Genomic DNA, 267,967 nt, shown 5'->3' with positions numbered 1-267,967 from the left:
TTGTTAAAATAAATGATAATAAGTTTTAATTTCTTTTACAGTAGTTTCCTGCAGACCGTCGAGAAGTATGAACAACACAAAAAATAATTAATTTTAATAAAAACCAATAAACGAGCTAATTTGTTTGATTTTCGTTTTAAAAGTTTTATTACCATTCAAATATTAATTTAAAATAAAAAAATAAAAAAACAAAATAAATGTTATTTTCTGTTCAACCAAATAGAATAAAAAAGCGAATTAATAGAACGCAGAAAAATTTATTTATCTGTATCACGTTAAATCCGCAATTTTTTGTTTTTTTTTTTACGAATACAATTTGTACAAATTGGAGGCGATATTTTATAGCCGTTTTATAGTAACTGTCAGACAATAAATCTTTTTGATTAAGAGCCTCGAGGGATGTGCCATTCCAGTTGTTTTTTTTTTGTTTGTTCGTGATTTAAAAAATGTCAAATCTCAATATAGTTGAATTTTTTACTATTGTAATGGATTTTAAATTGTATCTAAAAATTATCTTTTATCTAATTGTGATCAAAATAAAATATTTGAAATTAAAAATGATTATTACTGTTTATACCAATTGAATTAAAATACGACAGTTTTTTTATATTGATGTTTTTGCCAGACTAACTGAAAATATGCTAACGTATTGTTACTTCAATTGTGACTTGATTTTTTTTTAATTAGTAATGTTACTGTATCGCACTATTTTACAGTCTGTTGATGTTATTTTTGGAATATTATTACAGTGGTAGATCCCGCAACAACAATATTTGTTGGGTGCACGAATGGGCCGGGTCGACCGGTGCAATACCACGACCACACAGAAGACAGGCGTGAAGTGGAAGCAATTCCGCGTTTCGTCTGATGAGTGTGGTACCGGAGGCCTAATTTTTGTCCTCTTTCCCTTCCCATCCTTTTCTTTATAGGAAAGAATGGGAAGGGGAAGTGGATTTGGCGGAAAAGGGGACGCATAGAAAGGAGAAATATCCTCTTTCTGTGCATCCTCTTCTCCGTTAATTAAAGGTAGGCAACGCGTCTGCATTTGCGGATGTCTATGGGCAACGGTCGCCTCGCATTTGCGGCGAATCCAGGTGGCCGTTTGCTCGTTTGCCACCTTATAATATAAAAAAAAAAGAATAAAAAATTTGTTGTAATAGTTGGCAACCCTGAATGAAAAGTTCCGTGGCACGGTAGCCGAAAGGAACGCTGGCCATTTATCATTTAGCCTCGACCTTAGCTTTATTGTCAATATTTCGAGCGGACATTATATTTAGCTTTTTATTTCCACGCTAATTTATTATAAATTTCCTAATAGACTACATTTTGTTAGATAATGTTTAATAAATATTCCTGAATTTATAATTATATCTGTCTAGACATGTCACCAAGATTATTTGTAAAAAACATGTATTCACCCATCTATTTAAAAAACATTATTTATACAGAGAGAACTTGATGAAAAAAAAAACAAAATAAACAAAACTACATTCCAAGAATTTCGAAAATATTTTCCAGAGTCAAGAAATAAATTGGTTGAATATTAAAAAACTTTCATTAACATTATTAATTAACATCTGTGCATTTTAATTTATTATATTAATCAAAGAAAAACTTTCAACAAATAAATCCACAACAACACTTTATTTATTGCACAGCAGTTCATCTTTTGCGCGGGATTTTATACGTCATTTTCTCCGCAGGGTTGCCAGTAATAAGTTGCGTTTGTAAACGCGCAATGGACATGTGGTAAGATTGCGTTCAGGAGTGTACTCTTCTAGTTCATTTCACGCTTCAAAAACAGGGGCGTTACGATTTGCATCAAATAATTAAAAAATACATTACGAAATTTGTTATCCTTATAGATTTAGTATTCAAATTTGAAATTAAATAATTATTAATTATACATTGTTTTATAAATCAAAAATAAAAGTACTAATAATTTTAGGCGGTCCGTTGCTGGTTTACCCCTTATCCTATAAAAAAAAAAACTTGAGATGTGTCAAGGGACACCCGGATGGAACGAAGTTCCTTTCAATTAATTAGTGAAGGAACCAATGTTTATTCTATGAATAAAAAACTTAAGTCTTCACAAGAAGTACATTTTATTTCTATGAATTTTCGTTATATATTGTCACGTCGTTGCCATGGTGAAGTAGCGCTCATTCGTCGTTAACATACTTACTATAGCAAAAAGTGTCGTGACAACTTTTCGTAAGTATTTTTTCGTTCCAAACTAGTAGAACTTCGTTCCAAAAACTATGATTCAAAAGATCTTGAGAAAAATAATTAATAGACCAGAAACCAAGCATATGTTGACTTTTTGACGTTTGTATTTTTGGTCCGGTGTTTCAATTATATTTAAGCAGACTTTTAAAAGTGTCTTTCAGTGTCTAACTGTATTTTGGTACAAATATAATTTTTTTTTAGATTTTGGAATGTGAATCTCCTGTTATACTTTAGTAAAATTCTTAAAAATCAAATTACTTCTACAAAAAAATGTATATCAACCCACAAGATACGTAAGCCACAAGGGTGGGGTGAAACCTGATATTGTTCATATTGGCATAGCGCTGCCAATTGTTTGTCGATAGCCCCCAACGCAATTACACGCGCATCGCTTCTTTTTTATAACAATCCGGTATGTTACAAATAAAGAAATGAAAGAATGCAATTATTCGTTGTTAAAATCACTTATTTATTAAGTAATTGTACTGAAGAAACAATTTAAAAGGTCAATAATAAAAGGACTTCAACATCGTTGTTGTCTGAAACAAAGCCGAAACATTTTTAGGTAGTAACGTGGTTTATTGTTTCGTTTTTATTAAATCGAATTTAAAGGATAACGGGATTGTTTCAATACATGTGTTTTGTTTTTCTTTACTGAAACAAAGATACTAAGTAATCTTACTATCTTACTAATATTATAAACTAGCGACCCGCCCCGGCTTCGCACGGGTGCAATGCAAAATATACCTACTACAGAATAAATGCACAATTTATTTAAGGTACTTAAATGGATAAGGATTAATGCTGTATTGTTTAAAATCACTTCGTAAAAGAATAAAAATGGTTATGCAGGGTTATCCCTAAGAGATAGACATATACCATCGCGGACTTTTTTGTTGAACTTTTTAAGGTGAACAATACTGTAGTACATTATTTTGGTCTATCTCGTAGGGTTCAGCCAGCGTTTGCAATATAAGCGCAAAAAAACGTGCTTATTTACGACATCACATTAGAAAACTTTAAATTTATCAGTGTTTCTCTACTATATTATGCATTTATTATACATACAAACCTTCCTTAAGAATCACTCTATCTATTAAAAAAAACCGCGTCAAAATCCGTTGCGTAGTTTTAAAGATCTAAGCATACATACGGACATACAGTGAAAGCGACTTTGTTTTATACTATGTATATTGATGCCAATGTTTAGATGGTTGTTTGTTTGAAGGTATCTCTAGAACGGCGGCATGGAGCTCAATGAAATTTAGCATATGTGTAGAACATAGTCTGAAATAAACATATAATTAAGCTTTCTTTAAATCCCCGCGGACGAAGTCGCGGGCAACAGCTAGTTAGTAATATTTTACAGCAATACTTTCCTACAGCGATTGTAATAAGTTGCCAGTATCAATTTTTTTTTAATAATAATGTCAAAGAGAAGAAAAAAGGTTTGACGTATGAATATAGACGCAGAAAAAGGAATCCGTAATTTGCCTACCTCATTACTGTTACAAGCGTTATTAAAAAAAGAAAGTCGTATATTTATGCTGAAAGCATTGACTTTGACAAGGGAAGTCATACAAATACATTCCTTTAGCATTCCTTGAGTATTAAGGCTTAGATAACGCCGGGAAGACCGAGCTATCGTCCGGCTTCTTACTAATTTGTGCTAACATCTTAACGCCTAGCCTTAACGTAGTAGACGTAGTTAATTATGACAAAAAACATGGCTAATATTCCTAACATAATCAGACGCGTCATTAAAGAAGGCAGCTAGACCCTCGAGGAGAAACGAAAAATAAATATTGAAACGAAAAATAAGTATTCAATTATAAATTGAACCATATGTTAATAAACCTTTGGAAATAAAAAAAAAGAATTTTTACCACAAACCCCATTCTAGATCTAGATAGATTATCGGCTGGCGACGCCCTTAGAAGACGTAAGGTAAATGATGTCCCTTTAGGAGGAGATAAAATGCCGTATTTTCTTTACGTTTCTTCTATATTCACTATTTTATTGTTTTAATATTTAATTCATTAGTAAAATGATCTTTAATTATTACTTAATCTGCAGAGTATAGTGATATCCCTTTTAACCCCCCCTAGGTTCAACATCACAGGTGAAAGAACATCTTGTAACTATTGTATATACGGCTTCCGGAGGATTAAAGTTGGACGATGTGGGTATAAAATGTATAAATAAACAAGAAAAATATGCCGTCTAAATAAATACTTTACGCGCTTTTTAATTTAATATTTGAGGGTCGCTATCACTAAGGGATTATCTTAGTGGTTGATTAACAACTTTAAATTAATTTACTTAGGTACCTACTTAAGTCAGTGTGAGAAATGTACAGTAAAAAGACTCTGAGCGCCATAGTTACTTTGAATTTTTATTTGGCAGTTAGGAGTCAATCGATTAGAGATATTTTTAGCAATTTTTTGACCCCCACCCACCCTGGTGATATGTAATGAGTTTTTAAACTACCCACTTTCTTTACCTACCTCACATCACGTGTACTTTTATTATAAAGTGTTATTTGAATAATATTAGACGATAAATAAATATGTACAAAAAAGGCAGAGAGGAAGGAGTGGCGGCGCTTAGTACAGCGGATCACCGATACCTGATGACCACGACCAGTCTGAAAAGACTGCAACGAAGAAGAAGAAGATACATTTCCGTCATTATAACTGATGAAAATAAATACACGTGATATTTAAAACGCCCCTTCCACCACTTGTTGTTTCGTTATTTTATTCTGAACCAAACCCCACTTTGCAGCCTCACGTGATCACTATCTCTTACAGATTTACCTGTCTAATTCTATTCATAGTAATAACCATGAAATAGTTGTTCCTCAAACGCGGCAGTTCTAAAAAATCTCAACCATAGACATTACAGTCTCCCGAACCATCTCCCTCAGTTACATCTTTCACCATAAATCATATAAACCATTATTTATTACCGTTTCAATTTCACCCACGTAGAATACGTCCATTGTTTATTTCGATACATACCGCTATATAAAATATAGGCATGCGTCCTGAATGCGACTACGAGAAAAAAAAATAACATCTCTTGGCTCCATACTCTTTTAAATAAAGCAAAAGAGGCCAGAAAGACATGTCGTTAAAACAATTGACTGTGTTTCCGAACGTTCTAACGTATCTGTCAAATGAAAACATTCTATTTTCAAATATAATTGCTTGTGAATAGGGTAGAGTTTTGACAGTTGCTTGTAGACCATACAGCAGTTCGGAGCGCGGGAAACGAAAGCGGCTGCATATTTATGAAGCGGAATCGATTTTTAAATGAGCCAATGAGGAGGCTCGATTTGAGAGGCGGGAAACGTTCGCTCCACCCAGCGGCTGCTGTCAGATCTGTCTCGCGGGCTTTTTTGCTCATTCGCTCAGCGTCCGCTAACACGAACGGACGTCGGGTGAAAGGAAAATTGATTCGCTCGCTACAGTGTTTTTTTTTTTACCTTTTATGCACTATTAACTTCAGAGTCTCTAAAAATAAATATTTTGTTATAAATTGAAAATTGTAATAATAATCAAAAACCTTTTGTTCCTCAGATAATTTACTAACTTAATTATTACTTGTAATACGATTTACCAGATTTAAGTAAAAAAAAAACAAGAACTAAAAAATGTTCAAATATCTTTAAGTCAATTTAAAAAAATAATGATGAGCCCATAGCCCAGGGATGGCAACCCAATGGCACGAAACACAATATGTAATTAGGAAACGTCAGTGATTACAAAATTCATCCGAAAAGTGAAGTAGATATCATACGAGGAGCTAACGCTGATCCCTACACTACGTAATGTTCACAATAATCACAGATAAATATTTGTCTATGACGTCATTAAATAATTTTTATAAAAATGGCACATTCATATGTACGAGTAGCTTAGGAGTTAACGCTTTCGTGCAAGTTGAATCCAAACAGCACCAAAGCGTAGAAAGTATTTTTATAGTCACAAAATAATTGAAAAAGTCATGTTATCTCTCTAAATAATTATACTAACCATTGGTTTCTGAGACAAAAATCTCTATATAAAACATGTCGTTATCTCTGTCATTATTTTTGACAAAACAGAGATAATAATATGTTTATGTACCTACTCATGTTTCAGTACAAGAACTCGCGGGAATACATCTATCTACATATATATATAAGAAAGTCGTATTAGTTACACTATTTATAACTCAAGAACGGCTGAATCGATTTGACTGAAAATTGGTGGGCAGGTAGCTTAGAACCAGGAAACGGACATAGGATAATTTTTACCCCGTTTTCTATTTTTTATTCCGCGCGGACGGAGTCGCGGGTAAAAGCTAGTTTGATATAACAAGTCTTTAATAAAATAACTTCATATAAATTATCTAACGTTATAATCAACAGATTTTGATTTGATTTGATTTTTATAGTTCACAATATTCCTAGTCAAATTATAAACTAACGAAGCTCAGTGTTGGTTCGTTACATGTTTCTTTATCGATGTTAGGTATGGTATTATAATTAATAATACAGCATAGTTAAAAAAATAACACAATATTCTGTTAGTTTTAAATGTAAATGCTACGTAGTTGAACAATTAGATAGATAGCGATCAAAATTATGCACAGACTAAAACTAAATATATCAACAAGGCAGTTTAAACCGGTGGGCATAAATCAAACTAAATTATGACAGCTCACTAGCCCCTGTCAACGTCAAAAAATGTCACAAGATCCTCTTTGTACTGTAGCTGTCATGTCATTTTCTATGACTAAGTAGGTTTTAAGTATTTACCACCGGGGAGTGTGATGAATATTCTTAGTGTGCCTACGCCCCGGTGCCCGGTGAAATGAGGGAAACAGTGGGGTTTTAGTTGGTATGTTCCCGCCTATCGGGAGAGAGTCCAACATAACCACCGTGCCTTTCCCCTCTTAGAACACGATGGTATGCGTAACGCATTAAAAAAAGGGTTTTAAGTATTTATATTATGACAGAACCAACAGCGATAGCAGCGCCTCTCACAGGTTCAGATGTCCCTGTTTGACAATACTTACAAATTGTTAAAATCTGACGTAAAAAATAAGTTAATCCCCAACTAACTAGTTCTGTTATAATTAATTATAGTCTAATGTAAAAATCTCAAATTACAGGAAATTTGATTTGACGTTTGACAGCAAAATTATGTTTACTAATAATTAATATTCCTTCTGTAAATTTGATTAAACAGAACTCTTCAAATTATATTCATAGGTTGAAATTAATTATTCAACATGTGTGGTAAAACTAGAGGTGTGTCTAGATTACGTTTTTTTTTAAATTCTAATTATTATTAAGTATTAAATTTGCTAATTACTTTCTGGGTTGGATATGAAGTTCATGCTTTTAATTTATTCTGCTCGAATGCAAACAGTTCGAAAATAAGGACCATTTTATTTAAAAAAGAAAACGAATGTGGGCAAAGATAATTTAGTCTGCATCCACAATCCATATGCACCGTACCGGTGGAATGTCTTTGCCCGTTTAAGATTTTTTTTTCCGGCGTTCCTTTTTTAAAATATTCAAATCGAATCACCCAAATTAAGTAGCCATAAACGGAATCAGCTTCCAAATTTGAATATTTCATTCTCACACGAGCGCGCGTTTTATTGTTCGATTTTATTTGTGTGTGTTTGTATTTACGGGATACCTTTTAATGTGTGAGTGTATTAGTGATGTCAATTATTTATGGTTTATCGGTTTACTCGAATTGATTCTGTAAATATAGTACTAGTAAAAATAAAATTGATATTGCAAATAAAAAGAGATTAGCTAAAATATAACAATTTTGATTATTTTTATAACTTCATTCATGTTTTCCGTGTATCAGTTTAAAATTGATAAGCTTTATTACTTTAGTAATTTTTTTATTGATTTAGGAAATGAACGTCATAACATTATACATTTTAGTAAATGCGGCAATAATGCATAAAGCAAATGATCTGCAAACTAATAAAATATAATATGTCGAATATCAATAATTTTAAAGTCGATATCGACAAAAACATACATAGTCAATCCCTAAACCTTTTGTCGTAGCGCGCCGCGTTGATAAGGTAACATTTTAAATTAGTAGGAGAAGAGAAAAAATATTATAAAAATTTATTTTTTATTTATATTTTATCACGCGAACACAAAACGAGTAGCCGCCTGCTACCAGCACGGTACCGATATAAATTATATCATTTTTCACTGCGACAACCCGAACGGACGTAAAAAATGACGCTCCATTCAGTTCCAAGTTTGAAAGTTTCGCCGCGCTTTTTATACGTTTCCGGACGATGGGATTCCATTATTATATATCGACCGTTTAATCTCCAATATATTTTAACGCTAAAACATTTTTACATTGCGTGCTGCATACGTACAATTTGTTTCATTTTTCATATAAAAGAAGCGATGTATGCTATGTATTTAATAACAATCTAATAATTACAAACACTAGTGATGACCTCGCGTTGACTTTTTTACGATTGCCCTCAAGTTCGAACCGTACCGGATTCTATGGTCAGTAATAATATTGGAATTTATAATTGTGTCTCAGCGCCCATTAGTCAAAAAGGTCTGTGAACTTAGAAATGGGTCGAAACTTTTTTTCTATTTAAACTATTTTAGGGTAGATTGATGTGTATGACGTAATCATTATCATTTCTGACAGCGCGTAAACAAGAGGTAAGAAATTATTTTATTTGGATTACATAAGTTGCACACTTTAGTGGCTACTGTCGCTTAGGGAATCCCTAAGTGGCCACTTAATATATTCTAATTCTACTGTAGTATTAAAGTGACGAATAAACGTAATGTAATGTCATCTCATTAGGACCACACCGCTTGAAAGTGAAGTTACAATTTTAATGGAGGTGGCATATTTTTACATATAATATATTTCTATACAGTTTCTGAATTAACTGTAAGTTTTCTTTGGTAATGTCGTGTTTACTTGTCTGTAAAGTCGACAATCATCGTCATATCTTAGTCAATATACTTACATGTTATCAATTTTAACTACTGTTTTTGTGAGTGATTTTGTAAATAGATACGGTGTCTCTTTTATTATGCAGTGTTTAAATAAATTAATCATTTCTAGATCCTTGATGAATTATAAAGTCCTGAACATCCGGCGCGTTTACACACAAAGTGAACCGGCATACATATAATAAATCCATACGCGACGCCATATTGAAAAAAAAGAAAAAAGTGTGGACTGAAATATATCTGAGCTGTGTCGCGAGCCGACAGCGGTGGAGGTCTGGACACCCTTAGACACAATCATGCGTTTTAACAATAATAGAATTGAAAAAGTTATGAATGATTTTTTTAAAAATACTATTATTTTTTGGAAATTTCTTTCAAAAGATAATTTTGAAAAAAAAAAATCTAATTTTTTAATTTAAAAAGCTGAAAGCTATCATAGGCTACAACTATACAGGCAACAGCTACTAATAATATAACGCTACCTACCTTAGCTATAGGCTTAAAATCAACACATTTTTCAAAGTTGAATCTTGTTTGATCTGATGGTTGACTTTTACGACTAATGTTTAGTTAAACATAACTCTTTACTTTGATAAAAGAGACTGAGTTTTTTGATACACAACAATTAATACAACGAAATGTAAAAAAAACTTTTTGTACAAAACAAACTTGTTAATACGTGAAGAAAAACACACACACGAAGTATTAATGAAACAAAAAAAGACAACTTTATTCGATACATTTTATCATAAAAATGTCACGGCGCCAATACGTGCCAGTTCTACGTATTATCATTGGTGGCGCCATCTGAAACTAAAACAAATGAAATTAGAATTTTTCAATAATAATTACATTCGTAAACATTCGCGGGATTCACAGTACAAATAACAGATTGATGTTGCCATATATAAAATTGATTTTTTTCCTTTTTGCATGCTATGAGTTTCGGAGTAATTCGACATGTGCTTCTAAATGACGAAATGAATCGTAAAAGCTGTAGAAAAAATGTGTCTTTTTAAATATCACGAGACGAAATGCTGTCGCTTCATTTAATTTTATTGCCAAAAAGTACATATGAAACTGTTAATATTGATTAACTTCGATGCATCAAAACGACCAATTTAAAAGTTACTAGAATATAAACACGATAAATTAATTTCATTTGCCTATGATTTCTAGCTGCAACGACATCCAAGATGGCGGATAACATGTCAGTTGTAATTTTCTTAAATTATTAATTAAGACAATACGTTCTAATATAAAGCTACGTTCATACTATTCATTTGAATTACTAGATTTGAATTAGGAATAACTTATTTCAGTCGATAGAAATGAACTGTCAGGAATAATTTGTTTTAAGGTAAAAATTTAAAGATAAATCTTAGCTTTAATGGACATAACACCATGACCGTATGGTTATTAAAACCTGATTGCACTTAGCAGCAAATTGCGTCACTTTGTCTGCGCGTGTCGGCTATTTTATTTATTTAATAACAGTCGTTCCAGTGGAAGTACGACACGCGATTTCAAATAAAAGGCAGTCCGGTGTAACTTGAATCTCACGACCAACGGCTAAGTGGAAATAGAATCTTAGAAAATGTCACCAAATAGATAAGGTTTTTTGTTTTCGGAGTCGGAAAACAAACAAACCAAAAATCAAGTTATGATAAGAAATTAGTGGTAAAGCTTTAGTATCTATATTTAATATTTTACAAAGAAATACGTTTATGTATACGTAGACCTTAACAGACGCTTTCTTATTAAATATATTAAAAAAGTCGATCGTAAATAAAACGCAACAAGTTGATTGACGTCGGCATTTAATTTTTTTCTATGGTCACATTTTGTGTGAACGAATCGAGCTGTCAAAATAAAATTGATAAATTTATTGGCGCTAAAATAAGAAGCTATAAAATAGTTAATATGTAAATTGTATCGGGTGTTGAAATCAGATATATTTTTATTGATTTTCTGTAGGAAATCGTTCATGCTACGGAATGTTGATTTGCTAAAATATTAAAACCAGTTTCCCACACAAGAAAAAATAATTGTTGCTATTAATGATGTTTTAAACGAATTGAATGATGAATTAATTTTGATTGTTTAAATGATTATAAAAAGTGTGATTTAAAACAAAATGACATTACAGCTTTTTAAGGCAAAAGTTAGATGCGTATTCTGCCACCACTTTTTTTAATTAAAAATAACTGGCCATAGTTAGCTGTTTAAATTAAAATGGCACGAAGAATGAATGCGATAACAGAACACGTCAGTCAGAATACCGTTAACACGACGAGATATGATTTAAATTAATTTAACATTTCATAATTGGTTGCTAATTATTTTTCTTATTTTTAGTAATGCATAAAAGTAAATGGCTACTTTACGTATAACGTAACTTGTACACTTTGAATATCACACTTTTGTGGACTAAAATTTAATGTTTATTCACTTTATAGGTGTTTAGTTTAATAATATGTTAGTAAAGGAATAATTATTTTCAAATATCTTGGCGGCTCAAAGACATCGACGCGCTGCGCAGTGTCCTCCCCCCACATCCCCTACACCTAAAATTATGTTCTGCGCGCCGATTCGCGCGAACTTAAGAGCTGCCAAGATATCTGAAAACTACTATAGTTACTAGAATAATGTATAAACACCACGTATAATAATATATACCAACTTCATCATCATCAGTTCACTATACGTCCCCACTGTGGGGTTCGGAGCCTACCCTAACTTAGGAGTGACTACGCCATAGTCAAGCACGCTGGCCTAATGCGGGTTGACTTCACATATATCATTGAATTTCTTCTCAGATATGTTGCATCACGATGTTTTCCTTCACTATAAGAACGTCGGATAAATGTACATATGTAAATCGAAAACTCATTAGTACATGGCGGGATTCGAACCCAGGACCTGCAGAATGCAAGTCAAGTGCTTAACCCTAAAGCCACCAACGGTTTTCCATATTTACATATTCAATTCCATTCTATATATACATACTTATATTTAAAGATTTGATAAGTGACATCTTAGATAAGCTTACATAAGGGCATTCAAAGTAACGGCGATATTAAAGCCAAGCTTATCTGAAAAAGAAATGAAAGAAGTGATGTTTGACATTTCGTACAAAACAATAATTCTTAAAAGAGACTGTGCCTTTAGGTCAAAGCTGTGAATTTCTAATTATGTATACAAAAACTATAGATATAACCTTCAAATGTAAAACCTTCTTTAACCTAATCAATAACTTAACTCTTATTGTATTATCTATTATTTTAAACAAAAGCCACATAATCCCACGAAACAAAAATGTCATTAGCATATTTTAAAAAGGTCTTTCTACGATTACCGTTTTTTCGTCGCTTTTTTGTTACCTTCCAGCTACTGCTATTGTTGTTGCTTATAATGAATAAAAAAAAAAACTAATGTCATTCTTTGAATTTGACACCTCTTCATTGTAAGTATGTGAGAGTTTTGTGCACTTTCTTTCAATAAAACTTGTCATTTTTTAAATATAATGAAGTTTAAAGTGATATTGTTTAACACAAAGCTTACTATATTATTTTTCTTAAATGTCTAGTAATCTAAATTTATAAAAAAACTAGCTGTCGCCCGCAACTCCGTCCGCGTGCAGTTAAAAAAAACTTAATAGGGGTATGAAAAATAGATAGTAGCCGATTCTCAGACCTACTGAATATGAATATAAAATTTCATAACAATCGGTCGAGCCGTTTCGGAGGAGTACGGTAACTAACATTGTGACACGAGAATTTTATATATAGGTACATACGTAAAATATTATGACTAAAGTTTTAGACTAAAATAGCTTGGTGGTAAAAATTCTTGCATATGATTTACCAGTCATGGCTTAGTTTCCAAGTTTATACGAATAGGTTTCATTATATTACTTTAATACCTGAGAAACCTATGTATTACTTTCCCCGTATGAAATTAATTTTTATATCATAAAACACAAATATTACTGTTTGGTAACTAAGTAAAAATTATATTTAATTAAAAGAAATGTTAAAGATTAAACACAAGTATTTTTTTAAAGCCGTGTGGCGCCGGCACGTGCCTTTGCCCTTAACGCCCTTAAAACAAAGAGCAGCGTCAAATCATCCGTACTAAACCGGACCACCTACTTTAGCACGCCTTTGTTCCACCCACGGACAACGAGCAATTTCTTAAAAAAAAGGTAAAAGTAAATTTATATAATAAACATAGGCGGTTAGTTCATTATCTAGTTTTTTCCCTATATTTTTTTACCTGAAAAATTGTTTGAGTGCGGCGGGGTGGGGAGGCGAGGCGAGGGGCACAGACGCGCGGCAGTCTCGCCCGAGCCACGCGCGCGTTCGTGTCTATGGCCGACCCGATCGAAAAACGAAACGAACTGCAACTGTTTTGAATTCGTAAATCCATCAGAAGACAATGTGCTCATTATTATTATTATAATAATTTAAACAATACGACCTAAATATCAACGAATTAATTAAAAATTAAGACTTATTTGTGATTTGTCAATCAGCAAGGACGTAATTAGGAAATTTATAGTTTTTTTTTTAAATAAAGTTCACAGATAAGATATTAGTAACGCAATAATCGTTTTCGTGTCAAGTGATCGATTGGTACTGACGTTTGGTTAAATAGTGCAATTTTTTAAAGTTCTTTTCATCGGCTGTGTTGGGTGAACGAGGTTATAACTTTGGATTTTAACATTTTGAAAAAGGTAAGTAATCAGAAATAACCTAAAGCACTTCAAAATTTCTCAATTAAGTAAAGATTATATATATTTTTTTAATTCACTCGTACGTTTCGGCCGTCGACAAATCTAAACATCTACAATAAGACATTGAATTATTTGGCAATACTTATAGTGTTACCCACATTATAAATTTTAATAACGCAGCTTGAGGATAAACCACTGTTAGTTTAATTTACAATAAAAGTTAAAAATGATGAAATTCAAGGGATATAGGTATTTAATTATCCGCGTAGGTTTAGTTATGTAATTGAAAATTCGAAATTTTAGGCCTATTTTTTTGCATTTATTTGATACTGAATTTCTAAAAGCATATACGAAATATGTGGTTAAGTTAAAATAGGCCTAGGATAAATAAGCTGCTTATTTGATGAAATTTAATTTATTTTGTTTTCTTAACCGAATCAATGGTTAAAATACAGATGTTGAAAACTATTTTGAAAAACAAAAAACCCGTCCGAAATTTAACCCGACTACAGTGTCTTGCTAATATTATAAATACGAAAATTTAGATGGATGGATGTTTGTTTGAAGGTTTCTCCAGAACGTCTGAACGGATCTTAATGAAATTTGGCACAGATGTAAAAGAAAACATAGGTTAATTTTATTTGTTTCATATTGTTATGTTTTTAAAAGTACGAAAAACCTACTGTAGTTAATATGATATGAAACTTCAAAAAAAGTAACCGATATTTCCAAATACATCAGCTACCTTTCAGTAAAAGTCCCGTTAATATCAGTCCAGCCGTTTCAGATTAAAGGCGGATTTACAGACAGACTGAAAAAATTCAAAAAATTAGATTATAATCAACGCGGGATAAGATTTTTTTTGATATTCGGTATATACATACATTTACATTTTATTAATTGTGTATTAACTAAATACGTAATAAGTTTAAAATGAAAAACTCATTCGGCATAAGTTTACATCGAATTCCTACAATTAAAAAAAAAAAATTAGGTATATTTTAAATCACAATGCTACCATCATTCTAACAGTTTACGTCAACCGAAACATTAAAAAAAAATTAAAAAATGTTATCAAAAGAAATACTCATTTTAAAGACAAGTAGCAAAAATTAGTATTATATTTTAAGTATGCTGTAAATATATATTTTTATCAGCTGCATTCTTTATCGGCACAAGATTAAGACAATTTCGTCGGAAATATCGATAACAAAAAATTGATAATTAACAACAAAAAGACCAATTTAATGTACATAATATATTTATTTATAATACCTATGTATTCGTCAATGATTCATTTGTCTTTGTGACCAAAACTAAAAAAAAATACAGTCGAATTGATAACCTCCTTCTTTTTGAAATCGACTAAAAAAATACCCAAATTTCTCTTGAAAATCTTCGATAGCAATAATGTTTTTGTAGCGGACGGACTTTGGACGGAATTATTTCGCGTATTTTGGTAAAATATTCAAGTAGGTACCAGCGGTCGTCCGCGACTCTGTCCGCACGGAATAAAAAAAAAACAAAAAGTAGCCTATGTGTTCTTCCAGACTATGTTCTACATCTATGCTAAATTTCATCAACATCCGTTGAGCCGTTCTGGAGATACCTTCAAACAAACATACATCCATCTAAACATTCGCATCTATCTATATATATAAAAGAAAGTTGTGTTAGTTACACCATTTATAACTCAAGAACGGCTGAATCGATTTGACTGAAAATTGGTGGACAGGTAGCTTAGAACCAGGAAACGGACATAGGATAATTTTTACCCCGTTTTCTTTTTTTTTTTTTATTCCGCGCGGACGGAGTCGCGGGTAAAAGCTAGTTTATAATATTAGTAAGATAGGTATAAAAAAGACCAGTAAGCAATTTGCTTGTATAGTCGAATTCAATATAATTGAAATTGTCATTTATTGTCTATGGGTTTATTTTTTTACGTTTTGCTGTTGGTTTCTGAGAATAAAATGTCTATATTAAACATATCGTCATCCCTGTCATTATCTTTGACAAAACAGAGATAACAATATTTTTAAACTGGATTTTACTTTCAGAAATCTACGGTCAGTGTTTCTATTTGTGTTAGTTTGTATTTCTTTGTTTTTTTTATAATGAATTTTTTTTTTAATTAAAATTAATTTTCTAGAACTTGCGTTTTATCGTTATATGAAAAGTTAATCTTAATACTCTTACTAATATAAATGCGAATGTTTTTTTTTAAATACCGCGCGGAAGGAGCTACGCGCAACAACTTGTTATATAGAGGAGCATTCCGGCAACTGGTTTCTTTTTAATTTCATTTTGTAAGTTGTCGGACGGTGCAGCGTAGTGGCCAGTAACATTGTTAATTTATTATCTGTTAAACTTTAATTTGACTTCGCATCTATTATGTAAAATAAAATCCCTGTTTTTAAATATAGCAAGTAAAAATATTTTTCAATTTCATTTCTGTAACACAAAATACTACGTTTTTAATTAATAATTTTAAAAACTAAATAAAAAAAATTTTCTCTTTGCGTCGGTAAATGTGGTCCCGGGGTTATACGGCAGTACGCTTCACGCCTTTTTTGACCTTTTTCCTTTTTTACTTTCTCACATTGTTCAGTTTTTTCTTATAACTTCAAAATATATCTTCCCTGAAAATACAGTTCTTTTTATTACAGATTACCTAAAACGTCTTTAAAAAACTATGGAATCTATCATCGGTTAATTAATTGTATTGTCCAGTTAAAAGATAAAATTCATACAAATAGATCACATTCCAATTTACGTACAACCAACCCACATACATAAAAACAGCGAAAAACTGCCCTCTTATCAGTCGGGTAAAAATTTAGACGCAGTGTTAGTAATACCTACAGTGTAATAAATTTTTCATTGTATTCAAGCCACTTGAGACCCCCGGGCGCTTACCGCCTCTCCTGTCAAGTTTCGGGGGTACAAAACACCCCTAAGTTTAGAGGCGTGGCCCAAAGCGACACGCCCCTACTTGGGGTTGTAATTTACGATTTTCAAACCCCAGTATGCTTTGATATATTGTTACTTATCTTTGTTGGGTCATCTCATAGTTTTTTTTAAACTTTCCTCGATATATACTTCCTAGTATTTTCTAAATGGATAAGTAAATTGAGGTAATTTAGGTTTATTAGGTTAATTAGTACTTTAGTATTTCTCTTGAGCTTTGACTATAATTATAAAAACAAAGTCTTACTAATTATTATAAATGCGAATGTTTGGATGGATGGATGTTTGTTAGAAGATATTTCTAGGACGGCTGCATGTATCTCGTTAAAATTTGGCATAAATGTAGAACATAGTCTGGAAGAACACATAGGCTACTAATTTTTTGTTTAATTCCGCGCGGACGGAGTCGCGGACGACAGCTAATTTAAAATAATTATATTATATTTCTATACTTTATATTACACAAGCTTTTGTCTGCGGCATTGTTTGTCCGATTGAGTGTAGAAAAGTAGCCTATGTCTTCTTCCAGACTTTGCTCCACATCTATGTCAAATTTAATCGAGATCCGTTGAGCTGTTTTAGAGATACCTTGTAACAAACATCCATCCATCTAAACATTCTTAAATATAATATTACTAAGATGAATCATAAATAAAGCCTTTTTGTTTTTAAACATTTCATAATGTGTTTAAGAGGTTAAAGTATTTTTTAGAGATGGAAAATCTGCCATTGTGTTAGTAGTAATCATACCAAACGTTATAACCATGTTGAAAACGGGTTTTCACCACCGAAACATCTGAAACATGTTATCTCACATATTTTAAAGAAAACTACAGAGACGTCCGAAAAGATTGTTTTTGTATACATTAAATAACAAAAGAAAATTTCACAGACATAAATGATAAGAGCAATTTTTTTTTTCTTTACGACATTATCATTTTTTTTCAGCCAGTAGTTGATATACTTTGATAATGATTAATGAAAGATATAATATGCTTCTGACAACTTTAATTCTTAATATATCATTTATAATGATAAAGATATTATTTTAAAATCTACTAGTCTTCTAGTTATTTAAAAAAAAATGGGACCCATCTGCAAGCACTTCCTTTCGATTAAAATAATTTTTATCAAAATCGGACCACCAGGGACGGAGTATCGCGGTAACACACATAAAAAATACAGTCGAATTGATAACCTCCTTCTTTTTGAAGTCGGCTAAAAATGACTGTTATCAGTTATGATATTTATTTAGAAGAACTGTTATTTAAAACGTTGTCTACACACGCACAGTTTAACTGAGCTTTTTTGGGGTTTTAAAAAAAATAAACAAAACAAATGATGCATTATAGATCCACCCTCGAGTCTTTTAATCTCTCGTTTAGATTCAAAGTGGCTGCAAATGGCCAATTAACTGCAAGAGGGTTGGCTAATTAGGTGTGCTCTATTATTGCACTCGTTATATGTATTAGATTTAATTATTTGTTTGTTATGGATTAAAGTTAGAATAGAGATTTTTTTTGATAAACAGACAAATAAAACAGAATCTAATTTTCATCTAAGGATATAATCTGACTCTTATTACTATAATATTATAAACTAGCTTTTACCCGCGACTCCGTCCGCGCGGAATAAAAAATAGAAAACGGGGTAAAAATTATCCTATGTCCGTTTCCTGGTTCTAAGCTACCTGCCCACCAATTTTCAGTCAAATCGATTCAACCGTTCTTGAGTTATAAATAGTGTAACTAACACAACTAACTTTTATATATTAGGTCCTTACATATGAAATTGGCGTTTTGTATGGGAGGAACAAAAAGTCGAATATTTTTTAATATAATATATTTAATTAATCAAAGTATGAACCATTATTCTCTATGCACTTTTGGCATCTCATAGGTAGTTCATTGATCCCTTTACTAAAAAAACCAGTCGGACGGGAATCAATAAAATCTTTGAAGGCGATTTGGACTGCCCCATCGGAGTTGAATTTTTTCCCTTGCAAGAAGTTATCCAAATTTCGAAAAAAATGGTAATCTGTTGGAGCAAGGTCCGGGGAGTACGGAGGATGTCTTAGACTTTCCAATTGAAGCTCTTCTAATTTAGTAGCCGTCTGTTGCACAGTGTGTGGTCTAGCGTTGTCGTGAAGCAGCAGTGGCGTGGAGCGATTGACCAGCCTAGGTTGTTTAGCCGCTAGCTTTTCCATCATGGTTTGCAATTGCTGACAATAGACATCAGCCGTAATAGTCTGGCCAGATTTGAGAAAACTGTAATGAACAATACCGGCACTAGTCCACCAAACGCTTACAAGTAACTTTTTTGGGGTTAATTTTCGCTTGGGGCAGGATTTGGCTGTCTGGCCAGGATCCAACCATTGCGCTGAGCGCTTCCGATTATCGTAAAGAACCCATTTTTCATCACAGGTAATGATTCGGTTTAAAATACCTTCATTATTGTGCCGGTTTAGTAATGTAACGCAACAGTCGACGCGCGTTTGCCGGTTTGCTTCAGTCAATTCGTGAGGTACCCACCTTTCAAGCTTTTTAATCTTCCCAATTTGCTTCTAGTGAATCAAAACAGTTTTATCACTAACATCGCAGCCTGCAGCTAACTCGGACGTGGTTTGCGATGGATCCGCTTCCACAATAGCCTTCAACTCTTCATTATCAACTTGAGTCTCAGGCCGTCCACGGGGCTTGTTCTGCAGATCGAAATTTCCAGAACGAAAACGTTGGAACCAAAAACGAACTGTGTTTTCTTTTGCAACACGACCGCCATACACATCATTCACCCTTCGAGTCGTTTCCGCAGCACTAGTGCCACAGCGGAACTCGTACTCGTAAATAATGCGATATTTTAAGTTTTCCATTTTGTAAAAAGAGTGAAGCAAACAGAAAAAAACAGAAGAAAAAAAACAAATGAATGACGGTCATCGAACCACAAATACATGAGTCTATAGCTGTAAAAATTTTAATTTGGAATTCCTAACCAAAGAGGAGAAATTCGTGATTAAAGTGGCCAGTACGAAAAACGCCAATTTCATATGTAAGGACCTAATATATAGATGCAGATGTTTAGATGGATGGATGGATGTTTGTTAGAAGGTATCTCCAGAACGGCTCAATGGATTTCGATTAAATTTGGCACAGATGTAGAACTTAGTCTTGAAGAACACATAAGCTACTTATTACGTTTTCTTTAATTCCGCGCGGACGGAGGCGGGGGCGACAGTTGGTTTTTTCTATAAGTCTGTTTATATAGTAGGTATAGTAGTTCCTAAACTGTATGATAGCTTGTAACGAAACTTAAGTATGATGTTCTGAAGACGACAGAGAAAGGTTATGCTTTATGCCATCTAAATACACCGAAATAGCGAAGTGACCGCTGCCCATAGACATCTGCGCAGATGCGTTTTCTACCTTTAATCCATGGAGGCGGATACGCTCAGGAAGAGAATATTTCCCCTTCCTATACGTCGACTCCTCCGTCAGACCCACTTCCCATTCACATACTTTCCTTAGAGAATAGAGTGGGAAGGGAAAGTGGGCTTAATTTAGGTCTGCGCAGTCACACTCATCAAACGAAACGCGGAATTGCTTCCATTTCAGCCCTGTCTTCTGTGTAGTCGATCAAAAAGCATAATATTACTGCGTTAGCCAAACATCAACTGGGGCTATCATCCCTTAAATTTTTAAATCAGCGATAAAAATCACAGATAAAAAAAATCTGCGTTTTAATTGGCGTTATCTCGTCTTTAGTTGAACGTTTGATCCGTTTGTATGCAGCCTAATTAACTGGCTACCCTTCAGTATACGTTTTAATTAATAATATTCGTCTAACAATGTTCCAAACAATCTCGTTCCTAACCATTAACCACTGACGAACTGCGTTACGTTCGAAAATTTCTTAGTTGGCCTTATTTTACTATTTATTTATTTTTTTATTTATCACATTGATCGGAAATTTAGTAAACAGATAAAAAAAAATGGTGGAAAATATTTTTATTTTTTGAAAGAAAAAAATAAAACGATATCATTGAAATAAAAATTATTATTTTATATAGTAACATTAGAAAAACTGTTTTACTAGAAATATTGAAAAAATAATATACCTTAGTTTATTTATCTTTGGTTTTTAGACCCTGTATAAAACATATTGTTATCTCTTTTTTGTCAGATAATGAGAGGGAAGACGATATCTTACTAATATTATAACTGAAAAATATTTGATGGATTGATAGATGTTTGAAGGTATCTCCGGAACGGTTCAACATAAGAATATAGTGTGGTAGAACACATAGGCTACTTATAAGTAGTTTTATTTTTAACTAGCTTTTACCAGCGACTCCATCCGCGCGGAATAAAAAATAGAAAACTGGGTAAAAATTATCCTATGTCCGTTTCCTGGTTCTAAGCTACCTGCCCACCAATTTTCAGTCAAATCGATTCAGCCTTTCTTGAGTTATAAATAGTGTAACTAACACGACTTCCTTTTATATATATAGATATAGATAGATAGATTCCGCATGTACGGAGTTGCGGACAAAAGCTATTACATATATTGCTATGTGCAATTCAATTTTTACTGTTCTCAAACATACATTAATTTATATATATAAAAGAAAGTCGTGTTAGTTACACTATTTATAACTCAAGAACGGCTGAATCGATTTGACTGAAACGGACATAGGATAATTTTTACCCCGTTTTCTATCTTTTATGCCGCGCGGACGGAGTCGCGGGTAAAAGCTAGTATGTTATATTTGGTAGCTATCATAAAATTGTTTTTTTTTTTTTGTAATTAGATTAATAAGTGATCAATAATTCATATCACCGACATCTTGTCATAGATAAATTCCTAAAGCGTTGCCAAACAGTTTTGTTATCGGTAAAATTTTTGGGTAATTATTGATAAAGACTTCGTTTTGATCACTCGATTTAGTTACAAATAACACGCGTAATACAAATCTATTACCAGATTATAATTTCTGAATGTATTCAGATTATTTTTTAAACAATCTTTTGTCGGATTTCTTTTTGTTTGTGAGGATTTAAATTAATTTATCTTGGTAAGTAATCATATTATTATTATAAATACGAATGTTTAGATGGATGGATGTTTGTTTGAAGTCATGATGAAATTTGGGATAGATGTAGAACATAGTCTGGAAGAACACATAGGCTACTTATTACGTTTATTTTTAATTCCATGAGAACGGAGTCTACTAACAGCTAGTTTTATATAAATACGATGGTAATTATAAATTAACTAGCTGTCGCCCGCGACTCTGTCCATGTGGAATTAAAAAAAACTTGAGAGGTATCAAGGGACACCCGGATGGAACGAAGTTCCTTTCGATTAATTAGTGAAGGAACCAATGTTTATTCTATGAATAAAAAACTTAAGTCTTCACAAGAAGTACATTTTATTTCTATGAATTTTCGTTATATATTGTCACGTCGTTGCCATGGTGAAGTAGTGCTCATTCGTCTATAGCAAAAAGTGTCGTGACAACTTTTCGTAAGAATTTTTCCCGTCTAGCCCTCTTTCACAACGCGCGATAAGGAACTTCGTTCCAAAACTTAATTGTGAATAAGTTAATTTTCTGCACAGTTGCGTCACTATGTTTTGCTTTACAGTAGGTAAGAATGACAGATAAATGTATATATGTAAATCGAAAAATACATTGGTAACACACAAGATCTGCAGATTACAAGTCAAGTGCTTAACCCCTGTACCACCGACGCTCTAATAATGTACACTCGTACAACCAATATATTGCCATCCTTGTCAAGTTTCATACAACTAACTGTGATAGCAATATTTATAAAAATTTAATCTTACTGATTTTGGAACGAAGTTCCTTATCGCGCGTTGTGAAATGGGGCTAGACGGAAAAAATTCTTACGAAAAGTTGTCACGACACTATTGCTATAGTAAGTATGTTAACGACGAATGAGCGCTACTTCACCATGGCAACGAACTGACAATATATAACGAAAATTCATAGAAATAAAATGTACTTCTTGTGAAGACTTAAGTTTTTTATTCATTTAATAAACATTGGTTCCATCACTAATTAATAGAAAGGAACTTCGTTCCATCCGGGTGTCCCTTGACACCTCTCAAGTTTTTTTTTTTAAATTATAATAACTTTGTTTATATTGAAAGTATCCTTGTTTTAAGACATCCTTTTAAATTGTACATCGATTTTTTTTCATTATAAACGTATTTTGATACGATAATGAATCGAATCGTTAAAATCGAATGATGCATTACAACACTATTGTAAGTACAGAAGTATATCGAATGCTCTTTTGATAATATTAAATCAATCATACAATCTTTAATCTCGCGTTAAAGTATTAGAGATGTCTGTAAATATATTTTTAATTGTTTTTTTAAATAATTGTCGATGTTCGTCGAGCGAATGTTATAAAGAAATATGTTACTAATATTGTTTTAATTCTTAGTAAGTGAGAAAATTCGGCAAACAATACCAATTGAAATGCGGTCATGTTAAATTAAACATGTCAACTCTTAGTAAGGATACCTAGGAACATCATTACGTAGAGAAATTATTCTTCGTAGTCAATTAGGTCTCCGATTCTCCAAATTACTAAATAATTTTCAATATTTCTATCGTACTTCTTACTCTTACTAATATTATAAATGCAAATGTTTAGATCGATGGATGTTTGTTAGAAGGTATCTCCGAAACGGCTCAACAAATCTTAATGAAATTTGGTACACATGTAGAACATAGTCTGGAAGAACACTTAAGCTACTTATTACGTTTTTTTTATAATGCGCGGAACGACAACTTAGTACTATAAATGCAAAAGTTTAGATGGATAGATGGATGGATGCTTGGTATCTCCAGAAATTTGACAAAATTGTAGAACATAATCTGGAAAAACACATCGGCTACTTATTTTTTTTCCGTGCGGACGAAGTCGCGGGCGACAGTTAGATAGATTTACGCAGTATGCATGTCCCATCACTAGTTGTACAGACTCGATAATGATTGTATAGTGATGGGGCGCCAGATTCTAATGATCCATGAATAATATGAATCTATATTAGATTCCTAATTACTCTTTTGACAATCCATTGCAAAATTTATTACTGCTGTCAAAATATTTTTAATGTTGCCAGTGTTAAAAATTTCGTATTGTTTTTTAATAATGTTAACTATTTTATAATTAGCAATTTATAATTTATTACATTAGAGTGTTAATAATTAAACTACGATACAAAAGAAATAGTCGTAATCTTTTGGTTTAGTTGTTGAATTATTCGATAATCAAAAAAATAGGTTATTTCATTTTGCGTCGACACGATTCGTCATCGCAATATTAAATTCTATTAAAGGCAGATATTTAATTAATCGTTTATATAATAATTAGCTTTTACCCGCGACTCCGTCCGCGCGGAATAAAAAAAAAGCACACAAGATAAAAAAGTGCCTATGTCCGTCTCCTAGTTCTAAGCTACCTCCTCATCAATTTTCAGCTAAATCAGTTCGACTGATCTTGAGTTATAAATAGTGTAACTAACACGACTTTCTTTTATATATAAAGATTTTATTGAATTTAGTTAATAACTAATCGTGAGTTTCTGACCACAAGATCTCCGTATAAAACTTATTGTCGTTCCTGTCATTCCTTTTGACGTAACAGAGATAACAAAATGTTGTATACGGGAGATTATTGTCTCAGAAACTCACAGTAACTCACTAAAACAGTACCTACTGTTCAAATGCCCCATTTGTCAAAAAATTATTAAAATAAAATACACTTAATACTGGTCTTTAAGACAATTTTATTTAAAAATAAGTAAAATTTAAATTTGGAACTCCGTTACGTCACTAAAAATCTTCGCGCCATTGTATGGAACCGTCTACCTTCTAATTGGCCGTTGGTAACTATAACCTCAAAATGCTGCGTCATCTTTGATTGTTGCTACCGTATTACTAAAGTACAATGCAAGCCTTCTCGATAGAATACTACTTTGAAGGTTAAAGAACTTAAAGATTTGTTTGTTATGCCCGTTGTACATGTTGGCCGAGTGAATACCAACGTATGGACAGCATAGGTATTTGTATTGCTTGCTTTCGCTCGGCACAAACTTTTGCGCGCTCAACCACCAACGATAGAGCAACATTTAGGCTACCTATAGCTTGACACTTGCCTCACTTCGGAGCGGTGTCGGTATTTCTGCACAAATCAAAGGCGCTTGGACAGTCTTGTCGAAATTTTGGCCAGTGCGCCAGTAGAAATTAATAACTTGTCTCCATTGCCGCGGCCCGTCGCTCACTAACAACTCCTATATAAGTTATTGATAATGTGTCACGAAAGTTTGAATAATGTAATTAATTCATCATCATCAGCTCACTATACGTCCCCACTGTGGGGCTCGGAGCCTACCCCAAGTTATGGGTGACTAGGCCATAGTCAACCACGCTGGCCAAGTGCGGGTTGGTTGACTTCACACATATCTTTAAATTTCTTCTCAGATATGTGCAGCATCACGATGTTTTCCTTCACCGTTAGAACGTCGGATAAATGTATACATATGTAAATCGAAAATCGAAAAACGCATTGGTACATGGTGGGATTCGAACCCAGGACCTGCAGATTGCAATTCAAGTGCTTAACCTCTGAGCCACCGACACTTATGTAATTAATTACTATAATAAAATTACAGATATTTACAATTGTATCGCAAAGTGCACAAAAACTTAGATTTTTCCGAAGACATACTGAATAAATTTAATATTTAAGTCTTGTATTGAAATAAAGCATAACAATGTTACTTGGACACGTAATCCATAAGCCACATGTATAAAATTAACATTATAAAACCCTTACTTAACAATGGATAACTTAAATCAAGTTATCAAAGCTTAAGATTTGAGTTACATAGTTAAAGATAAAAGGCTTAAGTTAACGCTGAAACCTAATTACAATATCAAGTACAAATTAATCAAGTTTAAATTAATTAGATTTTTAGAATAAAAGTTATTTTACAAATGTATAATACAGAATTAAGTAAGCAATTAACTTAAGTTTGTTTCAAGCTGTTATGTTATTGTTTGAAATTATTTACATCGAATTTCTTAACTTGACATTTCAACTAAGCCCTTCGTACACAAGGGTATGTAAATCTTCGAAACCGGGAGACTTTAGTCGCTAAGCGACTGCAATCATCATCAGCTCACTATATCTCCACTGAGAAGCTCGAAGCCTACACTAAGTTAGGGGTGACTAGGCCATAGTCAACCGTGCTGGCCAAGTGTAAATTGACCTCACCACATATCTTTGAATTTCTTCACAGATGCAGATTGCATCACGATGTTTTTCTTCACCGTAAGAACGTCGGATAATACGATCTTAAGTGCAAAGTTAGTCTCGGTACAGTCTGATGAGTGCACATTCTAGTTTCCTCCCATCTTTTCTTATAAGCAAGGAATGAGAAAGGGAAGTGTATCTTGCAGAGGAGATGATTGAAAGAGGATATTTCCCCTTCCTATGTGTCTCATCCTCAGTCGATTAAAGGTAGGCAACGCATCTGCATTGCGCATACGCAACTGATGTCTTCAAATTCAATTGGCAATTCGTTTGTTATCTTTCGCTATATAAAAAAAGTTGTTTGTCTGTATGTAATTGTTTCTTATTTAATTTCTTTCCGTATTTACTACTGTGTAGACATAAATACTGTTATTAACCCGAGTGTTTGCGGGTGCAAGGGGCGTCATGGGGCGGTATTGTCCACAGGGGTTTGGGGCGTACCGATGTTTTTGCCCGACTGACAGGAGGGTAATGTTTTTTGTCTGTTTATTGTTATTAGCCAGTGGGAATATGTGAACATCTGCCCCGTTTATATTTATTATAATATTCGTAGTTCGCTATCATTCATTATTTACGTTATGTAGGTACCTAAGTAAAATTATATTTTGCAATATGTTCAGTATCTTCGTGTATGTCTTCCAACATTTCAAACTTGCTTTAAATTGGGAAATTAAAGATAAACAAAAGTTTATTTACTAGACTTAATAATCTCAATTTTCCGCTTACTTACTTTTAAAATGTTTTAATATTTTATAGCGCGTAAATAACTTAAGTATAAATTAAATTTGTTTACCTAAACAAGATATTTTTTATTGTTTATGTATAGAGCAAGCAAATTGTAAGGTCTATCTTGAAGCATAAATAACTGTCGTGTCTATATTTTCAATATGCCTAGTAATGAGTTCGTAATTCTATTTTCAAATTGTCGCCCGCAACCAACCGTGCAAAATAAAAAATAAAAAGTAGTCTATGTGTTCTACCAGACTATGTTCTATATCCATTTCAAATTTCATCAAGATCCGTTGTATCGATCCGGAGATAGGTACCTTCTAACAAATATCCATCCATCCGAACATTCGCATTTATAATATTAGTAACAAAACTATACTAAACATGCTGCAGTATAACACTTACAATACAATGGTATCTTGTAGCATTGAAGACGTATAAAAACTATAAATTCACATTAGGCCCCTATTCTGCTACTGAGTGTCAAAAAACAAAAGAATAAAAAACCATAGAGTAAATGAACCCAAGCGAGCCACTCGATGCTGGCAACATCATAAATAAACCCGCAACTACATATAACCCGGACAGATTAAAAAGACGTCACATTCAAAAGGCGACACTCATAAACGACGACCAACGGAATTCGGTCGCGTAAACAAGCCGCTATAAAATCGATAGCTGGACGTGCGAGCGTGATAGAATCCCTACTAATTTGGTAAGTGCGAAAGAGATGCACTATAGGAGGGTATAGAGGCGTGGCAATCCCGCCTAGCAAACAAGAATTCAATTTGTGAACATTGAGTTGGCCTTAGAGTGGGATAGTTATATTTCTTCTTTGAACTGATATTAAGTACATTATTAGGTCTAGTTTGAGACCTAGGCGTTAGTAAATAATACATATCATCGTTTGTGAAATGTTTTCGACTCACTGTAATATAAAATTAAATGAGTTTTGACGTTAGCTATATGTTTATGGTCATTACACTTTGTATTTTTTTTTGACATGTTAGAAACATGAATGCGACTTTTAGACATAGACATTAGATGAGACGGAAACGGAATCACCTACTAAAAAATGAAAGTGTGACTTGAAAAATATCATCTACAAATGCAATTTAAATTGTCACAAATTTTTATCAAGTAGCTGTCGCTTGCGACTGCGTTCGCACGGAACTAAAAAAAATTTAATAAGTAGCCTATGTGTTTTTCCAGACTATGTTCTACATCTGTGTCAAATTTCATCAAGATCCGTTGAGCCATTCCGGAGATACCTTCAAACATCCATCCATTTAATATTCGCATCTATATATATAAAAGAAAGTTGTGTTAGTTACACTATTTATAACTCAAGAACGGCTGAATCGATTTGACTGAAAATTGGTGGGCAGGTAGCTTAGAACCAGGAAACGGACATAGGATAATTTTTACCCCGTTTTCTATTTTTATTCCGCGCGGACGGTGTTGCGGGTAAAAGCTAGTTTATAATATTAGTTAGATTTTTAATAAAAACAATTGCATTTGGATCACTGTCACTGCAATATAAAAAATTAAAAACAAACTCTATGACATTTAAAATTAACAAAAGCCCGCCGAAAGCGAGTTCCAAATTCAAACGTCACCAATACGTGACTGGATAAATACGAATTGCGTTCAATTCGTCATACGAACGTGCACTCATAAATGCCGTTTGAGGATTGTTAGCACAGGAAAACTTAATTGTTGGTCGGAACAATAAATTTTATAAAAAAATATAAAACACCTTTGATGTATCAAAAACACCTTCGTTATAAGTCGTCAAATTGTAGTAAACAACGAAATAAAATTATCTATCATCTGTATGTTTCTGAGATCAAAGTCAAAATATGTTGTTAAAGATAATATTTTAAAACAGAAATTTTTACTGTGAGAAACCAACATAAAAGAACTTTTCCTTGTCAATTTTACCACAAAAGTAAAAATAAAAAAAATTGACCTATCGTTTCTAATTCAAGAAAAAAAAAATACAGTCGAATTGATAACTTGCTAATTTTTAAAGTCGGCTAAAAATACCTACAGATTTTTTTATCGGATAGTCCTCATTTTTATCTATTTAAAGAAAAAAATTGAAGCAATTGATTACAACAGTAAATGATTTCTATGAGCAGTCGAGCACTTTGCTATTTTAGCGAATACAGGTGGCTCATGTGCCACCTTTACTAAAAAAATATCCTAGAAATAATATTATACGAACAGTAATACTTTATTCATTACTAATATTATACCAACGTCAGTAAGTGATACTATTTAATTTTATCACAGAGTAAATTTCAATCACATTTAATTATATTTTCTTGAATTGTAACACTGAACAATGGCAGTGCGTGAGAGTTGCCTTTGTCCAATCGCACGCGAAGCTAAAAGATTGCAATCGAAACATACGGCTTCTCTATGGTCGGGGAATTAATTCATTTCACATTTATGGCTCCCTCGTGTGCCACGTGGCCGGTATTGTTGGCAAAGATTAATACGCTTTATCTAAGTCTAGATGTTATAATTATTTTAATCCATTATTCGTTCCGAATATAATAGAATATTTTATTGTTGGTCATAAGCGTGGTTATTAGCCCTGTTAATTAAAAACAAAGTATCATACGATCATTGTTACTTATATCGACAAATATATCTGACTCGGTGGATAAAAATAAAACTAAATTATGACAGTTCACTAGCGCCCTTCTATCAAAGTCAAAAAATGTCACAAGATCATTTTCGTAATGTTGGTAACACAGCAGCGCCTTCCACCGTAGACATCTTTGTAGGACTGTAACTGTCTTGCCATTTCTTTCTGTAATTTTCTATGCCAACGTATGCCAGCCAACAAATGCATCATAACAGTGCTTCTCTGTCCATGCCCAATATTTGTCAGCCTTTGGCATTTTGTAGCTATGTAAGAAAATTGATCTGTTTTAATAATCTTACTTAATAAATGCGAAAGTTTAGATGGATACATGTTTGTTTGAAGGTATCTCCGGAACGGCTCAAAGGATCTTGATGAAATTTGGCTCAGATGTAGAAAAGTCTAAAAGAACACATAGGCTAATTATTAAGTTTTTTTTTAATGCCGCGCGTACGGAGTCGTGGATGACAGCCACTATTTTATATTATGATCAAATTATAAAATTCACTCACCTAAATAAAACTTCTGCAGCGTTTGTTTATTTCAACGCAACCAACTCAAGATATATTAAAACGTTTTTTTCAATATTATCGCTATTAAATAATTAATTAAAGTTTGTTTTTAACTGGCAGAAATATAACGTGTTGAACACATAACAGATTAAACCTATATTTCTAATATTTCTAGAGAAAAAAAACATATATACGCTCTGTTGCTCTGAAGTCTGGTTTCTCAGTATATAAATATCAATCTATCTGTCAGCAGAAAGTTAACACGAAGAAATGCAAGAAGTATAACAAAGTTAATGGAAGCATTTTTTACTTCTTTTTTAAATGCATTTAAATGGCTCAGTTTGCACGCGAAGTGAAAAAAAAAAAACAATCAACGGATGTTATACCATGCGAAAAAACATTTCACTGCATTCTAGCTTACTTGAGGATACAATTTATGTTGGCGTAATTTTATAATATTAATTTTTATAGGTTTGTAGGTTGCCTTATGTAAATTAATAATGAGCAAGCGTTGTACAAATTAACTGAACAGTGGTAAATGCCAGCAACAAGAACATCTATTGCACAAATAGTCCGGCTCGTCCGGTGAAATACCACGTCCAAACAAAAGAAGAATAAGAAGCAATTCCGCGTTTCGTCTGATGATTGTGGTGCGAGAGGCCTAATTTTAGTCCACTATCCTTCACACCCTTTTCTTATAAAAAAAGGATGGAAGGGAATGTGGATATGACGGAGGAGGAGATGCATAAGAAGGGGATTTCTGTGCTTAAAATCCTCCATTGATTAAAAGAAGGCAACACATCTGCAATTGTGGATGTCTATGGGCAACGGTCACTTCGCTATTTCGACGTATTCTAGGGCCATTTGCTCGTTTGCCACTTTATAAAAAAAATAATTAAAATATATTCAAAGATCATTTAGCACAATCTGTGAACTGTGACCACAACTTTGACTATGAGTGTAACACGCGCGCCATTAGCCGGCTCTGTTCTCAGGGGATGCCTCAGATTGTGGTCCAATTTATAAGATAACGCGTACAATACATTATTTGTTAAATGGTAATTCCTCATCATCATCATCAGCTCACTATACGTCCCCACTGAAGGTCTCGGAGCCTACCCTAAGTTAGAGGTGACTAGGCCTTAGTCAACCACGCTGGATCTGTACAGGTTGACTTCACAAATATCTTTGAATTTCTTCTCAGATATGTGCAGTTTGCATCACGATGTGTTCCTTCACCGAAAAAACGTCGGATAAATGTACATAATATGTAAGTCTTATATCGAAAAACATATTGTAAATGGCGGATTTTGAACCCAGGACCTGCAGAATGGTAATACTTGTATTAAAAATAGTGACTATGTTTTATTAAAATAAATATTAGGGATTCAATTATTCAAACTTTCGTGAGACATTGTGACAGAGAGCGACGGGCAGTGTGGGCGAAATAATACCAGTCCCACTCACCCTGATGAAGGGCCCCCGATGGGCTTGAAACTAGTCGGTGCCGACACCGGACATGTATACGTGAGTGTTTTAGCCGTTCCTATATTATATAAGTTAATATTAGGGATGCACTATTTGAGCAGTTGAAGAACACGGTAAAAATTTACAAAAGTAAGCGAACCTCGCACTCTTAAATTTGAAGGTAATCAAGTCGAGAAATTATAAAACAGCAATGACAAACTTTCAAATCCGATGTTTAATGTAAAAAAAAAACTAAGGGAAACACTTAACGACTTTGTGTGGAGCAGTAACTTATTTAATTTCCGCTTATATCTTATCATTTGTACCGCGAAATCATTTATCCCGTAGTTACACAAGTAATGAGAGTATCCGGTTACTCCCTTAGGGAATCGAACTGATTTCCTTTTAGTATCCTGTCAGCCACTGCGCCCCCGGACCTCTAATTGTTTTCCCTTGGCCCTTTGGGAATATCTGATATTTAGGGCTTTTGGATTAATCTTTATTATACGTTTTATATATTGATTTTGTTATGGTTACTTTTTATCTTAACAAGTAATAGATGTACTTTACCAAATATATATTCAATCAAAATAATTAACCAAATAACAGCTAAAAACTATGATATCTTTTTAAAATTACTTCTAATTTTATTTATTCGAATTGCATTTAGTTTGGTAATTAAGATGAAATTAATTAATATTCCTGCCTTTAATTTTCTGAAACTCAAATCCTTTGTGTTCGAATACCATATTGACACTTATTATAGAGTATAACTATAAGAAGAATAATAGAAAAAAGTTTTATATCAATAACTTAACGCTGGCATAAAATAAATATCATTTAACGTTAAATATTTTACAACAAACGAAAGTGAACCGTTCAATTTTCGAATTTCGAAATAGAGACGTTCCAATTTCAAAAGCTTTCATTGAAATGTAGACCATAGAGTAGGAATGTTTAGCGAACTGTCATCGCGAACAATAAGACACGATTTTGGGTCTGCATTCAAAACGTGCGTGTCCGATAGCAATATTTTTTTCGGATGCGTTCAAGTTACGAAAACAAACAAGACATGGCTACTGTTTATACCTACTAAGTTGATATAATGCTTTGAAAAAATACAAACTTTAACTTACTTTAATACTCTTCAAGAATGAACTGTATTATTGTAAAATCTATGCATATAAATAAAATTTCAGTGTCTGTTTGTAACATCGCAAAAAAAAATTCGTATATGATTATTTGCGTAAGTGATAACGCTAAACCAATTTTTAAATTTTTGTTCGTCTATCTGGATGTCTGTACGCAAGGCTGCGTTTGTTCCGGGTAATCTCCGGAAGGACTGGACCGTTTTTACGGGACTTGGACTGGAAGGTAGCTGATGCACGAGGGCATGTTATTGGCTACTTTTATTTTAATTCTGCTTTGCCGAAGCCGTGGGCGACCGCTAGTTTCTTGTAAAGCCTATTAAGGCTTAAGGCTAAAAATTTAAGAAAAAAGATACTTCTTGAAAACAGACAACTTTTAAGGTAATATAGAAAACAGTAAGAAATAGACAAAATTTAATCAACGATAATAAGATTTTATTTTACATTAAACTGATAGTCTTAGCAATAATTTAAATGCGAATGTTTGAATGGATGAACGGCTGCATGGATCGCGCCGAAAATTGGCAAAGATGTACAACATAGTCAGGAAGAACACATATGCTACTAATTCGGTTTTTTAAATTCTGCGCGGACGGAGTCGCGTGCGACAACTAGTATAAAATATATATATAAACTAGTATTTATTACATATATACTATATATACGCAAATATACATTATCGGCCACAAAAGAATTAATTTCAGGCGTGATAATTGTCAACTAGGGGTGTTCTATTGTGGCAAATTTCTCGCATCGGGGAACACCATTAAAGTTTCTATGGCGGTTAATTTTTTTTTTCAACACAAATTTCCGAGTATCCATTTGTGGGTAGAAACGTAAAGCTTGTCGGCACCTTTTGTCAACCGCTATTGTGATGTGACGACGGATGGACGAAAATTGGGCTACTAGTTAGATGTATCGAAAACAAGCTGTCGCCCGCGATACCGTCCACGCGGGTTTTAAAAAAAACTTAATTAGTTGTCTATGTGTTCTACCAGACTATGTTCTACATCTGTGCCAAATTTCATCGAGATCCGTTGATCCGTTCCAGCGATACCTTCTAACAAACATCCATCCATCAATCTAAACTTTCGCATCTTACTTATATTATAAACGCGAATGTTTAGATGGATGGATGGATGGATGTTTGTTTGAAAGTATCTCCGGAACGGAACAAAGGATTTTGATAAAATTTGGCATAGATGTAGTCTGTAAGAACACATAGGTAACCAATTAAGTTTTTTTTTAATTCCGCGTGGACGGTGTCGCGGGCGACTACTTGTATTCGAGACATCGACTGGCAGCTAATTTATACTATTAGTAAGATATTAGTAAAGTCTAGTTGTTCCTTTTCCTAAATAAAATATCAATAAAAATAAATCAATGTATCATTATTATACAGTTTAGTGACGGCCTTCAATACTGCCAACTGCGCAAACAGAGAAAGGGCGCGAAATGTTTGTTTACCACAATATGGCGGCTGTTTGCATTGGTATTATTTATGGGCGTTTATTGCGAGCTCGAACAAATAGATTTCTCGCGTTATTGACACCACGTGTAAAGGGATGGATATAAATTTAAACAATTATAATAACTACAAAATATACAAGACTAGTTTTTACGGCTTAGTTGGTATGGCTAAACAGTTTGATTCCACAACTAAAGCATAGATATTTATCTGGTTTTTTTCAGGCAGAATAAGACAGATAATCTTGTTTTTACATGAATTTTTCAGCCATGAAAACTCACACTAAACATAACAGACAAGAAGTTAGAAAGATAGTTAAGAAACGAAGGAAGTAATATTTATTTTTAAACCACTGTAATAAATAAATGACAAGAGGGTAATGTTTTTCGCGCGTTTGTAATTTGTTTTTTATGTATGTAGACTTGTATGTATGTAAATTTATTATGAGGTCCTAGAGCCTAAACCAGGGATTCCCAAAGTGGTGGATTCCCAATAGACGCCAAGGGATCGATATAGAACTTAAAGCATTGCTAATTCTCACTCCGACGCGACGTCTTTTTTTCTATTGACCTAAGTCCGAATGAAAAATAATAATAATAATTGATCTTAAAAGTAGGTAATTTGGCCATGGAGGGGTCTGAGGTAACAGTTCATTTTGGAAAAGAGATCACTTGTCCAAAATAGTTTGGGGATCCCTGACCTAAACTATTTAACTATTTAACTTTTTTTAAAGTTTTTGACGAGTGAGATGTCATTCGATTTGTCTTCTTACCTAGAATTACATTGGCTATTTTAAATCGACACAAAGCACTTAAACAACGGCTTAAAATTTTTCAACAATTTCATCTAGTAGATTAGTGCCTGAATCAATCTGGGTTTTCATAGGTTTTTTTATATCATAAAGTGGCAACCGAGCGATCGACCACTTGAATTCGCAGAAATAGCGAAGCGAATGCTGCCCATATTCATTTGCAATTTGAGTTACCCACCTCTGATCGACAGAGTAGGGGACTCACAGAAAGAGAATATTTTCTCTTACTATGATTTACCTCCTCCGTCAAGTTCACTTCCATTATCCATCCTTTATTTAAAAGAAAAGGGTGGGAAGGAAAAGAGGGTGTGACAAAATCGTTGGTAAAATTTTATTTCATCATAAACGTACACGTAAATATAATAGGCAATTTGAATGTAACACTACTTAAAAAAATATCTTAACATCTACCGATCTTACATAAACTCCTTAAAGGAAGCAATGATGCGAACACACTTCTGCGTAAGAAAAACCCAAGTGTGGCTGTACCCTTATACAATTGAACACCTTCCAAGGAGTTGCCGCCAAAATTTCGCTCAAGCGAAAATCCTTACAAAAAAACTTACTAACGTATATTCCAAATAAGTCTTTACACCTTGGAGTTAAAGTTGAAATTTATTTGACTTTATGATTTATCCTTTCTTAATGAAGGCATTGGAAATTAGACTTTATCACTAGAGAATATAGTTTAAAATTGAATATTTAACGTCTTAAAGTTAGATATTATCTGTGCGGTTTAGGGATAATCTGTTGACAGAATCAAGGTGGGCTAAAGAGTACGAAAGTTTCTTAGAAACGATATCTTTTAAAAGTGACAATGTATTACCATTAAAAAAAAACATTTAGTTATTACTTCCACTGTAAACAAATAAAAGGTTTTCTGGTTTTCGAAAGGATCGGAGATTGAGCTTCGTTGAGTACCTAAGACTTCTTGTAGTCCTAACTCCCTCACTCAGAGTTATACCTTAGTTTTGTTGAGTTAGTGCGAGAAGTAGGTTTCAAACTTTGAATATAGCACTACAAGACCTAAGGCCTAAATGTTAAAAAAACTTAGACAGTCTTACAATTACATTTTAACTTAAAACATCGAATCAAATATAAAAATATCTGATAAGATCTAGGAAATATAATAAAAACTAAAATATGTCATTAAAAGGTGTTCCTTTAGACAAGGTTCCGTTTGTTACACTATTTATAATTCAAGAACGGCTGAATCGATTTGACTGAAAATTGGTGAGCAGGTAGCTTAGAACCAGGAAACGGACATAGGATAATTTTTACCCCGTTTTCTATTTTTTACTCCGCGCGGACGGAGTCGCGGATAAAAGCTAGTTATTTATAAGTATTTAGCGTTAGACAGTATGTCTTTGTTAAAATATGATTGAAAAATATTTGTATTGGAACGAAATATTCAATCTAATGTGTACCTAACCAAATAATTGTTATTCCTATAAAAAATGTACAGAATTTTTTTTTAAAGATATTCACCAAGTTACGTATCATGCCTTCGTCAATCGAACGATATACACATTTCACGCACAAAGCGCGCGAGTCCCGTCAATTTGCCAAAAGGAATCTCAGGTAACAAAAACGTAACGAAAAAAAAAATAAACGTGACAAAATGTCTGTAAACATGTACCTACAATGTACCTTTGCGAATACAAAAGAAAAAATAAATAAACCAAGGTAGAGAACACGTGTTGAAACAAGGTTCCGTAGAATAAGCAATGTTTCTTTTGCGTACAAAACCTTTGATATAGGCCAAACTTATATTCCTGCGCTATCAAAAAAATATATAACGTTAGTTATTAAGTTTTAAAACTAAAAAAAAAAACTGTATTTAGATGTAATCCAAATAAAACTTAAATGAAAATAAAAGACGTATCTTACTAATATTATAAATGCAAAAGTTTAGATGGATGGATGTTTGTTTGAAGGTATCTCCAAAACGTCTCAACGGATCTTGATGAAATTTGGCATAAATGTAGAGCATAGTCTGGATGAACACATAGGCTTACTTACTTTTTTTTTTAATTATGCGTGAACGTAATCGTGGGCAAAAGCTTATACAACTTTGGCTACCTTATTTTACAATGTCCAAGTTTATTACACAATTTGCACAAAATAACTGAAAAGTTAAATAATTAATTGAATGACCGCCCTATGTATGGGATTTGTCTCTGTTCTTTTCGGTGTTGTCAGTTTATTAAAATCCAATGCCAGGGTGCTAATGTAGAGGGGATTAGGCATTAGATCACACAGGCCCATTGAGTGTTGGTTGACTTCACATATATCTTAAAATTTCTACGCAGATTTCCAGGCATCATGATGTTTTTTAACTGTAAGACATTGGTACATATGAAATTCAAAACTGAAAACCAAACAATGTAGGTTGGTATCACATTATTACCTGTATAAAGAACCCTAAATTCAATTCTATATCCGATCTTGTAGGATACGTGACGAATTCGCGCCCATTCAAATAAATCACGAGGCGTTCCCGCGCTTTTGACTCGCATTGTGTTGCCATAGCACACAAAATCTTCCAATAACACGCCAATTGTGCACCAAAAAGGTGAATTACGCAAAAAATATAATTGACGTTACTTGTAAATGTAATTGACGTGTATCTAATTGCTGGATAAATTGCTTTATGAAGCGTAACTTGTTTAATTTCAATTAAACATGTTTATATATATTTTTTCTTGTCTGTTGAATTTGAAATGTTAAATAGAATTCAGTGTTTTTTTTATCTACGCTGCTGAGTTTGTTGTGTGTGGAATTTTCTTGATACCTATTATATTTATAAAGGAAAGATGTTATATTTGTTACTTGGTGTGCAAATGAAGACAAATATTTAGCTACCTAAAATAGAACAGGTAGTAACCACTCATTCTTTAAAGGATTAAAAAAAAAACCTTTTGTTTCAGATAACCACAAAAATGTCACCCCAGCTGCCGATTACAGATTAAAAAAGACAAACCAACAGCCAAAATGTCAATACACACGAGGAAGAGGCAAACGCGGTGACTACTTTTGTCTTTCGGATAAAAAAAAAACAAAAAGCAATATGGCGCTGTTGACAAACTCAGCGTCGGCCACAGGACCGACGGCGACAGGGCCAGCGGCACCGCAGGCGCACCATTCAACAACGCCATTGCATCATTACTTCCATTACCTGAAGCAACCTTCGCCCTTGGCTCAGAACCCGTACGCTCACCATTCGAGTGCCCACCACATGGGCATGGGACCGGGGCCGCTGGGTGGTTTGGGGCCATTTGGTTTGACGCATCACGGATTGGAAGCAGTTGGATTTCCACAAGGTTAGTTCTTGTTTCCTTTTTTTCTCCTGACCTTATAATGTAGTTATAACACGCTAGATACTTAGAAAAAAGGATACGTCTAGGCAAATTGAAAACAGACTGGATTCACGATTGGTCACAACAACTAATTGCTACAAGTTGACAGCTGCATTATTTTCTTGTACTTGTAGTCTACATACATTTACTCAATATCAAGTGAAATTGTAATATACATAGGTATTATTTATTTAATTATTAAAAAAGAGACTTTAAAAATATTATCTCAATAGAAAACCGCTTATAAATAACTAATTTCTTATCTTAAATCATAAAAAAATGTAGACAATAACAAAGAAAATAACAATCCTCTAAGTTTTAAGGAAATTGTAAATCTCTCCAGGTAACGATATTCGGTGATCGAGTTCATCACGAAATTATTTTCATCTTCTGAATTCTCATTTAAAGTCCCATTAAAACAATCGCCTTGAAAATACAACTTGAAATTCAAGTTGGTCTTTTCAAGTTACGGTTTTTTTTCCTTCTGGTATTTCAATATACAGAAATACTATCCCATTTAACGTACTTCTTGTGAAAGTTTTCCCGTTTTAAATTTTATAAATGTGCATTTGAAGCACATACATGTTTTTCGATAACATGTGTTTTTTTCAATGATTTTTTAAGACATCTTTTCAAGTTTTATTGTTGGTTTCCGAGACCAAAATCTCTGTATAAAACATATCGTCATCTCTGTCATTATCTTTGACAAAACAGAGATTTGTTTTAAAGGGGGTTTTTGATCTCAGAAACTCACGATTAAAATTGCATTTTGCCTACAGTTCAAAGAGATTCAAATATAAAGTTATAGGGAGGATATAAGGCCTACTTTCCCTCAGACAGTTTTTCTCCTAATCAATAGTAGCACCATTTAATATTAACACTTTGATTTAAATTTAGCACTGTTTATCAATAGATTACAACAATTTTGATAAATATTCTATGACATGTCAGTCAAAATTTACAACTGAGATTTACCAGTGGAAAAATTTGGTTCAATATATCTACAGTCTTTATATTTTTAAATGTCTGCTTTAGTTAGATAGATTATACCTATAGTTCACTTACTAAGAGATACGTAAGACCTTAGTTAACCATGTACTTACTATTTTGATATCAAATTTTAATATCATTTATAATTCAATATAATACATAAAAGTCCAAAAACATAACATTTCCAATCTAAATTATATATTTACGAAGCAGTTCTAAGGCACAACGGAGAGAATAGGAGCGATGCATAATTTACGTCGCAAGAAGACATCCTTCGAAATAATCAAAACAGGCCGCGCTTCCCCCTTATAAGCGGCTTATCCCCACCTCGCGGCCCCAATGTTGCCACTACCCCGGTACTCCCGAAATGCGGGGAAACGGAAGTCGCTTGTTAGTTGCTTTAATTAGTGTCTGGTTGGAATTTTGATGTTGTAACATTTGTTATATTGTTGGTACGATTTTATTTTTAAATTATTTGTTAATTTTATATTAAAACTAGCTGTCACCGGCGACTCCGAACACTCGGAATTAAAAAATAATAATTAGTAAAAACAAATAGTTCTTCCAGGCTATGTCCTATATCTATGCCAAATTGCATCGAGATTCTTTGAAATGTTCTTTTAATAAACATCCATACATCCAAACATTCACATTTGTAATATTAGCAGGAAGTAAGATACACTGTAACGTAAGTTTTTTAATTAAAGTTATTTTAATCTTACTAATATTACAAATGCGAATGTTTGGATGGATGTATGGATGTTTGAAGGTATCTCCGGAACGGCCCAACGGTTCTCAATGTAATTTGGCATAGATATAGAGTATAGTCTGGAAGAACACATAGGCTACTAATAAAGTTTTATTTAATTCCGCGCGGACAGAGTCGCGGGCGACAGCTAGTTATCTATACTTAGAATTACAGTTTTAAAATGATATAATAATAGAATCATTCTTGTTGTATGTATGTATATGTTATTAATGTATTGAAGTAAATAAAAACACTCATTTTCTGATTAAAACACAAAAATGACTTAAGTAACATGTCTTACTAATTATCGAAGTGTAATTGTTAATAAAAGTTAAATTCCACTGTCGTAACCATTCCTACAGTAGAAACGTACTACGAAATAAAAATTCCAGACGCTTTACTTTTAATTTCAAAATACAAATCATTAATATCAACATTAAGTTAATGTTTTCTTAAGATGTTAAAAATATAATACATTTTCGTCCTATCACATTTACCCTCGAGGCAAGTAAAAAAGCGACCAGTTAAAAAGGGAAACTTTGTGGGTTGTACACAAATCCGTGTTCCCTCAAAGGGGAACTGAAGAGTACGGATTAGGCCTCCCCCGTTTCTTAGACCCTTCGGATGTCTATGAAAACCTCACGAAAGGACTTCGACTCGAATATAGATAGTAAAGATGAAAAAAGTGATGTTTCGATGAAATAGTACACAAATTGATTCAGATTGATTCAGTTCAGATCAGTATCTGACTGTAAAAACAAAACTATTAGTACCCTGTAATGTAAAGATGGAAGGCACTAGCTAACCCCAGCAACTCCATCTGTGCGGAATTAAAAAAAATCTTAATAAGTAGCCTATGTGCCAAGTAGTGTTGGTGACAGGCAGGCGGCCGGCCGTAAAAACTTAAGCCAAAACTTTAAGGTTTATAAAACCTTGTGCGACCCCACATGACTGGGAAAAGGCCAGAGAGATGATGAAGTAGCCTATGTGTTCTTCCAGATTACTCTACTTCCGTGCCGAATTTGAGTCGCAACCATTCTTAAGATACCTTCTAACAAACATCCATCCATCTAAACATTCGCATTTATAATGTCACTTACTCTCGCCAGCGACTCCGTACGCGTGGTTTAAAAAAAAACACCTAATTAGTAAGCCAAATGTTCTTTCAGACTATGCTCTATATCTATGCCAAATTTTATCGAGATCCGTTGAGCCGTTTTGGAGATACATTCAAACATTCATCCATCCACCTAATATTTGCATTTATAATATTAGTAAGAAATAAGATGATATATCTATCTCGCTTCCTAACATGTGAAACGAAAGAGAAAGAGTTATACTCATTCATGAAACGCACGCATAATGAAAAAGATTAAAACACAGCAGAATAATACAAAAAATACCCAAACTTTAATCCTTAAAGGGGTTGCGAGAAAAAAGTTAGCAATTTTTTTTACATCCTTCAGGTAGGTAGCCATTTACTTTTAAAAAGAAAAAGACGTTTTACGCTTCACCAAAAAGTATGGTATATATACATTTACATTCAGGTTTTTTCTTAATATCTTAAGATGGCAAACGAGCAAACGGCCACCTAGATTCGCCGAAATAGCGAAGCGAACGTTGCCCATCGACATCCGCAAATACAGATGCGTTGCCTACCTTTAATTAACGGAGAAGAGGATGCACAGAAAGAGGATATTTCTCCTTTCTATGCGTCCCCTCTTCCGCCAAATCCACTTCCCCTTCCCATCCTTTACTAATAAGAAAAGGGTGGGAAGGGAAAGTGGAAAAAGATATTTTATTTAACTCTTTATTTTTAATTATTTTTAAAAAAAAGTATCTTGACTATAAAAAAGATTTGATTTCAAATGTGCTCAAACTACGAAACGTTCAAACTTTTTTAATTTCAGTTTTAAAGTTCTCTTTTAAGCAACGATCTCTATGGTCAGTTTCAACTAACTCGTTTTTAATCTGTATACGTCTGATTTCATATCAACTTAAACCTCTAGCTACCGGTGTTCAGAAAACCAACATTCTTGTAAACTCTAGTATTAATAAAACTCTTGTAAATCACTAAACAAAATTAACGGCTCGCGACCTATTAGATTTAAAGCCCAATACACATTTAATGCGGGAATAAAATTAATCCTCTACCGAGTTCCCTTTAATCCGTATACATCTCTCTTTCACACTCGATTCGATTCGAATAGCGTTGTCCCCTTCGCACAATAGACGCTATGCGGCGTAACGCTGGCAGCTGGGCGTTCTTTTTTTAGAAATTTATTTTTTTTCATTGTATATTTCCTTTTTAGTGGCGTCCCTTAGAATTTTATACGGCCAGTACCTTTTTAATCTTTTTCGCGGCATAATTAATTGATAATTTTTTTTGTAATCTCCATTTTCATTTTTAACGTAATCAGAATAAGAAAGTTGGAATTGTTGGAAAACAAAATTTCAATTATTTCATTGTTTTATAAGTAATTGAGGAAACACTTTGAAATAGACTTCGAGAGTGAAATGCCTACGAAATAAATGTTTTATTCCGTCCTTTTAGTTAAAAAAAATATTCAACTCGAAGACTGAATAAAACCTCCTACTAGATGATCATCTTTCTACCCATTTCAGTACGTATGGTCTGTCCAGTCTACACAATCGATACATTTCTTCAGTTTCAACATCTCTCCGCATACCACCTTAACATTTTGCTTCTCAGTCTTTCCATCACTGGCGTTAATTTCAGACTTCGAATAAATACTAACATCGCGAGTCGTATCACATCAAGCCCGTGTTAAGGGCGACACACTTGATATCCCAGTGTTAGGTTACAGAATCAATATATGGGTCATTGTGTCAAACGGAAACAGAAACCCTATATTAAGGTGAATGCCCTTACAATACGTGTAGTGTATCGGTACGTTTTATAAAAAAAAGACCGTAAGAATAGAAAAAATAATCTTTTATATGTAAAAGGTAAAAACACTTTAACTATGAGTATTAACCGAATTTTCTTTGATCAGTGTGAACTCGCCTTATAGCGTCGGTGGCTCAGTTAAGCACGTGACTTGCAATCTGCAGGTCCAGGGTTCGAATCCCACCATGTACCAATGTGTTATTCGATTTTAGATTTATATATGTACATTTATCCGATGTTCTTATAGTGAAGGAAAACATCGTGATGCTGCACATATCTGAGAAGAAATTCAATGATATGTGTGAAGTCAACCCGCACGTGGTTGTAGTTGACTATGTCCTAGTCATCCCTAACTTAGGGTAGGATCAGAGCTCCTGAGTGGGACGTATAGTGAGCTGATGATGAAACTTGCCTTAAAAAATCAAATGCGTTGTCACGAAAAACTTTTAAAGTTTTTAATTTCAACATAAACAAATTTCAATTGCCCAAGTTATTTAAACTTTAAAAATCGGCTTCAATTACACAATATGCCAATATTGTTGTACGTAATCTACTCTGTGGACTATTTTAAACCCGCTGCATACCTTCAGTTTTAACTAAACAGTCGAACTGTACGAAAATTACGTTAGTAAGGAAAATTAGTCCGATTAACGCAATTGAAGGTGTATAACCAGCTTTAGAATCCTTTGAAAGACAAAAACGAACCGAAGCAGTTACGTAACAAATTTTTTCTTCTAAATTAGTTTGTCAAAGTTCGATATAAAATATATATTTTTTTTAATTAAAGGCAATTATTTCTCTACGTCAAAGTTTTTGAAGGAAAATATTCGGAACTTTTTTAATTACTTTTTCTTAAAGTTTAGTCACTGGCTGTAAAATAAACCAATGTCAAAATAACGATTTCATGTTGGAATCAGGTTTTTTTGTGACTGAGGATTCACCGTTTGCCTTGAGGAGGCATTTACAGTTTCACCGGGCTTGAGGTGGCCGGGCTCAGATGGCGCTTAGCCTAAACCTCGTTTTAATCAGGTGTTCTAGTATTTTTTTTTAAATATCTCACGGCTCAAGGTCATGACGCGCTGCGCAGTGCCCTCTCACCGCTACTCATAAAATTGTTCTTTGCGCAGCGACTCGCGTGTTGTTAAGAGCCGCCAAGATAATTGAAAACTTTAATATTTCTTTAATGGAACGGTTACTCTATTTTATTACTATTTATCAAAGAATCTATAAAGTTTAATGAACCGCCATATCCTTCTCGCTTATGGTAATCGTCTGTCAGGAGCACGCAATGACTCTACAAAAGTTGCTGCAGTGACTTCATTTTTGCACATACCATCGTCCCTTTCATTATCTTTGAAAGAATAGAGATAACAATATGTGTCTATAAATGATAGTGGTATTACAACGTAACATTGCAGCCAGGATTTTCTATCGATTTACCACCAAAAAGGTTTTAAAATTTAAGAACAATTTACTCTCTGCCTTGTCCACAAACTATTGATATGTCCAAATAATTTAAACTCAAGATATATAATGAATCACATTTATCAAAAAGTACGGCGAGATACCGTCGCCGTGAAATCATGCCGTGCGGTGTCCAACATGAATTAACTATCATATTTTACTCGACTGACCATAGAGATTTATATAGAGCTGTTTTTACCAGAATGTTGTGTTTTTAAAATTCAATTCTATGTTAAAGTAGAGTAAATCAATACGCCCGAAAAAATGCGATGGAATGAAAAAAAGAAATATAACATCAAAGGGAGAAATGTTTTTTTTTTTTAATTCAAATTTCTATACCTATTTGTGCCAAATTATTATACAATATTTAAAACCGTTCAGTTGTTTTGAAGTTAAGTGGGAACAAAATACGAAATTTTATCTTTTTATATATAAAACATCATACTGTATAATTCTTAATGCAGTTAACAACCTTATTACATCAAGGATATATTGATTTATTTAATTTACTACACCCTTTACACCTAAAGGATGCTTTACGACTTATTATAGTGCATTTTTAATTATAATTTGTCGAATAAATTGAAATCGAAGTTTAAAAGCAATAAAAAATTGCATCATAAATCTTTTTCGTACATAAGGTAAATGTAATTTTTAAATATCGAACATAATTTTACTTATAATAATGCTGTCTGCTAATCGCTTAAAGCCACCCAGTGAATAAAAATCTTTATTAAATGGACAGGCTGTAAGCCATGGTATTTTGTGCCTATTTGATTTTTATGTCATTTTGGTGGTGATGGTTGCGATCGGTAATGATGGTGAGGAACATCTCCAAGTACGTTTAAGTCGGAACAAAGCAAAAGCTGTCATTACCAAGTAATGACCTACACATCTATATAGGTAGAGATCAGTGATTTAAACTAGTTCTTTTAATTAACTATTTTTGAAATAATATTTTTTCCTCTTCACATTTCAAAATTCAGCATATTTTTGACATCAAAAAAGAGGTTCTCAATTCGCTTGTACGTTTTTTTTTAAAGAAATAAATAAAACTTTCCAGTACATACTAAACTTTAAAGTAAAATACTTTAAAATGTAAATCTTTGTCACAGTATTATTTAACATACCGTTGTAACATCTCTAATTCGATCCGAAGCCTTCATAAATTATATTAAATTTATCATTTATGAATTCCAACAGAGAGCGCGGCTACCGTCGGCGCGCTTTGATGTGGCCGCCATCTTGCGACGCCATGTTTGTTTTGTTTTTTTTTCTTACTTACGAGCTTTAATGCAGTGGTCTTGTCGTCGTCAGGCCTTATCAGATGTGTCATTCTATTGAAAATTATATTTTGCTACTTTTAAATGCTCGTAGCCATGACTATCTCTAAAAAGTTTTTTTATAATTATCCTTATCACAGATGACTTTACACATATCATTGAAATTTCTTCTCAGATATATGCAGGTTGCATCACAATGTTTTCTTTCACTGTTAGAACGTCGGATAAATGTAGGTACATGTAAATCGAAAACACATTGGTACATAGCGGGACTCGAACCCAGGGTCTGCAGATTGCAAGTCAAGTGCTTAACCACTGAGCCACGATGCTCTTAATTAATTAAATAAAGTAAAGAGATGTAAAAAATAGTCCAGTAGCGTCTCAGATAAAACCGTCCCACTCAGCTTTACATTATATTGATAACACGCTAATAACAACCGTTATAACGATTAAAATAGCTGTTAATATAGAAAATAGCATATAATCTACTAATCCGTATTAAATAAAGAAAAACAACGTGTTAATTAGCTTTTTTTTTGTTCTATCCCGTTCTGGGATTAGCTGCATCAGCTGGTTAGGTTTAAAACCGATTAAAATAAGACTAATTAATAAAATTTAGAATATTAGCTGGCAACACTGAAAGCGATAGCTTTTTAACAACACTATATTAAAAATACACAATACATGAATGATTATTATACAAAATGTCGGCACGCGCGCTGTCTACCAACCTCTATGACATTAAATTGCGTAAGTACTAAAACGCCAGGCTTCAAAGATTTACGTTGCTTTGTGAACGTTCAGCCTTAGTGAATACTGGTACTATCTAAAAGCGAATTTAGATGTTGTAATTCGTTTATCCGACGTTCTTACGGTGAAGGAAAACATCGTGATGCTGCACATATCTGAGATGAAATTCAATGATATGTGTGAAGTCAACCAACCCGCACTTGGCCAGCGTGGTTGACTATGGCCTAGTCACCCCTACCTTGGGGTAGGCTCCGAGCCCCTTGGTGGGGACGTATAGTGAGCTGATGATGAATTCGTTTATAATAATGCCTCATGAAAGTTTTAACAGCAGTTTTAGTTTCAAATAATTATGAAAACACGAAAGCTATTGGCCTATACTTTTAACCCTATAACCAAGATTGGTCTTTGCTTTGTAATAACACAGCTTCCTAATTTCATATTTTAAACAAGAAAAACATTAAATTATGCAAATACAGTTAACAAAACACTATTAAATCAAGCGAACACAATCCGGTACCCTAAAGCAAGTGTTAATTTTCACACGTACGCGGACAAATCTTGCATTCATTGGGGGAAAATTGTTTGTTGATGGCAACATTGTGGAAGTAGGGTGGTGAAAAGAGGTATCAGATTTTTCTTTAAAGTTTGACATTCCCCTTTTTGCTATATAAGCCGCTGCATTGAAAGCAGAGTTTTTAATAAGTAATAAGTTTTTAATAAATACTTAGTATAGTCAATGTTTCTCCAAATAAATAAGATACATAGATTTGGCAACAATTGATAGAAAAGTAAAGTTTTTGAAGACGGTAATTCAGAATTAAAAATAAGTAATATTTTAAAAATATGTTCCCTACTTACACTACTTTCTTTCCGATTTGATATCTATGACGTCACAATGAGGCGCTGTTGAACATTTATCTTACTTCTTACTAATATTATAAATGCGAATGTTTAGATGGATGGATGTTTGTTTGAAGGTATCTCCAGAACGGCTGAACAGATCTTAATGGAATTTGGCACAATTGTAGAACATAGTCTGGAAGAACTCATAGGCTAAGTTACTAAGTTTTTTTTTTATGTCACGCGGACAGAGTCGCGGGCGACAGCTAGTATTTAAATAAATACTGAAACTAACGTCTACAAATCTTAGTTACCTCTCCTCTTTGTTTAAAAAACTTACCATAGCAGCAATTTAGCCGCAGGTGTTTCAAATACTGTTTTCCCAGATCTTGAGTCCCCTCAAATAAATTGGTGTGCGAAAATTCACACCCTCCACCATGTTTATTTATGCAATGGGCACACGCCTGAGGCAAGCGTGGGGTTAGGAATTTGATTTAGAGATGTTACCGGCCAAATGTAACGAAAACAATTTGATTTCATTTGATTATAAGGGCGGGTAACTAAAAGTTAAAAGCTGTTCAGAAATGGTATAGATGGGACGCGAATCAAACTACGCTGATTTCTATAGAACCTGCTGGATAGTCTGTTATTGTTACTGGCAGTTAGACCCTTTGCTCACAAGGCTTCGCAAATCTCTAAGCGACTTACAATCTCATAGAGATGTCACCGACATGCGATTGGAAACTAAAATCGCAGATTTGCGTAGCCTTGTGTATAAACGGCCTAATTACCTACTCTATTATTATTTTGACTCCTCACCAACGCTACCAACCGGAACCGTCAGTTCCAAAGTGGGGAACATCAAATAAGCACAAAATATCACGGCTTGTAGCCCGTCCAGCGGGTTATAGAGGTCAGTGTTCGTGTATCAAGTAGCATTTGTTTGTTTCTGAAGATTGTAACCTAACTAACTATGGCCCGTGACTCTGTCTGCCAATTATTAGTCGAAATTCTAACACATTGAGTGTCATCGATTTGTCTGGAGAGTTAACATTCATGCATAAATTCTTAGTAACATTTAATATGTGATCTTGTTTTTAAATACCTTGGAGGTCCAAGATCATCGGCGCCGTGTCCTCCCACACATCCTGCTACACCCCGCTATACTCTAAATTGTGCTCTGCGCAGCGAGCTGACCTTCTCGTAATATAATATTCTACATACATTTTTTACTTGTTAAAAACAACATAAATGTGATGTGAAATTGATAACCATATATTTTTCACCCCCTAACTTCAGTAGGAAGTGTTACACTTTGCTCGTTAATTGTTGTGTAAACACTTATGTTTGCGAAGCTGTTTTACTGTTTGTTATCTTTTTGTGAGTGCACCCTGAGGGCGGAAACAAACCCCAATAAAATGAGAAATTTGTGGCCGTTTTGTTTTATCAAATAAACTAGCTGTCTATTGTCCGCACGGCATTAAAAAACAATAAGGCTTTACAAAATAATTAATAAGCCTATGTGTTTCCCGGACTATGTTCTACATCTGTGCCAAATTTTAATAAGATCCGTTGTGCCGTTCAAACATACATTCATCCATCTAAACATTCGCATCTATTAGAAAGATTAAATGTAGACACTGTTTTAAATTAAAAAAAACTGTCATTTTCTGATATTACGCAAATGCAGAATAATTTGTCATTAAATAAAATCTTAAACTAGTTTCTATAGTAATACTGTTAAAAGAATTTAAAAGAAGCATACCTTTCATAGCATTGCTAAGAACGTGTATTTTATACTATATTTTAAAACTAAAGATGATTGTTTTTATTGAGGGTAGTTCAACATTAACTAGACATTATTCAAAATAAACACTTGAATGTTGACTGCCGTGGGAGACGGACGTGTTGACACGTGCGGCTAATGTTTTTAATGCTCACAAAATATCGGCGCGTGTCTAAGTGGTACTGTGGTGAGGCGAAATGATACTATTGCCTGGTTTACCACTGGGGAAATGATTATTTCAACTACCCTCAAATGTAAAAATTTACAAATATTCCACTTACAAAGTAGAAAGATTAATCTAAACATAAACATGGTAAAATATTAATAAAATAAAAGTTAAGGTTCACTTAACAATATTTTTATCAAATTAACTAATTTTTCTGACGTCGTTTATATCTAACAACAAATGGAATTAAAAATTATAAAAGTATAACCAAAAATCAACAACTGTAAAAAGAATAAACTTAAAATGAAAGCCTCAAATGCAATAATTCTTATTTTCCACTTTGCAACGGCATAAAATTGAATTTGCAGCGTGAATTGCTGCGCAAACAGATAGCGACGACGCGTGCATGCCACGTGCCGCTTCAAGCGCGACTGATAAATGACTCTATAATCGCGCCATACCATAGACAATGTCAATTTGTTACACCTACTCATGGGTCTGATGGTTAAATTATAACGTAGAATGGGTCAAGGAAAAGAAGTATAGTACGAAATATTAAAATCTTAAGTCTAGAAGTTATTATTAGAAACTAGATTTTTTTTAGGTCTATTAAAATCATTGTAGTAGATAAAAGTCGGGATACAGCAAATGAATTACTAATCCAACGAAACATTTAGAAATTTAAAAAAAAAACTATACCTAATAGGTTTTAGAACTAATTTACTCCACTTTCATGACCACTAAGAAGATAATTAAACTTACTAAATCTTATGATCTATAGAATAAAAAATTTAACCCTATAAACAACAGTTTTATTGTTTTACAGTAAAAGTTTATTACAAGTTTATCTATGTGTGCACCCATAAAATGTAGAGAACCCCTCATCGTGCAACAGAGACAGTAGTATACCGTCGTCTCAATGAGGATTAACTTATCACTGAAGTAGCGTAAACTTGCGGGCCGTGTGGCCGGGGAAGATAAACGAAGTTTAGGGGGACCCCCGGCCATTAGCGGATGATTAAGTGTTGCTAGGATAAGAACACCACTCCTACCGATTGATTTGGTTTTAATTGTTTTTTTTTTAACTTTATTTAGTTTACAAATGAAGTGAGTAATTTAGTTTAAAAAACTATAAACATATATAAAAAATACAAAATTTGCATTTATTTTGCAACTTGGTATAATTTTTTTTTAATTTTTTTTCTACTGAATTTATTTTCTATTCTATAACAAATTCTTACAGAAACAAAGTTTTTAAACCAAATAAAAAAAAGAGAATTGTATTGTATTTTTAGCAATCTTATTTTTAAAATCTTACTATCTCACTAATATTATAAATGCGAATGTTAAGATGGATGGATGTTTGAATGTATCTCCAGAACGACTGTATAAATCTTGATGAAATTTGGCACAAATGTAGAACATAGTCTGCAAGAACATATAAGACAACTTATAAAAATTTTATTTAATTCCGCGCAGACAGAGTCACGGATGATAACTAGTTATTCATAGTTGTTTTGTGTATTTAAAGCTATCTCGGTTGCTTTAATAATTCATTAGAAATGTTAAACAATTTCAACTTTACCATCCCTTACACCTAAACAGTTACCATCCCTTACGAAAGCTAATTCACACTATTGTAACATATTTCAACAATATTTACCACCCCTATTCACGGTGCAATAAATAGCCAATAATTTATTAGATAAATTTCAATTTACTAACAATTCTGTTAGCCCACCCCCTGAAACAGGACTGGCAGAAATTAGACTAACAGTATAACGCATTCCATATGCTTTTAATAACAAACTTTGAACTCTATCATTATAGTTATAAGGTTGAAAATCGAATATCGAAGTTCCTAGTTTCACGAACGATAATCTGTCACAACTTGTCCTGTTCAACCCCTAGGGCGGCGGGAACACAATTTATGTGTTAACATGATTTATAGCATTGAACCCTTAACATTTGGAATACCAAATACATATATTACTAAACTTGCTAAATACGTCATTATGTTATATATTTAACTAGCAGTTGCCCGTGACTTCATCAGCGTGGTATTAAAAATCTCGTAATCCAGTCTATATCACCCGAGGATAGTGTAACGTCTTAACAGTGAATTTTTCAAATAGGTACTTTAGCATCCTATTCAATACAAACAAACAAATCTTTCATATTTATTTTATTAGTATAAATGATATGGGTTGAATAAATTAAAATCAAATAGGCATAAAGTGTGTGTAACACTAATAATACTTGCATACATTATCTTGCTAATATTATAAATACGAATGTTTAGATGGATGGATGTTTGTTTGAAGGTATCTCCGGAACGTGTCAACGGATCTTGATGAAATTTGGCACAGATGTAGAGCATAGTCTGGAAAAACGCATAGGCTAGTAATAAAGTTTTTTTTTTAAATCCGCATAGATTCGGACGGACGGCTCCGCCACGGGTGACAGCTTGTTATTTTTATATTTACTGTTAGTCGCTGGTCGTTAATTTGTAGTAAGATTGCTTAATCCATCATCTCCACATTAACTATGTCAAATTTCACATTCTTTATACCTTCTGAAACTTTACTTTAAAGTATATCAGTGAAATTTAAATTTTATCTTAATTTCTACAGGAAAATCTTTTTAACAATTACTGGTATAGATAATAATAATTCTAAATACAAACTCAAATTTAAAAACAACAACAGTAAAAGCCGTGTCACATTCAAAACAATCCCTTCGTGGCTGTCAATTTGACATTACAAATTCCCGCCATTTAATCTTCCCGCCATTATATTTTAGATCTTATTCTGTATGTTATAAAGTTGATTTTTGTCTATTTTTCCTTCGCAGCTGTATTTTCCCCCTTAAAATACTTTACACATCATTACAGTAGATGCTCTAGGGACATTCCGGGGTCAAGGGGGCGTGAAAAAAGGGAAAATAATAAATATTACTCTTGTTAGGACGCATTTCTTACGATGAAGGAAAAATAAAGTTGCCAGTTAAATTCGCCAAACTTTTTGTTGCAAATAAATCAGAACAAAACCTTGGCATTACGCAATGCCAGAAAAAAAATGATATTGTTTCTGGTACGTAAACGTTACGTAACTAATTAAAACTATAACAGAATTTGTATTAAACTTTTTTGCAACTTCTACAATTGTCGTAACATTATAAAGTTGGTTCTTTAACATAGAACGTGCAAATGGTAAAAATGTACATTCGCTTCACAATTAGCATAGAATAAAAATGCACTAAAATGTGACCACAAGAGCTCTTTGTAAAGGAAACCATACAACCTAAAACGACGAAGAAATTCAAATATATGTCTGAAATCAACCCGCACTTAACCAACGTGGTTGACTATGGCCTAGAGATCAACTTTAGTAGACTAGCAGCTCTTTAGGACACGTATTATGAATCTTACTATAATGTTATAAATGCGAATGTTTAAATGGATGTTTGTTTGAAGATATCTCCGGAACGGCTCAACGGATCTTGATGAAATTTAGCATAGATGTAAAACATAGAAAAACTCATAGGTTGATTATTAAGTTTATTTTTAGACCGCGCGGACGGAGTCGTGGGCGACAGCTAGTATATTAATATTACAAGTTTTGGAACGTCAATAACAATGGCATGGGTATGAAATAAACGTACTTGACTGTACAGTAATTTTTAGTTCACTTCTTTAACAAAACTTGATATGTCCAATTTACCGGTACATATTGTTACGTAGTCTAATAGGAACTGAGAACTAATATTATTTCCAAGTCAAAAGATTATAATAGTGAGTCCCGACCGCACCTTTCAAAATTTATCGATACGCCGTAACGAGATCTGAACACGAATCTACCATTAGCAGTCATAGACAAGCGACCATAAACAAGCTTTATAAGGTATAGGGTTGCCAGATGCGCAGGATAAAGTTTTACACTATTTCAGGAAAAAATTACATTGCAAGAAAAAGAAATCACAGCATGTTGGTTTAAATATTTTAAAAGGACTTAGATTTTAAAATCAAGTAATAAATATTGACTTTTCATCCTCTTCATCCTCTTCATCATCTAAGTCAGATTACAAAGAAAATAACAGCTCGAGTCTGCTACTTTCGTACAGTTTAAAAATAATTTAGACTACCTTCAAATTAGCTATATTCTCGACGTCTTGTTTTACAGATTGCTTAGTTCGTTTTACAGTAGACAGTTTCTAGTTCTGACAGCACCCCTGCGCAGTAGCCCTATTAGAAATCAACCGTGAAGATAATATCGCTAACTCTAAAAAAGGCCGCCATGTCATGAGGATTAGCGTTCGAGCCCCCATTGTCAACTATAACAATCGAAACATACCCGTCCCTCTCGCGCACGTTTAATTTTACACAAGTCGAAAGAGACGGGCTAACGTCTATTTATTTCCACTTTTCTATGGCATGGGTAATGTGACAGTTTTCGTATGAAATGTTTGTTTGGAATAGCCGACTGAATGGGGACGGGCCGCGACTAGTTTCGAATGAACGCGATGCATTATTTTACTTTTTTTAATCCGTGAACGAACGCGCGATTGAAAAGTCTAATAACAATTTGCGCCCCAGCTGAGTTCCGATCTGTTGTATAATAGCTTTTTTATTTCGGACAGTTACAAAATCTTTTTAAAAAACAAATTTCAAACGAGGATCGAAATACAAAGTTTTGTTTCGTTCCAAATTTAAATTTAACATTTTAAAATAAAACGAACTTATCCTTTAAAGCAATTTATTTGGGAGATTTTCTTTTTATTGTGGTAACATTACGGCTTCATTTATCTTACTCGTATAGTGTTACTTTTAGTATGAATCTTACTAATCTTATAAATTCGAATGTTAGTATGTATGGATGGATGGTTGCTTGTTAGATCTCGCTGAAATTCGGCATACCTACATGTAGGACATAATCTTTAAGAACGCGGAGACGAAGTCGCGGGCGACAGATAGTTTTTCAAAAACATCGTACCTTTACTGTTTTATGTTAGGATTGATTTTTTCTTGAATGTTTACACCGCAGCCTAAAAATGCCACTAACATAGTACACAGAAAACAACAATTTGTCTATGCCCATTTGACAGACAAAAGCGCGGGCTTGACGTCTTAACCTATCAAGTGAGAAACTTTTTAAACACGTCTAGCTATTTATCAACGAATTCTTTCATGAAGACACGTAAGTATTATATTGTTTGTTTTTAAATGAATGATGATTGTATGTAATTTGTTAAAGGATTACATTTGAGTAAGTTGTTAACATGACCCGCTTTCTTGTTTGTTTTACCATTTGTACTATGATTAATGGTTAACATTCTTATTCAATGAACAAATCGAAGAAGGTTCGTAGAATGAATTATCTTCTTTAATTTGGTCCTAGCAAGAATATTTGTGGCAATCGCCTTCATGTCGTCATCGTCAATTATGTCAAAATTAGTACCAAAAAGATTTTTATTGTACTTTATGCCCGCTTTACAAATTTTTAATACAAACTTTGTTGTCAACGATACGATGGTAATTGCCGCAAATATTTTTTTGAGACTTACCATTAACTCATATAGGAACGAAACTTTAACAACACCAATGACGCTTTGGTATCAACCTCGTCAACGACGCCGGCGCAACCCACACACCCAGACCTCTCAAGACGCGCCCTAAGAACGCAGGCGCGCAGTGACCGACGGGCCGCGTCCGCGAAATAATACCAGTCTCACACACACTGATCAAGGGTCCCCGATAGGCTCGAAACTAGTCGGTGCCGACACCGGATATATTGAATTATGAAGTTAATAAGCTGTTAAACAAATTTCATTAAGCACTTGATACTAGTAATGTCTCTTTCATTCTATATGAATCAAATGAGATAACATGTTTTGGAACGAAGTTCCTTATCGCGCGTTGAGAAAGGTGGGCTAGACGGAAAAAATTCTTACGAAAAGTTGTCACGACACTTTTTGCTATAGTAGGTATGTTAACGACGAATGAGCGCTACTTCACCATGGCAACGACGTGACAATATATAACGAAAATTCATAGAAATAAAATGTACTTCTTGTGAAGACTTAAGTTTTTTATTCATAGAATAAACATTGGTTCCTTCACTAATTAATCGAAAGGAACTTCGTTCCATCCGGGTGTCCCTTGACACCTATCAAGTTTTTTTGTATATATTTTGTTAGCAGTGGAACAGATATATTATTTTATCTGGAAATACTTATTCAATTTTCTTAAGGTTATCTAGTATACATGTAATATTTTTTGAATATACAAAGAAACATTTTATTATTGAAAAACTTCTTTAGTTAAATATTAAAATACGTAAAAGCATAAAAAGAAGTCCCGGCCAAGATATACAATTTTTTTTTCTCTTATCAATCATATTTCTTTTCTATGTAGATGAAGACAGCGGTTGTCAATCTGTATTTTATAATCTATCATAGTAATATAAACATACTAGCTGTCGCCCGCGACTCTGTCCGCGCGCAATTAATAAAAACTTAATAGGGGTATGAAAAATAGATGTTGGCCGATTCTCAGACCTACTCAATATGGTCACAAAATTTCATGAGAATCGGTCAAGCCGTTTTGGAGGAGTTTGGAGGAGGAGAGACCACAAACACCGCGACACGAGAATTTTATATATAAGATGGATTGAAAACTGATTGTTGAAAGTTGAAAAGAAATTGACATTTAAAGTTTATATAAAAAGAAACGCAGAAAGCCATTTTTAATAATAAAAAAAAATCTTTAATTATTGAACTAGAATCGAATTTCGCCCAATGTGCGACCATAAATAAAAACAAAATATACCTATCAAAAAAGAATTTATTCAACGTGTTGAGTTGGCATGGCAATTGCATTATGCAATTTTCTCACATTTTTCTATATTTTTAATCTGTTTTTTTTATCTTTGTCTCAGATAAGATACACGCATTTCTTACACATTCATATGTCTATGCTCCATTCTTTTCTAAATTAATTTAATTTATATACGCATTAAAACAACAGTTTGGGAACCATAGTCGGTATAAATAATAAAAATCAAAGGTCCGTATCACAGAAGCAGCTAGTGGCCATTACCATAATGTATTAGTACAAATTACGAATGTAATAAATTAATTCGTTTGAGCCGACCGCTGTTATATTGATAGGTAAGCAGATGCGTTAAATTATACCAATATAATAAACTTTAAGATATAGATTATATTTATCAACGAAATAAAGTTACGCCTTTGACCTTTTAGGTTTATAAACATTTAAATAAGGCAATGTATCAAGTTCATCGAAAAGATCTAACATTATAATTTAACTAACGAAATTTATTTAGTAATAGTTTAATCAGTACCCAATTTTTTCTTATTAATTTTTTCTTCAAATGCGAATGTGTAGTGTAGATGGATGGATGAATGTTTGAATGAAGGTATCTCTGGAACGGCTGAACGGAACTTCAAGAAATTTGGCACAGTTGCAGAATATATTCTGGAAGAACACATAGGCTACTTATGTTTTTTAATGCAGCACGGACGCAGACGCGGGCGACAGCTAGTCCACTATAATTACCATTTAAATAATGAAGTATGTTCTAAAACATTAACAGTACTTAAATTTTTCTTTGTATTATTTGTATTTTTAATATAAATGAATAAATTAGATATACATTTATCAAATTAACTATAACTGGCAGCTGACACCGAAGTGCCTTTGCCTCAGCGCGCATAAAAACAAAACGCGCTTGTCTATGGACGACATTAACATTTTAATATACACATTCACACGTTGCCGACGGCGCGACTAATTCGTTTACACTAATGAGAAAATTTTATTTATTACTTACTACATTTTATAATGCAGTTACAATCGTCGCTTTAAACATTTTTATATGAAACTAGATGTCGCCCGCGATTCCGTCCGCGCGGAATTAAAAAAAACGTAATAAGTAGACAGTCTTTCAGAAATCTAATTCAAAAGTTCATTATTAATAGAAAATATACATTAAAAATGAAATTGTTTTCCTTAAAAAAAAAGCTATGCATTTCAAATTGATAAACCTATTACCAAAAAACCCAATTTAAAATGAGAATATATCAAGTAATCATTTAATTTAATTCCAGGTGTAAATCCGCGTAAACAGCGTCGGGAGCGCACCACTTTCACCCGCGCCCAACTCGACGTATTAGAAGCGTTGTTCGGCAAGACAAGATATCCTGATATATTCATGCGGGAAGAAGTCGCCTTGAAGATAAACCTACCTGAATCCAGAGTACAAGTAAGTTATTGTTTCTAGTATGCGCTAAGACCATTATAATCTTTGACAATTCTTTTTTTTGTTCGAAGAGAAATAAAATAGTATGATAAATGGCCATCAATTAAGTTCTGATCTAAAGATAACCGTTTTATAATTCATGGCGTAAATAAATTTAAGACAATCGACATTCTATTATTCCCTTACTCTTTGAAGTTCGAAAATTGAACATCAAATGACGGGATCTCCCATTATAACGACACGGGCATTGGCGCGCAATCGAATTACGCGTTCCAAATTTGAAAATCGAATCATCCAATCCGCTCCATTGTTTGACAGGCGCATTATCCAATACGGAAAAAGAAATCCCCTTTTTGAACATGTTTCAGCAATTTTGCGACATTAAATAATACTTTATTAAGACTCTTAATATCAACGGATGATTCCGATAATTCAACTTTGATGTATTTAACTTTATTTTCCTATCAACAAGAACACAATATGACTTCAAACATTCCGTGGAAGTAAAAAATTGAAAGACAATGTTTGTGAGTTTTACTTATAAAATGGCGTCTTAATTTCCCGCCAAATTGCAATATGCCGTCATGTTTACTTAAATTTGAATTGCGCTTTCGCTCTGCGAAAAACGTTTGTAATTTTTCGTTTCGCTTTGTGATAATTTCACTCTTATCGATGCATTATTTAACGTAAAAATGATATACGGCTGTGATGCCGCAAAATAAATTTAAAAACAAAAACTGTATCCGTCTTCTTAATTTAAAAAATTCATGTTGCGAATAATTATAACATTTAACGTAGCTTTATAGCAGTTATAAACCGTTAATTAGCAAGATAAAAGTAACCTGTTACTATGGTTTTTTCGTGTATCAATTCCAGTGATCTCTTAGTTCCCTTCGTAGTTTTTTATGTCGACAAAGTGAAAGATTGATCTGATAAACTTTGAGTTGGTACTAATTGAATAATGCAGATTTTCGCCGCTGATAACATTAAGAGGCGCTAGTGTGTTGATAATTTATTTTATTATCTACATTCCGTGTTTAATGTGTTTCTTGGGCAATGAGGAACAAATTTAGGCAGATTATAAACGTAGATCTGTATCAGCAAATAGTCGAAACGACCTTAAGTTTTTTCACGCGGTAACGATGTTGTTTAGAACATTTCCGAATTATATGAGCCGTGAAATTTATTTTGTATGCAGATCATTCTGCAAGTTTAAGATCGTTCTGGAAGATTTTACGAGGAAGTACAACAAAAATAAAATTTTCCACGTTGAATATTTCGATATTATATTAGTTATAGTAATTTGTAGAATAAAACTGTTCTATGATTCATTTCTATTAACCACATGAAGTGGTTATAAGACATTAAGAGAAATATCCGTTATAGGTATTATGAATTTTTTGATCCTTTTCAAAACAACCACGCCAAGTATTAATGAGAGTTGTGCGTAGTATAAAAATGCAAAGTAAGAGCATGGGTCGCCACTTGATATGTAGTTAAATGTCTAAAGAAAACAAAACTACAAGCTGATTATGATTTGTTAAAAAGACCTTAAAGAGGAAAACGATAACTGTCACTATGTTCTCTCAGTTTAACATTGAAAGTTACTGAAAGAGTTCCTTGATTTTCTCTCTAAAAATTTCTAAGGTACCTTTATTACTTCCCAACTGAGAATCGAACACATTGACTTTTAAAAACGTTACACCCCTCTGACTTGCATTTGGTGCCTCCGTGCCGCAACACACCCGCTGCGGATTACGCCCCCCACCGCGCTAGCCCCCTTTGTACCTCATCAATGACTTAATATGTTTTATGAAAAAGAGCAAGTATGAATGTAACAGATGCCATATACAGCGAATTAGTAAAACGAAACAATGAATGTTGAATGCGTTTCACTTTTTTTTTTCTTTGAACTTTTTTTGTCTATGGCACATTCGGCGGGAAAGTCAGTTGACGTTTGCGCAATAGTTTGTGATAAAATTAATTTTTGGTTAGGAATATTATTTTAAAAAGCGAACATAGCTAAAATATTATAGCACAAAGTTCTTAATGCGTGTTATTGCCATGACGAAATCGAACCCCACGTTTTAACAAATAAATCATTTACTATAAGCCAACAAGCAAACATAGCCGCGTGGTACAATGGCGGCTTGTCATCGCTTGTAATCGTTTATGGTTTGTCTGCTACCATCTGCCATATTGGTAGCTGTGTTCAAACTAATAATAGACCGGACAAAGAGTTAATAGAAAGAAGAATTAAATTACTAATATATCTCTTTCTTTATCAGGTTTGGTTCAAAAACCGAAGAGCGAAATGTCGACAACAGCTGCAACAGCAATCCAACACTCAAATGTCCAGTAAATCCTCATCCAGTTCCAAATCCTCGCTCTCCTCAAGTTCCAACTTGAAAAGTTCCTCCAACAACTCCAAGACTCCTTCGTCCAAAGCTCCGCACTCCTCCAGCACCACTACCAACTCTTCCAGCATCACCACATCATCCCCAAACCTTCCGATAACACCGACCACATCAGTCAGTCCACCAATCAATGTTATATGTAAAAAAGAATCTGCGAACTACGAAACATCTCCACTCACGAAAAATAACCTCTCCATCACACACCAATACAATACAGAAGCAATACGACTCAGCGGTAAAGAATCTTCTCCATCAGAGAACATCACCAACGTTCACGGCTACGGAGTAACCCCAAAACAAGAGTTATACAGTAGCCCCAAAAGATTAGATTACAGCAGCAAAATTGATTATACGGAAAAGTCTTTTGGAAGTAACCTGGTGAAGGACCAGTACAGCTCCCGTCTGACAGGGAACCTCACACCTTTAGGTTCCAACTCCTCGATTATGACTACCCCCTCTCCCCCCATCACGCCACAGAGTATCAATGGACCTGGCAATGTTTACCATCCGGATTATAACAGTTTTCATTGGCCTGGCAGTTCTGATTATATCCGAAGTTACTCTACGTCACATCATCATCAGGGATATGGACAAAGTGCTTATAATTCACCGTACTATCCTAGCCAGGTGAGGTTTGTTCAATTATTTTGAATCTCTATTTTAAAATAATCGATATAGAGGCGACGAAAAATTTTTTTCAGTACGCTTAGTAGGCGAAAATTGTGAATTTTCTGCACTTGTCCACAATTCTAGGTTACTGTCTCATTTTTAGTATATATTTATATCAATTTTAGTTAGTTTTTTACTTCTAAGTAGACACATGTTACGTGGCCTTGTCATTTTATAGTGAAAAATGTTTATTTTCCAACAGATGGAGTACTTCAACGGTTCATCAGTGAACCAATCGCACGGTGGTCATCACGGCCACAACTTAACCGCTAACGGGAACCAACTGTACAACCAAGTCTCCTTCGGCAACCCCTCCCCACCCGCCGCGTGGCCCTCCCACAACATCCTCTCCTCAGGTCCCGAATCCCCTGAGAACCAGGCCCAAAATTCCCCCCACTTAAGCATGCTCCAAGCATCCCAAATAACAAACTTCTCCAACTCTGGTAACACTTACTTCGCCCCCGAAAAGTACGGAATAAACATGGTGTAGTGTTTCTAGTCTTTCTTATTTAGATTTATGTAAATATAATTTGTTTAAAAAAAAATTCTACTTGGGTGTGCGATGATTTTCAAAATTGGCTGAATTACAGTGGATCTATTCGCTTCTATACTTTTTAAAAATATCACTGTCACTGTCTATGGTTTTAAATGTCATTTTTCGATATTGCATTCGATTTTCAAACGTATTTGACATTTCGTGTTACTTTCGCGCTAATCCAAGCGACTAAATGTTAAATCTGTGTGAAAATCGTTTGGGAATTTCGACGTAAATACATATCAAATGATTATTATATAAATGAAGCGAATATATTTATCAGTAATTCGACTAATTTGAGAATTAATTGATGTTTATCAAACTTTTGGTCTTTTGTTATTTAAAATTAAATTTTCGGACGAAACTTGAAATCATTTTTTGGTAATTAAATTAAATTACAGCTATATTTCTTTCTAATGGCAATATTAATTCATATATTTTCAAGAAACGGAATGATTTCTTGATTCGTCTGAATTTTTAATTTATAATCACTAAAGCTAGACCTTATATTTCCTTTTCGTAAACGAAAATCAACGAATTTTGTTTTAAAAAAACTTACTTTAATGGCCTATTCTTCAAAACGAAACTGTTTAACTTCGTCATATTAAATAACTTAGATGTAAAAATTTTTTTAGTTTTATTGCTTCCTAAAAAAAATTTTGTAACTCCCCGAGTCATATCACGTATTATATTTAAATTAAATTTAAGATACATTGAGGGTCATTTTCACTATATGTTTATATATAAAAATATGACACAAATTTATATTTAGTTTTAAAATTTTAAACATAAAATAATAATTAATAACGAAATGTCAAAATTGGCGGGAAAATATTTCGATGTAATTTATTTAAATTTACTTTTAATGTGAAATAAATTACATCGAATAAAAAACAAGAATCAATAATAATCAAAAACTATATTTACTTAATTCAAAGAAATAAAATAGAAATAATAATGGCTGATAATAAACGTTTGACGTTTGTTTTTTTAATACCACACTCGAGGCAAAGGTAACGCAGTCATACGGCCTTAGTGAAAATCGATCCTCGTCACGACGTTCGCCTGCAACGCGTTAATATAGATTATATAATTGTAAATAATGTTTTTTAAGTCATTTTTTTCTTTAGTTTAAAATAAATACAAATTTTGTAAATGTGTGTGAGACATCTGTATATGTGACTTAAATTGTTTAGTTCTAAGATTGTAATGTTTGTTAAGTAATTCCGATGGACACTGTGATCAAAAATATCCCAATGTTATCGTTGTACAGTTGTATAAATAAATTATGATTGAAATTGGATTTTATAATTTGCCGGGAATGTGACCAATGAGAACGGATTAAACGTTCGCTGATTGGTCGATTTACTTTTGTAATTTAAGAATCTTAAATGCGTTCCAAATTTGAACGGGTTTTGACAGCAATAGTTTAAAAATAAAAATTATGGAATGAAATATTTCATTTTTTTATTTCGTTTACTTTCAGAGAGATTATTAGTTTAATTATTTAATTTTTTTTTTAAATTGAAGTAATATTGGAATGTAATGAAATTTGTAATTTATAGTAATATTAAGCTTGGAGATAGCTAAGTTAGTTACTATTAAGTACAATCACTGTACGATATGCGTTCGACAAGTCAGTGGTATTTTTTTTTAAGTTAAATTGTATTAATTATTAGCTATTTGAATTATTGAATCCGAATATATGCATACAAAATACAAAAAAAAAACAAATTTGTTTCATTTAAACCCAAGTGTAATCTTATCTTACTAATATTATAAACTAGCTTTTACCCGCGACTTCGTCCGCGCGGAATAAAAAAATGCACACAAGATAAAAAAAAGTTCCTATGTCCGTCTCCTAGTTCTAAGCTACCTCCCCATCAATTTTCAGCTAAATCAGTTCGACCGATCTTGAGTTATAAATAGTGTAACTAACACGACTTTCTTTTATATATACATATAAGATGCCGATGGATGTATGGATGGATGTTTGAAGGTATCTCTCGAACAGCTGAACAGATTTTGATTTAATTTGGTACAGATGTAGATCTCTGGAAGAATAACACATAGGCTACTAATAAAGCTTTTTTTAATACCGGACGGACGAAGTCGCGGGCGACAGCTAGTATTATATAAATGTAAATAAATAAAGAATCTTTGTAATCATGGAAATATTTTAACAGAATTACCAAAACGATATTAACTGCAATCAGAAATCTTCGCATATATTTATTTTTATTAAAATAAAGCATCTCGACATGTTAATTGTATAAAATTATACCATAGTTTAAACAAATCTAAAAGTAGTTCTTTATTGAATGGATTTTTATGAGTTAAATTCAAATTACAAGTAAAACAATGTCACAAATGTCAATAGTATGGAATTTTAATTGACATTGAGATGACACATTCTGTCAGATTGGAAAGTACAAATTACTATTGAACAATGAAGTGTGAGTCGCATAACCTAAATATACTTCTAGAAAAAGTTTTACATTGCGTTGTAGACAATAGACAATAAAATTTAACAAAGAGTAACATAATAGTGTTACAAAAGAGTTTTGTTGCTGCCATCTTGAAATATATATTCAGAAAAAGATTAACACCGTGTTTAAACATCGACCAAAGGCTTTAACCATGTAAGACCTTCTTTGCGGTAAGTTATCTCTTATATATTAATTAATAATAACATGATGATGACAGATGAACCATAACTTACCTTAATACCACGACCACAGAAAAGACAGGCGTCAAATGGAAACAATTCCGCGTATAGTCTGATGAGTTTGGTGAATTTTAGTCTTCGTTCTCTTCCTACCCTTTTCTTATAAAGAAAGGATTGGAAGGGAAAGTAGATATGACGAAGAAGAGGACACATAGGACATCAAATATATTGAAGATAGGCAACGCATCTGCAATTGCAGATGTCTATGGGCAGCGGTCGCTTTATCTATCGTCTATTTCGGTAAATTCAGGCGACCGCTTGCTTGTTTGCCACATTATTATTAAAAAAAAGCTTTCTTTTATTCCGTTTATGAAGCAATACAAATATATTGCATTTTGTACCTTATTAGGATGTAGTTAAATCCTATTTAATTATGAACCTTTTTGTAAATTGTCAAACTAACCTAGACAATAAAAGACATTATAAATATCATACATCTATTAAAGATAATATAATTAATTAAACAATTACGTAAGAAAAACGAAGTAATTCTAACAAAATATTAGGCAATTACACTTCAACCATAGATTTATAACCTCCTTACTGTCGCCCGCGGCTTCGCCCGCGAGTAATTATCATGAAAACTTATTAGTAGCCTATACGTTCTTCCATAATATGTTCTACATCTACGCCAAATTTCATCGAGATCCATTCAGCCATTAGGGAGATACCTTCAAACAAACATCCACCCTTCCTTCCTATCATATCTTAACATTCGCATTTATAATATTAGTAAGATAGAGACCTATTCCGAAGCACAAATATAAGGCGAAAGAAAGAACTCCGGAGACCTTTTGTTAAGATAAAATTCCTCGATGTTTTCATATACTATTTTATAACATTTAGAAAATCAATTAGACGTCAAATATCTTTAAAACACTATCTATAGATTATAATATTATCTATGACCTTATCACTGTACAAATTTTAATCTGGATTTTAGCAAACTTACCAAACTAACCGTTGGTTTCTAAGACCAAAATCTCTGTATAAAACAGATCGACGCTGGAAAGCGTAAACGCTGTAACCCCGAAAGTATGAACTTTACAGGAGAGCCAAAAAATGATAACTCGTGAGCTGATACGCCTACAAGCATGCGGTATTTAGCAATGTTGTGTAGTTTGTGCTAACCTATAATAAAATCATTATCGTTTGATAATGGTTGAAATTATTAACGTGTGAAAAACATATTCGCGATTTCAAGGGTTACAGCGTTTATGCTTTGCAGCGTCGATATGTTCTCAGTTGTTGTTGTATCTCAGTATGTTTTAAACTGGGATTTTGGTCTTAGAAACCCACGCTAACAGTTCCTAGGTAATATGACCGTTGGATTACAGAGTCGTTTTTTCCATACAATAGTTGTTTTATACGTAATATTACAGACAGGACATGTCCTGCAGACAGTTTCAGTATCGGGTATCGCGGCGTCGCGTCGCCAGGGCGTACTCTGTCACCATCTTAAATAATATTTAACGGACAGTCCTGATTTATAACAGTATGAACACTTTATCGAATTATTATTTATCAATGAAGCAAACAAAAGAATAAAAAAGTTGTCAATGGAAAGATTTTTTTTTAGATAGTGTCGTGAAGTCCAGCGTTTACAATCTGATAATGTTTTGTATCCCGCTCTGTTCTGAAGAAACTTTCTGAAACAAAAGTATACATTTATGAGTATATATTTACTTGGAGTAATTTCGTAATCCATATACAAATAACTTAAAGCCTAAAAAAGAGAGTACACAATACCGTTATTTGTATAAAATCTGTGTTTTTGTGTATGTTCACTGTGCATTTTTCAATAACAGTACCTACTTTCTCTTGCTCTCCATCAACTGTCCACAAGTCAGCGTTCGTTCCATATAATCTCCAGAACGGCTAGACCGATTTTGACGAGACTTTAACTGGAAGGTAGCTGATGTATGCGAGAATATGTTAGGCTACATTTTTCTGCGCTGACAAACTTGCGGGCGATCGCTAGCTTACTAATTTTCAAGTAAATTAGGTATTATCCCTTAAAGTCCTGTACAATGGTTACCGGTTGCGTACGGCTTCAGGCGACGACCTGTAAAGGCGGCGCGCTCACCTATTTCCCGCCGTCGTGTTTATTGTTTCAACTAATCTTTTTGTTTGTTTTTTTGTCTATTAATTAGTAAAATATCTAACTGTCTCATACAGATTCTTTATGTAGATTTAATATAGAATTCTACACTAAGGGTCTCCCTTTGGAACCACTAAACAACTGTTTTAAGTAGGTACCTAACTATATATTTGAAAAAGATGTTTGATCATTCGATTGATATAACCATGAATTTCTCTGTCCTCGTAACATCATGTTTGTACATACTCAATATATTTAATAATAAAAAATATATGTTTTATTTTTCAGATCATAAAAAATATATATCTCATTTTAATAAAGAAAAATTCCAAGCGGTGACATTTCATTTCCACAAACATTAAAGTGACATCGCAAAACGTTCGCCATTATTAAAAAAGTATAAAAAAAAAGACACCAGAAAACTCGGTTAGACTTCTCTCGAAATTAGCTGTTTAGACGCGACGGTAAATTGTGCTCTATACACAAGCATATCTACAACAGCGCAAACTTTACTTGTAGCATCCTAGATATTCCCTGGAAAATGTATTTTTATTTTATACATTGCAACACTGGTCACATAAAGTACAAGAAACCAACATTCGAAAATCAACCTTATAAAAAGGATTCAATAGGTTTAAAATAGAATGTAGTCAAAGTGTTATAGTTCATTTTTACGCGCCAAATAACTCCCGGACGTACGCAGCAATGTTGGCAGCTGTGTATAGAGATGTATCTCTCGCTCCCTCACTCTTGTAACGGTGTCCGTTTATCCCATCTCGCTCGGGCGCTCAGTTAAGCCGCTTATCTTCAGCCCGCACGCCGCGCCCTCAACCCCGACGGCTGCTGCGCGTAAGGAATCATATTCTGCAATTAAATTGAAATATATTTTTTTTATACCAACATCATATTTAAAAAACCAGTAGATTCTACTATGACACTCCCGGGAACAATACAAATCAAATAAAATTTTACACTTTAAAATCGGCCAACTTAAGAATGAGAAGGTGACATTGGAATAGTTATGAACACTTCCATACAAATTAATTGGTCATAAAGAATACTTGATCAAATTCTTTAGTGTAATACAACTTTTTTAACTTAACCATAAAATGTAAATGGTAGAAAAAAGTTAAAAAAGTACGGAGTGAGAATTGAAATGACGGAAGATAGATCGATCTGAAGCACGAAAACATAGTACTATATGTATGTATATAAAGGCGTAAATCTCATCTTACTAATATTGTAAATGCGAACGAACGAATCTCGCTAAAATATGTCACATATGTAGAACATAGTCTGGAAGAACACATAGGCTACTTATTTTTTTAACACCACGCGGGCGGAGTCGCGGCCGACAGATAGTGTCACATAAACCCACTTTGATTCCAATTTTAAATAATTTACAAAAATATTTGAAAACTATTGCAGAATAAAACCTCCACAATATACATTACAAGCGCGTCCTACCACTCTCACTCGATATCTCCCTCTACATATACTATGTTTATATACTCTATATCACGTGCACAGCCTCCGGTTGAAATATATACATATAGTTATATACCATGGAGGTTCTATAGTCAATTAAAATACTACGTACTATTGTGGCTGAATGTCTGTAATGCCATTGCCTTGAATTAAAAAAAAATAACTTTTGATGGTTTATGGTTGGCGCCATACTATAACCTAATTGTAAGACGTTACAATATAACCCTAACATTGTTTTAATATCCGATAACCGTTGTACGGATTTATGTAGGAAGCAAAGCCTAATTTATTTCTTGAACTCGGGAATCTTCAAAAGACGTTACAGGTTAGTTCAATCTTTCATACTATCTTTCGGCACATCGCCACATAACATCAGACGGGATAGTGTTTAATTTATCATTGTAAAAAATATATAGTTGTATGAAAGGCTTGACTCCGAGAATATTTTGATATAAAACGATATGAGTTACGTAGATGTTATTAGATTGATCAAAAAACTTACGTCACTAACAGAGGTGATTGTAACCGTAAATAGATAATAATTAGGCGTGACAGAAGACAGGCGTGAAGTGGAAGTATTTCCGCGTTACGTCTGATGAGTGTGATACCGGAGGCCTAATTTTAGTCCTCTTTCCCTTCCCACCCGTTTCTTATTAGAAAAGGATGGGAAAGGGAAGTGGATTTGGCGGAATAGGGGACGCATGGGAGGGAGAATTGTCCTCTTTCTGTGCGTCCCCTTCTCCGTTGATTAAAGGTAGGCAATGCATCTGCATTTGCGGATGTCTATGGGCAACGCTCGCCTCGCTATTGCGGCGAATCCAGGTGGCCGTTTGCTCGTTTGCCACCTTATGATATAAAAATAATTTATGAATAACACATATTAGCAATTTAGTAAAAATAAGCAATAATGAAATAAATTCGTCAACTCTTTTAGTTATCGCTGGAATCATAGACATTTCCTATTTTTTTATTTATAAATGCCAACGAAACTTGTCCTTATGCCGCATAAAAATTAATATGACAAAGACCACAAAAGTGCAAACTGCGTATCATGGCTGGATATTTAATAAACTAGACCGCGTGTGGCCACTTGGCCGCCACTCCAAACTAATTCAAACAAATGTCCGTATGAGGTCCCCAAGTGATTAATAATTGCGCTATTTTATGAGTTTTATCTGGAAATAGTTGACATGTCTAATGTCATTTTTTGAAAAAACAAAATAAGTATGTGATATTTAAAAATACGTTGGCAAGTAAGAAATCTAAAACAAAAGTTAAAATGGTTTCTTATATCCTAGATATCCATAACAATAATTTATAATTATACAAAAACTGTTTGTTTTATTGAACTTTTTTATATACTTAAAATACAACATTTAATTTTATACATGGCAACATTTTATTTCCTCTGTCAAAATGACAAGACACATAACCAACAAACCGCGTCAACAATTAAGATATAGGTACCTTTAATAAGAAATAAATTACCACCCACAATTCATAACTGATGAATTAGTATAATGAATATTAAATCCGTGCAAACAATAGTAGCATTAGGCATAAGATGCGTTATTACGAAGGGGGGCGGTTGTAACACAATCCGTACACGTCAAATATATTATTTATGGATTCTTTAACATGTAAGGGTCGTAAAGGACCCCACAAGGGCCATCCAACCCCCGATATAACAAATACAACGGACATTTGGCACAAGGAAGTGTTTCTTCTGCATCGATGCTCTGTGAGAGCGATTTAGGTTTTTTTATTACGATACGTGCCAAATTGCTTTGAGGGTATCAAGTGTAGGTACTCTGTTGTAGTGATAAAAGTCTGTCTAATGTTGATTATACTGTGGAATGTATTGAAAAGAGGTCAATTCAATTTTAGGATCATATTAGTAGTACCTTCAAGTAGACAAGTTCATTTTCACAAAGGTTTCCGTGTTAGATTTCCGTATTCTAGATGTCTATTAAAAAGCGTGATGACTCTAATCTAATCTACCATTGCTTTCGAGTCTTTGTTTTGACTGGTCTATTCAGTGGTAGAAGTCACTTATCTTGGTATTAAATTTAATACAAGCAAGTATTCATCGCTATATAGTAGATCAAAAGACTTTTAAATCACAGCGTAGGTAACACAATAATTCTGCTTTTTAGCCACAACTAAAATGGCGGCAAATCGAATTGAAATGCCGATCGAAGCACAGACGATCCTTTTGATATTAAATTAAATTTCTTATTTCTTTCGTCAGCCAAATCTTACAGTATCTATGCAATGGACTGTGGACTTATAGGTTAACTGACAGTCAAAGATCCAATTTGACTTTAAATGCGAAGATTTTTGTATGGGAGAGCGTAAAAAAATGTATGTATCGCCCTTTAAACTATAGATTAAAATTTTCGATTACAATATTGAAATCAGTTTAATTTGTATTAGAACAAATAATTAAAATAACAAACAAAAATTACTTCAAATTCGATTCATATTCCACAAAGAAAATCGAATATTTTATAACAAAAAAAAGATGACAACACCGATTAAAATACCATCAACTCCATTCAACATTAAAAAAAACAAAATCACTAAATGACGTTTCGTTGTGAAGTTAAAGGAGGTGCCAATTCCGCCCGTTCTGGTAATTTTCAAACGATTTATCGAATTAAATCGGTAAATTCTTTGATGTAGGAGCAAAGCTATTGAGCGAATAAACGCTATTCGATTATGGAACTCGACTTTTCAATTTGCCGTCCCTTTTATCTGTGCAAGAAATTTTTTGGTGTAAGCAAGAAACGAATTACTTATCTTCCAGATATTAAATTTAAGAATTTTGCAAGCAACCGTTTTAAATACGTGCGGAACAAGATGTTATGAGTTTTTGTATTCTACAATTTTTGAAAACATTATTTGAAAATTAAAATTGTACAATCATGACGAAGTACCCGTAGTTTGGTTTAATATAAAGAGATACTTTTTGAGTCTTTTGCGCTTATTAGCCGACTTCAAAAAGAAGGAGGTTATCAATTCGACTGTTTTTTTTTTATGTGTGTTACCGCGAATCTCCGCCCCTGGTGGTCCGATTTTAATAAAAATTATTTTAATCGAAAGGAAGTGCTTGCAGATGGGTCCCATTTTTTTTTTTTTTTTTAAATAACTAGAAGACTAGTAGATTTTTTTGTAATTAACTTAACTGTTAATATCAATATCTCCTTCGATTTTCTGTATGGAGCTTCAGTATAGTCATTTTTCCGTACATCTCAATTAGCAATCATACCTGAATTCATCCATACATCCTTCGATCATTTCTTTTTAGTGACTAGCTTAATGTTCTAATTACCAACTACATTAATTAAATCTACAATAATCCGATCATAATTCGATTACAGAATAATATCGATTTCACAAGGTCAAGAGCGTTCTATATTTTGGCGCCAAAGTGGTCGATTAGCCGCCAATCCTTTTAATACTTTCGATTCCGGGACGCCATTACAAGGCGCGTGCACGTAGCAAATAAGGGACTTGATACAATATACAGCATGTTTAGTTTTAAGAATGCGTTTTAAGTTAATCTAGTGTAAAGATAATATATAATCTTCTTATTACATAATGATTATAAAGTTTTTACTTACAAAGTAACTTTTTAACTGTTACACAATGACAATGGACAAATGAAAAATTGGTCAATCTTTCTACAATTAACAAGTAATGTCAAATCTTACTTATTAACAAGAATGGATGTATGTTTGTTAGAAGGTATCTCCGTTAAGGCTCAACGGATCTTGACACAGATGTAGAACATAGTTTCGAAGAACACATGGGTTACTTATTAAGTTTTTTTTATAATTCTGCGCGGACGGATTCGCGGGCGACAGTAATTTGTACCACTACGGATTTGCACTTGGCGTGATCCTTGTACATCTCTCTCGGCTCATACACATTCATACATCTATAATTTAATAATTTTTATTACCGTTAAATGATTTAAAATAATAGAAAAAAATATTTAACATACGAAAATATGAACATGCTCTATAATCAAATATAACACGACACCGTAATTGGAGCACTCAATTTGCGCGCCACTTTCGCGCGCGTGCCGCCGCGTGCGCAAAAAGCGACCATTCAATTGTCTATGCCTAAATAAGTCGGTCGGATTTTCAACAGATAAAGCAAAAGTGGAAAAATTAAACAGAGTAAATATTTAATGTCACTTTATATATTGTTTTTTACTATCTCAAAAAGTTAAAATTTATTTAATTAATATATAATTAATATATTAATATATAATTAATATATTAATATATTAATATATAATTAATATATTAATAACGGCACACAACATTTTTCACAAAAAGCTTTTGCATTTCTATGCAAAAGAAGTTACACCAATGCAAAATTTACATCTCCTTTAGGATACCAATTATGTAGCAGCAACCCGTATTTATTTAAAAAAAATCCCTTTTAAATTTAACAGTTACCTATTTCATCATCATCATCATCAGCTCACTATACGTCCCCACCGAGGGGCTTGGAGCCTACCCCAAGTTAGGGGTGACTAGGCCATAGTCAACCACGCTGGTCAAGTGCGGGATGGTTGACTTCACACATATCATTGAATTTCTTCTCAGAGAGCGACTTATCCTCTATGAGGTCAAAAGAGGAAAAGAACTTCCCGAATTGCCCGGACGAACCGCTGACAGCGATATAGATCCGCGCCGACTTCCACATCCAGGCTTGCGACGGCATAGAATTTTCGATATAATATCTACAGCAGAAGATCTAGCTAGGCTACCAAAAACGAGATGGCAAGTATTCACTGATGGAAGCAGACTGGATGGGAGAGTCGGAGCGGCAGCTTCATTCTGGAAGGAAGAGACTGAGAAGCGTTACGCAACAATAAAACTATCCAACTTTTGTAGTGTCTTTCAAGCAGAATTAGCAGCTATAAAACAAGCCCTGCAATTAATATTGCATAAACACAAAAGTTATGAAGAGGTCACCTTATTGAGCGACTCTAGATCTGCCCTACAAACCATATGTGACCCTACTTCCTTGCATCCCCTTGCTGCAGAAGTGCGCGAACATCTAGCTACATTAGAAAGTAAGGGTATCAAAATTGATTTCGCCTGGATCAAAGCCCATCAGGGCCTCTGTGGCAATGAGCGAGCAGATGAACTGGCTAAAAAAGCCGCATTAACATCAAAAAAATCACCTGCGTATGATAAATTCCCTATTTCCTACGCAAAACGTTTAATTAGAGAAGCCACTGTGAGGGAATGGCAGAAGCGCTATGCGGACTACAACCCCAACAGCCCTATAAAAATGTTTTTTAATAGCGTACAGGCAGCGCATCGAGTATTTAAAAATTATGAGCACTGTAACATAGGCACCCAGCTTTTTACTGGCCATGGTGGCATTAGATCGTACTTACATAAATATAGATTAGCAGTCAACCCTTCATGTTTATGTGACAATATTACTCATGAAACGATAGAACACATACTAATTGATTGTCCTAGATATGGAAGACAACGTCACGATTATGAAAAAAAGATGGCTCAGCCTATAACAAAAAATAACATAGCTACAATAATGGAAAAAGAAAAACTGAGGGCTATATTCCTAGACTATGGATTAAAAATAATGCGGAAGGCTGCTAAGGCTAATGGATCAACAGTTGCTTGAGGAAAAATTCTAGTATAAACAGGAAAATTAATTCGACACAAGTATATTACTAAGAATATATTCACATACAAAATTATGCTATAATGATTATAATTATTGAAATCGAATTAATGAATAAGATTGATTATATAATTATTGCATGACATTATTTATATACTTAGGACAACCCCTGCACTGAGTCTTTTGTGTAAAGACCATCATGTGACGGGTGAATGTATTGATTATATGTTATTGTAACGAAATTCCTTTTATTATTATAGTATGTCAAATCAAGTAATTCCTTATAATATGATATTAATAATTATAAAAATGCATATGGAAGAGAAAAAAAAAATCGCATTCACACATATATATACATATATTTATTGAACCTACACAATACTGGTCCTTTGTTATAAAGGCTTACCATGTGCTGTTGGCCACTCACGTAACTATATTCGATTAGCGTTTGATTGGCACCACTCATTATAAAATTTTGAAATGGACAAAAAAAAAAAAAAAAATAAAAAAAAAAAAAAAAAAAAAAAAAAAAAAATAAAAAAAAAATAAAAAAAAAAAGAATTTAAAAAAAAAACTATGATTAACTCTATTTAACGATAAATCAAGTTAGATAACAAGGATGCTGCAAGAGCAATAGCAGCAGGAGCAATGGTAAAAAAAAAAAAAAAAAAAAAAAAAAAAAAAAAAAAAAAATTTCTTCTCAGACATGTGCAGGTTGTATCACGATGTTTTCCTTCACAGTAAGAACGTCGGATAAATGTACATATGTAAATCGAAAAACACATTGGTACATGGCGGGATTCGAACTCAGGACCTGCAGATTGCAAGTCAAGTGCTTAACCCCTGAGCCACCGACGCTCATAGTTACCTATTTACTGATATTAAATTACTTTTAACTTATAACTTTATTGTTATATTTGTCTACACATGTAAGATTTCTAAGGTCTCCGTATTTCAATCAACTTGACATGCTAAGTCGATACTTCGTTACAAAATGGCGGCCATCGTGGACTGAATAGATCCTAAATCCTTGCCGAATCCTGTATAGTTAAGAAAGCCTTAAGAAATATTCTTTGCATACTATTTTATTCATGAAATATTACTTCACAGATAATAATAAGTAAGAAGTCAAAAACATGAACACATTATGTTAGTAATATTTTAAGTATAGTTACTGTAATGTACACTAGAATTGCAAAAAAAAATATAATCCTCTGGCCCTATCTTGGCTCAATACGCTAGATAATTTTCGCTCGAAAAAGTTTTTTAATTTTTTTTTCCTTATAAAACTTTTTTGCAACAATCCTTTGTAGATACAGCCAGGTGGGTGTTACAAAATAGTATTTAATTTGGACGTCTTATAGACGGATGACTGATAAAGGATTGTTAAAAAATTAACAACATTCTGACGACCCAACCAACAGGGGGTCATAATGTAACAGATTTTTTACGTTTTTTTATATTAACGAGAATTGAATTGAGTAATTTATAACAAGAACTCTTAAATATAAAAATTGACGTAGAAATTATTAGAATTAAATTATAATCAAAATTAGTAGATTTATTCGGTAAGTAATTTTCCAAATTATGTAATTCATTGTCCAAATTATGTAAAGATTTTGTTCTCATGCAATTTTATTTTACACATTTTATTTACCACTATATTCTAGCTATATTTTTTTTATTTTGATTGAGTTCAAGTTAAATTTAGCAATAGAATGAATTCTTAATAGCTGTAATAAATCCATACAGTTTGTAAGATTTCGGAATGGCATCCGCTACATTGTACAGAACACAGTAAAATACGGTTCCAGTCGATTATTATTAAATACAATCCGTATCTAATCCAATCATGTAAAAAAAATTCATAGACAAAAAAAAAATCGAACTTTAAAAAAAAAACACAAAGGTGACCTTCCGAACGGTCAGGAAACGACTACGACGAGTAAAAAAATGTTATAACCCCATAATTCACAATTAAAAGCTGCTACTGGTCATGGCGGAAAGCATACATAATAAATTTCTTCCTTAAAAAGGTCCGACTGAAAAGAGCAGGATACAAACACAAAGGCGGGACGGGATCGAGCGGCGGCGGGAAAAAAAAGAAGTTGTTTATGGTTAGGCTCTCCGCGTTTGACGATCGGAGGAGGAACGTCCATACACGATTAGATTTATCTCAAGTTACCTATCTTATCCTTATCTTCTTACTAAATGGTCTTTAATTTCATAAGTAATTGGCGTTGTTGTTAAAAATTATTAATCGAAATGACTGAATTTTTAAAGACATACCTAAATATTGATTAAAAAAAACTGTTGTGAGTTTGAACAAAGAAAAATCATGTATTTTTTTTTAGTTTAATTTCATGTGTTAAAAATACACGAGTAGTCTTGAGAACTAAGCTTTTCTAAAAACTTTTATCATCAATTCGATTAATATTCTATAGATTTTTAATATTGGCATAAAACAGTCTTTGTCCTTTTCGAACGTAAAAAGATGGCGGCCGTAGTTATGGTCATTTTGCCGCCAACGCTTCGTATTTAGAGGCCACTTGAAGCAAAGTAGCCAGTAATAATGAGACGGAGAAATTACTTTTTGGACTTATAAAAATATGAAAAATGTGACAGCCTTTGATAGTGTTCGGTATTACAAGACGCTCGGAGGCTACAATACCACCTAATAAGGTAAATTTATCCCTAACACGTTATCGATTCTCACAAAATGTATTGGGAAAGTTACAAAGTTCATTTGTTTTATGTTTTATATCACTAGAGTCGTGATCGTTTAAGTGTGAACTTTAGGGAGGGTGTTTTATTAAAATATAGCTTTTACCCGCGACTCCGTCCACGCGGAATAAAAAATAGAAAACGGGGTAAAAATTATCCTATGTCCGTTTCCTGGTTCTAAGCTACCTGCCCACCAATTTTCAGTCAAATCGATTCAGCCGTTCTTGAGTTATAAATAGTGTAACTAACACGACTTTCTGAATATATATATAGATATTATTTTAAATACATACGATGAATATGAATAAAATATAGACACAGTAATTTACTTTTGCCAAAAACAAAAAGCGTGATAAAATTGCCAAAATATTGTGATAAGTAAATACATTAAAAATATTTACGTAGACTTTATTTTCATATGCTATTTCATCTAAAATAATACTGAGAACGATCAATTAATGCATGAGTTCAAAGATTTTAGTATAAATATTATTGACACAAGAACTAGCATAATGTAAGTAAACCTTTGCCTTTTACACAATTAAAAAGTTAATCTGTCATTATCGCTCACGGCTTACTCTTGTATAACCTTACTTTTATATTTCTAATATATAAATAAAGTGACGGATGCAACGTCGTTACATCACAAATACACCTGTGCACACAGATTCAACTAAAAGGAATAAATAACAATGCTTTCATTCATAAGAAACGGAACTGAATTCTATACGTCAATCGGACAAGGGATAGCGAGCCGTCGACAAATTCCCACGTTTTTTTTTTTAACAACTTTTTGATGACCACGGTAGCGAAATTTTGACATGTGTCGTGTTGAATTGTTAAATTATCCGAAAATTTTATGATCCAAGAATAAAAATATTGGACCAAACATTTTAAAACTGTTTTACTTAGCTAAAATAGTTTCGGACGTTTATTTAAAAAATTCTGATTTCACTAATTAAATGTATATTTCGAATAAAATGTTTCCCAAATATTTTCAATATCTAATTATGCTCAATTATTATTATTATTTTATATTACAAGGTGGCAAACGAGCAAGCGTCCACATGAATTCGCCGAAATGGCGAAGCGACCGCTGCCCAGACATTCGCAATTGCAGATGCGTTGCCTACCCTCAATCGACAAATGAGGAGGCGCACAAAAAGAGAATATTTAACCTTCCTATGCATCTCCTCCATCAAATACACCACCCATTCCCATCCTTTCCTTATAAGAAAAGGGTGGGAAGGGAAAGAGGACTAAAATTAGGCCATATTTTTTTAAATTTGATTCAACAAATGGCATTATAATAAACTTAAAATACGGAAACTAATTTCAAAGAATCAAATTGACGTTTCTATGCAACCTTACTTAGCAGCTTAGAAATCTATAGAGATGTAACAACGATTAGTAATTTACGAGTATAATCTAGTTACCACCTACACGTCTGATCACTTCTATGCCATTATGGTCTAATTAAACAATTAAAACGAGTCTGTTAAGAGTTAAGTTTCTTAAAGGATATATTTGTATACATCGGATCGGTACATTTTAATTAAGTTAACTAGCTATCATTTTTTTTAGATTGTTTAATTTTCAGATTTTTTTTTTCTGGGAGCGTTACGTTATTTATGTCTCTTATGTTTGATTTTGATAACAGTTAGTGGTCGAATCGGTTTTATTTATTTTAAAAATGATATTTCTGACGCACAGAGTTTTATTATTTACGTCATATTTAACAAATGAATACATTGAAATATATGAAGGCACATAATGTTTTTTTTAAGTTTTTAAAGCGAAAAATTAAAAAAAAAACATCAACAATGACATATAGAAATCAATAAAGCATGTAAGTAACCCGGTATATCCCACGCGGTGACGCAATCAAAGTTTTTTTTTTTCTAAATAATTGATAGGAAAAAAATTATATTTTATAATCTGTATCCCCCTGAGGATTACACGACAAACGCATTTTAAACGTGCCCACACCGAATCCAGGACCAAATTCCAGAAAAAAATGTCATACCACTATGGTCACCATAAATTCAGAATTAAACGGGATAGAGAAGCATATTTTTTACAACCGCAGTCCGCTATAAAATGGTTAATAGGACCTTGATGTAGATATCTTATATTAAATGTACACTAAGGGACGTTATTTTATTATGAAAGGCTAGTTATATAATCTAAAAAGGATTCCTTTCCAATTCATCCTCTCCCTTGTTGATGTCTTCCCTTCAAATCAATTTATTACAAGTGAAAGAGCACTTTTAGTGGCAAAAAATAGTCACATATAATTTCTATATTTAGATGTCTTTGAATTTTAAAAATTCCAACTTAAAGAATAAGTCCATAGTTAAAACTATAATTGTGGTTTACATAATTATCAAGGGACCACGTATATGATCCAAGAAAATGTATCCACATTCGATTTCTAAGGGAATTCGATTTGACAAAAGGCGCGATTCGATCGATTCAACTGTCACTGGTGTATGAGGAGACAAGTGCTGCCACCTGTCGCGACGTCGTGTGAAATGATAATCATAGTGATGGAACAAAAACCGTAAATATTGCTAACCGATATCTCTCCGAATTGAATTTATTACTTAGATTGATAGTTTTTAATAATTCTAACTTTTTTTTTTGTATACAAAACCCTTAAAACAGTGAAAAATTTTTGTCAGTTGAATTAAGTATAAATCTTAAAATAGAAAAAAAGTTACAACTAAAATTGCATTGACAAAATGTAAAACATATTTGTGAAAACGTAAAGAATAATTGGTTGGTAACATAAGTACCTAACAAGATACTGAAAATTTTGGATATAGCATATTGATCACATACTGAACAACTTGGTCTTCGGTTTCGAGAGCAAAAATACACAGCACTATCCCACCTGTTTTATCGACGATCAATGATTTGACGTAAAATATTTACAATGAACTACTTGGGGAGCCATATTTACATTCGACGCGGTCTAGTCACGTCAATAGACCAGATGAAACAGTTAATCTTCTTGTTTTTATTAATTAAATTAAGAAATATATACAAATAAATTCATTGCCTCAAAAAAGCTCTATTTTTTAAACAAACCTTGTTATCATAAAAATTGTTTTTAGAAAGACTCCACAGACTCCTCTAGTTGGTTGTAAATTTGGCTTGAGTATTTTTAGTAGTAATGTCTCCTAACAATATGTTGCCTCAAAATACCTGCACTTTTTTAGGTTAATCCAAAAGGGTGACGTTTTTTGAACCACGTTAAACCAGGGTTATAATTAGTCCAGAAAATATCGAGGTTTCCTATTACATTTTTTTTAATAGCAAGAATATGATGCAGGTTACTAAGAGCCCACGTTTAAAAGGATTATTCGTTGGCCGCCATGACACTTGAGCATCGAAGATGAGAAAAAAAGGAAAAATAATTGTTGGGGATTAGCTGCCAGTGTCAAAGTGTTAAATATCGAACACACGGCGTCTAATTTGACAACTGTGGCCGAAAACCTCCAGTCTGTGCCTTGTGTGTGCCAACGCTATGTGAATAAAAAATAAATATTTGACAAGGTGTGTCGTATTTCTGTTGAGATGTGACAGTTCGATTTGAAACTATGTCGCCGCTTCAGAGTTCTTGCGATGCCTTAATCTCTGACTGGGATGAATAATATTTTCATTGATCGCGGACAGACACGAACAATTCATCAGCAACATTACATACATAAAATGTACTTTACATAAGAAGTATATAACATTGACTATGTTTGTCAGCATTACTCAAAAACACAAAAATAATGACTATTTGTTATTTTTGTAGTAAATTTACTAAATATTTGAAAACGTTATAAGCAAATTTTTTGTTTTAGTAACTGTGTGTAAGTCATATGAAAATTCATTTAATAGTTTTTGTTTTTATCAGCTCTGTTAGACGTAAAGAAGGAAAAATTCTAAATATATAGTAATTACTGGTAGTGTCTGTCGTCTGTCTCGGTTTTTGTGACTAGCTTAGTGACCCTATAGTTAGATGAATCATTTTTCCCGATAAAATATAGATTGATTTTCATTATTAATTACGGCGTACAAACTGGTTCACAGATCAGATTTGTGTTTATTTATATTACAACAGATAATAATAATCTTATGTGAATTACCTTTACTATATGGCCACCCACGTTTACATATAATAATCAAATAACTGTAAGTTAACAAAGCCAAAGTACACTTACAGTAACATATTTTTACTAACAAAATAAAACAGAGATAATAACTGCATAACTCCAAAAAATACTGTTAAACACTTGTTTTAACCCTTTGACCGCCGCTGATTGATATTATTGACATCAACGTGGTGATATGTATGTTTAACCATATATATGTATCATCACAATGCTTTCGGTATAAGCAGGTACTTCATTATTGTTAAAGATCGCATTTCGCACGTCTACGTATAATAATGTTTCAATAACCATGGTTTGTCAAAAATCCGCGCCAGGCGCTAGAATCTAGTTATAATAGGGTTGACCTGTGTAATGTGTTTAAGCTAAAATGTATATTTGAAACACTAAGTTTTTTATGCTAAGCCACTAATAGTCTAAATGTTTTAACATAGTTTTTAAATATGCTAATTTTCTTAACCTTTTTTTTGATATGCCTCTATCTATGGATCCTCTATATTTTTAATATTATGTTTGTTTTGACACGGACAATAGGAGATCGTGTTATCATAATATCTGTAATCCTCCGGGGACAAACAATGCAACCGTAAAAGTGCGCGGTAAAACTACTACGTCACGCACAAAAACTGATAAACATAAACGCTCCCAAATTCCACGTCATTGATCTAGATCGTCTTGTCCACATACAATGCCATTATTCTTAGGAAAATAAACAACCGCATGCTTCCAGTGTCCGATGCTTGAAAAATTAAAAAAAAAGATGCACCATAGACACGCCGGCGCGATCGAATTTTGAATCGAATGTAGGGCAGAGATTAGGGACGCGGTAAGGATTTTTTTTTTAAATTAATTTCTTTTGATAATTTTCGTTTTTAAAACGTCAAAATTGTGGTTTCGCTTATTCTTTGACTAAACCAATTTTAGACGTATGCAAGGTCTAAATCTGTTTAATCGTTAAGGCTCTAGGCCGTCACAAAAGAATTCATATACATACAAAGATACATACATAAAAACAAACTGACATACGCGCAAAAATATTACCCTCTTGTCAGATGGCTAAAATTATGTTCATCGCTTTCGTACTCTTTCAAAAAGCTGGTTTGTCGCATGTTTTAATAATTTCTTTTTGTACAAATCTTTACAAAATTTGCACCATAAAAATTACCGTTAAAAGTGATAAAAACCGTAAAAATGAAACTAGTAATATATTAAAAATCAGTTTTTCCCAACCCTAATCATAGACAACAGGCATGACGTATCACACAAAAAGCGCGCGTAAAATATTTTGATATTTGACAACTGTCACAGGAATCTGATCGATATCTATTTATTTAAACTTGCTTGTGTTTTGCTGAATCATGCTACGTTTGTTCGGACAATATATTGGAAGCAAGACTATAGAATTTCGGTAACAGGATTTTCATATAGGAAACTTTTTAACATGTTTTTACAAAAAAAAAAGATAAAAATCGGTATTTTCACACAAATGTTTCGGAAATGGGACCATCTCAAGATTTCATTCTCAAAATAATTCGATTAGTTGCGCTTGTGTTTTTCTATTTTAAAATATAATATTTAACAAGTGAGTATTACCTCCCTTGTCACCTTTCTTTACATCTTCATAATGTTTTTTCGTAGGCGTATAGTTCTTTTAATTCCAATGGCTTCCTCCAGTCTCTTATTGCCTTAACCAATTCCTAACATTGCATATCCACTCGATTTCTATCTTCCTTCCGAAATTCAGACAGTATAATCCAAATAAATCAAGACTTCATTTTAACACTATATTGTACGATGATATTTTAATTTAAAAAAAAAACACGGTGGTACATCGCATCGCGTCGAGTCACTTTCTTGGCTTCGGTTTGGGTCCGGCTTCGTCTACTATCGAGCGAGGTCGAGTCGCTCGCGTGTCGCCTTTTTGTCTATTACAAGCTTTAACTTAATTAACGAAAAGGCTTCGCTGTCAGGTACTCTTGAATTAGGTGATGTTATAGACTTCACTGCGAAACAAGAGAAATTAATGCTAGGCTACAATCAATGTACTTCTAAGAAAAAATTAAAAAATTTAAGTTTTCAACTTGCTGTAATTCTAAATGGCAGTCAATACAGAATCAAGATTGCGATCCTGCCACTTACACAATGCTGTAATGTTTACGAAAAAAGGATATCTGCCGATCTTATCATCTGTTAACTTTGTTTATTTCCTATCGAACTATGCGTACCAAAACTATTAACTAAAATTATAATTAAGTTAGTCAAATGCAACTAAATTTATTAAAGTGGCCAATATGATAAAAATCCGATTGAATCTTGAACAACAGGTGAAAAATTACACTACGCCAGGTGACAACGATCAGTTGCATATGTTCGATGTTCAAAATTAAATTTTGACCATCGGATATGATCAGTGTTCTATTTTTAAAATCAAACAAATGTGTAATACTAATACTGTTACTGACTAGTTAATTATCAACCGAACTCAGTCGCTAAGAGGATCTTAATGTATATTTAATAGGAGAAGTCTATACTAAGGGTCACCATTAGTGAACAAGAAATAAGTCTGAATGCGGCAATAATAAAAAGCTATTGCTTGAATTAGTCAGTTAAAAATGCGAAAATACGAATCGAGGAAGTTAAAAATTTAAATCATCGGATTTCTTTTATACATGCATACAATTTATTCATGCATACAATTTAAGTTATGAATTTTTTTTTTTATATTGAAAAAGTTAGCGCTTGACCACGATCTCACCCGGTGAGGTGAAGATGTGGTCTAAAGATGGTACGCGCTAGCTTTGTAGATGCCTATCCACTCTACTCTTGAAGGCCCCCACATCGTACTTGGACGGAAAAACTGACGCCGGCAACTTATTCCAATCTAAAATTGAAAATTCTAAAATTGCATATATTTTAACTATTGCGAACACATTACCGACATCTACTGTTTCCTTACTTCAATAACTCGACATTTCTGGTTGTCTCTGACAATCAAAAAAGTGGTTAATAATACTGCCATCTATATTCATATTTGAAAATTTTATTTTAGGTCAATATTTTGGAAACAATTCTATTTAATTGTTATTTTAGAATTGAAAAATTTTAGTAATAAAAACATTACTAAATTATATGTAAAATAAAAATATTTTTAGAATTAAAAAATGTAGTAATGGCAATGTGAGGTGAAATATTTTAGATCGTTTTCATCTAGCAACATTACATCAAAATCAGACATGGCTCGCGTTAACAAGTCACCGCAGGTGTTAAATTTTTTCCTTTATTTCTGTTTAACAATATGCTGTTTTTCAAGTTATGTAAGTGCAACTCGTGAATTAGATGAAGATAACTGGAGGGAAATACTTCAAGGAGAATGGATGGTGGAATTGTGAGTTTTTTTTTTTCATTTTAGACTACACACCGGTAAAAAATTTTGCGTTTTAAAAAGAAAACGTGTTATTCTATTTACATAACTAATTTTTCGTGAATTACAGGTCATATTATTAATGTATTTTTTTTTATCTTTGTCCTTTTGTATAACCAAATATGCTATTTAATTTGTTATTCCGTGGGTCGTAATGCGCTTCGGGTTCAACAACCATTACAAGGACGGCGAGGTCTAGAATGAACCGTTTTGAAATCGTGACGCATTCATCTATTGTAGTCGGAATTAAAAAATGTACAGAGCACGTATACTACTCATACTCATTAACAACACAAACAATATTTTAAAGTAAACTTGTTTACGTAAATTCTTATATTGATCCACCCAATCTTTATTGATAATTAACTGTGCAGTCCTTTATATATGTTTTTCATTTAAAAGTTGTTTTTCCTCTAATTTAATCAGACATTCTAAATCTAAAAGAATTTAACAGTAAATACTTCTTAAAATCCATAGTTGATATTGGACTTTGGTTAATTTATTTTTATTTTATTTTTTTATTATTGACTATTTAAGCACTAAACAAGGTTTAGTCTGTTTTCCATCATCTAATTAGAACATTTTTTGTGTTATTTGTGTGTTGATAACTAAGCCCATAACTACCAATCAAGGTTTGAAACTGTTAGAGTTAATCATTGTTTAATGTTGTTGTGTACTGTACAAGTTCATAGTAACAACTTTTTCATGTCTGACTAATTACAAACGTTTTTACTCCGGAAGATAAGAATAAATTGATAGTTTAAACATTGAGTGTTTGGTATTTTTCTGGTATTTAGTAAACAGCTCTATACAATTCCAATAAGTTGAAAGGTGACTGCTTCGCATGTGCAAATCCGGTTATTCACCTGAATGAGTTGCAATTGTATTGCCTACCATAAGTAAATGACAAACGGGAAAGGGATATTCCTCTTCCTAAAAAAAATCCCCTTTCCCTGCAACTCTTTAGTTAGAGTTTCATCTTAGCTCTAGCTGTATTGTGCATATTTTTCTAAATAAAACTAAAAGTACATCTTATTATTAGCTCAACCAATAACTAGGAAGTGGATCAAATTTATTTTGCAAGATTAAGTGACAAAACTTCAGAATAATGGATCAAAAAATAACTTGAAATACATATATTTTTTATAAGAGAAAGGGGCAAACAAGCAGCGGGAACACCAAGGTGTTCATCCATGATGACATATTAAATATTTATATCTTAGATAATGTTTAAGTATCAAAGTAAATATTTTCTTTCTTATACAATGACTAAGAATGACATAAACAACAGCTTAGTCATTCCGTCTTGAACAAACTTTATTTATTTGAACGCATTAGCAATCTTGACCAGCCAAATATAGACTGGTTTGGAATTATTACTAGTGTCTATTTAATGTAGAAATTATAATAAACTGACCTTGTTCAATAGAGCAAAATTTTGCATATAGATTTACTAGTTTTTACAAGAGTCAAATTCAAGGTTTTTAATTCCATTATTCACTAAATAACAATATATATAAAAATAATGTTGTGCCATTCTTTGTAAGAGCACATGTTTTTGTACAATTGAAATTAGCATTATAAATAAAAAATATATTATAAATAAATAAAAAATTAAAAAAAATTAAAAGTTATTTTGTAAGAAAAAAAAAACCATTCATATTTGATCTATTTGATATACAAAGAAATGTATTGGGTTTATTGAGATTCTTCCGAGAGTTTGAGTAGTTGCAGTTTTAAAACTTTTTCCTGCCCATTATATGAGTTGGCAAAAATCAAGCCCATACAACAAAGATTAACTTAGAACATTATAATAGTACATTACAGTGGTAGAATCCAGCAACAATAACTTCGGTTGCATGAATGGGCTGGCTTGCCCGGTGTAAAACCACAACCACACAGAAGACAAGAGTGAAGTGGAAGCAATTCCGCGTTTCGTCTGATGAGTGTGGTGCCCAATTTTAGTCCTCTTTCCTTCCCACCCTTTTCTTATCAGGAAAGGATAGGATGAGGCAGTTGATTTGATGGAGGATGGACACATAGGAAAGGGAAATATTATCTTTCTGTGCGTCCCCTCCTCCATCAATTAAAAGGTAAGCAACACATCTGAAATAGCAAATATCTTTGGGAGCGGTCGCTCCGCTATTTCGGCGAATCAAGTAGCCGTTTGCTCCTTTGCCATCCTATAATATAAAAAAAAAATAGTTTTATATGAAAATGAATTCAGGCGTTAGCTTTGAATGTGTTAATACTTCCTACAGTCTTTAAATTATATATAACTTCACAGCTACGCCCCCTGGTGCCCGGCGTGCAATGCGCTAGGGCCAGCATGGACAGAGCTAACCAACCGCGCGGCTCGCAAGAACCTCGCCATGAAGACAGCTGCCGTCGATGTCACCAAGTCGCCAGGACTTAGCGGACGATTCGTTGTTACTGCCCTGCCTACTATATTTCAGTAAGTGTTTTGTTATTAGTGACAATCCTCACTGATTATTACAATGTGCCCAGCCTTTAAAGATATGACTTGATTTAATGTCCTATGTCCCCGTAGTGGGGTAGAGGGCGTCCTCAGTGCGTCGTCTATCATGTCAGCCCGATTGTCTTCATGTCGGCTGTCACTCAGGGCCGCAAAGTTTGTTTGGGATGACCACGTCTTGTTCTTAGCGGGATCCACTTCCCTGGGAATATGACTGGGATCCTGAAGAAGGGTGTGGTCAACCCATAACCATTTGCGGCGTCTTATTTGCTGACCAATCGGCTGTTCTCAACTAAGTGCCAGAAGTTCCTTCATACGGATCGTTTCTGGTCAGAATATTCTTAGGAATTACTAAATTGAAAATAAACCTTTGGTTAACCTCAGCTAACTAAGAGAAACACAATAAAACATTTCTTACCCAACAGAGTAGTCACGGCATGAAATTAACTTCCAGAGAATTTAGTGATGACCCTCGTCCTTTCTCATTTAAAAATAAACTAGATAAACAAGAAATCTCCGAGCTATTTGACACATGCATCAGTTAATTAGGTACCAATGTAAACTAATCTAATTACATTGAAAATGGTGTCAAGTGACAAAACTTAAACATGTACACTGAACTAATTTAACAGCGTACTATGACTTCCACTAGCGATCCAGTCACATAGTGGCCACCTCACTATTAGTAAAGTAATTGAAGCAAGTGGCTTAGTGGAAATTGGGTTTATATTTATTTATCTTTCCAGTGTAAAAGATGGTGAGTTTCGTCAATACAAAGGTCCTCGTGATGCGGAGGCAATGTTGTCTTACGTAGAGCGCGCTCACTGGCGCTCAGCTGAGCCACTGTCCGCTTGGAAGTCACCGGATTCTCTGCAGATGAGTCTCGTTGCTCACTTCTTTAAGCTCAGCCAAGCGCTCAGGGTGAGTTGATTTATTTAACTTTAGTTTCTCGCTTTAGTTAGTTATTGACCTTTACCTTTATAGAGGTTTCTAGATTATCCAAGTTTTATTTTTATTGAATTTGTGTATAATTGTTTAAGAGTGTTCACACAATGTTAATGGAAACATATGGTCTGCCTACGTGGGGTTCATATCTCATCTTTGCTGTGGGTACAATATTCATAGGAGCATTACTTGGACTGGTAAGTTTGTTATTACATACAGTACACAATTTATATAATTAAACTAGCAAATAATATATCTGATGCTTTGTAAAGAGGTTAGCTTTTACCCGCGATTCTGTCTGCGTGGAATTAAAAAAAAAACCTAATAAGTAGCTAATGTGTTCTTTCAAACTATGTTCTATATCTGTGCCAAATTTCATCAAGATCTGTTGAGTCGTTCCGGAGATGTCTTCAAACAAACATACATCTAAACATTCGCATTTATAATATTAGATGAGGACTAATGCAATAATAATGAGAATTTAACCCACTTATAGAAAGTAAAAGTAAATCTTTGTATAAAATTTAATCCAAATTAATGCAAAAGTTTAGATGTATGTATGGATGTTTGTTAGAACGTATCTCCAGAATAACTCAACAGATCTTGATGAATTGTCACAGATTTAGAGTAAAGTCTGGAAGAACACATGCTACAAAGTTTTTTTTAAATCCGTACAGACTAATAACTAGTCATTATCAACCTGCCCTTATACCTATGGAGGGTCGGCACAGTATGTACTTCTCCATACATCTCTATCAGCCGTCATATCTGAATTTACCCACTTACACATATCCTCTTTCACACAATTCATACATACTTTCTTTGGTCTGCCTCTACGTTTAAAACTAGTGTAATTTCTATATTTTCAGATGTTAGTCTGTGTGATAGACCTGCTGTATCCTCCGCGACGTCCTGACAAGGTGACAGTATCCCTGGCGGAGGCTGACCAGCGCAAGAAGGACACCAACAAGTCTGATGATGAACAGGTAACTAAATATACATATTTGTAATCAAACCTGGAACTGGATCTTGGAAGAAAGTTATATTTTACTAGTTTCTCGCTTATGAAGGAAATTATTGTTGATTTCTGTGATTTATATTACTATTATCTATATATATATATATATATAGTCAGAAAGTCGTGTTAGTTACACTATTTATAACTCAAGAACGGCTGAATCGATTTGACTGAAAATTGGTGGGCAGGTAGCTTAGAACCAGGAAACGGACATAGGATAATTTTTACCCAGTTTTCTATTTTTTATTCCGCGCGGACAGAGTCGCGGGTAAAAGCTAGTATATGATAAAGTTTGAATGGATGGATGGATTTGTTAATACATATCTCTGAAATGGCTGATCAGTTCTTGATTAAATTTGATACAGAACATTGTCGGGAAGAACATATTTTTTTTATTAACTAGCCTTTACTCGCGACTTCGTCCGCGCGGAATAAAAAAAATGCACACAAGATAAAAAAGTTCCTATGTCCGTTTCTTAGTTCTAAGCTACCTCCCCATCAATTTTCAGTCAAATCGATTCAGCCGTTCTTGAATTATAAATAGTGTAACTAACACGACTTTCTGACTATATATATAGATGTCTGTATGTTTGTAGGAATTGCTAAACGATGACATTGTGGATGAAGCCGAGCACTCTCAGAGTGACGGTGAGAAGAATTCACCAAGTGATGTAAGTTTTACTTATAAATCACCTCCTTTACTTTCTATTTCTATTCTTTTTTATGTCATTCCCCTTAGTGTACATTAAGTATCAATTAAGTTCTAAATCAGTGATTAAATAACGATTATAACTTAAGTATTATTTAATTTGCAGACAGAGGAAGAGCCAGCGACAAAGGCTGAAGGTGCCGGCGATGATAAGCCCAATGAAGTGCGCAAACGACGCTCGCGCAAAGCTGACTAGGAACCCCCCAAACAACCTCACAAACACCCCCCACACTATACTAATCCATAACACCCTCAATATATATAATTAAGTCAAACCAATTACTAAAGCTTAAACCCTCACACAAGGTTGATATGCCACCCCCAAACACTACACCGACCCCCAAAAATCACTATACAGTAAACTCTTGACCCCCTAAATGATTTATAACATAATTAAGACAAACTGTAGGTTACCATTTCTGAAATGCCCGCACAAGGCTGAATAGACACCCCCCAAAATACCACACCCCCACCCCCCAGATATAAACACCGACCCCCTATACAATGCACAAATAAATTCTAAAATAAGATATTTTCTTGAAATATTAATTTACAGACTATATTAAATTAAAGCGTATAATTTCAAATTATCTATTAATTATTTTACATTAAATTTTATTTAAATGTGATTTAAAAAACGAATGCTATAATTTAATATAAAATCGTTATTAAATTGGTTTTTGTTAAATATTTGTCAAGTACAAATTAAATTTTTTTTTGCAGATAAAAATTTAGTATAAAGTTTCATTGCGGAAATATTTTTTGCAAAAAAGAAATCTAATATTTTTCATTGCTTTTGAGAGAAAAAAAAAAAACAGTAGTAAATGTTTATTTAACATTTGATTTTGTAAAATATAATATCTTAGTTTTAATTTAATTTTTAAAGTGACTGGGGTTAAAATGTGTTATCAAGAAGGGATTTTTTTATTATCACACCATTTTATCACAAATGGGGTTAACAGAGCTGGAAATAAACTTGAAAATTTATTATACATTTTAAAAGAAATAGTAAATTGGGGTGAATATGTTAATAATTTCAATTTTTCATTCATAAATGTATGAAAATTGTATGAATATAAATGGAAATGGACATTTTTTTTAACAATGGGGTTTCACTGACGTATAAATATTTGGTAATAGAAGACAACTTTAAAATTTAATTTGTATTATTTTTATTATATTATTTGGTGAATCTTATTTATTATCTATTATTAAAAAAAACTTGAATAATTTCTTTGACTTCACAAATCAATATTTGTTGGTTTATTTTTTTAATAAAAGTAAATATTTACTTATAATTTATAGCGCGCTTTGTTTTGTTAAAGATCTCTGAGCTCAAATATATTGCATTTTTTATATATTTTAATAAAACGACATCTTTAATTTAAAACATAAAATAAATATATTAAATATACATTCGAAGGACATTTATTTCTGTGAAAAATTGAAAACTTGTCATAGATTGTATTTTGAGTGGGAAGGGAATTAAATTCCTTAACTTGCTTTTTTATAATTCAGTGACGTCATAAGTTCTATATCTCATGTTATAATACACGCATATTACCTTAGTTTAAATATAACTATATTGATGGAGATGTCGTTTTATTATAATTTTAGCTTAAAAAAAAAACTATAAAAACTCATTCCTAAATATTAAAACTAATAGTTTAGTATTTTTTTTACACTTGATTTTGTTTTATATTGCACCAAAATTTTAGTTTAATTAGTTTTTAAGTTCCGATTATAATATCGGGTGTTATCGTGTAATAAAACAAAAATTGTCTTGTAAATGTTGAAACTTTGTACTTAGAGATTATTAAAGTAATCTTATTAATGCATTTTTAATCGTAAAATAGATGTTAAAAAATATTCTAAAACTTAACAAATTAATAAAAATAAGATTAAATTTTCGATGTGGGTAGTTTGAAAAAAAAAACGATAAAATTATGACACTTCTTTTTCATTATCTTTGACAGAATAAAGACCTTTTTGTAACAAATGTCAAGTGTTTTCTAAACCTAAAGCATTTTATTGTATGTTTGTATTTGTTAGGGCTTTTAATGTTTCTGTTTCGACTTTTGTAAAAAAAATTGCCTTCTCAATGACTTATGTAAAAGCCTACAATGTATTAACTTAGTGTTTTGCTAAATAAATTAATTTGTATTTATAATTTTTTTTTTTTATTTCATGACCATCCCTTACGTATTAACGACTTTAAGTTAAAATTGTAATGGCTGCCATTTATGAATTTAATTTGTCATAACGAAGTTATGTTAATTTCTCCTCTTTATAAAATTAACAAAGATTATATTTTCCCCTGCTTAATTTACTTCCTCCTTATATTATGTGGATTTAAAGTGGACTTCACTCCTGTCTTCTGTGTCGTGACTCATCGAATAAGTTTTGGGTTTTTAACACTGCATGCGGGCCGTATTTTTACGTTTTTTTGCAGTCCGTCACTAGAGCGCGGGTCACGTAAAAATACGTACTTAGTAGATTTATATTGGACAAATCTATGAAATACAATTTCACTATATGTGTTTTGTTTACGTTTAGGCAAAGCTTTGTATTTTTTCTTCCCACAAGTTCTCATTGACGAGTTACTCAGTCTTTCACTGAGTTATTTCGTCTACAATCGAATTTCTTCGTAGCTCCGAGCGTATAAACGCTCTGGAGCTACGAATTTTTATTTCTTATACCCGGCTTATGCCAATTTGAAGCTAGTTTTTTTTTGTTATTGATTGCAAAATTGAAAAAATGAGCCGTTGTGACAAAACCGCCCGCTGCACACGTAATTCAGAGGCAAAGTATGCCCGCAAGCTAAGTGTTAAATTATACTTTCTTTAAATTTATTTTAATTCTAATTATCATAACTTATTTACTTTTACTTTATATTAATTTAAATTAAAATTTTTGATCCCACAATCAAATTATTTTATATAATTTTGTGGGACATAGTTCTATTTTAGGTTATCATTGTATTATAAATAAATAAATAATAATAAAATAATAAAAGAACATCAAAAACATTGTCCCTTCTTTCTTTTGTAAAAAGACAACATTCAAGTAAAAAAAAATCAAACAAAGTCATTCAAATGTCTCTTTATTCACGTATTTACATAAAGTATTGAGATAATTTCATGTTCGCTAAATGTATGTAAATAATTTAGATTACACAAGAATACAGCGTCCTCTAGAAGATAATTGAAAAGGATTTAAATAAGGTTATAGAAGAGAGATATTTATATAATAGGTATACAATGCAAATATTCAATTTAATAGCCAATAACTACCACTAAATATAGGGTACAAATTTCACATTCAAAAGATGCAATAAAAAATTGGGACGATCCTCAAAAAACATTTAATCTAAATGCTAAATACCGAAAAGTATAATAAAAAATCAATTTCTGGTGGGGATCCGAGTTTAATAAATATCATTTATAATTAAATTCAAAGCGATTATTGTCGAGATCTCAAAATACATATATTTATAAAATAAAACACTAAAAAATCAAACATGCACATTTGCACAATTATTTCAAAAGAACCAATCTCATTCACGTCAAATATAAAACTGTTCAAAGAAGCTTTAAATTCATCTTTGCTCTTTGGAAAATAAAAAAACCAAACGTTTTAAAAATAATAATTGGCGCCAAAACACATTAGTATGACATATTGGCGCGAAGACGACCAACTCCTAACCTAACCTAAAAAAAAAACTCGCAATACTAAACAAATGTAAAAATTCTTAACTAAGAAAGATTACGGACACAATAAAAAATAAACAAAAAAAAAAGACTAGATCGTTAAAATAAAAACTATTACAATTATTGCTTAAACTATCAAATCATACAAAATCACAAAACATACGAGATTTCATTATAATTGCGATTTTTCAAATAAATCAAAATACTAAGTTGACTTGTAGTAATTCAATAACTTTTTCAAGACTAAATTAGTTTGTTTGTAAAAGAAAATCTGAAAATTTCAAACTATTCCCAACTTTTTTTCATATAATTTTACACTCGCAGTTGCACGGCGGCTACATCCGCGCGAAATAAAAAATCTAGTAATAAATCTAGCCTATGTCACCTATAGCTTTCCAACAGTGAAAGAAGCAAAAGCGTAGCCTATCCAAAGCAAACAAACAAACAAAAATATTCCCAATAGAAAGAAAATTTTTGTGATCTGTGACGAAAGTAAAATAATTTTGACTCTCACAAATTAGTTCTCCAATTATTTTTCTAGTAACGTCGAATTACTTGAAGTCAACTGCATTCTCACAAAACATAGTCACACATAAATATATAATAATATTCTTGCATTTTTCATATCTTTAACATCAGAAAGGGAAGCTTATATATTAAGGTGCTTTTCCACTGCTGATTTTCACAAACAATGTCAATATGAGTGTTTTTGTTATGTTTCCGCAGTGGAACCACACTGTAATTTTTTTATGAACTGCAAAATAAAGTTTTAAAATTCATAAAAAAAAATCAATTTACAAGACAGATATTTGAAAAGTATAAATGCTAAATAAAGAAGCAATCGTTGTATTTTAAATCGGCAAAATATTTATAGTTTTTTTATTGAAATAATTATGTTCACGAGCAAAATACTTTTTATTTTAACATTGCAAAAAAAAAAACAAATTAAATAATCGCAATTTCAAAAAAAAAAATTACACATTTTTATGAAAAAGTTCATTTCACACTTTATTAAATTTCCGTCTTGTAAAATAATTTAGAAATATTACTTACTACTAAGTTAATTTATGGATGGATTTTCGTATAAACGAAAAATCTCTTAATATTATTTGGAGAACAGCTTTTCTAAGATTAGTTGAAATTAACAACAGGTGGGCCGCAAATTTATTATTATAATTGACACAATATAAAAAAAAGTAATTCCATAAAGAAGTTATAATTTTCAGTATTTTCCATAAAATGTTAGTACTATTTTCCTTAAAATGTCAATAATTTTCCAATAAAATAGTACTTTTATATTGTGACAGTTATATTTTTTTTATACAATTAATAATAATATTTGAAGCAATTAGTACAAAATAAAGCAGAATGTGAAATATTAAATATACAAAGGCAGTGATAGTAATTTTGGTCATTTCGGCCATATTTTTTTTTACAATCAAGAAAAAAAGGGAAAACACTTGGAAGAGAAACCTTAGTCGGTTTAAATTGACTTTTTTTAACATTATAATTAGAGATCACTTGTCATATTTTTTATTAGGTATATGACAAGGTTAGGTTGATATATTTACTATAGTCAAACAAATTTATCTGACCCGGTGAATAAGTGACAATAAATAGCCTCACTAACGCTGCTACTAATGTCACAAGAACTTTGATATTTATCAAATTATTTATATACAGTGTAAACTCTTTATAACGATAAACTCCCTGTAACGTTAAAGTGAGTCCAAATTGGTTGGTTTGCGTTAAAACCCAAATATTGAAACACTCTTTATAGCGATACGCCATTCTTTATTACGAAGAAATGTGTTCATATTTGTAGTAAATATTTATTATCGGTATTATTGTTTATGTTATCTTGTTAATTTGATTGTTTTTTTTGTTCACTCCATATAACGACAACTCTCTATAACGACATAAAATGTTCAATCCCTTGAGTTTCGTTATAAAGAGTTTACACTGTATGTATTTATTAATTAACTAGCTTTTACCCGCGACTCCGTCCGCGTGGAATGAAAAAAAATGCACACAAGATAAAGTTCCTACGTCCGTCTCCTAGTTCTAAGCTAACTCCCCATCAATTTTCAGCTAAATCACTTCGACCGATCTTGAGTTATAAATAGTGTAACTAACACGACTTTCTGACTATATATATATATAGATGTTTATATATTAATATTATTTTGTTATCTTTTCCTGACAGACCAAATTGCGATAACAACGTCACTAACCGGGTCAGACAAGTTTGTCTGACTATACAAAATATGACAAGGAATTCTTCAACAACATATTATATTTTACTTAACATTCTGTTATTCAAAAAGACAAACCTATCACTGTTATATATCTTACATTAATATATTCTTAATAAAACGCCATCTATCGGTTAAGTTTCAAACAATATGGCGTCTAGAGTATTATAATTTTAAGCATTTAAGCAAATATTCTATACAATTTTAATACCTAGTTAATAATCGACTTACATTGTTCATAACTCACTTTAAATAATGTACGTTTCCACTGGACCAATATATGCAGTGAAAACGGACACTATTTTAGAAACCTGCACTTTATTTTAAAAAACAAACAAAGCAATTTTGCATGCGATTATCTTAAATTTGGATTACTAATTGACCTAAGTCATATAAACAATGTTTATTGACATGTCTTACTTTAAGTTTTCATTGTTGGATAACATGTATGATAGAGATGTTTTTATACATGTTTTTCAACAACTCAAATTTATTCAATACATTATTATTAAAAGAATGGAAGGTTCCAGTATACAATATTTGAAGCATACATCTTTTAATACATCGATAAATATGTAAATAAAATTTATTATAACCTTTTAAATAGGAACCAAATATATTATGCGAAATTGTTGAGAAAAAAAAACTTAATTTCACAACTTTTTTTCAAATGTAGTAGAAAATTTATGTAAAAAAAAAATTAAATTGATTTTGAAGCGAACCATATCGGTGGTGTTTTAATAAAGAACCATTGCACATATTTCTGAAGTTAATTAAAAACTAAAAATTATAATAAAATCTTGTCTATATTACATTGTAATGTGATGTTAATATCTAATAATTTTTTTTTTTGTTAATAAATAAAATAGTTTCCTAAAAAAAAAAAAGAATCATATTTAAAAAAAAAAATAAGTACAAAAATTATAATAATGTTGAATCTTATAAAATTAAATATTTCATTAAAAAATATTCCTTCAAAATGTGTCAAACTAACTGTCACACTGACAGGTGTGCAATGGTTCAGAAATAGAATTGTCATTTGCAAATAGAAAAAAAAAATACATAGAAAATTTCGTCCAGAAAATTGCATAATTTTAAAAGCAATCGAATAAATTAAAATTTCATAATACAAATTAGCCTCAAAATAAAAAAAAAAATCTTAAATTATTGAATAAAATTCAACGACCGATTATTTTGTAATTGTAAATTGTCCCTTGTATATTATTTTAGACCATAGAGGTTACCACGCTCTACTGGAGTTCAACACTTACAAAGATTAAAAAACAACTTTATACTCTTTGACGGTACCATAGATTATGTTATCTATAGACATGATTATTTCTCGATTATCTACGGTTTATATTTCTTCATATATTACGATGTTTTCAACAGAAACATGCGTAAAAACGAGACATGTCTATCCCCCAGTAGGCGTCCAACTGATTTCTGAAAAAAAAAAAAAACATAAAAATGACAAAATTGAATAAATCTTTACAATTACAGTCGAACCTGGATAACCGAGAAACCTCTAGTTAGGAGTTATTGTCCAATTACGTCGAACGACTTCCATAAGCGAAAAACTCGTCTAAGAAATCTCCACAAGCGAGAAAAATATTACGATCCTTGCTTGATTATATTAGTTATTTACATAAATTTATTAAGATTTTAACTAACAAAAAAAATACAAATTGTCCAGTTTTCAGATCAGACAGATCTCTTATGTCTATCAATGTAGTAGAACATATAAAAGCTCACCATCAAGGGTCCATAGGATGTGGGGGCGAAGCGCCACAGCTGCTGTCCTCAGAGTGTAGGCCTTCGCCCATATCGGTGCCCACCTGTAAAGTATTTAACGTGTAAAGCTGAATGTAATGTGAAAAACTGAAATGTGTAACGTGTACAGTTATATGTAATGTGTAAAAGTGTAACGTGTACACACCTTCAGCACATCGTGTAGAGAGCTCATGCTGCCCAGACTGAGCGGAGTTATAGACCTCTCCAATAAGGAGCCACTTCCTTGTGACCCTCCACCAATAGACCTGCGAATATATTTACATACTAGCTGTCACCCGCGACTCCATCCACGCGAAAATAAAAATAAATACTTAATTAGTAGCCTATGTAATCGTCTAGACTATGTTCTACATCTGAGATACCTTCTAACAAAGATCCATCCATTAATAAATTCGCATTTATAATATTAGTAAAAAGTAAGATGAAGTAGAAGCGACTAATCTCTGCATTTTACTAATATTATAAATGCGAATGTTTAAATAGATGGATGGATGGATGCATGTTTGTTTGAAGGTATCTTCGGAACGGGTCAATAGATCTTGATGAAATTTTGCTCAGATGTAGAACATAGTTTGATAGAACTTATGTATTATCTGCTAGAAGTTATTTTGTTTTTTAAGTATGCTGTATATATATGCCATGTGTAAACTTTAAATATATTAAAAACTTATGGTTGTTTGAGTTCATAGTCTTTGATTGGTAGAATGAGAGATCAGTACATCGACATTTTACATACATATAAACATATTACCTGTCCATGGCTCGTGTCATCGTATCTCCGGCACCATCAGTTGTATCCCGACGCCGCCATGACCCTAAAGATCATAACATTTTATTTATTACCACACACATTCGTTAAATTATCACTAAACCTAAATAAGTAAATAAGTAAGCCCCAACCATTATAAGATCCGGTGCCATGCGATATTGTGAGCGGCGACGTCCGCTTGCTGCTATCCCGACTGCCGTACAACTGCACAGAAAAAAATACTATTAATGTGTAATAATGTCTGTAATCCTTGTAATGTGTAATAGTGTGACGTGTAATGTGTAATAGTGTGACGTGTAATGTGTAATAGTGTGAGGTATAATGTGTAATAGTGTGACGTGTAATGTGTAATAGTGTGACGTATAATGTGTAATAGTGTGACGTGTAATGTGTAATAGTGTGACGTGTAATGTGTAATAGTGTGACATGTAATGTGTAATAGTGTGACTTGTAATGTGTAATAGTGTGACATGTAATGTGTAATAGTGTGACGTGTAATGTGTAATAGTGTGACATGTAATGTGTAATAGTGTGACGTGTAATGTGTAATAGTGTGACATGTAATGTGTAATAGTGTGACTTGTAATGTGTAATAGTGTGACATGTAATGTGTAATAGTGTGACGTTAATGTGTAATAGTGTGACTTGTAATGTGTAATAGTGTGACATGTAATGTGTAATAGTGTGACGTTAATGTGTAATAGTGTGACTTGTAATGTGTAATAGTGTGACATGTAATGTGTAATAGTGTGACATGTAATGTGTAATAGTGTGACGTGTAATGTGTAATAGTGTGACGTGTAATGTGTAATAGTGTGACATGTAATGTGTAATAGTGTGACTTGTAATGTGTAATAGTGTGACATGTAATGTGTAATAGTGTGACGTGTAATGTGTAATAGTGTGACATGTAATGTGTAATAGTGTGACGTGTAATATGTAATAGTGTGACATGTAATGTGTAATAGTGTGACGTGTAATGTAATAGTGTAATGTGTGCACAACGTGTACTCGCCTGCTGGTGATGGTCGTCGGCGGTCTCGAGTGTGGTGGGCAAATCGAGCAGCCGCTGTGAGCGGATACCGTCGCCGGGGCCCATGTGTGACACGTGGGCAAAGTTCGTAGGCGCTGAGATGAGACGGGACCTACGCTCTGATCTGGAAAATGAAAAACTTGTTTAGTATATTATAACTCTATCTAATGTAACTACAATATTTAAAGTTATTAATTGGTCAAATCGTTTATATTTCTCTTCTTAATAGATTACAAAATAACGTCTTACAATCTGTTATGCGCCTCAATGGCCTGGTGCGACTGTTCCCGCACTGAGAACCTGCGCTTGTTGCTGCCCCAAGACGTTGTGTCCAGGTTTAGTGGACCCTCTGCTACAAATATAAACAAAAAAATACATATTTTTTTAGATTTAATACGCAGACCGAATAACTTGTGAGTTTACACTGTCGAAACATCCACACTAAAACATATAGTCAGTTCACATGTTTTACGTAAATGCTTTGAAAGTCAATAAGTTTTGTAACATGTTATACGTCGTGAGAAATAACTTGTCATAATTTTACTATAGTCAAACTAAGATATATATAGTTCTGTGACAAAGACGTACTGTCTCAGTTAGTTCTATCAAAAATGTAAAACTAGTGCATAGAAAGTGACATAAAAACAAGGCATGACAGCTACAGTACGAAAAGGATCTTATGACAGTTTTTAACGTTGACATGGGGAGCTACTGAGCTGTCATATTAAAATTTGACTTATGTACGCCTAGTCAGATATCCTTGTCAGTCTTGGACAAGAATTCAATTGAACAAAGAAGCCAACAAAATTCACGATTATTTCAGATATCCAATATATTAAAATTGCCAAACTAAACGATAATTTAATTTTTATTTATCACTGTTCGTATGCACTCTACCGATTTGGTTTACTTAGCTTAATTTCTACCCAAAGGTTGTCTGGCAGAGATTGCTGCTTAGCGATAAGACCACCTTTTTTAATTTTGTGAAAATCCTGATGTTTTTTTTTGTAACTCCATGATAGTACACAATAAAGTATATTTGTATTGTATTGTATTGTATTGTATTGTAATTAAACACTACGTACCTGTAAACAGCGGTCGTAAGTACACAATAAACGGCGCTGAATCTGAAGAGAATGGGAATCCATTGCTCCCCGCACCACCGACGCACACAATGTACCCGCACTCGTCGAGTGGACGGGAATTCGCTGCAATACACATATCAATTTAATTTCACATACACAAAATTACACATTACACATCTGATATATGCGTACACAAATGAAAGATGTAAGTTTGCTATTGAATACATATAAAACCATTAATTATATATAAAATTACACAAAACATATGGAATTTATATAAATTAGAAGAAATCAATATATTATAGATAATTTTAATTTAAGGTAAAGTCATGAGTTAACTTTCTAACAATCCAGTTGTCTTTTCCTATATATAAAACAAAAAATTTAACTTACTGATAGGTAAAATATGCATTTTGATGTACATTCGAACCTCGATAAGCGATCGTCCAAGGGACCGCGACAATTTTTTCGCTTGTAAAAGCTTCTTTCTTACTCGAGTTTCTCGCTTATTCAGATTGAACTATATTTAATACTATCTTTTTATACTTTCCTATGTCCGTCTCCTAGTTCTAAGCTACCTGCCCACCAATTTTCAGTCAAATCGATTCAGCCGTTCTTGAGTTATAGTGTAACTAACACGACTTTCTTTTATATATATAGATTAATGAATTATGTACTATAACTTACGTAAGTTAAGCGTCTGCACCCACTCGCCAGACTCAATCTCGTAGATATCGATATGAGATGAGGTGAATATCATCAAGTGAGTATCATTGATAGCTGAAACAAACAATATTATATGTAATTCTCAAATTATATGTCAAAACAAAAGTATACAGTCATATTCAGCCGCGTTCAGTCTTCCCCTACTTGAAATCTACGGCGATTTCGTCTGTAAAATCAAATACAGACAGAGACAATTTACACAGTCGTATACGATGTTCAGTCGTGTCTAGTCATATTCAGTCGTGACAAGTCTATGTATAGCGACTGTTCGATATAAGTGTCCTTATTATATAGTACTAGTACTACAAAATAAACCTGTTAAGTCATCTACAGTAGCGTTCAGTCTTACCGTGATAGAGTAACTGCACTGGCTGTATTTTGTCCACTAAAATTCTATAAGATCAGTTGTATTCAGTCATGTCCAACCTCACCATAAAAAAGTAACTACCATAATAATATTGTTCAGTCATGTCCAACCTCAGTCAAAAAGTGATTATTATAATACAGTCTTGTTCAGTCATGTCCAACGTCACCATTAAAAACATGACTTCCATAACAGTATTGTTCAGTCATGCCAACCTCAGTCAAAAAATGACTACTATAATACATTCCTGTTCAGTCTCATTCAGTCATGTCCTGTGACAACTAACACAAAGTTGTTCAGTATGGTGAATACTGACCGTGGTACAGCGGCTGCGCGGTGTACATGATCTCTGCGTCTCTGGCGCGCATGCCGGCGCGGTCTACGTACAGCGCGAGTGCACTGAACACGAGCAGCCAGTCACCGCCCGACGCCTGCACAGCGCACAGCGGCCGCGCCCCGGAGTGTGACAGGAACATGTTCACCTGGTTCTCCGGGTGGACTAGAGCTGACAACATATATACATTTATATATATATATATATAAACACTAGCTGTCGCCCGCGACTCCGTCCGCGCGGAATAAAAAAAATGCACACAAGATAAAAAAGTTCCTATGTCCGTCTCCTAGTTCTAAGCTCGACCGAACTTGAGTTATAAATAGTGTAACTAACACAACTTTCTTTTATATATATATATATAGATTATATATCCTTTATTTATATAAACCTTTAATACAATATCGTGTACTCACAGACAGCAGGTTGGTCCTGAGCACGACGAGGTTCAGGCAGCGCGTGCGCAGCAAATCCACCTCTGTAGCCGAGCACGAGGCGAGCGCGGCTCAGTTGTACCGACAGCACTGCGCCAGGTGCGCGCAGCTCAGCCACGCGACGTCTCCGTGCGGCAGTACGAGTTATCTCGTACACGTATACCACCCACGAATTCTAATAAATACCATCATTGTGATTTAATTAAATAAACGTCATTTTAAAAAGTGATGTCATCTTACAGTGAAGGAAAAGATCGTGATGCTGCAAATATCTGAGAAGAAATTCAATGATATGTGTGAAGTTAACCCGCACTAGGTCAGCGTCGTTGACTATGTCCTAGTCACTCCTAACTTAGGGTAGGATTTGAACCCCACAGTGGGGACGTATAGTGAGCTGATAATGAAACGTCATTTATTGTAGATTTCTTATTTTAAACAAAACTTTAATTTGATCTAGATTTAATTAAATCTAGAATTTAGAATTATAATATTAAAATTAAATGAACTTTTATAAAGTTAACTACAAATTTATACTTGTATTGCTAGTACTATCAGAGAATCTTGCAGTATTCCAATTTAAAAAAGAAAGTCGTTTGAACGTTTCATAAGCATTAAGACCACAGCGACAATAACTAATAAGACATAGCTTTTAATTATGTCTGTAAAAAAAATATTATGGCATCGTTTGTGCAATTCAATACCTGTAAATTTGTAAGAAAGGGACATAGTTTAATAACACCGCGAATAGCCCTGACTGTACTTGTGATACAACATATCTCACCTGTCGTTTACATACAACAGCAAATCCGTATGTAGATGCACTAAGTTCACCCACAGCGAGGTCAACTGCACCCTTTGCCTCCGCCAACTTCACACTCTCCACCTCCGGACACTCCAGAGCACGGATCGGTACTAAACGTACATGACGTCCGCGACCAGCTATCACAACTGTAGACAAATTATTATTATATATTTTTATTATTTAAATCAAATGGTTTGAGAATTTACTTTAGAGAAAATCCTGAAAAAACATGAACACAATACTTTTTATTTAATAAAATATCTAGGCCGAATCGGAGTGAAGTGAGTGGTCGAAAAAGTAGGTAAAAGTCATTGTGAATTTTCAAAAAACTTCTATTACATACGTTGTCTTTGGAACGGGCAAGCAGACACATTCGTGCAACAGATATTGTTGCTGGTGTCTCTTAGGCGCAATACACATTGAGCCCGCCGGGCCGCCATATGTCGGCAACTTTTTGTCGGCGGTCTAGTTGGCGGCTTCACTTATTACAAGTCGGAAAATTTGGTCGGCGGACAACTGAGCGCAGGCGTACCTAAGTTGGTAACACGCGCGGGCGCGGGCGCATGTTGCCGACATAATTCTTTTCATACAGGCCGCCGGGTTGTGTCGCCGGACTTTGTCGGCGGCCCGGCGGGCTCAATGTGTATTGCGCTTTAACTTTGCGTGAGTCACACAGAACACATAACAAGGTATATTAGGAGGTAGCGAGTTACGAGGCAGTGTAGTTGAGAAGACATGACAGTGTTACCTAGGAGCTGTTCATGAGGTACATATCTCATCCTGGCGACGGGGGCGTGTGCTCTGCGCGGGACCAGCTCAGCTCGCTCGAGGTCTATCAGCGCCAGTCCCGGCTCTCCGCCGACACAGACACGGCCGCGCTCCAACACGCACGCGCACGCAGCACCGCGCACCAGGGCACCGCTCGCGTCTCCCAACACGCACGCCGAGTACACCTGCACCATACACCAATATCTTACTTATATTATAAACTAGCTTTTACCCGCGACTCCGTTCACGCGGAATAAAAAAAATGCACACAAGATAAAAAGTTCCTATGTCCGTCTCCTAGTTCTAAGCTACCACCTCATCAATTTTCAGCTAAATCAGTTCGACCTATCTTGAGTTATAAATAGTGTAACTAACACGACTTTCTTTTATATATATAGATGCTAATGTTTGGACCAGTGATTATCAAACTTATTTCTTTCACCGCCCCTTTTGAAAATCAATTACATTTTAGAGCCCCCTAATTTATATTCAGCCCTAAAACTTAAAAACCACAATTTCATTACTTTAATTAATTTCAATGCCCCCCATTTTTTGGGCCTCTTATCGCCCCCTCCTAGGTTTCAAACGCCCCCAAGGGGGCGTTATCGCCCATTTTACGACGGAACGACTGAACGGATCTTGGTAAAATTTGGCACAAATGTAGAACATAGTCTTGATAAGGGATTCCCAAAGTGGTTGATTTTGAACTTAAAGCATTGCTAATTCTAACTCTGTCTTCTATTGACCTAAGTCAGAATTAATAATAATAATTGATCTTAAAATTAGTTAATTTAGCCATAATATTACTACCATCACTATTTTAACTATAAACAAATCGTTTGCTTGTTGGCAACACTGTTATATAAAAAACCAGCAACACTTACACACTTGTCAGGTAGATTGTTCCTCTTCAATATCCTATGAAGTTCACTCAAAGCTACCACCCATTTAGTCTTCTCACTCTCAGACTCCGCCAGCATCAGTGTGTGGTAACGCTTGCCACCTTCTAGTTGTGATGTTGATATCTGTTGCAAGATAAACGTAGGTTTACATTGTTGAACAACTTGTTGAAAACATTGTCAATAGTCATACTGTTTGGTAAAAAAATGTGATATATAACTTTTCCCATAAGAGGTCATATAAAAAGGGGGAGGGGTCTCAAATTTTGTGACAACTTTTTTTTCAAAATACGACTTTTTATATCTACTATTGTAAATTAATAATGTAAAAAAAAAATCAGATTACTGTTTTTTTTTTCAAATTTCACCAATGTGACAAAAATTACGTGACGTCACATTATTAGGTAAGGGGGGGGGGTAACAAATGTAAAAAGTAACAAAGACGTGGGTAGGATCAAAAACGAAACCCACATAACATAATTTACGGAACACAATTAAAAGCATTTGATATTAATTAACTAAGAAATCAATTAATCTAAGATTTCTTATGAATATTTGAGCAAACTATTAGTCAATTAATTAACTTATCTATCAAAATGTAATATAATTAGCAGAGATAATGTAGAGCAGAGATGTTACCCTAAATATGCAGGGTATGTCTCGTTTGCTGGCGTGTATGACGTCAGAGTCCTTCACTGACGTCACACTGAACTCCGGGTCCCTCATGTCCAGTACTTGACTCACACATACTGATGGTAACGCGTTTCTATAAATATATACAAAAATATATTACATTCATTTATATACGATACTAGTAGTCGCACGCGAATCCGTCTGCACTGAGTTAAAAAAAAAATATTCTTATATATAAAATTCTCGTGTCACGGGATTCGAACTTGAACTCCTCCGAAACGGCTTCACCGATTCTCATGAAATTTTGTGAGCATATTCAGTAGGTCTGAGAATCAGCCAACATCTATTTTACATAACCCCCCCCCCCCCCCATTTGGTTTTTTTTTAACTGCGCGCGGACGGAGTCGCGGGCGACAGCTAGTAATCTATATGTTCTTCCAGATTATATTCTACATCTATGACAAATTTCATCAAGATCCGTTGAGCCGTTTTGGAGATATCTTCAAACAAACATCCATCCATACATCCAAACATTCACATTTATAATATTAGTATACACTAAGGACGATCTTTAAAGTTTCTGAGTGAAGTGAAAAAGTATTAAATCTAAATTAATTTAACTGTAATCAAAAGACATTTAAATTGGTGAGAGGCGCTGCTATCATAGTTGGTTCTTTCAAAATAAAAAATCTACTTAGTCATATAAAATGACATGACAGCTAAAGTACAAACAAGATCTTGTGACATTTTTTGACATTAACAGGAGGGCGCTAGTGAACTGTAATAATTTATTTTGAACATTTAAACAATTCATTCAAGAGATAAAATCAATCAAGAGATAAAAGTACCTGTCTTGTGAAATATCGTAGAGGAATAGTTTGAAATCGCAGACGACAACAAATTGTCGCATCCAACCTTTCTTCACTCCGCCCGGCTTTGGTACCTGATGACAAATATTTTTAAGTAAATATTTTGTAAAAAAAAAAAAAACTTTTAACCGTCACTTGTAAGCGAATTACTAAAAAAACTAGTAATAAAAATAGCCTATGTCACTCAGAGTTAGTGTAGTTTTCTAATAGTAAAATATTTTTTGAAATCTGTCCGGTAGTTTTTGAGTTTATCTGTTACATACAATACTAAATCTTCCTTTAACTTAAAAAACTACGGACTATTAGTTATAGTAACCTTCAACTTTGTTTCCTCCACATATAATTTGATCCGTCTTTCCCATAAGAACTACTTTGAAAATCTTTGATCTTCATATATGAATGTCCCTGTCAGCTATTTTAGCCATAGTAGGTACCATTGCTATGGTCCTGGTGACTGCCTGTGACTGTGTGATGTCAGCAGTCGCCTTTAAGGTTCTCCACTGAGAGGGTTTTAGTAAATAGAAATCTCACATAACCATATTTTCCCTCAAAATACAAGGTACCTTACGAAGATTTCCTTCCCAAGACAGTAAAAAGTATCACTGCTATAATATTATAATATTACAAAAAAAAATCATTTATTACCACAAAGATACAAGATAAAAAAATCACAGCACATCAATACATAGTATAAAACAAAGTCGCTTTCGCTGTATGTCCGTATGTATGCTTAGATCTTTAAAACTACGCAACGGATTTTGACGCGGTTTTTTTTAATAGATAGAGTGATTCTTAAGGAAGGTTTGTATGTATAATAAATGCATAATATAGTAGAGAAACACTGATAAATTTAAAGGTTTCTAATGTGATGTCGTAAATAAGCACGTTTTTTTGCGCTTATATTGCAAACGCTGGCTGAACCCTACGAGATAGACCAAAATAATGTACTACAGTATTGTTCACCTTAAAAAGTTCAACAAAAAAGTCCGCGATGGTATATGTCTATCTCTTAGGGATAACCCAGCATAACCATTTTTATTCTTTTACGAAGTGATTTTAAACAATACAGCATTAATCCTTATCCATTTAAGTACCTTAAATAAATTGTGCATTTATTCTGTAGTAGGTATATTTTGCATTGCACCCGTGCGAAGCCGGGGCGGGTCGCTAGTATAAAAATAATTAAAGAGAAATGTGGTAAAAGGGCACAACTCTTAAACAGTCCCTGCGCTGGTATCAATATTGGTCCTTCGAGTCGGATTACCTTAACATATCCCTCGTAAGCAGTGCCCTGTCCGCGTGCGGGGTCAATGCCGAGAGGTCTGCGGCTGCGCTCCGGCGGCAGCGGGCAGCGCGCGGCCACGCGGGAGCAGCACCGCGTGTGCACTGCCAGCCCGCACGTCTCGCACACCACGCCTTGACGTGTCAGACCGATCTGACACACGGACACAATATATAATACATTCGACCAGTGATAGACGTCAGCAACAATACCTGTTATACACGACCACAGACACAGACACAACCAAGACAGGCCTTCAAGTGGAATTAACTCCGCATACAGTCGCATGAGAGTGCATTGCGGAGATCTAATAGTCCTCTTTTCATTCCCACCCTTTTCTTATAAGGAAAGGATGGGAAGAGGATTTGATGGAGGAGTAGACGCAAACAAAGCAAATAGTCTTAATCGTTGGTATGATAAATACGGTCAAACCTGGATAAATAAAAGTTCAAGGAACACGAAATTTGTCACACGTATAGATGTTTTTCTCTAACCAAAGTTTCTCGCTTATGGAGGTAGTCCATCGTGAGCAACAATGACTCTCACTTATCCAGGTTTGACTGAATTTAATTTAATTTAATTAGGATCGGATCAACACTTCTCTTTTGAATGTTATCTCACTCCTTTCTCTTTCATGTCAACTTTGAATCTTCTATAAATCTATAGACAAAAGTCTCACCATGAGCGAAGTGCAGTGATTGCATTTGGTGGGACTACTGAATGTTCTTACAAGGAACTGATGGATCTTCTGCTTGCCGCCTGGACCCAGAGATGGATCCTGCAAAATTAAACAAACATGTAACAAAACTTTTGTATTAATAATATTAGAAAGAAAAATACCCTATCACAGACACCATAGACATTTTAGAGGATGTACCCTAGAAATTTTTATAATAATTACTAATATTATAAAATGCGAATGTTTGGATGAATGGATGTTTTTTTTTTAAGTGTCTCCAGAAAAGAAGCAGGAATGTCGCTAAAATTTGACGCAGATATAGAACATATTCAGGAAGAACACATATGTTACTAATTGCATTTTTAAGACCGGGCGAATGGAGTCCCGGGCGAATGGAGTCGCGGGCGACAGATAGTTATTACATAAAACAATGTAACATGTGACATTGTCATTAGTTCCAATCAACACCACAGTTACCAAACACAATCAAATCAAATAAGCACAAAATGCCACGGCTCATAGCCTATCCATATATAGCGGTCGATGTTCCTGAACCTTTGTCTTATTTATAAAAAAAAACAAGTGATCCTATATAAAGCCGATGTTCAACTCACCGTGGACATTTCACTGGGCGAGCTCTTACTGGATGCGGGTGAAGCGGCGCGCTGCTCCAACTCGTCCGGCGACTCCGCAGACCCGCTCAGAGCGGTCGACTGCTGTGAACCGTACATCATCTGAAATTGTTGCACAATCTGGATATACGTTGTAGAAACACTTTAATATAATGTTTATTATAAATTTGTAGACAGATTTCTTTAAGTACATTTGAAATTGGAAAAGCGAGAATTATTGTCCGGTCGCGACGGACGACCTCCGAGTGCGAGATACTCGGTTTAGAGAAATACCTCTATGAGCGAAAAAATATCGCGATCCCTTACTCTAGCTTGTCTACATTCATTTCAAAATTAGACTTTTTATTTTATTTTTAAAGTGCACTGGGTAAAAAGCAATCCAATAGTCAAAATTTAAAATTTCAAGTATTTATACATGACTTTTTACAAACAATAGAAATGTAAAATACATTTTTCATTTCATAATTAGATCTTACTTTGTTTTGCTTCAAAATATTATATGTTCTGAATAAACTCGCATTACTACAAAATTAAAATAACATTGAATAACCAACACCAAACATAAAAAGGTTAAATTAAAAAACATAGATTGGCAAAAGCTTTGGAAAGGATTGAAAAAAAAAACTAAAATAAAAAAAAGTAAAAAGGGGGAAATACCTTAACATTGCAACAATGCTGAGCATTTCTGTAACGGTATTGCGGCGACATCTGTGCGCAAGCGATTAAAACATAGCTTAAAAAACATGGACGGAAACAAAAAAAAAGTTTAGCAAAAATGTTAAAACATAAAAAGCAACAAAGAATCGTAATATAAAAGACAAATATTACAGTTTTTTCATGAAAAATTATTTACTTTTAAACGTATTTCCATTTTTTTTTATCCTAATTTTTGTTATTTAAACTGTAAAAAACGTAAGCTTCAGTTATCAAATTAGTAAAGTTTGTGACCATGCTCTGTACGTTTTTTTTATATTAAAATGTACAATGCATTATATATTTTATTAGTTACTAATGTTAACAAACAAATATAACTGAGTATTATGTGAATTAAATTACAGTGAAACTTGGTTAAGTGGGACCTGGATAAGTGAGAAACCTCCATAACTGGAACTCATGCTGAGGTCCCAACACTTTGGCACTGAATTACCTCTGTTAGTGGGACGAGGTAAACCTCTATATCTGGGATTTGTTCTTTAGATTTATCATCATAGTTACCTCTATAACTGAGACAGCGAGTAAATTTTATATGCATAAACCTCTGTAACTGAGATAACATTGTTTGTTTACTCATTCTTATTCTACCCACAAATTCCACACGTAATTCCAAGTACGTAAGTACAAATTTTGAGCTTCAATTACCTCCAGTTTTAGTTTCGCTTTACTATCATACAGATGTTTATTTGAAAAATGTCAAAACGAAAGCTACAATCGTTATCATTACGTGAAAAACTGAAATTAATATCCGTTTATGAAAGTGGGAAGACACGCGAAGAAGTTTGTGCCGAATTTAATGTGCCAAAATCTACTCTTTGTAGAATAATTCAGAGTAAACATAAAATTGAATCACATTTACATACATAACAAGTTATTTTATTTAATGATCGCACCTGTATAACTGAAATAACCTGTATTCTCACCTCTATTAATGGAACCCTCTGTAAATGAGACAGATATTTATTTATACCTGTATATCTGAGACACTGGGTAAGTGGAATACCTCTATAAGTGAAACGACATTGCAGGTCCCTTGATGTCTCACTTAACCAGGTTTCACTGTATTATATTATCAAATGCATTGAAATACCGACCTTCTGTTCGTTGTTCATAGAGGCTACATTGTCGTAATGCCTCTCTGTAGGTGCGTCTTTTAGGAACTGATCCAAATAACTCATCTGAGATGGTGGACGGTCCAAAACTGAAAACATCATATTTAACTTCAACACCAATTTAAAAATAAAAAAAATAAATAAAGATAAACAATAAAACACATAAACCAATCCCCAACCGAAACCACGTTCACAAAAGGTACAAAATGAAACACTAAAAAATATATATATGGTGACAAGTATATACGAGTACAAAAGTGTTACAATTTTTTTTTTTTATTAAAAATTACGTCATATTAGACAACACTTTTACACTCGAAATATATTATAATGGAACGTATTTAGTGAACAAAAATTTCTCCAACTACGTACATGCACTGGACATATACAAAAGACGATATACACTAAGCCACCATTCACACAATACCAGTGTTATAACACATAAAGTAAATATTTACATAATATACGACCTGTGTTTATCCTAGATGCTACATAGTTTACGGAAATTATAAAGTTATATGATACTAGCAGTCGCCCGCGACTCCGTCCGCGCGCAGTTAAAAAAAAAATGAAAAATAGATGTTGGCCGATTCTCAGACCTACTGAATATGCTCACAAAATTTCATGAGAATCGGTCAAGCCGTTTCGGAGGAGTACGGGAACGAAAACTGTGACACGAGAATTTTATATATTAGATGATTCTGTTGAAATTATTCACATCTATTTTCTAATAATTTTGTTACATATTCATTATTCATAAAAAAGTGTAGTATTGAAATTTAATGCCAAAGATATTCAAACTTGGCAAAATTAATTGACTACCTAATATTGTGTCAGAACCCTATGAAAACTACAAAACTAACTCTATGTGTAAAATAAAAAAGAATCGAGTCGTATCTTATGGTGTAGGAATTTAAGTCAGAAAATCATGTAGAAATAAATTACTCCATACAATGTTATTGACTATAAAAATATAAATAACTATAGACTATTTAAATAACACAAAATAACGTGTGAATGGTGAGCATTGGCCGTACTATAATAGAAAGGGTTTACAAAAACTGTAGGAATAAAACTATACAATTGTGAAAAAAAATATTAGTCAAAATAACTATGCGTATACAAACAAGTGTTAAAGAAAAAAAAACATATCGCTTAGCACGTTATCTAGTGGTTATGTAATGGACATATGCGGGTGGGGTGAAAAAAAAAATATTCAACAACTTTTGTATGGCATTGTACTATTTTTGAGTAAGCGTATTTTTTTGAAACAAAAATCAACTTTTTTCCTATTTCTTTTTAGTTGACAAAATCGAGTTTTTTTTTTATAATTCCCGAAAAAAAAATTTGTCTTGTAATAATTTTGCGGTAGAAATAATCGTGGAATCTTAAATTACTATATCTTTTATTAAAAGATATAAAATAATATTTTTATAGTGTTCAATGTCACATACATGCCACCGCAAAAAGCTTAAGCAAAAAGCGAAGCGATTTAAATGGAAAAAAGTGTATCAAATATTGGAGTAATTGCAAAAAAAAATTACCCAAATCACTGTTTTATGAGTCTTTAGTTATTTTTTTCAGAAATTAAAGAATAAGTAAAATAGATAAATTAAAAATTAATTAAAACTATATTTTAGTAAACGTTATACTAAAAAAAATTATAAAAGTGCAACACTATTTTTTTTTCTTTTTAGCTTCAAATATTTGACTGAAAACTATAAACAAATTAAGTAACATACACAAAGACAAATATAAAATAGATATTTACATTTTTGAAATATAGTTACTTGTGACGTAAACTAGATTAGAAAACATAATTTTGCTTCACTCATGTCTTAGAGATGCAGCATAGCATTTTTTATAACTAGCTGTCGCTCGAGTCTCAAAGTTTCAATCCAAGGATTAAAAAAAAAATAGTAGCTTAAGGCATATTTTAGTGAGATCCATGAAGCCGTTCTGGAGATACTTCCATCCAAACATTAGCATTTATAATATTAGTAAAAAGTAAAAAAAGTATAATTGTTAAATGTAACAAACTTATCATATGGATAAAATAGAAAAAAAAAATTCTAGACTCAAAAAACAGCGATTTTATATTACGTTTCAAATATATTTTTTTTATTCTTTACACTTGCTCGTATTTACAAAATGAATTCCAACAAAAACATAAAAAAAATCATAAACTCCGCACAAAGGTAAGAAATTTATTAGAGCTTTATATTAATACAATTTCTGTTGTTAAAAAAAATTGATTTTTCAAATTGTGTGAATGATACCTAGTGAATGACTTGAATGTTTTAAGAGTGAACGATAAAGTATACTGGAGAACAGAATTAAATATACACAAACATTATTAATATAAAAAGAAAATTGCAGAATTAGCCTTAAAGTTTTCTATATTTTTTTTTTCAAAAAAAAATCTTTAATTCCGATCCACCAATATATAATACAAATTTAACTAACTATCACATATTAACAACAGACACTGTAATACACAAAAGGGGGTAAACATACACAAACAAAATCTACCTCTAATAAGACATTATTATAGACAAACTCTTAGACTATAAAACAACGAACCATTCTCTTCTTTGCCGCTCCAATACGTCGAAGATTTGGCAGATCCTTGCCTCGCTGCTTGCAACAACTTTGCACTTTAATGCACCGTACATTAAGTTCATTTTACATTAAACGCCAATAGCCATACAATGCCCAAAGATTAAGGGTTCGTCCAATAGTCAAAGGTTTAAAACAACTTTCAGACTACCCTCCAAAAATTACGTGTATTATTTACTATATAGTAATATTGAATTTTTCTAAATGTTATTATTAATTTAAAAAAATACACGCGATATTTCATTTTAGTCCCACATCCTCGTAATGTTTAGTAATTTATGAACGAACCCTAAACCTTTCTACTGTACTCTATTCTAGTAGTTACTAAATAATAGGTCCCATGTTAAGACCCGCTAAAATAACTAATGCTCCACTCAGAATTGAATAAATAATCAGTCCCTTAGTTATCATTGAATGTGGTAGACAGATATCTACTTTGTTCGGGATTTTTTTAACGCAGATTTTTATACAAATACGTCTATAAGTAACTATTACAGCATACATTTTTTCGGTAGAATAAAACAAACTACATATAACAAAGCATTACAACTTTAATATCATATTATATACAAGAACAATATACTAAACATATAAGTTCCCATTATCTTATTTATACACATGCAGTGCGCGTGGATATCGTAAAAAAAAAACAAAAAAAACTCGATGTAAATGCATAGTAAATGTAAACTTAAAAAAAACACAAACAGTATATAAGAAAAATAAAATATTATTTCCGACACTACCTGCCTTATGTAAGTAAAAAAAAATTAAGATTTTTTTCATTTTTTAATACCAAAAAAAATTGTATAGTGTAGTGACTTAAGACGGAAACGGAGTGTTAAAGAATAGATGTAAAAAATAAAACTGTTTGTAAGAGAATTAAAGCAAAAAGTTCCAACACTAATTTTTTTTTTTTTTAATTTTTCATCTCTGGTAAATTCGTTTTCAAACATCTGTGAGTGCAATTTTGTTTCTTTTTGATAGCAAAAAAAACATACTCTTTTACTTTCACTTTACATTTGAAAAATTAATAATGAAGGCTGTAGTGTCGAAAAATTACAAAAGATTCTCTTAACAGAAACAATAAAATGCACCGAGATTCACTAAAACTGATCAAGTTAAAAAAAATACTTCCACGTTGTGCTTTAGTTCTATAGTTATATTTAAAAAACCGTACTGCACTGTATTTACGTCAATAAATAAATCAAATTTTATTAAGACTTAAAAATGATAGACGTATCTCGAATTCATAAATTTGCAATGACACAAAATGTCATCTTTAAAATAAAAAAAAAAACTTATATGACTAGTTCGATTGGAAGGCGTATTGTAAAAACAAAAAAATAATATAAATGAGAAAAAAATCTTTGGCAATATTCGTATCAGACTAGATTTCGATTTAAGGACTAGAAGTTTTTTTTTTATTTTGGAATATTACATCCAATATTATTTTTTAAATTAAATTGTTTAAAAATCATCGATGGATTCATAGCACCAAATGAAAATTAACATTCATTTAAAATCATACATATGATGATATAATAAAACTGCAACACCCCATATACACGAGGTAACGCCCAAAAACAATGGTATATACGGCCTGAACCAAACACGAACTGTCATACAAAGCACAACATAGAAGTAATAAAGAAAAAAAAACAACATAAATAAATACAGAAAATCCACGCGACGTAAAATAAATGCCACATTAATACAGTTACATTCACATAAATGCAGTTCGCGGTTAAAAATTAAAAACAATAAATACGGAAACGTAAAAACAAAGTGTTCCATTTTTGAAATGGCGCGTTATCGAAATCACAGTTCCAATTTAAAAATTCACAGATTAAAAATACAGATTCACAAAATCGACCATAGAGTCCATAAAGCCACCAATTGTGAACAGAATACAGATTATAAATATAATCCCCGGCAATTATTTTCGTTTTTTTCGACGCGGTCGACGTTGCCCTTTGTGGGGGGAGCCCAAAAATCCATTTGACGTCGGGGGGCGAGCGTGTGACGTCACGGATACGTACATTTGACGTTATATTATTTGCGTGTATTGATTGGGGTGGGATTGTGCGGAACATGTAACGAAAACAAAAAGAAAAGGTGCACTAAATAAACATAATACTTCTGTTATACAGGATGTGCTGAAACTTATATATATAATAAATAATAATAAATATATTAAATAATATTTATATAATACGCTACTAAATTTAAAAGCAAAATTGTAGCCCGGAAGCAATAACAATACAAGTGAACTTGATTGATTCCATCAAATAACTAACAATTAATTGACACTCATGCTTTCAAGCAAGCCCAAAGCAAATGCTATGATAATCCACAATCTTAAGGTACTCAAATTGTTTACACTTTCATGAGACATAATAATTAATTAACAATGGTAGACGTAAGCAACAACAACATCTGTTGCACGAATTGGCTTCACCTGGTGAAATACCACGACCACACAGAAGACAGGCCTCAAGTGGAAGTAATTCCGCGTACCGTCTGATGAGTGTGGTACCGGAGGCCTAATTTTAGTCCTCTTTCCCTTCACATTCTTTTCTAATTAGAAAAGATTGTGAAGGGAAAGTGGATTTGGCGGAGGAGGGGACGCGTAGGAAGGGGAAATATACTCTTTCTGTGCGTCCCCTTCTCCATTGATTAAATGTAGGCAATGCATCTGCATTTGCGTATGTCTATGGGCAACGTTACCCTCGCTTTTTCGGCGAATTCAGGTGATCGTTTGCTCGTTGCCAGCATTTAACGTGTTAAAGGGTTTAAATCAGTGTTTCCCAAAGTGGGCGATAACGCCCCCTTGGGGGCGATAACGCCGCCTTGGGGGCGATAACGCCGCCTTGGAGGCGTTTGAAACCTAGAAGGGGACGATAAGAGGCCAAAAAAGTCAAAGGGGGCGGTGAAAGAAATAAGTTTGACAATCACTGGTCTAAATGATAAGGGATTAAAACAGCTTTACATATTTACACTAATCTGAGAATGTCATCGTTTTTATATCTATAATTATGATCTTATTTTAAACAAAAGGATGCAATGCACTTTGACTAGTTTATGACAATATTCGATTAAAAAGTATATGGTTATACTTTAAGCAAGCATAAAATTAATTTTAATCTATTAAAACTTACCTTAATAGAAATACAGACTATATACAAATAATAAAATTGGAGTGTATTGTATGTTGGAGTAGTATAATCTGCTTAGACGCTGAGATGTGCACTGGTTGTTTTAGTTTTATGAAAGTGTACGTCAGTCATGTGTCAAGTATTTATATGGTCTTTCAAGAATAAATTTTCCCATGTAAACGTGTGTTCTTCATCAGGTTATGGGCCCAGAAACGCAGTATTATCAGGTTATGGGCAAATAATATAAAACGTTTTCATAATGACGGCTCAATCAGTGCGAATAGAGTTACTGGATAAAGAGAATTATGAAACGTGGAAAATACAAGTTCAAGCATTGTTAACGAAGACGGAAGGTTGGCAATACGTAAGTGGGAAAAATGTGAGACCGTGTTCAACACCAGGTAATGAAAAATTATTAGATGATTGGTTAGCTGCAGATGAAAAAGCGAAGGCAGATCTGATTTTGTCAATTAGTCCGAGTGAGTTAAAGCACGTAAGAGGGTGCATGACTTCACGAGAGGTGTGGTTGAAACTCGAGTCTATATATTATGCATCGAAAGGACCTGCACGTAAAGCAATTTTATTGAAACAGTTAACATTACATCGTATGCAAGAGGGCGAGGATGTGCGTGAACACATTTCAAAATTCATGGACGCTGTAGATAAACTGAATGATATTGGAATCGAAATACATCAAGATTTGTTATCAATATTATTGTTATATAGTTTACCAGCAAGTTATGATAACTTTAGATGCGCAATGGAATCCCGCGACGATTTACCTACGGTGGATATATTAAAAATAAAAATTTTGGAAGAGGATAGCTCGAGGCGACAGAGTAGTAATACTATTGAAATACAAGGAGCTATGTATGCTAAGAGAAATGGGACAAGACATAAGTCATTCAAGAACGTCAATACTGTATCTAATTCCGGTGGTATATTCAAGTACAAATGTTACAAATGTCATAATTATGGTCATAAAGCTAGTGATTGCAAAGTAAAGAAGAAAAATTATGAGATAGGATGTGTAACTGTAGAACAAAACAATTATGAAACGTTTAATTGTAATGGTTTACCAAATAATTTAATACGCAATTCTTTTATTTTAGATAGTGGGTGCACATCTCATCTCTGCAAAGATCCTGAAATTTTTGGTAAAGGGGTTTTTCCGTATACTGCAAAATTAAACTTAGCTAGTAATCTGTCGACAGATGTCAAAGGTAAGGGTGATATAAATTTCGTAGCTTCAAATGATCGAGACAAACGTCAAATTCTGCTTCGCGATACTTTGTACGTTCCCAATTTAAGAAGTAATTTAATTTCAGTTGCCAAAATTACTGAAAATGGTCATAATGTTCTTTTTAAACGTGATGTTGCTTATGTCACTGACTACAAAGGCATTATTAAAATGACAGCTGATCGTGTGGGTAACTTATACAGAGTGAGAGAAGTGAAAAATAGAATGAATGACGCGTTAGTTGCTATGAATGTGGATGTACGTTTGTGGCATGAGCGTATGGGTCATTTAAATGCACGAGATCTTATGAAATTACTGAATACTTACGGATTTGATGTTAAGACAGAGGACATGAATGTATTATATGACTGTGAAACATGTACGAAGGGAAAAATGACTACACTACCGTTCTTGAAGACGAGAGGCCCATGTAATACTAAATTAATGATTGTCCATTCGGACGTGGTTGGACCAATGAGAACCGAATCTCTCGGTGGAGCAAAGTACTTCGTTACTTTTATAGATGACAGTACACGTTGGTGTGAAGTGTACTTGCTCAGTAAGAAAAGTGAAGTATTGAACGCGTTTAAAACATATAAAACTTTTGTTGAAAAACAGTCTGGTATGAAAATTAAAGCTCTTCAGTCTGACAACGGTGGCGAATACTGCAACAAAGAATTCGATGTCTTTCTAAGTACAGAAGGAATTCAACGTCGTTTGACGGTTGCACATACACCTCAAATGAATTCTGTAAGTGAGCGTATGAATCGTACTCTCACAGAGATGGCGAGATGCATGTTGTTATCTTCGGGACTGTCTAGTTGTTTTTGGGCTGAAGCTGTGGCAACTGCCTGCCATATTAGAAATCGCTGTCCGACTAATACTTTTAATGGTGACACGCCGTATAACAAGTGGTATGGAGAACCAGCTAATATTGAGTACATGCGATGTTTTGGTTCTAAATGTTTTGTTTTAGACAAGACGCCTAATAAAGATAAGTTTGTCGCGCGTGCTCGAGAAGGCATAATGGTGGGATACCCACGAACTTCTAAAGGATATCGAATATGGATACCAGATGAACATAAAGTTGTTATTGCACGAGACGTGAAATTCCAAGAAAATCATATTACCAAAATCAATGAAATTTGCGGAAGTAAAGAAAGCAATGTAGATGGAAATGAGATTATCGAAAAGGATAAGAAATCAAGTGATGAATCGATCGTTGATATAGTATTCAATAAAGAGACGATATGTGATGATATTGAAATTGATCATGAAAATAATATAAATGATAACAATGATAATGGCGATGCAAGTGAAAATGCAACTGGTGGAACAAATCAGATTATACTAAAAAGAATGCCTGGAAGACCGAAAATACAAAGAGGTCAACGTGGAAGGCCTAAGAAGTTATATAATGTTAGAGAAACCAGTCAAGAAGTTAATCAAAATGAAATGACAGAAAATACAACAACGCAATATGATCAAGAAGACAGTGAAAGGCTTCATGAAAATGAACATTTTGCTGGAGCTATAGAAATATCTATAGATGAAGCTTTATCGGGTGACGAACGCGAAGGTTGGATTGAAGCTATTTCGTCAGAAGTTCAAAGTCTAACTAAAAATAATAATTTTGATATTGTTTTGAAGCCTGACAACTGTGATGTTGTAGGATGTCGCTATATGTCTTAATAAAGAAATCGGTAGCTACATCGTCGATGGAAGCTGAATATGTGAGGAAGCTGAATACATGAGCCTGGCAGAATATATATGAAAGAGAGTATATATTTGAATAGCTAATTAGCTGATGTAGGTTTGGATGAACTTGCTAAAGTGGTGATGCATGTTGACATTAGAGGTGCGATTTGTTTGGCTGAATTTCCTAAACGTAGTGTACGTCCTGTACGTAGTGTTATGAAGGAAAAATATATAACCTTAAGGCATCTGTCAACCGATTTAATGATAGCTATATCCAAACATTTACTTTGTGTAAAAGGTTTAGGGCTCGTAGATAATGCAGATTAAAGGGGGCGTGTTGGAGTAGTATAATCTGCTTAGACGCTGAGATGTGCACTGGCTGTTTTAGTTTTATGAAAGTGTACGTCAGTCATGTGTCAAGTATTTATATGGTCTTTCAAGAATAAATTTTCCCATGTAAACGTGTGTTCTTCATCATTGTAAACATGGAAAAAAACTTATAAAAAAAATGTCAATCCGTAAGGCAGCATATGTTCCGGGTTAAATCCGGAACAGCTGGACTTATTTTGACGGTACTTTGATTGGAATGTAGCTGATGTATGCGGGCATGTTATAGGCTATTTTTTTTTATTATACGCGAACAAAATCACGAGCGATCGCTAGTCAAAAAAACGTAAACAAATGTATCAATCAAGTCCACTAGTATGGTAGATGTGGTAGGTGTGGTAGGTGTGGTATACTCACATGAGTTGCCAGGCTGCACAGGAGTGTCCAGCTTGGCCTGCATGTCGCGGATGTGCTGCTCCTTGCGCTTCATGTCGTGTGCCAACGTATCCAGACGTTGACGTGTCTCCATCAGCTCCCTGATACGTTAGCTCAAAGTAACTCTTTACGGTGGAGGGGACACATAGGAAAAGTCCTCTTTCCGTGTATACTCTGTCGATTAAAGGCAGGAAAATCTGCCAATGTTTAACTAATGCTAAATTGAATTCTCGCAAGCGTTTGCTTATTTGTTAAAAAAAAAAAACTACATTGATTATTGCTGGAATAAAACAACTAGAAATTGCAAGTATACCTCCAGATAAGATGTTCATGTTCACATTTATACGCTAAGTCAAATTAGTGATGATTGCTTTTTTCATCACAACCAAACAATCTCACATCACCTCATTTACATCATCATTTAATTTATGAAAAAATCCTGCTAGAAGTACCAACAATCAATTCGATCATTAAACCTGTAGTGACCATCACATGTCACCAAGAGACTGGTATCCTCACCTCTGACTGGCGAGCAGTTCCGCCCTGGTCCTGCTGAGCTCCTCGCCCACCGCCTGCTTCGCCTGTATCTCTGAGTGCAGCGACGACTGCAGCGTGAGGATCTCCATCTTGTCCAGCTTCTGCGAGCGTCTGTTGCGCCATCCTCCCCCAGCCCCGCCCCCCACACCTCCAGCACCGCCCACTGCTGGAGGAGACGACGGCGGTACGATACCAGACCGACCTGAACTAGCTGTTCAACAATTACATAAAAACTATAATAATTGAAGTCTAAAATCTAGACCCGTAGAATAGATATTTAAGTACCAGCAAATTATTTGTTACCATGTTTGAGATAATCCAATTCCTCAGTCATCTTGGTGGCGAGAGCCTGAAGGTAGCCTCGGGCTTCCTTTTCGTCCGCAACCCAACGAATTATATCAGCTATCTGAAATTAAATATTTAAATGTTACTTTATCACTCAGAGTAATTCATTAATAAGAAGCCCTTAGGGTAAGGTTTAATATAAGAAAAATTAAGGATCATTTGCTACAATTAGTGTATAAAATCTTATTAGAAAAGATTTTTTTTAATATCTATATATATTTTACTATGTATTATAAATACGAATGTATGGATGGATGGAAAGATGTTTATATTAGAAGTTATCTCTGGAACGACTGAACGGATCTTGATGAAATTTGTCACAGATGTAGAACATAGTATGAAAAAACACATAAGCTACTAAGTTTTTTTTATTCCACGCAGACGGAGTCGTGGGCGACAGCTAGTATGTATAGATATAAATTAACTAAATATATTATGTCACCTGTGTCTCCCAATGCTGCATTGTATCTCTCTTCGCTCGTAACTCTTCCAACTCCATCTCCATTTGTCTCCTCTCCGTCTGCCATCTTCTGCCGTTCTCAGCCATCTGTGAATACATTATTCAAGAGGTTAATCTACGAGTATATCTATATATATATAGTCAGAAAGTCGTGTTAGTTACACTATTTATAACTCAAGATCGGTCGAACTGATTTAGCTGAAAATTAATGGGGAGGCAGCTTAGAACTAGGAGACGGACATAGGAACTTTTTTATCTTGTGTGCATTTTTTTTTATTCCGCGCGGACGGAGTCGCGGGTAAAAGCTAGTTTTATATATTTGAGAGACAAATCTACAATAATCTTACCCATTAATGGACTGTGATAGTGGCATTAACTTTTTAACTACACTATTAAAGTCGATTGAATATAAATTCAAAATCTATTTCTTACTAATATTATAAATGCGAATGTTTGGATGGATGTATGGATGTTCGTTAGAAGGTATCTCCGGAACGACTCAACGGATCTAGATGAAATTTGGTATAGATGCAGATCATAGTCTGGAAGAACACTTAAATTACTTATTATGTTTTTTTTAATTCCGCGCAGACGGAGTCGCGCGCTACTGCTAGTAATATACATAAAAAATTGATGAAGTGTTGAAAGGTCTTATCATTAGATTGTTTATATTCAAGTTTAGACTAAATTACTTACAGCATCTAGATCTTTAGCCAGCTTCCTATTGTCGTTGATAAGCATCTGCTTGTCCTCGCTATCAGATAACTGCTCCAGCCTGCGACTCTCCAACTTTTCTTTTGATGTTTGTAGCTGTTGACACATAAAGTACTGTTATTTCATTCTATTTCAAGAAAAAAAGAAAGGAATAATATAATATGTTAAATAAAAAGCAAAAAATAAAAACTGACTGCATGACACTCTGTGGACAATAAAAGACACTATTTGAATGACAAACTTAGATGTCAACTTATTCTTTCGTTATGATCATAATTAATTAATTAAGAAACGGCTTAACTCACGTTTGATCTTCCGGTGACGGCACCGACTAGTTTCGGACCCATCGGGGGTCCATCTTCAGGGCGAAGATCAAACGTGAGTTAAGCCGTTTCTTAATTAATTAGTCAACTTATTATTCTGCCACCTTACAAAAAAAAATAATAATAAAAAAGGATGTTTCTGAAAAAAATTATAATTACTAACCCCCCTTAAACAAAAACCTCTCAAAGTAACATGTCCAATATAAATTGAGCTGACCTCTCTATTGAGCACGTTCCTGACGGCGTCTCCCTCCTGCAGCTGTTCTCTGAGAGCAGTCAGCTCCGCGTTGTACCGCGCCTGTTGCTGCGCCAACGACTCCTTGTACTGCAGCTGGATTTAACACCAACGTATTTAATACATAAGAATATAGAGATGATAAAAGTATATTGTGATTTTACTATGTAATGTTTTCTTATTAATTTTTATTTTTTCTGTATTTTTTGAAGTAATTTTAAATTATATAATTTATATTATATTTAATATTAAGATATTCCTCTCATGTATGGTTGGTGACAGGCAGACGGCCGGCTGTAAAAAATTAAACCAAAACTTTAAGGTTTATAAAATCTTGTGTCGATCCCACGTGAGTGGGAAAAGGCCAGGGAGATGATGATGATGATTTTGACCAATGAGTTAGCTGCTGCACAGTTTAATGTTGCCATTTTCATAATTTCGAAATTCCATAAAAATATTACACAATATAAATAATAAGCTTGAACAGTTCAATTACTAAGAGAATTCAACCATAAGTTGCAAATTAATTGCTCAGTGTTGCAACATAGATGAATTTCAAATGTTAGCAAATTTTTGCTCACTGGCAACCCTTGATACTTTTAGATGCCGTCTGTGAATATAACAAAAATGTCATAATTATATAATAATAAATAGTACCTCTAACGCCTCAACATCTGCCTGTAACCTGGCAACATCAGCCGCTGGTCCGGTGGCGGCGGCCATTCCCTCACGCTGCGACCTCAGCGTCTCCTCACGCAACTTGCGCTCCTATCACATACACATAAAGTACAAAATCGCTTGTTATGACACAATCTTCCCTCGCTTTCTAACAAATCACAATTTTTATTATCTAAGACTTTCGTTTCCAATATACAATATGCTCCAAAATTATTATTTCTCATAGATGTACAGGGATGTCCGAGAAATCTTAAAAACTTTCTAACGTCTATACTTTAGATCAGTGTTTCCCAAAGTGGGCGACAGCCCCTTGGGGGCGTTTGAAACCTAGGAGGGGGCGATAAGGGGCCGAAAAAATAGGGGGCATTGAAATTAATTAAAGTAATGAAATTGTGGTTTTTAAGTTTTAGGGCTGAATAAAAATAGGGGGCTCTGAAATATAATTGATTTTCAAAGGGGGCGGTAAAAGAAAATAAGTTTGACAATCACTGCTTTAGATATTGAGTAATTCAGTTAAATCGTCACAAATTCAACCAAGTAAGGCTTCCGCAAAAGCCTATATATCATCTATCATTCTAGAAGATGATGGAGCACAAAGAATAAAGAAGATACCTTAGTAGCCTCAGCGACGGCAGTATCCAGCCTTGCCTCCAGTTCCCTGCGACCTTTATCACTACGACGTATATCCTGTCGCAGCGCGTCTATCTTCTGCATCGCTACTTCCAACTCCTCTTCTTTATCACGAACCTTTATTATATTATAGTAGACATAAAAAATATAAAAAAAAACTATAAAATTACTAGATTATAAATACAAAACTTTGGATGGATGGATGTTAAAAACGGTTCTCCATGAAATTTGATACATATATATATATAATAGTCTGGAAGAACACAACGACTACTTAATTTTTTAATACCGCACTAACGGAATCGCGGTCAAAAGCTAGTTATATATCTTTTGAAATTCATCCGTTTTAATTAAACAGAAAGATTTTGATTGAAATTCGGTATAAACGAACCTGGATGAGCGAGAATCCAAGAGATCTTAACATATTTCTCGTTTAACCAGGTTCAACTATAGTTAATAACATCAAATATATAACGAGATTAGTAGAAAAAACAATATTTAAGTTTTTTTTTTCAAAGCTAAACAAAATAGGGCAACAACTAGTTGAAATAGTGAAGCTAACCTGTCGCGACAGCTTCTGCTTCTGTTGCCTGAGTTCCGAGAGCCTCTCCGACACCTCGTTGTACTCCGCCATTGCGAGCTTGCATTGAGACAACGCGTCTTTTAACTCCTTGTCCTTTGTACAAAGAAAATAATTACTTTAATACATAAACAGGCAACAATATTACTAATATTATAAATGTGAATGTTTGTATGGATTGATGTATGGATGTTTGTTTGTATCTCCGGAACGACTCAATGGATCTCGATGAAATTTGGCACAGATGTAAAATATAAGCTACTAAATAAGTTTTTTTTAATACCGTGCGGACGGAGTCACGGACTACAACTAGTACTCAGCTTTTATAATTTTTAAAGTACTAATATTATAAATGCGAATGTTAAGATAAATGGATGGATGTATGGATATTTGTTTGTATGGATCTTGATGAAAACCATAGACTACTAAATAAGTTTTTTTTTTAATTACGTTAGGACGGAGTCGCGGACGACGACTAGTACTCAGCTTTTATAATATTTAAAGAGATTTTTAATGTAATAATCTTACTTCTTACTAATATTATAAATGCGAATGTTGGGATGGATGGATGTTTGTTTTAAGGTATCCCCGGAATGGCTCAACGGATCTTGATGAAATTTGTCACATATGTAAAACATAGTCTGAAAGAACACATAGACTAATAAAGTTTTTTTTTTTAATTATTATAATATTTATTTTTACCTGCAATCTCAATTTTTCAAATGCATCAGTCTTATCTTTAAGTAATTCATCTTTCTCAGTGTTCAAAGACGCAACTAACAGTTCCAACTCTCTCAGCCGAGTTGGCAAATCTTGTGGAGTACTGGAATCCTGAAATATAAAAAAAAATCTTAGTAATCATTAATATTAATACGTGTTTCGAAAATCTTGTACCTTTTTTAGAGGATATTGCACGAAATTTGACACAGTTAAAGTTAATGCTGAGAAAAAGTGTATAAATCTAATTTTTATAAAAAAAAAATAATTATTATTAATTATAGTTGAATTAAACCAATGGGTGACCAATAGTAATCTTTATATTCTTACTAATATTATAAACTAGCTTTTACCCGCGACTCCGTCTGCGCGGAATAAAAAAAAGCACACAAGATAAAAAAGTTCCTATGTCCGTCTCCTAGTTCTAAGCTACCTCCCCATCAATTTTCAGCTAAATCAGTTCGACCGATCTTGAGTTATAAATAGTGTAACTAACACGACTTTCTTTTATATATACAGATGTGAAAGTTTAGATGGATGGATGGATGTTTGTTACAAAATATCTCCATAACATCTAAACAGATCTCGATGATATTTAGCACAGATGTAGAACATAGTTTGTTAGAACATATAGGCTACTAATTATTTTTATTCCACATGGACAAAGTCACGGGCAACAGTTATATTACCGTAGTAGTAACGCCTGTAGTCAGTTGGTCGTTACATCTCAATTGTGCCTCAAGTTCGCTGTTCCTTTTTGATAATGTCGCTATTTCTTCTTTCAATTGGATCAGTTCTTCTGAAATGTTAATTGTAAATTTTATCAAGTCTTTTTTTATACTTTTTATATAAGTGAAAATATAATCGCGTTGAGAATTTAGAAATTTATTTATATTACAAGGTGGAAGACGAGGAAGCGGCCACATAAATTCGCTGAAATGGCGAAGCGACCGCTGCCCATATACATTCACAATTACAGATGCGTTGCCTACCTTCAATCGACGAAGGAGACGCATAAAAAGAGAATAATTAACCTTCCTATGCATCTCATTCATCAAATCCACCTCCCCTTCCCATCATTTCCTTATAAGAAAAGGGACGGGAAGGGAAAGAGGACTAAAATGAGTCCTCCAACACCACACACATCAGACTGTAGTTGGAATTACTTCCACTTGAAGCCTGTCTTCTGTAAGGTCGTGGTATTTCACTGAGCGAGGACAATTCCTGCAACTGATGTTGTTGCTGACGTCTACCACTGTTATCTGATTCGCTTAAATAGCGAAACGACCATTGCCAAGACATACGTCTTCAACAGAGAATTGTACTTGAAACAAGTTATAATTTAAATAAATTGTACATAATTTGCTAAGTTTTTAAAAAAAAAAAAAAAAAATTCTTTTCCAGGAAATTAACAATAATAGCAGTCGTACGTCAACTGGTTCAGTGGAAAAGGGGGTTTAAGTCTATATACAACAATCTCACCACTACTAGCATCTAACCCGGTTCCGCCTGCCCTCAGCTCAGCTATAGTCTGAGCTAACAAAGCATTCTCTCTTTCCAATGCTTTGAGCGCCGCGCGATCACCAGCATTAGATGGAGCCTGCTAAATAAATAATTATACTGTCACACTCAGAGTACTTTGATGATTACTTAATCAATTGCTTAATGTATAATCAACTAAGTTACGACTTTAGTAGCCAAGGTAGACCTTAATGATAATTTCAAATCAAAAGGAGTTAGAAGACGGAAAGAAATGTATGAAGTAATACAATGGCTGTTGAAAATTTGAAATGGCTATAGTTATTCTTCTAAAAAAATCTCTAAATACCTGACTAGGTGCATTCTTAGCTGGACTGAGCGGTGTAGGTGCGCCTAGATCTGACAAGCGAGAGCCCGCAGTAAAAGTAAATCCTACGAAGGGCAGATGACGTCCAGAGAATGCTGCAGACGGCGGAGGAGGAGGTACAGCTTCTGAAAGTCTGCGGTACGTACACACTGATGAAACATGTTGTAGTTTATACATATATAGTCGAACCTGGATCAGCGAGAGTCCAAAAGATGCGATATATTACTCGGTATTAAAGGTTTCTTTCTAAACAGAGTTAAATTCTAGTCTTCTACTCTTCCCTTTCCGTAATTTTTCAACAAGTAAAAAATTTTATGTATTGAAACAAGATTTAAATTAAATTTTTTTATCAAGAGACAACATAAAAAAGATGTTAAAGGTGTAATTAAACCTTGATTCAATATAATATTTTTATTTTAAAATGACCAACGAGTAAACGGTCACCTTAATACGGCTAAAAAGTAAAGCGATCATTGCCCATAGACATCCACAATTGTAGATGCGTTGCCTACCTTAAATAGACAGAGGAGGGGACGCACAGAAAGATAAAATTTCCCCTTACTCTGCGTCTCCTCCTCCAACAAATCCCTATCCCATCCTTTATAAGAAAAAGGTGGGAAGGGCCTAAAAATTAATGTGTTGATTAAATGTAGCCAACGCATCTGCATTTCTATGGGAAACGGTCACTTCGCTATTTCGGCGAATTCATGTAACCGTTTGCTGATTTACTACTTTTTGATATAAAAAAGCTATAATAACCTTATATCCGTATCGTCGACATCAAAATTGGACGTGTCAGTGGGACTGGAGACGTCAGGTACAAAGGGAGCCTGCATCTCCCGCACGTTGTCCCACTCCAGGCCGGCGAACCACGGGTGGCTCTGGAGATATACATGGAAAAATCGGTTATAACAACATTAAAATGACAAGCAATATACAGTCACAATAAACGCAATACTTTTACAAAATATCGCTTTTAAATTATCTACTTTTAACTCTTTTTTTTATATTGAAAAGATTAGTAGTTCTTATAAGTTACTATTTGTTACCTTAAAATCTTGCAACCCATTCTTTCCCAGCCTGTTTTCTGAGGAGCAGATCAATTGTCGTATCAGATCTTTAGCCTCTTCTGATACCTGAAAGTATAAGATTAGAATAGGTAATTAGATATTGTATGAATTTTGTAATTTTGACATTTTTTTTTAATTTTCGTTCACATTATTTCATCTAGTACAATCTGATCAGGAAAATAGATAACCTCTCTGTGTTGCGTAAAATAAGTCTGAAATAATCAATTTAATACTTTAGATGTAATGACGTATACACCGACAAGGATATTAGTGAACCTAGCACGAATGTAATAATCGCCTTCGTAACTTTATCGTCAATTATGTCAAAATTAGTAAGACATTTTTGTAGTACTTTATATATTTTCCGCTACACAAATTTTGTCAATGACGAAAATATTCGTACTAGACCCAATAACCCAGCTTAGTCAAACTAAATAATAATAACTTACTAACGCCACCTGTCAATGTCAAAAAAGTATCACAAATTCTTTTCGTACAGTAGCTGTCATGTTTTTTCTTATATGCCTAACTAGATTTTTTTTAACATATCTAACCGCGATAGCAACGCCTATTTCATTAAGCTAGATATAAATATACTACTAGAGAAATTAAAAAAAAAAACTTAATAAGTAGCCTATATCTTCATCCAGACTTTGTTTAACATTTATGCTAAATTTAAGTTAAAATAATTGTACAATATTTTGTATAAAGTACTGACTTGCGCTGCGAGGTCATCTGGCGGCGGGCAGTGGAAGCAGCGCGCGTGGTTCATGATCTTGCCGTACGTCTCCACCAGCGACTCCGCGTAGAACGGCGTCTCACCGAACAGCATCTCGTACATACACACACCTAAACATATTTATAATTATAACTAGCGTTCACCCGCGACTTCGTCGACGCAGATTTTGGCCACCTGAATTCGCCGAAATAGCGAAGCAACCATTGTCCAGACATCCGCAAATGCAGATGCGTTGCCTACCTTTAATCAACGGAGAAGGGAACGCACAGAAAGAGGATATTTCTCCTTCCTCTGCGTCCCCTCTTCCGCCAAATTCACTTCCCCTTCCCATCATTTCCTAATAAGAAAAGGGTAGGAATGGAAAGAGGACTAAAATTAGTCCTCCGGCACCACACTCATCAGACTGTACGGGGAATTACTTCCACTTCACACATGTCTTCTGTGTGGTCGTGGTATTTCACCGGGAATTGAAAAGAGTAGCCTATAACATGCCCGCACATATAAGCTACCTTCCAATGAAAGTCCCGTCAAAATTGGTCCAGACTTTCCGGAGATTACACGGAACAAACACAGCTTGATTACAGACACAAAAATAAAAATAAAAATTTTCCGTTATCGGTTTGATATAACATACAGACAAACCAATTTAATTATATGTATAGACGATGGGGTCCCCGGTGACGTATTCGTCAATAGCAAACCTTACTATCTCAGAGACATCTATCGGAGGTAAATTATAACAAAATTCAATCTAAAATAAAACACATTGACGAGTTTCTGTAATTTCAAAAAGTCATAACACGCTCTATATCAATGATCAATAAATAAAGTAAAACTTACCTAATGACCACCAATCACATTCCGGACCATAACGTCCTTGGCCATCCTCCATTGCCTGCAATAATTAAATCACATTAAACTTCAAAATATAAAATAATCTAAAATTAATAACATCCTACAATAAATGATGAATTTAACTGTACAATTTTATAATTTAACTAAAGATCACCCGCGACTTCATGAGCGTGGAATTATAAAAAAAAATAGCCTAAAACATTCCCTCGTGCATCAGCTACCTTCACGTTCAAGTCCCGTAAAAATCGGTACACCTGTTCTAGAGATTATCCAGAACAAACGCATTTGCGGACAGACATACAAACAGACGGATAAAAATTATAAAAATCAGTTTTTCATTATCAACAACATACAAGAAGTATGAGTTTTTTCTCAATATTACATTAGCTTTATAAAGATTCCATACAATTACATACAGTTATGTTCACATGCTCTTTATATTATTTTTTTTATTTTTTTTACCCGCCAGGGATCGAATATTACATACAGACACTTTAATTTTGTTAATTGTATAGATATATAAATAAAATACATAAATAACAATAAAAACTAACCCTTAGTATCTCTGGCGATATATAATCTGGTGTTCCCACTGCCACATTACTTTGTACCTGAAATAAACATACTCACAATTAATCTTTCCCCAGAGAGGGGCCGCGAGGGGCCTACAACAAATATGAAATGCCCCCTCTCGTGTGTTCTGGGAGGGGGCATCATAGGGTGATCGGAGAGGCCTAACATCCGACCCCTCCCTTTACGTGCCGAGCCCCTAACAAGGGCCTCCCCTAGCCGGACATTAGATAAACTAACGTAGATGTCACGGTCCGGTCAGGTGAAGAACACAGCGGGGTTTATTGGAAGTCCCACATTCTAAGACTGGGAGTCCCACAGGAAACCGTCCCAAAAAAAAAAAACGATTAACCTTTGGTTTCTGAGATCAAAACCTCTATATAAAATATATCATCATCCCTGTCATTATCTTTGACAAAATAGAGACAACAATATATTTTAAAATGAGATTTTGCTTCAGAAACTCACGGTTAATGAAATAAATAATTAAATTGTACCTAGTTTTAAATTATATCAATTTCAGTGTACGAAATTAGTATTAGAACTAATTAACAACTGTAAAACATAAATAACTAGCTTTTGCTAGCGACTTCGTTCAGTCGAAATTTAAAAAATCTAATAAAAAGAATAGCCTATGTTACACAATGATGTACTACGTCCAGTAGTTTTTTAGTTTATGCGTTACATACAAAAATACCCTCTAACTTGTTACCTAAAGTCACCCCTATCTTGGGGGTAGGCTCCGAGCCCCACAGTGGGGAGTATACTGAGTTGATGATGATGATGATACAAAAATACATATCTTTCAAAGTTAAAAAAAAGCATTTTAATTTTATTGTAGTAAAATATTACCTTTCCATCATCACCCAGCCTGAGACAGGAACCGAAGTCTGCCAATCTGATGTGTCCACTTGCATCCAGTAAGACATTGTCAGGCTTTATGTCTCTGTGAATATTAAATATTTGATCATTAGTGCGATTATTACTAGCGGTAGGAATTAAAAAAAAAATAGCCCATAATATTCCCGCATACATCTTTCAGTCAAAATCTATCCAACCGGAGACTATCCGGAACAAACACAGACATAAAAATCACTTTATCTATATCTTAGTGACATTTTAACTCCCCCCTCCACATACAATCATTATCCATACACACCTGTGTACATATCTGAGTTCGTGCACACTCTGTATAGCGAGCACCATCTCCGCGATGTAGAACCTGGCCATGTCCTCAGGCAGACGGTCTTCGAACTTGGACAGCAGCGTCAGCAGATCACCGCCGCAGTAGTAGTCCATCACCAGGTACTGCACAAACAACATCGGTTACCACAACATACAAGCCACCTTGACATATTAACCGGAGAGTTTAGTCGAGACATTAAAAAAAAAATAGAGATTATTTGTGGTGTCACACTCAGGGAAGATATATAGTTTGACAAGGATATTGTAGCAATTGCCAATTATGTCACTTAACAATGTCATTTGACAAAGTCATATTTTGACCAATTAGGAAGTGGCAGTTGCACGGGATAATGTTGCCATTTTCATAAATCCGTAATTAATAAAAAATATCACGCATGTTTTGACAGTTAGGTTAACTTTCTACATGTATGGATGTATCAATTTATATAGTAAAGAATTAATAAGAGAACTTAAACTCATAAGTTGCAAATCAATTGTTTGGAGTTGTTTGTTATCTTTAAAAGTTGTAGGCGTCCTATAAATGTCAAACTGACATAAGATTCCTTGTGAAACTATAAAAATGTAATGAATGACATCTCTCTCGTCAAAATCAGTTCATTTGACTTTGAGTCTAGCTCTAGCTAAAGTCGAGGTCTAGCTAGACCGACAAGGCTAGGGCATAAGTTAAAAATTATGACAGCTCACTAGCGCCTTGTCAATGTCAAAAAAGGGTCTCAAAATCCTTATTATATACAGCTGTCATTACTTCTATGACATTTTCTGTACATAAGGATTATTTATGTGTTTTGTGACAGAGGCGAGTGAGATGAACATGGATTAGATTGATATAACAGTTAATATAGTTTATAAAATTAAAAAAAAATACAGAGAATAGACAAATAAAACAAATTTGATTAACAACCGAAAACTTATACAAATTACCAATAGTGATTCAAAAGGTAAAATTTCTCACCAGATTATGTTCATCTTGGAAGGCGTAATGTAAATTCGTAATCCATCTCCTATCCCCGAATACTAGAACATCTCTCTCTTCTTGGAAGCACGCAGTTTCAGCTCGCTGCAAACAAAATAAAAAAACAATATATGAATTTCTAAATTGTTTACTGTGATTGGTAGAAAGATTCAAATGTACAGTCACGTTAATTGGTGGTGTTACAAGTTAAAAGCCACAATCGTTTACACGTCTTGTACATCGGAAAGGCGAAAAAAATAATAACTACGCATTTCTGTATTTTTTATTTAATTAAATGAAATCATTGATAACACCTTAATAAACCTATTATATATTAACCATAGGCAAATAACTATTTGTATGAAAAATGCTAAATTTAGCTCGCTGCAGTGAACGAAGCAATTTCGGGAGCCAAGGCCACTGTACTATTCAATGTTTACTTAAATTAAAACATAATTTATAAAGCTTTAATTTAAACACTAGCAGTAAACAGCGACTTTGTCCGCGCGGAATTAAAAAAAATTAGTAACAAATGTATCCTATATTACCGGGAGATTGTGTACCTTTCCAACAATAAAAGAATTATACAAATCTGTTCAGTAGTTTCAGGAGCCTATGAAATGCAAACAAATAAACAATAAAATCATCCCTCTTTATAATATTAGTACAGATAAGATTGTAGTAAGTAAAAAAGACACTTACTTTCAACATTTCCCACTTGTTCAATATCTTCATGGCGTAGACTCTCTCGCCGGTAGTTGAGGATACAGTGCCACCGCTAGCGGCCGCCATGTTACCTCCGCCATCAGTGCCCTGTGAAAATAAAGAGAAAGAAAAAAGCAATTAAATTGAGTAATATTTTCTTAAATGAATTACATCTGTACTAAGAGACATTAATTGAGCGCTTAGAGAGTCTCTACGTGTAAGTTTTTCTCGATATACTATCCGCTCTATTGTAAAATGTAAGATCACTTACTTGCATAAAAGAGGCCCGTACAACGCAAACCTCACCGAATGCGCCCCTGCCAATAACTTTCACCAGTTCGAAGTCATCTCTTGATAACCTGAGTCGCTTCAGTGTTGTAGCCACGGGTTTTACTGGAGGAAACATAAAATATTAGTATAAAAACTGCTTATGATGGATACTGAATTAATAGTTTCTCAAATAACGGAAACACGTTACAAAAACAGCGATTTAGTTATGAAAACTGAAAAATGGTCCTTCGAGTTAGATATTTTGTAACGAAGGTTTCATTTGAAGCCAATTTATAAAGCGTGTTCTATAATTTGAGCTGTATCGGTTAATTATTTTTATACAAAACATTTCTGATTCATTTTTGTACAAATGGCAAAAAATTAGTACATCACACATTATGTATGTCTTCGTAAAATTCGTACCCAGAGTCGTTATAACGCTATAGTGTTCCAGCTGACATTATGCAACAAAAGGTTTACATCTATTAAGGAAGAACAGATGTAAACTCTTTTGGTCACTTGAGTCGACTTGACTAACTTAAGTCCTTATAACCCTAAGCAAGATTCTAACTATTCTCTTGACGAAGACGTAATTCCATTTCTCTAGATGCAAATCTTTCCGTCGATGTAGTGTTGCCATTTAATCAACTTACCGTATTGTATGAAGTCAGCGACGGCTTTCTCCCTGCGCAGGCTGCTGTTGCAGCATTCATCGTAGAGAACAAGCAGCATGTCAAGCAACGTCTCGGCACTGAAGCCATTACTCCGAGGGCCCTGCAGACGCCGTGACACGAACATCGTCTCGATCTGCTTGAGACGTTTGATGCCCAACACTGCGGAGATGTTTTTGATATTAGAAAAAGCGAATTAGATATCTATTAACTATGTATTTAGATTGTAGCGACCATAAAATAAACATCACAGCAGTCAAAAAAACAGTATAAATGAATTGTATAGGATTCGAAATTTTGTAATCGTGGTTTTCTCAGACCAAAATCTCCGTTCAAAACATTTAGTTTCTGTTGTTTTTAAGATAATGGATCATAGGAACTGCGATGAAGTTATATTTTATACAGAAATGTTGGTCTCGGAAACTCACGGTAAGTCGTAAATTTTTAAATTTCACTTATAAAAGAAAAAAGTTAATAGAAACATAACGCTGTAATTCAATTTTATTTAAACTAAATGGCGCTATTTTCAATAATTAATAATACTGTGAATGAGCTGTTTAATAATTACTAAGGGAGCATCTTAGTGTAGGTTAAAAGAAATCGTCATTAAATGATTCTCAATTTGACAGTTTGAGTAGCATTACATTATTATTTATTTTAATAAAAGAGCACAACATCGAAAAAAATAGTCCAAGAATCACCTCCAACTGGGAGCTTATTTTTGTCTATTCCTTACCCGCCTACGTCACAGGGGAAATGCTAGGCCATTACAGATATAAAAAGCGGTCCACTTTAAAATGCATGCGAGCTAAAATTAACACTCTTCTATCCAGCGACCCAGTGACCTAGCGTAAGGGCGCAAACAAACAAATCCCTCTTGCCACTGTTGACAACTTGCTTTTAAAATTACAACTTTTAATAGCATAACAAGCAAGTTATACAAAGGGGTAGGCAGATACTAACAATTTCAATTAGAACGCGAACATTTGATTTAGTTGTTTATTGGCGTTGGATAGGCTCCGAAAGTACTAAGCCAATTTGAAAAATTGTTTCATTTTTGGAAAGCTAAACTATGCCCCGGGTGACATAGGCTATATTTATTACTACATTTTTTATTCTGCGCGGGAGAAGAATCTAGCCTATGTTACTCAGTAATAATGTAGTTTGCTAATGGCAAAAGATTTTTTAAATTGTTTTGTTTTTACAGGCTATGCTTTAGAACTCTAGATCTATGCCAAATTTCCGATCCGTCGAGCCGTTTTGCATACACCTTCTAAGAAACATCCATCCATCTAAACATTCGCATGTATAATATTAGTAAGATATTACTATAGATTGTGACCTCCTGTTTTTCGCATATCACTTTCGCGGCACACTGCTAGAGGCCTTAATTAGTCGATAAACCTCTGGTATGCGAATATGTGCAGGATTACGAAGTCATTTGTTTGCAAATGTAATCTCATTTATAAAATGGATTACTGATTGATACACATAAGTACATTTTTCTGAAATTAAAATCTATTTTATTGTGTACTAGCATTTGCCCGCAACTTCCGTCTGCGAGGAATAAAAAAATCTAGTAATAAATATAGCCTATATCATTCGGAGAGTGTAGCTTAGCAACATTTTTCAAATCGGTTCAATAGTTCCGCAGTATTTTTAATACAAACAAACAATCAAATTTTCTCTTAATAATATTAGTACAGATAAAAAAAAAGCAAAATTAATTAAGATTTATTTATGTTCATATAAATTACTAGCTTTCGATTACATCCGTGTGGAATTAAAAAAAAACCTAACAATAGTCTACTTGTTAGGTTTTTTTTAATTGTTTTCTTCCAGACTATCATCTACATCTATGCCAATTTTGCCGTTCTGGAGATACCTTCAAACAAATGGAATGAATGGATCCATGGATCCATCCAAACATTCGCATTTATAATATTAGTAAGATTATTAAACAAATAAATAAGTAAAATTATTACTCAAAGAGTTGAATCACGATTATAAAATTACACATCGTGATCTAGCCTGCATGTCTAACGGATAAAATATATAACATAAATTTTACAAAATGCCATACGCCTGCGACTCCATAAAAATTGCACGTGCGATACTATAAACTGTTTAAAACAACCCAATATTATTTCTATGTGAGAATTACTGACACATGTATAGGGTTGCCAGGTCGCCAAACCTAGCCGGACAGACCAGCAATTTTGGCCGGACACGAAATCAAAAAGCCTACCTATGTCCGGCTTTATCCGGATGCCTGGCAACGCTACACATGTAGTATATAACGTTCACACTAGCATACAAAAGTTTATTAACAATCACTGATAAAACGCTTTGTGTAAACGTAGCCTAAGGCCTCTGTTATTTGTACCATCACAATTTTAACAATGATTCTCAGTGTCATAGATTGTCGCCCCCACGAACACAAATTACAGTTCGTTGACCTATAATATATTTAATATACGTATATGTCCCGTCTATGCTCAGTAACTTGTAGAGTACACCCATAGTCTAACCAAATAACTAAACTAAAAATCGTGTTACGTTCTTTAATTTTTTTATTAGCGTTAGATTTATCCAACGTACTTACTATGAAAGAAAACATCGTAATGCAACCTTCACATATCCGCGAAGAAATTCAAATATGTGTATGTGTAAAATCAACCAGCACTGGGCCAGTTTTGGCTAAGACCTAGTTACCCCGAACTTAGATAGAATCCCATAAGTTGGGACCTACATGACCTAACGACAAGGTTAATGTGTCAAGCGGATATTAACAATACTTTAAGTACAATTAATCCACTGTATAGCTCCTGAGAGAAGTACCAACAAGAAAGAGCCTTAATCCAACAACAAAGATTCATACAATTCTCAGAAAAGAAAAACTGTTTACTTAATTTAACAGACCAACAAACCTCAACAAGTTCTTCATTTAATACAAGCCATTATACAAATAATAAAAAAAAAACAATCAACAGGAAACGGGCGCCGTAACAATGCGTCCAAATCAAAAAGGATATCCCATAGCCATGTGCGGAGTATAATGAGTATTACTGCTGCGCGTCGGCGCGCGTGAATCAGTGGCCACTGGCCGGCTCAGTGGCCATTGGCCAACGTAATAGTCACTGGCTATTGCAGTGACCCCGGCCACTAATTTGCGCATTGACCGTTAATTGCCCTTACAGGTGATACACGCTATTAATTAGCACGATCCAGTCGTTCCTAAATTTGACTATACTTAGATTCATCTAATGAAATTCAGTCCTGAATCTTAGCTCTTTGGACTAAATTCTCAGCTTCCTTAGAAATCTTATAGATGGATGGATGTTTGTTAGAACGTATCTCCGGGACGCCTCAACGGATCTTAATGAAATTTGGCACAGATGTAAAAAATAGTCTGGAAGAAAACATTGGCTACTTATTAATTACTTTTTTTGGTATTCCGGGAGGATTGAGTCTTAGGCGACAGCTAGTATTGTATAAATACTGACATTCCTTTTTCTATAGTAGAAACAGGCAAACATGTGTTCATGTGTTCGCTAAAATAGCGAAATGAACGCAAAAAAAAACTGGCCAATAAAAGTACAGCAACGAATACTGCACTGTTACTGTTGTCCCTAACAGAGAATTACGTAACTACGTAATCTAATAGCAATCTCATTTAACGCGATCCTTACACACCTTTCTCGTTTCTACTTCATCCATAAATGAAAAAAAATTATTAACTCCGTCCGTATAGAACTAAAATAAAATAGCCTATGCGTTCTTCCAGACTATGTTCTACATCTGTGCCAAATTTCATCAAGATCCGTTGAACCGTTGTGGAGATACCTTCAAACAAACATCATCCATCCATCTAAACATTCGCATTTATAATATTAGTAAGATGTGTTTTGTAGAGACGTTTCGTTAAATATGAAATTACGTTGCTTTAGAAAGTTAATCATACTATAAAAAATAACCAAGAAAGTACATAACAAAAAAAAATACACATTTTTATTTTTAATAATTAAGCTAAATGCGGTTTTTTTTATCGAGATGTCGACAATAGTCACGAAAAAGACAGTGAGCCAGCTAGACCAGTGACCCCAATATTAAGTGAAGACTTTTCTTTACACTTAGTGCATTTTAAATAGCATTAAAAAGATTTTTCTAGACTTATTATTTCTCGCAGCTAAGTACAAAGCCATTAAAAAATTTCTTTGCATGCTCTTATTCTCACGGCATTTCTAATGACATATGCGAAGATTTATTGCAAAACTGCATTACCTAATTTTTTTTAAGGAACGTTAGGAAATAAGTATTATTGTTCGACTCAGGCAAGGGTAATGTTTTTTGCTGGTATGTCCATTCAGTTCCAATATGATATGTGACCAATGAGTTTGGTGCCGGATGCCTAATTTTAGTCCTCTTTCCCTTCCTACTATTTTCTTATAAGGAAAGGATGGGAAGTGGAATTTGATTTGACGGCGTATGCATAGGAAGGGAAAATATTCTCTTTCTGTGCGTGTCGAAATTGCGGATATCTAAGAGCAGCGGTTGCTTTGCTATTTCGGCGAATTCAAGTGGCCGCTCGTTTGTTTGCCAACTTGCGATACAAAAAAATATATAGTCTAAACCAGGGATCCCCAAACTATTTTGGACAAGTGACCCGCTTTTCCAAAATGACCCGTTATCACAGACCCCCCATGGCCAAATTACCTACTTTTAAGATCAATTATTATTATTATTAATTCTGACTCAGGTCAATAGAAGAAGACAGAGTGAGAATTAGCAATGCTTTAAGTTCAATATCGACCCCTTTGGGAATCCCTGGTATAAACGATTTGATGAAAATTGACGTTAAAAGTGACGATGTAATTCTTCAGCTAAAAGTTATTACATAGGCTTATTTGTAATTTATTCCACTTAAATCATTGTTGTAATATTTATAGCATAGTAAAATATTTATAAACACTAATTATACCAACATCCTGGTTACCAAGGGGGGTTTTAGTGCATGCGATCATTTAGATTACTAAACCAGATATGTATACAACTTTATAATTATTGGCAAATATATTGCAATATTAGTTTCCCCTAACATTAATCGATTTTTAGATCACTAAAGGACAGGAAGGGGCGGTAAAACACCTCATGCTTGCACGCAATTGATTCGTCGACATTTAGGGTACGTCAATTATTTTTGCAATAAATTAAACAGTATATAACTTATTCCATATAAAGTTCCCTTTAGTCATTTCAAGTAAGCTGTATTGCCAGAGGATTTGAAGCTACGATCTCGTATTTCCCTAACGTTGCGTCCACGCTGCGTTGACGCATTTCATTGAACTTTGTAGAAGCCTTCATACTTAAATTTCTTGTATCTCTCGTCAACGTACATGTTTTAAATAAACGTATATCAGTCGTATCAACCTCTATTAAAAACTACCAAACGCTGCTACTGTCGCACTCTGTGTGGCATATCTCTTAGATTTTTAAGGCATAATTAGAAATTTCTTTTCACTTTCATATCCTGTCACCGACTGTCCGTCTGTAGGTTTCGTTCCACGTGACATGGCGTGAACTGAACAGTGAGTAATTCGACACTATTCCACCTTATAGAAATTCGATCTAATGATTGGCCCCCTTTCTAAATGCTCAATGTACCATGAAAAGAAATTGTTTTCACTTGACCGCTGACAAGTGTGAAGCTTTCAATTATTTAAATAAGTTACTATAAATTTTAGGACTGGTCTTGCACAAAAGTGGGTTTCGACTGGAATGTCATTTGTATAGTCACATCTCTCATAAACTCCATTAAAAAAAGAAACAATATATGTTAATGCAATACCTGGTTTACATTATGCCAGTACAGTAAGACAGTAGTGCTGAAAATCAGCAGTGGCATACAGCTTGCATAATCATTATCATGGCATACTTAGGGCCAATGAGCCAAAACAGTCTATGCCAGGACAGTGCTACAGTCCTACTGTACTGGAAAAATGTAAACCTAATATGATGTTTAATACATTCAGTGCTACTAAGTTGTGTCATTGAATGTGTTAAAAGGCTGATTTGTATAAATATGTACTACTAGCTGACACCCGCAATTCCGTCCGCACGGAATAAAAAAAACTTAATTTGTAGCCTATGTTTTCTTCCAAATTATGTTCTTGACCTGTTCCAAATTTCATAACGATCCATTGAGCCATTCTGAAGATACCTTGTAACAAATATCCATCCATGTAAACTTTCGCATTTATAACATTAGTAAGTTTATACAATTACACTTTACATTTATTTAAAATAATAATTTAGAAAATAGAATAGAGAGAGGTAGTGTAACTTGCAAACATAGAGTATAAGCTATCAAAATGCATATTTCTTCACAAACATTATGTAATGAGAATGGGATAAAACATTGGGAAGGGAAAAAGAAGAATTGAGCAATGTTGTGAATGTCTTCTATGAAGTTGTGGTATTTCATTTAGCCTGCACATTTGGCGACAGATCTCACTGACTCTACCATTGTTAATTTGTAATATTGTCACCAACCAATTTTGAAATATACTCATTTATAATTTGCCATATTAACAATTTGTTGGTGACATCTTTTATTTTAATTCCATGACAATTTAACCATACTTGGCCATTGTATAAGGAAAAAGATTATATTATTTGTTACAACATTTCCTTATGTAGTCATTAAATTTATATATTTTAAGAAGGAAATATACTAAGCTATGAAAAAAAACAGATTGTTAATAAAGGTTTCAAAGATTATCTGGAACAAACAGAGACTTGGGGACAGACTGACAGACGGAAATCTAGATATTTTTTGATATCACATACTGGCACTCAAATTGTATTAATATATATGGGTAAATATCAATACAGTGGGTAAAAATAGCCTAAAGAGTGGCCAAAGCCCAAATTAAGTAGATATAAGTAAATTTTTATACACAACAGCCACTATATTTCGATGGGCCGAAGTAACAAATTGATAATTTTTACTTTTTTGTGTTAAAAGCTACCTCTTATTTTAGTTAACAACATGCACTAAACAAAATAAGCATTTACTGGTGTAAATGTTATTTTTTTGCTGAAGTAAAAAGCGTAGGGCTATTCCCATTTATAATAGTAGTAAAATAAAGTGCAATTTATCTTTTGTTAAAACTTTGAAGTGGGACCATTTATATTTATTTATATATAAGAGACCTTAACAGAAGATCAGCTTAGCATTTACATACTATGTAACAAATGGAAACACAAGCAGCCATAGTAATGATTAGATATTGAAAGTTTAAGAGCATTATTTACAACACTTACTGAGGTTTACTATCAATTCCAATGAAAAGAGTTACATCTTGTAAATGATCTCATAAAATATGTAACTCTATTCTATGCATAGGTAAATTATTTTTATTAATGTTTTATATGGAAATTGATGGTTAGATTACTTAGAGATTGCCAGAGAGATACTTCTCCGCGACTCCGTCCACGCAGAATAAAAAAAAATGCATACAAGATAAAAAAGTTCCTATGTCCGTGTCCTAGTTCTAAGCTACCTCCCCATGAATTTTCAGCTAAATTAGTTCGACCGATCTTGAGTTATAAATAGTGTAACTAACACGACTTTCTTTTATATATACATAGATTATTAATGCATACATATTTAGAGATATATATTGGATCATGGATATATTAGGTCCTTACATATGAAATTGGCGTTTTTCGTACTGGCCACTTTAATCACGAATTTCTCCTCTTTGGTAAGGAATTCCAAATTCAAATTTGTACAGCTATAGACTCATGTATTTGTGGTTCGATGACCGTCATTAATTTGATTTTTTTCTTCTGTTTTTTTCTGTTTGCGTCACTCATTTTACAAAATGGAAAACTTAAAATATCGCATATTTACGAGTACGAGTTCCGCCGTGGCACTAGTGCTGCGGAAACGACTCGAAGGGTGAATGATGTGTATGGCGGTCGTGTTGCAAAAGAAAACACAGTTCATTTTTGGTTCCAACGTTTTCGTTCTGGAAATTTCGATCTGCAGAACAAGCCCCGTGGACGGCCTGAGACTCAAGTTGATAATGAAGAGTTGAAGGCTATTGTGGAAGCGGATCCATCGCAAACCACGTCTGAGTTAGCTGCAGGCTGCGATGTAAGTGATAAAACTGTTTTAATTCACTTGAAGCAAATTGGGAAGATTAAAAAGCTTGAAAGGTGGGTACCTCACGAATTGACTGAAGCAAACCGGCAAACGCGCGTCGACTGTTGCGTTACATAACTAAACCGGCACAATAATGAAGGTATTTTAAACCGAATCATTACCTGTGATGAAAAATGGGTTCTTTACGATAATCGGAAGCGCTCAGCGCAATGGTTGGATCCTGGCCAGCCAGCCAAATCCTGCCCCAAGCGAAAATTAACCCCAAAAAAGTTACTTGTAAGCGTTTGGTGGACTAGTGCCGGTATTGTTCATTACAGTTTTCTCAAATCTGGCCAGACTATTACGGCTGATGTCTATTGTCAGCAATTGCAAACCATGATGGAAAAGCTAGCGGCTAAACAACCTAGGCTGGTCAATCGCTCCACGCCACTGCTGCTTCACGACAACGCTAGACCACACACTGCGCAACAGACGGCTACTAAATTAGAAGAGCTTCAATTGGAAAGTCTAAGACATCCTCCGTACTCCCCGGACCTTGCTCCAACAGATTACCATTTTTTTCGAAATTTGGATAACTTCTTGCAAGGGAAAAAATTCAACTCCGATGGGGCAGTCCAAATCGCCTTCAAAGATTTTATTGATTCCCGTCCGACTGGTTTTTTTAGTAAAGGGATCAATGAACTACCTATGAGATGGCAAAAGAGCATAGAAAATAATGGTTCATACTTTGATTAATTAAATATATTATATTAAAAAATATTCGACTTTTTGTTCCTCCCATACAAAACGCCAATTTCATATGTAAGGACCTAATATATGGATATTTTTATTCACATGTTTTGAAAGTTAGAACCCATAGTTCTACTTATTGGTTACATTTAATGAAAAACAATTGCCTATCACATAATAAAACTACTCCAAATATGAGTCGAAGTATTCCACTGGTAAATTATTTTAGTAGGGACAAGAGGCATTAACTAAGGTACTCTCAACCACATAACCATTTCATTCTTCTTTTGTAATGGTGGTGCTTTTTGATTGCGCAAAGAGTTCATAGAGCTTGGCTTGTGGTTTTGGTTGTGCCCAGATGTCTTTAGGTGTGACCATATAACCACTTGAGAGTCGATCTTAATTCGACTTGGTGGGACTTGTTGTTTTTTTGTTATTAAAAAAATGAGAAAATTTTACCTGGTACATTGTTGGTAGGCACTAAAGCCCTATCAGGCGAGGAATCCTCTTCATCAGACATCCTGAAGGCTATCACTCACTCAACTTTTAATGACATACACTACATTCATTACACTATAGTCTGAGAGATTCACATCAAAAAGTCGATATCTGATCACCAACTTCTTTATTATCTGTTTCAATTGTGTATTCCATTTTCGTTAAGGCTGAAAATAAACATTTTTTATTATTATCTGGGAATATTCAATTCATGCGTGCGTAGGTGTTCCGGAATTAGAACATCTAAAGTTGTATTTATAAAACATAATAATATACAATAAATTTGAACTTAAACATTGGAGCGCTGTTGAATATTTTCGATCGACGACGAGCAACGCCTATTGAATACTGCAGTCTTTTCAGGAAATAAGTTTCCTAACGTCTAATGGTTCTTTTTAGACAATTGCTTTCTATCTATTACAAGGTTGCAGGTGTCAGTTAATGTAGTAATCTGTCGTAATCATCAGTTTAAAACTTTTAAAACTTGGTATATCAATTAATACCAAAAAAAGAAAATTAGAATCAATGACATATTGATTCATTTATATTGTGTGAATGTATGTTTAAATAATGTTATCCTCTTGTAATAAATGAAATAAAGAAAAGCTTGGAAGGTTTAATATTTAGATATTTTTGTCCCGATCGGAATACAACACCATATATCTTAACCTAAATTTATTCTATTGATTGTTATGCAAAAACACATATGACTCATCAAAGTCATCTTTACACCACATATAAACTTAATATTAATGATATTCACCTTATATCTCTAATGATGTTAATTTACACTTAATACGGCATTTATGATAACTAAATAACTAAATTTCTGATACTCGCAAAGCAGACATTTTTCTTGTGGGATTACTGAGAGTGTTGCCATTTGGGAAGTAGAAATAAACATTCTCTTAAAAATATTTTATTGTAAACATATTAAAAAATATGACAATTGAAATATTAAAAACTAAAACAAAACAACGAAGCATTTTAGATGGATAACAAGACATGTTAACATTTAATAAATTTTAACAGCATTGTAATGTTTGAAAAAGTAATACAGTGACATTCCAATTTAATTTAGTCAGCAAAAGTCAAATTTTATTTATTTACGTGCATTTCTTAAAAACACTTTTAAGTTTTAACTTGTGTACATGTTTTTTTATCAAGTATAGTAACAATATTAGCTACTGTTCATCACACAGAAATCTTACTTGTTACTTTTGGTCTGAATTGCTAAATTCAGAAGTCGTCAAACTGGCAACGTCCAAACCGGATGTGAAGGTTAAATACCAATCTATTTTATTCGACTTTTTTTAATGAAAATGATGATTTAATTACTTTCAATGGTTTAAATTGTTATTATCAATTATTTTAGAATATTTTGGATAAAGTTGAGTATTTATCACTTTTTAACTTTGTCAAATGTTTACCAAATTCCTGAATAAAAAGGACTTCAATCGATTAAGCGTCATTGTATGTAATGGAGTCTGTTCAGTGGATGTGCTGTGCACAACTTTGTGATTAGATATTTTACAAGTTTTTTAAGATATATCACTTAAAACTGTGTATTAGTGTTCATTAACGGATTGCAGTGAACAGTTAGACGTCATATATGGATACCATTAATGCAAATAAGTGTTCAAACAACCTAGGTTGTCTGTCAATGGTATGTGTGCCATCAAAATATTTTGGAAAGTTAATTGAAACTTTTAGCGTTAACGTAAATTATATAATTACACTATGAAATTATTTAGTGTTGGTCATCAATTTGGTCTTTCTTACCTTTCTATAGACTCGGAAACGTCCTTTGTAGTAAAAATAAGTTTGGCTTTGTCGTGCGCGTAACTGAGTAGCTGAGAAAAGGTCATACACTTATTCACCTTTTTGTTTTCAGAATAACGACAGCAAGCCTGTTGATATGCGTTTATCTACTTAAATATAACGAGAGTTATTATTCGCTGTACCGCAACGCGCGTTAATGGTTCTCCGAGGGCATCTAACACCAAAGTCAGATGAAGGAATGGCCTCAGATCAACCTGTGAAAAAGAAACAGCGAATCGACGCGCCCGATATTGACGATGGCAGCGATAGGTCGGCGGAAGATATTCTTACTGATATCTTTGAATCGGAAACACCAGCCGAGACATCAGAAGAGTTTACATCAAGGAATGGAGAGTCTCCTGATAGTGGAACTGTTAGTGAAGATGCAGTGGACTGTTCATCTATTCTCAGGCTACCCAGTGATTCTACTATAGATATTATACCATCTGGTTCTAATCCTGCCCCTCGCTGGACATCTGAGGATGACAAATTACTTACTGAGTTACGAAAGTTACAGAATACTCTTGTTGGACAATGTTTATGTGGTTATGATGAAAATGTAGTATCACAACTGTTTGACAGGCAACTTAATATAGTGTCATGGCCCCTCACTTGCTCATTAACCTATCTATCAACAATGCAGCTTATGTTTGATATATATTTGAAACAAAATAGTACAGGCACAATTTGTTCAAGAATAATGAGTGCTTGTGATATATTTGTAAGAAATCGACACGATTGGATCACAGAAGTTGTTGAATTAGCAGATCATAAAAGTAAATTCATTACATTTGTTGCCTGCAGAGTCTTAGCAAGCTTTTTAATTGTGTCAAAAGATACAGTTGATGAGAATTGGCTACAACAAATAGCGGAAAACATATATTTGTTTGATAGAATTAATAGGATAACTGTGCAAAAGATAAACTTCAGTTTAGATATTATAAAGAGGATAGTAGAGTGGAAGGATGTTGAACAGCATCCTCTAGAAGACAGTAATTATGTAAATACATCAGGAAACAGTAATGTGCAAGAGGATAATCCATTCCGAAGTACAGCAAGTTACAACGGAAGCAGTAGTAATACCTCACAAGTGCCTTCTAGTTCGAGAACTGAAAATCTGCACAATGAATTCTCAAATTTACAAACACATGGTGCACCATCAACATCTTCAGGTGAAAAACCACCTGAAAAAACTGTTACGTTCAAGTTACATGAACCAGTATTAAAATTTTCTAATCAACAATTAGTAGAACTGCCAGTTACTCCAGAACCTCCTCCGGCCAGGATAGAAAGGGTCAGTGAAAATGGCTGCATTACAGTTATTTTAACTGATTCTGAATCCTTTGACACATCGCACATAAAATGCCTCACGATAAAAACGTTGGAACATCACTGGCCAGTTTTAGTCAAAAATATGAAACTATTGCTACTAAGGTACCTGAATTTAGCTAACGCTGAAAACTGTATACTAACATTTTTCTCCCTATGGGAGAATATAATAAGTGTTAAGGCTAATCTTTCTATAATTGATACTAAGCCGTTCTATGCAGATTTGCAGAGCTTTGTAGATCTATTGAGGAATAGAATGCTGCCAAGTTTAATATATTCACATTTGTTAAGTCTATTTAATGAGGTTCTGTGTTATGGATCTACTTTAGCGCTGCAAGATATTCTACCTGAAGAGATATGTTGTTTAGCGCATTCCATTGTGAGATATGTTAAAGATTTTAGGCTGCTAACAGATGTGAGAATACAGAGGAGTAGAAGTGGCTTTGGTTTTTTAGGTAATGAATGCACTATAATAAGGGATTATTCACTCGGACCTGAAGTAAATCCGATGTCTTCATCTATTCAATTAGTAGATCAGAGTTATGGAATAGATGATAATGAAGATTCTTCCAATGCAAGGAGCGATGTGGACAAAACTACATTACAACGTATGTCTCTATTAGTTTTAAAGTCTGTGGCGGTTACAGTAAAAGAGATGCGATGTGACTCCTCCGACAGTTCTATAGATTCATCAGACTATAACGCTATTCAAGATATGCAAATAGTTGAGAGATCTATACGAGATGTGTTGAAGAAATTAGATGTTTTCATAAGGAACAGTTTAGAATTTCATCCAGAAACACCGTTCACAAAGATGCTTATCCATTTGTTTAGTGAACAAGATGATTATCTAATTGAATCAATGGTATGTACGTTAGATATAACAGTTGGTATTGTATACAGAAATTCTATGTATCCAGATTTAATACTAATGTTGAATCCTATATCATCATTTATAGAGTTTTTGAAGATTGTATCACACGACAGCGATGTACTTTTAGATTATTTAGTAAGCAATGAGACATGTTTCTTATTGTATTTGCTGAGATTTCTGAAATATGTACGGAGGAATTGGCCCAAGTTTTTAGATACTTGTCAATTGACTGACTCCGGAGGCAGTAGGGGTTTAGATGATACGATGCGTGTGTTAATAAGGTTACGACTGCAGATCAGCAGGTTGGTGTCGAAATCTCTTTTCCCGTATAACATCAGCCCTGTATTAAGGTTGTTGGAAGTTTGTGAGAGTTTGTATGAAGGTAATGAATTTAGCTGAAGTGTAGAATATGATGATCGCTGACTGCAATATATTTCATACCTCTTTTTAAATTAGTAATTTATGAAAATTCAAGCTCTTAACCTAGAAAGTTCATATCAACTTAATAACACTTCTGTTGGTTTATTTGAAGAAAAATGAAAATTATTATTTTTTGTTTTAGTTCAGTGAAAATAATATTTATTAGTGTCTCTACAATTTAGTTAACTTGGTTAAATAGCGTTTTTACTATTGTTAAATATATGATTCATACGACAAACACGCGTGAGGTTTTCGTTTTTAATCCCGACTACCCTGCAATTAGGCTTGAGGCGATTGAACCCGAATTATGCGTGCCATAAGGGTCAATATCCTTTACGTTCACTCACAGCTTGTATTAACAATTTAGTATGGTTTAACATGAAAATTTTACGCGATTATGATACGTATTAACTCGAATTCCTTGATACATCCTGCCTTTTGTTCTCATGCACATAATTTTTGGGGCGTAATTTTGTTACGGATTAAGTGGTGTTATTTGTGAATTATTTTAACTTGCAAATAATTATTACAAGAGCGTGCTTTTGTCTAAATTAAGGTCCGTTAACTTGAATTATAAATATATATTTTTAATAACAATGGGAAAAAATATTATTGACTAACTTAATTTGCGTCTGTGCGTCTTCTTTATTATTAAGAAAAGAAAAAAATAAGCAATGATAAAAACGTTATTTAACAATATGGAAAAATACAATATCGGCATGAAATTTGCTTTCATATTAAAAAATCATAAAGACTGTCTACTCATTTACATTCCAAAATAATTGGTTTATTTTAAAGCTAGTTATTAAAATTAATAAAAAAACTAATTTATATTGTAATTGTAAACATATGTAGATGATATTTTGTGTATTTTAATGGTAATTTCTAATAATATTTCATTAAAGTCTTCCTCATTATTAAAATTTTTCAAGAATTAAAAAAAATGTCGTTAAATTTAATTGAACTACAGTAAAATAAATGCAATAAAAATAACGATAGTGTTCATCTATTTTTGTCTCATAAACAAAAAAGTTATATTAACAATTTTTCTAGCATAAAATATGCTATCACATTAGTGAGGGTATATTAAAAAACCTTAAGTGCCTTATTAGAAACTGTTAAGCTAAGGTGCTCAATATATTAACGTAGGTTTTTCGCAAAGAAATATTTTGTAGGTCTATTAATCTAATATTTTTGCATAATATGTGTATGAAATTGTATGTCAGAAATATAGATATTTAAGACAGTTTTAGGGTTAATTTATTATAATTATTGTGTTGGTTGTATATTTTTAATTATTATTTTGTTGAGAAAAAAAATGCGGGTTTTAATACATTTCTTCTTAAACTAAATTATAATCAATGCCACAATGTAAATATAACGCCATCAATTAATTACCATAATTATATTAATTAATAACTGTAATCAGTATTAATATCTTAATTTATATGAACATAATAATATCAATGTAAAGTACTTGTTAAATTTAAAAGGTACCTTATATATGTACATGTCAAATATATTTAGTAATTAATGAATAATAAAAGTGAGGCAATAAAATTTATTTGAATATAAAATATCCTGCTCGGAAGGACCGTAATGAAATTTTTAATCTTTACAGTTTTCTTTTTATAATACCCAAGTACCTAATTAAATTTATCAAGGTTTATGTTTTTTTATTACGGGATTTTTAATTAATTTAGCTTTAAGTTAGAACGCAACAGACTGTTATCGTAGGTGCCTATGTCAATATTGTTTCTTATGTATTTAGTATATAAGACTTTCTTAGTTTACATCGGGACATAAATAGGCTGAATCTCAATGTTTGTCAATTTATACTTGCCAGAAACAAAAACTCACCTTTTTTTATTTTAAAAATAAATTTGCGTTCCTGTTGCAGGTTCGGCTTAACTTCTTAACGGCTTCTATTGAATTTGAAATCTTCTAGTTATATCTGCTTATTCAATTTATTGAAATTTAAAGTCCCACTAAACTTAATGTTATTCTAAGTATTTGTTAATATTTAGTAACAATAATTTAATATAACAACATTAAAACAATATATTTTTGTACATGACGGCATTATTTGATTTTATTTCATCCCTGTTGTGATATTTTAATGAACCATAAAGTACCACTGGACTATCAAATTTATTACCTCTTAATGTCACAAGGTTTTGTATCAAGTGAGAAAACTGACCGTTAACAGACCACTAAAGTCGTTAAGATCTTTAATTGGTTTTTAATTTCAAATATCGAACAAGGTTTTTTTTGAATGCGACATCTGCCAGTGCTTATATTGATGTACCATATTCCAACCAAAACCGTAAATCATAGACAAATTGCAATTTTTGTTTTTTAATTCCAAAAAAAACATTTTAAAATTTCACAAAATAATATCATTTATCCTAATGATCGCTATGTTTTGTCTTTGAAATGACGATGTCTACTTAATATACTGTGGGTTTCCCCCTCATTATAATCCTGTCATCCCTGTAATTTTTGACAAAATAGAGACAACTATACGTTTTAAATGAACGATATTTGCAGAATGATATGTAAAGAAACATTGTCCTGTTTTTTTTTATAACGAGGGCAATGATTTTTTTGTTCAATTTTTTTTTGCCGTTAGTAACCCACGATAAAATGGAACATGTAAAGGAACATTGTGTTACTGGAAAATCTCACAATAAAACTCACATCTACGTATCACCAAATTTTGTATTTCTATAATTTACAACATACATAAAACACATAGCGTTGTACACAATCCTTTTTCTTACATACAGTTCATACCCTTCTAAACTTTATTGCTTTCGAGAACATTCCACAAACATACAAACTTAGCATTAGTCGCATAACATAAAATATTTATTAGGAAAGTTTGAAGAATTCTTTAATAGTTGTCGTGAAGTAATCAAAGTTGATTTTCTTACAAATATTTACGCGAAAAGCATTGAATTCAAAACTATTTTAACTAAGACGCCATCTAGTTGTAAAGATCGATAACATTTCATTTTTAGCGACTAGAAATTCAGACTACCGACATTTTTTTTAAAATTATTATTTACCGAATATCTGCTGATTTGTATAACGGCAACATGTCCTTAAACTTATGTCATTAAAAATATAAAAATAAAGCAACCAAACGGAGAATCAGTTAAAAAAACATTGTTCCATCTTGGACCATTCTAGGAAAAAAAAGTTTAAACTTCTTAATTTTACATCTACCCACTCTGATGCATTCGAATACAAGATAACAAAAAAATTTTTAGGTAATCAATGGGTCTAACACGAATATTTGTCACAAGCACTATCGTATAATCGACAAAATTTGTGCTGCGGAAAATATTAGGCGAATTGACATAAGTTTACGAAGGCGATTGTCACAAATAGGTGACAGCTAGGCCCAAAGGTAAAATATGTCACGATTTAAAAAGCTATTTAAAACAAAAACCACTCGTAATATCTATGGTTCATACAACATACAAACAAGACGCATTGCAGACAATTTACAAGTTTAGAATAAGATTAAAATATTAAATACACAGCTGTTACAAAAATAAATTTTACTCCATAACTTTTTTGCATGTTGTAACATAATTGACGAAGTTTTGTAGGTTAGTTAGTTTTTAATTTAAAGCACTGACAGCTTAAACATTTCGTACAAACTTTCTAGAGCACACATTTAGATATAAAATGTACATACATATAGATCTGTAATATTATTTCTAGTTTTCGTAATAGTCTATTAAATTATAACAATTTAAAACACGTTGATAGTTTATTTTTAAAACTTTATGGTATTCAAAATAATAAAACACGCGAAAAATAATTTATCTCAAATTGACATTAAGTTGCAATGGATTTGAAGCAAGAAACGGAAGACATCTCTATCTATCTCGTATCTCTATTTTTCGTATGCGTAGGAAGCCAACTTCAAATAAATACAAATTAATTGCAATCATTCCACAAATTTTGTAAGAGTTTTTAGAATTCTATTGCAATTAAATCATTAAAAAGTGAAAATTTTTGTAACATCAAAAGCATATTTTTAGTTCACATTCACCTAATTAAATATATAACAATTATAATTAAGACTTTTATGCATCGTGCAAGATTACATAATATTAGTGAGCTTTATATACTTTACTTTTTATCAAATATATAACCAGATATTCATATTGACACTAAACATTTATACAAAGGTAACAACATATACTAAATTTAAAGTAACGTTAGTTATGCATTCAGTCGTTCCCCAAAATACTCATTAACGACTGTGAATAAACTATACTATGGAAATGTATAATATAGCCATAGAGAATTTTATAATTCTTTAAAGATTATTTAACATTATATGTATTAAAATTATTTCTTTTATCTAAAAATAAACAACAACCCTACTGACTGACAGAGGAAGAATACAGTGCGACAATGCTTTAATGTTGCCATTGCAATATAATCACCTTATTTTCGGGATTAAATAAGGATTTATCGAGTTTTTCTTTACATATTTTTACACCAGTAATGTGCATGAAATGAATATTTTTTGTTAATACGAATGACTGAATAATTATGAAATTCTATGATAAATACTAATATTTTGACTGATTATTTGGGTATTGACATTTCTATAATTAATTACTTAATGATTTGGCAACACAGAGCACTAACAGACGAGAAGAACGACTCAAAGGCGGAACTGTCAAAAATGGAGTTTTTTAAGATGGCGGCATTAATTCCTTTTTTTCGTCACGTTCATTTAAATCATTGTCGCACTATATTAATCGAATGACATTCATCAAAATCGGTTCAGTCGTTTAGGTTACATGTCACAGCGAAACATAAAAACAGAGTCTTGATTCAGTCGGGTTAAAACATATAGTAAAATCGGACATACAAATTGTCTTGCATTTGTTAAGACGAAATGAAAGTTAATTTTGTTATAAAAAAAGAATTAATTCCTAAATAACTATTAAAATAGCGATATTTGTATTCAAATTCACCGTAAAAATAATTTTAACATTCAAATTTGATGTCGCATTGGGCATACTTGTGTCGATCGGCCATCGATCAATCGACCCAGCGGAAAACATCCATTCGCATTATATATTTTCGTTATTGAAACATCTTTTTAAAATCTTTATTTTAACGTTGAATTGAATATGGGTGTATTATTTTTGTATATTGGACGGCACGGAATTGAATACACGCGGGAAAAATTTATGGGTCAAGTGACAATTATAACTTTTTATTTTTAAGGTAGCAAACAAGTGGCCAAAATATAAGTGTAGAAAAAACAAGATTTGTCGTAAACTAAAACAGCCTATATTTTGAATTGAAGTTAAAAAAGTATGTAAAAAGTTTTAATTTTTTAGCGAAAATCATATTAGTTAATGAATTTATTTGTTTCTTCAAAAATATTTAAATTTACGTAGATTCCAATAATGTTTATTTTTTTTTAACTAACATAGAGTCTAGACATTTATAACACAAAGATTTAGACATACTTCAAAATACACGAATACATTTGAAAGTTATTTGAATTTTTTTCATTTCCAAAACTAACAATCAGAAAAAAATATCTCAACTACTGGCCTTTTAAGCACACACAAAATCTCATTAAAGAATTTCAATTTAAAAAAAAGAAAAGGCAAAGCAAAAGGTACATTCACTCATTCACACGAATACGTTAAAATCATTCATTAGTTCAAACTGGTCATAAAAACAATTACATAAAAAAAAAATTATCATCAACATACCTACAATGGTAAAAAAACATAACTATTATCATGAGATATGTTATCCAAATTAATTAAATTAAATTAAAAAAAATATCTTAAATTTGAATCAATGTGAACCCATTTTTATTGAACTGAAAAAAAAACATTCTTTGCTTGTAAAGTTAGAAATTAAAAACCTGATCGTATATCTCTCTCAATTTTTTGGAGACAGTGGAAGCCCACGGTAAAAGTATTAAAAACAAGAGTATTTCCCGATCGGGATACCGATATATCAGGGTTTTTTTTCCATAGGGCCAAGTGAACCATAGAATCAATCGGAACAATGGGATTTATTTTTATTCTATTCATTTAGCCCAGTGATTGTCAAACTTATTTCTTTCACCGCCCCCTTTGAAAATCAATTATATTTCAGAGCCCCCTAATTTTTATTCAGCCCTAAAACTTAAAAACCGCAATATCATTACTTTAATTAATTTCAATCCCCCCAATTTTTTGGGCCCCTTATCGCCCCCTCCTAGGTTTCAAACGCCCCCAAGGGGGCGTTATCGCCCACTTTGGGAAGCACTGATTTAGCCCAATGGAAATATTTTTGGGTTCTACGAACTCAATCGGCGCCGATTGGCAAACACAAACAGAAATGCACAAAAAATCCAATTGTTTAATAAATAATAATGCTACTAATTTTATTTTTAATAATTTTTCAGAAAAATATTAACAACTTTATAGCCTGTCCGGGTAAATAGAAAAGCCCCCATTCATATCACGTATATATAATGAAGCGAAGAAATTATTACTATTTTTCCGCAAATTGAGGTGTTTCATATTTATGACTAGGCTATAATATAGATTGTTTTGTTATTTTTTATAGTTTGCATAATATCTTTGTTATTATTTGAGCTATCAGAGATTTTAATCCTTAAAATATTTCGTTGAATGGTCACTGTAGTTAGTTTATTTTTACAATGAACAAACTAGCGTGTGACCACAAATATTTTGAGCAAACAGTATTTTATTACTTTAAAATATTTTAGTAATAACGTCTTTAGTAAGCATAGACAATATTTCTTTTTTTATAAGAGAAGGGGGCAAACGAGCAGCGGGAACACCAAGTTGTTCATCGACGCCCATGGATATCTGCAATACCAGAGGAATCGCTAATTCGTTGCCGGCCTTTGAGATGGCCTTTCTTTTTAATTTACTTTATAAAGATGTTGCTTACTGGTTGTAATATAGAAGAATTATTTGGATAACAAATTTCATGTCTACCCGCTATAAAATAGCACAACAAATTAAACAAGAAAAAACAAAACTTATTTATTCAGGTATCATAGTCTTCGTCAATTTGTAAATTACCGGAATTCAAATGATCAATATCTACCTGCGGAGTTTGAACAATAGGTTTGGGTTCAAATTTTTTAGTATCAATTTTAACTTTTGAATTTCGCCTTTGCAACTTTGAAGTTTTATCATTCTTTGGCACTCCGACGATACTAGCTACTGCTGTATCAAGAACTCTGATTTCTGGTTTAGCTAGATTTTTAGTAAAGTCTATATTTAGTACGGGAGTGACGGGTGTTCGCGGAGTCGGAGTTTTAGGTACATTATTTTGTTTAACATCTACATAGAACATTGGCTTATGTTTCGGCTTTGGCACGGTAACTTCGACCTTATTTGCTTCGACATTAGATAGATTAACACAACTAGAAGTTGACGGTTGAGGGCTAGAATATGTTGGATTGACTGTAATAACGCTTGGATGTTCGTCGAGTAATGTTTCTTGATAGAAATTAGCTATTCGTACTTGTTTGGGTCCGTCTTTCTTACTTAAGTCTATAGCTGAATCTACGCAAGTGACGGTTTCGTTACGTGGTCGTGTGACTTCTGTTTCTAAGTGAATTCTTTTGAGGTTATCTTTTTGTTGTGAGAGTTGCGATATCTCTGAACTGCTAGAACTGCTGGAATCTCCTCGTGCTATCCTCCGAGGTGGCTGGATCGCGTCTGGAAATCTTATAAACAGAATACATTTGAATAACTAATAATATATTTAGATGCAAAGGATTGTAGATGTTTGTTCAAATAACATATTAACCTGGAAGAATTTGGTGAACTTTCAGCGCTCATGTCCTTTTCATCTGCAGGCGAAACATCTGGTATATTCTTCACCTGGAAGTACAAACAAAACTAATGTTTATACAAATTACTTTTGTATGGAATGTATGAGGTACAAATATTTAATATACATACAAAAATGTACAATAAGAAAATTCATGAAAACTCGTTATAATGTGGGATCATAACAATCAAATCGTAAAAAAAAATATACCAAAACAGATTTCTAAGATAGTTATTTATTTAACATCTGAATGTCCATATTAAACAAAATTTTCTGTTGATAATTGTAATATAATATCAGATAATGAAAGGCTATTAACAGGCAATCTTCTTACATATGTAGAACTCACCAGATCCCTGAGGAAGTCAAACCTGGACTCCGCCAGAATGCACTGCTTGAAGTGCGAAGGGCTGACCGTCTTAGCGTTGCGATTCAACGTAACTGACATCGCCTTGCACAATAGCGACTCCACAAACAGCTCCAGTGTACGAGGTGTTGATGATAATAGATGCGAGTCAAGGTAACAATCGTTAATTATATGTCTACGACAAATAAAACTCAACCGTTGGGGTAATAGGACTGAACTCAATAATCGATTTCGAATAATTTTTGTTTATTAATTTAATTGATAATTTCAAGTATTAAAATCCTATATGAATGAAAAAAAAAAACATCCACTTTAAATGACTTATTTGTGTAATTATATTAATGCTAAAAAAAACGAAAACTTGTTTTATTTAACAGAAGCTTTTGTAACATATTTAACAATACTTTCACTGACATTCCTTTTACTTATTTTTTTAATGTTTTTTTTAAGAATACAAATACAAACAAAATTAAGGTCAAGTGCATTATACACTCTCTCATAACGCGATGTGAAAGGTTGCTACAGATCCTTTGGAATAATACTAGAAGGATAGCAAGACGAAATTAAATTTGCATATTCCAATCTCTAAAGTAACCTAGTCTTTATTTTAACCAGCTCAGGTAGTTTTATTCTAGTATCTAGTCGCTCTAAAGCAGAGATCCCCAAACTATTTTGGACAAGTGACTTCTTTTCCAAAATGAACTGTTACCTCAGACCCCCCATGGCCAAATTACCTAATTTTAAGATCAATTAATTTTTTTTTCATTCTGACTTAGGTAAATTGAAGAAGCCCGAGTGAGAATTAGCTAGGCTTTAAGTCCTTTGGCAATCTCTGCTCTAAAGATAACTAAATGTTCGGATGTGTGTAGACAAGAGGTTACAATGAAACAGACAAATAAAAAAACTTTATGGTAAATAGCAGTTGTAAATAAATTTAAATCTAATGAAATACTACCAATAAATATCAATATAAATAAATCTCCAGAGCTGGGCATTAACTCGTTAATCTGTTAATCGTTAATTAACGAAGTTAACAGTTTGCTTAACGGATTAACTTTTAAGTTAACTTCAAAAAGTGTTAACGCTTTTGTTAACTTCCGTTAAACTCAACTTCCGTTAATAAAAGTCCGTTAATCGTTAAATTAGAATCTTAGAGACGTGCTGTCATTTTGTTTAAATTACGCGCCACGCCACGCTCGTAAGTTCAGCTATGTTGGGCGACTGTCGGTGACTCGAATGGTGAACGAACGAGTTGATAATTAATATAATATGTGAAGTTCGCGTGCAAGTGTGATACATCAGACCGTCCGGGAAAGACGTGACCAACAGAACAAAATCAAAAGAAGGTTCGAAATAGTATATTTCATTACGAGTATATAAAAGCACGAGTATGTAATAGCCCACATTCCGAACGCTCTTCGTCCCTGCAATACGCCACTTTTTGAGCAACTGTATTAAAACACTTTTTTACTCGTGCTTTTTCTTTAACTTTTCTAAACTTGTCTTTCCCAACTGTCAAAATAATGTCTGTTAAAAAGAATAACCAACCACGAAGTTTTTACAAAAAAAAAATCATTCAAGTTTTTATGATTCATGCAAATATTTCTAAAAAGAATCTTCTAATTTGTTACAATATCAGATTTAATGATTTGATTCAATGAATTAGGTTAGTTTTCATTTTATTTCATCTCATTAAATTTCATTTTCATTTCACATCAATAAAAATAATGTACTGAAGACTTGGTTGTTTACGCATAGTTCACTTTGCCTACCCAGAATGGGTGAAGAAAACAAAAAAAATCTCTGTTTGTATTTTTTTACGGTTGGCGCCATTTTCCAAACATTTTAGTTAGATGAGTTTATTGTGTTTTTATTATTCTATTAAATTGCTTCATTTTTTCGCAACTGTATCAAAAATAGTTGTTTAGTACACGTGCGAAACTGTCATTACAACTTGTTCCAACTGTTAACCCTCACCTTCGACTGCGCCTCGGCTCGGGTAGACATTTGTTGAAACTCTTTGCAATGTCAGGCTTTTCGCACTCGTAATGAAATATACTATAATGCATTCATATTTGTCTCTAATACTAATGTGTACATTCTATAAATGTATAGTCAAATTACTATTTTAAACAAGTGTCGCCACATAAGTGTGAAATTAGTATGTATAATTTTGGTATGGTTAACTGTTAACGATTAACTTTAACTTGCGTTAAATTTTCGAGAATTTAACGCTTTAACGATTAACGAAGTTAATTTTTTAATTAACGAATTAACGATTAACGAAGTTAACTTTTCGATTAACTGTGCCCACCTGTGTAAATCTCACTAATATAATAAATGCGAATGTTTAAATGGATGTTTGTTTGAAGGTATCTCCGGAACAGCTCAACAGACCTTGATGAAATTTGGCACAGATGTAGAACATAGTCTGGAAGAACATATAGGCTACCTAATACATTTTTTTTAATTCCGCGCGGACGGAGTCGCGGGCGACAGCTAGTAATAGATATAATACAAAGACCACTATTCTACAAAATCATATAATAAATAGCCTTTAATCAGATTAATCCAGATAATGTGCAGGTTGTTGTGTATGTTTTCCTTCAACGTAAGTAAGTCAGATAAATGTACATATGTATATCGAAAAAACACATCAGTGCATGGTGGGATTCAAACCCAGGACTTGCTGATCAGTCAAGTGCTTAATCCCTGAGCCACCGATACTCTCAATTTTGTAAATGTGTTTCATCAATGGTAATCCACATCTATATATATAAAATAAAGTCGTGTTAGTTACACTATTTATAACTCAAGATCGGTCAAACTGATTTAGCTGAAAATTGATGAGGAGGTAGCTTAGAACTAGGAGACGGACATAGGAACTTTTTTTGTCTTGTGTGCATTTTTTTATTCCGCGCGGACGGAGTCGCGGGTAAAAGCTGGTTAACTATATAGAAGTTTTTACAACACTATTACAGTTGGTTTACAGCTATGCTCATAGTTACTGTATTAGATTGTACATGTGATAACGTAAATTTGGCCATTTCAATGTAAAACACAATTGTTAGATGTATGATAACAAAAGGTAGTACACAAAATGAACATTATCCTTACCCTGATCCTACTATATGTGTATCTATATATATAAAAGAAATTCGTGTTAGTTACACTATTTATAACTCAAGAACGGCTGAATCGATTTGACTGAAAATTGGTGGGCATGTAGCTTAGAACCAGGAAACGGACATAGGATAATTTTTACCCCGTTTTCTATTTTTTATTCCGCGCGGACGGAGTCGCGAGTAAAAGCTAGTTTATAATAGGTTTGTGTCTCAAATTAACTTATTCTCGGGAAATTATGTCTAAAATTATCTACTTCTTCCTACTGTTATAACTTATCAAATATCTTGGGTTAAGGTCAATTTGTCAAGCTGCGCAGTGGCTTTCCCTGCATTTCTGTACACTATACCTAACAATGTGTTTTGCTCAGCGACTTGCTATGATGTTCTGAGCTCCCAAGCTATTGCACAACTACAATACCACAGTATTTCGTACAGAATTTCTTAGACAGTTCTAACATCAGACGTCATATGTCATAGACGTCTCTAACGTACATTTTCACTCTCATGTCATCTTAGTCCGTACGTAAAGATGATATGAGAGTGAAAATGTTTGTTCAGAGCAATAAAAACTTTGGCAACATTACTTAACTACATCTTTAGTACAGTAATTCGTTAATCAGCCTTTAATTCATATTAATTACTATCATTTTCTAGATATTTTGCTGTAGATAATGTTTGGTAACAACAACATAAAAAGCCTACAGGTAGGTAGTTTTAGAAATTGTGTAGGCGAACAATTGACACACTGATCAAAATTGCACTGATTTAAGTACTTAAACTTTATGTAAAAGCTTTTGAAATTCAATAAAACTGTGATATCAAAAGTATGCCAGTTTTAGTTGATTTATTATTGGTTTCTGAGAACAAAATCCCCGTATGAAACATATCACCAACTCTCTCATTATCTTTTACAAAACAGAGATAACAATATGTTTTTAACAGGGATTTTGGTCTTGGAAACCAACAATTAGTTTAGTCAATTAGTTAATTTGATGGTTTTCAAATTAATGTCTGTATTTGGTATTTATACTATTTAAAGGTTTTCCTACATAATTTACTAGATACATTGAAAATGTCTTCAACCTATTCTAATGAACTTACAATTAAATTTATTGTTAAATGTTTCTTTTATAGTCAGCAAATATTCCAGTAATAAGTGATTGCGATAAAATAATAAAAATAACAGCACAACAATCGCATCTGAGTGAACTACGCATGATTTAAAAATCGTCTCACTTTTCGATTATGCGTATTATTGTTTTTAAAATACTAAAATTTTAAAAAGGATATAGATTATGATGGGTACAGCATGTGCAACCTTCCCCACTTCTTCATCCGTTTGCATAATCTTCTTAATTCGCCCCTAAAACCAAACAATGTCATGATACCTATCTCAAGTCCAAAGGGGATTACGAACGAAAACAATAACACATATTTTACATTTCTAAGCTCGTACATAAAAAATTTAAACTTACCGCTGGAAACCTTGCGTTGTATTTTCTCTTTTTCGACGGCATGATGATGATCCGTTCACTTAAACACTTTTTAAAATTAAAAATAAACTCACTTCGCCATCTCTGAGTGATACTTCTCGCGCATTTTTGAGGTTATAAAAGAGAGACGTTCGCAGCCTACTTCATTTATATACGAATCTGACAGTTGTTCCACCTCTCATTGAAATTTGAAACGAGATTAATGATATCAGCAAGTTTTCATATTAATTCATATTACACGTATTTATTAAATAATTCATTGATGTAGTTTTTTATTTTTATGAACGAATTAACTTTATTTCAAACTCTTAGTTGCTTTTGTTGTATTTTGATACAAAACAGCAGCAAAATTTAGTTTTAATACATATTCAGTTAAATTAATAATTTTAAACACTCATGTAGTATTGTACAGTATTAATTAAGGGAAATAAAACAGCCAGCTATACATATCTACAGCAATATTTTGTAAGATACAAAAAATAGTTTGAGTTAGGATGTCAAACCACAATGGCTTGGTAAATTAAATTCTTTGGTTTGCACGGTTTGCAACTGTTTTGAGTTTTGGTGTTTTGGCAATTTGGCAACTGTCATTTTTTGGTATCTATGGTTATTCATTAAAATGGCGTCTTTATCAAGGTGTGTATGTGCTTTAATTTATTAATAAAGAAATAACTTATTGTATTAGAAAACAAACTCATCAGATAAAAGTTTCTTATATTTAATACCTAGATATCCAATATTAGTATAGACGAATATTCTAAGCAATGACACAAAACTGTAATGGTTAACTTTGTGTTTGGAAAGTTGCTAACATGTTTACTTCTAGCTATATCGTATTTCTCCACATTACATTGGTCCGTGTTCTAGTGACATATCGCTTTATTTGAAATCATTGGAAACATGTGATATTTTCCAGCTTATTACCTGCTCCAGTTCAGCAAGTATGGGACAGAGATGACGAACGACAGGGCCAGCGTGTCGGCAGCGCCCTGGTCGTATCTCAGACAAGTGTGCCACCGTATGGGCAAAGGAAAGGATGGGTACCACGGGCGGAGGAAGATTATGGAGGTAAGAAGGTGGAAGTTTGTGAATACAACGAACAAAAAGTTATAGACTTTAGTAGGCCTGTCACCTTTTTTACGGTCCCGAAGACTTCGGTATATTAAGTAGTACCCTATTTGGCAATTTTAGGGAGTTTTTTATTTTATATTTTGGATTTGTCACTGACTACTGTCAAACAGAGATGGTGATTTTGATATTCATTAGTGCTGAGAAGGAATTTAAAAAGTTGTTTTTTTTTATTGTACAACATATATACATAAAAAATGAGTTGTACAGGCTAAATGTTAACTAAAGTGATGTGACAAATTCAATTTAACAGAAGTAATAGTAGAAACTGTCTATTCTAGATGGGGGTGCTTTCCCGGAGATCCATGTGGCTCAGTACCCACTGGGCATGGGAGCGCGGGGAAAGGAGAGCACATCCAATGCACTTGCGGTGCAACTGGATGAAGCTGGACGGGTTAAATACTCAGCTATCGCAAGACAAGGACATAGCGCTGATAAGGTCAGTGTAGATTACAATTATCTTTTCTATAAATATCATTATAGGCCTTTTTATCTGGATTTAGATGTTAAGACTATTTGTTATGAAATTTATATTTAAAAGTTAGAGACCAACAATGATGACCATAATGAGGTTCCTGTTACTATATCTTTCCATATGTGCAACAGCATTGTACATGTTAATCTTACTAATATTATAAATGGTAATATTTAGATGGATGGGCGTATAGATGTTAGTTACTAAGTACCTTCAAAAGGGTGAAATAGATCTATGAAATTTGGTATAGATAGAATAGATAGAATATAGTCTGGATGAACACATAGGCTTCCTATAGTGTTAGAAATGTGTATGGTTCCCATGGGATACCTTTGATTTGATATAGAATATAATGATAATTAAGATATAGAATATATAATCTTGTCTTGAAATATATATAAGATATTTTTCACCCTTTTTCAATTCTGTGCAGACAAAATCAAGGGCAAAGCTAGTTAATATAATATGTATTCAATACATATGTAAATTTATTTTAAGTAGTTAAAATTTTTTTTTTAAACGCTACTGAAATTGGCTTATATATTTTTACAGATAATATATTCGAAACTGACAGATCTATTGCCATCTGAAGTGTTAGCAGAAGATGATCCAAGTCTCCAGAAGCCAACGGAGGATGATATTCAAGATATTACGGAAAAGACAAAGCTGGCACTTGAGAAGTTGACTAATGCTAAAATCTCTGCGGCTTTGCCTGTTAAAGCAGCACCTAAAGCTGTAAGTTGATTTTCATATTTAATTCAAGTAAAAATAACTTTTTTTTCGTTCTCAATACACTCAATAATTAATGATAAAAAAAAAATCTACTAGAAAATTAAAAAGATTTTTTATAGTTAAAAATTTGTATTGATTATTCTCTTTATGGAAAACTAAACAGAACTACAGTTGAACCTGAATAACCGAGAACTACCGTAGTCCCGACAGACTACCTTCATAAGCTAGAAACTCAGTTTTGAGAGAAACATCCATTAGCGAGACAAGTATTGCCTTTGAACTCTTACTTAACCAGGTTCAACTATATTTATTTATAAAAAGTATACACAACAGGTAAAATTATTATTATTATTCTATGGGCAATGGTCGCCTCGCTATTGCGGGAATTCAGGTGGCCGTTTGCTTGTTTGCCACTTAGATATAAAAAAAAATTATTGCACTATTACAAAAGAAAAAAGCAAAAATAAATATACACAAAACCGATAATTAAGCTAACAGGTGCATAACAACATTATTAGAACAATAAAATAAAGTTTGATTTAAGTATTTAAATTATAAAGCATCAAACAAGATTACATTCTTATACACTACAATATTTTCATCATCATCATCATCATCATCATCAACCTGCCCTTATCCCTATGAAGGGTCGGCACAGTATGTACTACTCCTCCATACATCTCTATCAGTCGTCATATTTGAATTTTCTTCCTTCTTACGCATATCCTCTTTCACACAATCCATCCATACTTTCTTTGGTCTTTCTCTACCTTTATAGCCATCTACATTCAATCTCATTACTTTTTTGTTTATATGAACATCATCCCTCCGCATAACATGTCCAAACCACGCTAACACACATTACAATATTTCAATTTAAATTAAGTATACAAATGATTTTGTATTTAAAGTTACTTTTTGATAGATGAAAAATATCTACATGAGTAATGTTTTAAATTAATTATTAAAACGAAGAAAAAAACATGTTTATAATTGTCATAACAATTCATTGTCCGTCTTAAAATATTTAATAATCTTAAAGTTGTCATCTATATATATAAAAGAAAGTCGTGTTAGTTACACTATTTATAACTCAAGAACGGCTGAATCGATTTGACTGAAAATTGTTGGGCAGGTAGCTTAGAACCAGGAAACGGACAAAGGATCATTTTTACCCCGTTTTCTATTTTTTATTCCGCGCGGACGGAGTCGCGGGTAAAAGCTAGTTTATATATAAAAGAACAATATCTATGTAGTGTTGAGATAGTACATGTATATTTCAGGCTCCAGCTCAATATATAAGGTATACTCCAGCACAACAAGGTGGTACATTTAATTCTGGTGCAAAGCAGAGAGTCATCAGGTATGTCATTCAATATTACTATGAAAAAATGCTATTGCTATGTCTGTTTTTACTACGATAATGAAAGGAATGGAAGTAATTTTTCTCATTACCAAAACCTAATAAAGAGATCTTAAAAGTTTAAACTTGCTGAGGAAATACATAACTTCAAAATATAAGGTTTATGTGTTCCCCTTAACTCTTCTGATCTTACTATTATTATAAATGCGAATGTTTCAACGGATCTTGATGAAATTTTAAACAGATGAAGAACATAGTGTGGAAGAAGTCATAGGCTACTAATTATGTTTTTTTTTTAAATACCGCGCGGACATAGTCGCGTGCGAAGGCTAGTAGAATATAAAATTCAAGGTGTAACTCTATGTTCTTTGTCTACCTGTACAAAAATTACTAATTACAAATTATGTAATGAGAATGGTATCCACAGGATGGTAGAAGCGCAAGCAGATCCGATGGAGCCTCCACGCTTCCAGATCAATAAGAAGATCCCACGCGCGGCGCCTTCGCCCCCAGCACCCGTGTTACACTCCCCTCCCCGGAGAGTCTCCGTCAAACAACAGAGGGACTGGAAAGTACCACCTTGTGTTTCGCATTGGAAGAATGCTAAAGGTAATGATTGATATACGTCTTTTAAAATAATTTTTGTTATCCAAGCAGTTGCACGCGACTTCATACGCGCGGAATTTTAAAAAATATAGTAACAACAACCGGGAATAGTGTAATTTCTCAACAATTAAAGAATTTTTCAGATGTGTTCAGTAGTTTTAGAGCCTGTTCAAAGCGAACAATCAAACAATCAAATCTTTTCTCTTTTATATTAGTGTAGATCAGTGTTTCTCAAAGTGGGCGATAAAGCCCCTTTGGGGGTCTTTTCAAACCTAGAGGGCGTTAAGGAGGTCAGATAAAATAAGGGGGTGTTGATGAGGGTTATATAGTATTTTAACTTTCACTAAAACACCTACTACACAATAACGAATAATTAGTTTATATTTCTACTCTGTATGATGTTATAAAAACTTAAAATACTTAACATAGATTTCGTATGATAGCCCGCACATCGTACGCAATCAAGTTGTAATATATAATAGTAAAAAATTAGAGCAATTTTACCTTTAATTACATTGCATCAGAAATTATTTCAACTCACTGGTGAAAAACTCTAGTTTAGAATGTTGAATATTGAATGTTTCAAAGGGGGCGGTAAAAGAAATAATTTTGATAATCACAGGTAATAGACAATGTACCAATGTTATAATTTTTCTTCCAGGTTACACAATACCATTGGACAAGCGTTTAGCTGCAGACGGTAGAGGGTTACAACAAGTACATATTAATGAGAACTTCTCAAAGCTTGCGGAAGCTTTGTACATAGCTGATCGTAAAGCTAGAGAGGCGGTAGAGGCCAGGGCTCAGTTGGAAAGGAGATTGGCGCAGAGGGAGAAAGAGAAGAAAGAAGAACATTTGAGGATGTTAGCGCAGAGAGCTAGAGATCATAGAGCAGGTATATTATAAGTTTTTTACTATTATATCATAAATTTGTCTATTGAGAAATCTGATTTTGAAAATTGCAATGTTTTTTTGTAGCGCAACCTGCAATCAGTCCTTTAACAGATGTGTTTGAATTTTTTCCTATTCTATAAAATCATAGTTTTTAATTTTCTTTAAATTTAAGCTAAAAAAAATCGATAAAAAATGTTTAATGTTAATAGTAGCTAATAAAATGAAATATCTTCACATCAGTTATAGGGTTTGTCCGTAAACTAGTCTTTATTTCGAATTATCCATGAAATGGTTTTATAATATAACCGTTAGTTCATAAATGATTAAAATATCCTCAGGTATCAGACCGGCAGAGGAGGAGACGGAGAGTGCTGAGCCAGAGGAGGGACTGTCGGACGCGGACAAGGCGGAGCGCGACCGCCTGCGTGCGGAGAGACACAAGGACCGCCAGAGGGAGAGAAATCTCGCCAGAGCTGCGCCAGATAAAAGGTATACCTTGAATTAATAAGACTGAGGGGTAGGTAGTCATTACGGTCTTCGATTTGGCGCAGTCCTGGCACATCTCTACATCCTGTACATAAAACATCCTGTACAAAAAACATCCTGTACATAAAACATCCTGTATGTTAAAATATAAAGGGTGTTAGGAAATTCAAGGTTCATTTGACAGGGAAATTAAAGATTTTTTTAAGGTTTTTTATATAAATTTTATTTTAATTTTAATATAATAAGAAAATGGAACATCATGTATATCTTTTTTTTCTCAGATAGAGAAATCTATTTGAAATTTTAAATTGTAATATTACTGAGCTATATAGATCTATTTTTATTTCAGATCTAAATTAGTGAAAGACAGAGAAAGGGACATATCTGAACAGATAGCTCTGGGCATGCCGGCAAAGACAAACCAGGGAGGGGAAGGCATGTTTGACCAGAGGCTGTTTAACAATAGCAAGGGAATGGACAGCGGTGAGTGGAAATATATTTTATAAATATTTTGAACAAATTGATATTGACAAAATGATAATTTCCAAGTAAATTTTATGAAATATTTTACGTTATCAGCTACGCTATTTACATCATGTGTACGAAATGTAGTTTTTTCTATGTAAAACATACATACACTTCAATTTTATTAATATACTAGCTGTCACCCATGACTCCGTCCTCGCGGAATTAATAAAAAATCAATAAGTAGCCTGTGTATTCTTCTACACCACGGACCCCCTTTTCCAAAATGAACTGTTATCACAGACCCCCCCATGGCCAAATTACCTAATTTTAGGATCAATTATTATTATTAATTCTGACTTAGGTCAATAGAAGACAGAGTGAGAATTAGCAATGCTTTAAGTTAGGTATCGACCACTTTGGGAATCCCTGGTCTAGACTACGTTCTACATCTGTACCGAATCTTATCAAGATCTGTTCAGCCGTTTCGGAGATACCTTCAAACATCCATCCATCCATCTAAACATTCGCATTTATATTAGTAAGATGTATGTATAAATTTTTATTTTTTCCTCTCCAGGTTACGGTGACGATGAAGCGTACACTGTGTACGACAAGCCATGGCGTAACCAGGACACTGTGGGTGCACACATCTATAGACCAACCAGGAACGCTGACAAAGATAACTATGGAGGGGATATTGATGCTATCGTTAATACTAGGAGGTTGGTATATCTTATTTTTTAATAAATTCTAATATACTGTACAGTTCTTTTCAAATATCTTGGCGGCTCAACACATAAAATTTGTTCTTTACTGAGGGGCTCGGAACCTACCCCAAGTTAAGGGTGACTAGGCCAAATTGAACGCTGGCCAAGTGCAGGTTGACTTCACACATATCATTGAATTTCTTCTCAGATATGTGCAGCATCACGATGTTTTCCTTCATTGTAAGAATGTCAGATAAATGTACATATGTAAATCGAAAACACATTGGTAGATGGCGGTATTCGAACCCAGGACCTGCAAATTGCAAGTCAAGTGCTTACTTTTGAGCGCTCTGTACTATTACTGAATGAATATTTTGTTTGAAGCCAAATTTGCATTGAATAAAACAGAACCAAAAAGTTTTAATATATCCGAGGCAAAGTATGACAAATTCTAACTATCTCTTTGGGTCATAGGTATATTGCATTTCATTGAGACTGTTATATAAATTTCCATGCAAACTTGATTCTTATTTCTATTAATATAGAGATCATTTTGCAGGTTCGTTGCGGATAAGGAATTTGCAGGTACTAGCAGCAGCAACACGCGCGCCGGACCTGTGCAGTTTGAGAAAGACAATCCCTCAGCTAGAGAGGAAAATGTTAGTATACACAACTTGATACAGGGTGTTTGTTCATTGAAATGTCACACATGAAAATACACTGAACATGACTGATATAGGGTGTTTGTAGTAGTGTTATTAATTTTATATAATGTGTTCATAGTACAACTAATGACGTATACAGGATGTCCAGTATTATTTCGATATTATTCAATGTCTAGTTTATTCCAAACTAGCGGTTGCCCGCGAATTTGTCAGCGCGAAATTTAAAAAAAAAGTTAAGGTTACTCCGCCATACATCGCATTGTTGATATTTACCTTTTACATAAAAAAATTTAATAAAAAGCTTAAAAATACATCTGATAGTATACTACAAGTGAAATCTAATAGTACATTAAATTTTCAGCAGGGTCGTAGCCAGTCTGATGCTGACTTTGACCCGTTCGGTCTGGACCGGTTCTTGAGTGAGGCGAAGCGAGCAGATAAGTCTGGTCGTAAACGCGACCATCACGACCACCATGATAGGCACGACACGCACAAGAAGAGGAGGGACTAGTGAGTACAAGTACGTTAAATAAAAAAAAAAGTTTAAACCCCTGATCTGTATAAATGGATAGGTACATTTGCTTAGGAAATGACAGCTTTTGCTTTGTACCATCTAAAAGCAACTTAAAGTTACAGTTAATCTGTCTCTTTTGAAGATAGGCTGCTTCGAAGTGGACTGTATTAAATGAAATTGGTTCGCAAGAGAAGAATTAACTAAAACTTTGATATAACAATAAAAAGTACACAGAATTTACTGTATAAATCACACTTTGAGTCCTGCACTGAATCACTAAATTCGCTGAGATACTGCTACTAGCTTGCTTGAGAGAGAGCTGCCCCGCATGCCCGCCACAGCGCCGTATATATTAGTTTGCTTGAGGGGCTTAGCTCGAAGGGGGCCTAAGCGCGTTCTGTTGTTGTGGGCGGGGCTTGCATTAATCATCTCTGCCCCCACCACGCTCACTGCCCCCTCCCCTCTCACCGCTTCGTTCCCCGCAACGGGCATGGGGGCTAATGCCGTAGCTGTCCGTAACAGTCTCATTATTAGTTCTAATCATTATCACCGCTACCGAAACCGTCAGCGACAAAATGGCGATGATCAAATAGGCACAAAATACCACAATTTATAGCCTGTCCATTTATAGAGATTACTATTTCTATGAGCAATGTACGATTTCACCTAAACGAGAATAAATGTCTTCTCAAATTAAGCCTTACAGTTCATGATTCGTACTTTGTTAGTCCAAAAATACATCATATTCCATGTTTCAGGTAGTTTATGATGTGCCTAGTTTAATTATAAACTTTTTCACACTCGTTAGGTGACAAATATTTTAATTTAAAAAAAAATTGTTACAGGTCCAGTTAAGTTTTCGGGCTACTTTAACAAATAAGACATTTTTAATAACATACTATTGTCTAAGTCTGTAATGTGAGTTAAAGATGTAACCTTGGGTTTTCACTACCGAAACATATGTAATTTAAGTTGTTATACAAGTTTTTCAGCAGTGGAATCCCACGGTAAACAGTAGTTTAATTATTTCATCATAAGTTGTGTAACAGTGTTCATTTAATATTAAACTGTAAATATATTAATTGAAATTTTTTATCAGATATGGAATGAAGAGGTAGAGAAAAATTTCTGCCGTTTTAAAGGAAAATTTCAACAAATTGCCCTTCATAGGCAAATAAGTAATATTAAAATATAATATTAAGTTAATGGCAGAAAAAATATCAGAGGTCCTAGTACGAATAATCTTGAGAACTTTATCGTAGTCAGTGACAAAATTTAATTATGTAATTACACCATCTTATACAAATTTTGACTTATTTTGTTAGTTCATTATAAAAATGTTTATTGAAAAACGCTACACTTTAGCAAGAAAATAATAAATCAACAGACATCTGATAAAATGTGAAAAAGAAAAAATATCTGAATGTAATATAGTATATAGTGGTCATTACTTTTGTAATAAATAATTGAAATCATTATTGTGTTTTATTTTTGTGACCTATTTTTTACTTTGAGAATTTTAACTAAGCCCGTAAGCGAAAACACAATCTCCGATTGCCTGAACTTCTTGGGTTATCTGTGGTTATCTGGTGTGAGTGTTTATCAATAAAAAAATAATATATGAATACATTTATCATTAATGTTAAAAGAGTTAGGTAGTCTTGTTTCACAGCTCTTAAAAGTTGACCTAATTTCTTAGTGTTACTTACTAAAAAAAATATTTTCTAATGAAATTCTTTTAAACAAGAAAATTGGCATGTTAAATCTCACAGTGATTATTAATTCCTCTAAGCTATCGTTATATTTATAGGAAAATTAAATCTACCTATTTAACGGTTTCAAATTTACCAAATTCTAGTAACGTTTAACTTTAGCTATCGATTTTCTAATACTGACAACACTGTTCGGCGCATTTGACATTTGAATGACAATCTATTTTTTATACTGTTGTCGGTTTTATCGCAAATATTTTACTTGAAAATATTAAATTACGTAAATCAAATAATCAATACGATGTGTTAATAAAGTGTGCAAATATTTTTAATTTAAAGAGATAAATATATAGGTAAGTTAATATTCAATATTGCAATAATGTTACGAATTGATTTTTGCATCTGTCTTAAATAGAAACAAAAAACTAATTTTATAAATGAAAACCTTCGTCCTTACACTTTGATCCCTATATGAACAAAGGATATTTATTATAGATCATTACATAATTTATAACATTCTCAAAAAATGCTGTACCATTTATCTTCAACATTTTTATAACAAGCATTAGCATAAGCTATTTAATAAAAAATAAATAAAGTAATTCTTCATGTCAATCCAATAATTTTATAAAATAAATTAAAAAATAGATTAAAATTTTTTGAAATTCCAATTTTTTTATTATTTATTGACATTCATAGCTTGTATTCAGCCTAAAATTACTTGGCTCTAGTCACATTAATCAAAAGTACTATTCTAAGAACCCATCTCTTGTAGAAATAGTGTTTAAAATTAGGCATAATATTCTCTAATTCTGGTATCTTTAAAACACCCAAATATTTATTGAATACTCCAGTGGACACACCACATGAGCGGAAAAAGACTAGGGAGGTGATGGTTTAGAAATGCATACAGATTAAACAAACAAACAAATTAATTTGATAAATCTCTCGGGGACATTTAATAAACTAATTTTAATTCTTTGTATCCATTTGAAGTTGTTCAGTAAAAAGTAAATACAGATTGTTTTATTTACAACACATATTGATTGACATCTATATATATAAAAGAAAGTTGTGTTAGTTACACTATTTATAACTCAAGAACGGTTGAATCGATTTGACTGAAAATTGGTGGGCAGGTAGCTTAGAACCAGGAAACGGAAATAGGATAATTTTTACCCCGTTTTCTATTTTTTATTCTGCGCAGACGGAGTCGCGGGTAAAAGCTATTATTTTCTATTTTGACATATTTCAAGTGGTCAGAGCTGCAGAGACAGGAATGTCACTATGGATAAGATTTCTACATGGTCTACATTTAGTAATGTACCATTAATACAACTATTTAACAAGAACTTCTTAAGATGTTGGTTAAATCTCTTTGCTATTAGTCCATTCAACAATTCAAGTATTGGAAAAATGATAGTTGATTATTTATTACATTGTTACCACTAACAAAATACTTGTACTTTTAAAATGTATGGAAAAAGAAACATACTGTGCCATAAAATGTATTGAAAAGTCCAGTTTCGTGATGATCTTGGATGTTTCTTATTATAAATTAGGATAACAATGATTTAAGTTTGTTTCAACATTCACTCTCATGTTAAAAATATTAGCAAATGAAATATTCACAGGTGGGCACAGTTAATCGAAAAGTTAACTTCGTTAATCGTTAATACGTTAATTAAAAAATTAACTTCGTTAATCGTTAAAGCGTTAAATTCTCGAAAATTTAACGCAAGTTAAAGTTAATCGTTAACAGTTAACCATACCAAAATTATACATACTAATTTCACACTTATGTGGCGACACTTGATTAAAATAGTAATTTGACTATACATTTATAGAGTGTACACATTAGTATTAGAGACAAGTATGAATGCATTATAGTATATTTTATTACGAGTGCGGAAAACCTGTCATTGCAAAGAGTTCCGACAAAAGTCTACCCGAGCCGAGGCGCAGCCGAAGGTGAGGGTTGACAGTTGGAACAAGTTGTAATGACAGTTTCGCACGTGTACTAAACAACTATTTTTGATACAGTTGCGAAAAAATGAAGCAATTTAATAGAATAATAAAAACACAATAAACTCAACTAACTATAATGTTCGGAAAATGGCGCCAACCGTAAAAGAATACAAATAGAGATTTTTTTTTTGTTTTCTTCACCCATTCTGGGTAGGCAAAGGGACTATGCCCAAACAACCAAGTCTTCAGTGGATTATTTTTATTGATATGAAATGAAAATTTAATTTAATGAGATGAAATAAAATGAAAACTAACCTAATTCATTGAATCAAACCATTAAATCTGATATTGTAACAAATTAGGAGCTTCTTTTTAGAAACATTTGCTTGAATCATAAAATCTTCAATGATTTTTTTTTGTAAAAATTTCGTGGTTTGTTTTTCTTTTTAACAGACATTATTTTGACAGTTGGGAAAGAGAACGCACGAGTTTGGAAAAGCTAAAGAAAAAGCACGAGTAAAAAAGTGTTTTAATACGGTTGCTCAAAAAGTGGCGTATTGCAAGGACGAAGAGCGTTCGGAATGTGGGCTATTATATACTCGTGCTTTTATATACTATTTCGTTACTCGTTATGAAATATACTATTTCGAACCTTCTTTTAATTTTGTCCTGTTGGTCACGTCTTTCCCGGACGCTCTGATGCATCACAGTTGCAGGCGAACTTCACATATATCAATTATCAACTCTTTCGTTCACCATTCGAGTCACCGACAGTCGCCCAACATAGCTGAACTTACGAGCTTGGCGTGGCGCGTAATTTAAACAAAATGACAGCACGTCTCCAAGTTTCTAATTTAATGATTAACGGACTTTTACTAACGGAAGTTGAGTTTAACGGAAGTTAACAAAGCGTTAACACTTTTTGAAGTTAACTTAAAAGTTAATCCGTTAAGCAAAATGTTAACTTCGTTAATTAACGATTAACGGATTAACGAGTTAACGCCCAGCTCTGGAAATATTGTACTATATTACGTCACATTACGATAGTTTAATGTAATTTGTGCGACGTCGTACTCGTAATGACCTTGATATTTTTTTAATGTTCCGTTTTTCGCATACATTGTTCTAAAAATATAAATGAAATCAAATGTTATTTATATTTAGTACTAACAAAATTGCGGACTAGTACCTACTCATACAAGTATTGAAATCTTACTAACTTACTAGTGTTATTAATACGAAAGTTTGTTAAATGAATGTTTGTTAGAAGATATCTCCGGAATGGATCAATCGATCTCGATAAAACTAGGCATGGATGTAGAAATAGTCTGGCAGAACACATAGGATACTTATTTCATTTTTCACTTCAATTTCTTATTTCACCTTGAATCATGGTCATGGAACATTCAAGGTCTGTTATAAATAGTTAAACTTACCCCAAGTTTCTATCCAAAATAATATACAAAATCTTACTTTATCTCTGTATTGGTGGAAATGTGTGTGCTTTGAGAGAGGAACCTATCCAGATCAGCATTAAAACACTCATAATTTTTTTTTTTTTTCATAAAACTGCAATGTTCTATTAACTTATGTCTTTCTAATTAATTTGTGAAAATTTTATAATTGCGTTGTAATTGTTAAAATTTTTTTTTTGTATTTATCATCGTATATTGATTTAGATTGCCCTACAAAAGTACATAATACTGCACGAATAATAACCTGATGAAATCCAGACAATAGAATTCCAGACGATCCCGGCGACAATGATTATTACACATCATACAAAAATAGTCATCAGCAAATTCATTGTACACAACACATTTGAAATGAGTATATAACTAACGTTGTCTATTTTTAAAGACTTCGGCGCATGCGAATCTTGCTATTAGCCAGCTGGCGTTATCTAGGTGACAAAATATAGCGCAAAAATAATACTTAGCATTTGAAATATATTAGTGTCGTAATAGTGATTGCTGAATGAAGATTTGTTTCAATGGACGATAAGGATTTTAAACGAGTTTTAAAGCGCTAACGATGCATAGACGGTATTTACAATTGTTAATCTTTTACTTTTGACGTTTACTTTCCCGCCTTTTTATGTGTTATGCTAAAAAAATGTTCGCCAAGGTCAATGATATTTGTTTTTGTAATTCATCAATGTTTTTAACTATGGTCAATGGTAAAAAGAGATTGAAATTTATAAAAAAATATATTGCTTCTTATGTTTTATCAGTGGAATATTTAGTTACCGAAAATATAGGAAAAATTTCTAGATTATCTTCGTGCGTTTGATTTATCTTCGTGTAGGCTTACTACCATAAATGTTATTAAGAGATATCGTGTCCAAATTTTGTACAAACGATAAACAGTCATTACGTGTTATTAGACCGACAAATGAGTACAAATTGCTAATAAAGATTATGTAGAAACGGCATCGCATATCGTAAAAATTGACGTAACGTTGCGGTGGCCATAAACAAAAATTGTTATGGACAGTCTTGAATCTTAATTAATGTAATACATGTTAGTATATATTATTTATAAATCGATAATTATATTTGTAATGTAATGTTTTTTTTGATTTACGTAAGTCATGCCTCATATTTAAAATAAACATTATATACAGCGTAAACTTAAATTCTCAATCTCGCCTACTTAAAATAGAGTTTTCAACAGTTGATTTTTTAATTACTTAAATTCGTTTACTTTTACTTCTCCATATATTCTGCTGTAAGGGTTACGAATACAGTTATCTCGATACAAGTTCGAATTAATGTTACCCTAGTGCAATACATGTTTGCTACGTCACAGTTTGGCGCGCTTTGATAAGAAGTATATACGGGTGTGACTTGCCGCGCCTCCGCAGTACACTTCCTTCACTCATAAGTAGCGCGCGTTTTGACATTGTGACGTTTGTTAAAAAGTTTTTTTTTATTGACTGAAATTTCGATAGTGTTTTAATTTTACTGCCAGTGACAACTCTCATAAAATGAAAAACGGTAAGGTTTTATTTTAATTTATTTTTTTAAATAATTTTAGTATGTTCCAGTGGATTGATAAGTTATTTATTTTTTAATCTCTGTTATTATTATCAGATTATACTCTGTGACATTCAGACACTGGAATTAATTGTATGCGATAAATTTTGGCTTTTGTTTCGAATGGAAATTTTAAGTAGGATTTAATTCTATTTCTTATCTTTTGTTTTTGTAAGTAAATTAGACATTTCTTTGAATTATTTAACAATTTTTTTAATCAATATATTTAATTAATCATTGTATTGTTAATTTTAAATCCCTTTAAGCTAGTAATTTAGCTGTTTGTTCAATATTGTGGTGGTAATAAGTTGAAACAAATAATAAAGTGACAATAATTTTAACTTTGTGATTTTTGGAATATTCCGTAGTGCAGGGATGACACACGTTTTCTTATAACTATTTCATACTGTTAGCGTAATGCATATTGAATTTGTGATCGGTGATGTGTTCAAAATATTGTGTTACGTGCCAATGGTTCGCCATCCCTGTCCTAGGCCTAACCCATGTCTAAAACTCATCTAGTCATGTACCATACATGCGTCTTTATAACATCTATCTATATATATAAAAGAAAGTCGTGTTAGTTACACTATTTATAACTCAAGAACGGCTGAATCGATTTGACTGAAAATTGGTGGGCAGGTAGCTTAGAACCAGGAAACGGACATAGGATAATTTTTACCCCGTTTTCTATTTTTTTATTCCGCGCGGACGGAGTCGCGGGTAAAAGCTAGTTATTATATTAAATTTATTTCATTACTTAGAAATTAATTCTCAAAATTGTCGCATCAAAATTGACTAAGTATCTGTTATTCGGAGAGTTTTACTAGTATTTCATTATGTGAATGTCTTTCTTTACCTACCAAGAAAAGTTGTAAGATAAAATGTTGATATTGGAAAACTTCCGCTTGTAAAACCTGCTGGATTAAAGTTAAATCTGTTATCTCGGCTGAGACGCTTCGCTATGATAACACGGTAGGAGACGGCTTTAACGATACATAGAGAAGGATGGATGGATGGATGTTTTTTTGAAGATATCTCCGAAACGGCTCAACGGATCTTGATGAAATTTGGCACAGATGTAGAACACAGTCGGGAAGAACACATAGGCTACTTACTTTTTTTTAAATTCCGCGCGAACGGCGTCGCGGGCGACAGCTTGTTGTCAATAAAGAGACATTTTTTATTAACCGTCCGTTGTAACAGCCTAGAGCCTAAACGATTAAACCGATTTTCATGAGTGAGGTTTCATTCGATTCGTCTTCTTCCCTAGAGTGTCATAGGGTCATAACATTGCCACAAAACATAAACAATGGAGGTAAGAAATAAAATTCTAATTTAGTGTAAAACGAGTTTGAATCTTACTCGCCATAACTTATTTTTCATTGCTAATTATTGCGACGTTTTCGAGTATATTCTAGAATAAGCAAGTGTAACATATAATAATACAATTTATTCAGTTTAAATTTACGATTTTTCAAAAAAAAAAAAAATAAGAATTTATTCTAGAATAGTAGTGTTACAAACTGATCTGGCCCGGTGAGAGTGGCGACGGTATAGTCTGACTAATTTAGATTAAAACGTGTTTATTAACGACCACGTTATAATCAAACTCTAAGAAGTTGCGTAAATTAAATCACAAATTGTAACATAAAGACGAACACATCTGTGGGCCTAGCACGAATATCTTTGACAATAGCCTTCGAATCATCGTCAATTACGTCGAAATTGGTAGATTTTTGGTGTACCAATTTTAATTCAAATTTTGTCGTAGACGATACGATGGCGGTTTTCGCAAACATTCGTGTTAGACCCACAGGTCCGATGCGCATAAGTTTAACTAGAGTTTAACTACAGTAGGCATTTCATTGGTTCTGCCGTGTTATAGGCCAAAAAGAGTCACAAGATCCTTGTCCAATGTATGAGACATTGGACAAGGATCTTGTGAATCATGCACCATGTGTAAATGTCACGATAGTCGAAAGCCCACTTATTCACCCTCTTTTGTCTTGACCTACTTTCGACCAAGGTCAATTGGCATCTAAGTTTACTATGTTAGTTTTGCTTCAGTATTGTTAAACCCTTGGGTTTTCATTCATACATTTTCGCGTCTCGGATGTTTTTTTGGGCAGATCGAATCCGTGAACATCCTGTAACATCCTTTGACTCTTATTTTCTTGGCTACAATTATCTAATGCAGACGCATTAGGTATGTATAATTCTTGATTTGTTATCTTTCGTAATCTGTAAGATAAAATATTTGTTTAGACTAACTTTATCGTAAAAATAAATTCAATTATTACAGACTTATCCAGTTTTTTAACATCAAGTATTATTAGCATTTGCCCGCGACTTTGTCCGCACGGAATAAAAAAATATATAATGTAGTATACGATGTGGGAACCTTATATATTACAGAGATAGGTGGCCTATGTATTATCATCATCAGCTCAGTATATTATGTCTCCACTAAGGGGCTTGGAGCCTACCCTAAGGGTGACTAGGCCATAATCTACCACGATGACCCAATACGGCTTGAGTTCACCTTTGAATTATAAGATATGTGCAGGTTGCACCACGATGTTTTCATTCACTTTCTTACTTTTTCCAAATGATGTACCTACTATCAAATTTCATTCAGATCCATGAAGCCGTATGGAGATACTTAGTAATATATATAATATTAGTAAGATTTTATTCATAAATCAAAATGTATGTATGAGTAAACCGTTTATCTTACGCACACATAAGCTTTTGGCCAGATAGAATAAGTTTACTATTTAATTCCATTAAGAATCAAATAATTGACACTATTAAAAACATAAAAACTCAAGGGAAGCATACGTATCGAATGGCATATCATTCTTAATCAGATTAGTCGTTTAGGTAACAGTTAGGTCACAACTTAAATACATACAAATTCATACATACATGCGATAAATCATCCACCTGTATCAGTCGAGTAAAATATAGTATATCAAGACATATTGGCCAGTGAACTTTATTTTATAATATACGTACTGATAAAGTTGTCTTAATTAAAATTTATTTCTACAACCAAATGTAATAAATAGCAATTATCATAAGGTCAAAGTTTTCCTGATTACTTTAATTTTATAATAATCTTTCCACTATGAATCATGTCAATTAATTTCGGATTGATATAACATCAACGGTTGCAACACTTGATTTATCTAATATATAAAATTCTCGTGTCACAGTTTTCGTTCCCGTACTCCTCCGAAACGGCTTGACCGATTCTCATGAAATTTTGTGAGCATATTCAGTAGGTCTGAGAATCGGCCAACATCTATTTTTCATAAACCTCCCCCCCATTTTTTAACTGCGCGCGGACGGAGTCGCGGGCGTCAGCTAGTAGTGTTTAAAATGATATAACGTGGCAAATGAACAAAGGGTCACCTGAACTCACCGAAATAGCGAGGCGACCGTTGCCGTTGCCCATAGACATCCGCAAATGCAGATGTGTTGCTTATCTTTATTCAACGGAGAAGAGCACGCATGGAAAGAGGCTCGATGGGAAAAAATCCCATTGGGCCGATCGATCGGAGAACAACCTTTCCTTTCATTGCAAAAAAAACATTTTTATTTCATAAATTCAAATCTATTTGGCATGCTTATATAATTAGGATCCAATTTAAAATGTTTAATTTCAAGTAATAAGAAAAAATATTTTCAATAAGAAGTATTCAAATTACTTTATACCTAATTAAAGTTATGTTTGTAAGTTAAAATAAACAAACGATTATTTAATGTAAGCATTTTAATTAATTTGAACTTTAGTATTCATAATCTTGTCATAATTACATTAAGCATAAATGTGTCCAAAGAACATGTGATTAATGGAAAATTTATACATAAATTAGACATTATTATGTTCAGTGAAATTATAAAATACTAGCTATCGCACGCGACATCGTCCGCGCGGAATTAATAAAAAATTTAATAAGTACCCTATGTGTTACAGATTATGTTCTACTGTACCAAATTTCATTAGGATCCGTTGAGCCTTTCCGAAGATACCTTCAAAGAAACATCCATCCATCTAAACTTTTGCATTTATAATATTAGTTATATGTTATTCTCCCATGACTAGAGGTGCTAGTCAGAATAAATAATACCAAACATCCGACAATTTTTTTTTGTTTTTATTAATGCCGAAAATTAAAAAAAATTATCAGAATAACCCTTTGAAAGTCGCTTATCAAATGTTTTATATAAGTTTATTTTAATATTTTATTTGTTTGTATTTATTTCCAGAAGCCGACATGCCAGTCAAAAACGGATTGAAGAAGTCATTGGTCGGTGTTATCGATGATGGCACCAAGACAGTCAGATTTGTGGTATGTTTATGTTCAAGCATTTTAAGCATGAGTCTGTAGTAGTGTGCATTTCGAATTTTCAAATATCTGACTGGCCCGGTCACAGAAGGTATACGACAAGCTCTAACTATTGGGTTTTTCGGAAAGTCGTTTCGTTTTTATTTCTATTTTCTATGTATATTTCTATGGTTAATAATGCCTTTATCAGCTCCAACTGACCTTCCAGGACGTGGTGCATCTTCTTCGAAAATACACGAATCCTAACGAGAAAAAACGAAATGACTTTCCGAACGACGAAGTAATCGTGTTTTGTTTGAGGACTGTGTGTGCTGGAGTCAAATTCTTCTACACCTTCACATCCTTTTTTTTTTATAAGGAAAGGTTGGGAAGGAGAGGTGAATTTGCCAAAGGAAGGGTCGAATATAAATTGGAATTATTGCTTTTTTGTTTGTCCTCCCAACTGCCGATTAAAGGCAGGTCGTAACTGCAATTGCGGATATATATGGGTAGCGGTCACTTAGTCGCTTGCTTGTTTGCCACTTTTTAGCCGACTTCAAAAAGAAGGCGGTTATCAATTCGACTGAATTTTTATAGTAAATTAAAAAAAATTGGAGACTCATGATTACATAATGTAATATATCACTGGTTTACTTTTTAGTTACAATGTCCTTGTTTTTGTTTGTAAACGTAATTAGGATCGTGTCTTACGTTTTTTTGCTCAACACATATCACACAGTCTGTGATATTTTTTCTTATTTTTCACAACGTCAATGTTTTTTTTTTTTGCTTTTATTTAGTGGCCAGTGTGATAGATACATTAATATGAATATACTATTTTTATACGGTGGATTTTCACTGCTGAAAGAATTGTAGATTTTTTTTTTTTCAAGTAGAATGTATTGGATGAGATGTTTTTCGCACTAGTGGTACGTCAGTGGAAATTGACGGTCAAATACTATACATTGCAAATTAACATTTGTGTTATCAATTTCGCTTTGCTTATCCCACTCACTACAGTCGGCGTACCAGGGGGCCTAACACGAAATTTTGCGAGACACGATTCGGCAAATTTTCGTACTAAGCCTCTGGTTTTCGTTGTTAAGATTGATCTTTTATTGATAGTGTTTAAATTTTTTTAGATATTCGAGGCGGAATGTTCAGAAGAATTAGCCGCTTATCAGTTAGATAAAACAGAAGTACAGCCACAAGAAGGATGGTACGAACAAGACCCTATGGAAATTTTAAATCACATCAAAACATGCGCCGACAACGCTATAGGACAATTGACTGAGTTAGGTATGTTTATGTCACCGGTAAATTTAGATTTTTGTCCACCTTTAATTTGACTAATAGTTTGATTACTGTCATGATAAATTACAGACATACTTATGTATCTTCAAGGCCTTACATACAATGTTCAAACTTAAATGTTACCAGTTAAATAAAATGTAATTTCAAATTCTAACCGTTACAATGACGGAATATGAAAGATTTAGTACATAGTTAGATAGCATTTTATAATAGGCTTAGATCGATTATAAACTGTCATAAATTACTATAGATTGGTGACATTATTTAAACAGTTGCCTGCACCTTCGTCTCCGTGGAATTAAAAAAAATCTAGTAATAAATTCTAGTCTGTCATCCGGGATTAATGTAGCTTCCCAACAAGGAAATAATTATCTAAATCGGTTGAGTAGTTTTTGAGCCTATTCAATGTAAATAAACAATAAAATGTACTACTAATATTATAAAAGAACTAGCTTTTACCCGCGACTCCGTCCGCGCGGAATAAAAAAATAGAAAACGGGGTAAAAATTATCCTATGTCCGTTTCCTGGTTCTAAGCTACCTGCCCACCAATTTTCAGTCAAATCGATTCAGCCGTTCTTGAGTTATAAATGGTGTAACTAACACAACTTTCTTTTATATATAGATAAGATGTTTATATGGATGTTTGTTAGAAGGTATCTCTTGAACGGTTCAATTGATCTCACTGAAATTTGTCATAGGTGTAGAACATAGTCTGGAAGAACCACATAGACTAATTAAGTTTTTTTAATTCTACGCAGACGGAGTCGCGGGCGTCAGCTAGTATTCTTAATAAACTTTGAACGTTTTTTTTTTCATTCCAGGATACTCTAAAGAAGACATAGTGACATTAGGTATAACCAATCAGAGGGAGACAACTATAGCTTGGGACAAATATACTGGAGTGCCGCTACATCCTGCTATAGGTAAATAGTCTTAAAAGATTTCTCTTACTGCTTCGACTAATCGTTGGTTTTTGAAACCATAATTCTATAAAAATATTGTTATCTCTCTTTCATCAAAGATAGAGGAATGATATGTTTTTAACAGGGATTTTGGTCTCAGAAACCAACGATAAATGAAAAACTTCAGGATTCTTAATTTTTGAATTATATTACTCATTGGCTGTTGCTTGTTACTTCTTCAACGTGAAATATAAAATAACGCCTAAGATATTTTCGCATCATCAGCTCGCAAAAGTCCCGTCAAATATCAGTCTTTTCGGAAACCTGGAATAAACATGGACAAAAAAAAGTCGAAACTTTATAAGCGAGAGTTCAAGGGACCGCGATATTTTCTCGCTTATAGAGCTTTCCCTTTTAGCCGAATTTCTCGCTTGTGGAGGTATTATACCTATCGTACAATGACTCTCGCTTATAGAGCTTTCTCGCATATCTAGATTTGACTGTATTACATACAGATAGTGTTGCCAGGCGTCCGGATAAAGCGGGACATATTTGATTGCGTGTCCGGCCAAAATAAACGGTGTCCGAGTTGTCCGGCTTTTGTTAGGCTTTTTACATTTCCCAAACGAAAGTGTACCTATTAATACTGAGATAAAGTACTAAATAATACAGGGTGTCCGACCTTTCTACCCAAATATCCGGCTAAACTGGCTGGTCTGTCCGGCTAGTAGGTTTGGCGACCTGGCAACCCTACATACAGACACTAGAATATTTATAAAATATACTAGCTTTTACCCGCGACTCCGTCCGCGCGGAATATAAAATAGAAAACGGGGTAAAAATTATCCTATGTCCGTTTCCTGGTTCTAAGCTACCTGCCCACCAATTTTCAGTCAAATCGATTCAGCCGTTCTTGAGTTATAAATAGTGTAACTAACACAACTTTCTTTTATATATATAGATAAAGTTCTAGTGAAACAGCTTGATTGATTTTTATGAAATTTTATATGCATATTCAGTAGGTCTGAGAATCGGCTACTATCTAATTTTCATACCCCTATTAAAGATTATTTTTAACTGCTAGCGGAAGCTAAAAACCAAATTATCTTAAAAAATCTATGAAATTTTAAATTGAAAGATTTTAAATAGTGATTTTTTTTTTCAGCATGGAATGATATACGTACAGATACAACAGTTGATGCTGTCCTGGCTAAGTTACCAGACAGAAATAAGAATTATCTAAAAAGTATCAGCGGGTTACCAATAAGTCCTTACTTCAGCGCTCTAAAGATGCGATGGATGAAGGATAATATAAAAGCAGTGAGACGAGCAAGTCGGGATAAGAGATTGTTGTTCGGGACTGTTGATTCTTGGATTGTTTGGGTGAGTTTGTATGGATGATTGTATGGATTAATGAATTTTGTATTAATTTGAACCTTGTATTCTTAACTCTTGATATTTTTTTTTTTTTACTATTTTAGAACTTAACCGGAGGTCCTCAAGGTGGGTTACATATAACTGATGTGACAAATGCTTCTAGAACTTTATTAATGGACCTCGACACATTGAATTGGGACCCTATGCTGTGCAGGTAAGGTTTAAATTTATTTACATTTCATAATGAACTTAGTTAAAATATTGAAAAATAACTATATTCTGAAATAAAAATTGTATTTTTATCCTATACTAGCTGTCGCCCGTGACTCTGTCCCCACAGAATTAGAAAATAACATAAAAAGTAGTCTATGTGTTTTTCCAGACTATGTTCTAAATCTGTATCAAATTTCATCAAAATCCGTTGAGCCGTTCCGGAGATATCTTCAAACAAACATCCATCCATCCATTCATACAAACATTCGTATATATTTCTTTAATTTTGTAAAATTAATAACATTTTATTATAATGGATTTCAGAATAATTTAAGTAAAAATTGATCTGAGAAGAAAAATTTTTTTTTTTCAAAGAATTCGTTGTTATTTTTTTTGCTAGTTGTAATAATTTTAAAAAGGTGATAATTTTTCTAAATTCCAGGTTATTCGGTATACACAGAGACTCTTTACCACAAATACGAAGCAGTTCAGAGCTATATGGAGTTGTTAAAGATGGCTCTATATTAGATGGTATGGGAATATCAGGGGTAAGATATTAAATATTATATTTATTATACAACTTGCTGTCTTCTGACTTCGCCCGAGTTTAATTAAATAAAAAACTTAATAAGTATCCTATGTGTTCTTCTAGACCGGTGATTGTCAAACTTATTTCTTTCATCGCCCCCTTTGAAAATCAATTATATTTCAGAGCCCCTTAATTTTTATTCAGCCCTAAAATTTAAAAACCACAATTTCATTACTTTAATTAATTTCAATGCCCCCCATTTTTTGGACCCCTTATCGCCCCCCTCCTAGGTTCAAGATCAGTGTTTTTCCAAGGGGGCGTTATCGCCCACTTTGAAAAACACTGATCTAGACTTTATTCTACATCTGTGACAAATTTCAACAAGATCCGATGAGTTGTTCCGGAGATACCTTATAACAAATATACATCCATTTAAACTTTCACATTTATAATATTAGTAAGATAAAATAGCTGTCGCCTGCGGGTTCGTTTGTGTGAAGGATAACTGACAGAGAAACCTGAAATAACTGAAATAATTCAACTAATCGTAGGTTTCTGAGACTAAAATTCCCGTTTAAAACATATTGGTATCTCAGTTTTGTCAAAGATAATGACATGGATGATTATAGATTTTATACAGATGTTTTGGTCTCAGAAACCAACGATAAGTCAGTTACCGTTGGTTTCTGAGTTAGTTTCTTTTTTTTATCTATATCCACGGAAAAACCCGGAGGCGTTATATGGCAAGAGGGTTCACTAAAAGCATAATTTTTTTGTAAATAAGTCTCTGATTTATAAAGTTAGCAAAAAAAAACTGTAACATATGTATTTGACAGATGTTAGGTAATCAACAAGCTGCGCTGGTAGGTCAGAACTGTCTGCAGGCTGGCCAGGCCAAGAATACATACCGCAGCGGCTGCTTCTTGTTGTACAACACTGGCACCAGGCGGGTTCACTCAACACATGGACTTATTACTACAGTCGCATACAAACTGGGTCCTAATGCACCCGTTGTTTATGCTCTAGAAGGTATGTTAGCTACGTGTTGAAAAAAATAAATGTGTCTATGCATATTCTAGAATATTATCTGTTTATGTATCAAATTTCATCTAGATCCGTTGAGTGGTTCTGGATTTGTGTGGTAACAAATATATGTACAATCGAGGAAATTCACGGTTTGCAAGGTACAGAAAAATTACTTTGTTCTTTACAACGATATAAACTCCGCACCTCTTTTGTGTCGTATCTCGAAAGGAAAAAACTGAACCTTTATATGTTCATTTTATTGACCGACGAACTAACTAGGTAACTGTGAGATGCGCAAACAACGAGATAATAGTAAAAAACAATTATTAATGTAACAACGACTCACTTTATTGTTAACAGGGAATTTATAAAGCTGCGTACTATTAGTAATTGTTTGCGCGTTGTCATCTCAATGTTTATGAAACGTTCAAACGACTCGTTTTCAAGATGAAACACCGCTGCTTTCTCTGAGTGTACCTCAAATTCACTTATATACTTTAAACGCAACCATAAAACGGTTTTTAGAATTCCTGTCTGTGCGTTTGTTTGTAAATTTTCCCATTTATAATATTAGTAAGTATTATGTAGGTTCGATAGCAGTCGCCGGAGGTGCCATGAAGTTCCTGCGAGACAATCTGAAGCTGATGAAGGACGTGGCGACGGAGACGGAGCAGATAGCGGGCCAGGTCTTCTCTACTGGAGATGTCTACTTTGTGCCCGCCTTCAGCGGATTGTACGCGCCCTACTGGAGGAAGGATGCCAGAGGGTGAGATGTTTTCTTTTTTTTTTAAATAAATTATTTTGTATACATGATTTTTGTCTGTCTGTCCGCAAGGCAGCGTATGTTCCGGGTAATCCCCGGAACAGCTGGAAGTATTTTGACGGGACTTTAATTGGAATGTAGCTGATGTATGAGGGCATGTTATAGGCTATTTTTTTATTATACGCGAACAAAATCACGGGCGATCACTAGTTTTATACCAATTTTAATACATAAATACAATCTATTTTATAAATAAATAGCTTTTAACTTGTTCGCGCGGAAAAATAATTAGTAGCCTATGTGATCTTCCAAATTAAGTTCTACATCTATTCCAAATTTCACTTAAATCTATTTTTAAACATCCATCCATCCAAATTTACGAATGTATAATTTTTGTAACATTGATTCAAGATAGTATTAAATATCTTATCTTGAAGTATTGTTGAATTTCAATTTATATAAATTTCAGGATAATCTGTGGTTTGACAGCATTCACCACAAAGAACCACATCATCAGAGCGGCGCTGGAAGCTGTCTGCTTTCAGACTAGGTGACATTTTTTATATTACTCTTTTATATTAAACAACTAGCTTTTTCCCGCGACTCCGTCCGCGCGGAATAAAAAAAAAAACTGGGTAAAAATTATCCTATGTCCGTTTCCTGGTTCTAAGCTACCTGCCCACCAATTTTCAGTCAAATCGATTCAGCCGTTCTTGAGTTATAGTGTAACTAACACGACTTTCTTTTATATATATAGATTGGAATAAAGTGATATCATGAAAAGACTTATAAAGAACAAATTAGTGACATTATGAGAGTTTTCATTATTTTTTCAACTTGCATTAAAATATACTACATAGGAGGTAGAGGTCCTAAGAAATTGTAAAATTTTGTGCAGAGGTAGACGTCAGCAATAACATCAGTTGCAGGAATTGTCCTCGCTCAGTGAAATACCACGACCTTACAGAAGACAGGCGGAAAGTGGAAGACATTCTAACTACAGTCTGATGAGTGTGGTGTTGGAGGACTCATTTTAGTCCTCTTTCCTTCACACCCCCTTTTCTTATAAGGAAAGGATGGGAAGGGGAGGTGGATTTGATGGAGGAGATGCATAGGAAGGTTAAATATTCTCTTTTTATTCATCTCCTTCGTCGATTGAGGGTAGGCAACGCATTTGCAATTGCAAATGTCTATGGGCAGCGGTCGCTTCGCCATTTTGGCGAATTCATAGCCGCTTGCTTGTTTGCCACCTTGTAATATAATAATAATACCGCACGGACAGAGTCACGGGCGTTAGCTAGTATGTTTTATATAGGCATTTTGGTCTCAGAAACCATCAATAAGTGATATGTTTGTAGGGATATCCTGGAGGCGATGAACAAAGACTGCGGCATGCCGCTGGGCAAGCTGCACGTGGACGGCAAGATGGCTGAGAACCAGCTGCTCATGCAGCTGCAGGCAGACCTCATCGGCATACCTGTCTGTTAGTATTGCACATAGATAGGCATATATAGGATTTGTTAAGAAATTGTAGAATTTGGTAGATTTTGGTTAATTTGGTAAAATTTGTTAGATTTTGGGTAAAATTTGGTAGATTTTGGGTAAAATTTGGTAGATTTTGGGTAAAATTTGTAGATTTTGGTAAAATATGGTAGATTTTGGTAAAATTAGGTAGATTTTGGTAAAAATTGGTAGATTGTATCAATGCCATGAAATTGTTATACAAAAATATTTGATGCAATTTTTTTTTTATTTTATCAACGAATCATGATAGAAATCAAATGAAATGATGTTTTCTCATATTAAACACCCGAACTCGATGCTTTAGTATTTAAATATTTAGATTAATTTCTAGATTAATTTTATAGACTACTAACAAAGCTATTTTAGTTTCTCCGAAAACTACCATAGCCCAATTTCTCCCTTCTTCTCTCTCTTCCTTTCTATCTCTTTTTCTTCCTCTATCTAATGCAATATAAATTAATTATGCATTAAAAATGTTAATAGACAGATGTATTATTTAGTGCGTGCCCACACGTGGGACATGTCAGCGCTGGGCGCGGCGGTGTGCGCGGGCAATGCTGCCGGAGTGTGGGCAGTGGACCAGTGGAGGCATCATGTCACACCCAATGACACCTTCCTGCCAACTACCACAGATGATGGTAATTTACATTTCTTTCAATCTGATGAGGGACAGTTTTGTATGACTTATCTTACTCCCCTTTCTCTTCCCACCCTTTTTCTTATTAGGATATTATGGGAAGGGTAAGTGGATTTAATAGAACGCATTGGAAGGGGAACTATTTTTGAGTGTTTTCATCGATTAAAGATAGGCAATGCATTTGTATTTGTAGATGTGATTTACAATCACAATTTAAATTTAAGGTTTTTACGCTATTGAAGGTTTCAATTTAAAGTATTGTTACCCGAATGACAAAGGGGGGGTGGTAATTTTATTCGCGTGTATGTAAGTTTTTATGTATGTGGGTTTGTGTGTAAGTAAATTTACTTGTGATGGTCTAGACCAGGGATTCCCAACCTATTTTGGGACAAGTGACCCAATTTTTCAAAATGAACTGTTACCTCAGACCCTCCATAGCCAAATTACCTAATTTTAAGATAATTATTATTAATTCTGACTTAGGTCATTAGAAGACAGAGTGAGAATTAGCAATGCTTTAAGTTCTATATCGACCATTTTGGGAATCCCTGTTCTAGAGCCTAATTGAATCAATTTTACAATTGAGGTGTCATTCGATATCCGGAGTGTCATAGGGTCATATAACATTGACACAAGTATGTTGTAAGAAATTGAATTCTAAACATAGTTGAAAACAAGTTCTAATCTCACTTGTTATAATTTTTTACACTATATTAAATTAGCTTTTACCCGCGACTTCGTCCGCGCAGAATAAAAAATAGAAAACGGGGTAAAAATTATCCTATGTCGGTTTCCTGGTTCTAAGCTACCTGCCCACCAATTTTCAGTCAAATCGATTCAGCCGTTCTTGAGTTATAAATAGTGTAACTAACACAACTTTCTTTTATATATATATAGATTTAAATTAGAAAAATATAAAATCTTTATTTTAAAATTTAACCAATAGATGGCGTTTTTAATCCATACATTAGTGTATAGAGTTATTTAAATTGATATTAAAAATTAATTAAAAGGATTTATTGGTTATATTTTCAGATCGTGACGCGAGATATACTAAATGGAAGATGGCGGTGCAGCGCTCTCTGGGCTGGGCGACAACTAAAAAGTCCATCGCTATGACAGGTCAGACTATACGAAAATCTAGTATGGTAACACTAAATGAGAGCTACGATGTCCCCCCCTCCCCGCCACGGAGCCGTACAGCCTCCTTTGTCGATGGTCCGAGCATAGACTATGATAGATTGGGTAATCCAATCATAGACGAAGGTGTACATAAATCTATTGGAGAGTTAATTAAATTATCTCCGCGTAGATTTTCTGAATTCGTTCCCGTACAAAAAGATGAAGCGACAATTTTAGATGACGCGGAATATTTTATGAGTAAAAAGGAATGTGACTATGGTATGTGTCAGTGTTGCGAGCCAAAGAAAAAGTTGACAAATTGGGAGACCATAGAGGAGATCATAGAGAACGAACCGGAGATATATTTCGATGTACCGAATCCTACTGTCTTTGAACGGAACGAAACAGTTTTTACTAACTCGGTAGGATTGAGTAAGACTCTTAATAAAGTACCTGAAGGATTCACCGACATTTGTAACAAACTATCGCATACCACGCTTATGTAAAAAAAAAAAAGATTTTGTTGAGAAAAAAAAAGATTTTTTTGAAAATAAAAAAAGATTTTTTGAAAAAAAAAATTTTGATGAAAAAAAAACAATAAGCAAATCATCGAATTAATAAGAGATTTAGTAAAGAGAGCGATAGTTGTCAAGTTAGTTTTGACAGCTGTCAAACTGACAGATAAACCTTTAAGATTAACCGCTGGTTTCTGAGATCAAAATTATCGTTTAAAATATATTGTTATCTCTGTTTTTGTCAAAGATAATGACAGGGATGATGATATGTTTTATATATAGGTTTCAGTCTCAGAAACCTACGACATATTCATCAAATTTATGTATATGTTTAGATAATTTCTAGTATTAAAAAATATTGCATTAGTCAAATGAATATCTTGTTTTTTTTTGTCTAGTTAAAGTTTTACAAAAATATATTTCGTCTCATGAAATCGAATATAAATTGGATTAAAATAATAAATGTTAATAAATGATTTAGATTTTATCTTAATTATTATATAAGGCATTCCGACTTAGATCCATAAAGACTTTAAAAAATATATACAAATATTAAATATTTGAGTTCTTTTAATTTATTTTTAATCTGTATTAGTAATCCTTATTATTTATTATATTTTGGCAAACAAGTAAATGGCCACCTGAATTTACCGAAATAGCGAAGTGACCGCTTCATATAGACCTAAAAATTGACGAAGAAGGGAACGCACATATAGAGGATATATATATTTCCCCTTCCTATGCGTCCCCTCATTCATTAAATCCACTTCCCTTTCCCATCCTTTACTTATAAGAAGAGTAAATTAGGTCTCAGGAATGCACACTCCAGTGTTTCTTTCCTCCTCACTCTTTCTTCCTCTCTGTCCTTCTCCCTTTCCTTCCTCTCTGTGGAAGAGAGTGTGCAGAATTACTTCCACTTGACAGTCTTCTGGTCGTGTGGTCGTGGTATTTCATCTGATGACACATTCGTACAACAGATATTCCTGAGAGCTCTACTATTGTTATTTATTATAATTTGTTTGAATTAGGCTTATTACAAAAATAAATATTTTTTTTTTCTCTGGCAATATCAGCTTTAACGTCAAAATGTGGTTGCTCATTATTTATATGGTTTTCTTTAAGCAGTCTTATAGATTTTTTTTTGTGTAAAATTTTTTGAAAATCTACTGTATTACTCCAAAGTTAGACACTGTTTAGTTAAACACGTGTTTTAACCCTTTGACTGCTGCTGATTGATATAATTGACTTCAAGTACTTCATTATTTATTGGTAAAGATCACATTTCGCAATTCTAGGCATAATAATGTTTCAATAACTATGATTTCTGGTAATGTCTAATATCAATGTGCGATAAAAACGTTGACTATGTTAAAGCTAGAATATACTTGAAACATTGTCTGAAGTTTTTTTTTATCGTTAGGCCTTTAGTTTTTATTTTGTTAATATTTTAAGACATAATTATTAAACATCTAAATAAAAGTATAATTTTGAGTAAAAAATGTCTTTAATTTAAAAAGGATTAGTTACCATTTTCGTTATTTTTTTATTTATTTTTTTTTACAAAAAAAAAATTATTTATTATATGTTATGTTTTAATTGGGTATAGAAAACAAAATTATAAACACAAATAATTCATGTTTTCTTACTAATATTATAAATGCGAATGTTTGGATGGATGGATGTTTGTTTGAAGGTATCTCCATAATGGCTAAAGGGATCTTGATGAAATTTGGCACAGATGTAGAACATAGTCTGGAAGAACGCAAAGGGTACTTATTGTGTATTTTTAAATTCCGCGCGAACGTAGTCGCGGGCGACAGCTAGTACTAAATATATAAAATAAATAAAACTCGATGGCTCCTACGTAGACTATCGTAAGTCTCAATTTTGCGATTTACTCTCTATTTTATGTTTCTTTTCAATTAACTTGAAAATACTTATATTTCTGTGTAAATTTTAAAGTAATGTTAGAAAGAACTGTTCATGTTTAATAGCTTATGCGACCCATATGACTATTCAGGTATTAATGTTTAAAGTTTTATCTAGAAAAATTTACCATTCAGACATACAGTACTTTACGTAGGAGCTATCGAACTATAAAAAGTGCAGGATCCTTTTTATAAATACTCTACAGTGTTTATATGGAAAACTGTTTTTGTCGAAATCACTCTATTATTGACATCAGTAAGTTTTTTTTAGTAATAATATATTTAGAACATAACCAGAAAATGTTCATTGGAATTGTAAATAAAAAAAATGCATTTTAAATGTTTTTTTTTCTTTTACAGAAGAGAGATACAAACTTCTGGCTTCGATTCCGGCAACTTTGTATATAATGGGCAGTTTCGCTATGCTAGTCGTGTCAAATATGCTCAACAATAGTTGATAAGCGAAAATAATACTTAACTCTTGGTGTTAAGGTTGATTTTTTTCACGGGAAATGGGCAATGGATTAATTTTTGACTTTGGAAGGGGTTCCTGTGTTTAAGATCTCATTTTAGCAAATTTAGTAGGTTTAATCAAACGAGGATATCTGACCCGGTGAGGGGCGCTACTGTCGCGGTTAATTCTGCCACAAAATATGTAAAATCTACATAAGCATAGATAATAATATAAAAAAAGAATGACATGACAGCTGTAATGCAAAGAAATGAAAAGAATGCAAGAAAAAATCTTGTGACAATTTTTTGACATTGACAGGAGGGCTCTAGTGAGTTAGTATAATTTAGTTTGATTTATGGTCACTGGGTCAGATAACTTTGTCGGTCTAGATATGTTTTAAACATTTTTCATGTCTAATTATAGATTTAGTTTGTAATGACAAGTATTGATAAAGTTTCAGTGCAGTAAAAACATAGTAAATGTGTTCGAAACTAAATATGTCCATTCTAAACTTTTCTTTACTCTATAAACTTTAATAAAAATATAGACTGTTCAAAATAATAAAAAAAAAATACAAAATTTCATCACGTATTGTTAATGCAACAGGTGTTTCCCGTTGGGCCGATCGGCCAAATGGGATTTTTCCCATTGGGCTGATTGAGTACACAGAATAAAAAATCCTATTAGTCTAATTGTTTCTGGCCCCGTTTTGCCCAACGTGAAACACCTAATGTAACTAATACTGGAGACAACAGTCTAGTTCTCTTCCCCTTCCCATCCTTATCGAAGTGGGTAAGGGAAGTAGATTTGGCGAGGTGCATATGACAAGGGAAAATATGCGAATTTGTTTCTTTGACTTTGAATTACTTGTCATTTTATCTCGCACCAGTAGCGTTTAAAACATTGTGAAAATAATTTTAAGTATTAAATCTTTCATTCGATTTTGAACTTTAATCTTGTAAGATTAAAGTTCAAAATCGAATGAAAGATCTTAAACAAACAAACAACAACATGAAAGAGCGAAAACAAACCTTAAGCTGTAGCTTAAGGTTTGTTTTCGCTTCACAAACTAGGATGCGAATAAACTATATTTTTTCAATATTTTTTTTTTGTTTCTAGTCTCTTAATCACTCGTATGGCAATAGATTTTTTTGTTATATTTATAAACCGTTATTCTATAAAATGTTTTTAACCATTTAAGATAGTTAAAAATATGACATCGATTCAAAAATAATAAAAATAAGCTGAATTATAATATTTAAGTATAGATCACATTTTTTTATAATTATTAAGAACATTATCACACTTGTTACATAGCTGTCTAAATATATAATATATCAAGTGGAATCTGATTTTCTTTTATATAATTAAATAGCTCAATTATACTAAATAATTCCTACATGCATTTAATATTGATTTTAAATCACATTTTGTCTTTTTTGTTCTAAATAACAAAACGTTATTTAAACACAAATTAGAATGGATTCAGTTCCTATTTCTATTCCAATATATTTTAAAATTAAAACAACATATAGTATGTAAAATTGTTGTATGTAGATTTATGTAATTTTGTTCAAGTCCATTTACTTTGTATTATGTATACATTTAAAAAAATTAAAAAAAAAAACTATATTCGTTATATTACATATGGCAACCCTATATTATTGTTGTAACCACATTACAATGTATAAATATATATTTTAAGGCAATATCAAAAAGAAATATCTCAAATTAAAAAAAAATATTATTACATAATTTTCTTGTAATATTTTTCATAAATTGTCATTTCTAGCAATATCCATTTAAATTGGTTGCATTTGACACTTCATCAAAATCCAACAACGTAACCTTGTAACGGCGATCATTACATATTATATTTTTTTGAAGTGAGAATCGCACGATTTCTTACGTTTTTGATGTGAAACATCTATAGGATCACTTGTAAACCGAATTGTTGTCCTGGCGACGCTTGCCGTGGCGACGGGTCGCAACGCTATACTGAGGTATATGTATATATTATTTTAATAATATTATCTTTTATGCATATTACTTGTACACACACGATGTTTCACATCTGCCAGGCGTCCCGTGACGGCTTAATTTTTTTTTTTTCAAATTTTGATTAAATATTTATTGTAATACGTCAATCGAACGTGGTTACAATATTTCGTCAGTGTACTCTTTTTCTTTTCAAATATCAAGGATGTTACAACAAAAGAAAATGAAAAACATATGTTTGAAGTCAGATTCGATTCATTCATTTTAATCGATGTTTTTAAGCAACTCACCTCACTATAAAATAAAAACTGATAAATGTCAAATGTGACCTATTAAAGTGGCCCTATATGAGTTGCAATTCAACACTTTTTTTTTTGTATTTTTATGCATTGTATTTATAACTATTTATTTTAAATCATTCCCTTTGATATTAAATTAATTTATATAATTTTTTTTTTTTAGATTATTGCTTACAGTATTATGGTATCTTTTTTAATTTTAAATCATGGACTAGTAAATGTACTTAATGTGAAAAATCTGTTACCGCAAGTTAAGATATTAAATCTTAATGTTTGTTATTATTCTATAATCAAATAAAATCGACCATGAATAAAATAAAATGCGTTTGTTGTCTTTTTTGTTTTTTTTTATGTTATCTGTAATAAAATTTAAATGACGGAATTAAAAACTAAAAACTTTGTAGCTTTGTATGTTGGTAGACATTTTGATTTTCGAATAACGAATTTTCGAATTAACATTTTGGATCGTTTATGACAACACTGGAGGAATTTACTCCAGCAAAAGAACTCTCATGGCTCTTTGAAACAGACTGCACACTTTACATTACTGCCAGATCTGTATCTGGACCCGTGAGAGGTTGCGGTTTTTTTACTCAGAAAACATACGATGAGGACACAAAAGAAAAGACAGTACTGTGCGGGTATTGTGACAGTTTTTGTATTGACAGGGGGGCTCGTTCGCTATCATAATGCGGAGAAAAACTGCCTTTTGTTCACTTTAGATGTCAGCATGATCAAGGGTAGAATTCCACTCTTGATAATGCTAGAACTTAATACAGCACAGATACAACTTTTTACTTTATAAAGCAAGGACTCAGTGGGCTGTAATCATAGCAACAACGACTTTCATTCATTCATTATATTTTACATAACATTTCTTAATCGTAGTAGAATGACTTATAAAAAATTACAGATGTAAAAAATGACAACCCACCCTAGAAACTAGCGCCATCTACTTTATCGGTCTTTTCTTAATTTCGGCATTGAATCGAAACGAAGGTTACAAAAAAATTATCTATAAAAATGAAGTTTAACAGACATCCCCAGGCTTCACCTTTTTCGTTTTCCACTGACCTTCTTCCAAACATGGACAGGCTACAAGCCGTGGTATTTTGTGGTTATTGATGTTGGCGCTGACGGTAGCAGGTGGTAGCTGTGGTGAGGATATAGAGAGAAATAATAGAGATGGAAATGGAATCAACTGTCAGTAACAACAGACGCTTTTAATTCGGAACGTAGCGCAAGCTGTAATTTCCAAGTAGCGGCTCGTCCTTATATGTGGAGGACAGTGTCAATTTGACCCCCTAAAACAGTATGAGTGTGACCAGTATAGCAGAATTCTTTTATTTGTCCAGAATTAAATCCCCAATTTAAAATTTAGAAGATTGTGTGGCAGAAGTGAAAATAAGAAAAATTTAACAGAATCTTATAAAATCTCCGCAGAATTGTAGCAGGATTTGACTTCTGTGTTATATTTAAAAAAATTACGCTAATAATACTTAAAGAATGTTATCTTTGTCAAAACATATTCGTATTTTCTTTCTGCACTGGAAACACTCAATCACATTTTAGGGGGATCCCCTTGAAATGTATTTCCGCTTTGAAGTTTTGCGTAATGTTCATTTCCTACATAGTCGTCGACTTTTAAGAAATAATAGTCCATTTTTGTTATACGATAGTACTGGAAGTAATATTTAATCTCAATCAAATATTACTTCGTAAACATTAAGACCACAACAATTAGTAGAATTTTAAATTTATTAACAAAAACCAATTGCAGATTTTCAGAATTTCAGATTTTAGATGAGTAACTGACAGAATGTTCGATTCACTGAAGTATGAAACTGCTATTATAAAGGTCTATGGTTCGATTTAAATCTGGTCACACAGCTCCAAAAGAAAAAGAAAATATGAATTTGAAGTTTCATTTGATATTAATATTGTGCGTATTTGCTTTCAATAATTTTTAACAATTTGTATAAATAATATGTAGTTTTGAACTGGTTTCCTAATATTTTAGATTTTTCTAAATTATTAGTGATTGTGTTATTATTAGTATAACATTGTGATAACGCCTAGGCGTTTTCAACAAATTATATTGATTATCCTTAATTTCAAAATGGATAAAGAAATAGGAATAAATGACTTACCATTGGAAATATTTATGGAAATCCTAATAAGAACGGATGTATCAACAATTGTAACGTCTCGAGGCGTTTGTAAAACATGGCAAAATATTATTGATGGCAATCAGATAATATGGCATAAAATTTGTAAAATTGATTTCGAATCCGCGAGTCCATTGATAAAAAGTGTAGCTAGAGGTGATATTGAATGGTGTCATGTTTATTTGAACCTAACAGTGTGGTCAAATATAACAAAATACGACTATAAACTACATATGTTCCGTAACATGTGGGTTTCTGAATTTGAACCCATTCTTGCTCCTGATTATGGTGTACTTCCCGTGAAAGACCATAGTGATGTATCATTCTATGATTTATCCACTCTTGAGGCAATGCCAATAATAATCAAGGATATTGAATGTAAAAAAATTGGCCATAATGATATTGCAACAGTTTATTTAACAAAGAACCGATTGTATGTACAAAAATCCGTTGATACTTGCAATGCAACAGAAGGTATGTTTGAGGCAGAGAATTTTCTATTGTGTGAAAAAGAAATGTACTATTACAATAATGGTGATGTATTCCAATGTGATCTAACATCAGAAACAATTACATCAAAGTTAATTATCAGTCGCAAGTATGTTTTCAAAGAGATGACATATTGTGATAATGTTTTACATTTATTTACTATATGCCAGAAAACTATAAGTATTACCAATGATAATGTGGTGACAGAAACAAGGATAAATAACCCTATTAAATGGCTGCGTTTCTTGTGCGATGTACATATTATTAATAAGTACAATATCATTTCTTATTCCCATAATATGCATAAAACTAACATTCAGACCATGTATACCATGTTCGGGTCGGGCCCACAAATTTCTGCAGTGTGTTTCTATACTGATATGATCCTGATTGCAAGAAAGAGTGGACAGATATTGTTTACTCGCATGTCTGATCTAAAGGACTCAGTTCGTGAACAAAAATTTGAAAGGATACTCAATCTTCCGGGTGGTAAATATGCAGTTAAAATTAATGTCTGTGAAAGGAAATGTGGACCTCTAATTGTTCTATTTACATTAAAAGAGGTCATATTAGTGGAGTATAACTTGTTGCCACATGTAAGTAACTAAATCAAACTTAATCTAATATATAAAATTCTCGTGTCACAGTTTTCGTCACCGTACTCCTCCGAAACGGCTTGACCGATTCTCATGAAATTTTGTGAGCACATTCAGTAGGTCTGAGAATCGGCCAACATCTATTTTTCAGTTTTTTTTTTTTTTTTTAACTGCGCGCGGACGGAGTCGCGGGCGACAGCTAGTATTTTTATAAAAATTTCTATGTTTGTTTAGGTTTAACTCAAATATTACTTTTTCCTTTTTAGAATTTATTCCCAAAGGTAAAGGGGCTGATATCTATGAAGGTATAGCATATGTATAAGAAGGGAGTCTATTAGATATGACGGCTGATAGAGATGTATAGAAGAGTAGTACATAAGGGAAAAGGGCAGATTGATTATAATTAACTAGCTTTTACCCGTGACTCCGTCCGCGCGGAATAAAAATAGAAAACAGGGTAAAAATTATCCTATGTCTGTTTCCTGGTTCTAAGCTACCTGCCCACCAATTTTCAGTCAAATCGATTCAGCCGTTCTTGAGTTATAAATAGTGTAACTAACACGACTTTCTTTTATATATATAGATGAAGGGAAATCTTTATTATAGCATATATAGCAAGTGACTTTGATTTTCTTTATCTGATTAGTTTATATTGTTTAATAATTTTATATTGAAAGTTACATATTTAAATATAATTTAAATTTAATTATAATTTTTTTGTCTCTTACAGGATGATAAACCAAAATCTATTTCAAAGGAAAAACTTAATATACAAAAAAGGTTGCTAAGGATTCAAGAAAGGTTGCAGTCTAAGGTTGCTTAAAATTTCAATGTAGTGATAATATTTTGACAATCTTATGGGGAACGAAGATAGCACGACTGTACCAACACCAAAATTATGTAAACTGTGAACAACAATTTCATAAATGGCAGCCATACAATATTTCACTTATTTCACTTTGTAAAATTGTGAGATAAAAACAAATTATATTGTAAAATAAAGGTAAACTACTGGTACATAGTTATGTCAACTGTGTTTGACCAGAAATATTTTATTATTTACGAGTTTTAGCAAAACAAGTCGCTAATATTTTGGTATTAGTTTTTTTAAGTATGTTAGCGGCCCAATATTATCGACGCTGTTCCCTCCCAATGCATCCCGCTAGGTCATGTTATATTTATATAGTGTTCTGCGCATTTTGCGAAGTAAAGAGCCATCAAGATATCTGAAAACATTAATATTACTGTATATCCTATAATTGTACAGTCCATTCCAACTTAACACCCAAATTTTATTAAATAATAAATGTGTAGATAGTTGTTGCTATGTATTTATTAAGTGCATTATATACTCGTAATATTTCTTATATATAATACATAAAAGTAGTTATTTCATGTTATGTCGCTTATGTAGTGTTTTTATTATAACTTTAGGAGCAAGAGTTATTATATTTGTGACATATATAAAATGTTGAAGGCATCGCCAGCCGATAAACTAGGAGGAGGGCTGATAAATATTCCTTTTTTATTCCAAAGAGAATCTCAATATGTGTTCTAATAGTGAAAAACTGAGTTTTTGAATTATCTGTATTAGATTGTAGGGAAATTAGTATTCCGAAGTAGTTTGTATGTATTTTACATTAACCGATTCTCTAAGAGAGGTGAGGCAACTGCAATGTTGGTGCCCATGTAAAAAAGTGATTGATTTTTTCATTGTGATCTCTTGAAGCCTTAGTGGCTTTTCTGATTTTAAAGACTTTATTATTTAAGAAAGTTAAATTATTATTATATTGTTTTTTTTTTTAATTTTTTATTTTAATAATGTTAACTTTTTTATGTCATTCATAGACATTGTTATAAAAAATAGACCTACTATTTCTTATTTCTAAGGAAGTTCTTCCAACTTGTCATTGTTTCTACTGTTTATATGCTATTATCACTGGTTCTTAAACATGTGTGTTTTCTAGTAATAGTAGTAAGTGCATATTAAAGATCTTATAATATTTAGACTTTTATTTTCTCCATATAAAAGGTTAGAAGAGAAAAAATAATTATTTGACTCTTTGTCTTTGAAAGTTGTAGTTTAAAGCGCTAATTGTCAAATGGTTTAGGATATAAGTTTTGATTTAAGGGTGGTGTGTTCGATTCCCGGCATGACATGTGTAATATTTATAGAAATAGTTCGACGTAGTTGCCGAAACAAATGCAGTCACTAAAACGAAATAAATTGACGTCGAAGCGCTGTTTTTATGTTTTCTAATGGATATGTAATGACTATAGTTAGAAAACAACAAACTCTACAAAGGTCTTACTTTTTTATGGTATGGATTGGATCTGGGTATGGGTTTTGGTCTGCCAAACAACTCATCATATCAATTATTTTACAAACATAATATGTACAAATAGTTATGAAGGAATATGCATACAAAAATTTTTCTGGTTACATCTTAGATTTCATCTTATCATCGTTTAAATTGTCTGTAGTAGTTATTTAAAATGTCAATTTGGCTTAAAGGTTCAGTTACCAGGCCATTATATCTTTATCAAAAAAAACCTATTGTCAAAATGCATTTGTCTGTGGTCAAGTCACAAGACCTTTTATTTGTTTACATTATTTAATAAATTTTTAAAACACTTCTAAGGTAACTTAATTTAAAGTTGTACTTGTATTTCGCTTTTGGTGTATTTGTTATTTAATAATTGTCTTCTTTTACAGATGCTAAAATAAGTTACGTAAAATAGCCAGAAATTTAAATGGAGACGAAAATCCAAATAAACGATTTACCATTAGAAATATTTATTGAAATTTTATTAAAAATCGATGGTATATCGGTTGGGAAGTGCAGAAGAGTGTGCAAAAGATGGAGAGATTCAATCGATGGTAGCGATCAGATTTGGCACGAAATGTGTCGAAACGAATTCAAATATTCATCTCAAATAGCTAAACGAAAAGCTGGGAACGATTGCCGATGGTATCATGTATATAAGAACCTTAAATTATGGCTAAATATTACAAGATACGATAAAAAAGTGCGGGAATTTTACAAGTTTTCTCTGCACGATAAATCACACGTAATCGAAATCGATTATGGAGTGTTACCTTTGAAAGATGCAAGGGGTGTTGTTTTCTACGATATAAATACACTCAAGTACATCCCCGTTGCAATTGCTGATGTAACTTGCAGTAAAATAGCTAATAACGATAATGTCACAGTTGTTCTTACAAAATCAGGATTATATGTTCAAAAATGTGTTGATTCTAGTAATAATACTGAAGAGTTTTTTAAGGCAGACAATTTTGTGCTCGCCGGAGATGATTTGTATTATTATAAAAATAGAGATGTATACAAATGTGACTTGACATCAACAAATTTAACATCAAAATTAATAATACATTCTAATTACAGTATAAAAGAGATTCAATACTGTGATAAGATACTACATTTGTTCACAACATGTGGTAGAATTATAAATATTACCAAAGACAATATGTCAGAAAAGTTGATAAACTGTCCGATAGAATGGGTAAAACATTTAAGAAATATATATGCAATAAATGACCGTAATTTTGTATGTTATTCCCGTCACATATTTAAATTAGATACAGATCTGTATCACCATTTATATTTAGAATTTCCACCGATAACAGCTTTATTTTTCTATGCGGATATAGTACTTATTGCAACAAGAGCTGGGGAGTTACTATTGTACCGTTTATCTAGTCAAAAAACGGGACGAATGTCTAGACCTATATTTGAGACGTTGGCAATTTTACCCGAAGGCAAATTTGCAGTGCAATTAGATGTTTGTGAAAGAAAAAATGGACCTCTGATAGTAGCATCTACATTTTTTGAGGTCATTCTTGTGGAGTACAACTTTTTTCCTCATGTAAGTTATATTCCAATCCACAAAAAAAAAAAACTTAAGAGGTGTCAAGGGACACCCGGATGGAACGAAGTTCCTTTCGATTAATTAGTGAAGGAACCAATGTTTATTCTATGAATAAAAAACTTAAGTCTTCACAAGAAGTACATTTTATTTCTATGAATTTTCGTTATATATTGTCACGTCGTTGCCATGGTGAAGTAGCGCTCATTCGTCGTTAACGTACTTACTATAGCAAAAAGTGTCGTGACAACTTTTCGTAAGAATTTTTTTCGTCTAGCCCCCTTTCACAACGCGCGATAAGGAACTTCGTTCCAAAAAATTGTGTCATCTGATCTAAACATGTGTACCAACTTCCAGATCAGTCTTTCAATGGGAATTGAGTCTAATTTCAATTTATACAGAGCAAATAAAATCGCTTATTAGCACTTTTTAATTGTAATTCAAAGTTTTTAATTTCATTGTTACAGGAAGAAGAACCTAAGTGTAGTTTTCCAGTGAACAAAATCAGTATGTATAAAAGATTACTAAGACTCAAAGATAGGATTCAGTCAACATAGATGTATGGAAATTGAAGCATTAAAAGCCCAATAGATACAGACTATAAAATGGTTGTGGGTTATACCTATTTGATTGTAAACCATTTTACCACAAGCCTTTTTTATGTTGGGGGGAAATTACCTTGATGGGGGAGACATGGTTTTATGTAGGATTAGACCCACCAACACCTTCTTGGTGGTAACATTCAAGTAAAATAGCTTAGGCCCTTCTTACACAAGACAGTCGCTCGCAAATTCTTTGTCAAGATTATCGTGAGAAAAGTCGCTGCAATTTTCAAGATGGCGGAGCAAATCTATACAGCTGACATGTCGCTATGCGTGTACTGACCTAATAGACGACTCACGTCGACGATTCAACGTTGTGTGTACGGAACGCCCGTAATGTTTCCACGATATACGTTCCCTTTGCTAATTGCCTTAGAGCAGTGATTGCCAAACTTATTTCTTTCACCGCCTCCCTTTGAAAATTAATAATATTTCAGAACCCTCTAATTTTTATTCAGCCCTATAATTTAAAAACCACAATTTCATTACTTTAATTAATTTCAATGCCCCCCATTTTTTAGGGTCCCTTATCGCCCCCTCCTAGGTTTTAAACGCCCCCAAGGAGGCGTCATCGCCCACTTTGGGAAACACTGCCTTAGAGCTTAGTTGGAACGGATACAAGACAATAAAAAATTGTTAGTTTTGTATGGTTGTGGTGTGAAACCAAAAAAAAAATTGGTTTCATAAAATAATTTATGAAGTTGGTGAGGTGTGGTTATCATTTTTTACCTATTTATTTATTTAATAATAGCAGACATATTTAAAATAAACAATTTAATATTTCACTTGAAATTTCGTGTTTTTTTTCATTTATTTATATATAGTTTAGGTGTTGATTTTGAATAAGCTAGAGAAATATATAATTGCTTAAGTTATTACTATTCTTAATTAATTAATTTTCTTTATATTTAATATTTATTACACTGAATTAAAGAAGAATAATCCATAGCAATTTTTACAGCAGTCATAAAATTGTTGTATTATTTTTTTTTTGTCAAAGGAATGTAAATTTGTTGCCACATATATAATTATTAAAATAAATTGCAGTATTAATTTAATTTATGAAAATGTTACTTGAGTGTGATAAAATGGACGCCTGAAGCTGAAATGACCACTAATGTCATTGTACTTTGTACTAAAAATTTTTATGAATAAAAAAATTAAGATTCTAACCGTGGGCTTCCGAGACCAAAATCCCAGTTTAAAACATATTGCTATCTCTGTTTTGTCAAAGTTAGACAGGGAAGATTGTTTTATGCAAAGATTTTGGTATCAGAATCTTAAGATTAGTTTTTTGTTTTATTTTGTATTGTTTTATTAAATGTTTCACAACCTTCAGTACTGTTGTTTTACTATTGAAATATTATAAAAATAAAATAAAAAAATGGGACCTATCTGCAAACACTTCCTTTCAATTAAAATAATTTTTATCAAAATCGGACCACCAGGGGCGGAGTTTCGCGGTAACACACATAAAAAAATACAGTCGAATTGATAACCTCCTTCTTTTTGATTTCGGCTAAAAAAAACACAGTTGTCTCTTTCATTCTCTCTGAAAAAACGAAGATAGCATTTCATTATTTATTTTTGTTTTCTGATGTGAAAATAAGAGAAATAATTATTAAATTAAAACACCTACAACACAATGAAACAAACATCCGCGAAAAACTACCGTGAATAGAATAAAATAAACTCATTAAACAAAATGAAGCATAAAATCAAACTTTTAATAAAGTAATCAAACATAGGGACTACATATAAAAAAGGGTTGACAGAATAATTGAAGCGAAATTATCCGTGGAAATGTTTCGGGGCCGTGTATTGTTAATTTGTCGTCGCAATTTGATGTTAATAAGGTTCCATCGCAGACAGGGGGTCGTAGTTAAAAGGATCACAAAAGGGCCACCCCTTTTAGTCACGGGTCGCTTGTGTTGTCGGCTTTAAATGTCAAACAGTCCGATTTGGGGTTGTTTTTGCGAGACTGTATTGTGAGAATTTCATAGAATCAAGTCGTATTATGACCATCAGGATATTGTGAATGCCAATGTCTAATATAATAAATTAAAATTAATATACTTAGGTATTTTGTTTTTTTTTAAATATCGTAGCCTTCAAGCCGGCATCTTAGAGCATCGCATGATACTGGCACACTACGTTCCAACTACACAATTAGGCGGATAAAAGGATATCTGACCGGGTGGGTATAGGGTTGCCAGGTTGCCAAACCTACTAGCCGGACAGATCAGCCATTTTGGCCGGACATTTGGGTAGAAAGGCTGGACACGACCGTCAGTCGACTCTCGTCGCCGGCGCTCGGTCACTCTCGTTTGCGAAATGTAAAAAGCCTAACAAAAGCCGGACAACTGGGTCTCCGTTTATTTTGGCCGGACACGCAATCAAAAAGCCCACCTATGTCCGGCTTTATCCGGACGCCTGACAACGCTAGGTAAGTTAAACGAAATTATAATATCTTACTAGCACCCTGTCAATGTCAAAAAGTGTCACGAGCTCCTTTTCGTACTATAGCTTTGTCATGTTAAGTTTCACATATTTTCAGACAGAACTAACAGCGATAGAAGCGCCTCTCTCATCGGACCAGATATCCTTGTTGGACTATACATAAAAATAAAATGCGTTTCAAATAATGTGATTTAACTCACATCATAGCACTAGAATGGCAAAAATACCATAAAGAAGTAGATATTTATTTTTAAATCTGATTCCCTGATTTAAAAAAGTTTTTTTTTGATAGATCTTAGTAACTGATGCGAACATTTTAATTTCAAAATAAGTACATAATACACGAATATTTTTAGCCCCTTCTTCAGCCAGGAAATAACTCATGTTTTCCATTTTACAAAGTAATAGAGAAATATGTCCGACTTGTCGTTGGTTATAAATATTTAATGAGTGTAAGTTATTTTGGCGGACAAGGGAATTGTCTAAGAAATGGATTACCCGACCAACTCATTCCCGGGAGAGCCGTAAAGCACAACTTAGTAAAATAGCTGTGGGGAAGTAACTTCATACTTGATACTTAAATACGTCACTGATAGTCGCATTTATGTCTTTTCTTAAGCTTTTTTTTTAAATCAACTCTATAAATATAGAAGGTTCTTGAGAGTTCTTGACAGTAACAAACAGTAGACTAGTAGACAGTAGACAGTGCACTACAACAACAGAGACTTGTGTAAATCATCTCTAAACCGTCTTCAAAATCAGTTCACATAATCTTGAATCGTTGAGCTGCGACTGCACTAAATTGGCTAACGGCTCAAGCGATGTAGCTGACGAGGCGCGATGCAGTGTGACCAATCATGCACTGGCGTCTTGTTAAAAGAGTCCGCTCTATATATCTCATGCTGGCCGGTGGTACGCAGCTCGCATTATTGAAACGCAAATCATATATGCAGGTACCAATTGAGTTGATCTGTGAGCCGGTTCATTTGCAGTTCATCAATTAAAGTTGAGTTAATCGTGATTTTCACGACCACTTAATACACGCGTTAAGTGGAATTATTACCTCGTTATAAGTTTGTGCTGAAGACAAAATTTTAGTCCTTTTTCCCTTCTTATGTTTTCTTTATTAGAAAGTTCCACCTCGGACTTGACAGGGGAGACGATGAACGTCTTTCATTCTGTTTCTGTTGTTGTAGAGGTACGTGGTACTGTATTTTTATTCCAACTAAATTTGTAACAGATTTATTCACAAAATGTCTGTTTTTCTTTCTTAGTGACGAATAACAACATGACCATCATTCCACGAATTTTTCGTATCTGTTTCGCTTACCATAAACATTGTAACGTTTTTTTATTACCAAAACGATCAAGACCGTTTTGTTTATGGTATCCGATTTAATTCTGGCTATTACACGTAATTCGTTTTACGTTTGTCTGCATTTTATAAACGATTTAAAAATATTTTAAAATAAACACTTGATGTTTGATCACATGTTGTTTGTAATTCCTCTGTTATTATCTTCTTCCTTCTTGTATGTCTTCTAATATTTATAAAAAAAAAAAACTAGCAATCAATTCTTTTAACTTTTCCTCTTTCGTTCCAAACAAAATGTACAATATTCTTCTTTCTATCTATAAACTAGTAAAATATTTGTTTTATAATTAATTTTGTACATTTAAAAAAGCTTAATTATAAGTTCCCAGAATTATCAATAATTCAAAAGTCGTTAAAGTTTGAAACGTATAAGACCACTTTCACCACCATTGTCTATGGTTGAATACTTCTTTTATAACACTTCCCGTTTACATTAAAATGAAGTTTAATCAAGCTAAAACAAGCAAAATGAAACTATCACAATACGAGCTTAATTTATATGATACCATTAAATAAGACATCTGTCAGTACATTGACTTACACGCTACAAACAATAAAGTTGTGTTAAATAAATACGCGTCCTATCACTTTGTTCAAATGTTTACATTTGCCTTTAAAGACCTAATCCAAGTCAACTGACGCGAAATGTGTAAACAGGACGGCGTCGCCTTGTGAAGGTTCCGTTTGTCTATGTAGTTTGTTTAAGACGTTGTTCTTAGAACATCTGCGTTGAACAATTGTTTTATACTTTGATTATGCAGAAACGGACTAGACAATTTTGTCTTTGACTTTGCCGTAGTTGTATTATGTTAGCGGGGTTGAGGTAAAATTGACACTCACTCATGTTCATAATCAAGATAACTTTTTTGCAAACGCATACACTACTTCAAAAACTTACATAAGAGAGTACATAAGCCAGCGAGTTTAGAAATTATTGTTCGTTTTTATATGACAGATATGATTGCTTGTAGGTCTTGTCTCTTAAAACTCAAAGGCTTTAGATTAACGCAGCGTGTTCAAATTAAACCGCGCCGCCATCTTTGAAATGTGCAACGAGCTTTAGATGAAAAGTAAACAACCATAGATTAAACTATGATGCAGTTTTGATGGACTATAGACAATGAAAACTTTGAGGTTATTGCTTTATGCATAGACGCAATAAAAAGTTTATACTACGTCTATGGCACTATGTGCCACATTGAGAGATGTTCAAAGGTTACCTAGTACCTGGGTGTAGAGAACTCTCACTAAATTTACACTAAGGAACTTTTTTAAACAATTTTGAGTTTAGCTGTATATTTAAGAGGATATCTTTTTTGCTCGGTGTTTTGAATTTGAAACTATCGGTTTTATGTAATACGAGTACTGTGACGTGAAACTAATTTAACAGTTATTTGGTACATACATACGAAAACTCAACAATAAAAATATGTTTGTTAAACCTGTATATTATAAAACAATATTTCTTTTTCTAGTATGAACATAAATGCATGCAGAATGTAGTTGTAAGTACGTAGTAGCGCATTAGTCCCCCTGTCTGCCACGCTGAATAGTTCGTGTACACAACTTTCAGGTTATGTAAAAACAAACGATACAAGTTACAAGAGAGTGAGATAAACAGAGAAACACTTTAATAAATACAAAACTAGTTGACTGAGTTATATTTAGTTTAATAAATATTAACGCAATATTTTTGATAAATATAATTAACCAACTGTCGTCGACTCTGTCCGCGTGCAATTAATAAAAAACGTAAGTAGCCTATGTGTTCTCCCAAACTATGTTTTACATCTGTGCAAAATTAAATCAAGATACGTTCAGCCGTTCTGGTACCTTCAAACATACATCCATCCATTTATCCATCTAAACATTGGCATTTATAATATTAGTAAGAGTAAGATTAAGAAGTAAGAATTAGTAAGATAGTAAGATGGATATGAATTTTAATTGATTAATACGAATACTAAGGTAGTAAGTGGCCTTGTGCTTAGAGGCTTTGAAATAATGAATTAAAGATTATAATTTTTTATTTCTCACTACATTATGCGAAACTTTTTATTAGTTTAAATGTTTAAAGCATTTAAAATACTTTGCTGCAAGAAGAATTAAACGCTAACATAAAACCTTATGTTAAAAAAAATTGTGAAACATATTACTTGATCCCTAAGTCTCAGTTGTAAATCGATTTCAAAAGGAGTAGGTAGTGATAGTGCTGGATTTAGCGCTGTCAACGCTCTGGATGAGATTTCTACGTCGCGGCGCTTTCTATTTTTACTATTTCTGGAAGGAGGTTAACAAGGTTACACCAGACTGTGTAATTCAAAGACCTGTGGCTTGCTTTCTGTCTCTGAGCGGTAGCCCAACCGCGTCCTTCCGCAACACCGGCATGAGTATCTCTTTTTTTCTAAGTATTTGGGCGTCCGCTTTTGCCTTGTACCACATTATTTTTCAGTAGTATGAAAGGCGATGTCGTCAGTTCGCTTGCGTAGTGCTTGCGGCCGCTCTCACGCCGTAAAGAAATGCGCGATACGAGCTCCTACACATAGGTACAGACACTCCGACGTGTTTTGAGTGTTTATAAGTGTTTGGTGCTCTGTACTTACTAGTGCTGTTGTACAATTGTCTGTCGACACAAGGCAAGCTAGTCTTTTATGAGGAACCAACAACAGGATCGACAGACGGTTTTCCTATACCTTTTTGCGTCACACAGCCGTATTGTGAAATGGTCTGTCTTATACTGTTAAATACCTTGTATTGCTAAAGCGGCGATCGCGAGACAGGACGGTGTCGGATGGGCGAGGTGTTTACAAGTGCGCTGTTACCTTACTATTGCTTTTTTATTTATGCACGTTCAACCGAAACATACCTTTATCAATTATAATAACAACGTTTTCTATGAATTAATACGCTATTTACTAACAAGCCATCATTCTCACGGGCGTTTTATTATCGCGCGTAAAAAAGCGTGCAAATATAACAAATGCATATCCAAGTATATGTTCACACTGCAGCGGTTTTAAAACGTTTTTTTTATTGCGCAGTGTTGCATTTTGAGCGCTAGGCGAAAGGGACAATAAGAATTTTAAAGCGTTCGTCACTCGAGAGCTGCCAACGACGAGATTTAACGCGACGTTAAGAAAGCGCACGTACGAATGAGAGCTAAAAGTCAATAACAGATTCGCGTATAATTAAATCAAAATCTATATACCGTTGAGAGAATGTGATAGTTATTTATTTTTCATATCAAGTTAAAACACTACAACTTCGTGTTGATAAAAGCCGACAAATCCGTGTCGTTGACACTGGACAAGCTCTATATATCCGTAGTTAGGGCCACCGACAGTAAACCTTTACGTTTCATGGCGTGATTACGTGCACTACTCGACTCGTACTTTGTATGCGTTTTCTTATTGCACGTACAACACGTAAGATTCTTTGTTCACTCCTTTGTTATAAAGAATGATCTTGAACTCTTTGTTGTTTTTCTCTTCTAAGTAAACTTATTTAAACAGATTAAACATCGAGTTTGTCTGTGATAAACTCTATATGTACTTGATAAATTTTATAACAAATTACGTACAGTTTTATACGTAGTTTTGTACAGTTGTAGATACGAAGAACCAATTTTAAAAAAAATGTCTGTCTAGCTGGTCGCGTTTGTTCCGGGTAATGTCTCGAACGGTTGGACCGATTTTGTCGATTTTTGATGGCAAGGTAGCTGATGTACGCGGGCATAATATAGGCTATCTTTTTTTTCTTATTCTGCATTGACGAAGTTGCGTAAAAATCGTTATGAGCAACGCAACTATTGCTATTGCAGATGTACAGTAGCGTCGTTGTACACCTTGGTGTTCCCCATTTGCTCAGCTATCTTATAAAAAACTAGCTTTTACCCGCGACTCCGTCCGCGCGGAATAAAAAATAGAAAACGGGGTAAAAATAATCCTATGTCCGTTTCCTGGTTCTAAGCTACCTGCCCACCAATTTTCAGTCAAATCGATTCAGCCGTTCTTGAGTTATAAATAGTGTAACTAACACGACTTTCTTTTATATATATAAGATAACATCATATGATTTTTATTCGATGTAACATACAGACAATCTAATTTTAATAATATTTTTTTATATTACAAGGTGGCAAAGGAGCAAGCGGCCACATGAATTCGCCGAAATGGCGAAGCGACCGCTGTCCATAGAAATTCGCAATTGCAGATGCGTAGACGAAGGAGGAGACGCACAAAAAGAGAATATTTAACCTTCCTATGCATCTCCACCTCTCCACTCCACAAATCCACCTCCCCTTCCCATCCTTTCCTTATAAGAAAAGGGGTGGGAAGGGAAAGAGGACTAAAATTAGGACTCCAACTCCACACTCATCAGACTGTACTTGGAATTACTTCCACTTGACGCCTGTCTTCTGTGAGGTCGTGGTATTTCACTGAGTGAGACCAATTCGTGCAACTGATGTTGTTGTTGCTGGCGTCTACCACTGTTTATGGATTTATAGATTCCAACAAAGCCGAGGGCTTCTATGTTTTATTTGTAAAATTTTTAAAATAACAATTCTTACGAATAATAAATGTCTAATAAATTATATAAATATATAACTAAAGCATCTTAAGTAGATAGAAAATTAATCCTTGAGTTATTAGAAGGGGGAGGGGGTAAAAGGTAGGGGGATGGGGTTACTTTGTCAGTATAAGCCATTTTTATGCTGCGAGATAAGAAATATGTGCGAAAAGTGTGAGATCATCATAAACGTTGAGGTAAATTAACTGAAAGGAGCAATTTATATTAAAGCTTATGGTAATTGTTGTCTATCTCATTGGTAATAATAAAGAAGGAATAAAAAAAAGGTTTTGTACATCTGGAAAGGGAACTGAGAGGAAACTGTTGGTACATTTGATACGATATGATGTTAATAAATATACTGATACTGATATATTGAAAGTCTCGTCGTTTTGGAAGTCGGTTGAAAACATTGTAAAAGATGACAGAATATTAAAGAAAATTTTGAAGCTATATTCAAAATCTACTAGTCTTCTAGTTATTTAAAAAAAAAAACAAAAAAATGGGACCCATCTGCAAGCACTTCCTTTCGATTAAAATAATTTTTATCAAAATCGGACCACCAGGGGCGGAGATTCGCGGTAACACACATAAAAAAAAAAAATTCAGTCGAATTGATAACCTCCTTCTTTTTGAAGTCGGCTAAAAAGGAAGGAAAGGAAGGTATAACATTTTGAAGTTATTTTCTTGGACTGTTCTTTGTCTTTTTTGTTGTAATTTAAATAAAATATGTTTCCTGTCTTTCTATAATTTCAATTGTTTTCTTGAATTATCCAAATTGGAATTAAATATTTTTAAAGCAAAAAAAAATCAAAAATCTTGTTCAATACAAAAATATTTTAATGTCGAAAATTAAATAAACATGTATTTCTGTGGTTGTCATGTCTAGATAACTTAATTCTTCGTAGGACCTTTAAGTCTCCTTCATGAAGTGCTCAAATGGAAATTTCCAGACAGACTTAGTTAAACGTCTAATATTTACTATATAGTACGTTAGATAGATTTTAATAAAAGGAGAGGCGTCTTTTACATGATTTGAGATGGAATAAAACGTGGCTTTCCACAGTCGAATCATTTGTACAAAAATATAGTGTGTTGCCGATACTCTTTACAAAAAAAAATTGATAACAATTTGTTTTTTTTTGTACGTCAAAACAAAACATAGTCAATATATTGTCAGCGATTCAAAAAAGAACTAGTCTAGTAACTTTAATGCGAAATTTCCAGCAATTTTACCAAAATTACTTTCTCCTTCTTCTTTTCAACCATGTAAAGCCCACTGCTGGGCATAGGGTTCCTCTCAAAGATCGCCACGATGATCCTGTGCAACCCGCATCCAGGATACTCCCGCGACCTTAACCAGATGATCGATCCATCTTGCGGGATGCCTGTCCACGCCGCGACCTGTCCGTGGCCGCCATTCCAGTACTTTGCGGCTCCATCGGCCGTCCGTTCAGCGGGCAATATGGCCGGCCCATCGCCACTTAAGGTTTACGATTCTTCTTCTTTTTGAAATTACTTTGCGTTACCTAAAATTAACTAAAAATAATTTTCACATATTCAAAAGAGGGTGAAAATTATGTTCCAAAGTTTGAGCTTTGGAAATAATTCGAAGCAGCCAAAATCTAGCCCGATCTAATGCATTAACAGAAGACCTCGATTATTGTAAATCGACCATAGTCATTGTTCGACCAAATGACGTCCAATTAAGTCAATTCGAATTTGAACTTTACGGACATTAATTGAGACATAGTCCCGGGTCTAAGTTGGCAAGCCTCCAATGTTCCAAGCATTAACAACTTCGACTTAATCCTGTTAAATCGTAGTTGACTTGTTTTGTTTTTTAGTTAAAAAAACCTTTTAAGAGATAAATTAAAGGTTGGCAAAAATTATCGGTAGATTTTGTTTTGTTTAATTAGTAGAGCGTATTTTGAATAAATAGATGGATTAATAGATTGTGGATAGGTTTAGTAATAATTAATTACTGTTTAAAATTGTTTTTTGGATATTAGTGTTTAAAATTTTCATGAAAAATCAAGTCGACAAAAATCTTCGATAAAATTCTTACATAAGTTATGATAAAATAGTTGTCACCGGCGACAGCGTTCACGCGGAATTAAAAAAAAACCTTTATTAGTAGCCTATGTGTTCTTTCAGAACCTATTATGTTCTACATACGTATATGGTTAATTTCAGCGAGATCTGTTTAGCAGTTTTGGAGATTTACTCTAAGACCATCCATCCATCCATAGTTCCATCTAAACTTTCGTATTTATAATATTAGTAATATGCCTCTCATAGTAATAATTAAACATACTCATAGTACATGCAATTTTTAAGTAATTGCAATATATTTTAAAGGAAATTTCAAAGGAAAAGAAGTCTAAATACATCATTAGAATTCTGAACACACTCTTGGCTACATTTCACTAGTCCACAGTTAGAAGGGTTTCAGTTATTGGTTGAGCTAATGTTTTTGGCGGGTTGCTTACGGAATATCAAAGGAGATGATAGTCACAGAAATCATGGTTTATAAATAAACATATATAATACAGGCGTCCGAATTCACATTATATTAAAAAAAAAGGAATATAAATATTTACATATGACGTCGATATCTTACTAATATTATAAATGCGAATTTATGGATAGATGGATGTTTGTTGGCAGGTATCAAAACGGCTCAACGGATTTCGAAGTAATTTAGCATAGATGAAGAGCATAGTCTGGAAGAACATATAGACTATTAATTAAGTTTTTTTTTAAATCCGCAAGCGACAGCCAGTATGTTATAATTTTAAGTTTTTATTATATTTTTCAAAGAACTTTGTGCCGTATTTTTTATGATAAAACAACAATTGTACGATAGATGGCGTTACCTGTATCATTTTTAGATCCTGAAAATTAAAATCTTATACGAATGATGAAACGTAGACAATTTCATATAATTATAACATTATTTTTGCGATTTAATGGCTGCTATAAACAATTGTAATCTGTCTAAGTCAGACTCTTCATACAGCTGTTGTTGATCCCTAAGTATTTTTTTAAATAAGATATGAGGGCACAAGAGGAGCGGGAACACCAAGGTGTTTATTGACTCCCATGGACATCTGCAATGCCAGAAGAACCGCAGATACGTAGCCAGCCTTTAAAAAGAGCCGCTTCTTAAATGACTCTAATTCCAAGCGATTTGGAAATAAGTTATGTTTTTAAACGATGAAACAAAAATCACCGCCGATTTAAAAACTTAGTTCAAAGTATGTAGAAATACGTTAACGCAATCTATTTTGTATTATAGATAAAAATCTCTACATTTAATTATTACTTAGTACATGAGATCAAAAGCTCAGAGTTGTACTCTGAGCTTTTCGACTATTGAATCGAAAGTTCAAACCGAGACTTAATGTTATTTGATTTAGACATTCAGCGTGGGATTAAATGTCTCATGTGTAGGCTTTTATTAAAGTAACGGGCGGTCCTGTTGCGACATACTAGAGTATTAAGAAAAATAACCTATGAAGCTTTGAGCTTTAACCGCGCCCCCCCGATCAGTTTGATTCTGACCGCCTACGAGTACGGTTGTGTAAGTGCGAACAATTCACGTCACGATTTTAGGAACGAATTTAAATTCGTAAATTTTTTGAGAGTGTGTGTTCTGTGTTGTTCAAGTTTAAAGGTTAAACAGTTTGGATTTGAGTAAAATGTTCAACCCCCGAGGGGTTTGTGAAAAATTGAACGATATTTGACCGGTAAGTTGAATATATTTTTTAATCAAAACGAGCTTTGAATTTTTATTTTTTGTTTGTTGATATTTGTACGTTTTATGTTGGTTAAATTGGAAATGTTTTATGAATTGGGTTGTTTTGATTTTTAAGCAAAAATTACACAGTTAATAATCACTTTAATTTTATTTTCTTCTATTGTATTATATTTGCTACTTTGATTATTAAAGTAATGTATTTAAATTATATAATTATTTAAAATTAGCTGTCACCCGTGACTTGTAAGCGCGGAATTAAAAAAAAAATTTCATTTATAGCTTATGTATTCTTCAAGACTGTGTTCTATATCCATGTTAAATTTTATGCAGATCTGTTGTGCCGTTCTGGAGATACCTTGTAACAAACCATCCATCCATCCATCCATCCAAACATTCGCATATATAATATTAGTAAGATATCTCACTTGCTAAATATTATTATCAATTTTTTAAATTGATTTTAAATCATAATAAAAAATTTAATTTGAAATTCAAAGAAAATGCTGCTATTTGAAAAAATGATTTATTTAAGTCTGGATTTTTTAAACTGAATTAATTTTTTATATTTTTATGTATTTATTATATTTTGTAGGCTTTCATATCTTGTCTTATGGGGAGTTTTTACAACAGTGTCATATTTTGTTGCATGGGTCTAAGCATAAAAACTTACACAGTGTTTCAATAACGTTTTAGCTTAAACATATGTCAACCTTTTTATCGCACCCTGATATTAGACATTACCAGAAATTATGATTATTGATATATATATAATACGTAGGCTTCCGAAATACGATCTTGACTTAAAAAACGAATAGTACCTACATATATCGAGAAGCAGAAAATATCAAAAGGCAATTTATATTTAACGTTAAACGTCAATAATATCAATCAGTGGCGGTTAAAGGTTAAACACGTGTTTAACTAAACAGTATCTCGCTGTTTTGATGAAAAAATTTTGCATAGAATATAAATAAAGGAAATAAAAACTGTCAATATAGATCCAGCCGTTCTGGAGATTACCCATACCAAACACGGACAAGAGGATTAGACAGACAGACAGATAAAAATATTGAAAATTGGATTTTCGTTTTCATCATGTTTGCGCAATATGATTTTTTTTATATTTCATACAGACATCCAAATTTATCAATATATATAGATTGTAGATTGGTAAACCGGTAGGATTAAAAAGGAATTTAATGAATGAGATAACGGGAGATAGATATCTAGGACGAAATCCTAGTGCTATCCCATATAGAGTGGGAAAAGGACAATTAGCTCGTAGCATGAATGGACCCGATCAGAAAGTTATAAGTGAGAATTAGTGTCTAAATTAAGGATGGGCGTTGATTCAACGAACTAATTAAATCAACCGTTGATGACCTATCAACGTTTCAACCGTTAATCGTTTTATTTAATTGAATTCAACGTAAATTGAAAATGGAGTCACTAGTCGTCTTTTTTTTCCTCCTCTAACATTCCATTACCTAGCTAACAAAATCAACTAGTTGAAAAAAAAAGCAAATTGAACGTTTCTTTTCGTTGATGCTAAAACCGGCTACAACTCATTACTAGCAACTAAAACAGGCAATATGGCTATAATGATAAAGAAAGGTTATCGTGATGTAAGAAAAATTACGTTGAGGTGCAGCGCCATCTGTGAACTAGAGACTAACAATACTACGATATTTTGTATTTTTCGTTTGAAATTGTATAAAATGAAATGACGTCTGGAATTTCTACTCATTAAGATCGCTTGTTTAATATTCAATGAGTCCGCAACTGGCAGTACACGTTGAAATACGTTTTATCTTAAACAGAAATTGTACGAATTTCCATCAGAAAGTAATTTCGAGTTAGAATTTATTTGATAAACAATGTCGGCTTTATCATTTCACTTTCGAGAATCGTTTGTCGTTTGTTTTTTGAACGTTAAGATTAAAGTATTTCATTAAATTAGAAATTTAATTAAGATTCCGTTGAGGAGTAAAAGTAATAATTTATTTGATGATATTTCTCATATTATCACACCGACAAATAGTTCTTGGTAACAGCTACCAGCATATAAGGATTGCTGTTAATGAAATTAGTAATTTTTAAACAAAAGAGGTAGGCAATTACCTCTTTTGTTTAAGGGCATCAGAGCATACTTTTTATTTGTATTCACTTACATATTATCTATCTAATATACAAATTTCTCGTGTCGCGGTGTTTGTGCTTAAACTCCTCCGAAACGGCTTGACCGATTCTCATGAAATTTTGTGAGCATATTCAGTAGGTCTGAGAATCGGCCAACATCTATTTTTCATACCTCCCCTCATTTAGTTTTTTTTAACTGCGCGCGGACGGAGTCGCGGGCGACAGCTAGTATATATATAAAAATGAATCCCTATATTCCTTGGTCACGCTATCACGCGTGAACGGCTGGACAGGACATTTCTCTTTTTTTTTTGGTGTGTTTGTTATTGTCAAGAGAAGGTTCTTATGACAGAGAAAATTCAAAAAATTGCGCGGAAAATTAGAAAATTTAAGAATCCTTCTTATTTAAGAAAATTCTAATCTAACCTTAGCGCTTTGGACAATATACATTTTTTTAATGTAACATCGTTAAGACAGGACAACGTCTGTCGGGTCAGCTAGTAATACAATAGTTTCCCCCGACTTTGTCAGTCTGGCCGTAGAGCCGTGGCTTCTGAAGGCGCCCTCGAGCTTAGTTATTCATAAACGAGGTTTAGGCTAAGCGTCATCTCCGCCCGGTATAACTGTAAATATCTCATCAAGGCAAACAGTGGCTAGTCAGTTACAAAAAAGTGACTTCGTCCGCGCGTTATTAAGAGATTTTTTCAAATCGTTTCCGTAGTTTCGGAGCCTATTCAATGTCAATAAACAATCTTTCCTCTTTATAATATTAGTTTAGATAAATCCTTATTCATTTGTCTTTTTCCATTTGCAAATCTTGGCGTGTAATAAACCGTCCCCACTACCAAAACATGTGTAAAAACAGTTCGAAATTGGAATTTTCACAGATGTTACTACTCTATAAAATATTTGATTGCAAACTTCATTTCAAAAGAAAGTCATGCTTCAACATTTCCCAGATCAATCATCATTTTTTTTTCTCCAACTTACATCTATTAACATTTTTATAAAGACAACCATATAAGTATCAGGAAGTATACGATCGGACGAGTTTCTTTCCGAGAAATTGTGAACTCTATGAAGGTACTGCGGTCATTAAATTTTCATTATCAATAAATTGAACGAATGATTTATTACACGTTCATATAATAATTGTAAATTCAATGATAATCAATTTACAAAGCTTTCATAAATCCTTATGAGAGGGGGGAGGAATGACTTTGTAGGGGGGTGGATGGTTACGTAAAGTCTCATCAATCTTATCTTTTTATCATCGTAGATTAAAAAAATGTCACAATTTTGGAGAGCGTGACTGCAATATTAAACTTCAAAGGAATTTATCGCTTGACTTGTTAACTTTTATCCCTGTGTTTTTATAAAAATAGAAAGGATGGCAATATAATTGCGGCCATAAAAACCCGTGGTTATAAGCCTTTTCGGTCACAATAGAAATTAAGTTTCGATATATACTATAATGAAAGACATTTTCATACATTTGCAAGCTAATTCATTGATATTTGCTTAGGGATTAAGCACTTGACTTGTCTTGTAGGTCCCGGGTTCGAACCACGTCATGCACCAAAGTGTTTTCGATCTACGTATGTACATTTACCCGTCGTTCTTATGATGAAGGAAAACATCGTGATGCAATCTTCACATATCTGTGACAAATTCAAAGATATGTGTGAAGTCAACTCGCACTGGGTCAGCGTGGTCTATATAGTCTATTCAGGGCTAATTTAGTGTTCGCTCTGAGCCCCTTAGTGGGGACCTATAGTGAGCTGATGATAATGAATTGTTTTTTTCTAGATTTTCTACCAAAATTTGAGTGTTTCCCGTTGGGCTGATCAGCCTACAGATAAATCTGCCCAATGGATTTTTTTTTCGTTACCCAATTGAGTCCATAGAATAAAACACCCATTTGTTTAAACCTATCCCAATATACATACTTAGTTGTTATTGTTACTTTTATGTTTTTTTTAATAAATGTTGACAACCTCTGCTTTAACATTTAATAAGCTTTGATGTGTAAAATCGTTTATAGTAAAATGTATTTCACCGCATGATTGTGTACCGTATATTTTATTGATGGCTCATGTAAATTGACTATCATCTCGAATTTCATCTTCGCACATAAATTACCTTGTTTATTGTGGCGCTATTATTTATATAACATTTATACAAGCGTTTATAAAATGTTTACGACACCGTTCACTTCGCAGCCAATTATGTTAAAAGTAATTGGTTAAGATGATTGGGGTAACATGTGTTACACTATATTATAATTAGTTAATACATTTCATCGCCTTCTAGTAATAACTTGGATTTATATACAGGGTCTCCGATAAATAATGGATAACCTTGCAGGTACTTGTAGGGGGCAATTCGGCAACGCAGAAAATAATATATATCTACAGCAGCAACAAATTTTTTGTTCTGTGTTGCCGAGGTACTCCTCACAAGTACCTGCAAGGTTATCCATTACCGCACACCCAGTATATAGTGTATTAAGAGCTCTATACATAGACTGCTGCCAAGCTTTGACAGGTTTAAGAGATGCGACCTTTGACTACAGGGAAATGGACGCTTTAAAGAGCCGCCCTTGTACTAAATTGCGACTTTTCGGGCGTTGGGGATTAAACACCATATCGGACATCGGGGAATGTGCACGCTTGACAGGTCCTGTCACTTAATAGTCAAAACGTCTACTGGTGATTATAGCCCACGCTGCTGATTAAAGTTGATTCCGACTGAAGCGGTCTTTGTATGTCGGCTCTTAAGTTTATGACTACAAGTAATTCTGTTATCTGCTGTTGGGGTGAAAATGGGGAGAAATTATTGTAATTTAGAGATTAGTAAATTACCTAAATAGTTCACGACTTTGTGTTCATAAATAAGTTGAATAAGTATTGTTTAATTTCTAGTAATTATCAAGATATAAGAAGATTTAACATCCTATGAGTATAAAATTCAAAATTTAAATGGAGATAATAAAAATTTAGTCTTAATTTCGATTGAAAGTCTAAATTAAGTTAACACAAGCGAGGAAAATTGAATACGACAATTTCGATGGATGGATGTTTGTTTGAGGGTATCTCCGGAACGACTGAACGGATCTTGATTAAATTTGGCACAGATGTAGAACGTGATGTAAAAATATGATGTCTGGAAGAACACATAGGCTACTTTTAAGTTTTTTTTTTATTCCGCGCGGACGGAGTCGCTGGTAACAGTTATTATTAACAACCTTGAGAATAACTTTACCCTACTGTCAGTCGGGCAAAAAGACGTTATCAAATTAAATGTATGTAGAAAAAGCGCAAGAGATAAAACCTTGCAAAATAGTCTAGACAAAATCTACATCTCGGAATATATTCCTACTTTAAATGCATTAGACAATTTTTACAATTATCACAAATTTTTCTTGTAAAAATTCGCTTATTGTAGGTTTGTTAGTACTAAAATATTGGTACGGAAACATATCGCTATCTCTTACATTCTTTTTGAAAAGAACAGAGACATCAAAATGTTTTGTACAACAGTTATGGTGATGGAAACTCATTGTAATGTTACCATCATCATCAGCTATACGTCCCCACCGAGTGGTTCGGAGACTACCCCAAGTTAGGGGTAACTAGGCCATAGTCAACCACGCTGACCAAGTGCGGGTTGACTTCACACATATCATTGAATTTCTTCTCAGATATGTGCAGCATCACGATGTTTTCCTTCACCGTAAGAACGTCGGACAAATGTACATATGTAAATCGAAAATCGAAAAACACATTGGTGCATGGCGGGATTCGAACCCAGGACCTGCAGATTGCAAGTCAAGTGCTTAACCCCTGAGACACCGAGGCTCTCTTAATGTTACCAACCTGTACTAAATCATGTTACATCAAGAAAGAGAGGGATAGCAAAACATGTTTCTTTGTTTGTCGTTATTGAAAACACATTATGAACCGAAGGCCTACACGTCAACCGTCCATTATTTTTTTTATTTATCGCTTTATCTTAAGCGAATTAAAAGTTAGTACACGGGCGTAGCCTGAGGCTACCGCTACCTTGTTATGAGCTTTCGGAAGTTACACGTTAAGACCCCGCCCCGGGCAACCACGCCTACACTGCGTTTAACTTTCGTAGGTAGCACAAAAAATCCTTTATTACACTTAACTCAGCCATAAATAGCTGACGCGTTTAATACAGAAAAAAAAATCTCTTTACGTACAAACAACCGTATTTTTTATATATAATATTGCTATGAATCTTGTAACATACGCGAGGTGTTTTCTTGTTTCACTTTTTATAAGCGAGTTGATTTAAAACAGGACTTGAAATAAACATGTTTATTTCTTTATATATGTTACTAGCTGTCCTCCGCGACTCCGGGCGTGAGGATTTAAAAAAAAAACTTAAAAACTAAAAAGCCTATGTGTTATTCCAGACTATGTTCTACATCTATGCCAAATTTCATCAAGATCCGTTCAGCCGTTCCGGAGATACCTCCAAATAATATTACCAAACCATACCATTTAAACATTCGCATTTATGATAGTAAGATTGATTTTTTATCTGCTGTTAATTGTCGATAATTCTGCTTCTTCCAAGGTGTCAAATGTGGTATAACTGTCATTGATTTTTAAAATGTTTCGTTACCTTTTCGTTCACTCTTAGCGTGTATGCCAGTGCCGTTGGCAATGTCTTATATACATCAAATCTATGTAACATTTACAAGATTTCGAAAACTAAATACAGATTAAAAAATTGACAATACTAACCTCAATAATAATACAAATTTTATGTAAGAAAAAGCGTGGACTTCTCAGACCAAAATATCTGTATAAAACATATCGTCATCCCTGTCATTATCATTGATTAAACTGAGATAACAATATAGTCTACAAACAACTATAATAGAGTACAAATAGATAACAATAGAGTCTTAAAATTCACGATGAAATTATGCATATCAATTTGACATTGGACGGTAACATTAGAGTGTAATTCAAAAAGTGATGCATCCTCTAGTTCATGGTAGACTCAGCGGGGGTTTGCGATGGCTTGAAATAAACTTAAGGGTTTACAAGTTGGAGGAAAAATGTAACAGCATGGGTTTCTCCTAAACCATTAATGAAAGAGGTCTTGAAGAAAATAGTTTAGTCGCATTATAATTTGAATAATATTATAGATGCAATTGTACCAACATTAAATTACAAGCTATGACGTCAACGTTAGTAATCGTCAATATTTAAGTTTTACTTTGTACCCTGTAGTGTGTGATTCACTCTATTTGATTGTGTGAATTCACAGGAAATAAAATAGTATTTATTGTTAAAGAGAATTTCATGTGTACGCTGTGTTTAAATAAATTGAATGAATTTTATTTGTTTTTTACTCTGTTTATAGTCTGTTCCAAAAAGTTCATAGTTAGCATTACGCCTCTACCAAAGAGCTCGTAGTCTACTCTAAGTTTGAGGTGACTATGCCTTAGTCAATTGCATCATGATGTTTTCCTTCACCGTTTTTTGTTTTTCAAACAATTATGTAATAAATATTGGATTGGTATTTTCAATGGATGAAATATGATTTATTAGTCAATGATTTCCAGTTTAATTTCCTGGCGGTTCGGTCTCGACTGGCGAGGCGAGGCGGTCTTTGACTGTTAAAGGCAGGACCTGTCAAGCGCGTGCATTCCTTTGTGATGAATACAAACAAACAATCAGTTCTAAACTTGCTTGCTTGTGTATTTGTTGTGTTGTGTGTGTGAGCTTTTGAGACATGCGTTCATAAAAACGTTTCAAATTTACGTAAATGTCAGTATGATATGTAAGTACAATGTGATTGTCAACTTTACATCATCCTTCACGAAAAATGTTAGAATTTATTAAGTAAAACAGTGGCTGTTTATTTAGTCCATTTCTCTATACTCAAAGGGTGCTCACAGTTGACCGGGCGCCATCTGTCGACCCAGTTTGTTGATTAGTTTCCTTCGACTGTACAACTAACGATTACTTTTATTGTTATTGTATTTTTATTGTAAGTCGATCTTAAGACTTCTCGTCGATCTTAAGTTACTGATTCAGTTTAGTTTGGTAATCAATCAACTAGTTTGTTTATTGATCGTGCTTTATTTTGTAATGAAAAGACGACTAGAATTTGGCGTCCAGGCACACTCATCAGAGAAAAGCGGACTTACTGCCACTTCACGCCTGTCTATGTGGTCGTGGTATATCACCAATGTGTGGAAAATTAGTGAAGTTCTTCTGTGCGTGAGGACTTTACAAACTACGGATTTTATAACCTACACAATTTAGTATTATCATTCTTTTTTTCTTTACAAAATATAAATTAAATGCAATTATTTAAACGAATGTAAAATAATTGTTTCAACTCTTTTATCTCAAGTGCTACTTTATCAGATTCGAATATTTTTTGCGTTTGGTATAAATGTTTTCAGATTGCGGCTCTTAACTTCGCGCGAGTCGCTGCGCATAATACAATTTAAGGTGTAACGAGGCGTATCGGGATGCGAAGGGAGGGCACTGCACAGCGTGCCGATTACCTCGGACTGCCAAGATATTTGAAAAGAGTTATATTTCAATTATTAAAGGTTGTTACATGTTATTTAGAAGTATTGTAAACAGCATTGTGTATCTAGTTGTAAGATATTTATTAGCTCGTTTATTTTCTGTGTTTAAAAAATAACAAAAATCTTTGCAGTAACTTATAGAAACTGCAGATTAGTGTTATACGGACCCGTGTACCCTTTAATAGTTTATATTGACAAAGTTAGTGAAACTTTTCACTATTTAGTCCGACCCATTTTGTTTTCTTAACAGCTTTGTTTAAAACTTTGTTTATTGCCACTAAACTAGGGATGGCGTAATATGGCACATAAAATGAATGACAAAGTTGAGTAAAACCTTTTTTTACTAACAATATTTCAGTCTGTTAATGTATGCGCGGTGGGTCCCTGTTTGTTGTAGGTACATAAAAAGAGTAACTTAAGGAATTCCAGCCGTAAAATTGTGGGTATTTTGTATGACCGCTTCTAATGAATAATTATTTTGTCTTTTATAGACGGCAAATTAAGTGTTTCTACAGACTTTTAGGTTATAAAAGGTAGACTTTAAAAAGAAAAAAAAAATCAATTTTTAAAAAAGATTCATTGATGTTTGATACAGAAAAAAAACACAATTTGAAATTTCAGAGACTCAAGTTAAAAAAACTTCACTCAAATAACGTAAAGATCCTAAAATGTAAAATTTAACTTATAAATTCTTCAGTATTCTGTGTGCTATTTGAACGCGTAAAACGTGTATGCTTATAGCCTTACGCATACGTAGTAAAGGTCATCACTCATCTATCAACTATTCAACAACCTACTGCGTTTACGAATGTGGTCGCGGTCGCTTCGACGTTGCCGTTTAAGTGACCAAGATAATATTTGTTAGAAGAAACCATAGAATATTTAAAACAATTAGTAATCTGTCCGTCTGACTTCATCCTAGTGAACCGCAAGGCGCGACACTTCGGCGCCGGCGGTCGTGTGGAAGAACCGACGATCGATTTGAAGTCGTTTTTACGCCGCGCCGCCATGGCCTGTTGCTATCGTGTTGGTGAATGAGCGATAACCTTTAGAGGACATATAGGGCGGAGTGCTGACTGCTAACTAAACGTGATTGACACTCATTATTTTCGGCTTACACGGAAAATGCGTTACTGCGGAGTATTTATACCATTCTTGTCTGTGTAGTAGCTTTGATAATTGTTGGCTGCTGAATTAAATTATATAAAATCTTAATAGATTATAAAAAATACTTTTAAATACTATATGGACTTATTTACTACAATGTTTAATATCATCACTGTTAAAAAATTAAAACTGCAAAAACTTTTGTGCTTAAATGCTCTCTAGAGAAATTTGCAAGCGGTAACTTTTTAATACAAAGCCCAATGGCAATTTCATGCGTTTATGTTTCTTACCTTACAGCCTCGAAATGGAATAAAACACTGTGACAATGCTATTGTAGATTCATTACCATAAATAAATGCTAACACATTTGAAATTTTACAATGGTACAGCCTAAAACACTTCTTACTAATATTATAGATGTAAATGTTTGGATGTACGGATGGTTAGACGGAGAAAGGTTCAAAGGATCTCGATGAAATTTGACACAGATGAAGAACATATTCTGTAAGAATACATAAGCTACTAATTAAGTTTTTTTTAATTCCGCGCGCATGAACTCGCGGGCAATAGCTATATTACTAATATTATAAATGCGAAAGTTTAGATGGACTGATGGATGTTTCTTTGAAGGTATTCCCATAACGGCTCAACAGATTTTGTTGAAATTTGGCATAGACGTAGAAAATAGTCTGGAAGAATACATAGGCTACTAATTATTTTTTTTTTAATTCAGATGGAAGGAGGCGCAGGCGACAGCTAAAATGAGAAAATCGATTTCTATTTCGGATTAAAATCAACAACCGTTCTATGATTCCGAACACAGGCCACCGAAATAACAGATCTACTTTTTAATAATATAAAACAAGTTTCGTAGTTTACCTTTCCAACACAATACTATCTTAATCTTACACATTCTGGCGCATGGTTAAGTTGGAAACATTAATCTTCAGCCCAATAATAGACATAATTTATAGATCCCAATCCTAACAGAGCTTTTGTGGTTCGGGTCGTGAGATATCCCCCTCCCCTCCCCCGTATCTTCCCTCCCCTTGTCACCTCTCCCCCGGCTCCCCCCTCCTTCGGTTGAGATGAGCCGGGCGTTCATCGCGGGTGGCAAAGTCGAGCAATGTTTCACAGTCACCAATGTTAAGATTGTTACCTTGTTAAGGAGCCTTTTCAAACAGACGACGAACTTTTGTAAAGCGTTTAAGTTTTGCGTCTTAAATATGTTTTTAGTTTCTTTGTTGCGTTTAATTGCGTTTAAAATACGGCTTATAATATTTTACGTACGTTTATTTATTATACTAGCTGGCACCCGCGACTCCGTCCGCGCGTAGTTAGAAAAAACTTACTAAGTAGCCTATGTTTGTGTTCTTCCAGACTTTGCTCTACCTCTATGCTAAATTTCATCGACATCCATCCATCCATCTAAAAAATCGCATTTATACGAGTAATAATAGTAAGATATAACTGATTGTGTATTGTTTAGTTAATTATAACAGTTAAATAACCATGAATTAACATAAAAGCGTTTGATAACACGTTAAACATGACTCTAGGGAGCTTCTAATTTGAGTTAAACTAACATATTGTAATATCATTCTTCCCTTGAGAATGGGATCAAACAATTAATAAATAGTTTATTAAACTGGTCACATTTTAATCTAGTTTTAATTTAATTGAAACACACAGTTATTCCTATTCAATAATTGAGTTCCTTAGCATAGATTAAGTGAGAGAAAACTATGCTTAGGAACTGCTTAATCAATCAATTAAAGTTGAGTGTGGCACCAACTGCCGATCTCTCTAAGGATAGCTAGGTAGACTGTGTCCCTAACAAAGGGTTCGAAGCCTACCCTAAATTAAGGGTAGCCCAGTGCGGATTGACTTTACAGATATCTTCTAATTTCTTCTCAGATATGTACAGTGTTGCCAATTTAGCATATTTTATGCTAAATTTGACAGATTTTTACCCAGTTTAGCATATTTTACATCGTTCAGTATATCAACTTAGATGCCTCTAAATGAAATTTAAGAATGAACTTGATACAGATTTAGACTTATTCAAGAAAACACAAGGTGATCTTTTTTTAAACTAGCATATTTTAACAGCTCTTTTAGCATTTTGAAGTATCTGCAAGTTGCATCACGATGCTTTCTCTCAACGTTAGAACGTCGGATAAATGTGCATATGTCATTCAAAAATCCAAAAACAAAAACAAACTAACACAACTGACGCTCTCCATGCCTTTAATATTTATTGTGTAAAATATGAAATTTGTAAGAACATCGATTTGTTTTAAGAGTTTACAAAAAGCTATATTACAGAGCCGAAAATAAATTCTGTATTGGGAGGAATTTTTCAATTTCATAAAGTTATACTTTCGTAACGATTCCATTAAAATTTGATCGTTCACTTTCGAAACTTTTAACGTAAACTGACGAATATTTTCAACTCTTAGAATTTCTAAAGCCGAAGTCTCGATAACCTTTTTAAGAGTTATAAATACTCATTGTTTAAAAGCAGTTAAAAGGGATTGTTATAAAAATAACACCATTAAAGTTTACTGGCAATAAATGATCATTAAATTTTAAAAAAGCTAACACAAGCTTTTATGGAACGTACTTAATTGATAATTTATAATTGAACACAATTTTATAACATCCTTACAACTTTAAAGTAGAATTCTACTGTGGTGAAAATTGTATTATAACATATATGTATATGTCTATTTTCCCAAAAATAGAGAATAAAATAATTTTTATCAAAATCGGAGCAGCAGGGGCGGAGATTCGCGGTTACACACATAAAAAAACAGTCGAATTGATAACCTCCTTCTTTTTTAAGTCAGCTAAAAATGAATAAAACCAACCTTACCAACATGATAAATGGGAAATTCTAGCTGTATGGATGGATGGATGTTTGTTACAAGGTATCCCTGTAACGGTCTGGAAGAAGACGTAGGCTACTAGTTAAGTTTTTTTTTTTAAATTCCGCACGGACAGCTAGTATCTGCATATATCTATATGTCTATCTACATACAATTAATAAGATTGGAGCGTCTGTATGTTCTTTCGAACAAAAATAATTGCATATTTTCCGAACATTATTAACGAAAAACCAATTAAAAAAAAAATTGTCTGTCTGTCCGCAAGTCAGTTTGTTACGGGTAATCTCCGAAACAGCTGGGCCAATTTTGATGAGTGCGGGAATAATTTATGCTACTTTTTTTTAATTCCGCGCTGACGAAGTCGCGGGTGTCTGTTAGTGTATAAGTAACGATATGGAATTCTAAAGTTGTTTTTAATTGCTTTTAAAGTGGTTTCTACGGTTGACATAGTAAGCATAAAAATAATTCGAATTCCCAAAGTTACGATAAATATCAAAAACGAATTCCAATTAAAATAAATCTAATGCTAGTTTCACCCGAGGGAACAGTGACATAGAGCAGTAAACAGTGCAGTACTCCTATTGTTTTGAACGTACACTTGTTGTAAAATTTCACTGTCTTGATTTTGTATTAGTAAACTTTATCACCTCTATCCTTCTCTTTATTCAACTCAGGCTATAATGTGTATGTCTATAAGTCATAAAAGTAGATTTCTACGGTTGTTGTCAAAATAATATTGTCTTGGCATTGTAACTACACACATTAATAAAATTGGAGTGATACATACAGTATGGAGAAAAAAAAACATATTTCGTACACGTGATGTATCTGCGTTGCTAGTAATGAAAAAACAATTTTTATTTTTTTGGCTGTCTCTATATATGTCCGCAATGCTGCGTTTGTTCTGGCTAATTACTGGAACGGTAGGACTGATTTTAATAGGACTTTTACGAGAAGGTAGCTGATGCATGCGGTCATATTATAGGCTACTTTTTTCAAATTTTGCTCTGACAAAATAAACTTGTGCTGTTAAAATAATAACATTACTGCACTGTTTAATACTCTATATCTCTGTTCTGCCCACGTGTGAAATTAATATAATTTCATTCGTCCGTAATCGTAATATTCCGAACTAATTGTATTCGATTGAGATATATAGGTTAGTCAGGTTATCGGATATTTTTTTTCAACTCCAGTCTTAATTGCTTTAAGCCGGAAATCTCGTCAGTTAACTCGTTTAATAACCAGTTTCCTGTTCGTAGGCTTAACTTGGCTTTTTGGTATCGCCCCAATTTATTCTTATCTACGTCCGTCGCTTCTATCAATTCCTAGTATATCTTGATTCATAGTTTGGTTATTGAGAAATGTAATTTAAGTTTATAGCAATAAAGTACATAATTAGATTTATTTAAATTGTTCGCATATAATTCAATTCTAAAAGTCCAATGAAGTTGTTTCTGATGTGATTTAAGTTCGAATTTTAATAGATTACTTTACTTTTTTTGTTGATTTTTATTGTTTAATTTCAATTTATTGTAATGAAAAAGAGATGAAAGATCAACGACCTTATTTAAAACAAATTAAACAAGCTGTCACGATGTATCATAGATAGAAATGACTTATGTCTTAAGTCAACTTTTCACACCGTATTTGGACTAAAGTGACAGGTGTTAATCAGATTGACATCTCTATGATCATGCGCATACTATTTTATTCTATACTAGTTTAACTACGTGAATTTCTTCGCCTAAAATAGTTACATCGAGTATACATACGTTCAATTTCTGTGTCACGAAAAACGAAGTAATTTGTCGTGGTCGTAGAAATAGCGACCGCTGCCAATGGACATCCGCAGATGAGTTGCTTCCGGACAAGCACTCATCAGACAAAACGCGAAATTACTTCCACTCGACGCCTATCTTCTGTGGTGTCCTGGCATTGCACCGGTTGGGGGCTTGGCTCATTCGTGCAACAGATGTTGTTACTGGTGTCAACCACTGTCGAAATAATATTTTTGCCAACTGACAAAAGATGTTTCTCTTGGGCACGTGTAGCCATGATATGTTTATGACCGCCAATAAATTTAAAAAGTTTGACTGATAGAGTAAAGATCAATCAATCAATCTACTTGAAATTGGACTATATTTTTTTTTGTTATTAAGTTTAGTTACCCTACCACCTAAGTGCAAATGGTGTGAGAGCAAAGGGGCCTACTGAAAACCAGCGCAGGGAGGTCCGAGATCGTCCCTGTATCAGCTAAGCAGGCCACCTTCTGCCACGTTCTTAAAAAAAATTGTATTATTATTAGTTCATAACTTTCTTTTGTGTGGCAATAAACGTTTATTCTATTCTTTTCTGTCCTGTTCTGTTCTGTTCTATTCTAAATCTTTCCAAGAATGTCATAGATTAAGTTTTTGTTTCTAACATCCATCTTATACCAACAAAATAAGCAAAATAACGTTAAAGTTGAATGTTCTAATATGCATAATAATATTTCCGTACAATGTTAAGGTGCTGTTCGTTTAATAACATAATTTTAATATTTTGCATAAACACCGCGAGGCAAATAGAGCCCGACTTGTTTGCACGGACCACCCGTTTTAAGTTATTAAGATAGTAATAGCCCGCGGCATTGTATGCATTTGTTTCTTATTTTATTATATTAATTGGAAATGTATTTTGTATTATATAAACATCCTTTCTTTATGGTGTGGTCAGCTGTAAGATAACTGTTTTAGAGTTAAGCTCACCAGTACGTCACCGCATTTCTAATTATATATTGTGTTCAAAGCTTAAATAAAATAAATAAATCTCTGGAACTTAATTTCAAGCATCTAGAATTTAATTTCAGTTTTCCGTGTCACATAAGATGTGCTTTAAATTATTCTGGGTGACACTTTATGACTTCAAATAGTCAATGGTCTTTTGTGTTGAAATTCTACGTCTTTACTACGAATTGAGGCTCCCGAATTTCTACCATTATTTTGATGAGACGGGTACAATTGGCTCATTATGATTGGCCTGAAGTGGAACTTGATTTATTGAAGTTTAAAAGATTTAGTAGGTTATATCGCATGATAGAATGGTTGAAAAATCTTTATCACGCAGTTTATTGATGTGATGTGGTTATCACTAACAGATTGTTACCTACGATGGTTTACGATTCTGGCCATATTATAAACTGTCGGGTTATTGTGAACTGATCGAATATTATTTCAAATGTTAATATTTTAGAAAGAAATTTATTGATTGTTTATTTTTAAAATACATAAAAGGATTATTATCTTTTTCTCCAAAATATGTAAAAAAAATCTATAAGCCCATTACTAAATTCTACAATTTTGTTCAATTTTCAAATCTGACTTAAGTACATTGGTCAATAAGAAATATGGTAACTGATTTAAAATCAATAAACAACCGTTCCAATATGTAGCCTAAAACCAAATATTCCTAAGCGATAACTAGCGAAGCCACAAAATAAACGACGGTTACCACGACCGCTTTCTCGGCAGGATCTCACTGATGTATTGCTAAGGCTTTCAAGGATCCGGGAAGGAAGTATGTGTGCGGTTTGTCACGAACTTGCAATCTAAAGATCCCACGATAATATCTTAAAGGGTTAACTTTGACTTTTGACTAAAGTTAAGCTTAATATTGATGGGGTTTTTTTTAGCAAAAAGGTGGCTTACGCGAAAGCCGTCACTTGAATTCGCCAAAATAGCTAAATGATCTTTGTCCATAGACATCTAAATATGTTACGTTACTTTACTCGACAGAGGAGGGAATGCACAGACGGAAGATTTTCTCCGCCTCTGACATATTCATTTCTTCTTTCAATTATATTAGACCATTTAATATTCTGGTTTATAAATTATTTCCCCTGTCCTAATTACACTTAATGTGGGATCAATATGCGGGTGTTGGTCTTCAAATCATATCTAACTATAGCCAAAGTCTTCAGAATCATGTTAACAACAACGCAAATACTTAACTCTCTCTAGACCTATTATATAGTAGTGGTATTGTTGATGGATACAGATGTATCCCTCAACAATATCATTATGTTTTATTGTTTTAAAGTTATACAAAATAAAGACTATTATGTACAAAATATTGTTTTTTACAATTCACCAAAAATAAAAAGTAAAAAAAATATCTCTAGTGTGTATCCACCTTTATAAAGGCACGTCTATCGTCTTTCCGCATAATTAGACATTACACAACATGCCTGCTATCATACTCCTGCACGAATAACTTTACAACCTTTGCCAAGCTCACAAATTAGTAATACCTGTAATTTCAAGCAGTTTATCGACTACATTTTATTATTTACCCGACTTAATACAGAAGTTAACAGAGACCTAACTACTTATTTCATTAGAGCATTTCTAACGCCATCTGGATCAAAAAATATAAAACAAATAAGAAATATATATTTATACTAGTACTTATTTATACTAGGTGTCGCCCGCAACTCTGTCCGCGCAGAATAAAAAAAACGTAATAAGTGGCCTATGTGTTCTTCCAGACTATGTTCTACATATATACCAAATTTCATCATTATCCGTTGAACCGTTCCGGAGATACCTTTAAACAAACGGTTATCCATCCATCTAAACATTCGCGTTTATAATATTAGTAAGATTATGGTACGACACTATAGGTTTTTTTTATTACGTTATTAAAAAACATAGTGTTTCAATAATATTTTAGCTTAAACACATGTCAACCCTTTTATACCGTGACTCTAGTGCTCGTCGAGGATTATTCCAAACTATGGTTATTGAAACATTATTATGTGTAGGATTGCGCAATGTGATCTTTACCAATAAACAATGAAGTACTTATACCGAAAGCATTGAGGTGATACATATTTATGGTGAAACATATAACCACGTTGACGTCAATAAAATTAATCAGCGGCAGTCAAAGGGTTGAAACCTGTGTTTAACTAAATAGTGTCAAATTTTTTAGTTAAATGTTAAAACGTTGTTTTTTGTTTCAGGTGTCATGAATGCGGAAACAAGTTAAGGATGTAGTTAGCTATTAGTTATAATGAGTGATATCGATATTCTGTCGCGAGAACCGTAGTGATGTGCTGGCGTCGACAATGATTGTGTCTCGTACGCAACTAGTGTTGTTCTGTGCGCTATTACATTATCGAGTTGAGAGCCAACAGGAGGTGCTTATTGAAGAATCATGTGAGTATTTTGGAAATGTATATTTTATTTATTTTCTACCAAGTCTAATTTGTGTATAGTAAAGGATTAAAACTAGTTCTGGCAACTAGTCAGTCAGTCAGTCTAGTCAGTTGTTATGTTAGTTTATTATTGGAGCTTTAATATCTTTTAACGAACGGTAAATTTCATTATTTTAACATTTATTTATTTATTCCATTTGCTACGCGTTTAACCAGTCTAAAGATTACATTGATGCATGCAGAATTTTATATATAATATTCTGGTCTCAGAAACCAATAGTATTTGTTTGAATGCACCCTAACATAAAATATAGAATTGTAATAATATATCTCATACCATTAGCTATCGGAAGATCGAAAATATATATTTGGATGTACATTACATTACGTAAGATATTCATTATGATCGATGACGTAACGGGAGATACCGGAGTGCTGTAACATCCATTACGTGATAAGCAACTTGTGTTCACACAAATATTGATTTAGTAAACCGAGACGACAGATTGTATGATAAAAATTTTACTTGTCCTGTCTATTACTTCTTAACTCTGCATAGTTTTATTTCCGTGCATTTACAGCGCAGTTATACTTTGATCTTCAGAATGTAACTGCGGTGTGGTCGTTTATACTTACACTTTGTTTACTGATGTTCTAATATTCCTTACTCTGTGGTTGTGCGCCTTTCTTATGATATGTCGATAATTTTGTCGTATAATAAATAAATTAGTTCTGATTGCAATAAGCAAATTTTTTATTGGTCACAAAAGGAAATGCTTATTGTCCATTTAAAAAAGCTACAAAAGTCTTTGAATGCGGCAATTATTATGAGTGACTAAAAAAACCCGACTGACAACAAAGAAAATGCGAATTTAATGACACATCATACTTCAAAATTGGTCAAGTTCATCTACAGGAGGTTATTTTTAAACGTACACATACAGTGCCGTTTTTTAACGCTACCAGCGTTGTGGCCGAGATGTCTAGAACACCCCCTAATTACCATACCTTTGAGGGTAGAGTTGTATAAGACTGAGTATTTCGCAGACCTGTGACGCCCTGGGCGGTCGCTCAACCATGCTCTACACTAAAACCAGCACTGAACATACTACATACAAAGCCGCGAAAATAATACTCTCTTCTCAGTCGGATGGAACGGCGTGAGAATTGCACATTAAGGCCCTTTGTACACAATGCAATGTAAATCGTCGAAACTAATACTGTATAGTTGCATTGTATGAATCGCGTCGCGAGCGCTCCATACAGACAACGTTGAATCGACGACGCGCGTCGTCGTCGACTACATGTCAACTATATTTGCTCCTCCATCTTGAAAATCGCAGCAACTTTTCTTACGATGATCTTGACAGATTGCGAGCTTTGGCGATGACAGGTAGAAATTTCTTCGCGAGCTATGTACGAACCTCCATGTGTGTATTGTGTAAGTCGCCTAGCGACAACTCCAGTTCCGAAGGTTTTACGTTGCATTGTGTATGAAGGGCTTTATGCATACAATAAAAGCTCACCGTGTGTATTAAATGCCGTTACATTTCACACGTATTGTTTGGGAACGCGGTTTGATGCATTAACACTTTTAACACTTGCTTTGATTAGGCTTTTATTTGATTTAGGTCAATACGTGCTAAAGAATTAAATTCCCTTCCCACTTGTGATCGAATATTGTACACAATAATGAGAGCTATAATGTAAAATTTATGTATATTTTGCTAAGACGTAATTACGTTACGTAATTATGTTGTGAGTGTCAAATAACATCACCGATAGGTATGAAATTAACGCCCTCGACTGTAATACGTGCAAAATTACGTTGACAAACATTAGAAATACATTTCCAAAATCGAGAGTTTAAAGTTAACTGTGTCACAAAATACTCTTTCATTAATTCAGATTGACAGAACAGTACCTAATATTTTTTTAATAAAATTTTTAAAAAAGAAATAATAAAAAACACATATATACGCGAGCGCACACACACATACTGCATAAATCAGTATCTATCTAAGACTTAGAATAAGAGAAGACTAAGTCCTGTTATACAGGTTCCCACCTACCACAAGAGGCAGAGTCCAAAGAAATTGTAAAATTTTGCGGAACAATAAAGATTTAATATGTAATTTGAATTCTATTGTAACCTTCTCTAGCCATAATGGCTTATTATTGCAAGTGAGGTATCTTCTGCGTAGTGTGTCTGTACCCTTACGGTACAGTCAGTCCGGCTTTATTTGTTACTTTGAATTAACAACTAGCTTTTTACTATAATATTTTCTAATTGTAACTATACTTTAAGATATCTATAAATATTATACGGATACAAAAATAGATACTTCGAAGTTAACTGATTCCATTTAACCGGGTCCTTACTTAGTATTTTATTTAACTTATCGATTAGAAAAATTGTATAAACAAGTTACTAGAAATACTCGTATCTCTGCCTTCTTTAAATATAGAAACGACAGATAAATTTGTTTACATTGCTATTCATATCAAATAGGGACTGTCGTACAATTATCGACTAGCTTTTGTCCGCTATTTCGTCTACGCGGAATTAGAAAACGAACTTAAATAAAATTTCCAGAATATGTTCTATATCTATGCCAAATTTAATCGAGATCCTATTGTTCTATTTTTTCTTATTTTTTTTTATATATTAAAAGGTGGCAAACAAGCAAGCGACCACATGAATTCGCCGAAATTGCGAAGCGACCGCTGCCCATAGACATCCGCAATTGGAGATGTGTTGCCTACCTTCAATCGACGAAAGAGGAGACACACAAAAAAAGAATATTTAACTTTCCTATGCATATCCTCCTTCATCAAATCTACCTCCCCTTCCCATCCCATCTTTCTTTCATAAGAATCTTCTCTTTACACTAACAAAGATGAAAAAAAAGTTTTAACGAAATCAATCCAACCGTTCACACGTAATGCCGTGACCAAGGGAAATAGAGATTCATTTTTATATAAATATATATACATATATAATATATAATGCTCAATTTTAAAAAAAAAGTTAGAGCTAATGTTATGTAATTGAGATCTTAAAAGGAAGTTACGTTTGCTAAGATGATATCTTTTATATAAACCAATAAGTTATTTAGAAAATTTACTTGAACCAAGTTTTCAAAAATCCAGCCAGAAAAGTAGAAGAAAGTAAAAGAACAACTATTAAGGTCTCAGTTGAATCTTTTCGAAACAATTTTAAAACGTATTTGCTCTCTTAAAAAGGAATTCAAGACATTATCGATATGGTAATTGAAATTTAACGCGCGAACGTCTCCGTCTTCCACATTGCAGTGGAAACACACCTTTAGAATGTGTCGTAAAAATTTAGTACTTTGATACCGACACGAACGATGTTGGTAGTATTCATAACATATTGAGATTGCAAGGAAGTTAATATGAGGAAGAAATGAAGACGAATATTGATTTAGTCTGGAAACAACAGGAATATAACTTATAAGCATTTTATAAGACCAAAATATACTTTGATTCATGCAACATTTTAATACAATATTGTTATCTTAGATTTTTTATAGTGGCAAGAATGTTTTGGCAGTATTGTAGTAGTAACTCTATAGTGTAGTAACGCTATACAAGATGGACTACTAAAGGACCTTTTTATAGTATAAAAAATAGTGAAGTGATCGTTGTCCATATGCATCCGAATTTGCAGTTGCTTTTTACGTTTAATCGACAGAGGAAGGGACAGAAATCCGTACCGGAGGCCTTATTTTAGTCCTGTTCTCCTTTCCATCCTTTACTTATAAGGAAAGGATGAGAAGAGGATATGAATTTGGCGGCGATTTTAACGCATAGATAGGAATAATATTCTTTTTATATGAGTCATATCACGTTAAACGTGAAGTTTGAACGTGACGTAAGCATTAAGTCGAGGACGCAGAAACCGTAACCAATAGGAAGCAACTTTTAAATATGTATGTACGTAAAAGTTCGGTCATTACACGACTAATTAATTTTTACTATTATGCTGTCGTTTGCGCAACTAACTATAACGTAATTCGTCTCGTTGCAAGCAACAAGGCATTTTTTTCTGTAAGTGGAACACTGCGAAGGGTCCTGACTGTACATAGCGTTAAGCTCTCTTAGCGAGTAAATATTCGGTAAGTACACACTTGTTATCTAAGCTATGCTAGCGATCTAGGTTAGATAACTAGAACTTTAGTCGAAACTTTTGAACTTTGAAAGCTCAGCTAACGTGGTAATGACTTAAAGTGCGATCTAAGTAACTTTTGGTAACAGTATCCGGACTTCTTGTAATTTTATAAAACTTTTAACAATTTAATTACTGAAATATTTTCTCACTACATGTTACGCGCATTTCCGTCCGCACGGAATTAAAAAAAATAATAATCAGTAGCTTATATGTTCTTCCAGACTAAGTTCTTCATCTATGCCAAATTTCAGTAAGATCCATGCATCAGTTCTGGAGATACCTTTTAACAAACATCCATCCATCCATATATCCATCAACCTAAACTATCGCATTTATTTGAAGCTGTCATACCAATGCCAAATATAAAATTTGTAATGAAAGTAGTCTTTTAGTGCACAAACCTTTTCTGAGATCCGCAGAACATACCACAAAATTTCAATACTCCTTGTTGGAGGAGTTGTGAGATTAAAAAATGACAGTGTTCACAGTCTCATGGTGACGTTGTCTTAATAACTATCTGACTGATTATTAAATGACTAAGTTCACAAACTAGTGGTAGCATAAATTCCAGCTTTATAAATTCTAAACTTATTTCAAAAGATTTTTGAGAAGTTACTTTGAAAAAAAAATGTGAGCCGTCATGGGACGCCTGGCAGATGTGAAACATCGTGTGTGTACAAGTAATATGCATAAAATATTAAATATTATAATTAAATAAATAAATAATAATAATAATAACAATATTGAATATTATTAAAATAAAATGTATATGTATAAATGTATATGTAATGTAATATATGTATACCTCAGTATAGCTTGGCGACCCGTCGCCACGGCAAGCGTCGCCACCCCAACAATTCGGTTTACAAGTGATCCTATAGATGTTTCACATCAAAAAGAAATCGAAATACAAAAGAGGTTTTTACGGCGGCATTAGTTTAGTTGTGCTATTGTGTTCACATATTATCTACGGAGCGAATCGATCATTTGGGGTTAAAGGAGGTCCTTTGCCTTTCTAAAAACGATGGAGCTCTGGGTGGATGGCCTGGCTGGCGCTGAACATGGCGTCCGCACAATACAGGCCATACGCCCACGGCTCCATCAATGGAGCGTACGAAAGTACGGATCCCTCACCTTCCGGATCACACAGGTGCTGTCCGGTCATGGATGTTTCGGACGGTACCTGTGGCGGATTGGGAGGGAAGAGACAGCGTCGTGCCATGGGTGTGGCGCTGAAGAGGACACGGCGCAGCACACCCTAGAGGTGTGCACAGCCTGGTCCAACGAGCGCCGCACCCTGGTAGCGGAAATTGGCGGTGACCTCTCGCTTCCCGGCGTTATAGACGCCATGTTGGGAAGTGAGAGGTCATGGGAAGCGGTTGCCTCCTTTTGCGAAATTGTTATTTCTCAGAAGGAGGCAAGGGAGCGGGAGCGCGAGGAAAATCCTCTGGCGCCCCCGCTCCGACGTAGAAGAATGGGAAGGCGAAGGCGGCAATATATTGCCGCCCTCGCCCCCCCCCCAATAGCCTAGGCCCAGGAGCGCCGCAATAATGATGGTGGCGACAGGCGGTGACCTCTCGCTTCCGGCGTTATAGACGCCATGTTGGGAAGTGAGAGGTCACGGCGAGCGGTTGCTTTCCTCTGCGAAGTTGTTATTTCGTAGAGGGGGGCAAGGGAGCGGGAGCACGGGGAAAATCCCCTGGTACCCCCGCTCCGACGTAGAAGAGTGGGGAGGCAAGGGCGGCAATATGTCGCCGCCCTCGCCTCCCCCCTCAACAGCCTTAGGGTGCCGGATACGGGGGGATCCGTCACCTGTGGCTAGGGATCGACCTCCCCTGTAGTGGGAGCTGCCTCGGCAGCTGGCGCAGGCGGGGTTGCGGACGAAAGCGAAAGCGTGCCCGCAGCCCCTCCATCATGCGTTGGAGGAACAGAGGGGTTTAGTGGGTATGCTTCCCATCTGGAAGAGAATCCCACATAACTACCGCGCCTCCCCCGGGGCGCGGAGTATGCATAAAGCATTCCCCTCTGAAAAAAAAAAAAAAAAAAAGGTCCTTTGCCTTTGACTATAGTGAAATGGACTAAGCAACAAAGTGCCTTTGTACTAAATTCTATCACATTTTGCAGGAAGTGAGATAAAGATCACAATCTTACATGTAACATACTGATACTTACCATTTTATGAACGCATACTGACTCAAAATATTAATCTATAGGTAATATATAAAAATCTCGTGTCACAGTTTTCGTCACCGTACTCCTCCGAAATGGCTTGACCGATTCTCATGAAATTTTGTGAGCATATTCAGTAGGTCTGAGAATCGGCCAACATCTATTTTTCATTTTGTTGTTGTTTTTTTTTTTTTTAAATGCGCGCGGACGGAGTTGCGGGCGACAGCTAGTATATATATATATAAAACGAGCAAACAAAAAATTAAGTTGAGGGCATGTTGTTCATTTTTATTTGATGGAGTAGAATACGCTTGACAGGTCCTGTCTCTTAAAAGTCAAAGTCTGCGAATGTCTTTGTATTTGCCGCAAATATATTAAATTGCTCGTTCACAAAGGATAAGGTGACTTTAGTAAGTTCGTTGTTACCCATTCGAATACTAATATAAAGGGAGCATTTCGAATCAATTTATAAACTTAAATATTAAAAACTGATTTTGAACTATTCATAGTTTTTGTACTCTTACGTGTATAATAAAATTGTGTTGCAAAGTTATTTTAGTTAGTAATCCAAGATTTATATGTACAATTTATAAAAGAAATTTTACGCAATTTAGAAATAAAATTTGAGACTACGATAGTTATAGATAGTTCAAAGAAAGCAGATTTATCAAGAAGTAGGTATAAGTACTGTGTGTATATGGGAGAGTTTTCACTGACAAAAAATTTGTATAAAAACATATTGTTATTTAAGCTATTCTAGAGAAAATGAGACATTTTTTTTACTACTTTTAGGTGCATCGGATAGCTTAATATTAGTTGATCTGACGTCCATGAACATACTGCAGATGTGTGTAGGCTCTTTTCTTGAAGGCATTGAGTCATAACTATTTTGAAATACTGGTGAGGAAGGACTATTCATTAATGCGACTAAGCGAGGAAGAATGTTACAAGAAAACTACGCATGTCATTCTTGGATACAATTCTATTTATTAAGGGCTGTTGTGAACACAAAGAAAAAATTATAAGAGTGCTTCTTAATTTATTTCAAACCAATTTATTAGGATATTCTTTTTCTGAATATATACGATTCTTAGCTTTCTGCCATGATATATGTTTTTTTTTGAAGGACCTGTACTCGAGAGTTCCGTTAAGTAAGGTCTGACCTTTTTGAGTGCAATATTGAAATCATTCCGCATGACATGACTCAGGAAATATTTGGATGGAATGCCTTGAACATGATATTAAGTATTTTACTTTAGTATTGTGTTCCCATGTTTACATATGTTATAAAAATCTACGCTAAGCATAGGCATAGGGCTAGGGCTAAGCGTTAGGGCATTTAGAAGCTCTTTAACAACTTTGTGAACGGCATATGCATTTTATTATTATCGTGAGCGGTGCTATTAGTGGGCTTTTTGGTGAATCCTTCTCAGTTGCTCATTCGCCGTTCGCCGTTCGCGCGAAGTTTACTAGTCATCAACGCGTGGATGACGCTCGTTCACTGCGCGGATACCTAGGGTCTAATGAACCTTACACTGAACTGTTTAATAAATAAGAAATTATGGTCAGCTCAAACACGAGCCTACCCTATACCTATTAGAAACGAATAGGCCGTAGTCAACCACGCTGGCTCAGTGCGGATTCATTGACTTAACCACGTATCTTTTAAATTCTTCGCAGATTTATTTCCAAGCAACACGATTTTTTCCTTCACTGTAAGAATATTCGTGTCTAATTAGTGTGCTTGTTGCAGTGGAAGTGGAGTCTGTACAAGGTCCAACTGGGGGTCGTGTGGAGTTACCTTGTGACGTCAGCCCAGCGCTCGCCGCGGACCGTGTGGGTCTTGTCATCTGGTATAAACAGGGACATGAAACACCTATATACTCGTAAGTATAGTAACGTCTTTTGAAGTACCTTTGTCTTTTCTAACTATTGTATATAGGGTAGCAAAGAACACAGTGCAATAATGTTACCATCGCCTTGGGCTGTCGCCTAACAGCGCCCTTCCCTAATTTTTTATTCATAACGTTGTGATGAAAACTGGTAAGATATTCTGACGACGCCCGTAATGGGTCCTAGCTAAGATTTTAATACACATAGAGATTAACCATAAAAAACATAGACAATGTTTCAATTTCGTATTAAGTTAACAAATGAAGACTTTAAATTAAAAAAAGATTATTGAAATATGATTGTGGTTAGGCTTCCGAGAACTGGAAGGAATTTTGGTGGTACATTTTTAAGGGTAAAATCAGCAGCTGTCAAAGGTTTAAAACAATTATATAACTAAACTACAGATGTCTAAAAATACAGATGTTTTTCATACTTGATGTTTTAATGTGAGTCATGAGAAATATACGGTAGCATAGCGCTAACAATATAAATATTTAAATTATTAGAATGAGTGCTGATTCATATGTGTACAATGTTATCACAATAACCACTTACGACCTTTCAAACCCTCATTATAGTATCCCTTCGCCCCTTGTTTACGCATCTCTTGTCGCATCCTTCTCATCAAAACTATGAAAGACTTGTCGTATGACACAGGTAGGGGAATGTCATAAAGAACGTTCACACGACCCGAGAGTTTGAGACACCGATATCGCACAAATGATGACTGTATATAAAGGTAAAAATTATGAAGACTTTTACTAAAAATAAAAGAATTTATGATTGAAGGATTTAAATTGGAATCTAGATCATAGTTAGAAAGAATATGACACCTAGATTTAAAAATGAGAGTATAATCAAACAAGGATATCTAGCCCGATGAAAGAGGCGCTGCTATCGCGGTTAGTTCTGTCAGTTAGGATTTCGAAAATGACATAAAAGCAAAAAAAATGATATGACAGCGCCAGTACGAAAAATACTCTGTGACTGTGACTCTTTTTTGACACTGACAGGTGGGCGTGAGCTGTCATAATTTTGTTTGACTTAGGCCTATCGGGTCGGATATCCTTGTCGACTTATAAGTCAGTTGCCTTGGGTTTAGTTGGATTTGCATGGGAAGATATGCTAGAGGTTGGCATGATATGGGATATGGTTGTTTGTTGCAAGGTATCTAAAGAGTGGCTTTTGATGAAATTTGGGACAGATGTAGATCACAACTTGGGAGAAAACATAGGCTACTAAATAAGTTTTTGTTTCTTACACGCGAACGGAGTCGCGGGCGACAGCTAATTGTTTAATAATATACTTTTATTCAAATTCACCTTTTTTTAAATATGAGCATAGACAACATTTCATTATAATTAATTTTGGCAGGCTGGACGCTAGAGAAGGTATTTCGTCACAGTGGTCGGATCTGTCGACGCTGGGCAACCGAGCCACGTTCAGAACTAACACCACGCCTGCTGTGCTCATGCTCACTAAATTGAGGTACGTACAAAGCACATTTTATGTTTGGATAACTACAATAAATAAGTTAGCCTTTTGTTTATTTAGATAATCATAGAAAGAAAAATTAAATTTAAATAAGTTTATTTAAGTAAAAATTATGAGGAAGTTAGGAATATATATTTTTTGGGAAACTACGGAAGCATTCTTTTAACATTTTAAAGGTTAAAATGAGGAAAGAATCAATACGATTTACTTATAGAAGAGTAGACAGGCAATCCAGGACAAGAAGTTATGGATAAGAGAAACTGAATTTTTGATGTTATACTAGATGTATTACATCTCATTCCATATTTGGTTTGCAATTTGAATCAATCAGATGATTAGGATTCTACAGGGAATCCGCAATCTGTTACAATGTAATCAGAACCACTGTTGCATATGACAGTTGATTTAATTATGTGTGAATGTGAGCCGAGTATATATATATATCTAGTATTAATGCTATATGTGTCCGAACACTTCCACTTTTAGACTTATATTACTTTAATTTGTTGTAAAAATTTAAAGTAAAATTTGTAATAGACTATTTTCGTTCATTGTCATCGACTCTTTTTGATTTTAATTTTGCACGTAAAAATATTAGTGGCATTGGAAGTGTTAAATTGTGCTTAAATTTGTCACTTCAATATTTTTACATTTATAACCTGTAGGTGTAGTCAGAATTGTGTGATGAAGAAAGTTAAGGATCATTTCCACTGACGGAATGTCATGTATATTTTTAATAGTTTTTTTTATCTACGCAGGCCTGAAGACAGCGGCCAGTATAGATGTCGAGTGGACTTCATAAAGTCGCCCACAAAGAACACCAGATTGAATCTTACAGTGCTTAGTAGGTACTCTTTGTGGATTATTGTTTTATTATTAAGTTTATTAAAAAAATAATATTAATAAGAGTTGCCGAAGGGAGCAGTTTCATTGGTCGATATAAGTCGTAACATATCACTAGCGGTGTGAGAGATTATAAGAATATGGTGGGAACGGAATAGGGACTACGAAGGTTAGAATAATGCTAAAACATTTTGAAATTATATCTTTAAGTTTCATATTTGTAACGATACTTTTGCTTCATTTTAAATACTGTAGTTATATAAACACGCACTCAAAATCGATGCTCTGATCTGTCGATATCGATACGATATATCGATAAACATCGATATTTTTTCGATCTTTATCGGATACATCCCTAGCGGTATTACACGGCGGTTTATAAAAGACTCGTTACGATACAAAAAGAAAGCTTACGACGTTGAGATGTTATCTGGACCGTACTTAATGCCCTTTGAATATATTTAATACATCTATATTCCAGATACTTGAGTTTTGTTTATTATATTTTCATGTAAGATCGTGCTAAAAGTTACTCTTAATAAGGAATAAGGATTTTTGGAGGAGTATTCTATCCATGTAAAAAATGTCTTCAAGTACACCTAAGTCTGTTTTTACACGGTAGATTGGTTCCAGAAGAAGCCGTGTAAAAAAAAACCGTGTAAAAAAAGACATTGATCTTATACAAAAATGGGTGATTTGTTCCTAATCTCTAAAACCTATTAAAATTAGTGAAAAAAAAGAATTTTTAAGAACAAGAATTCATGTTTATTTTATTAAATTTAATGGAAAATCAAATTTGCCTGCAAAAAATTTCTTTACCAAACACGTCTTATTGCATTGACAGTTCACAAAATATTAACACGTTTCAATTGCTCTGACCAGTAAATTTTATTGTATGCACATAAAGGGAATTCCCCTAAATTAGTGCTATTCACATTTGCTTCGACCAGTAAAAATTGTTTGTACGCGCTAAAGGGGAATTCACTTAAATCTTTAAGCTAGTGTTCGCAAACTATCGATACTATCGATGGTTTCAGACTTTTTTCTTTCATAAATACTTTTTTGTGATATGAACATACTTCGCAAAAATTAAATTTGACAAAAAATATTTAAGTACATAAAATTTCAAATCGTGCTAAATGGAATAAAATCGTGTAAAAAAATTAAAAATATTCAATTTTCAAACCGTGTTATATCAAAACCGTGTACAAAAAGACCGTGTAAAAACAGACTTAGGTGTATAATAATCAAACTAAGGTTTTGGCTCGAAAAATTTCAACGATACTCCGTGGTCAAGTTTGTTACTCCACATCTCTATTGCATTTATTGTGAAACTTTAATCTTTGATTGGTCTTTAACTGTGTCCCTTAGTGTAACTTAAGTATGAAAAATCTACACAGCCCTTTGTGAGTATTAAACGAGGTTATCTGAGAAATTTAAAAATATTTCATCTTTATTTTTGACAGTACCACCTGATAGACTGATAGTGCTGAACGAAAGCAATGATGAAGTTCACGGCAGTGTACTGGGACCTTACGACGAGGGGGCTGAAGTAAATTTGACGTGTATAGCGGTCGGAGGTAAGATTTAAATGAGGTTATACTATAGATCGACTAGGACATCTGTCCCGGTGGGCATAAGTCTAACTAAATTATGATACATCACTAGCGCTCTCCAGTCAATGTCAAAGAAGCGTAAGAAGGTTATTTTCGTAATGTAGCTTTTTACTTTTATGCCATTTTATATGTCCATGTAGGTTTTATATATTTTCTAACAAAATTAACCGCGATAGTAGAGCCTCTTTCGTCGGTTCAGATTTACTTGACTATAAAGGTTTTTAGGTTGTCTATGGTATTTAAACAGCTAAGTGTTGTACATAGAGCAGCAAAATTTTAATAAAACGAATAACTGACAACTGACTGTGAGAGACAAATGGTTTTTTAGGGATGTCAATTCCAATGTGACCTCCGTAGCTTAATGCCTGAACCAATTTTAACCAGTGGGATGCCATTCGTTTTGTATTCTTTCCATTAGTATACGATCAGGTTTAATTTATATAAGTAGAACTTAAAGAAAACTAAATCGTTCATCAGTAAAGTTATCGTTAAGTTACTATACGACACGAGTCCAGTCAATTCCAACTTCTTGAACTAATACAAGTTGTGACACGCCCTCTCTTATTCAATCGATATCGCCACTTGTACCATTTCCCACGCCCTGTTCTCACATACGTAAGCAGTTTCAAAGTTCTTACGTTCGTGTTACCGATCGTGTGTAAACTTTGTCAGATTATAATCGGTCTAGGTGTATCCATCGACTCAGCTTGTAGTCTTCTCTTGCTAGAAGTATGCCTTCCCCATTACTCGACACTATGCTTAGGTGTATACTTTCCATAATTTAAATGCAACATTATTTTTTCTATCATATTACACGTGAAATCGTAAGCAATATTTTTCAATATAATTTGTTAACAGCTTAAAATATACACAGACCGATTTTAAAGTGTCGAAATTTACAATTGGTCGGTCACATCAATAATTTTACACGTATTTCATGTTTCAAGTATTTTTAAGACCACGTACAATACACGTAACTTGATAAATAACTGGAAAGTTTAAATACATTTCATGTTTCCTTTTTAGGGAATCGTTTTTATCGCAAAAAAATATTACTTCATAGAATAATGTTTCTTTGAGCTTTATGTGTAAAGTTTCCTTTAAAATATAATTTGCCAGTATTTAAATTAATGTTTTTTTCTACAAAATTAATAAAGAGCAAAAATTATATCTACATTTTTCATTTTAATCACTGCAAGAGATTTTCATTTGTTATATCCAATGTTTTTAAAAAATATTTTTTTTAATGTTTGTGGCATGACGAGCCTCTTGTCATTGGCATACGAGATAAAAGTCGAGAAGAAAATAAAAAAAAAACTTGTCATTTGCTTTCGAAATAATATAGAAGTTGGGAAAATTTGTAAAATAATTGGAATGTCGAATAGAAACACAAACTTTGCAGATTAAAAAAGCATTCCTAGTTTATTGAGGTTGCAGATAAATATAACATTTTTAGTATAAAAAAATGTTTGAAACAAATATTTTTCATTGATTTATATGATACTAGCTTTTACCCGCGACTCCGTAAGCGCGGAATAAAAAATAGAAAACGGGGTAAAAATTATCCTATGTCCGTCTCCTAGTTCTAAGCTACCTCCCAATCAATTTTCAGCTAAATCAGTTCGACCGATCTTGAGTTATAAATAGTGTAACTAACACGACTTTCTTTTATATACGAGTATATAAGATTTTGACGTATCCTTTTTGTTCTTTTTTGTTTTTATTTTAAACGTACATAGTTGAATTTGTATTGCAAAATGTTGTATTCACGAATCTTGGAACTTCGAAAATAATCTTCATAGATTCATAAGAAATTTGAAATGATTCAGTTATTTAATTTTAATTAATTCACAGTTGTTATTTAACCTTTAGATGTACTTTAATTTAAAATGGACTTGAGTTTATTATTCATTACATTTGATGTAAAAAACTAGACTAAAAAAAATTATTGCATAACGGAGGGATTTCATTAGCAAAAATGCAAAAACATATTTTATTCCTTTAATTTTCTTTGATGAAACAACGGTTTGTGTTACTCTGTATTTTAATAGTGGAAACTGACTTTAATTAGTGTTGCCTAATAAACTTGTATCAATAGGTCGTCCAATAGCGAGGGTATCGTGGTGGAAATCGCACGCTCTTTTGGCTAATTCTGAATCCAGAGCGTCAGTCTCCTTCAGTTTGCATAGACCTGACTTCGGTACGGAGATTACATGTCAGGTAATCATTATTTTTTATAATCGTTTTTTATATCTTTTTATATGTACAAGGTGACTAGGCCATAGTCAACCACGCTGGCCAAGTGCGGGTTGGTTGACTTCACACATATCATTGAATTTCATCTCAGATATGTGGAGGTTGCATCACGATGTTTTCCTTCATTGTAAGAACGTCGGACAAATGTACATATGTAAATCGAAAATCGAAAAACACATTGGTAATGGCGGGATTCGAACCCAGGACCTGCAGGTTGCAAGTCAAGTGCTTAACCCCTGAGCCACCGACGCTCTAATGGCCTAGTCACCCCTAACTTAGGGTAGGCTCCGAGCCCCTTGGTGGGGACGTATAGTGAGCTGATGATGATGATGATGATGTATAAGGTGGCAAACGAGCAAGTGGCCATCTTAATTCGCCCAAGTAGCGAAGTGACCACTGCCTATAGACATGCGCATTTACAGATGTGTTGCTTATTAGGCAGAAATATTTTATTAATGTTACGTTACCAAACAATTTATTTTAACAAAAGAATTAAAAGGGCAAGTAAATATGGTTGTGGGAGGCATAGAGAGGAGAAATATCCTCTTTCTGTTTGTTTCTTCTCCTATCCATTAAAGGTAGGCAATGCAGTTGCCAGCTCTAAACTTGTTGCTTGGCTGTTTTCTGGTCATTTGCCACCTTGTACACCTCGCAAGACATTGCAAATTAGTACGACAGTTTAGAAAGAAAAGCGCCTAACTTATACGAGTACTCTCGCTCGTATTATGCGTTCTACTTTTAAATGTGTAATGTTTACAATGAAACACGAGTGTCCAGTCCAAGATGTTTATTGCCAACTGCCGTACAAAATAATCACATGAAATAAGGTACTTACACACAGTTGTTCTCTAGCTACCTCCATCACAAAATACTTCTAGTTCAAATTTTTCTACTGATGTGCTGCCGACTGTACTTCAAAAGAAAAACATTTTTGAGCGTAGACCTTTTGAAATGTACACTTTTTTACACAAAATAAGTTGCAATGTAATTTCTTTGACTTCAGATCGTTTTATTGTGAAATTAACTTTATTTTACTTTACTTGGCGTTGTACATACTCGTATATAGCTTCATCTAATATTAGTATCATCATGTCCCTGGCCTTTTCCCACTCACGTGTGATCGGCACACAAGGTTTTATAAACCTTAAAGTTTTGGCTTAAGTTTTTACAGCCGGCCGCCTTTTCAGCTAATATTAGAGTATGAAGTAAAATCGTAACCTTGTTACAGGCAGTGACGGATCCCTCGATACCGCCTTTATCTCACAGACTATCCATCGACATGAATTGTAAGTATTGTTTTGTGTAGAAATATCTTCGTCAAAAGTAGATAGATAAAATAAATTTCGCTTCTGCAACTGTCATACTCTAGTCTAGAAGGTATTGCGGAAGGCCTAACGGACTTTGCCAGTGCTTGGATAGTCACTACATTCAATTTCCACTTAAGGGCTGATCACACGACTCTGGCCAATTTTGTATTGAGTCGTGGGTATAATTTCTTAGTGGAAATGGATCCTAAGGGAAAAAAGGGTCGTATCCTATTTCTTTATTAATTCAATAGTTCTTTTCTCAACAGTACCTCCACTCTCTGTGCGCATACAAGGAGGGAAGCGACCCTTGGTTGCTGGTCAAACTTCAGAGTTGTCCTGCCAAGTGGTTGGGGCTAGACCCAAACCGGTAATAACTTGGTGGAAGGGAGGCACTAAGTTAAACACAGTTAGAGATACTGTGAGTATTATTATTGCTTTCATTTAATAAAAAAATTATAAGATAGCGTGTATTGAATTTGAATGCGTTGTCTTCACAAAAAAAACTCTTTTTAACAACACTTTACGAAGGTAAAATTGGTTAAAAAGTGTTTTTTTTGCTAAAATGAGACATTATGCTTTTATGGTTTGATGTTTAAAGAAAAGAATAAATTAAACTAGTGTTACAAAAATAAGTGTGAATTTTTCGCACCCACTTTAAAAAAAATTTTTTTTTGTGCATTTATTAACTGTATGATATATATTTTAGGATCTATATTTAATAAGTATATAAAATGAAAATAAATGTAATAATTCCAATGGTTACATAAATAATTTTTATTTACTGTAACTAGATTTGGCGTTAGGCCAAAATCTAGGTATTTGGAACGACACGTAAAATACAAGAGATTGTCGTATTCGAGTGGGTCAAAGTGATTTCAAGTAATGAAGCTTGTTTTATTTTTCAATTCAAAATATTTTATCCAATTTACATTTTTAAAATTTAAATACAACATTTTCTTACTCAAATAAAGCCATTTAAGTCCGTCTTTTACTGATTTTAACCATAAAATAACGCGATATATTATGTATAACCTAAATTTTATTACTTCGTTCATATTTAGATGTTCAAATTGCAAATTAACCCAAGGAAAATATAGTTTACTAGCTGTCGCCCGCGACTCCGTCCGCGCGGTTAAAAAAAAAATGAAAAATAGATGTTGGCCGATTCTCAGACCTACTGAATATGCTCACAAAATTTCATGAGAATCGGTCAAGCCGTTTCGGAGGAGTACGGTGACGAAAACTGTGACACGAGAATTTTATATATTAGATATTTTCCTCATCTCCTAGTATATTTTTTAAACCTTATATTCATATTGAAGTCTAACATACAGTTAACATATATTGATAAACATACTAGTATATTTGCAAAATTAATGAATTATATTATAAGATGGCCAAAGAGCAAGCGGTCACTTGAGTTCGCCGAAATAGCAAAGCGACCGATGCCCATTGACATCTGTAATCAACGGAGAAGGAGACTTACTGAAAGAGGATATTTTTCCTTTCTATGTACCCCTACCACCGTCAATTTCAGTTCCCCTTCCCATCATTTCCTTATAAGAAAAGTTTGGGAATGAGACGTGGACTAAGAGTAGGCTTCCGGCACGTAATATTGTTAGTTCTGTCTCTTACTAAAACTAGAAGTTTAAATGTTCGTTGTTTTATTTTCCTACTTCATTTTTAGACATCAATGGATGGTAACATTACTGTAAGCGTACTTACCTTTATCCCGGCTATCGAAGATGCGGGCAGAGTATTGTCTTGCAGAGCGACTCAGCCTGCAGTGTCGCATACCACACGTGAGGATGGCTGGAAGTTGGAGATACAACGTAAGTTACAAAATTCAAAATTCATTTATTTGCCATAAAATAGGGTACAGTTGTTAAGGTGTTACAGAATCGTCGAGTGCGGCCTATTTGTAAATAAAATATTAGCATTCAAACATTTATAATAATACTAGCTTTTGTCCGCGACTCCGTTCCCGCGCAAATTAAAAAAAAAGGAAACGGGGTAAAAAGTATCCTATGTCCGTATCCTGGTTCTCATCTACATACCCATGAATTTTCAGCCAAATCGGTTCAGCCGTTCTTGAGTTATAAATAGTGTAACTAACACGACTTTCTTTTATATATATATAGATATAGATTAGGTACAGTCTAGCTATTATTGCGAGCTCGTAATATTATATATATTACGAGTTATTAATATCCTTTTTCACTAATGTTAAGTCACACTAGGAAAAAACTGTGAGGTAGTTCAGTAGAAGAGTGCACTAGTGTTATTTTGATGACGCATTTTGTAAAGACATTTGATTGGCTGAATTTTTTGCTGCATCCAATAAACATGACAGTGCTATCAATGGAAAACTTTACAAATGACTGGAATATAATACGTTATTTATAAATAATTTACACTATATGCAAATCACGAACGGACGGAGTACACAATTTGCCGGTGTCATAAGAAAAAATAACACTTTTTAAAGCTTATTGTCAGTCCTCTTACACATGCAGCCTATGGGTCGAATGTACGCACAGGGCTTACAATGCCTTGCGGGTCCAATACAACAATGGTATATATAAGATAATAAGAAAGAGAGCAGCATCCCAGCAGCGGGTGCGGGGCAGCGCCAACAGCTACTTGCAACTCATTGTTGATAGAGTGGGTTTGGACTGTTCCGTATTAGCTATGTGGACACGTCTGCATTTGTTGTAATTTTATTTATTTAATTTAATTTCTAAGTTGATTTTGTATGGATCATGTGTCTGCAATAAAGTTTTATTATTATTATTATAAGACATATGTGATTTTGAAGCTTTCACCATCATTTTTATTTTTTAATGAAACCGTTGAATATTTAAAACTTTATAATAGTTTTCGCTAAAATAAACATCCAAATATATTCTATTATTTAGTAAAGTTATAAACAGGAGCTTTTATTATTTAAAAGCTCCTAATATATTTTTATTACTATACGAAGTTAGTTAACGTACCTACCAACGAAGGAATAACTTTTAATTGATTTTCATTCTGTTTTCTAGAAAAGTAAATCTTCAGCTTATTAGCAAACTGTCTCTATTAATTCATTAGACAAAAGGTATTAGGAAAATTGTATAGGATTAGACTAGCACTAATTAATTTGTATCGGCTCAGCGATTATTAATATCTCAAAGACAGTCGATAAGTTAAAGCTTGTTACCTTTATATTGCGTTCGCTTCTTTTATATTATTAATAATAATCTGTAAGTAATTAACCATTGTCCTGTCCTTTTATTTTCTCTTCCATACATCTCTATCAGCCGTCATAACTAAATTAATTCCCTTCTTACGCATATCCTCTTTCACACAAACCATCCATACTTTCTTTGGTCCTCTACTTTAATAGCCATACATTCAATCTTGTTACTTTTATATTTATGTGATCATCTCTCCGTAAAATATGTCACTTAACACGTTTCTTGTCAATTTTACTATCACTGTAAGTGGAACACCGCGAAAGGCCCTGACTGTACATGATGTCTAATAATTTTATTTATTAGCTGATCGGGCAAACATTATTTTGCCATATAAATTATTTCTAGGGACGTTTTAGTGTAAAATATATATGTAAAAATATAGAGGTATGAAAAAAGTATATAGTAGCCGATTCTCAGACTTACTATATATAAAATTTCATAAAAATGAAATGTCAAGTAGTTTCGGAAGAGTATGGTAACTAACATTGTGACACGAGAATTTTATATATATGAGTATAAGGTTGTACAATTTCGCTGTTATTGAAAACTTTCTGCCACACAAAAAATAAACTTCAATTGGATCAAAATATAACCAAATATTTGAACACTAATTTAACATTAATTTAGCGAAGTCGAGCATAATGTTCGTTATTAGATCGTCTGTTCTTAGTCAAGATAAGCTGAATTGCCAATTTTACAGATATTAAGGTTAGTTGGTCTTCTGGGATCTGAATTTTAATCGGTTATTTAATACGCTAGAATAGATATTCATTTTAGAAAATGTATTAATGAAAATTCATCTAAAATTAATTTGGTAAGGGCTGGTTTTATGTATATTTATTTAAAAACTAGCTTATGTTGATCCGTTAAGCCCTTCTGGAGATACCTTAAAAACATTCATCCATACATCCAAAAATAGGCATTTATAATATTAGTAAGTTAACCAACAACTATTTTTTTTAAATGAATTATTCAAACTTTCGTGAGACATTATCACTAACTAATAGTAGGTAAAATCGGCTAAAACACTCACGTCCATATGTCCGATGGCGGCACCGACTAGTTTCAAGCCCATCGGGGACCTTTCATCAGGGTGAGTGGGACAAATATACGTGAGTGTTTTAGTCCGTTTTATATTAGGCAACTATTTCAAATCGTTTTAATTTGAATATTCTATTATTATTCGTGTTAAGAAATTAAACGAGTATTATATTTTTAAGCTTCTGCTGAAAAATACATTTTATTAATAGCAGTTTTGTTAAAAATAAAGAGGGGTATGGAAGTCTTTACACACTGGTTGCCGGGGTTGTAAATTCACTACTTGAAAATAGAAATTAATTACTTCTATCTATCGATGTTATAATATATCTTTGGTTACAGATTTACCAGTTGTTACTCTGAAGTTTGGAGCAAATATAGATGCGAACAAAGTAATCGAAGGATCGGATATTTATTTGGACTGTAGAGTTCGAGCTAATCCGTGGTATAGTAACGTACATTTCACTCATAACGTAAGTACTAAGTTCTTAAGAATTTACCCGCTTCGTTATTTTCTAATTTGTTCATCCTCTATGAATAGTAACGTGAAGTAAAATAGTCTATAAATAAAAAATCGTATGACAAAAAAGTTCATATTTTTGTTTGCCAATATTTGTTGCTTGTAACGACTTTTTTTTTATAAAAATTGGTATAGTGTAATATTTTTCGCAGTTTTTTATGTTCGTTATTATGGTCTATGATAATCTATGGTTTGTAATCTATGGTCTAAACTTTATTTTAAATATTAAGATCGATTCATACTCATCTCCGCAGTATCAAAAATAGCCAGTCGGACTCCTTTATTTTTTTGATTAAATAAAGTACTGCTAGGATGGACTAGATGGAAGGACCTAAAGAGTGTTTAGACCTTCAACAAAAGAAGTTTCCCCTTCGTTCTATCCTGCTCTCAACCTTTATTGTATCAATTTGTTTATATAACTTATTGTTTTCTATTAGGGTTTAACAGTGAAGGCTGGACCAGGTGTGCTGCTGGCTAACCAAAGCTTAGTGCTGCAGCGTGTCTCGAGGCAGGCGGCCGGGGCTTACGTTTGCGCGGCCACTAACGCACTTGGGGATGGAATGAGTACACCCTTGTTGTTGGATGTTAAGTGTAAGAGGGCTTTAGCTGTCAAAATATATTCTTATCTCTTGCCTACTATTTGACAAAAGATATATAACAATAAATTTCAGTTTAAATGTAAATCAAGTTTTCACGTATTGAGTTTTCACTTAAATTTTTAGTCTATTGTAATGAAGGAATAATGTTTTTTCTTGACGATTTAATGTCGTCAATCAATCTCTTGCCAGTTTCTCTGTGTTTTAATGACAGTTTGTTATTGATAGAAATATTTTCACCAGACGCGCCGAGCTGCAAATCAGACCAAACGATCAATATACGAGCGGCGCGGGGGGAGGTGCTCGAGATACAGTGCGATGTCGACTCTAATCCTAAAGTAAGAGAGTACATTATTGCTTGTAATTTTATAAATATTTTGATGACATATGATCCTTACGAGAAGTGTAGTAACTAAAGAAAGGATAAGATTTGGTTTAAGTATTTTTAAATGGTTGATTCCCGTTGGACCGATCGGTCTACCCATCAATCGGCCCAAGAGCCTGCAGCCGATCGTTTTTAAATCTATTTTCTTTATGTACATATTAAATTTCACAATATAACACAATGATAGGCAGGGCCCCAGATATATAAATAAAATAATATCTGGGGCCCTGCCATTATGAGCCACAGGACACTAGGGACACCATTTATTTATATAACCCATATTTTCTTGCAATGTTTCATTTTATGCTAAAAATGACAAATTTAAATTCATGCATAATTCTTTCAAGGCAAATTACTATACGTTATTATTATAAGGCAGACAACGGGAGCTATTATTGCAAAACAGATTCGACTTAAAATAATATTACGCCGTAGAATGTTGGCACGAAACAAAGAAATAGTAATTACGTATCCATTTTAAAAAGAAAGGAAACGTTTTCATTCCATGATATTAAACAAAAAGTATATAAATAATTTAGTGACAAATAAAATTCCATCGGGCTGATCGGTACGCCGAATGGCCCAACGGGAATTATTTTCCCATTGCGTCATGATTCTATGAACTCGATCAGCCTGATAGGACAAAAGATCCCATTGATTTGAATAATCGGCCCAACGGTAAACCAATAAATTATTTTTTAGAAGCATCATTTAACATATGGTGAAGGAAAAGTGACAAAAATTATGTTAGCATGTAAATAGAGATGAAGTTAAGAGGAGTAATGGGAAAATGATATAATAATATTGATAGAGTGCGGGTACGGAATAAGGAAGATCGAGTAAGGATAGAGACGAATCTATCTAACCTCACGTAGTGATGGATTGGCAAAGGGAAACGATTTCTATGTTTTTGTTTACAATCTGTTACAATATGATTCTTTAATTTATTAAACCACTGATTTTTTATATTAAACTAGCTTTTACCCGCGACTCCGTCCGCGCGGAATAAAAAAATGCACACAAGATAAAAAAAAGTTCCTATGTCCGTCTCCTAGTTCTAAGCTACCTCCCCATCAATTTTCAGCTAATCAGTTCGACCGATCATGAGTTATAAATAGTGTAACTAACACGACTTTCTTATATATATAGACTAGCTTTTACCCGCGACTCCGTCCGCGCGGAATAAAAAAAAAAAGAAAACGGGGTAAAACTTATCCTATGTCCTTTTCCTGGTTCTAAGCTACCTGCCCACCAATTTTCAGTCAAATCGATTCAGCCGTTCTTGAGTTATAAATGGTGTAACTAACACAACTTTCTTTTATATATATAGATATAGATGTAAAGTAATTTTATTCGGAATTTAGTTTTTTCTATTTTATAGTGCGTTTCGCGTTCTATTATGTTTACGCCATATTGTGACGTCATAGCTATGAAATCGAAAACATGTGAGGAACGCATCTTTAAAGAAATAATTACTTAATCTGAATTTTCGGTGTGATAAAATAAAATCAATGGACCTAGTACGAATAATTGTGATAATCGCCATCTTAACGTTAACGACAAGATTTGTACCACAACCTCATCGATTCTGGGCACGTTTGAATTGTCTTCACGATCTTTTTTTTTTCAATTATTAGTTCTTTAATTAACAAGAACATATTAAAAACTTATTTTTTAAAAGGTTTTGTATTTTAATTTTAATTACTATGTTTCTAAATAGGTATCGGTAATATATCAATGGTGGTTCAACAGTACTACACACAGTCGACGAGAATTGAAAACTTCATCACACGTACAGAAAGTAGGTGAGTATATGATTGTGTATTGAAACTTATTTCAATGTAAATTTCCACTGCATAGAATCTGTTATCTCTGTTTTAATGAAGTGAATGATATATTTTTGTACAGTCGGAGACGTTTATTTCCTACCCATTTGGGTGAAATAAGGCAATATCTGATCATAGCAACATATATGTGATAAGTAATACGGTACTTTTCTACTGCAGTGACAATCCTTTTAATACATATTTTAGTTTCTGTTGTGTCAAAGATAATGAAAGGGATACATTGGTAATCTTAGAATTAATACAATATCCCACAAAACTAAATAAATAATTTGACTGCAGTATCAAAAAGATAAATTAAATTAGATTTTTTTTAATTATGTAATTTTTTATGAATAGTCACGTGACCGTTTTAAGTTTCTTCGATGAAAACTATTACATTTAGCAGTTGTACTGAATTCAACAGTTATGTAACTTACTGCAGTGACCTCAATACATGTAGTAAGTAAAAAGTCAATGCCTCACACAACTTGATAGATATTCTCTTTTCTTTTGAAGGATAACTTACGAATAAATTTATTTGTGGGTATTGTTTTTAAAATATCTTTTTTCATGTCTATAAAAACTTTCTATAACAATTTTCTTTTAATTTGAATACTTCTTTGATTTTATTGAGCTCGTTTTTGAAAGAAATAGGAAAATAGGAAAGCCCACCCCACTACCATGTGGGATACGAGCTAGGCTAGAGATAGCTATTTCTTCATGATAAAAATAATTTAGACATCGTTCCAGTCTTCTATATTACCTATAGCTAGGTAAAGTCGAACTTCATCAATAAAATGGTAATTAGATACTTTTCCGTCATTTTTTAATTAATTATTTTTCTTTTTTAATAGGTACATTTTCGTATACAATAAATTCATCGTCGGACTACGGTTGGTTGCAGTGCCTCGCATCTAATACAGTTGGATCACAGACAACACCGTGCGTTTATCACATCTTACCTGCAGGTAGTGTTCAAACTACAGTCATTCTAGAGTCGACTGTTTTTTTTTTTAATTAGAAATAATCAATAAAAAGGTATATGTGATGTCATTTATTCCAAAAAAAAATAGAGAAGATTTACAAGTGTAGCAAATTATTTAAAAAAAGAATGAGTAACACTTCACAGTGGAAGAAGAATTGAATAACACTTTACTACAAAATCGGTGAAGTACTTTAGTATATATTATAATTGACATACATATATAAAAAACTTGAGAGGTGTGTTGGGACACCCGGATGGAACGAAGTTCCTTTCTATTAATTAGTGAAGGAACCAATATTTATTCTATGAATAAAAAACTTAAGTCTTCACAAGAAGTACATTTTATTTCTATGAATTTTCGTTATATATTGTCACGTCGTTGCCATGGTGAAGTAGCGCTCATTCGTCATTAACATACTTTACTATAGCAAAAAGTGTCGTAACAACTTTTCGTAAGAATTTTTTCCGTCTAGCCCCCTTTCACAACGCGCGATAAGGATTTTCGTTCCAAAAATATTATCCGTGAATATGTTATTTTGCTATCAGTCGCGTATGATATATTACAATTCACTTACTGACGATAATTGTTCAAATTCAAAATCCCCGTTTAAAAAAACATATTGTCATCTTTGTTTTGTCTAAGATAATGACAAGGATGATGATATTTTTTTTTCGTCTCACAAAACGACATTTGACTTTTGTATATGAATTTCGGCAACGGTTTCGACAAAATAGCGAGGCGACCGTTCCCCATAGACATCCGCAAATGCAGATGGGTTCCGTACCTTTAATCAACGCACAAGGGGACGCAAAGAATTGGTGTATTTCCCCTTCCTATGCGTCCCCTCTTCCACCAAATCCACTACTCTATCCCATCCTTTCCTAATAAGAAAAGGGTGGGAAGGGAAATAAGACTAAAATTACGCATCCTACATATTTATACAGAGATATGTTTTTTATCTTTTTTACAGAGAAATAGGACTTAGAAATAAACGGTACAAAATATTTGATCGAATGCATTTCGTATTTCTACGAAAAGGGGCATTTGACCTACATCTGAGCATCTGATGGATCAATAACATCCGTTAGGATACTTTAAAAAAAATCTGATTTCTTTCGAAACGTTTTAGATATGACAAATGTTTTCCGTTCTAAATTATATTGATTGTTTTTAGAGAGACCGAGTACAGTGAGGCATTGCGATGTTAAAAATATTACTTATGACTCTCTAATAATAAACTGCGCACCCGGACATGATGGCGGATTACGACAGACTTTTGTTTTGGAGGTAAGTTACCTATCGTTTGTGAACTTTGATATCTTACAATAGGTCTAGAAATTTATCTGCGAATTTGTTTACTATTCGTTTAAATCGTGTTATTAATTGTTATAAATCTAGTTTGATTGTAAAATTACGGTATATTAGATCACTTTAATATGCCAACTGCAATAGTCTCTAACGTCCCATAGTGTAGTTTAATACGAGAAATCGAGGCTAAGAGATTTTTTAAAGTAATTAATAACTCACTCTGAGTACTGTAGTTAGTATAATTAACACATAAAAGAATTACATTTTGTATGTATCTAAGTTACAGTGTATTACTTAAAGTTACTTGATGTAACGTTGAACTCCTTACAACGTTGAAATTGCTTGACTTTGGTTTATCCTGTTTCCCATATATACACTCCATATAGCATCGGGTACATTCTATTTAACGTCGAAAATTAATGAGCAATACTTTTTAAATTATAAGTTGTTGAAACCATCAAAAATCCCTGCGTTGAGTTTAACGATACCAAGCGATGTTTTACGTTGCGATTATGTTTTTTATAACGAGCATTATTTTAGGTGTTCGATAAAGCAACGGGTGTACTTCTACGTAATATTAGTAATGAGGAATCAAGTTTCGAAGTACCAGGTTTGAGTTCTACTGAAGTATCACTTGCTATACGCTCATACAATGCCAAAGGTTCAAGTGATGTGTTTACATTGACGTGTAATTTATTACAGTACCCGGAACGGAGAACAGGTTTGTTATTTTTATTTAATGTTTAACTTAGCTACCCTGTACTCTAAATAATAGACACGTCCGATGTGATCTTTTACTAACTCCCGTCCACTTCCAATGTTAACACGATGAACTCTGTCGACTCACTCCTTCCCCGCACAAACTTCCGCAGTCCTTGCGCCCGTCCGTAGCGGAGAGGGCTTTCTAACTACCCGCTTGTGCGGGAGAATAAAAATGAGTCGACCTACCTACATAAAACCAGTGCATCTGTACTGAACAATTAATATTGAAATTCTATTGTTTACAATGCGATGTAATTGCTTACACCAATAGAAAGGTCTGTCAGCGAGTTACTAAAATTGTTATTTTATTAACATATTAGCTTTTGCCCGTGACTCCGCCTGTACCGAATTAAAAAAAAACTTATAAAGCATTGTTCTACATCTGTGCCAAATTTCATCAAAATCCGTTGAGTCGTTCCGAAGATACCTTGAAACAAACATCCATCTATCTATCTAAACATTCCCATTTATAATTTTACTTAGATGATGTTAAACATAAATTAATATGATTCTTCATATTTCTTGTAAGTGCTACGGCAGTAAATCTAGTAAAAAACAGCGTTAAATATTTTATTAAAGTGTGATAACTGGTTGTATGCATTTAAAGGTCAAGTTCCAGTGAAGGTTGAATTAACGACTCTACTAATAACAGTGTTGGGAGCGGTGGCAATCGTAACAATAATGGCGACCGTCTCCGCAGCTGTCTGTTATTGTAAATACTGTAATCACAGAGAAGGTGAGATTGGTAACTTGTTAATGCAAGAGGATTGTTCATGGAGTTAAATTTTTTTTTAATAATTGGAGAGATTTAGTTATTTAGTTTTATTATACGTATGACTTATTTACGTAATGTTGTTATGAACATCCGTTTTGAAACTTTGATACTATTATGAATTCTGTCCTGTCATTTGTTTAAAATTTTTGGTATTATTAATTAAAAAAATGCCGCAATAAAGACGTCTCTTAGTTTTAGTCTTAGTTCGTTTTAGTATTAAATGGTATATTTAGCTATTAAACATTCCTTTGGAATTTTACTATGTTTTATTAATTAAACGCTTGGCTGTAATCAGGTTCTGAAATGACAAAGACTAAAGTTTTGTTTCACGTTTTAGAACATGGCAAGAAAAATAAAAGACCTCGCGAGGAAAGTTCAGATGTTTTATTGACAAGTGAAAAGAAAACTGAAAGTGCTGATAGTTTGGGTAAGAATACAAAGAAGTATACAATTATACATGTATACGAATACAAAAAAGAGTGATTTATCATCAGCTTCGTTTTATTTTCTGAATTGTGATGATAGATAATAATTATAGCTATTTAAGTACTTTTATTTTTTAATAAATATGAAATAACATTGTCAATAACTTCAGGGCTTTATTACCATTTTTTTACAGATAAAAATCCTGACATAATTCCATTAAATACCAAAGTAAGTGACAGTTGTTCAAATAAATCATCAGCCACAGATTACAGTTCTGTCAGACCTTTAATATCTACTACCAACTTAGAAGAATTCGAAGTACCAACCCGTTTTAGTGGCCAACATACGATGACCCATTACCAATTTGAACATCCATTAAAATATAGAGTACCCAACTTCCAACCAAATTTGGCTCCAATGCCAAACATTGGAACAAATGTTTATAGACACCATCACAATGTATACGAGGATTGGTTGAGATATAAAAATACGTTACCTTTAGATAGTAGTCATTTGGTAAGTTATTTATTTACATTTTTATATAACAATAAAATATATGCAAATTAAGTTGATACTTCGTATGTATAACTTAAATGTAACAAAGTAAACTTCAAGTTACAACTTACTAATTGGGTTTTAGTAGAACGTGATGTTACAAATGTTAGTATTTAATTAATAAGGTTGTCCATAACATACGATGAAGGAAAACATTATCTACTATCTTTTACCCGCAACTCCGTCCGCGCGGAATAAAAAAAATTGAAAACGGGGTAAAAATTATCCTATGTCCTTTTCCTGGTTCTAAGCTACTTGCCCAGCAATTTTCAGTCAAATCGATTCAGCCGTTCTTGAGTTATAAATGGTGTAACTAACACAACTTTCTTTTATATATATAGATATATAGAAAACATAACATCTTCGAAGAAATTCAAATATGTGAAATTCAAACAGCAATGTGCCAGGTTCATTGAAGCCTAGTCACCTGACTAATACTCGAGGACCTGGTTAGAGACGTATACGACTGACTGTACACTTTATTTCAGTTACCACTGGAAAAATTACGACCACCAGAAGAGTATTTACCTCCACCTGTACTTAGTGATCTGTACAGGAATCCATCCATCCATCCATCTGTACATGGATATCATATGGAAAACAGACAAATGTCAAGTCAAACGATAAACTCTGAATCACCTTCAGTTAGAATACATTCAGATAATAATAGTGCGTATTATAATAAGTTTGGTACAACGAGTACATTACCAAGATTGAACGGTATGTATTTATGTACTTTTCCACCTGAATTCACCGAAATAGCGAGGCGATCGTTGCCCATGGATATCTGCAAATGCAGATGCGTTGCCTACCTTTAATCAACGGAGAAGGGGACGCACAGAAATACGATATTTCTCCTTCCTATGCGTCCACGCCTCCGCTAAATCCACTTCCCCTTCCCATCCTTTTCTAATAAGAATAGAATGTGAAGGGTAGGAAGACTAAAATTAGGCCTTCAGCACCACACTCATCAGACGAAACGCGGAATTACTTCCACTTCACGCCTGTCTTCTGTGTGGTGTACTTTCGTATATCAAAGGAACTCACAAAGTTAAGTTCCATATATTTTATATGAGTACTTTTTATTCAAAGAAGTTACAAGTTTACATCTATCTATAAAAATAAATTTGGAGTGTTTGTGTGTAATATCGGAAAAAAAATCTTATATATATCAAAATATCTTATATAATTAATAGCTGATAACGAAAAACCAAATTTATAAAATCTAAGTCCGTCTGTCTACCTATATGAAACGGCTGGATCGATTTTGACGGGTCTTTAATTGGAAGATAGCTGATGTGCGCGAGCATTATAGGCTACTTTTTTAATTTTGAGTTATGGAAGTCGCGGGCAACTCCTATGGTTAAAATAAGCATATTAAAGAATAAACCAAAATATAACAGCGTATTAGTGTTTTTAATCCATTTTAATATAATAAAGAGAAAACTAGGTTATATTTCTTTGTAAAGACAGCTTTCTACTACTTATATTTGCTACCTCTAAATTAGGGTAGGCTCCGAGCTACTCGGTGGGGACATATAGTGAGATGATGATGATGATGATGATATTTGTTATGTTTTCAGTGATGTCACCCAATTTGCCAAAGGAGAAAGTAGAAACAACAAAATCAACAGAGACTGAAATTGATAGTCGAGAAAATTAAGAATTTATTATAAAAAATATAAAAATGATGAATATGTCTAAAATAGTAATATTAATTTCCACTTAACGAGTCGCGCGACTTCGACCGTATGTGCTATTTCCACTGGCGCTGGAGTCGTACGACTTAAAATGCGTAAAGTTGTAAATATTATAAGTAATAACGATATGTTGGTTAAATTTAATGTCTGTTGTGTATAATGAATATTAATTAAAATATTGAATTTTTATAATAATTACGTTGTTTTATTTTTTATTCCCTAAATAAAAAACAGCGATAAATGTCTTCAAGAAAAGTACCAACGTTTTATAATTCTAAGGCCGTGGGTACATAATTAGCGATGGAGCGGCGCGATGTAAACAAAAGTATTACTCCGCTTCCGCTCGTTTTGCACATCGCTGTATTGTGCTATACTTTTGATTACATCGCTCAGCTCCACCAGTTGCATCGCCTCGCTCGATGTTTGTGTGCCGCGGCCTAATACATACTTCATATAATTACAGAAAACACATTTCAAAACACCTCTCAATTCCACTAAGTGTAATAACCCTTTTATCTTGGCCGAGAATGTCTGTTATTTTTAAGGTGGGTATAGACTAGAGCATTTACTTGTAACAAAACAACGAGCCGCTCTATGATATGTTGTGTATCACCCTTTCACGACCCAGACGTGCTTTGGAAACTATGTTTTTACCTGTATCATAACATTCGTTAAAACGTTACATTACATAGAAATGATCTAGTGTATATTCACCTTTATGATCGCGCCAGGAAAAATGGTACAAATATTTATCACAGAAATTGTAGTCGCACGCGATCAGTCGCACGATTGATCAGATAAATTGGTTATACTCGAATTAACTAATGTTACTAATACATATAAAGTACAAATTCACTGAAATTGTTTAAATTGAAATTTGGATTAATAATTCTAGTTGTGGCATTGTTGAGTATACAGTGAACCGCAATTGTTATATTTCGGAGCCCCTTGCTCTATAATCTAACACACAAATTGGTTTCATTTGCCTCATTGTTCGAAGAGTTATAATTGTTTTGGTCGTGTTCAACTAAATTAATAACGTTGTCACTGTTCGAAATAGTTAAACAGAATTATTTGAACGTTTTTGTGACCACTGTATGATAAAATAATTATTCGTAATTGTCTCAGATATCATTTTGTTGTATAGACAATAAAGTTATCTGACCCGGTGGGCATAAGTCAAAATGAATAATTTATTAATCAAAATTATTGACAGCTTTTTTTTAAGTTATGACTTGTGGCAAAACAAACAACAATTTTTTAACGTTAAGTATGAATGTGAAGGTACACCGGTAGAGGTAGGCCTAGAAAGAGATGGATGGATTGCGTGAAAGGTGACATGGTCAAGAAGGGGGTGACGGTGGAGATGACGGCAGACAGATTGATTTGCAGGAAGGAAAATTGGTGCACTGTACCTACGTAAGTGTGACAAGGTCAAGGAGATGATGATCATAAGGTGTCAAAAGAGCGAGCGGTAATTATAACTCGCCGAAATAGCGTAGCGACCGCTGCAATTTCAGATACGTTGCCTACCTGTAATTGACAGAGGAAGTATGACGTATTGAAAGAAAATACTTTCGCTTCATACGCATTCTCTCCTCCGTCAAATCCAATTCCTTATAAAAAAAGGGTGAGAATGGAAACAGGACTAATATTAGGCACGGCACAACCCAACTAGCACACTAGCGCCCTCCTCGCAATGTGCAAAAAGGTCCGTTTGGTACTGTAGTTGTCTTGTCATGTTTATTATTTTCTGTAATTTCCTATGTCCATGTAGATGTTACATATTTCGGCGATAATAGCGCCTCTTTCACAGGGCCAGATATCCATGTATGGCTCTATACTTTGACAGTAAAATATTTTGCGTGTTTATATGGACAATGTCGTAACGGGTCTCTAGTTACCACACCGGAATAAGGAAGTACTACAATCGCACTTAATGGATCTCTCAATTAATGTATGCGGGTAATATAATTATATTAAATTAAGATCCACTTACCCACATGTAGCACGTGTGCAAATAATAAATTAAAATAGTCGTAATAATTAAGTGGAATATATTACTATTATAAATGCGAATGTTTAGATGGATGGATGTTTGTTTGAATGTATCTACGGGACGGCTCAACGGATCTTGATGAAGTTTGGTAGAGATGTAGAACATAGTATAATTACACAAATTAACAATGATTAAAAAAAATTGTTGATTTGAGAAATCATAGATTTCAATTTTTCCAAATGCGAGTGTAATAAAAATATCAAATTTTATTGCCTTTAATTTATTTATTTTCGATTACATCACTTTTTAAAGTTATACTTTTCATCTCCAATTTAACTATGTCAATCTATAGATATTAATTAAATTGGAGTATCTGTATGTAATTTCGAAAAAATATTCGTACTCATGGTGTATTTGCAAGGTCGCGTTTGTTCGTGGTAATCTCCGGAAGGGCTGGACTAATTTTGACAGGGCTTAGACGTGAAGGTAGCTGATGCACGTAGGCTTAGGCCAATATTAATTCTCCTCTGATAAAGTCGCGGGCGATTGCTAGTATTAATTGAAATTTATTAATTGGTCATGTAATGTTACAGGCAGACTATGTTTTGTTTGAAAAATTATAATTAAAATTATTCAAAATATTTATCTTTTGAATAAATTAGTTCATATAATATTAGTAGCTTTGAATATTTCCTTTGACCTCTGATATTTAAATCTTACTAATATTATAAAAGCGAATGTTTAGATGAATGGGGATGGATGGAGATTTGTTTGAAGATATCTCCAGAACGGCTCAACGGATTTTGATGAAAATTGGCACAGATGTATAATATTATGTTTTTTTTAATTCCTTGTCCGTTCGAGTCTTGGGCGTTTTAAATAAATAAAACGTTAGTGAGCCGCGGTTCCATTACGGGATGTTTTTAAAAAGCGATTTATTACTCGTTAACGTATTCGAAAAGAACGTTTAGGGATTCCAAATTATTTTATACCGAACAATTATTTTTAGGAATAAACATAGAAATACTATTGGCTTTTAAAATTAATTATTATTTGCCCGTTTTTTTACAATTATTTATCTTTAAATTACTATTATTTCATAGAAAATTCTATTCAATAATCTATTTAAACATTCTAAAAACTATATGACATTATGATATTGAGTTTCAGTTGATTTTTAGCCGACTTCATATTACGTAAAAAACACTGCAGTGTGATTACTAGACACTAAAAGTGGTAGATCCCGCAAGAACAATATTTGTTGGGTGCACTAATTAGCCGGGTCGACCGGTGCAATACCATGACCACACAGAAGACAGGCGTGAAGTGGAAGCTATTCCGCGTACAGTCTGATGAGTGTGGTATCGGAGGTCTAATTTTAGTCCTCTTTCCCTTCTCACCCTTTTCCTATTAGGAAAGGATGGGATAGGCACATAGGCGTTTTATTAAATTCTGGAGTCGCAGGCTCCACAGCTAGTTGAATTATAAATAAACAAATGAATAAAATTGTGTCATTTGTTTTGATAAGGAAAACAGTTGAATAAATAATTCAGTCTTTAGTCCGAGCACGTAGCGTGATGATCACAAAGAGCTCGATTACTCGCTAACACTCGGATTTATTCAATCTACGCAATGTTGAAGCGTTTTATTTTTAAGAAACATATGACATTTATAGCGACTGTATAGGACAGTTTTTTTAGCCTTTGATATGTGGATTCTCAGTTTGAATCATTACTTTTGTTTTATAGACTGATCGTATTATGCTATCTGAACCGGACGGCATAAGTCAAACTAAATTATGACAGCACACTAGCGCCCCCCTGTCATCGTCCAAAAATTCGTCGCGAGATTCCTGTTGAACTATAGTTGTCATGTTTTTTTCCTTTTATGTAATTTTATAAAATCATATCAATTTTCATACTGAGAAGTTTATTTGAATTTTAATTTAATTTATTGCATTTTGTAGGATATTTCAAAATTCAGTAGGAGAGAAAGTTAAATATCTGTTATATCTGCCAATGTGTTGGTGTACCCCTTCCTTCCTTCTTTAGTTGTAATCCCAAGGTTAACAATGTATCTATATATATATAAATAAAAGAAAGTCGTGTTATTTACACTATTTATAACTCAAGAGCGGCTGAATCGATTTGACTGAAAATTGGTGGGCAGGTAGCTTAGAACCAGGAAACGGGCATAGGATAATTTTTAGCCCGTTTTCTATTCTTTATTCCGCGCGGACGGAGTCGCGGGTAAAAGCTAGCTATAAATAAATAAAAAGTAGCTATCTTATTGATATTATAAATGCGAATGTTTGGATGGATGGATATTTGTTTGAAGGTGAGATACCGGAACGGCTCAATGGATCTTGATGAAATATGCGACAGATGTAGAATATAGTCTGGAAGAACACGTAGGCTACTTATTAAGTTTCTTTTTTTTCAATTCCGCGCGGACGGAGTCGCGGGCGACAGCTAGTTGACTATAAAGGTAAAACATTGGAATAAAATGTTAACTTAAACCATATTATTTTACGTTGTTATGCCTAGACCTAGATAGATCGGAATTTTAAGACTAATTCAGGGCAATTCTGTTGATTAAATTTAGTTTGTACAAAACTATTAGACTACACAGTAATAATAGTTATGAAAATACATATAGTTTTCAACACTAAATACCATTTGCTCGTTAACAAAGTTGAAAAGGGGAAAAAAGTAATTGGGTCGGCTCCTCGCAAACGTAATTCATCTCTTTTATTTAGCTTGCATTCAACGCTGGCCAGCAAAAACCGCTAGGCGGCACGCAGTTCTAGAAAAAAACCTTTTTGTTTTTAAAATGAATAATTAATATAGCTATAGTTAGTTGTTATTAACCCATATTTTAGCAGACATAACAAATTAAAAAACGCAAAACATTTGATGATGCTGCGGTGTAGATTTTTTTTTATATATCAAAAGGTGGCAAACGAGCTAACGGTCACCTGCCGAAACGGTAACGGACTTGCCGAAATAGCGAGGCGACCGTTGTCCGATAGATATCCGCAAATGAAGATGCGTTGTCTACCTTTAATCAACGGAGAAGGGGACTTACAGAAAGAGGATATTTTCCCTTCTTATGCGTCCCCTCTACCGTCAAATGCACTTCCCTTTCCCATCCATTCCTAATAAGAATTGGATGGGGAAGTGAAAGAGGACTAAAATTAGGCGTCCGGCACCATACTCATCAGACGTGGAATTACTTCCACTTGACGCCTGTCTTCTGTGTCGACCGTTGCAATACCCGACCGGTATTACAACGGTCGACCCAGCCCATTCGTGCACCCAACAAATATTGTTGTTGCGGGATCTACCATTGATAAATACTACTAGTATCACTACAAAATCAATTAGATCGTTTTGTCTGATAAAGTGAACTCAGGCCTCCCAACTTTCTAATGTTTGTGGTCTCCTACTATCCTAAATAAAGGTTAACATCTATGTCACTTTATATCAATTAAATAAGTGTTTTTTTATTACCTTCTTCCATTAAATCAAACAACACAACTTACGCTTTAACCCAGAGCGGTAGTTATATTAAAAAAAAAACAACGTAGATATAAAAGATCCTCTACAATAAACTATCATGGTTCTCCGTAAGTTATTTATATTCGTTTGAAAATAAAAACAATTTAGTTTATTAAGCGTATTCCATTCATTCATAAGTAAAGGATAATTGTTAATAAAAGCCACGAGACAGCTGGCGTTTAGACTCGGTTTATGTGGCAAGTGAAACAGTGTCTATTGTACATTTTTATGTAAGAAATAATTATACTAAAGATGGATTGTTTTTTAAATATACTATAATTCGTATGAATGAAGATAATAAATGGAGAAAAAGCATAATTTGATGTGTCACGAATGCTATAGTGGTAACCCAAACACTTAACCGTTAGGCTTATGGTGTTTTAAAATGGTATATATTACATAATATCAAAATGTAATTTGATATACATGATATTACAATTTAGTGTGTAACAATGTGTGTAATGACAAATAGGTAATATACTCTTCTTCTTCGTCGTTGCAGTCTTTTCAGACTGGTCGTAGTCATCAGGTATCGGTGACCCGCTGTACTAAGCGCCGCCACTCCTCCCTACTTTCTTTTCTGGGGAAGGTCGCCCATGAGATGGACCGACCAGATTAGATCGGCTGTAGTTGTCCTCCTGCACGAATGTACAAAAAAGGCAGAAAGTAGGTAATATACTAAATGAGTGTAAAAGTGGGTATAGAGGAGTAAATTCCCTTCATTCGTAAATACCGCCTTTCATTTTCCTTAAAGTACTTCCGTGTGAAATATTATACGAGTCGTGACCCACTTAAATTTAATCAAATGAAAACAAAGTTGAGTTATACCATTTTGATTCGGCATGAATTATGAGTTACTACGTTTTACGACAGGCCTCTCCTGCCTGTTTCCATTCAATTACTTAGCAATTATTGGAAAATAAACGGAGTAAAAATTGAAAAGAATTTTTGACTGTAAAAGCATTGAAGAAATTATATCACCATTTTTTACTTAATATTAAGTAAAACATACTAAAAAAACACTTATTTTGTTTTCATTGTATGTTTTATTAGATATATATAAATGGCAT

General features: G+C 33.4%; 11 protein-coding genes across 15 annotated transcripts; 9 read left to right on the top strand and 2 right to left on the bottom strand.

The window, feature by feature from the left end:
* The first annotated feature begins 13,579 nt into the window (after positions 1 to 13,579).
* LOC106712205 (homeotic protein ocelliless) lies at positions 13,580 to 61,304 on the top strand. Of its 2 annotated transcripts, none has more exons than XM_014504694.2 (5): positions 13,580 to 13,991; positions 38,033 to 38,425; positions 57,527 to 57,681; positions 59,967 to 60,722; positions 60,967 to 61,304. In XM_014504694.2, the coding sequence occupies exons 2-5, from the start codon at positions 38,173 to 38,175 to the stop codon at positions 61,252 to 61,254; spliced, it is 1,452 nt and encodes a 483-aa protein (XP_014360180.2). In that variant the 5' UTR covers positions 13,580 to 13,991; positions 38,033 to 38,172; the 3' UTR covers positions 61,255 to 61,304. The 2 variants fall into 2 exon arrangements, with proteins under 2 accessions (XP_014360180.2, XP_014360181.2); XM_014504695.2 differs by lacking the exon at positions 13,580 to 13,991 and adding an exon at positions 21,896 to 22,026.
* A 10,899-nt stretch (positions 61,305 to 72,203) lies between these two features.
* LOC123722558 lies at positions 72,204 to 73,298 on the top strand. The gene has a single exon (XM_045684693.1). It carries the CDS (start codon positions 72,204 to 72,206, stop codon positions 73,296 to 73,298), a length of 1,095 nt encoding a protein of 364 aa, XP_045540649.1.
* A 10,107-nt stretch (positions 73,299 to 83,405) lies between these two features.
* LOC106712200 (thioredoxin-related transmembrane protein 1) lies at positions 83,406 to 89,030 on the top strand. Its single transcript, XM_045684760.1, has 7 exons — positions 83,406 to 83,573; positions 85,897 to 86,064; positions 86,832 to 87,006; positions 87,126 to 87,227; positions 87,900 to 88,016; positions 88,645 to 88,719; positions 88,864 to 89,030. Exons 1-7 carry the CDS (start codon positions 83,422 to 83,424, stop codon positions 88,951 to 88,953), a joined length of 879 nt encoding a protein of 292 aa, XP_045540716.1. The 5' UTR covers positions 83,406 to 83,421; the 3' UTR covers positions 88,954 to 89,030.
* Positions 89,031 to 96,084: 7,054 nt separating this feature from the next.
* On the bottom strand, positions 96,085 to 143,482 carry LOC106712201 (serine/threonine-protein kinase Genghis Khan). Its single transcript, XM_045684623.1, has 48 exons — positions 143,392 to 143,482; positions 142,590 to 142,795; positions 133,211 to 133,390; positions 132,559 to 132,680; positions 132,285 to 132,395; positions 131,583 to 131,687; positions 130,584 to 130,732; positions 130,277 to 130,370; positions 129,409 to 129,465; positions 128,840 to 128,894; positions 127,979 to 128,109; positions 127,240 to 127,326; positions 126,950 to 127,071; positions 126,173 to 126,323; positions 125,827 to 125,944; positions 125,034 to 125,143; positions 124,330 to 124,458; positions 123,610 to 123,723; positions 123,030 to 123,164; positions 122,397 to 122,507; positions 121,722 to 121,835; positions 121,164 to 121,277; positions 120,450 to 120,554; positions 119,966 to 120,068; positions 119,645 to 119,873; positions 119,108 to 119,226; positions 112,235 to 112,288; positions 109,634 to 109,740; positions 108,483 to 108,533; positions 107,808 to 107,927; positions 107,194 to 107,292; positions 106,497 to 106,667; positions 105,212 to 105,306; positions 104,370 to 104,496; positions 103,716 to 103,856; positions 102,812 to 103,016; positions 102,043 to 102,209; positions 101,244 to 101,436; positions 100,810 to 100,998; positions 100,091 to 100,183; positions 99,404 to 99,526; positions 98,568 to 98,667; positions 98,301 to 98,442; positions 97,417 to 97,489; positions 97,268 to 97,331; positions 96,662 to 96,761; positions 96,478 to 96,560; positions 96,085 to 96,168 (listed from the first exon to the last, which is right to left on the bottom strand). Exons 2-47 carry the CDS (start codon positions 142,648 to 142,650, stop codon positions 96,480 to 96,482), a joined length of 5,421 nt encoding a protein of 1,806 aa, XP_045540579.1. The 5' UTR covers positions 142,651 to 142,795; positions 143,392 to 143,482; the 3' UTR covers positions 96,085 to 96,168; positions 96,478 to 96,479.
* A 635-nt stretch (positions 143,483 to 144,117) lies between these two features.
* On the top strand, positions 144,118 to 147,082 carry LOC106712204 (protein lines). Its single transcript, XM_014504693.2, has 2 exons — positions 144,118 to 144,294; positions 144,523 to 147,082. The coding sequence occupies exon 2, from the start codon at positions 144,607 to 144,609 to the stop codon at positions 147,049 to 147,051; it is 2,445 nt and encodes an 814-aa protein (XP_014360179.2). The 5' UTR covers positions 144,118 to 144,294; positions 144,523 to 144,606; the 3' UTR covers positions 147,052 to 147,082.
* A 6,907-nt stretch (positions 147,083 to 153,989) lies between these two features.
* LOC106712206 lies at positions 153,990 to 160,089 on the bottom strand. Its single transcript, XM_014504696.2, has 5 exons — positions 159,900 to 160,089; positions 159,715 to 159,787; positions 155,282 to 155,424; positions 154,909 to 154,982; positions 153,990 to 154,825 (listed from the first exon to the last, which is right to left on the bottom strand). Exons 1-5 carry the CDS (start codon positions 159,939 to 159,941, stop codon positions 154,138 to 154,140), a joined length of 1,020 nt encoding a protein of 339 aa, XP_014360182.2. The 5' UTR covers positions 159,942 to 160,089; the 3' UTR covers positions 153,990 to 154,137.
* Positions 160,090 to 160,424: 335 nt separating this feature from the next.
* Positions 160,425 to 168,997, top strand: LOC106712203 (puff-specific protein Bx42). Its single transcript, XM_045684692.1, has 13 exons — positions 160,425 to 160,432; positions 160,810 to 160,985; positions 161,327 to 161,484; positions 162,073 to 162,255; positions 163,536 to 163,615; positions 164,043 to 164,224; positions 164,883 to 165,116; positions 165,454 to 165,604; positions 165,951 to 166,084; positions 166,647 to 166,791; positions 167,336 to 167,435; positions 167,803 to 167,951; positions 168,801 to 168,997. Coding segments are annotated over exons 1-13 (1,701 nt in total). The 3' UTR covers positions 168,802 to 168,997.
* Positions 168,998 to 173,582: 4,585 nt separating this feature from the next.
* Positions 173,583 to 191,555, top strand: LOC106712213 (glycerol kinase). 3 transcript variants are annotated; one of them, XM_045684622.1, is made up of 14 exons: positions 174,492 to 174,634; positions 178,952 to 179,034; positions 180,153 to 180,309; positions 181,148 to 181,249; positions 182,394 to 182,611; positions 182,710 to 182,819; positions 183,261 to 183,366; positions 184,184 to 184,376; positions 184,962 to 185,139; positions 185,606 to 185,686; positions 186,495 to 186,619; positions 187,161 to 187,298; positions 188,333 to 188,419; positions 191,223 to 191,555. In XM_045684622.1, exons 1-14 carry the CDS (start codon positions 174,625 to 174,627, stop codon positions 191,318 to 191,320), a joined length of 1,686 nt encoding a protein of 561 aa, XP_045540578.1. In that variant the 5' UTR covers positions 174,492 to 174,624; the 3' UTR covers positions 191,321 to 191,555. The 3 variants fall into 3 exon arrangements, with proteins under 3 accessions (XP_014360190.2, XP_045540578.1, XP_014360191.2); XM_014504704.2 differs by lacking the exons at positions 174,492 to 174,634; positions 191,223 to 191,555 and adding an exon at positions 173,583 to 173,680 and having other exon boundaries at positions 188,333 to 188,991; XM_014504705.2 differs by lacking the exon at positions 191,223 to 191,555 and having other exon boundaries at positions 188,333 to 188,992.
* A 4,092-nt stretch (positions 191,556 to 195,647) lies between these two features.
* On the top strand, positions 195,648 to 198,634 carry LOC106712209. Its single transcript, XM_014504699.2, has 2 exons — positions 195,648 to 196,866; positions 197,597 to 198,634. The coding sequence occupies exons 1-2, from the start codon at positions 195,733 to 195,735 to the stop codon at positions 197,687 to 197,689; spliced, it is 1,227 nt and encodes a 408-aa protein (XP_014360185.2). The 5' UTR covers positions 195,648 to 195,732; the 3' UTR covers positions 197,690 to 198,634.
* Positions 198,635 to 199,441: 807 nt separating this feature from the next.
* LOC106712207 lies at positions 199,442 to 201,810 on the top strand. Of its 2 annotated transcripts, XM_014504697.2 has the most exons (3): positions 199,442 to 199,508; positions 199,583 to 200,754; positions 201,222 to 201,810. In XM_014504697.2, exons 2-3 carry the CDS (start codon positions 199,621 to 199,623, stop codon positions 201,309 to 201,311), a joined length of 1,224 nt encoding a protein of 407 aa, XP_014360183.2. In that variant the 5' UTR covers positions 199,442 to 199,508; positions 199,583 to 199,620; the 3' UTR covers positions 201,312 to 201,810. The 2 variants fall into 2 exon arrangements, with proteins under 2 accessions (XP_014360183.2, XP_014360184.2); XM_014504698.2 differs by lacking the exon at positions 199,442 to 199,508 and having other exon boundaries at positions 199,536 to 200,754.
* Positions 201,811 to 213,328: 11,518 nt separating this feature from the next.
* LOC106712202 (hemicentin-2) lies at positions 213,329 to 261,301 on the top strand. Its single transcript, XM_045684691.1, has 22 exons — positions 213,329 to 213,512; positions 231,255 to 231,450; positions 239,567 to 239,699; positions 241,081 to 241,194; positions 241,959 to 242,044; positions 243,510 to 243,623; positions 245,758 to 245,879; positions 247,144 to 247,201; positions 247,489 to 247,640; positions 248,910 to 249,054; positions 251,842 to 251,972; positions 252,457 to 252,610; positions 252,859 to 252,953; positions 254,721 to 254,805; positions 255,681 to 255,794; positions 256,987 to 257,099; positions 257,661 to 257,841; positions 258,490 to 258,618; positions 258,995 to 259,084; positions 259,277 to 259,599; positions 260,127 to 260,358; positions 261,222 to 261,301. Exons 2-22 carry the CDS (start codon positions 231,360 to 231,362, stop codon positions 261,299 to 261,301), a joined length of 2,742 nt encoding a protein of 913 aa, XP_045540647.1. The 5' UTR covers positions 213,329 to 213,512; positions 231,255 to 231,359.
* Positions 261,302 to 267,967: the final 6,666 nt, after the last annotated feature.

Source organism: Papilio machaon, chromosome 27, assembly GCF_912999745.1.
Source record: "Papilio machaon chromosome 27, ilPapMach1.1, whole genome shotgun sequence".
Classification (NCBI taxonomy): domain Eukaryota; kingdom Metazoa; phylum Arthropoda; class Insecta; order Lepidoptera; family Papilionidae; genus Papilio; species Papilio machaon.
Note: the sequence above shows the minus strand (reverse complement) of the source record. Positions and strands in the feature narration are given on the sequence as shown.

Bases quoted from the DNA above. Each gene is read 5' to 3' on its own strand.
- LOC106712205 (XM_014504694.2), top strand. From the start codon at position 38,173: ATGGCGCTGTTGACAAACTCAGCGTCGGCCACAGGACCGACGGCGACA. The intron at 38,426-57,526 runs GTTAGTTCTTGT...ATTTAATTCCAG, and splicing joins AGCAGTTGGATTTCCACAAG to GTGTAAATCCGCGTAAACAG. The intron at 60,723-60,966 runs GTGAGGTTTGTT...ATTTTCCAACAG, and splicing joins CACCGTACTATCCTAGCCAG to ATGGAGTACTTCAACGGTTC.
- LOC123722558 (XM_045684693.1), top strand. From the start codon at position 72,204: ATGGTTGACTTCACACATATCATTGAATTTCTTCTCAGAGAGCGACTT.
- LOC106712200 (XM_045684760.1), top strand. From the start codon at position 83,422: ATGGCTCGCGTTAACAAGTCACCGCAGGTGTTAAATTTTTTCCTTTAT. The intron at 83,574-85,896 runs GTGAGTTTTTTT...ATAACTTCACAG, and splicing joins GGAGAATGGATGGTGGAATT to CTACGCCCCCTGGTGCCCGG. The intron at 88,720-88,863 runs GTAAGTTTTACT...TTTAATTTGCAG, and splicing joins AGAAGAATTCACCAAGTGAT to ACAGAGGAAGAGCCAGCGAC.
- LOC106712201 (XM_045684623.1), bottom strand. From the start codon at position 142,650: ATGTCTGATGAAGAGGATTCCTCGCCTGATAGGGCTTTAGTGCCTACC. The intron at 97,490-98,300 runs GCGAGTACACGT...TTTTCTGTGCAG, and splicing joins CCGACGACCATCACCAGCAG to TTGTACGGCAGTCGGGATAG. The intron at 96,561-96,661 runs GTGTGTACACGT...AATACTTTACAG, and splicing joins CTCTACACGATGTGCTGAAG to GTGGGCACCGATATGGGCGA.
- LOC106712204 (XM_014504693.2), top strand. From the start codon at position 144,607: ATGGTTCTCCGAGGGCATCTAACACCAAAGTCAGATGAAGGAATGGCC.
- LOC106712206 (XM_014504696.2), bottom strand. From the start codon at position 159,941: ATGCCGTCGAAAAAGAGAAAATACAACGCAAGGTTTCCAGCG. The intron at 159,788-159,899 runs GTAAGTTTAAAT...GTTTGGTTTTAG, and splicing joins ACAACGCAAGGTTTCCAGCG to GGGCGAATTAAGAAGATTAT. The intron at 154,826-154,908 runs GTTAATATGTTA...TCTGTTTATAAG, and splicing joins AGTTCACCAAATTCTTCCAG to ATTTCCAGACGCGATCCAGC.
- LOC106712203 (XM_045684692.1), top strand. The intron at 161,485-162,072 runs GTCAGTGTAGAT...ATATTTTTACAG, and splicing joins AAGGACATAGCGCTGATAAG to ATAATATATTCGAAACTGAC. The intron at 167,436-167,802 runs GTTAGTATACAC...TTAAATTTTCAG, and splicing joins CCTCAGCTAGAGAGGAAAAT to CAGGGTCGTAGCCAGTCTGA.
- LOC106712213 (XM_014504705.2), top strand. The intron at 179,035-180,152 runs GTATGTTTATGT...AAATTTTTTTAG, and splicing joins CCAAGACAGTCAGATTTGTG to ATATTCGAGGCGGAATGTTC. The intron at 184,377-184,961 runs GTATGTTAGCTA...AGTATTATGTAG, and splicing joins CGTTGTTTATGCTCTAGAAG to GTTCGATAGCAGTCGCCGGA.
- LOC106712209 (XM_014504699.2), top strand. From the start codon at position 195,733: ATGGATAAAGAAATAGGAATAAATGACTTACCATTGGAAATATTTATG. The intron at 196,867-197,596 runs GTAAGTAACTAA...TGTCTCTTACAG, and splicing joins AGTATAACTTGTTGCCACAT to GATGATAAACCAAAATCTAT.
- LOC106712207 (XM_014504697.2), top strand. From the start codon at position 199,621: ATGGAGACGAAAATCCAAATAAACGATTTACCATTAGAAATATTTATT. The intron at 200,755-201,221 runs GTAAGTTATATT...TCATTGTTACAG, and splicing joins AGTACAACTTTTTTCCTCAT to GAAGAAGAACCTAAGTGTAG.
- LOC106712202 (XM_045684691.1), top strand. From the start codon at position 231,360: ATGATTGTGTCTCGTACGCAACTAGTGTTGTTCTGTGCGCTATTACAT. The intron at 231,451-239,566 runs GTGAGTATTTTG...TGCTTGTTGCAG, and splicing joins GGTGCTTATTGAAGAATCAT to TGGAAGTGGAGTCTGTACAA. The intron at 257,842-258,489 runs GTTTGTTATTTT...ATGCATTTAAAG, and splicing joins GTACCCGGAACGGAGAACAG to GTCAAGTTCCAGTGAAGGTT.